The sequence below is a fragment of the Macrotis lagotis genome, chromosome 4 (assembly GCF_037893015.1).
Source record: "Macrotis lagotis isolate mMagLag1 chromosome 4, bilby.v1.9.chrom.fasta, whole genome shotgun sequence".
Taxonomy (NCBI): domain Eukaryota; kingdom Metazoa; phylum Chordata; class Mammalia; order Peramelemorphia; family Peramelidae; genus Macrotis; species Macrotis lagotis.
In genome coordinates, this window is record NC_133661.1 from 47,300,450 (window position 1) to 47,588,807 (window position 288,358).

The window sequence follows — 288,358 nt, forward strand, 5'->3', positions numbered from 1 at the left end:
CAGATGTGGTCAGAAGTGTTGAACCCAAGTGAAAGAACAATTTAGCTGCTTGGTGGCATAGGGAAAAGGCATAATAAGGAATATTGTATAATAAGTCTGGAAAGATGGTGTAGACATAGAATAAATACTAAACCAGTATTTTGCCTAAAGGCAATAGGGAGCCACTGAAATTTTTTACTGGTGAGGAGGAGTGTGACATGCTCATGGAAGAGGGGGAAAGACTTGAGACTAATTAGGAAGCTATTGAAGGAGTCCAGGTAAGAGGGCATGGCCATAGGAGTAGAAAGAAGGAATAAGGTATGAGAATTATGCAGAAGTAGAATAACTCTGTAGTAAGTAATTGGATATGGACAATGAGGAGGGTGTACAGTTGAGGGTAACTTTGAGGTTGTCAGCCTGAATGATGGCTGGAAAGATAGAGCAACAGATACAGGGAAATTGAATTTAAGATGCTGCTAGGATATCCAGTAGAAAATGTTCCATAGGCAGTTGGTAATTCAGTCCAGGAGTTCTGGAAGACTTCTGACTAAAGATGATCATTAGTGCAAGCACAATTGAGGGGTTAAGCAACGTATACAGTGTCACACAGTAAGGAAGTGACAGAGTTGGACATTGAACTTGCCTTTCCTAATCCCAAGTCTGATGGCTTTAATACCTAGGGGATTGAATAGGGAGTCAGAAAACCTGGGTTCAAATTCTTCCTCAGATCCTAGTCCATACTATAGTCAGTCAAAGGTGGCTTTGAGGTTCTGAGGGATTCCGTGAGATCGTCTACACTGTTTCAGTGAACTAGGTCACAGCTCCACTATCCAGTTCAGTTTGTCCTGAGCTTGACCAGATAAAATCTGACTAAGAAAAAGCTGATTCTCAACCTGCTCCCACCCAGATATCCAATCGCATCACTTATGCCTCTTCCATGTACTTGAAGAAATTCCTGCTGTCTCATAAAACACTCAGTGGTCACTTCTATCTTATAGTCTTTGATTGGGCTCTTACTCTTACCTCTATTGAAATAGTTTTCTCAGTCCATTCAGATCCTTTCTATCCTTCCCAGGTCATTTCCCATCTCCTTCTCAATGACTTCCCTTCACTTTCATTCTCCCTTCTTCTGAACTCCATCTTGGAGGTCTTACTGTTTCTATCCCTTCTTTGCTGACTTGTAATATTATTCTCTTTGATTCCAGTGTTTTTCTCTAACCATTGGGAAGCTCCTTAAGAACATGGACTGTTTCTTCTTTAATAATTTCTCCCATGAGCACTGAATTGAGTACATGGGATGTGCCCAGAAAAGACTTGTTAGTTGAATGAAGCATTATGGTATAATGGAAAAGCTCTGAATTTAGAATCAAATGACCTGAATTTGAATTTCAGCCTTATTATTCATTTCCTATGTGACTTTGGGTAAGCCATTTAACCTCTATAGATCTCAGTTTCCTTATATGAAAAGGGAAGGGATTGGATTCAGTGGGTTTTTTGGACCCCTTCCAGATATAAATCTATGACCCAAATGCTTATAATCTTACCTGTAAAATAAGATTGGATTGCACTAGATAGTTTTAAAGGCACCTGCCACCTAAGTCTGTGATGCAAATACCAATAATCAATTATCTTTCTAGGCCTCAGTTTCTTCATGTGTAATATTAAAGGAGTTGAACTATGTAAGATCCTTCCTAGCTCTCAATCTTTCATTCTCAGATTATCTCCTTTGGTCACATCAGCTAAATAAAAATAAGAGTATTGGACCTGGAGTCATAAAGACAAATCTGACTCCAAATCCTTGGATTTGGAATCTTGAAAACCTGAGTTCAAATGCTGTCTCAAATATTTATTAGCTGTAAGATGCTCATGAACCATTTTGTATATCTCTCTTACTTAACCTTAATCACTGGATGAACACTGTCTCACTCAAATCAAGACCTAGGAAAGATTTAGCTTTCTTTTTTTTTTAGGTTTTTTTGGCAAGGCAAATGGGGTTAAGTGGCTTGCCCAAGGCCACACAGCTAGGTAATTATTAAGTGTCTAAGACCAGATTTGAACCCAGGTACTCCTGACTACAAGGCCGGTGCTTTATCCACTATGCCACCTAGCCGCCCCCAAGACTTAGCTTTAAAGGCCAAGCTCTCCTATTGCATCCAGGGCTTTCCCCAGTTGTCCTGATCCATGTCTGGCCATTGGATCCAGATGACTCCAGATGAGAAAGTAAGTCTGATGACTTTGCCCAGCACCTCCTCACTTAAATCCAATTAATTTGCATGTCATGATATCACCTCCTTGATGCTATGCTCTTCCTTGAGAACAAAGGACAAACCTCAATCAACTCTTAGAATATGATATAAATGCTAACTTTTATTAGTGATAATGATAACAATTGGATTCTGCTTTCTGAATGATTTACCTGTTATCTATATATCTATGTTGAGCATACTTTCAGCTCACATAGTCATCAAATTTCAGAGTTGTAACAGATCTCAAAGACCATTCTAGTTCAAATTCTACCTGTGTAAGAATATTTCCTCTATGGTATGTCAAAAATGATGATTTAGTTTTTGCTTAAAGACCTCTACGGATGGGAGAACCAGTTTCCTTCCAAGGTAGCCACCTCTACTTTGGGGGAGTTATGCTATTCTTGACAACAAGCTTAACTTTACATTTTAGCTCCTTTCATTCATTCGCACATGTGCATCAATCCAAGGAGGAGAGTAATGTGATTATTCTACCTTTATGAAGGGTCAACACAAATCCCTGAATACTATAGCCTAACAATCAACATCACAGAGCTCTCAAGAGCTTAAGGTCCTCAGATCCAGTTAATGCCCTCAGAATGGGAAATCTACAATGACAAGAGAGCTGGGGGAGAGTGGGGAATATGTGTCAACTGTCTCTTCTCTCTTTCTCTCAAGTCCTTACTTCTGTTCCTCCTTCACCAGTCACATCCTCTTAGTAGATATCCTCACCACACTGTCTTCCTGAGCAGATAAAGGGCATCCATCATTTCCCTCTCATCTCCTTTATCTTCCCTCCTCTTTTTCTCTAATCCTTTCTTCAGTCATTTTCTATTCATTTATGATTTATCCCCTGGTCTTGGCTTCTATCTGATAAAACTAACCTTTCTACAGGTGACACTGATCTGACTCTTTCCTACTTTTTCTGAAATCTTGATCAGTCCCACTCCCCTCTGTCCTAAGTCTGTTCCTCTATACTGGATCCTTTTCTGTTTCTGGCAAAATATACTTAGGTCTCCCCATCCAATATCCTGCTCCCTTCTAACAGCTACAACCCTCCAAATAGCTTGCCTTGACCCTGTAACTTCCACAAGTTATCTTCTTTTTCTCAACTCCTTTAAAGCAAAACTTCTGAACAAAGACCTATACTTCCTGCCTCCACTTGTCAAATCCACTCATTCCTTGACTCTACTATAAGCTGACTTCTCACCACCTTGTGATCATAAAACTATGTCAGGGGCCATTGAGTCCAATCTCTTCATTTTACAGATGGGAAAATGAAGACTTGTGGAGGTTAAGTAATTTAAGTGACCTTCTCTACCTGGATGCCTCAGAGGTTCCAAGCAAAACATAGCACTACCAATTAACCTGCCCATCTTCTAAGCTTTGTTCTGTTGGTGAAGGTACTAGTACTCTCCCTAGCAACCAGAGTAGAAATCTTGGATTCATCTTCTCCTCTTCCTTTCCCCTCATATTCCCTATCCATTCAGTTGTGAAATCCTATCAGTTCTACCCTATTGCCACCATTCTATCTCTGCCTATTAAATTCATACAGTTATCACTTTATTTCAACATAGTATGGAGAATGGAGTGTTGAACGTAGAGACAGGAAGACTTGGGTTCTAATTTTCCTCAGACACTTTCTAGCTAAGTGACCCTTTGTGAGCTTCCCTTTTTAAGCTTCTATTCCCATTTGAGAAATTTTTTACAGAAATGTTATGAGGAAGAAATGAAATAATCTATTTAAAATACTTTTCAACCTTCAAGCCACAAATTCTGGAAGGCAAGAAATGTCTATTGCCTCTTCTTTCCTTAGCTCTTGGCACAGTGCCAAAAAGGCACTTCATAAATGTTTATTGACTGACCGATTATTTAAGATTTTGTTATTTCTTACCTAGACTAATTTCTTACCTAGACTAATAATCTTCTCTTAGCAAAGAATAGAAAGAGGTTCCACAGAACAATCAAAGAGATTTTCCTGACCAGTAGGTCTGACCATGTAACCCTTTTTAAACATAAATATCAGTGCCTCCCTCTTACTCTGGGATCAGATGTGAAGTTCTTTCTTTAGCATTGAAGGTCTATCACAACCTAGTCCCTAGTTATAAAGGAAACTAAACTAAATCAAAATAAAGATGCATTCATTTCAATTAGCAGACCACCCAAAGAAATCTATCTACAGACTGACCTCTCCTCCCATCTTATTAACAACCTCTGTGGTAGAAGAAAGTCTCACTCAACTGGCAGGGACCCTAGATGGCAACTGGAATCCCTCCCACAACTGGGATTTTGTGCTCCTAAAGTTGCTTGTATAATCCCACGTCCCCCCTAGATGATAAGCTCTTTGAAGACAGGGATCATGACTTAGTTTATTTTCATACCTCTCGTAGAGTCACTGGTATATAGCAAGTATTTAAAAATGCTTCATGAATTAGTGGTATTTTTGGAGAGAATCTGAAGTAGGTGTTGTGTGTATAATTGACAAGTTCAATAGGGACCGGTTTTAATGAATAGATAAAAGTGATTTGAAATTGAACATCAAGTGTTTAGAAGTATAATTTACATACACAAAGGTACTTGAAAACAGTTTACTGTCTCTGGTTGATTATCATCCTTCTTACACCCCTTCCCTTCTGGCTAACCCCCAAGCACCCAGTTTTTTCCTGCTGCATCTCCTTCAAAGCTTCCTTGTTCAAGTTTCCCTGTCTCTGAGTGAGACTCCTGAATTTTTGTTCCCTCTTCTCCAGCTATTAAAATTTCCCCATTACACTTTTTTTCCCCAACCTGAGCTTTCAAATAGGAATGAAAGATACCAATCAGATCATTCAGGGGATTCAGGGATACTTAGGAGTGATTTGAGGATCCTATAGAAGCCAGAAGGGAAAGAATATTCAACTTGGAGTCAAGAGGACCTGTATTCAAACCTTGTTTCAGATTCTTAATAACTGGGTGACCTTGAGCAAATCACTTACCTTCCTTGAACTTCAGTTTTTTCATCTGTAAAATAGAGGATATTACCAACTTCATAGGGTTTTATCATAATCAAATCAGATTATATATGCATATCTAGTATTTTAAAACATTAAAGTAATATATGTTAGCTTTTGTTATTATTGTCATCATTATTATTATCTCCAACATTTGATGGAATCCTCTGAAAAATGTCTCTAGGATCCAGAGTTTAGGACTTGAAGACTGTAAAGCTCAATTAAGGGAGATTCTCTGATTTGATTCATGAAATAGGTAAAACACGTTCTCTCCAAGAGAAAATATGATTAAAAGGTAGCTTGTTCTTATAACTCCATGGTGCCAGGCAATGATTTACTTACTCTAAGATTAGGAAAATTCTACGATTAAATTTTAAAAAAACATTGAGCTTGACAAATACCAATAAGCCTGAGCTTAACCATCTTCAAAGAGGAAGAGGAAAAAGTGGATTACACAGAGTGTCAAACAGTTTTAGTGCAGTTTTAAGCTGTATATGAATATTATATACAGATTGCCTTCAAAAAATAATGTACAAAACTGAACACATTAGGTTCAACGCTGTCTCACCAGATAGCTCTTCAACAAGAACACACTGATTCCTTTTAGGATTGTCTCCAACCCTTCTACCACATAATCTACAGCAGATCCCTGACAAATCCACTGAATTGCTTGAGTCATCATCAGTGTGGCAATAATAATAGTAACATTTATAAAACACTCTAATGCTTCTAAAATCACTTCATAGATATTATTCTTTCATCTACATAACAAACCCAGGAGGAAGGTGCTATTTTTATGCCCATCGTATAGATGAAGAACCTGAGACACATGGAAGTTAAGGGAATTGCCAGGAATGTCTGAGATGTTGAACTTAGGTCTTCCTGATGTCAAGTCCTATGTGCTATTCACCACTCCATCTAGATTCTATAGTGGAAAGAGTGCTAGGTTTAACATATAGACAACTGTGATTGAATTCCAGGGCTGCCTATTACTACCACTATGACCTTGAGTAAGTCACGTCACCACTCTAAATCTTGTTTCCTCATTTGTAAGATAAACAAGTTTGGACTAGATGACCTCAGGTGTTACTTTTTGATCTGTTGTCTCCACAATATGACTGAATTCTCCCTAAATACAAGCTTTAATGTCAAAAGATCTAGTACATTGGGTAGAAGCTCTTTGGGATCTTTATGGGAAGATATAGCTAAACTAGTATAAGAAGTGAGGAAGTAGTCATGTGAATAAAATGATGACTCCATTTGAAGTATACGGGTCATAAACAAGAATTATTGAATCAGGAGACTAGGAGATCACAGGTCCTAAAACCAGAAGAGATCATCTCTTTCATCCTTTCATTCTGTGGATGAGAAAACTGAGAAACAGAGATGGAACCAAAGACATGTAGGTTAGAATCAGTGGCAGGATCAAAGTTTCAACTAATATTCTATTGCAGTAGTACAATATCCAGTGAATTTTTTCAGCATAGCCCACTAGTCAAATAGTCTGATGTCCCTCTTGGTATAGATATCTTGTCTTTAAATATCCTTGGCAATCAGTTAATCAGCATCTACTTGAAAGCTTCACATATGGGGAGTTGGTATATTATGGATAAATCTATTTCAATCAATCAATTGCCAATTTTGTAATAGACACTGGGCCATTTCTCTATGGGGCAACTTGAATTCTTAGCTCTTTCTTTTGACTAATCGAAATTTGCTTCAACTTTCTCTACATTGATCTTAGTTATACTTTCTGTAACCAATGACATAAGATTGCTCCATCTTCCCACATAACAATTCTTCAGCTATTTGTAAACAGTGACCATGACCCACTTCCGGAAGTCTTTTCTTTACTAGACTATACACACTAGTAAGGTTTATGAGGTGTTCTGGGAGAACTTGGTGTCCACCTGATTCATCCAGCTCCTACCTGTGGCTCCAAAAAGCATGTTCAATAGTCATATCTTGGTAAATAGTCTAGATAGAGGTCATGCATGACCAACACGGCCTCAAAGCTGTGGATGAGCTAGAGGGATGCTAATCCTACACATGTGAAGACTTCACCCAGTGGAAGGGCAGATGAGAACCAAGAAGGTGACTGAAGCAGGCACTGTGGAATGTTTCGAACTTGATCAGACATAGAAAATTCCAAGGTCATCCAATATATTATGGGCAGTCATCCTGATTTTTGACTTTCCACTAGACTTTGATGACTCTGAATAAGAAAGTGAAGCTGACAACTGCGTATAACTGACTTCTTAAAATTGGGTTCACACACAAATCAAGGCATCCCCCTGGGATTTCATGAGTTCTCTTTGAAAATGAAGGACAAAGCACATAGCTGTATTTCTCTCTTGATAATCATGGTTTCTTCTTGGAACATGTTCCAATGTAAGCCTGACAATTCACCACCTGGTTCAAAATCTACTCTTCCAGCATATTTAGTATTATTCTTTCCTTTCACATACTCTATATACCAGCTATTTCTTGATCTCTTCTGGCTCTCTCTTATCTGGCCTTATCTTATATTCCACATATTTGAGGAGGCTATTGTTTCCCAATACTTGGACTACATCCTGTTCTAATTCTTGCCTGTTGAAATTCTTTTCTTCCTCTTACCAGGTGCCACATTTCCCCAGAAACTGTTTCTGTTTGCTCTAGCTGAAAAGGATCTTTCCTTTTTCAAATTTCTTAGGCACATTATCTGGTCCAATGGCTTTCAACATTTTCAAGTATAAGGATCTATTTTTAACTTCAAGAAAATGGGCAGATTCCCCACATGGTAGCATCTGTATTATAGCTAGGTCCCAATCAGTGTGAATGAAAACTATGAAGTGGTCTCATGTTTTTGAATTCACACTATTCAAAGCTATGATAATGTAAAAATGATAAATGGAAATGTGCAATATGGATTCAAATAAGTAACTGATTCATAGGTTTTATCATTTGTACTAATTTAGACTGATCAATATTACTGAGAAAATATATGCCTGGATGTGTACCCCTCTTACAGACCTCCAAGGAATCTGTAACCTTTAGGCAGGAAGTAACTGGCCTAGACCTTTCCTTTGAACTAAGGACATTCTACTTTGTGGCATACAGTGCAACCCAACTATTATCAAGAGGAGGAGGAATAGTGTAGGGATTTCCAAAATATTTTGGCATAAAATAAAAAACCTCATAGAAGGACTTAGATAAATTGATGTAACCTGAAGGAGAAACAGGAAAACAACATATGTAATGTCTTCAACAATGGAAACAAAAAGAATAAAAAAACTTTCAAATTTTGTGTAATTATAATTGTCAATTTGGTCCCAGAGAGGAGATGACCAAAATATCTTTTTTTTTAAGAAGAAGTAGAAGACTATGGATGGTTGACACCATACATCCTTTCATATTTAATTGGTTGGTTGGTGTAGAACAACTGCCGCTCCCCCTATGTTTTAGTTTATATTATGAGGGACAGCTAGCTGGAGAGATATAGTTAGAAATGAAGGTGAAATAAAAACAAAAGATAGCTATATGATTTTTTAAAAAGAAATAACAAAAGTAGGTCCATATACTCCCAATGTTTGAAGGTCCCTGTTCTCCCTTCTCACTTTTGTTCTTAGAATTCCTAGCTTCATTCCTGCTAGGATTCAAGGGCCACCATTTACTATAGGAGATCCTACCTACTATTCATGATCTGCCAATAAAATAGTATTTGGAAAACCATAAGCACAGATTGGCATAGTATGCAATTGCTTATTTTCCCCCTTAAAATATTCTGTATTGAATTATTTCTCTCATTCTTTCAATAAATCATCCTTCTCTAATACTGTGAATAGTGGACCTCTGCCTAAGGATTTATGCAAAGTACACTCTTGGAAGAGGACCAGAGAGACCTTTTAAAGGTCTCTTTGGGATGGATCTGAACCAATGGAAACAAATTTTCCCAAAGGAAGCAATACTGGATCTTTATGAGGATAGGGCTCTTAGTATCAATGACCAAGAGCAATCAATAGACATGATAAAAGGAAATAGTCTCCTAGAAACAGAAGATCTTGATGAGGTCATGTTCTAGGATACCACCAGAAGTTGTGATATAGAAGAAAGGGTATAAGATGTGAAATCTGAAAAACTGGGTTTCACTCCTTATTTTGTCCCTTTTCACCCATGTGACCTTAGGCAAATTACTTTACCTTTTGGCTTCCATTTCCTAAACTTTAAAAACGAAGGAACTAGACTATTTAAGGGCTCTTCCAGCTCTGAGTCTTGGATCCTATGGTCTATCAAATCAGACTTAATCTGGACACTAAATCTAAAAGTATAAGCAAGGATGAGGGAAGGAGTTGGCAGCAAAGACAGGAAAACCAGGAAGTCAGCAAACCCATTATAAAGAGGGAATAATAGGTGTCAGCAGTCAGTTTCCTCCATGGGAAATACCTGGCTCAGACATCATGGCATCAGCCAATTAACCATGTCCTCTTCTCAGCCCTGTATGAGTACCTTCCATGAGACTGAGCCTCTGGAACCAATGTTACTCACAGAATGGGATCTCATTCTATTTTGAGTGTTAAATCTCAGTCATATGTCCTTCATCTACTGCTATGCATGTATCCAGGGCCAGAAGGTTTTTGTAGGCTTTAGCAAAATCTGTAGGAAGGGAGAAAGGCAGTTATTGCCAGCTGAGGTCCTGCCAGTCTCTGCCCCTTTACTATTTTCCTAGCCCCTTGGCATCCCTCCCAGTTCCAAATGGCTTTAGGGTGACAGGAGGGGGTACATTGGGGGAGATTCCAAGAAACTCTTCCTTTGTGGTCTGAACAGCAAGCATCCTGTGAGATGACTGTGCTCTCCCACTTCTTGGCTAGAGAATCAAGTTTGGTGTTTATGTAGATGATGTCTACGCTGTCCCTAACAACACAGCTGCCTAAAATTAGGAAGAATAGGGGGTCAGGGCCAGCTTCTCCATCCCTTGATTAAGAGGCCTTCCTGTGTTCCTGTGGCTAAAGAAAGCAAATCACTCCATAGGAGTTTGGGTTCCAGATTCCTGCTCTGATCTCATGTCTGTTTCTTTCCTCTGTTGCCATCCCAGACCCCATAGCAGTCCCTTGGACACAGTTCATTTACCTGATTTAATAAAGCACTGTTTTGCATCCCTGATTACAAGTGCTGAGGCTCATTATAGCTTTGGAAGATGCCAAGTTTCCTCGCCCCAAGAGTTCATCCCAAGCCTCTAAGATGAGTCTGGGCCAAATGGGACAGGACAGTTGCTAATGTCCCTATAAGCACTGACATCTATTACTTTTGGAGGCAGCAGTTATCAGAATGTAGAGATCTTTGGGGTTCTCTAAGACCATTTCAATGGTTCCACAAGGTCAAAACAATTTTCACAATAATATTAAGATATTTCAATTTCTAATAGGGTAAATAACAATAGGTATAGCCCACCTAAACCCAAACTCTTGGTCAGGGGAATCCTCTATGTTTTTAAGAGTATAAAGGATCCTGAGACCAAAAAAATCTGAGAAGTACTGCTTTGAGGAAAATACTGTGGTATGTTAGAAGGAACATTGTACTCAGAGACAAATGTTTGGGTTTGAGTTCAACTCTGTCTATTTGCAGAACCAAGTTTGTCTCAATATTCTTGACCATAAAAGCTACATTTAGGTTCATAGTTGTGCTAGGATCAATCTTTTTATTCCTGATTAAGAATCCCCACTTCCAATGAAGCTCATCATGCCAGAAGGTACCTGAATTCAAAGAAAAAGATATTTAATTAAATCATATTCCCAAAGAATTGAATTAGATTGGAAGAGTTCTCAGCACCTATATTTGGATGAAAAGCTTTGAGTAGATTGGCAGCAGGATGTCACAGTAGGTTGAGCACTTGATCTAGACTCAGGAAGACCTTAGCTCAAATCCAGTCTCCAGTTTTTCTGTAATCTTGGATAAGTCACTTAACTCTGTTTGCCTCAGTTACCTTAACTGCTAAATGAAGATAATAAGTGCATCTAACGCTAATATTTGTAAAGGTTGGCATATAATAGGCACCACTGAAATGTTTATTTCCTCCCCTCCCCTTTTCATTCTCCTGACTTGTCTAAGTTACTTCCAATTCAGAATGTTAATGTGTAGGTCTTACCCTTTGTTTCCACCATATCTAATGCCTAATTCATACCAACAAAAGTCTGTGACCAGATCTGCAACATTGCCTAAATTCGAGGCACTAGTTGACACCTTGGATGGATCTTATTTCAGTTAGCCTCACATTTCCATGTCTCCTCTATAAGTGAAAGTACATCAAATTGACTGAATGATTCTCCCAGTGTGGAAGACAAAAATCCCAAAAGGCTTTGGATTTTGATGGAAGAAACGCCTACACATTCATTAGTGTGTGGATTAGGGTGGCCTTGCCTTTCTTCCTCAATTTTATAAAATTAGGCTAGAGGGCCCTAATGTTTCTTCCAGTTTCAACATTCTGTGAGTCTCTTGTGAAAAATTTTCATGTTAAGATCCTATTAATCTTGGGGAAGCAGTGTGGTTGGGCATAAGAAGAAGTCCCCTCTTAGCAATGGTTATGGAGAGCCATTTTCCATGGCTAGAAAAATAATCCCTTTCAATGAGTGTTCCAAGCATTTAGCTTTCAGTTTCCTTTTCTGTAAAATGAGAGGGTAGGAGTTAGTGGCTTGAGAGGTCCCTTTAAGTTTCTTGAATCCTATGATTCTAATATTTTTCCATTGTTCTCAAGACATTTGTTATATGTACTTGCAATGTATACTCAACTATTACAGTATCTGTGAAATGGATAGATATATGATCTGGGATCTAGCCTACCCCTCTACGAGGGTAAATAATTTCTACTTTTGTGGGGAATAGTGACTGGACACTTTCTCCTCTTAACTATCTCTAAACAGGGAGTATTGGGTTAAAACAAATCTTTTTGTATGTCATGCATCCTTTTTTGTAATCTGGTAAAGTCTTTAATCACCTTTTTTAGAATAATGTTTTTAAATAATTGAAGGAAATGTTAAACTTCAGTTAGGGTTTAGTGAAAATTAAAATGTTGTTTTTGTTCCCTATCATGGATCCCTTGAAGTCTTTAAACAAATCCTTTGGAGGCACATGAACCCCAGGCCAAGAACTCTTGGGTTAGAATTATGTCTATCCGCCACATATCAAATATTGGTAGTCCAAGAATAAAGTATTTTGGGAAAACTTAAGATCTGTGTCACTTTTTCTAATCTCTCTCCAGGGGAAGATCATACTTGATACAACTGCCAGTTTAGCTTTTTCTTACCAAATACTGGTTAACAAACCATAATCATGAAGTAAGTAGTGCACGCTTCATCAGAGTAAACAGTAAGCAGTTATTGGGGACACTGTTGCTACTGTTTCATCATTTCAGCTGTGTCCAATTCTTTGTGACTCCATTTGAGATTTTCTTGGTAAAGATACTAGAGTGATTTGCCACTTCCTTCTCTAGCTCCTATCTCTAGCTCATGAGGAAACTGAGGCAAACAAGGTTAAGTTACTTGCCTAGGGTCATACTGTTACTAAGTATCTGAGGATGAATTTGAACTCAGGAAGTAGAGTCTTCCTGACTCCAGGATCAGTGCTCCATCCTTTGTACCACCGAGTTGTCTACTTGCCTTTTCTATTATACAGACAAATTAGAACAAACAACACATATGAGTTTAAGAGTTCTTTCACTGAAAGTGAGATAACATCTCGAGAAAGACTAGGAATGACCTTAGTGAAGCCAAGTTTTCAGTCTCTAGGATTATGCAGCATTTCACAACTCTATACTACTATTAAATAAATAAATGTATAAGGGGCTTGGTCCTGCACAGAAGTCATCAGAGTCCAAATTTCCTTGATATTAATATCTCTCTATTTAAATACTTTGTTCAGTGGAATCACCCAGAGGAGAGAATGAAAAATTAACCCAATCTCTTTTATACTCAAGTGTCTGAGAACAAACAGGAGCTAAGAACCTTTACTGCCCTAGGGTTGTAAGTCCAGGGTTGAAGGATGTATTGGGGTCCTACTCCACATATGTCTGGGCTCCCAGTAGATATTCAGAAGCTTGAATTTGCCCCTCATGACCCCCCCTGTCTTAAAGTCCTCCAATAATTTTTTGAAGAAATTCCTTCCCTATTTTACCAGTTTGCAATGTTGTGGCTCAACATTTTCTCAGCCACCAAGAATCATGTTGGCTGAGAGTCATCTTAGTACTATGACTCCGCCAATGAAGAAAACTGCCCCAGGCTTGGGCAATGGAGTTACATAGTGAATGTGAATCCTTCATTAAGGCTTTTCGGCAATCTTTGATTTCCTGTATGCCTACTACCAACACTGAAGTCTTTAACTTAAGAGATAAGTCTTAGCAAATTGATTGAGTCTCAGAAATATGAGATGACGTGTCCAACATCTGAGGCCATATTTGAACCTATTTCTTCTTGAATCGAAGTTGAACACTTAGTTAACATTTGCCTCTGAATATGGACAATCATTCCATTTTTAGGTCAATGATTCATGTAAAAGAATAACAACCATTATTTATACTTTACAAAATGCTTTTATACAATAATCCTGTTAAGGAGGTCATGCAAACTCTTTTCAATCTGGCTCTAATCTATCTTTCTAGGCTTATTAGATATTATTCTCTATCATATGCTCAATATACCAACTAAACTGGCATTTTCGCTGATACAGTATATAAGAACCCATCTCTCATCTCTGTGTGATGATATCAAATGAGTTCAAATGAGATGATATTTATAAAAGTGTTTAGCACGGTGCCTGAGTCATAGTAGGTTCCTAATAAATGCTTATCACTTTGTTTCCTTCTTCCTTCCTTGTGTGTTTTCACTATGGTACCTGAATTTACTTTTTTTCTCACTTCTGCCTTTGTGAATGCCTTATTTCCTTTTAAGATCAACTCATTCTCCACCTTTTATGTCATCCCTCAGCTACTAATTCTCCCCTCTAAAAAAAGCCTTCTGGGCTAAGTGGTATAGTGAGGAAAAGTGTGAAGTGTGGATTCAGGAAGACCTGAGTTCAAATTTGTGATCATGAATAAGTCACTTAACACCATTTGACTTAGTTTCCTCATCTGTAAAATGAACTGGAGAAGGAAATGACAAACTACTTTAGTATCTTTTGCCTAGAAAACTTCCAACAGGATTATGAAGAGTCAGATATGGCTGAAAACCACTCAGCAACAACAACAAGTCTATTTTTATTTACTCTGTGTTTTGTATGTATTTAGGTATGTACATGTTGTCTCCTCTGGTGTACAAGAGGTACTTAATAATGCTCCTAACCAACTGCAGAATATAAACTCCTTGAGGGTAGGGATTAATGTGTTTCTGTCTTTATATCTCTAGCACTTAGATCAGCTCCTGGTGAAAAGTAGGTGCCTAATAAATGCTGGTTGATGAACCCTTGTTTTCTTAATGAGGAAACTGGATTATGAAGTCAAGAGATATGTGCAAGGTATCAGAGCTATAAAATCTGAGTCTCTAAACTCCCAACTCAGTGCCATTTCTCTAGTCTGTCATTAATAGAGCACTCAACATTGCTTCCTACTCCTTCCTCCAGAATAGATTGTGGATTATTCAATTTTGTTTACTGGGGGTGGTGATTTTTTAATGATCAAAAGGTAAATTTTTGTTGACATTGCCCTGGGTGAGGAGGTACATTTATCAAAGGGAGACCAATGTTCTTTCTACTGATCTTTAAAAAAGAAATCTGTAAAATACCTCTCCACTTCTCCTTCTAAATTCCTTATCAATGTATTATCTGGAGGTTCCCTTTGGGGGAGTATTTGATAAACATTAGCTGCAGCTATTTGGTGGTTGATTGAATAGTGAAATGGCAAATTCCTCCTAGCCACAAACTGTTGTAATAAAAATGAGAAATGCAGGAGGGGTCGATAGGCTGGGAAGAGATACTGCTAGAATAGATGGCTTAGGATAATATCAGCTGCTTGCATTTATGCAATCCTTTTAGTTGTGATATTGTATTATCTCATTAGAACATTTTAGCAACTCAGTGAGGAAATAATCTTAGCCCCATATTAAAGATGAGGAAACAGAGACTTCAAAAGGTTAAGCGTTTGGGGACCCAGGTCTTTGTAACTCTATGATCAATCTATGTTTTATATAGAGAGTGCTTCAATGATAGTCCCATGCCTCCATTTTTTGAGGTTATAGCATTTATAGCATATGTTTTATCTTCTTATATGATCCCTTACCTCTCCTATCTGATCTCTCTCTCTCTCTCTCTCTCTCTCTCTCTCTCTCTCTCTCTCTCTCTCTCTCTCTCTCTCTCTCTCTCTCTCCCTGTATCTGTCTTCTTCCTCTTCCCTCCTCTCCTTTGCTCCCTTTTTCACTCCAACCTCTGTTTCATCTTCTTTTCCCTCCCTCCCTTCCTTCATCAAGGCCAATCTCTCTAGCTAATAGCTTGGTCTCATCTTTTCCCATTTCCTCCAGCAGATGAGTTTTTCAATGATTCCCCTCTTATCTTCAATCTCTCCATATTTATCTATTGGTTCCTTCCCTGCTGCCTACAAACATTCCCAATTTTCATTTATCCCCTAAAATAACTATCACTACACCCTACAGTCCCATAAAATTATCCTTTTAAATTATTGCTCCCTTACTCAGCCAAACTCCTAGCAAAAATTATCTATACTCATTTCTTCCCCTACACTCATTTCCTTTTTTCACTCACCCCTTAATCCTTTTTTTCATCTGATTTTATCAGTTACCTGAAACTAAACTCTCTAATTTTCTCTCTACCAATGATCTCTTAATTACAAATCTGATGACCTTTTTCCATTTAAAATGTTTGTTTATTTGTTTGAGGGTTTTTTTTGGCAAAGATATTAGAGTGGTTTGCCATTTCCTTCTCCATCTCATTTTACAGGTGAGGAAACTGAGGCAAATGGGATTAAGTGACTTACCTAGGGTCACCCAGCTAAGTGTCTGAAACCAGATTTGAACTTATGAAGACAAGACTTCCTGACTCCAGACCCAGTGCTCTATCCACTGTGCCATCTAACTGACCTTTTGTACACTTAATAAATACTAATCAGATTTACCTTCTTATATGATCCCTTACCACCTCTCCTCACTGACTTCTCTCTCTCTTTCTCTCTCTCTCTCTCTCTCTCTCTCTCTCTCTCTCTCTCTCTCTCTCTCTCTCTCATTTTCTCTCTATCAATGATCTCTTAATTACAAATCTGGTAACCTTTCTCAATTAAAAACATAGTATATGCTGTGTTTTACGAATCTTTAAGTTCTACATAAGTGCTAGTCATTATTATCATTATTATTATTATTATTATTGCTGGTAATAATGCTAACTCATTTTTTCATGACTTCTCTGAGATATTTGACATGATTATCTCCTCCTAAATACTTCTCTGCTTTTTGGCTTAGTATTATTCCATGTTAATTCTGTCCTTGCCAACCCTGATTTAATCATTCCTTCTCATTTTCCTTTGCTGGTTCATCATCTTTATTATGCCCTCTAAACTTTGTCTTGGGGGCGGCTGGGTGGCACAGTGGATGGAGCACTGGCCTTGGAATCAGGAGGACCTGAGTTTAAATCCGGCTTCAGACACTTAATAATTACCTAGTTTGTGGCCTTGGGCAAACCACTTAACCCCATTGCCTTGCAAAAAACCCCCAAAAACTTTATCTTGAGCCCTTTTCTTTCTGCATACTCTGTTGATCTTTACAGTTCCCTTGGATTTAATTAATTGTCTCTATTCTGCTGCCTCCCATATTTATACTGTCTGTGCTAAACTCTTTTCTGAGCTCCAATTTTGCATCACCAACTGGAGATCTGATAGGCACCTGAAATTCAACATTTCCAAAACAAAATTCAATATCTTTCATACGCTAAGCCCTAGCATACTTATTCATCTCCCATATCTAGTCAGTTGCTCAATATCATTTATTCTTCCATGGCATCTCTTGCATCTTTTGCATAAATGCATTCAGAAGACCAATATCCTCATTTGGGCCCACACCTAGAATATTGTAATAATCTCCTAATTGATTTTCCTATCTCAAGTTTCATCCCTCCTCCAATCTTTTCACAATCTTCGAAGTTGTCTTCTTTGATAAAAGAAAGCCAGTCCAATTTGATCCAAACCAATGTGATTAGAATTTATTAAGTGTATAAAAGGGCAGTTAGATGGCACAGTGGATAGAGTATTGGATCTGGAGTCAGTACGTCTTGTCTTCATAAGTTCAAATCTGGTTTCAGACACTTAGCTGGGTGACCCTGGGCAAGTCACTTAACCCCATTTTCCTCAGTTTCCTCACCTGTAAAATGAGATGGAGAAGGAAATGGCAAGCCGCTCCAATATCTTTGCCAAAAAACCCTCAAACAAATAAACAAACCAAGGAAACACCCAGACGGGGTCACTAAGAGTCAGACACAACTGAAAAACAATTGGACAACAACATCACATTCTAGGGAGAATATAGATAAATCCAGGTAAATGTGATTAGTATGAGAGAATAGTAGACTGTATCATTTAAGGATCACTTGAATGGAATTGAGAAGTTTAGTCTGGAGAAAACAGATTTAGTTGGTATCTGATGACTGTCTTCAGTCATCTGGAGTTTTGTCACATGGAAGAAGGATTAGACTTGATTTTGCTTGGCACCAAAAGATAGAACTAAGAGTAGTAGGTAGAGATGTAGGGATGAAAATTTCAACTTTAATGTAAGGAAAAAGTTTTCTGTACATTAGAGCTATTCAAAAGTGTTCTACTGGGGTGAAGCCAATATGGGAAAATGAAGTCAGTATCTTTGCCAAGCTATTCAAACACTACCCTTCTGCAACAATTTAAAAAATGTGCCTCATTGTATTCTGAGAAGTAATGTTAAGAATCAATCAGAGTAAGCCATTTTCCCCCAGCCCAGGGAAGCTTAGGAAAAAAGAAGGCAAGTTCTACAGACCCTGGAATGGGGCTGATAGGGAGCATGGAACCACAACAGTGACATTGGCTGTGGGTTGATTATGAGCATTGCCATACTCAGGGCGTATAAGGGCACTGAGCACCTCATCAGAAAGAGATCCAAGGGAATCCCAGTATTAGCACTAGAAGCAGAATTGTCATCCCTGACACTCGATACCAAATTCTAGGTCATCATTTTAAGGTGGTAAGGAGTATTCATGATAAAAAAGAGTAGGGGCCCCACTTGGGTCAGGACCAGAGCAAAGACTAGAAGGGCATCGACCAGATCTCTCCCTGGATCATGCCAATGTGAAAGCACTGAAAACTTGTATGGGTCCATTGAATTGGCAAAGCAACAAAAGGAATATACACATATATCTACATGTAGAGGTTGCATGTGTAAATATGTATATTTATATACATGCATGCATATATAAACATAAAAATATAAATTTACAATAGTATTATAAAACAATATGATTTTTATATTGACTGATATGTTATTTATAATGATTAATAATAATAATTTAATTTCTAGAGATTCTTTTCACAGGCCTGTTCTAGATCTGGGTAAACAGTAAAAGTAAAGGACCGGAAGTCATCTGTCAATCATGTCAGGCCCTGTCTTGAATTGTTTTTGCCTGTGTTAAGTGAAATGTTTTAGTCTAACTTGTAATCCCCCCAAACTATACAATCAACCCAGCCATTCCCACAGGACTCCTACTTGGATGGCCACAAGTGCTGTGATTGTTGAATTGCCTGAATGCTGGACTTGTCCTGAGAAAGAGCATTCAAGCCCCAAATCTGATTATTCTATGAGCCACTTTCTAACTTACAAGCATGTATAAAATATCTGGCTCCACAATGGCAAGGTGGAGCTCCAAAGAATGAAGAAATCCAATGATTTTCAAATCAGTTCCTTGCAAAGAAAGTAATTAATAAACCACCATCTGCCTTACTGGCACTCTGTCTCTGGCCTGCTTTGTCATGCCCAGTTTAAAGATGGCTCAGTAAAAATTTAACTATAATTATATATTTATATATGTATATAGAGATAAAGACATATATATATATATAATGCACACAAACACACATAAATGCACACACTCATACACATAAACGCACATATGCTCACACATGCACAAACACACACACACACACACATATATATATGTGTATATATATATATATATATATATATATGTATATAGACAAAACAGACACTTTGGTAGACATTCTCCCCTCCTAGAGTTCAACTCTAAAATCAGATACAAAATCAAGAAATAGGTTAGAAAAAATCAGCAAACCCTCCCTCCCCCCATGGTCATAAAAAGCTAACATGGTGATAGGAAGCTTAAGACACAAACTTAGGTGAAGATAATGACTTGAAAACATCTACAAACAAAGACTCAAGCATGAGCCCATCACGGATATTTAGAAAAGTTAAAGAAAGAGATAAGAAGAGCAAACAAAAAAATAAAAATAAAGAACAGTAGAAGAAAATGTTGAAAAGAAATGAGGATTTTATAAGAAAATTATGAAAAGAGAATTAATAGCTCGGTAAAAGAGAAACAAAAAACTGCTAAAGGAATTAATGCCTTAAAATCAGAATTGGTCAAATGATAAAAGAAGCACAAATCTTCATTGAAGAAAATTACTCTGTAAAAGTCAATTTTTTTTTCAAGTGGAAGTTAATGGCTCCATAAGACATCAGAAAACAATAAAATAAAGTCAAGATACTGGGAAAAAGAAAAAAAATGTGATATCTTAGTGAACACAAATGACTTTGAAAATAGATCCAGAAAAGAATTTTATCTTAATAGTATTTTATATATTTTTCAATTTCATGGAGATAGTTTTCAACATTCATCTTTATAAAGTTTTCTCCCTCCTTCTTTCCCTCCCCCTCCCCAAGACAACAAGCAATCTTATATATGTTCCACATGTACCATTATGTTAAACATATTTCCATCTTAATTGTATTGTAAAAGAAGAATCAGAGTAAAAGGGAAAAAAGTCACGAAAAACAAAAAAGTATGAAACAAATTTTAAAAATTGAAAATAGTATGCCTTGGTTTGTATGCATACTCCATATTTCTTTCTCTCCAGGAGAAGAAATATTTTTGTTCCAGGAGAGAAAATCTAAGAATTATTGGACTATTTGAAAGATGATTAAAAAAGAGCCCAAATGTCATATTTTAAGAAATAATAAAGGAAAATTGAATAGATATCTTAGAACTAGAAGGGAAAGTAAAAACTGAAAGAATCCATTTTTCACTCCTGAAAAGAAATTCTCAAATGACATCTCTTAGATATATTATAACCCAAATCCAGAACTCTCATGTCAAAGAGAAAAGATTGCAAGCAACCAGAGAGAAATAATTCAAATAACATGGAGCCAAATTCTGGATCATACAAGATTTAGTAAACACCATAAAGAAGCAAAGGACTTGAAATATCATATTCTCAAAGTCAAAGGAACTAGCCTCACAACCAAAAATATACTTGTCTAGCAAAAATGAGTATAATCTTCTGTGTGTGTGTGTGTGTGTGTGTGTATGTAAAATAGACATTTAATGAAATTGGAGACTTCCAAGCATTCCTTATGAAAAGACCAGAGTTGAATAAAAATTTTGATATTCTAAAACAAAACTCAAGAGAAACATAAAACGTTAAACACGAATGAGAAATTTTATGGCAAAAACAACTGCTTTCCCAGATTAAAAACCTGTTTGTATTCTTACATGGGGAGATGATACATGTAACACCTAATCACTTTATCCTTATTCGAACAGTTAGGACTCTACTTAGACAGATGGTATGAGTATGTCTATCATGTAATAGTCTTAAAAGAAGAATGGAAGGGAGAAGGAGGGATGGACTAGGAGAAGGGGAAAGGAAGGGGAAAGGTGAAAATTATCTCACATCAAAAAGGAGCACAGGAAGAGTGTTTTATTGGGGGGGATGAATCTTGTCATCTGAATTGGAGCAAGGAGGGAAGACAATATATATATGTGTATATATATATGTGTGTGTATATATGTATATATGTATATACATATATATCTACATTTATAAATAGAAATTCATTTTACTCAGTAGGAAAGTAGGAGAGGAAGGGGCTAAGAGGACTGGGGAATGATAAGAAGGAGGGTAGATTACATGAAGCAGTTGTCAGAAGCAAAACTGACTTTTTTTGTGAGGGAGAAAAAGGAATGGAAAAATAGAAGAGAGTAGTAAGATGGAGCAAAATGTGGTTAGCAATCATAACCGTGAAGGTGGGAACAATTCATTACCAAACAGAAGAGGATAGCACAATAGATTAGAAACCAGAATTCAACAATACATTGTTTTCAAGAGACAAGCTTGAAAGAGAAAAACACACACATTTAATGGGTTGGAGTAGAATCTGTTATGCTTCTGCTGAAGTAAAAAAAAATGGCAGAAGTAGGAACCGTGACAAAGAAAACTATATTTTGCTTAAGGGTATCATAGTTAGTGAATTAATATAAATGCTGAACATATATCAAATGGCATAAAATCTAATCTGTGAAGCAAAAGGTAAATGACATATAGGAGGAGATAGATAGTAAAGTTATATTAATATGGGACCTTGAATTACCTCTCTCAGACAAATTTAACCACGAAATAAACAAGTAAGAAATTAAAGAGATAAGAATTTTGTAAAAATAAGATATGATAGACATCTTGAAAATATTGAACGGGAATAGAAAGAATTATGCCTATTCCTCAGCAGTGCATAGAACTTCACAAAATCTGACAATATATTAGGGCTTAAAAACCTCACAAAGACATGCAGAAAAGGAGAAATATTAAATGTATCCTTTCCAAACCTAATGCAATAAAATTATATTTTTGGGAAATTTCATACCGTAACAGGATCAATAATGGTCCTTTGAGGAACAGATTAAAATTAATTATATGTAAAGATGATCAGCTATGAATGACAGTTATTCTCAGCAACACAATGATCCAAGGCAACTCTGAAGGACTTTTCACAAAAATTGCTATCCCTCTCCAGAGAAAGAACTGATGATGGTGACTGAATATAGATTGAAGCATACTTTATTGCTTTATTTTTCTTGAGGTTTTATTTTTGTTCTATATCTTCTTTCACAACATGGCGTTATAGAAATGTTTTGCATGATTACACATGTTTGGCTGATATCAAATTGTTTGCCTTATTTGTTGGGAATGGGATAGGGAGGGAGGGAGGAAGAGAATTTGGACCTCAAAGTTTTTAAAATGAATATTAAAAATTGTATTTACTTGTATCTGGGGGAATAAAATAATAAACTTTAAAAACTCATTGGATACTAAATAATCTAATGTTAAAGAATAAATGGGTCAAAGAACAAATCATAGAAACAATCAATAATTTAATTAAAGATAATGACAATGATGAGACCACATGCCAAAATTTGTAGGATGCAGTCAAAGTTGTACTAAGGAGAAAATGTGTTTCAGGAGTGATTTGTCTCAAGAGGTGGCAATGTCTGCCTCCCTGGAGATTTTCATGAAGATGTTGGATGGAAGATCATAGCTTTAAAGCTGAAAGTGTCCTTAGTTCATCCATTCACTCCCATTTAGTGCAAACTCTACTGTTCAGATAGCAAAACTGAGTCACATAAGTTAAATAACTGAAATAAGACCATAAGCAACAGACCTGGGATGTTAAAATGGACAAAACTTTTCAAGTTCAGGTTGTGGAGTAGATGATCTCTGGGGTCTATTCCAATCCTGAAGTTCTGTGATTCTGAGAACTCAAGGCCAATGCCAAGACCATTGCTCCCTCCTTTATCTCATGCTGCTCTCTCCTCTTTTAATTGCCATTCCTCTGCTCTCCTCTGGTCTTCCTCCTACCTCTCCGACTGTTCCAGGATACATTCTGCAGAGAAAATAATGCATGCCTAAATTGTTCTCCTTATATAAACCCATAATTTTAAGATCATATAGATTTAGAGTACAAGTCAAAACAGGAAACACATTCTCCAAGGGAATAAGGATATTTGTGAGCTAAAATAGCTGCAGCTACCAAATTATCTGAAATTTCTATTCTCTCTCCCTAGCAAACTTAAATAATGCACACGCAGAGAGGTGGTGAAACAAACATATAGAGTGTGAAAAGGGTAAAATAGTTTAGACAAGGCTCTTTTATTATAATTTTATGGATCCAGAGAGGGAGACCACAGTCCCCGGCAACCACCTGCAAGCCTTACTGAGGCATTTCCTAGCTGGGCAATCCTTGCATGTCACTTAATCTTTCTCAACTTTAGTTTTTCCATCTGTAAAAAAGACAATAATAGCAACTATATTACAGGGTTATTGTGAGGATAAAATAAAATAACATGTTAAGCTTGTTTCAAAGCTTAAAGCATCAAGCATCAGATAAATGCTTTATAAGGTCAAATCTTAAAGATCTTATTCTAATAATGATCTTCATGGTATCCCAGAGGTAGGAAGGAAAAAGGGAAGAAGTACTCATTGAGTGTCTATTATGTGCTAAGTGATGATTTTACAGGTGAGGAAATTAAGGCACATAGAGATTAAGAGATTTGTCTAGAGTCATACAGATAGTATGGATCTGAAGCTGGATTTAAACTCATATGTTCCTGACTCCAGAAACTCAATGACCATCTAATTTAACCCACAGTGAATCATGAATCTGCTTCCCATAATTTTTAGTATGTGATCACCCAAATTTTGCTTGAAGACCTTTGGTGACAAGTAAACCAATACCACTTGAAATAGTCCATTCTATTTTGGGGAGTGGGGACAATTTTTAGGATACTTTCCAAACATTAAGTCTAAATGGCCCCTTTTGTGACTGTGCCCATTGCTCCTAGTTCTTTCTTGTAGAGTCAAACTGAACTTTTTCAATCTATCTTCCACGTAACAGCCCTTCAAAAGCTCTATTTTTTCCAAAAAATTATTTTTAATTTATGGCACAAACACACATTCCTTTTAACATAGCATAATAAAAAAGATGATTGTACATGAAACTGCAAATCTACTATGCACAACTTGCTATTCCATTCAAATATACAACAAAATGATCATGCAAATTTCTTTTTTTCTTCCTTCACCTGCCATTCTAGAATTGACTACCAGTAGAAACAAATAGGCACACACACACATACACGTGAAATTATTCTATACATATTTCTATTTATCAGTTCTTTCTCTGGATGCAGATGGTGTCTTTCTTCACATGTCCTTTATAGTTAGCTTGAGTATTTATAATAGACAAAATAAGTTATTCTCTCAGAGGTGTTCTTAAAGCAATATTGTTCTTACTGTATACAATATTCTTTTGGTCCTGCTCATTTTGTTCTTCATTATTTTGTGCAAATCCTTCCATGTCTTTCTCATTTCTTTTTTTTTTTCTGGTGTTTTTTTTTTTTTGCAAGGCAATGGGGTTAAATGACTTGCCCAAGGTCACACAGCTAGATCATTATTAAGTGTCTACGGCCGGATTTGAACTCAGATACTCCTGACTCCAGGGCCAGTGCTCTATGCACTGTGCCACCTAGCCACTCCCCATGTCTTTCTAAAATCATTGAGCTCATCATTCATTTTAGCACAGTAGTATTCCATCACAATCATATACCACAACTAGTTTAGCCATTACCAAATTGATAGACATCCCTGCACTTTCAGTTCTTTGCCACCACAAAGAAAGCTGCTAAACACATTTTAGAACATATAGGTTATTTTCCTTTTTCCCTAATCATCTTTGGAAATAGATAAGTATTGGTGTTGCTGGATCAAAGGGTTTAATAACTCTTTGGGCCTAATTCCAGATTGCTTTCTAAAATGGTTGAATCATATTATAATTCCGCAAACAATGAATTGAGTCCCAATTTTTTCACATTCTCTTCATCAAATACTTTAATGAGTTAACCTGTTCCTCTTTTAAGTCCTTTCTTCTCTAAGCTAAACATCTCCACTGCTTTCAACCCATCCATAGGAAGCCTTTCAGTATCCTAGTTGCCATCTTCACAGCCTATAGTCTGAAGATTTCATGATTGCTCTCCAGTTTATCCTTGTCCTTTCTAAAATATGCTGCCTAGAACTCCTCCATCTGTGGTCTGACTAGCAAGAGAATGGTAGAATGAATTCCCTAGCCCAGTGCACCATTACCCTTTCATTATGGTCTAAGATTTCACTGGCTTCCTCAACTACCCCTATCACATTAATGACTCATAGTAAGCTTTCTTTCTATTAAAATCCCCAAATCTTTTTCAAGTGAATTATTGCCTAGCCATGCCTTCTTGGCCTTGCACCTATAAGGTTGATTTTTTTTAAAACTTATACAAGATGATATTTATCATTATCACATGCCATCTTTTTTGTTTTGTTTTGTTTTGTTTTTTAGGTTTTTGCAAGGCAAACGGAGTTAAGTGACTTGCCCAAGGCCACACAGCTAGGTAATTATTAAGTGTCTGAGACCGGATTTGAACCCAGGTACTCCCGACTCCAAGGCCGGTGCTTTATCCACTACGCCACCTAGCCGCCCCTATCACATGCCATCTTAACTAGATTTAGCCCAATGTTATAGTCGGACAAGATATTTTTGAATCCTGACTCTATCATTCAAATAGTTAGCTATTCTGCCCATATTTGGAGCATTTGCAATTTTGTCAAGCATGCCTTCTTTATTCAAGTCATTTATGAAAAAGACATGTAAGGGGAAAGGAACAAGCTTGTGCCATTCTCTGAGGTAAGGGAATTATAGATAGTATCTCATTTAATCAATACACCATAGAAACAAGCTCAGATCCCCGTGGGATTCCACTGAAGATATTTAATTTAATCTTTTTTAAAAGAATTTATTTAAAGCAATGAGGTTAAGTGATTTGCCTAAGGTCACAAGCTAGGCAATTATTAAGTATCTGAGTCCTTATTTGAACTCAGATCCTCCTGGCTCCAGGGTCAGTGCTCTATCCACTGTGTCACCTAGCTGCTCCCTAATTTCATCTTGAGGAACTGACAATGACTCTTTGGATCCAATCATTTAAATAGGCAGCTGGGCTAGACTGTGGATAGAGTTGGGGACTTAGACTCAGGAAGACCTGAGTAAGAATTCTGTCTCAGACATCAGCTTTGTGATCCTAGGAAAGTTACTTAATACTCCTGTGACTCTTTATCTGATAAATGGGGCTAATAAGAGCTGTTGAGGACCCAATGAATTTATATATACATACATATATATGTAAAATGCAAAGAACTATGTAAATGATGGCTAATATTAACCAAGTTTGAATTCATCTAATTTTATTATTCTCCAGTTCACATCATTCCATCCTTCCAAGCTATTCCATAAGAATAAGGTAAGTAAATTGTTTGCAGCAATTCCTTTCCATATGTTAGAAGGTAAGTTGTACCTGGTACATAAGTATTCAATAAATGATTATTGATTGGTAAACTTAATACCTCTGACAAAAATAAATAAGGAAATAACTATTTATTAAGAGCTCATTTGATCCTTACAACAACAGTACTATTATTTTCCCCATTTTTACAATTGAGGAGATTGAGGCAAACAGAGTCAAGTGACTTGTCCAGAGTTAAGAAGTACATGAAGTACATGAAGCTTGATTTCAATTCAGCCATCCTGATTCTAGGCTCAGTTCTTTCTCTACTATGCCAACAACTACGTCAGATGATATTAGTATGGCATGATCTGTTTCTGGGGAAGCATGCCAGTCTTCTGTAATTGTTGATAATCAATAATCCTCAATTTCGTGATATGTTTTAGAATTTTGCCAGAAATAATAATAGTAAAGCTGACAGGCCCACAATTGAAAAATTTCATCTTCTTCGATCAAACAAAGCAAATCAAAAGATAGTTAAGAGGGGTGGCTAGGTAGTACAGTGGATAGAGCACTGACCCTGGAGTCAGGAGTACCTGAGTTCAAATCCAGTCTCAGACACTTAATAATTACCTAGCTATGTGGCCTTGGGCAAGCCACTTAACCCCGTTTGCCTTGCAACACCCTAAAAAAAAGATAATTAAGGCAATTTATCCATATCTAATCCTGAGGTAAATCTCCTGTTATCCATTTTTTAAATTTTAAAATGTATTTATTGTGTTTATATTGCAGTCATGTCAGTGTCTCCATTGTCATATTTGGAATTTCCCTTTCACAAAAGAAATATGCAAAAACATCTGATATGTGTCTACATCAGATGAAGTAGAAAATCTCTTCTTGTATGAGAGTAGACCTTGGTCATACCAAAAAAATGAAATAAAATTGATGTCATTCACTAAAAGATCCTTCTTTTCTTTTTTTCCTCCTGAGGTCACCATCACCACCACCACCACAACCACCACCACCATCATAATCACCATCATAGTAGCTACTATTCATAAAATACTTGTAAGGAAGATTTGTAAGGGAGTTAACATATATTATCTTTAATACTCAGAACAACCTTGTGAGATAGGTGTTATGATTATCTCCATTTTACGAATGAGGAAACTAAGGCTGAGATAGGTTAAATCACTTGCCTGAGATCACTAAGCTAAGAAAGTATCTGAGGTGGGATTTGGACTCCGGTCTTCCCGATTTTAAGTTTAGTGCTTTGTCTAATGAGTCACCAAGCTGGCTTTCAGATATCATTCATTCTTCTGATCCTATCCTGCACCCTTTCCTCTTTTACTCTAATGATGAGGTGGTCTTTGTACTTCCCAAGGTCAACTTCTCTACATGTACCATTGGTCCTATCCTCTTTTCATGTCCTTCTCAAGGTTGCTTCCACTATTCTCTCCAATCTTTCATTTCCCCCTTTAACCTTTTATTAATCTTTCCCTTTCCATACTGCTTACAAGTATAAATGAGTTTCCCCTATCTTCAAAATTCTCTCACTAGACACAACTATGTTGTTGTTTTTTAGTCATTTCAGTTGAAACCAACTTTTCATGAGCTCATTTGGAGTTTTCTTGGCAAAGATATTGGAATAGTCTGCCATTTTCTCCTCCAGCTTAGTTTATCCATGATGATAAGGGCTAAATGACTCACCAAGGGTCATACAACTAACTAGTAAATGTCTGAGGCCAAATTAGAATTTAGAAAGTTGAGGAGTCTTCCTGACTCCAGGTGCCATATAACTGCCATGCCCACTAGTTATTCTAATTTCTCCTCCCCCCTTTACAGGTAAACTTCTTGAAAAATGCCTCTGTACTTGGAGCATCCACTTCTTCACTTTTCAGTCTCTTCTAATCCCTCTCCAATCTGGTTCCTAAGCTCATCTCTTAACTGAAATTGCTCTCTCCAAACTTGCCAATCACCTCTTAATTGCTAAATCCAATGACATTTTCTCAATCCATATTCTTTTCTGCAGCATTTGATGATGTTGTTTACTATCTTTTCCTCCTGGATGCTCTCTCCTCTCAAGTGAACTCTTTCTATTTTCCTCCCATCTTCAGACTGCTCCTTCTGTTTCTTTTGCTGGATCTTCATATTTGCTCTGCCTATTAACCATAGATGTCCCCCCAAAACTATTTTAGTGTTTCTTCCTTGTTTCTGTGAATTCTCAATTGGTGTTTCCAGGATCACATTGATACATTTATCTTCTCTATTCAGATGCTTCCCCCATTTTTATTCAGTCTTAGTTTTTTCTCCTAAATTCTAGCCTTATGGATCAACTCTCTAATGGACATATCTAATTAAATATATTTGCTAAAATGGTTTTCCTAAAGGATAGATCTAACCATATCACTCCCTAACTCAAGAACTCCAATGGGTTCCTGTTAATTTTTAGGACAAAGTATAAATTCCTGTTTGCCATTTAAAATACTTCATAATTTAATCTCAACCTATTTTCAGCATTATTATGTATATATTTTTCCAAATTCTACAATCCAAACAAAATGGTCTCTTTGCTTTTCCTTGCAAGACACCCTATTTCCCATTGCTTTGCTTTTTAACTGACTATCCCTCATGAAAAGAACATGCTTTCCTTATTTCCACCTTTTAGAAAACTTTCCCTTCAAATCTAAGTACCATCTTTGACATGAAGCTTTATTTACTCCAAAATTATTTTTATTTATTGGTAGACCATTTAAGATCTGAGCAACCCATTCCCAATTGCCAGTCTCAACTGTGCGGTCCCAAAGCAAGGTTAAGTTTTTTCCCCTTAGAGCTGATTTTCTAAAATTGACATTCTTTCAAGCCCCCATTGGTGTATTTCCTCATCAAGATGGTTAGTTGTCAATCATTTTAGTTTGCTAGCTTAAAGTAGTTTATTGCTAAAAGGGATATTATGTCACTAAAAGGTGATACAGTAAAAATATTTCATATAAAGCACCACTTTTCCCCAACAAAAATGTCCTTGACTCATTCTTCTGCAAGTACAAAGAGAGTCCAGGGGAAAGTTGTCTCAAGTTAGAGTATTTCACAGAGTTTATGATCAAGGAATAACTCATAGTTCCTGGCTCTTGGAAGTAATTTTCTTCCATTTGCAGAGTTCTCAAGAAATTTCCCTTGGACATGGTATAGTTTCTCTGCTAGAATCCTTAAATCTTTGACCAATCTGTCCATAGCTTTCTATGCAGACAATTCCATCAATTGTTCCAGAGATTCAGCTAGGATATTCTTGGAAAGATGTGAAGTTCATCTTTTGTACCCTTCAAAGCTCACAAAGTCCTCTTACAGTCAAAGAAAGGTGAAGAGGGAGACTTAGCCCAAGATCTCTAATTCCCCCCAAAGCAATGTTTCCCTCTCAGAGGGTTTAGCTGGAACACCATGCATGCTCCAATTTTTGGAATGAGTCCAATCCTAAACTAGCTTGATAATTTATAGATGATTCTTGGAGTGTAATCAAGTTTTCTTAGTCTATTCAGATACAAATCTTAGGCAACATCACACCAGTTTCCAAGACTTTTCACACTTAGTCAAAGGCCTATGATTGAGATTGATTGATTGAGCATCTCATCACTCATTTTAAGTGGGATGGGAGAGCTTGACTGATTTATTCAATCACCTCAGCATTACATATGGTTCTATATTGTGTCAACACATATGTACAAGTTGTTTAACCCAACAGGATATAGACTTCTTGAGGGCAGGGGCCATTTCATTTTTGTCTTTGTCTTTCTAGTATCCATCACAGTATCTGACATGTATTAGGCATTTGAGGGATTACATTTGATATATGGATTGCCCTCTATCATCTGTTATCATCATTTCAAGCATCCCAACAAAACTGGCCTTTCTTTTGAAAAACTCTTCCCAAACATAACTGAAAAACCTTTTCTGCAGTTCATTCTGAGATGTGGTACTTCTCATATAATTACTTCACTGTACCTCTCTTTTGTAGTTACCCTCTGTTACTTGTCCTGACCTCTATTTATACATTAAAAAACCCTAAGTTAATCAGTGTTCTCCTTATGTATTCATATCAATCCTTTTAAGATAATGTTATTTTTTTCACAGAAATAATTTATCTTCATGTTGTTAGCATTTCATTTTTAAGAGTATTAAAATTGATTTCCCCTACAGATTTATCCTATTCATCCTTTCTTGAACTCTAAAAATTCCATGTTCCCCAAAATCTAGAGTGCATATCAAACTGTCCTGAGATTTCCTCTCTTTCTCTATGAAAAGAGTGAGCACCCTTTTGATGTGCCACCATGAATTCCATGGGAGCTCGTTGTTCTCTACTCCTTGCAGACTATAACAACAGTGTCTAAAGGTCATTTTCTATCTATCCTTCCTCCCTCTTTTCTTTCCTTCCTCCATTTCTCCCAGCAAAGAATTATTTGCTTTTAGACATGAAATATGAAAAGCTAAGACTCAGTGTGATGGAGTTTGCTTTGTTACAATTATCTTCTTCCTCTTTTTTCACTACAACTCAAACCACAAAATTCTCCCTATGTAAAAAGATGCAAAAGGACAGCTATTTGGTGGAATTTCAGAAGTGTACTGAGGGCTTCAGGCTTAGGAAATGCAGAGAATTTGTCATCCAAACTCAAATCAACGAATGGTGGCCAGCATGGTAAGGGTTGGCTTATTTCCCTAGAAACAGGGGTTCTTTTTCCTGAGAACCAGAAGAGTGGAAAATTGGACGAGAATAACTCTTTGCTTTTAAGACTAGCTCTACTATTTAATTTACTATTAATAATAGCTCTTGAAGAGATCTTCTGTTGAATGTTAATGCGAAATCAAATGACCTCCTTGGTATTTTTACAGTACCCATTCTCCCTCATTTTATTTCCTCCTCTCTTTTCTTTCTTTTCAACCCTCTCTTCCCTTATTTTCTTCTCTCCCTCTCTTCTTTCTCTCCTTCCTTGATCTCTTTTTTCCTTCTTTTTTCCTTCTTTCCCTTTTTGTTTCCTTTTTCTCTCTTTTCTTTCACTCCTCCTTTTATCCCCTCCTTCCTTTTCTCTGCACCATTGCTTGTCTATCTGCTTATCTACATTTCACATAGAAATTTGATCATCAATAGTTCTTGAAAGGAGCACTTGATCTGTTTCTCCACTTGACTTGTCCAATTTACAAAATGTGCCATTGCATTTTAATGTGGTTCATTTTTTTTGTAATTAGGAATTCTTATATTTGAAGCAAGCAAAGTTGTTGGGGAAGTGGCACAAGGAACAATACACCCTGGATATAGTTTACTGAAAGAGAGCATGAGTTTTGCCCCATAAATTTGGGTCCACATTCTTATGGCAGAACCAATGGTTTCCAATCTTCACATCAATAAGAGGAGAAAGAAGAAATGCTGTTTGGGTGGAGAAAACAGTTCTGATAGAGGGACACTACAGTGATGAGACCTAGAGGTAGCTCTCTGGGCTTAGGCAATGGAAAGTACCAAATATAACAGGTATAATGATCTTGGGGGATCTTGAGGACTATTATGGGAAAGAAAATATGATTCTTTGGAATTCAATTACTTAGGGAAAAATCAGTCTAAATAGTAGACACAGTGGGATTAAAAAGAAAAGAAAAAATTCTTTATACTTTTCAGTTGGTTGTATGATTGTAAAAGTATATGCAAAGGTACAAAACCACTATAAGGTCAGCCTATTCCCTTTTCACATTTTCATCAAGGATGCCCTCAAAATGTTCACAGACCATTTATAGAGATGAAAAAGCACATATGAACTATAAGTTAATAGTTTTTTTACATCTAATTGGAATTTTTGTTGCATAAATGTATTATGTTCTTTTCTATTCTTTTGAAATCTTTCCCTTTTTGATATGGCTTGAAAATTAATACCCTGAGTGACTTTAAAATTATCGTGACTTCAGCACAGATTCCTTCTCTGTGTATTTGGTAACGTCCAGCTGCCCTTCCCAACTTCATCTTTTTAAGTGCCATTATCACCATCTTACATAGAACATTGGGTACTAAGGTGGTAGAATTCAAATGGAGATAATTCCACTCTTGTCTCTGAAGAAAATAGATTGCAACAGACTTCTGAGGATCAAATGAGATAATGTGTGTAAAATGTTTTGCTAGCTATAAAGTGCTATCCAAATGTCAGTTTTCATTCTTGCTATTATTATTTTAACAATTAGGGATGTCCAACAGCAGTGCTGTCTACTTTGAAACACAGTGAGTTAGTTCCCTTTCCTTCTTTGGAAGGGTTTGGGCAGAGAATGGATGGCCACATATCAGGACTGTTGTAAAAGACAGTGCCATACTGATTGGGATTTTGGACTAGATGACTACCGTAGTCCAATTTTGAGATTCAAAGGTTTGTATGTACCATTAAGGAATAGCATTCCATCAAAACCCCCAAGTTTTCTGAAGTTTTTCATTATACACATATGTAATTGGATTCTTTTTGACCAGATTTGCCTCTTCAGTGGAGGTTCTTTCTCCTTGTTTGAGTATTGGTGCTGCAAAACAGTGTCTTTCTCTTGACTACAACTGAACCATCCCTTTTTGGTGGTATTAGGGGTGGTAAAATCATTATTTTACAACTATGTGTGCTCAGGCAATGATCTAGGCATAAACCCCTGAATATTTGGCCTGAAGTCTGGATTCTATATGGCACAGGAAGGTGGGTGCTTCCCCATTATGGGGATGGGTAAAGACATCCCAATGTTAGGTAAAAAGACATTTTTCCATATGTTCTCAATTTTATACTGAATAATCCTGAACTGAACTCTCCTGATAGGAGAATGAAGAGGTTATTGAGTTGTTGTTGGCTTTGAAGGTCAGTGTCTTGCCTCTGATGGATGGTTTTGTCATGGAAGATGATTCCTTTAATAATCTGGAAAATCAGTTTTAGAATTTAAACGGTTCTGATTCATACCCACTGTCTGGGTGATTTTCTAGAGTTGTGTTTGGTCTTCTCTGTCATCTTCTTTTTGCCTCTTTCCTCATTTCATCTGCCTTCTCATCTTTCCCAAGGAATTTAATTCTCCCTCCCTCTCTCCTTTTCCCCTCTTTACTTTTTCCTCTCCATCCTTGACAAAGCTAGGGTGGTGGTAAGAAAGAGGAGGACATAATAAATCTTAGAAGTACTGACCAACAGCTCTGCAGGCCTCTTAGCTTCTTAGTTACACCATCTCCTGACACAGGTGGGACACTTTTATGAAAGGGGGGAGCTCTCCCCTGTAAGGAGAGGGTACAGGAGAGGTAGAAGAGAAAGGCAAGGGAACAAGACCACCAGAGTGAATTTCTTTTCCTTACCTTCCCTATCCTGAATGCCCAATGACCACATTTCATGTTATACCCTTATATAACAACCATGTTAAACAAGGTTGCCACAATGTCTCTATCGTGACCCTACCTAGGGCTCTTTGGCATTTAACTAAACTTCTAGGGGTTTGCCGTGGCTGTTGGGAGGCAATATAGTACAGTACAAAGAACCCTGACTTTGGAGTCGGGAACCTGCATTCAATACTTGCTTCTGAGGCTTAATATTTGAGCATATTTGCACAAATCGCTGATGTGTTTTCACTTTTCTCAGATATGAAATGAGGGGGTTAGACTAGGTACCCCTGAGGTAACTTCTAAGTCTATGATCCTGTGATTCTCTTTCCCCTAGTGAGGAAGACAGGTAGATCCCTGGGTCATGGAGTGATCAGGGCAGCCTTCAAAATACTGTTATCCTTTCCACATTATGACTTTTCTTCTTGTGGTTTCAAGATATTGCATAAAAAATTAAATGGGAATTTTTAAATTGGAGGGAGTTTGGTGGAAGTGCAGATGACATACGAGGAACAGCAGACAATACAGGAAGAGTTTAGAAATTCAGAAATGCATCATATATATGTATTTATTACATATGGGATTATATAATATCAACATATTTTATCTTTTAATGTTATAAACACCCCATAAAAGAAAAAGAAAAAAATTCAGATCTTCTCTGGTATGTGATGTGATAGGGATGTACTTGAACTCTTTGACTAAAGAGGTGGGTTTGTCATTAAACCAGGATCTGGATGTCTTTTCTTGCTCCTCAGTTGAGTCCTCCTTCTCCCACTCATTCACCAATTTGTGCTTGCTTACATCACCACAAGACTTCACCTGAAGGCTAAATCTATTGCTAAAGGAACTTAATGTATCTCAGTGCTAAATATCAGTGACTTTGGATTATCTGCCGTTTGAAATTATTGTCTTCATTAGAGTATCCTAGATAATGAGGCTTGCTTGATTTTACCCTCCCTTCACTGGGGATCCAATTAGGAAAGAGCTTGTGGTGTGTTTCATATAATTAAATTCAATATGCATTTGAGGAAATCCTATGGGAGTTTTCATGACTATTGTAATAGAATTTGGTGCTTTTCCTGAAAGTGAGTGGACAAATACAAAGCCTGTGTGTTCATTCCAATGTGATTCAATGATATAAAAGATAGGGGAAGAAGGCAAGATCCCTTCCCTCAGGGAGATTGAACATGCAGAAATGACACTCCTCCTTCTTCCCCTTCCTTCTCTCTCTTTCCTCTTCTCTTAATTCTCTCTGCATCCCCTTCCTGCCCCCTCTTTTTCCTTTTGCTTTTTTCCCTCCCTTTCTCCCTCCCCTCTTCTTTTCTCCTCTTTACTTTTTCTTTCTATCCTTGAAAAAACCTTCCTTCCTTCCTTCTTCTTCTAATTTCATTCCCCTTTGTTCACCTTCTCCCATTTTCCTCTTTTTTCTTCCCCCTCAGCCCTCTCTTCTTTCCAAGTCTTCCCTGTTTACCATTGTCAGGGGTCTCTCCATTCCAGCCAGCCACTCCTGATAAATGGAAGTGCTCAAAAACTCATTCAGAGGGAGTAATATCATACAGAGAGCCCTCAGGTGAGGGTGAGGAGACCCTGCTTTTGATCTCTGTTACTAACTTGATGCATGGCCTTGGACATGTCACTTCTCTCTAGGAATCATTTTCTTCATCTGTAAAATCAGGAAGTTGAACAAGATGACTTGAAAGATCTTTTGAAGGACTGATAGGTTCTATGATTTCCCTCTCCCAAAGAGCTCTTTCTTATTTACACTCTGGCCCCCTCTTGTCTAGTTAATTTTTCTCTCCTGTCCCCCTGCAGCTTGTCAAATCAAATCAGCAGGGGAAGGATTCTCTTAAAAAATGATTACCTTTTGGGGGGTTCAGAAGGGGGACAATTACAATGGTAGGGGACCATTTAAATACCTCCAGGGCTGTCTGGATTTGACCTGTGAAAGGTCCTTAATGTTCCTCGGATATGACCTCAGATTTTTAGTAAAGACTGTGCATCATTGGTATGAGCTTAGCCTAATGGACTGCACAGAATATCAACTGGAATCAGGAAATCTGTGGAAATAGCCCATTTGGTAGAAAGAAGATTGACTTCAGAGTTGGAGAACCTGAGTTAAGAATCTGGCTCAGTCAGTCAGTAAGCATTTATTAAGTACCTACTGTGTACCAGTGCTAAGTGTTGGGGACATCAGTTCAGACAAAAGAATCCCTGCCCTCAAGGAGTCTATAATCTAAGGAGTGGAATCCATGCAACTATGTACACAGACACTATTTCCAGGATAATTAGGAAGCAATTAAAAGACAGAAGGCACTGGAATTAAGGTTTGAGAAAGGCTTCCTGTAGATGGTGGGATTTTAGTTGGGACTTGGAGGAAATCAGGGAAATTAAGAGACAAAGAGGCGGATGGAAAGCATTCCAGGCCTGGGAAACAGCCAGAGTAAATACCTGGAGGTGAGATAGAATGTCTTACTCATGAAGTAACAAGGAAGCCAGTGGGAAATAAGGTAGAAGAATCCTGAAAAGGTGAGAGGGGGGGCTAGGTTATAAAAGATTTTTAAAAGCAAACAGAGCACTTAGCATTTATCCTGGAGGTGAAAGGTCAAATACAAAATCTCATCTTTAACACTTACTAACAGAGTGACTATGAACAACTCACATAATCTCATCTGTAAAATGAGAAGGGATGACTTGAGATCCTTGTCAGTTCTGTGATAGATACTATGATATAGCAAGTCATTGGTCTGTGACTTGAACCCGGGTTTATTTCTTCATCTGTCAATTAAGGAAATTCAGTAATAGAGAGAGTTTCTTTCTGCTTTAAATCTGATGATCTCAATGCCCCTGGCTTTAGCTTAATCTATGCATCTATCCTCTGACCTTCTCACTTAACCTGTGTTCCACAGAACCATGGACAGATCCCAGGGTTCCCTGAACTTGAATGGAATAAGAAAGATAAGAAAATAATAATAATAATAATAATAATAATAATAACAATGATATATATTTTACTAACCTGTCATAATCCCTTTGCAACGTATCTTGTGCATTTCAAGTAACATTATAAGAATGGGCTCCTAGGCTGATTGCCAGAGGAGCTCTCTGATGTATGGTCACTTGTATGGATTTTTGAATCTCCATCCCTCCAAGGTCAGATAGCGTTGGATCTCAGAGGTCCCCTTTAGCTTCATTTTCTAGGTCTGCTTGATCCTTGTTCTTAGTCTATGGTTACCTAGGCCTAGAGTCATCCATGCAACGCTTGTTTCACGGGGTCTTGTAGTGTTCTATCATAGTTCTAAATACAAATCCTGTATTTTCCTTCCAAGCAGGTTATTTCTTTCAGGGCAGTATCTCCTCTATTTTTTTCCTTCTGTCTTTCTTAAAACACCATAGGACACAAGCCGGACACACAGAAGGAGCTAAAAAGTATAGGGTTCCTGGTAAAGGGAAATGAATAACGAATGCCTCCCTGCCCTCAGGAATGAAGCCAAAGGGTGAAAGAAGAAGCATGAAGTGTAGACTATCCTTACCGAAAGAGGCTGCCCATCCACATCAGAAGTATGGAGCAGAAGGTGCACCAGATGACAGTCAGATGACCTGAGTTCATATGTTGATCCTGGTCTCTATTATCCCTGTGGTCTTGGATAAGTCATCACATGTCTCTGGGCTTTTATTTCTTCATCTGTAAATTGAGGAAGTTTAGTGATGAAGAAGGCCTCTTCCTACTCTAAATCCTATGATCTTGATTTTCTTGGAGTTAGCTTAATCTATCCATCTATAAAATGGGCTGAAGAGGAAGGAGCCAGATCCAGAGGGCTGTAAGCTGCATTGTAATCCTTCAAGGTCTGGTGGTCCTGCTCAGCTCTTAGGTTCTCCTAATTGTGCCTTGAGCCAATGTACAGAAACACACACTCATGCCTGTTCCTTCACACTTTGTCTTCTATGGTGGGCTCTGGCGCTACTATTTATTCCAAGAGGAATTTGAATGGATGCTCTCAGCCTGGTTTTTTTTTTCAATTAACACAATATATTATTATTAGCCTCCCAACAAGCAGGTCTGTCTTTGCCAGGGCCTATAAATACAGGAGGCCGATGATTCAGCAAATCTGTTGCTATTTTTCTCTCAGGTCCATACATATCTGTCTGTGTACACGATGGCCCAATCTTCCAGCTTCCCCAGTGGCTGTCTCCATGGAAACGCAGTCCTCCCCAAACTGTACTACTATTGCTAACAAAAACCCAACACCCTTCTCCCTTTTCTCCTCCTACCCCCAACCTATTCTGCTAAGAGAAAAGAATTGGAAGGGGGACCTCAGAGGTCATCCAGTCAAGCTCCTACCTGAGCCAGAAGGCAGCTGGGTGGGGGAGGGTACAAGGGATAGAATATTAGACTTGGAAACATTTTAAACCCAGGCTCAGACAATATAAAGTTCAGAATGTCTGGCAAGTCACCTAATCTCTGCCTGCTTCAGATTTCTCATCTGTAAAATGGAGATCATGAAGGTGTCCACCTCCTAGAATTGTGTAAGGGGAAAAAAATGTGTTATTTGTACAGTGCTTTCCAAACTTTAAATCATAGCTACTGATGTTACTGCTGATGCCTCTCTTGTCTATCCTAAAAAGTGTTGTCCAGATGCTGATTGCAGATTGCCATTGATAGAATTTCCATTTTCCAGACAACATATTCAGCTTTGGATAGCTCCAATCCTAGGTCCTTGAACCCAAATCTGTAAAAACCAATCATTGTTCTTAGTTCTATCTTTGGGGCCTCTCTTCTCTCCTTGCCCCCTACTTCCAAGATATGAATATCCCAAGATATGGATTCATAAATTCATAGAATGTTAGCACTCAACAGGATCATAGGTTTAATTTAGCCCAACCCCTCTACTATATTATTGATTCTTAAGTGAAATCAACCTAGTGTTCTCAGCCATGTCCTGAGGTCCATAAATATGAAGAAGCAAGACCATTCCATTTTCTAGATCTAGAAGTAGAAATTCTTAGAATTGGAAAGAAGGACCCCAGAAGGCTCCAGGTTGATCTCCATCTGAAACATAGATAACCTCTGCATTCCCAACAATAACCAAACACTCCCAATAAATTTCATCTTGACTATTGTTAAGAGGCCTCCAGGGACTCCGAGTTAACTATCCACTAAAATACTTTTGGACAGCTCTGATACTGAAGAGTTTTTCCCCTTTATTTTATATCCAGCTCAAACATGTCTCCCTTGAATGTTTGCTCAAACAGAACAAATCAAATTGTTCCCAAGTTAATCTTTCAAATATTTAAAGACAGTTATAATGGTCTCCTCAAGTTTCCTCCAACTCCACAACTACTTTAAATTCAATAAACATATTACTATGTTATCAGACACCAAGCATCCTCAAGGAGCTTACAATGTAATGGAGAAAGCTATGACTCTCATATGACAAATTTAAAAGAATTTAGAACTGAAATTAAGGAAAATCTTAGAATAAAAATAGCCAGCTATTTTAGTTTTATTGATATTATTATTTAGATAATGCTTTACAATTTTCAAAAAATCTAAATAAGTTACCTTATTTGATACTTTTAAATATGCAAGGTGGTTGTTCTTTCATTCTTGAAGAGGACCATGACAATAGGGGTGATACCATGACATTCAAGAGAATTGGATCTAAGTGAGGGAAGAAGTCATCAGCCTCAATTTCCCCTCTGGAGCCATCTGGTTCCAATGGCAATCATCTCTGCTTTATAGATATGAGGGATTTCTTAAGGGTCATGCAACGATTAAGTATCCTGTGTTAGGATTTGATAGGTTTTCTGACTTCAAGTCCAACATGCTCCTACTTAACCAAATTTAGCCTAACCTCTTATTTAGTCTAAGCTCTTGGTATGAAGTGTCTACTGGGGATTTGAACTCCAGGTCCTTGGTTTTAAGTCCAAAGGGTCTTTTGGAGTCATAACACTCAAGTTCAAATCCTGTTTCCTTTACTAAAGGTCCTCTGGAAAGTTATTTGATCTCTCTGATCTCAGTTTACTCATTTTTGAAATGAAGAGGTTGGATAAAATGGTCTCTCAGATTACTCCCAACACCAAAGCATGCCCTGTCTAGCACCTTTCTGATTCTGCCCCCAATACTTCTTGTTCATCACACAGCCACCTAAGTCAAGCTACTTGCTTCAAGCAGAACTGTAGTTGAGCATTCCCAGATGATTCTGAATCTACCTTCTTCTTGAAGAGGCAGGGCTATCACTGCTTGTCCCCACCCCCATGAGTAGCAGCCTCCTCCCATCCCCTGAGCAATTATTGTAAAGTGTTATTACAAAAATAAACTGATAGCAATGGGAAGAATAGTGCTGTACAAAAACAATTTGAGCTCATTAATGGAACATTGCTATTGATACAGCATCTTGCCGTACAAGTGTCACTGCCTATAATCAGGTAGGGAGGAGATTCCAGGGCAGAAAAATGAACAGGGGCATGCTGACAGTATGCACAGAAGCCTACCAAGGGACTCCAGATTATATATTAGGAATTGTGAGACTGGAATCTGGGTGATAAGGTTTAGAAAACAGTTCAAAGGCTCCCTAGAGATCGCCCAATCCAACCCCTTGTTTTTATAAATAGGGAAGCTGAAGACTATATGAAGCTATTGTTTAATTAATGAGTAGAAGAGCCAGAACTTGAACTCAGTTCTCCTGACTCTTTAGTTAGTGCTCTTTTCACTGTGCCAAGTGGAAGGGGAAGCTAGAAAGGTTTTTAAATTTAATCTAAGGCAATGGGGTTAAGTGACTTGCCCAAGGTCACACAGCTAAGTAAGTATTAAGTGTCTGAGGTCAGATTTGAACTCAGGTCCTCCTGACTCCAGGGCCAGTGCTCTATTCACTGCACCACCTAGCTGCTCCCCAAGACTAGAAGTTTTTATCAAGTCCAAGTCAAAGTTCAATTTAGGGGAAAGGATACAGATGAAAAAAAATGATAATGAAAAACAATGTGTGTGTGTGTGTGTGTGTGTGTGTGTGTGTGGTAGATTTCAAGAAAGAAGAGAAATCTGTGCATATCATATGGTTTCTGAAGAGGAGAAGTTGTGACATTGCTTTGGCCAGTGACTGAGCAGGGTTACCATGTGGCTATTTTTTAATGCAAGCCTAGCCTTCATGGGAAGCACATAAAATAACATATTGTTGAGGCCTAACAAGAACTGCTTCACATGACAGTCGCTTAATCTTCCCTAGTATCCAATTCAATTCACTTCAATTCAGTAAGCTTCTTAAGTCCCTACTATCCGCTAGACACTGTGCTAAGCACTGGAATGAACTCCTCATACATTTGTAGTTAGGAACATTTCCCCCATTTTGCAGATAGGGAAAACCAAAGCCCAGAATGATAATGATGGACATAGAATTAGACCATCTGAGTACATGGTACAGTGGAAAAATTGTTGAATTTAAACTGAGTGATCATACATGTCATTTCAGTTTTCTCAGCCTCAATTTTCTTTTTTTATTTTATTTTTTAAGAAAGATTTTATTTATTTTTGAGTTTTACAATTTCCCCCATTCTTGCTTCCCCCCCCCCCCAAAGGCATTCTGTTAGTCTTTATGTTGTTTCCATGGTATACACTGATCTCATTTGAATGTGATGAGAGAGAAATCATATCCTTAAGGAAGAAAAATAAAGTATAAGAGACAGCAAAATTACATAATAAGATAACTTGTTTTTCTAAATTGAAAGTAATAGTCTTTGGTCTTTGTTCAAACTCCACAATTCTCTCTGATGGTATTCTCCATCACAGACACCCTAAAATTGTCCCTGATTATTGCACTGATGCAATGAGCAAGTCCATTGAGGGTAAACATCACCCCCATGTTGCTGTTAGGGTGTACAATGTTTTTCTAGTTCTGCTCATCTCTCTGAGCATCAGTTCATGCAAATCCTTTCAGGCTTCCCTGAATTCCCATTCCCCCTGCCCCCGTTTCTAATAGAACAATAGTGTTCTATGACATACATATACCATAGTTTGTTAAACCATTCCCCAATTAAAGGACATTTACTTGATTTCCAATTCTTTGCCACCACAAACATGGCTGCCATGAATATTTTTGTTCAGGTGATGTTTTCACCCTTTTTCATCATATCTTCAGAGTGTAGATCCGGTAGTGGCATTGCTGGATCAAAGGGAATGCACATTTTTGTTGCCCTTTGGGCATAATTCCAAATTGTTCTCCAGAAAGGTTGGATGAGTTCACAGCTCCACCATCAATGTACTAATGTCCCAGATCTCCCACATCCCTTCCAACAACGATCATTGTCCTTTCTGGTCATATTGGCCAGTTGGCGTGGGTATCTCAGAGATGCTTTAATTTGCATTTCTCTAATAAGTAATGATTTAGATCAGCCTCAATTTTCTCATGTATACAATGAGTAGGTTGACTGGCATGTTGTGGTTAACTCCTGTGGTCCCTGCTCCTGGAAGACTGAGGCGTGGAGATTCCTTGAACTTGGGAATTCTGAGCTGTGGTGGCTTATGCCAAAGGAGTGTCCTTAATAAGTTTGACATTAATATGGTAAGCCTATTGGAGTAGGGGGACAACCAGGTACCCAAAGAAGGACAAATAAATCAAATTGAAAATGGAGAAGGTAAAATATTGATCAGCAGTAATCTTTGTGCTTCTATTCTGGGCAAGATGGGGAAGTCCAGTTTTAAAAAGGAAAAAAACCCCACAATGAGGGATTAGACTAGGTGACCATGAATGTCCCTTCCAACTTTATATGATCTCATTTTTAAAGACCTTGGAGAAAATTTCCTCCACTTAAATTTGATGCTTCAGTAAGATGTAAAGGTGAGGGTTCTTGAATGCTAAGCTGCCCAAGGATATGTTCAAGTGAATTCTACTGAACTAGAAAATCTCCCTTTTTTTCTTTAACTAGGGATACTGGATTTATAACTCAGGAGACTTCTATAAGAATTTCAACCAAGTTTATGATAAAAAAATTTTCCTTCTAATTCTTGAAGACAAGATGGAAATCTATAGATGAAGTGCTAATATAGTTTGGTAAATTTGGAGCCAATTGGCCTACGTAATAGTCAGTCATTAATGATTTGAGATCAGCACAGAAGGAAGTCTACAAGGAATGACTCAGGAATGCTTTACTTTGGATTATTTAACATATTCATGAAAAACCTCAAGAGAACATAGATGGCACAAAGCTAAAAGGGGAAGCTAACATAACATGGAGCCAGGAGTCAAAAAGATCTTAATGTTAAGATGTATCTCATAAGATGAAATTCGTTAGGGTTAAAAGTAAAGTCATACTTGAATTTAAGCAAGAGCTAGATCAGGGGCGGCTAGGTGACGTGGTGGATAAAGCACCGGCCCTGGAGTCAGGAGGACCTGGGTTCAAATCCTGCCTCAGACAATTAATAATTACCTAGCTGTGTGGCCTTGGGCAAGCCACTTAACCTCATTTGCCTTGCAAAAACCTAGAAAAAATTAAGCTAGATCAAACATACAAGATAGGGGAAATATGATTAGACAGTAACTTATCTGAAAAAGATCTGAATTAATTTGATATTAGTCAGCTTTGCAATATGGCAACCAAGGAAGTATCTTATGATCTTGGGCTATATTTTATTTTGTTTAGATATCATTATGCTTGTAATTTAATTTTATTTTTTCAGTTATCGTGTATCATTTCTACCCCTCTCACCTCCCCTTCTCCTGCATTCGAGAAAAAGAATAACAAAATCCTTGTAACAAAAATGCATAGTCAAGCAAAAAGTATCTCCCAATTGACCATGTCCTAAATTATGTACCTTTTCACAGGTGGTGGTCAAATGGATAGAGAGTTGAACCTGGAGGTAGGAAGACCTGAGTTCAGATTTGGTCTCAGTCACTTCCTACCTATGTAATGGTAGAAAAATCAGCCACTAACTTTAGGAATTCCCAAGATTATATCCTTGTTCCTTTTCTCTTCTTCTGTGATATCACTTGGTGATCTCATTAGCTCCCATAGATTCTGTGATCATCCCTTTGCTAATGATCTTTAAGTTTACTGATCCAGTCTAACCCCTTTGCTGATCTCCAGTCTTGCATCTCCAACTGTCTTTCAACCATTTCAAATTGGATGTTCAGTAGATATCTTAAACTCAGCATGTCCAAAACTAAATTCGTTGTATTTCCTCTCCAGCCCACCTCCCTTCTAGACTCCTGTTATTGCTGAGGACTACAATTCGCTCAGTCCCCCAGGCTCATAATTTAAGTGTCATCCCTGATTTCTCACTCTTTCTTATTCTTTTATATCCAATATGTTGCCAAAGAATTTTAAAAAAACACCTATTACAGGCCAAATGTTTTACAAATATCTCATTTGAGGGTTACCTTTTAAGGCAAATGCTACTATTATCTCTACTTTACCATTAAGGAAATTGAGACAATTAGAGATTAAGTGACTTGCCCAAGGTCACATAAATTTGTCTGAGATCACATCTGGTCTTAGTATTTCCTGACTTCAGACCCAGTGCTCTATCCATTGTGTTCTACCTAGCTTCCCAATTCTGAAGTCTGTCCATTTTTACCTTCCCAACATCTCTTCTATATTGCATTTTAGGAAGGACATTGAAAATCGATGTCCAGAACCCAGAGGAAGGCCACTAGAATGGTGTAAGACCTTGATGTCATGCCATAGGGAGAATCAGTTGAAAGAACTGGGATTATTTAGTTGAGACTGTCCTGAAGGAGAGCAGCCAGGATGACAAAGGACCTTAGTTCATACTCTATAAGAATAGAAGACTGGGGAAAGGGGTGGGGGTGCAGTAAGATGATCATCATTTTCATTATCTGAAAAGCTATCATATAAAATAAAGATTAGATGTGTTTTCCTTGGCTCCAGAGGTCAGCACTAGGAGCAACGAGTGGAAATTGCCATTTAAAGGCAAATTTAAACTTAATGTAAGGAAAAACTCCTTAATAATCAAAGCTATTCAAGAGTGAAATGGACTGCTTGAGAAGGTGGTCGGTTTCCCCTCCCTTGAGGTTTTAAAGCACAGGCTGAAGACCACACATCAGGTATAATGTAGAAGGAATTCTTTGTCGAGTCAGGGTTAGACTAAGGACCTCTGAGGTCTTCTGCTTTCTTGTTTTTTAAATTAAATTTTTTATTGATAGATTCTGTTTTCATATAACCTTCATTTCTGAGTATATGTCTCTTCCTTCTCCTACCCAGAGATTCATCCCTTGTAACAAAGAATAAAAAAGAAAGAAAGAAAAAAGTAGTTAAGCAAAACTGACCATCTTATCAACTGAGTCTGACAGTATTCTACACCCATAGTCCATTGTCTCTGTAGGGAAGGAGGAAGGAAGGTGCATCTTCTCATTTCTTTTCCAAAGTCATGTTTACTCATTATAATGATAAGATTTCATTATCTTTGTCCTTATTACTGCCTTCCCCCCCCCCATTTCCATTATTGTAGTCCCTGTGTTTTTCTGGTTCTGCTTACTTCACTCTGCATTAGTTCAAATAAAATTGCTTGCATTTCTCTGAATTCTTCATTGTCATAATTTCACACAGTCCAGTAATATTCCATTCCATTTGCTGGGAGTTTTTCCTTTTCTTCCCCCCGCCACCAGTTACATGCAAAGACTGTTTTTAACATTCATCTTTTTGCAAGTTTTTGAGTTCCACATTTTTTCTACCATCCTCTCTTCCCTCCCCCTTCCCCATGGCAGTGAATAATTTGATATAGGTTATACAATTGTGTTTAACGTATTTCCATATTAGTCATTATTTTTCAAATGAAAGAGGAATTGGAACTAGGGAGGAAAAAAACCCATGAGAAAGAAAGAAACAACATAAAAGAAATTTAAGAAAGTGAATCTAGTATGCTGGCTCTGCTTTTAGATTCCATAGTCTTTTCTCTGAAGTGTTGGCATTTTCCATAATAGATCTCTCAGTAATGTCCTTGATCAGCTGAAAGGAGCTATATCCATCATATCAGATCACTAAACAATGTTGTTAACATGTGCAATGTTTTCCTGGTTCAGCTCATCACTCAGCATCAGTTCATGCAAGTCTTTCCAGACTTTTCCAAAGTCTGGCCATTCATGATTTCTTTCAAAACAATGGTATTTCATCACATTCACGTATCAAAACATGTTCAGTCATCCTTCTAGAGTCTTTTTTCAACCCTGAGCTTCTATGAGTCTACTTTGGCAATTGTATGCCTGTAGACAAGGTCCGATTTGGAGGAATGAAGAGAGATTCCCTACCAGGTAATAAACCATTTTAGCCATTATGCTTCATGATGACAATTTAGTAAAGGCTTGATGGTGATGGATGTGTGTATGTGTGTGTGAGGGGGGTTGTAATCTGTGTCATGGGTACCCAAACTTGGGAAAGCACAGATTTTTTTTGAAGCACCAAAGAAGCATAAATTACCTTCCCTGAGGTTGTTTAGCCTTTACAGTTATGTTCAACGCTTCATGACCCCATTTGGACTTTTCTTGGCAAAGCTACTGAAGTGGTTTGCCATTTCCTTCTCTCTCTCTCTCTCTCTCTCTCTCTCTCTCTCTCTCTCTCTCTCTCTCTTTTCTTTTTTTTAGGTTTTTGCAAGGCAAATGGGGTTAAGTGGCTTGCCCAAGGCCACACAGCTAGGTAATTATTATGTGTCTGAGGCTGGATTTGAACTCAGGTACTCCTGACTCCAGGGCCAGTGCTCTTTCCACTGCACCACCTAGATACCCCTTGTCATTTCCTTCTACAGCTCATTTTACAAATGAGGAAACTGAGATAAACAGTGAATTGCTCAGGGTCCCACAGATAGTAAGGAGATAAGGTCAGATTTGAATTCATGTCTTCTTGACTCTATCCACTGTAGCACCTAGCTGTTTTTCCTCAAGTAAGTCCCCCAGATCATTTCAATCCTTCTTGATTCTTATAGATTCCTCCTATAGATAAGCAATCACAGGAAAAATCATAGGAAACCATAGATCTAAGCTGTAAGGGATCTTAAAGGCCATTTTTTTCCTCCCATTTTTTTCAGGTGAGGAAACTGAAGTCCAGAGAGGTTAAGTGAATTGTTTTGTGTCACACAGGTAGGTAGTAGCAGAGCTGGGATTCAAAACCAGGTCCACTGATTACAAAAGGATCACTCCACATTGCCAAATATATCTCCATCACTTTAAAGCTTACGGAGAACTCCTCTCACAACAACTCTGTGAGTTTGATAGGGTCAATATTGTTAATCCCATTTCACAGATGAAGTAACAGAGATTCAGAGAGGGGAAGTGATTAGTACATAACTACTAAAACTTCAAATTCATTGAATTTTCCATTATACCAAACTACTTCCCTGGATTGGGGAGTCCTTGTCTCCCCAGCCTGCTTGTTTTCATATGTTTATACACACACACATATGTATGTATACACACACACACACACACACACACACACACACATATATATATTTTTTCTGTCACTGTTTTAGGGGAAAAAAGAAGCAAGACTCGGGACAATCATTGCCATGTTAGAAATACACTTTCAGTATTGTACTCCTCGCCTGGGCCAGAAGTGCCTTGCACAATGTAAGCTCTTTGAGGACAGAGACTGTGTTTTTTTTTTTTTTGCTTGACCCAGAGCAGTTATGAATGGAATTAATGAATTGTAACTTTCCTTGTCTTGATGGACAAATAATTACCATAGCAACCACCTGCTCAGCAAGGGTTGGTTCCCTTGATTTCTCTGTTCCTCATGTATGTTGCAAAGGCAGCATGGTCAAAGTAAAGACCCAAAGGTAGGAGATGTGAGTTTGAATCCTATTTCCTATCATCACCACCTCAAGGGGCAGACACTTAAGGTCTTAGAACCTCAGTTTCCTTTTATGCAAAATGAGCAAAATACTAATCACACTGGCTTGCCTCATGGGATTGTTGTGGGAAAAGTCTTTGTAAATTTAAATCACCATGTGAATATGAATTATCATTACTGTTATTATTCATTATCTCTCTTAGTCATCGCTGCCTTGTCTATAAAATGAGGGGGTAGACTAAATAATCTTAAAGGTCCCTTTCAGTTCTCAAACCTATGCCTCATCCTTTTAATTCTCCCCTTCATTCCATTTTCCAGTTTGTGGAAACTGAGATGAGAAAAGTGTCAGTGAGGGGAAAGCAAGCCTTGAATGAGGTCAAGGTCAAGGTCAAGGCAAGATATCAGCTGAGCTGAACATAGCATCATAGAGAACTGGAAAGGACCCCTTTATTTTACAGACGAGTCCCAGAAATATTGTGACATGCCCAAGGTCAAACAGGGAATAAATAGCAGAAGAGAATTTAAACCTTGTTTCTCTCACTTAAAATCAGTTCTCTTTCCTCCATAGTACATGGGATCCAGGAGTACTCATCTCCTTCTTGGAGCAATTTTCATAATTAGCCTTAGTATTAGTCTTATCTTTATAGCTGTTCTTAGTATACAACTTTTAGGTTCACAAATTTAAGATATGCCACTTTAGCTGACCCTCATAACAACCTTGTGAAGCAGGTGCTGTTATTATGCCCATTTTACATATGAGGAAATTGAGGCACAGGAAAGTTTATAAATGTCTGAGACAAGAATCAGACTCAGATATTCCTGATCCCTTGTCACATAATCTATCCACTATACTACCTAGCTGGCTCCCAAATCATACTGGCCTCTTTTAGACCAGGGAGGCTTTAGAGGGGGGCATGGCGGGGGGGTGGACACTTGTCAGAATAGTATTTGATTTTGATTTTTCTTACCAGGGTAAAAACTGCCCGTGGAAAGGAGTTTCAGATTGGGTTATACATCTCTGAATTTTTTGAGGGACTGAGATCCTTTTGGTCTTGTGTTAGGCTTTCTCCTTTTCCATCTTTCTCTTTTCCTGATTTCTGTATGAACCTTATTTCAGTCTCTCCATCATGTTTCTTGCTCTCAGCTGGTCTCTGTCCCTGTTTTTTTGGGTCTCTCCTGTCTCTCTATCCCTAGTCTCTGGATTTAGAGCTGCTTCTCATACTCTGCTGTCTCATGGTATCTGTGTATCTGTGTTTCTGCCTCTCCCCCAGTGTGGGGCTCTCTGCATCAGAGCTAGATTCTGCCTGGGGGAATCAATGACTCCCCCTTGCTTTCTGCTCCTCTTACACCTGAATTGGAAGTGAATGTGTTTGGAGGGAGGAATGATCGTCATGGATCACCTCCATGGGCACACTTGGCTGCTGCTCCCCAGGGACTCTAGCCATTTTCCATAAATGATTTTGGAAATGAATATTTTAAATCCCCTTTGTAGGTTTTTGCTGCTGATGCCATTAGAGTCACTTTCCTTCCAAGGTGGAAGAGTTGACTTTGAAGAGACATTTCACAGAACTGCTCCTGGTTCCCTGATCCTCTTGGTTTCACTCTTATTTCTTCTTCAGTGTTTTTGGCCCTTAATTTCTTGGCTGTGTTTTGGGGGTGTCCTAACAACCAGAGCAATAACTAAGGCAGGGCCCCAGGAGCTTTGTCCTCAGATGCAATCATGGGGAAGAGCACACTTCTTTTTGTTGATCCTCTACTTTGCCTTCTTGAGGCCTGTTCCCCCTCCCAGCCTTAAATCACCACTCTTAGAATCTCATTGCTGCCTTGATGAAGCTATCCGTATGTCTATTTTTCTCTCATTTTCCTTTTCCCCAGGGATCGTAATATTACCATAATTAATTTATTCAGATTTTCTAGAGGTGGGTCATCCATTTTTGGCTTACCAGTACCAGGGGCAAACAGTCAGCTATCTAATTGCCCAACTCCCCAGGTTGACAGCCAGGGGCTTCTTATCTCTCAAAAATGTCTTCCTTCTTGGATTTAGCCATATTTAACTATAGTGGGGGAAATTAGAGCATGTCATTTCATACTGGGTGAGGTCAGCTTTCCAGTGCTCCATGTTAGAAATAGGGAGTGGAATGAAGCAGATCTTTTCAGAAAAGCCTTAGGCACCCCTGGCCTATGGGGACTGAAGGACAAAGGAGAGGCTGACACCATGGATGGAGGAATTCATCCTTGCTAAGTCCAAAGAGGACTTAGGGCAGGCCTGGCACTTGCCCCCAAGTTCCTCTTTGGGGAACACTTCCCCACCTCCTTCCTTTTCATATTCTCCAGATTTGACAGCTGCTTTATGGGATTGGGGGAAGGGGTCTGGGAGGAGGTCTGGGGCACCAGGTCTTGGATGAGTGTGCCAGAGCTTTCCTGAGGTCTGAGCATAGAGCTCCTCCTTCTCTCCATTGTCCCCAGATCCCTCCATCCCCTCTTCCCATTGAGTCTAGAGTTCAGTTATGGCAGGGCCTATAATTATTCTCTCCCTTCCCCCATTCTCTCCCTCACTGCCTCCCACATCTCTGGGTTGAGGAGGGGGAGGAGGGGGCTGGAGGATCTCATATAATTGCTACCATCTGGCCTGGGAGTGTGCAAGGGGGAACCGATGACACTGTTTTCTTATCCCTTGTCGTGGCCAAGTAGACCTCTCCAGTGTGAGGCTCACTCACTCACTGTATTAGCTTTTGGGACAATGGGCTGGAGAAGAGAAGCCGGTGGTCTAAAGGGACCTTCCTCAACCTGCCGTCTTTCCCTTCCCTCTCCCTCCCATCAAAGGCCATCTGGGCTGTGCAGAGACCCGGGTCTGGCTTTTGCCTTGCAGTGGAGGGGAGGCAGCAGGCTTGTTCAGTGGGGTTGTCTGCTGCTCCCCCTGCTCCCCACGAAGCATCTGAGCCTGGGAGGCGTGGTCCTTGCCCCTAGTCTCAGCCTCCTCAGCCTCTCCTCTGACAGAATGCCTCCCTTCCCCCTACCCATGACTCACCCAGGCTTTCATAATTATCAGTAATTAGAGCAACCATAAGCAACTCAATTCAGCGCTGCTCCCTGTCCCTTCCACGGTTTGTTCCTATCTTCAGTCACTGGTGTCTTTGTGAACTCCTTCTCAAAGGCTCCGTGATCTTCCTCAGTGGATTAGACCCCTCCCTGAGCTAAGGAGGTCTTCGGGGGAAAAGGAAGAGCCTTGATGGACTCCCTAGTCTCCACTGGTAACTAGCCCTGCGACCTTGGGCTTTTTTCTGGGCCTGAATTCTCCCATTTTTTTTTGCAAAAAAAAAATTTATTTAGAAGAAATGTCAGATGTCTATCTACAGCATCAAATATTTAGAATGGGAAAGGAGAAATCTTCAAGATTTTCTAATTTAACTCCCTCATCTCATTTTACAGATAAGGAAACTGAGAACAAGAGATGAAGTCATTTACCTTTGATTGTGAAGGTACAGGTAGCAAAGCCATGTCTTCTGATTTCAAACTCAATTCTCTTTCCACTGAATCATGCAGCTCTAAACCTTAATTTCCAAAGAAGGATTTGAGGACCATCAAGGTTAAGCAATATGCAATGTCCCGGGTCACCAAGTGGCCAAGCTAGGATTGGAATTTGGCTCTTCTGACTTCAGAGTCAGCACCTTCCTTGAGAGGGTCTCTCAGTTCTGCCTGGCTGTGTTCTGTGGCTTCATGGAGGACCTGGGAACTCAGAGCTGGAGACCCTTAGTCCTCCCTGAGTGAGGTTCTAGACTTGGCCAACATCACCAGAGCCTCTGACTTCTCTTCCAACCTCCTCTTCTCCTTTTCCTCCCCATCCTTCCTGAACATCTACCTCCTTCTCATCCCTCTTAAGGATGCTTTCAGGAAGGAAATTACAAGTAAAATCTACAAGGATCTGATAAAATCATTTCACATCACTATAGTTGCAATATGTGCTTTTCCTTTCTGTTAGTTGTTGTTCATCATTTCTCAGTTGTGTCTGGCTCTTCTTGATCCCATTGGGGTTTTCTTGGAAAAGATACTGGAACGCTTTTGCCATTTCCTTTTCCAGTCTATTTTACAGATGAGGAAACTGAGGTAAACAAGGTGAAGTGACTTGAACAGGCTCACACAGCTAGTAAGTATCTGAGGCTAGTTTTGAATTTGGGTTTTTCTGACTCCAAAACTGGAACTTTAGCTACTATGAACTTACTGGTCCTTTCTTTTTTTGTCAAAAAATGTTCTATTGCGACAAAGAAGGTAAATTACATATGCCTCCAACCCAACAACCAATCGATAAGCATTTATTGAGCACCTACCATATGCCTGACACTTAACAAGTGCTTATCGATTGACTGTTGGGTTGTCAACACATGTAACTTCCATGTATGTCCATCTGTATACACATGTGTCTATGTAGCTAAACTTATATATCTATGCAACTAGGTGATACAGTTAAGAGAGCTCTGGTTCTAGAATCATGAAGCCCTGAGTTCAAATTCATCCTCAAACATTTGCTAGTTGTGGTACCACGGTCAATTCACTTAACCCTATGTGTCTCAGTTTCCTCATCTGTAAAGCAGGGTTGTTGTGAGGATCACAAGCAATGATAATTTTCAAGAACTGATTAGAGTACTGGCTTATAGTAAGTATGATGTAAATGTTACCTCTAATAGGCACACATGCATACTGACATAGAGAGAGAGACTATACATATAACACATGTATACATGTCTATTCAAACATTGACCCCATATTCATATAGACCCCATACATGTGATATAGGTATACATACATAGACTATATGTGTGTAGACATGCATACATATAACATATCATGTTCACAAAGTAATAGGAGATACTGGGGGGGGGGAGAGTGACCTGTCCATATCTATAGGTGAGCAAGACTATTTTGTCAGTTGTTGACGTTATTGTTTGTTTGTTCTGGAAGAGGACCATGGCATCAGGAAGGTGATACCATGACTTGCAAGGAATTGGATTGAAGTAGGGGGCTGTGCAAGGTTACCAGCCTCACTCGCTCCTCTGGACCCATCTGGGACCAATGGCAAGACCTAATCAGGATGGCTGGAGATAGCCTGGGAGATAGCCTGGGATGCAATGGGAGACTTTGGCTTTTTAAGCTAAGCTTTAACAGGTTTCAATTTGACTGAAGCAACATCCATTTAGTAATTAAGGCTAGGTAAGAAAAGAGGCAAACAATGATCCTGGTTAAAAAAAATTAGTTTGAGAGGGGAAGACCCTCAGGGTTTCTGGCCAAAACCCAAAAAATTTGCTATTTTTCACTATAAATAGCTCATGATGATAATAATGATGATAATGTTTTCTTTCATTCTCAAATAAAACCAAGATATCAGAGAGGTGGTTCCATGACAAACAAATGAATTGGATTTGAGTGAGGGGGTGCTGTGCCAAGTCCCCAGCCTCACTTTCTCCTCCAGAGCCAATGGGATCCAGTGGCCTGATATGACTCAGGGTGACTGTAGATGAACCTGGATTCAAGGCAATCAGGGTTAACTAACTTGCCCAAGGTTACGCGGTATGTGTCAAGTATCTGAGGGCAGATCTGAACACAGGTCTTCTTGTCTCCACAGGTGGTGCTCGATCCACTGCATCTATCTGCCCATTACTGTCAGCTATGTGGAGAATGAAGTAGAAGAGAGACTTGAGGCAATGAGACCAATGATGAGAAAATTACCATATTTCATTCAGGTGGAAGGTGATGGGAGTCAGAGCTAGAGTGACAGCAATGCGCATAAAAAGAAGGGTCAGATGAAAGAAGCAGTATGGGGTAGGTTATAGCAACTGGCAGGGCAGAGGATGTGAAGGAGAGGGACAAGTTTGAGGAGTCTGAGATTTCAAGCCTTGAAAACCTTTTAAAAAATAAAAGAGATGGGGCAGCTAGGTGGTGCAGTGGATAAAACACTGGTCTTGGAGTCAGGAGGACCTGGGTTCAAATCTGGTCTCAGACACTTTAATAATTACCTAGCTGTGTGGCCTTGGGAAAACCATTTAACTCCATTTGCCTTGCAAAAACCTAAAAAAAAAAAGAAAAGAGAAATTGGGAGAAAGGGCAAGTTTAAAGAGGGTGGGCACAAGTTTGGCCATGCTGAATTTGAGGTGCCGGTGGATCATCAGTATGGTTCAGTAGAAAGAAATGGAATCAGTGAACCTGCATCAATTCAGCTTCCACAATTTTCCATTTTCTTATCTCTAAAATGAAGACTTTGTCCAGATAATCTCTAAGGCCTCATCCAGCTCAAAATTTAGGATCCAGTCAGTAGTTGGTAGTGTATGTCTTGAGGTCAGGAGAAATATTTAGGTTGGATATAATCAACGTGAGAGTCATCTGAGGAGAAGTGAAAATTAAATTGATAATTAAATACATGAGAGCTGATGAGATCATTAAAGAAAAGATTATATATAGAAAGAAAGATAATTTAGGATTGAACTTTGAAAGACAATCACGTTTAGAGAAGGGAGAATAGGAGATAATAAATCATCATGGTCCACAACCAACAAGCATAGAAAGTCCTCAGTTCTTTCTATATAGGTCCTTCATTGGAGGAAGAACTGCAGACCAACCATCCCTCAATCTTCAGACTTTTACCATTCCTCAGTTGCCTCCTGATTCCACTCCTGCAGATCCCTTTTCTCCCATTTTTGCATTCTTGGAACCTCTGTTTTGAGGAAGGGCCTTATACCATCCATCCCTCATTTCCTCTTTAGCCAAGTTCAGCCATCATCCTCCTTGTGCTGGTATTTCCTCCTCAGCCTCTTCTTTTCTGAGTTCCCCTTATATGTTATGTGTCCCCATAAGAATATAAGCTTCTTGAGGGTAGGGATTGTATTTCTTTATACTTGTATTTGCATCTTCAGAGATTAGCACTTAATTAATGGGTACTGACTGACCTGACCTTAATAAATACTTAATTGATCAATATTGTATAAAAAAAAAGACAAAAACAGTCCCTGGTCCCAAGATTACAAGGTAATCTTTTGGGGAAAGTTGCTAACCCCTGGGGAGATCAGGAAGGACTTCATGAAGATAGTGCTTCAGGAGAGTGTTAAAAGAAATCAGGAATTCAAGAAGGCAGCAATGAGGAGGGAGAGGATTCCAGGCAAAGTTCAAACCTGTCAAGATCTTTTAAAATTCTAACTCTATTATCCAATAAATTAGCTATCCCAGCTAACTTTGGATCATTTCATATTTCATAAATTTAAGACTATCTTTTCTCATTATTCAGACAATTAATCAAAATGGTAGCTGACACAGATCCAATCACTCACTGAGCTCTGGGAAATTCTATAGGAGCCCTATCCCAAGTTGAAATCAATGAACTACTCTTTGTGTAACTACTTAACTAGTTGCAAGTGGATATAGCTATACTGTTGTCCAGCTCAGATTTCTTCATCTTTCCCCCAAGAATAGCATGAGAGACTTTATCAAATGCTCCACTAAGAAAAAAACAAAACAAAAGAAAAAATGTTTCTATGGTATTTTGTCATAAAAAAGAAGAAAAGGGAAGGAAGTTTCCCTAGTCTGACCTAATTTTGAGAGAGCCCTGCTGGATTTTTACATGATAACTTCTTTCTTTTTCAGGATATTCTGTAACTACTCTTTTCAAAGCATCTCTTCTAATTTTGCCAGGAATCAAAGTTAACTTCATTGCTCTATAGTCTTTCAGACTTTAGTCTCTTCCTTTTGCTTAAGAACTGGAGATTTGTTCTTTTCCCATTTCAGGACACTCCAGTTCACTTTCAGATACTACTATTAGGACTTAGCAATCACACTTGCCAGGTTTTTGAGTACCTTGGGATGTTGGTCATCTGGACCTGGTGATTTGCACTTATTGATGACAGTGGGGCTCTCCTTCTGTCCTCTCTTGAGGATTAACTTCCTATTAGACATTTATGTTCTGTTTTTCTTCCAGTCCAAAGGTCATTTTACTTGGCAGAGCAAAGAAACAAAAGATATGGGCAACTTCACTTTCTCTTTGTCATCTGTTATCATTCCATCTATCTGAGTCACAGTCCTAACCCTTTTTTTGGTCTCCCTTTACCCTCTATAGCTAATCTCCCACCCTTTGGTTCTCTCCAGGTTTTTTCACAAGATTCAGATTATTCTAGGTTCTAACACTACTGACACTCATCTTATAGCACTACACCACTCTTGTATTTTCACTGTCTTGTTCTATACATTTTTCACTCAAATACAAGTTGGATGATAAGTTCTTTGGGCAGCTACATTATTTTTTAGACCTTCTCTTTTTTCCTTCTCATTGGTTTTCTTCCTTTCTCTTTCTCTTTTCCTTCTCTCTCTTTTCTTCTTTCTTTGTTTCTTTCTTTCTTTTTTGCATTCAGTAATTTATTCTTTGGTGCATTATATAAGTCTTGCACTGGCTACCTTTGTAGAATCTTAATCTTTGGCCCCCACCTATTCCTTCTCTGAGCCCTGTGAACTATGAAAGCTAAGAGCTAGTTTCAGGGGTGGCTAGGTGGTGCAGTGGATAAAGCACTGGCCCTGGAGTCAGGAGTACCTGAGTTCAAATTCGACCTCAGACACTTAATAATTACCTAGCTGTGTGGCCTTGGGCAAGCCACTTAACTCCATTTTCCTTGCAAAAACAAAAAAAAAGCTAAGACCTAGTTTCAAATTCCTTACACTTTTCTTCCCCATCTCCATGACAAATTCTAAGATGGAGAAGTTACTTCCCGTTGAGGTTTCCATACTTTTTTGGAAGCAAGATCCTCAGTCTTTTGCTTTTCTGGCTCCTACATCTTCCTTTTAAAATAGATATACCATCTTTGGGAGCCCCAGAAGTAATGATGACACATGAAGATAAATACAGGAAGAATAGCCAGCCATGACTAAAGACATTTGAAGAAATCCATGCTGGTGAAAACAAAATTTTAAAGCTATTCAGGGACTGATTCTGAAGATATCTTGAAGAGCAAAGGATTCCAAAAGAATGGAAGAGATCAGGGCTTTTAAAAAAAATGTAAGCTGAAGATATTAACAGTTACTGATTCATATGCCTATTTTTTTCATCCCTATAAAAATCTTTATGAGAATGGAATACACATGCATGGGGTGTTCTCAATGAAAGATGAGAAGGGAAAAGGCAGGCTTTTATGGGTGCTTTACAGCAGACCACATCTTTACAGTCACAAACTGAGGGGGGAGGGTAGCAAAAATAAGATCCTGTTGTATTTATATTTTATTGACTTTTAAGGAATCTTTTGATGGGTTGAATCAGGTATAGTGTTGAAGCCTCTCCTTAAACAAGGTTTCTCCCTCACAGTACTTCAAAATCACAGAGCTCTCTGACCGATGTATCTACAGGGATCACTTTGTCCAACATCTACTAAATATGGACATCAGACAGGGAGCCAAGCAGGGAGAAAGATGGTCACCATCTATCCATGCCATGGAAGAGGCTATAACACCAAAGTAAAAGAATGACTCTCTACTGGTCGTAAGAGGGGTTCTCCAAATGTTCTTGCTGACAGATGAATTCATTCACAGGAACACAAAGAAGAGAAGTTTAACTATTCACACTGGTAAACAAGTTAGATGACAAATGGGTATTGCTCAGATTGTGACATGCTTCTGGATGAACAATCCTGCCAATTCGGTGCAATTAAATGAACATTTCTTAAGTGCTTAACATATACTTAGTCCCTGTGCTAAGTACTAAGGGTAAAAATGCAAAGAACTGGAAATTGGCCTTATCCTTTAAAAGATTTACATTCCCATTCAATATGTGTAATCTTGGTTAGAGTCAGATGATAGCCAATGAGATACAACTTATATAGGAACTCAAGCTGAAGCACTTTAAAAAAATAAGTTTTATTGGTGTACTGTTATTTCAGCACAGTTTTCCCCAATATCTTTCCTTCTCTACTCCTAGAGTGCCTCTCCATATAATAAATTGTATTTTTTAAAGTAAAGAAAAAGAGGAAAAATCATCATAATTGATCAATACACTGACAATGGTCTAAAATCTTATTTCACTCTACAACATTTATGGGCCACTCATCTCTGCAAAGAGATGAGGATAGAGTGTGTTCTCTTATTTCTTCTTTTGGGTCATATTTGCTTCATAATTTTACTACATTCACTTTTGATTGTTTGTGGTTGTTCTTTATTCTTATATTGTTGAAGTCATCATGTATGTAGATATGTATGTAATCTGAATATGTATAGAAATACATATATGTATATGCACATGTGCATGTATATGTGCATATAAACATATATATTATGTATACCTATATATTTATATTGCTCTGTATACTTCATTCTGCATCAGTTTATAGACATCTTTCCATGTTTTTCTGTACTCATTACAGTCATCCTTTCTTTTAATATCATAACATTCCATGACATTCTTATACCACAATTTGGTTAGCTTTTCTCCAATTAATGGACATCTACTTTATTTCCAATTTTTTGATGCCACCAAAAATACTGCTAAAACTATTTTTGTGTATATATGGGGGCTTTCTTCTTACCAAAGGCTTTCCTGACTTCCTAGTATTAGTATCTTTAGATCAAAGGATCTGAATACTTTAGTGACTTTATCTGCATAATTTGTTATTGCTTTCCAATATGTCTGATTCACAGTTCGATGGATAATGAATTAGTATATCCATCTTTCTCCCAATCTTCCAAGGTTCATCAGTGCTATCTTTTATCATCCTTGCCAATTTAGTGTGAAGTAAAACCTCAAGGTTTTTTTTTCACTTGCATTTCTCTTATCATTAATAATTTGGAGCATTCTTTCATGAGATTGTTAATAGTTTGCAATTCTTCTTTGGGGAAATATTTTATACTTATCTATTGTGGAGGCTTCTTTCTTTGGCTGGAACTCCTTGCTTCCTTCTTTAAATCATGGGTTCTCTACCTATCAAGAATCAGCTCAATAGATTTATTTTTGTTTTTTGGTACTCTGTTCATATTAACTCAAGTTAGCTTCCCAAATGACAAAGCAAGAAATACAAACTTGGGGCAGCCCTGGAGTCAGGAGTACCTGAGTTCAAGTCTGGCCTCAGACACTTAATAATTACCTAGCTGTGTGGCCTTGGGCAAGCCATTTAATTCCATTTGCCTAACAAAAACCTAAAAAAAAAAAAGAAATACAAATTCTTAAATAGGGCAATGTTCTAACTTATCCAAAATCAGAATAGAACCAGAGGACACATAGTTCCTCCCCAAAACTGACAAGCAGAAGAGAGTTTGATTGGATCAATTGTGATCTTTGGCATCTTGATTATTACAAACTTCCACTGGTTGACTTTCATTCCTAAGAATATCTCATTAATTTGACCTGACAGGAAACTTTATCCCAAAGTTGATGACAGACCTCCTCCCCTGTCTCTTTACAGCCTCAGGATCACCCAGTGCTTCTTGAATCACACAAAGCAGGGGATGATCAAGGAACATTTCAATTACTGGACTTGGACATCTTCTGGAGTGTCTATATCTGTGATGAGGTGTTTATATTCTAAGCTGCCATTATTGCCAAGAAACAGAAGAATGAGAATGATTTCTCTCCCTTCCCTCTCTTCCCAAGTCAAGGAAGAGAAAAGTCTACCAAATAAGAAAGGTCCAAAAGTAGGCCATTGTTTCTCAGCGAGAAGAGGCGGCTTCCACTGTTCAATCGCCGCTCATATTTAGCACTCTAATCACAGGGGACTAATCAGGAGTTTCTTGTGTCATTCCTGAAAAGCACATATTTTTCCAAAAGAAATCAGAGTTTGTGTCCAGTTCCATAGGAGGAACCCCAAGCTAGAGAGCTGCTGTAAGCACAAAACTGGATTTTGTCCCCAGTAATATGGGGTTTAGGCTTCTTTGAAGTCTACTAAGGGGACACATGGTGGGCAGGGGAAGAACTTTTTAACTGAGTCAGTATTAGACCTTAAAGGGATGGAAAACCTTCCTGTCTAAAGACTCCTCACTGAGCTCTGGCAGTTAGAGCAGGGCAGTAAAGAGAAAGATCTTTTCTGGCTGTCCCCAACCCCTCACCCCTCATGAGAAGGTCTCATTATGTTTCTCATCACCCCTCACACAAAAGTGCATATGTAATGGAAATATTCATTCCTGCTAGCACAGCCAGGGACAGCCTTTTGATGGGGAGGGATTAATTATGATCTCAGGGAACAGGAGAACAGCTAATGAGGAGGAGATGAAAGGGAGCAGCTGGTTGGGACAAACAGCTTCTTACTTATGGCCTCCAGCTTGCCCCTTAGAGAATCACTTCTACCCTCTCTCAGGATGAATGGCAGATGTATGACAGACACATAGAGCATTTATTAGGCACTTACTATATGTGAGACTGATACAAAAACAAGCAATGTAGATGAGCCCTGCTCTCAAGAAGCTTACATACTCATGGGGAAGACAGCATATCGACGAAAGCTGAAAAGGTATGGGAAGGAGAGTGTGACCACACAGCGACAAGGCTGCAGGCAAGGATGTAGGGATGTCTGGAGAGGGAGATGAGCAGAGCTCACACAAGTTCATAGATTTAAGGCTGGAAGGGACCTCAGAGAATATGTGACCCAATTTCTGCATTTTTTTCACATGGGAAAACTAAGGCAAGCCCTTCCCCATCTTCTCTATTCATAAAAACCCAAAGCATCCTTTAAGACTTGACTCTTACTCTACTACCCTCATGAATTCTTCCTTGAATTCTCCAGATCTTGCTGATTCTTCTACAATATCCTTCATCAGGAACCAAAACTACTAAACTAGCCCATCTCTGGCCTGTCATCATGTATTCTTCTCTTTTGTTCTCAAATCTCTCTACACAAAAGAAGGCTTGTGTAGCAGCAAGAACTGAGTTCAAGTCCTGCCTCTGATTCTCAAACTATGTGGCCTCAGACAAGCCACTTAACCAACTACTATTTGTAAAATTAGTTTAATAATATTTGCACTTCTTACCATAATTAGTCACTTGGTTACAGGTGAGTCTTGTCCCTTTGGAAAATCTGTGAGCCTCCTGAAGACACTCCATTATGCCTAACCCAGGATTTGTGCCAGGCCAGTTCTACTAGAGACACATACATTTATCATTCTAAATATCAAGCCTCATTGTAGAGGGGACTTTGAGGTTATAATGGCATACATAATGATGTTGTTTTTGCAAGGCAATGGGGTTAAGTGACTTACCCAAGGTCACAGCTAGATAATTACTAAGTGTCCAAGGTCAAATTTGAACTTAGGTCCTCCTGACTCCAGGGCCAGTGCTCTATCCATTGTGCCACCTAGCTGCCCCAAGCTCAGTTAATTTGGAAGAGATTCATCACCAGAAGATGGAGCATAAGATGACTGATTTACTTTTGACCACAGGAAAACAGAGATGAATACATAGAATACATAGACTAGGACGGCTAGGTGGTATAGTAGATAAAGCACTAGCCCTAGAGTCAGGAGTACCTGGGTTCAAATCCGGTCTCAGGCACTTAATAATTATCTAGCTGTGTGGCCTTGGGCAAGCCACTTAACCCCATTGCCTTACCAAAAAAAACCTAAAAAAAAGAATACATAGACTATATCACAAGATAATGTTTTCTTTTATATATATATATATATATATATATATATATATATATATATATATAGAGAGAGAGAGAGAGAGAGAGAGAGAGAGAGAGAGAGAGAGAGAGAGGCTAGAATTGTATATAGAAATAGAGGTGACTCAGCTTCTAGACTCTGCTCTGCCATTTGCTTCCTGTGTAGATGTCCTTGGACAAGTCAATTAGCATCCTTGGGTTGTAGTTTATGCAATCATAGGCACTTTTATGGTACCATAGATCTGGAGGTTTTATAGATGAGGAAACTGAGACCCAGTAAATTTAAATTCATTGCCCAAGATGTGCCCAAGGTTGCATAGTTAGTAAGTATCCAAGGCAAGTTTCTCTAGATCCAAGTTCAATATTATCCACAACACCATGTAACCTTTCTATAAAATTAGGAAAGATGTCCTCAAGAATCTCTTCCAGTTCTAAATCTATGATCCTATGATTAGATTAGGAGTCCTCAACCTTTTCAAATATGAGAACCCCTTTTTAAAAATATAAATAATTTTCTCTGACATCTCCCCAACCACACAGTAACAATTGTACTGCTATTAATATCCATTGGTTGAGAAACCATTTCATGGCAAAAAAATCTACTAGGATTACAGTAATATTTTTAAATGAATTTTTATTTTATTAATCATAGCAGCAGCACCATAGGTTTGAAAAACAGTAATGTAGATGTGTGAGACACATTTATTGAGTCTCCAGAAGGTGTGTTTTGCTTATTTGTTATGCTGAGTCACACTGAATATTTTTTCCCCATATTTTGCTGGAGCTAAATAAAGAGCAAAATGACAGTGTTGTTACACACTAAGATTTTTACCAGCAGCCTCTCCCCCCTAAGAAGGCCCTGTCCTGATTAGGGAGCCCCTATCTGGGGCCTCTTGCCATACCTATTTAACTTCTGTTCCAGGCATTCTCTGAATTTCTTACCTTCAGCATCAGCATCTTGCCCCTGGGTAAGTTCCATCTTTCCAGCTTCCCTTTTGATATTTTCTTCAACCATTAGAATGTAAAATCCTTGAGGGCAGCTACTATCACATATTTGAATCCTCAACACTTATCACAGTGATGGACGAATAGTAAGCATTTAACAACTGCTGTCTCTCTCTTTCTCTCTCATCGATCTTTCTTTTTATCTATATATCTGCCTATATCATTCATCCATATATCTATAGTAATCTACTTATCTATCTATTATGTATCTTTCTACACACATATGTCTGTCTATCATCCATTCATCCATATATCTATCTACCTATTATTTATGTATCTTTCTGCTTATCTATATCTGTCTATCCATCTATCTGATCTACCTATTATATATTTTTCTGCTCATCTATTTATATATGTCTACCTATCATCCATTCATCTGTCTCTCTATCATTCTAGTTATCTGTCTATCTATATCTCTATATCTCTATCATCTACCCATCTATAACTTGTACATTTTTCTGTTTATCTATATTATCATTTATTCATCTATTTATATCTATTTATCATCTACCTGTCTGTCTATCTGTCTATCCATCCTTCTATCATCACTATATACATACACACACACACACACACACACACACACACACATATATATATATTCTTGAAGGACATACTTTCATTTTTTTCTTTCGTTTTTGTTCCTCCAAAACATATTTAAATTTTAACTATTTATTTTTGTTTTCATCCATTTTACATGCATATTTCCAAGTTACAAAATTTCCCTCCACCCTCCCTTCCCACCCCCTTCCCCTCATTTGTAAACAGTAAGGTTAGCATTTTACATACATATTTTGTTAAACATATTTAGAAATTAGTAATTTTTGGCATGAGGAATTAGGATTAAGGGAAAGAGATACATAAGAGATAATTTTTATAAAGTGCTCATAAGATTTGGAAGGGGTGTTTTTTTCCCCTGTGTTTTGTTTTGTTTTTTTCCTCTTGTTGGGGATAAAATAGTCTATAATCTGTCAAATACAGGACACACTTTCATTTTCAACAGGTACTCATTTAGTAAAGGGACATGGAAAAGGATGCTAAATAGTCACAGACAGGAGACAAATGAAAGGCTTCCCTTGGCAGAAGGATGTACTGCAGACATAGCATTGAATGGGGAGGCAGTACTGCATTGTAGAAAGGGCTCTGGATATTCTGGAGGCAGAAGACTTGGGTTCATATTCTGTCTCTGCTATTTATGACTTGTGCGCTCTGGGGCAAATCATTAGCAGACCTCAATTTTCCTCAACTGAATTCTATGATCTCTGAAGTTCTTTCTAATATGAGGATTCTTTGGAGTAGACATTCTTTCATTGCCAGGCTTGCTGGGTGTACTGTTGGCTTTAGTGGAGAAGACTATGGTTTGGGATCATGGCTTAGAAGTGGAGGGAGAGGGGTCAATCTGTCCCCTGAGGCACTGGCCTTTATTTTGAGGGAGGTGAGGAGAGGACTCCAGGGGTGGGCAGCCCCAGGGTGATGTGACTCATAAATGATCATAAAACAAGGTGTGGAAATAGTAGTTGCCAAGAGGAAGAATACTTATTCCATTTCCATGTTGGGGTAATAATCCCCTTCAACCCAGGTCTATTCACAGCTCAGACTAATTGCAGAGCACTTTGACAATACCCAGGTCTACGGTACATTTAAAATAAAATTCAATTGACAATGATTTGATTTCTATTCAACTTTTCCACCAATGAAGCTGGCCTTTTCAAGCCCAGTCCTCCCTCTGAAAGCATTGAGCCTGGACATGGATTTTCAGGAATCCATTGTCTGTAACCAAATGGAGGTGGGGATGGGGTGTTTCACCTTCCTGAGTGAACAAACTGTGTTAAATCTTTGACAGCATTTATGTCTTTGTGCCAATGGAGCAGCTAATTACAAAGGAGTCTTCTTCATCATTAAAAGAGGCTTATTCAGGAACCTCTGGTTGGAAAAGCTGTTAAGACTTAGAGTGGTTGGATGCGCCATTCTTGAAAATACCCAGAGACAGTGCTTTTCAAAGATTATTTCATGGGGGCTCCTTTCATTGATTCAGAGATCTGGATGGAAAGATAGAGGGAGTGAACACGCCTCCCTGGACTTATAAATATTGTCGTTTGAATGGGTGCCCTTTCCTCGAATCTATCTAAAACTCCAATGTCTTTATCCTTGGACAGCTTAGCAAGGAATTCAACTAGGAGGGATGTTTTTCATATTTAGCAAAAAAACCCCACATAGAGCCTTGATTTCTTAGACTTTTTTGGTATTGTGTAATTTAATCCAATGGAGGCTGGAGAGCTTTGGAACTTTAGAGAAGTTTGCAGCACCAATTCAACTATTTCCTAACTGTGTGACTTTGGACAAGTTTACTTCCCTCTCAGTTTCCATATTTGTTAAATAGTAGGATTAGTCAAGATGATCCTGAAAGTCCCTCCTTTGGAGTCTATAACTCTGAAAATCTAGAACCCTCTAGTCCTCAGATTGAGTAGATCAAGTATTTGCCATCATTCAGTGCTCAATTAAAAAAAATTATTTCTGAGATTCTTGGGTATGATCTGACAATGTCTTTTCCTTACCTAGATCCAATTACTAGGGACCAACTAAGGACAGACCTTTTCACTAATGAGCAGGGAAGGAAAGAAGAAAACTAAGGAAAGAAGTTCACTTTTTGATTATGCCATTAAGTGGCACTCTAGTGCATAGCACACTAGAACTGGAATCGGGAAAATTCATCTTTATGGGTTCAAATCCACCCTTAGACACTTACTTACTGGGTGATCCTAGGCACCCTATTTGCCTCAGTTTCTTCATCTATAAAATGAATTGGAGAAAGAAATGGCAAACCATTCCAGTATCTTTGCCAAGAAAATCTCAAATGGGATCACAAAGAGTTCAAGATGATTGAAAAATGACTCAGTCAAAGCAATAAAAGGTTTAGGTTTCACCGAACTTTAATTAAACACCTACTCTATGTCATACACTGGGCAGCTGGGAATAAAAAGACTCTTCCTCTCCCTTTCTGAGATCTTTCAAGGAACACTGAAGTAATTTGAATAAACCAGTCCAGAGTCCCAGAGGAAAAAAAAAGAATGATAGAGGGGAAAAAATAAGAGGGACTCTAATCCCTAAAACTCAACGGAGAGCTAATTTGCAGAGGAGCTTCACCATTTGGGTTCTCAGGGTAGCCCAGTAAATTGAGTGTTAGACCTGGAGCACAGAAGACTTGAGTTTAATTTCAGTCTCAAAAATAATTATTAGCTTTGTGACCCTGGCCAAGTCATTTAATCCCTGTCTGCCTTAGTTTCTTCATCTGTAAAGTGAGCTGGAGAATGAAATGGCAAACCACTCCAGTAAATGGGGGTGGGAAAAGTTGGAAATAACTAAAAAATGCCTGAACAATAAAACTGGACTGAAAAGGAGAGAGGTGTGAGGCAGGAACTAACTAATAGGCTATTTCAGTAGTCTAGGAGGAAGGTGAGGGAGACTTCCACCGGTGTGGAAGTTGTGTGATTAGAGAAAAGGGATGCATATGAGAGATGCAGATGCATGTGTAGAGATGTAAAAATGACAAGATTTGGCAACAGATTGATCTTGGGCAGGGAGGGGTGAGTAGGAATAAGGAGGTGAGGCTGACAATGAGATTATGAGACCCTGTGACTGGGAAGATGATGATATCCAAGACAGTAATAGGAAAGGTCAGGAGAGGGGCAGATTTGTGGAGAAAGATAATGAGTTCTGTTTTGGACATGTTGAGTTTGAAATGCCTAAGGGACATTCAATTTGAGATGTCCAATAGGCAATTGAAGACATGAGACTGAGGTCAGGAAGAGGTCAGGGTTGAATAAATAGATTTTAGAGTCATCTGCATAAAGATGATAATTGAATCCATGGGAGCTGATGAAATCACCAAATGAGATCATATAGAGGGAGAAGAGAAAAGGGCTCAGGACATACCAACAGGGATATCCATGGATAGCAGGTGTAAGTGGATAAAAGCTCCAGTAAAGGTGATAGAGAGGGAAGGGTCAGGTAGATGGGAGGAGAAATAGGAGAGAACAGTGTCATGAAAACCTGGATAGGAGAGTGTTCCAGAGGAAAGGGTGATCAAAAGTGTTAAAGGCTTCAGAGAGATCAAAAAAAAGATGAGGATTGAGAAAAGGCTATTAGATTTGGCAATTAAGAGATCATTAGTAACTTTGGAAAGAGCAGATTGGGGAGAATGATGAAATCAGAAGTCAGACTGCATGGATTTTAGAAGAATGGTTCTCAAAAGGGAGAGCCAGCGAGTAGGAAAAAGAACCAAGGAATCCAGATATGGAGAAGGAAGTTACAGATAACAACAGGAGGCTAACTAGAAAAACTACCAGCTTAAATAATGGAAGCCCAATGTTTAGTTTAAAGTTTACAGAATCACCAAGAGAGAGCACTTAAGGGTTAGGTAGACTTGCCAAGGCTTATACAAGTAGTACCAGAGGTAGACCTTAGTCTCAGGAACTGAGTTTGAACCCTCTTCTGACACTTATTTAGAGTGTGACCTTGGGCAAATCATTCAAGTTTACTGTGCCTCTATTTTCTCTTCTAGAAAATAAAGTGGTTGGGCTAGAATACCTCCAAAGTGTCTGTTCCCTCTTCCTATGTTGAAGATTTTAAAAAGCCTCTAGGATTCTTTCTTTGATGATAATCAGCATTGGCAGCAATTTCCAAGTCTAGCCTATTCTAGAAAAGGTGACTTCCATTCTTGGGCATAGGTCAAAGACCAAATCCCACTATCCCATATCCGAGACCAGCTATGAATCACTTTCCTGTTTTTGTTCTTGTAGCCGCAGTGATGTGGAGGATGCTTGGCATGTGAAGCCGGGGCCAGGCTCCTTCCCGGCCATCCAATAGTCATTTATTTAGCTTACTCCAAAGTACCATTTGCTGAGCAGCCCAAGTGCCTAACAATATGAACTCTTAGAGAAAATCAGAGCACTGGAGATATTTAGGTACAGGGAGGCTATGGGGAACAGCAAGTAGAAACTCCTGTTTTTCCATCAATCAGAGCAGGAGTGGGACTGAGGGGCTCTTCTCAGGTCAGAGAGATGGACAGCACCAGGAAAAAACTGAAGAAGATGTAAGGTCAAATAAGGAAGAGGCAGCACAAGAGTAGAAGAAATAGGAATCTTGGCCTTAGGGTCGCATGCTCAGAGAGCATCTATATTTATACATATGGGGAAACTGAGGCTCAATGAGGAGAAAGGACTCGCTAAGGGTCACAGAGCTAGTAAGTAGCAGAGATTAGATCTGAATCAGAGTCTTTCATTCCAAATCTTGTGTTTCTACCAATACCAGGGGGTATACTGGAGTCAGCACATTTAATTTTCAGTATGAGCATTTATATCTTGGAAATGAGCAAATGCAAGATATAAAATAATGCTTGATATAATAACAACTATTATTTTAATTAAGTATAATATCAATTTTAATTATAATTGAGTATAATTTATTATAATGTAAAATTACAATTAATTATAATTTTCTTGTAATATAATGAAACAAACATTTATATAGTGCCTGACAATTTTATCTTACTTTAAACTCACAACAACCTGAAAGATAAGGGATACGATGATCCCATTTTATGGTTGAAGAAACTGAGACAGAGGGTGAGGACTTGCTTAGTTGTTTCAGTCATATCCAATTCTCTGTGACCCCATTTGGGATTTTCTTGGCAGAGATACTGGAGTGGTTTGCCATTTCCTTCTCCAATTTATTTTATAGATAAGGAAACTGAGGCAAACAGGATGAAGTGACTTGTCCAGGGTCACACAACTAGCAAGTGTTTGAGGCCATATTTGAACTCAGGTCTTTCTGACTCCAAACCATCTAACTCTAACCACCTCTGACTTTTTATGTTAATGAATCAATCAACAAATCTTTATAAAGTGCAGCTATGTTCCAAGCCCTGAGCTAGTTCTATGGGTACAGGGACAGAACTGAGATTGTCCCTCTCCTCAAGGAATTTGCATTCTCTCAGGAGAGAAAAAAAATACATGTGTAAGAACAGACAAAATATATAGAAAATAAATACAGACTATTTGAGGGGAATAGAGTGGGAGATGAAGGGACTATTCCAAGAATCAGGAAAGGTTTCATGTCAAAGGTATCCCTTGAACTGAGCTTTGTAGGAAGTTAAGGATTCTAAGAGGTGGAGACTGGGAAGAGAAGGCATGGGGACAACCTGTGTAAAGTCCCAGAGGTGGAAGATGGTGTATTGTATATGAAATTTCAGTCAATTTGGCTAAAATATAGAATGTGAAAGCAAGTTATTTATTATGGACTAGAAAGGTAGGTGGTGCTACAAAGTGGAGATTGTCTTTGTTCCTGAAGGTTATAAGGAACAATAGGAGTTTGTGACCTGTATTTTAGGAAGATTACTTAGGTGGCTGTGTGCTCAACAGATTTGAGAGGGAAAAGACCTGAGGGAGAGAATAATCAGGGCAAGAGGGAATGAGGGCCTCAGTTGGAACGATGATGACCCAATCTCACTGCCCCAGATTTTCCTACAAGAAACTAGGTAATACCCAGCATCAAAGGAAATGAAGAAAGGTGAGGTATTTCAAATATCCAGGAGAGAGCCTCTTCTTCTAAGAAGCCCTTCTTGACTACTTAGCAGTCTGGAATCTCTTTCTTCTCAGTCAATTAAGACCTAGTCAAATTAAGATCATATGTTGTCCTACATGGGTCACCTAATTGACAGGTGTGTGACTTACCTCTTCCTATACCAGTCATCTAAATGACCTGTGTGAAACTAATTTCTTCCCATATTGGCTAGCTAAATGATCTGTGTGACTTAACCTCTTCCCATATCTAAATGATGTATATTATTTACCTCTTTCTATACCAGGTATCTAAATGACCTGTATGAAACTAACCTCTTCCCATATTGGTCACCAAAATAATCTGTGTGTGACTTACCTCTTCCTATATTGGTCACCTAAATGACCTGTGTGTGACTTACCTCTTCCTATATTGGTCACCTAAATGACCTGTGTGTGACTTACCTCTTTCTATATCAGTCATCTAAATGACCCGTGTAAAACTAAATTCTTCCCATATTGGCCAGCTAAATGATCTGTGTGTGACTTACCATTTGCCCTATCAGTCACCTAAATAACTTCTGTATCTCTTCCCATATTGGTCACCTTCATGACCTTAGGGTATATTACCTCTTGCTATATTGGTTACTGAAATGACCTGTGTGTAACTTACTTCTTTCCATATCAGTCACCTAAATGACCTATTTGTGATTTACTTCTTCACCCTGACTGGGAACTCTCTGCTTTGTTTGGTGTAGCCAAGCAGAGATCTGGGTTTCCAGAAAAATGGTGAGGGGTTGATTATTTGGTTAAGGGCTGGTCCAGAGCCTTTGGAAAGACTAGCTTCCTAGTGGTCTTTCAATGGGTCTCTCCTGGCCACCAGCCTGCTGTGACCAAAGAATTATGAAGCTCACAAAACTCATCTCAATTCTGAGTTCTCATTTATGTCAGCCATTTATATAGAATACAGTTTATCCTTCCCAAGTGCCACATTCCAGATATGTAAATCAAACTGTTTCCTTAGCGTTTATTAGCAAGATTTATGCTTTCATAGTAGCTCCGCAGAAAACAACAGCTTGTGGCTGAACTATCTCTCTGCTGACATGGGTAACTGAACCCTAAATAAAGTCTTTACAATCACTCTCCCTCTCCCACCACCCTCATTCCTTGGTCCGGAGAGTTCCTAGCTCCTAATCAGAGGTCACCTCCTGCCTGTGCCAGGGGTTGGAGCTCTGCCTGGGATTCTGATCTTTGTCCCATAATCCTGGCCTTTCCACCCAGGTATCAGGGCCCTTCATGATATCCTCATTGTACTACTTGACTCTTTTGCTCATTCTATAGACCGTTGTGACAGAGGACAAAGGACTGAATTTGGAACCAGGGAGAACCTGGTTAAAACCCTGCCTTAGAGATTCACTCTTGCCTAAGCAATAAACCTCTAGGACCTCATCTTCCTCATCTGTAAAATGGGAATGATTTCTAATTATGAGGATAAAATGAAATTATATATATAAATATATATATATATACATATATGTATCAGTATGTGAACCGTAGAGCACTACATAAATGCTACCTATTTTTATTACTGTTACTGTTATTTTTACTGCCTCTCGAGTCTCAGATGTCCATTTAGTGAGGTGGAAAGTGCTTGAAATGAGAAAACTCCAGATTACCATCTCTCAGGTACTGTTTGTAGAACTGCTTACTTCCTGTGGCATTTTGGGCAACCACTTAACCATCTGTTGGACTCAGTTTCCTCATTTGTAAAATGAGAGAGATTGGGTCACATGTGAGGTCCCTTTCAACTCAAGTGGTTTAATAATAAGAACAGGAAAGGTTAAAGACTATACTTAGAAGCAAAAAATCTGAAAGAGATGATTTGACTAAGGTCTCCCTAAGCCTCAGTTTCTTCAGATGCAAAAAAGGGGATAGATAATACAAGGAAAATAATTTGTAAATTTAAAAAAATCCAAATTAAATGTCAGCTCTTGTTCTAATTCTTCTCCCAAGTCCTGTGTCTTCATACAGACCCAGGAAGGTTTGGGGCATGAATTTCTAGTATAGCCCTAAACAAGCAAGACAATAAAACAAGCCAGTTTTATTGAGGTGGTTTTCTTCAAATATAAAGAGCAGTCAGGGAGAGTGGTAGAAAACAGGTCCCTTGTGAGTACTGGACCCCTGGAGGAATTGGGTATACCATGATGGAGCTCCAGAATAATAAGACACTGACACCAATAAAGTCTGATGGGTTTTTATAGGGTTCTTATCTTGGTCTAGCAGGACCAGACATTGGGGGAAGGGAACAAGAATCTTGGAGTCTGCTGTGATTCATGCTAGTCCAGGGAGATTAACTCTCTCTCCTTTTTTCTAGATTTCCCCAATAACTCCAGTGATTTGAGTTCCACTCCTTCCCTGACTGTATTGAATTCCATGCCTACTTCTCCCCATTCTCCCAAGCCTGATGTTATCGTCCCCCAAGATGTTTCTTCACCAGGCTGATTATTCAGAAGACATCAGAGTTGAAAAAAATGAAGACAAATCTGGGTGAGTTTCTCTCCCTAGAAGAAATCTGGCGGTATTTTTCAGCAGTTACTAGTCATGAAGGGATAAGGGAAGCCAGAAGCTACTGGATGACAAAATGGGCATCCAAAAACACTTCAACAGGCTAGAACAATGAGCATTAATGAAGAAGTCATTTAATAGTGATAAATGTAGCATCTGGAGTCTAGGTTTAAAAAGTCAAGCTAGGTAGCACAGTGGATAGAGCACTGGCCCTGGAGTCAGGAGGTCTTGAGTTCAAATCTGACCTCAGACATTTAATAATTGCCTAGCTGTGTGACCACTTAACCCCATTGCCTTAAAGAAATGAATTTTTTTTTAAATAAAAAGTCAATGATCTAAGCATAGTAGGGGAGAACTGCCTTATCAATAGGACTAGAGATAATAAACCTTGTTCTGGTGGACCATATGCTGTCAAAATCAACAGTATTTTGTGTAGCTAATTTTTTTTTGCATGAGACTCTATTATTTGCTGAAGAGAATCCTGATGCCATGTTGTGCATTCTGAAAATGCAGAGATGGAACGAGACTTTTGGGAGAACATAAACGTTTTTCTTCCTTCTTTGAGAGAGACATTATGATTTCAGACTCTCTTCAAGATGTATACTATGGAAGAGAAAGAGAAAAAACTTTCTTGGAGGCACCAACATGCCTCTGGTTTCCAGCTTGCTTCCTAGAGAGCATTTTGGGAATTTGGAGAATTCTCCTTGGTGGAGATCTCAATTTTATTTCATCTAAAGAACTCACTCATATAAGTATATATTCTAGCATATTTAAATCTGTATAAATTCTCTGATTGGTATTTGCTATTTTCTTGGATGATAGTGGTGATTGTGATGATGATGGTGATGATGATGATGATGATGATGGTAGTGATGATAATGATGGTGGTGGTGATGGTGATGGTAATGGTGGTGATGATGGTGATGGTAATGGTGATGATGATGATGGTGATGATAATGATGGTGGTGGTGATGATGATGGTAATGATGGTGGTGGTGATGATGATGGTGATGAGAATTATGATGATGATGGTGATGATGATGATGATGATGATGATGATGGTGGTGGTGATGATGATGGTGATGGTGGTGATCTGATGATGATGATGATAGCTCACATTTATATAGGCTTACAAAGTGCTTTACAAATTTTAACTCATTTCCTTCTCACAATATTCCTGAGAAGTACATTTTATTATTTTCCCCATTTTATAGATGAGGAAACTAAAGCTGAGATACTACATGATTATTCAGGGTCATAAAACTAACAAGTATCTGAAGCTGGATTTGAGCTGAGATTTGCATTTCTTCAGATTGAATTCTCTCAACAGTCATTAAGCATTTAAGTATCCATTACGTCCAGGCACTATGCTGAGCATTGGGGATACAAAGAAAGGCAAAACACAGTCTCTGCCTGCAAGGAGCTTATAGTCTGACAGGAGAGGCAACATGCCAACAAATATGTCTATGTCTATATCTATCTCTATCTTTATCTCTCTCTCTCTCTCTCTCTAATCTATATCTATATCCATATCGATATTGATATTGATATCAATATCATATCCATATCAATATATGCATGCATGCATGTATATTGTGCATATATATGTGATAAATAGAAATTAATCATCATAAGATAGGTAATAAAATTAAGAGGGATTGACAAAGGCTTTCTTTAAAAGGTAAGATTTTAGCTGGAACTTGAAGGAAAGCTTAGGGAAGGGAAAGGCAGAGATGAGAAGAGAGAATATTCCAGCTATGAGGGAAAAAAACCAATGAAAATGTCCAGAGTTGAGATGGAGTGTTATATGAGAAACAGCAAAGAGACCAGTCTGCTGGATAGAATAGTGTATTGAAGGGAAAGGGCATAAAGTGAAAGAAGACTAGAAAGGTGGAAAGAAAGGACAAGGCTTTGTAGATTTTGTATTTGATCTTGGAGGTTGTAAGGAGCCATTGGAGTTTGCTGAACAGGGGATGACATGGTCCGATCTGCTCATTAGGAAAATTGTTTGGATGACTCCTAGGTCTGAGGCCTGAGAGACTAGGATGGAGCATGGTGGTACCCTTGATAGGAAGAAGGATATTTGGATAAAGGGAAGGTTTTAGAGGAAAAAAAGTTGAGCTCATCCTTCCCACTAAACTAGAGGTTGGTGACTAAGGAAGAGAAAAGACTAAAATAGTTAGAATAGAGTTAGAATGTTGTAAATAAGGCCCAGATCTCTACATAGTGGAGCTGTTTTCCTTACAACTAATACCTTGTATCTATAGACAGATCTGCTTAACTTAAGAATCAAGGATGTAAGTATGGCTGTCTCCATGTCCATCTTTTTGACCATAAGATAGAACTACAAAAGCCTTCATTGCCTTAAGACCCAACAGTAATATCATACAGAGCTATATTTGCAATGTTTGCATTGAGAAGTAGTGTCATAACCATATATAGGCTATATAGTAAAAAGTGCACCCTCCATTAGGGGGAGAAAAGGGGGAGAAGAGGGAGGAAGGGGAGAGAGAGAGAGAGAGAGAGAGAGAGAGAGAGAGAGAGAGAGAGAGAGAGAGACAGAGAGACAGAGAGACAGAGACAGAGACAGACAGACAGAGACAGAGAATGAGAGAGGAGTTGGGGACAACGGCCCATAAATGAATCCATGTTTCACTAGGCTGGGAAGTCAGGGGTACAGAAAGAGCAAAGGAATGGGTAGAAAGAATTTACCCTAGCTTCCCATTTGCTGGCTTTTTATTTTAACTAATTGCTATTTCTGACTAAGTTGCTCAGCTCTGATGTTGCCATCCTTCTGAAGGATTGCAAGGCTGCAATTGAAATTTGGGACCCTGGTGGGGTAGCTAGGTGGAGCAGTAGATAGAGCACCGGCCCTGGAGTCAGGAGTACCTGAGTTCAAATCCGACCTCAGACACTTAATAATTACCTAGCTGTGTGACCTTGGGCAGTCACTTAACCTGTTTTGCCTTGCAAAAAAAAAACCTAAAAAAAAAAGAAATTTGGGACCCTGAGCCAAAATTCTAGTGGCCTCACCTTAGGTACAGAACAAGAGATCAAAAGGAGAGGAACACCAAGTTCAATTTGATTTATGGGAAAAAATGTTCTAATAACTAAAACTATCCCAAAGTAGAATAAACAGTCCCTTGAGATGCTGAATTCCCTTTCACCAGGTTCATGAACCTAGAGCTGGAAGGGATTTCAAAGGTCATTTACAATAACCTTCTTAGTTTCCAAATGAGGAAATTGAGACTTAGAAAAGGTAAGTGATTTATCTAAGCCTACATAAGTAGTAAGCATCAGAAGTGGGATATGAAGGCAAGTATTCTGATGTTATGGTCAGAGTGCTTTCTATTGAGCCATACTGTCTCATCAGAGACACTGGAACAACAAATGGTATGACCCGATCTGTTGATGCTACACAAAGGGTTACTGGGTGATTTAGGGGAGAGGAGGTTGAATCAGTTGGTCTCTAAGGTCCCTTGAACTCAAAGGTTCCTGAATTCTATGACCTAGAATTGAAGGGAGACTAAAAAGGGAAGTGGGATAATCTATATCTTCTTTCAAATAAAAGAATAAAGGAAATGAGGTGGGTCTTTTACAGGGAACCCTTCCAGGCCTTGCAATCCAATGAGATGATTTTATGGGGAGAGGGGGGCAATTGAGGCTATAAATTCTTTTTTTTTTTAGGTTTTTACAAGGGAATGGGGTTAAGTGGCTTCCAAGGCCACACAGCTAGGTAATATTAAGTGCCTGAGGTCACATTTGAACTCAGGTCCTCCAGACTCCAGGGCTGGTGCTCTATCCACTGTGCCACCTAGCTGTCCCTGAGGTTATGAATTCTAATAGAAACTTTGAAGAAATATAAGGGGTACCAGTCAGATTTAAGTGAATATATATGGGACAAAAAGAGGTGCAAGAATTCATCAGTGGCCACAGTCAAATGGCAAGAATTTTCCCGTCTCCACTGCCTAATATTCCACACGAGCTTGTCATGGTACCTGAAATTCTCCCATTAATGCTTCTTCCCTTTGGTTCAGCTTTGCTCTGTCTATAATGTAGCAGTCTTTGCTGAGAGGCCGGCATAATCAGTCCTTCATCCATCTTGGGAATGAATTTCTGGGGAGCAGGAAGGCCCCCAAATTCCTTAGTCTGAGTAAGGAGGGGGAGGAGGGGGAGGGCAAAGGAAGAGGTAGGCATTAGAGACCCTGTCTTGCTAAACTGGTCAGTTAAATGTCTACTGTGATCTAATCAATGAATATTCATTAAATGCCAATGATGTGATGTGTTCAATACAAAGGATGAAAAAAATCTCTGCCTCCACTATAATGGGGAGAAAACAGGTACAGATGAAAAAATCTATGACATAAATATAAAGTTAGAAAATACCTAGCAGTTCAATAAAAGCTCATTTGAGGGGGAGATGCTCATGGTAGGAAAGAGGTTCTCAGAAAAGACTTCATACATAATGTGCTTGTATCCCTTTTAATAAGGCAATTTGATCTTACTAGTCGTATGACGCTGGGCAAGTCACTTCCCACCTCAGTTTCCTAATCTGTAAATCATAACGGCGCCTATCTCCCCCAGGGTTGTCCTAAGGCTCGAATGGGATAATAATGATAATGATAATAATAATAATTGTAAAGTGCGTGAAACATATATATAGTGAGCTATTATTATTTTTATTATTATTTTCAATGAACAAGAATTCACCTTCCCCAAAGGAAATGAAGAACAACACGCTATTGCAAATATTCATAATCAGCAATACACACATAAGTCATATGCGTACACATGTATATTATTATATGAGACACATATGTGTTCACAATATACACATGCATGGATATATAGACATATACATATCTATTTGAATATATGCGCATCTATACACAGAAAGCTTGGGTTGACCCTCTAAATTCACCCCTCTGCAGGAGGCAGGTGATGTGTTTCATCATGAGTCCTTTGGAATCCTGGTTGGTCCTTGCGCTGGTCAGAATTCCAAAGTCATTGAAAATTATTTTTATGATACTGTTATTGTATTAATTGTCCTCCTGGAGTTCAGTTCTTGAAATAATTGTGATTAAAGGAAGAGAGGCTCCATGGGGCAAAAATAAGGGGGGAAATGTATTCCTGGCATCTGCTACTGCAAGGTCAAAAGCAGGGAGATGGGAAATGGAGTGTTCAACTGTAAGAAATAGAAAGAAGGTGATTTTGGCTTCATGATGGCAGGGTTTGGGGGAAGTGAGTATCCTGTGAAGGATCTCAAAGCTCTCTTTATTTGGCTAGGTTGAGGTTGCTTAGAGAAAGGGAACTGGATAGGACAACAGACTTTCCCTCCTCCCCTCTTGCTGGAAACTCCAAGGCTGCTGGGTGGGCACAAGTCAGATTTGGGGAACTACAGGGGACAGGTCTAGTTTCCTTAAAACTCTAAGCTCAATTCTCCTTCTTTTTCTCAGGCAGCTTCCTGTTTCTAGCCCCACTTTCCACCCCTCTTGGGGCTGCCCACGAGTTATTTAACATTTCACACCAGTTCTAGAGAAAGCAAAACATCCTGGCTGCTCCTGCCAACCTTTCTCTCTGCTTCTTAAAGAACTGGAGGCTGTCGGAACCAACAATTGGCCTATCCCTGACAGAGAAGAGGAGAGATGCTGGCGGTGGACTGGGGGGTTGTGCAGAATTCTGGTGGTACTACGTGATAGGATTTAGAGCTGAAAGAAAGCTCAGAGACCACCTGACCCACACTCCCTTTTGACAGAGGAGGAAATTGGGGTTCAGAGAGTACAAAAAGGGAGCACTGATAATAATCAAAGTTGGGGGCTTCCTGGAAGGGAGGAAGGCCTTGAACAGATCGACAGGAGGAGAGAAGAATCAGAAGCACCCACCCCTATGATAAGATCACCAGCCAGACGGTGACCAGTTGGCAGAAATGATGGGTCCAGACATCGGAGGGTACCCCAAAACCTCTCCTAGAATTCTCAGGATTGCTATTCTAGGAAAACAATATTGCCTCCTCCCAAGTTCTATTCCGCTTCTAAGGGTTCTCTGTGTCTCACTCAAGTCTCCTCAAAATCTATCACTTCCCCACAGAACAAAGAAGTGCTTAAACCCTCTAAATCTGCACAGGAAGAAGGTCAGGGACTTGGCTTGGGCAAGAGTGACTCATCACCTAACTTGAGTCTGCAAGGGGAAAGGGCCAAAGGCAATGGTGAGAGGGCAGATATCTGGGTCAGGGACATAGACCCTGTCCACTGCCAGAAAGGAAAAGAAACCCAGGTTAGTGTGGGGAACATTACACCAAAGCAATCCTTGGAGAGAGAAGGAGAGACTGAGAGACATAGAGAGAAAGAGAAGGAAGGAGGGAAGAATGGAAGAAGGGAGAGAGAGGGAGAGAGAAACACAGAGACAGAGACAGAGATGGATAGACAGAGACAGACAGAATCAGTCAAAGAAACAGATAAAGAGACAGAGAAGACAAGCCTAAGTGTACAGAGAGAGCTGAAGTCTGGGATTTTGCCAGTGATCTTGAGTAAGGGAGGAGGGAGGCATATATCAGTCAGCTATTATATCTGAAAATCATAGATAGGAAGCTGATGAGAAGGTATGTTTCCTTTTCCCAAAGACATTTCATTTCTGGGATATTCTAAGCTCCAAGGAGTGCCATACACTTGAGGTTATGTGTCCTCATAAGTGAAAAAAGAACTCATCCAAATGTCTAACAGCATCAATTTCGTTTGCCTTCCAAAGGGAGTTCAAATTCCAGCATGGTATTTTGATTCTTGGGAGGTCTACTGAGCCAAGTCAGGGCTCAGTTCCTTCCATAGCTCTGATCAGTTAGTCAATGCACATGTATTAATCACCTACTTTACACTGGTCATTGGGCTAAGCACTAAAGATGCTGTTGTTGAGATGCTTCAGTCTTATCCATGATCCCATTTGGGTATTTACTTGGCAGAGATAGTAAAGTGGTTTGTCATTTCCTTCTCTGGCTAATTTTATAGATGAGGAAACTGAGACAGACAAGGTTAAGTGACTTGCACAGGGTCGCACAGTTGGTAAGTGTCTAAGGTTGGATTTGAACTCATGAAAATGAGTCTTCCTGATTCCCAGGCCTGTGTTCCTTCTACTACACATTCAGCTGCTTTACTGAGTCTCAAGGAGTTCACATTTAATGGTGGAGCAACCTGCCAGTGATGACATATGGATGATACATACCCATATCCGTAACCATACATATCCATATAATAAATGAGAAATAATCAACAAAATGAGATGACAAAAAGGGATTGGGAAAAGCTTCCTGGAGAAGGCAAGATATTCAGTTGATATTTGAAGGAAGACAGAGAACCCAGGAAGTAAGTGTGTGTGTGGGAGAGAGAGAGAGAGAGAGAGAGAGAGAGAGAGAGAGAGAGAGAGAGAGAGAGAGAGAGAGAGACAGAGAGAGAGACAGAGAGAGACAGAGAGACAGAGACAGAGACAGAGACAGAGAGAAGAAGAAGAAGAAGAAGAAGAAGAAGAAGAAGAAGAAGAAGAAGAAGAAGAAGAAGAAGAAGAAGAAGAAGAAGAAGAGGAAGAAGAAGAGACAGAGCTAGAGAGAGAATGTTTCAGGTATGGAAAGTAAAAAAACAAACATTTATTTAGTGCTTACTGCAGACCAGGTGTTGTATTAAACACTTCACAAATATTTTCTCATTTGATTCTCATGACAATCCTGGGAGTTTAGGCCTATTATTATTTCCATTTTAAAGATGAGGACATTAAGGTAAACAGAAGTAAAGTGATTTGTCTAGAGTTACACATACAATAAGTTTATGAGGTTGGATTTGAACTCAGACCTTCCCGATTCTAGGTCTAGCTCACTATCCATTGAGCCAATCCTTGGTATACAAGCAGCAAAAATACCTGGAATCCCCGATGGTTCAGACTAAGACTAGAAGACTTTAGTCCCTGTTACAAAGTGAGGATAACCACAGAGTTAAGTGAATACTATTGATTGTTTGTCGTGAGTCCTTGATGTATTTTCTGAATTTTCAATTCGGTGAAATAAAGGCTACCAATCGCCTTATATAATTAGTACCTTGAATGCCTACATGGGTTCAGAGTTCAGGGATAGATGGCTGAAACCTTTTACCCATCTATGAAATTTTCCAAGGTAAAGTCAGGGTCGGGGCAGAATGAACCAAATAGTGATTTCCATCCCCTACCTTAGACTCCTTTTCTATGAACTCAAACTAGGGATGGGGGGCATGGATTATGACGGTTTTTAATCTAAGGATTCTTCCAGGATAAATGCCTTATATTTTGTTTTATACTTCCAGTCATTACTATGTTTGTAAGGGACAGATGAAAATTCATTTCTCTATTGTAGTCAGGATGATCTGTGTTCAAATTCTACCTCAGATATTTACTAGCTCTGCAATCCGGGTTAAAGTGACTTTAACCTCTCTGTGCCTCAGTTTCCCTATCTGTAAATGGAAAAGGTTGAACTCAATAACCTAAAATCTTTTCCAGGATCATAGTGTCCGCTATCTTATGACCATTATAAATTCAGACAGAGTAATGCCCTGATTTTAGAAAGAAGACCAAAGACTTCATACTTTGAACCATTAAACTATCTGGTTTACACTGATTCCCATCCACTGTAGAATAACTCCATTCACACACCATAAATATTCCATATTCTGAGAACCATGGATTCCATTCCCAGTTTTTCTCTCTACCTCCACCTCATACAGAGTCCCAGAAAACCACAAATGATGACACCTAGGGGAACTAGACTTGAAACATGCCCTACAGGCAAATGGGAAACATCATTGTTATATTCTTCCTGTCTTGCCCATAGCATCTAGCACAGGCTTGGACATATGTGAGTTCTCACAGGAAATATGGTTCATCAATGGGTAGATTGAGCAAGAAAGATCTGACTTCCAATTCCATCTTAGACACTTACAAACTGTGTCATTTTTCATTTGTCTTTGAAATGGGAATTGTGAGGAAAATACTTTATTATTTATTAATGGTTTGAATCCAGCTTTATGAATCTAACCCAAAGTTTACAACAGAGGTTTCATTGGCCTCAAAACTGCTCAAGGGAAACCACTGTGAAGAATGGTTGGGTCTACCCCAAGCTGGTGTTTTGTGTTCTCCAGCTCATAGCTATGTGACCTTGGGCAAGTTACTTAACCCTGCTTACCTCTCATTTGGTGCCATCTCCCAGCTGTCCTGATTCATATTTGGCCACTGGATCTTAGATGGCTATGGAGGAGAGAGTGAGGTTGGTGACTTAGCATAGCACCCTCTCACTCAAATCCAATTCATGTGCTTGTCATCGTATCACCTTCTTGATGTCATGGCCTTAGAGCACGAAGGACACATTATTATTATTGTGTTCTCCAATAGCTTGTGTCTTAGCTTTGCCCTAATTTCATCAAATGTTTATACTTAGCTGCTAATATAGAGTCTCCAGTATATGAATAAATAAAATGAAGTTACAGAATTTTAGGCACAGGACCTTAAGAAGATGACAGCTCAAGCAATTGGTTCTCTTGCTTGAATGCCATATGCAATATGAAAAGGAGGGAGGGAGACACAGCTTTTCTTTCTCCTTTGACAAACCAACTTAATCATTCTTTCGCAGACTCTGGTTTTTGTGCTTCCTTCAAGAGGTGTTATGAAGTTTGAATAAATTAACATATGTAAAAAATTTTTTCAAGCCTTGAACTACTATAAAACGCTAGTGATGATGATGATGATAATGGGAGTAGGAAGGCAGGCTTGGTGGGGACAAGCAGTGAATTCTAGAGCAAATACAAAGGGAACATATAGGCAAGGATGTCAGATGACAAAGGATCAGTCTTTCCTGATTTCCCAGTTGTACCTCAGGGACCTCAGAGGTATGTGTGCGTGTGTGTGTGTCTGTCTGTCTGTCTGTCTAGAGTAGAAGAGAGTACTATGTAAATAGTACACCAGTCAGCTGTTATCTTTTGGACTCTCGGGTCTGGGATCCAGATGTTATTTAGCTCCAGAGCTAAATGATTAAAAGAGATCATTGAGAAAGGAGTCCTCAGCATGATTTCTAAAGCCAGGAGGCCAGAAGGCAGAATGTGGATCACTAAGTGGATATTATTATGAAGAGAAAGAGTTCAGCTTTTTAACAATTAGTGACATCTAACAATCGGATGTAGGTAAATGAGTTTCTTGTCTCTCAAGGTCTTTCTTTCCACTTGTAGGATGCCTAGGAGAGGAAGTTTGTTTTGGTGTCTTCCCCCTTCTTCCCACATCTTTCCCTTTATTGTCCCCCATCCCTCAAGAACCTATTCTATATGCTGTTCCCCAGGATCCTTCTCTCTCAAATAAAAAACCCTGCTGCTGATATCATGTGACCATGGACAAGTCACTTTATCTATAAAATAGGGGGAGGGAGTTAGACTTGGTGATATCTAAATTCCCTTCCAGCTTCAAGTTTTTGGTCCTATGATCTCCTTCATTAGATTAAAATATGAGTCCCCCCCCCGCAGTGGCATTTCATTCTTATACTCTTAAATTAGCCAATAAGTAGCCTTTGTGACTGGGTCGCAGAATGTGGTGAAGGGAGTAAATGTGGATCATAATATAAGAAACTGAGAGCTTGAAGGATCAGACGGGGAGGTGATTTGTCCAGAATCACTCACAAAGCGATTTACAGCAGGACTAGAATTCCAACTGAGATCTTCTGACTCCTCTTTTTCTACTTCCCGTCTTTTTAGATGGCACCAATTTTAATTCCAGGTGAAGGGTATTAGAAGGTTAATCCACTAGCAATAGGACACCTCAGGAGGGTTTTGAATGGAGAGTTGACTTGGCTAGATCAGTTTGGCAAGTGAGTCAAGAATGAGGTGGGGGAACAAAGAGTGGGCTTGGGATGACAAATAAAAGGGTTACTACAACAATTCGGGTAGGGTATAATAAGATTTGGAGCTGGTATGAAGGTATTGGCAGTAGAGAAGTAAAGCCATGGAAGAGAGTGAGATTGCCAAAGCAGAGAAGCCTAGAGAGAATATGGAAGAGAGAACCTGAGGAAGTAGCAACCTTAACGTTTCTGGAAGAGAGAAAGAGTCAGGGAAGAAGTTACAGAAGTAGGAAGAAACATAGGAGGACTGAAGACTCTGAAGGTGAAGTAGGCATTAATATCCAAGGGAAGGATGGGGTCAACAGGATCAAATACTACAGGGATCAAGAGGTTAACTGAAAAAGGAGGCTATTGTACTTGGGGATTAGCAGTGTTAAGCAATAATTTCTCAAAACTATACCCTGGTAAAAGATTGATTTCTTTAGAGGACATTTAGGCTTCATTTAAGTCATCTTGCCAAACCTAGTAGGTTAGAAATTAAGACTCCAAGGTATCCCTGCTTATATTAATTACAAACTTAGAATGTCAACAGCTATGATACTGAGACTGTCCTTTCAGGAGGAGACAATAAGAGATCTGATAATATTGCATAAAGATGATACTCCTTGAAGAGCAGTTTGGGGCACAGATATTGTGCAACTACTCATGCTTAGGTCATCGAGAAGATTAATGATTTTCCGTATACTTTGTTTTTGTTTAAAAGTTCAACTAATTCTAAGTCCAAAGGTTATCATCTTGGATAGATGATCTCTATCTATAGGTTAGATGGTAAATCCCAAAGAATAAAACTTCATAGCTAATCTATATTTTTCCAGTGATTTTTATTTTAACTATATTTTTAAGTTTTACAGTTGACAGTAGGTCATTAGTGATTTCTGAAAAGATGATTTTGGTTAAATGTCAATAAAGGAAACCTGGTCTTAAGAAGCTGAGAAGAGAATTATGAGGAAGTGAAGATTTCGAGTGCAAACCACTTCTCTTAAAAAAAAATTTTGATTGATATTTTTTGTTTTACCTTTCTTAGATTTTCTCCTGAATCCTTCTCTCTTCCTCTTATACAGAACTATCCCTTATATATTTTTTTCTTTTTAAAAGAAAAACATCAGCCAAACAATTCAATACATTGAAAAATGAGACATTATTAGCAATGTTCCTCACCTATAGATCCCATCTCTGTAAGGAGTTGGAGGATAGGCAAAAAACTTTTTCAAACAAGTTTGGTTATAAAGGGGAAGAAAGTGATGGCACAAGAAAAATTTATTATGGATTTACAGATGGAAGAAATTTGAGGTCATCTAGTCTATGATGGAACTGAGACCTAGAAAAGGAAAAGAGCAGAATTGAAACTTGAACCTTTTTTTATTTGTCTGTTTTGTGAGGCCATTGGGGTTAAGTGACTTGCCCAGGGTCACATAGTAATAGGTGTCTAGTGTCTTCCTGACTCCAGGGCTGGTGCATTTTCTACTGCACCACCTACTGACCTTTTCTAAGTGACTTGATGAAGATCAAAAACAGCTGATCAAATCTGAACTCAAGAAAATGAGCCTTCCTGATCCAAAGCCCAGTGCTCTAACCAATGTACCACCTAGCTGCCCTATGTTATTGGAAGAAAATAGGAGTAGGGATAAGTCCTTTCTTTGAAAAAGTGAGCAGGAGGAGGGGAGGGGATGATGATGCCAAGAAGTTTGAAGTTGACAATTTGAAGGGGGCACAAGGGAAGGTCTAAATGTTCTCACTAAGTCAGAAAACTGAACTTTGGTATGAGCGGTTTTCGAATATTGTGAGAAGCTAGCATAGAAGATATTTTAGGATGAGGTAGGCTGAGATGGAATTGGAGGGGAGGACTTTCCTGTGCTCCCCATCACAGTCACAAAATGGGTGTTGTAGGAACTTATAGAGAGGAACCCTGGATTTAAAATCAGAAGACCTAGATTCGAATTTTAATTTTTTGCTCCTCACTCCCTGTGTGACCTTGGGCTAGTCATTGTTTATTCCCCAGCAAAGTGAAAGGGGCTAATTAGAAGATCCCTAAGGCTGCTTCCAGATCAAAGTCCTTCTCATTTGGGGTGTGGGGGGATTCTCCCTAGGCCTCCCCTCCCCCTCCCACCTCCTAGCAGAGATCCATCCTTCAAGTAGAGTTTGCCTTTCCCAGAGCCCCAGTAAACAGCCCCATCCTACCTCCCAGATGTACCCTTGCTTTTATAAGCAGGGCCTTAAGCACCACTTCTTACATCAATGACTTTAAATGAAAAAAGAAAGCTCCTTTGAATACAAATGCTGCATTTATTTCCTTAATGCTCCTCTCAGCTCTCTGCTACCTTCAAACCCATCAGAACCACTTTCAGATATTGAGGGAGCTCCCCTCATTTTGATGCTAATGCAGCATTTCATGCAGATAGCAGTCTTTTGAATCCTGTGAAAGAAATACATTAAAGGTGAAATCTAGAACTTTGAAATTCCCGCTGGAGGAGTGGATCCTAGCTGGGGGTGGACAGCACAGGTTTCAGCCCTCTGTGGGAGGGCTGTTGGATCTGGGCTGTTGGATCTGGGCTGACCTCCTTCCTTCACTAGGAGGGAATGCCTTCTGAGGTCTCCCTCCTCTCATGGGGAATGTCCAATCAAGGTGAGGGGGAGATGAGCCATGGGGGATGGCAAAGATGCTGTCCTTGTCTTTGGGGAAGCAGCTGCCAGGCTGATCCTAGAAAGAGGATTGGATTTGGTAGTAATTCCTGTAGCCATCCTTTTCCTGAGCTATAAAATAGGGATATTCTTCTAAAGTTCCTATTGGGTTTCATTATGGTGTTGTTCTCCCTGATTGTACACATCCCTGGCAGGTCTTAGCAAGTCAGGAAGGCTTGGCATTCTGCCTGGTGATGACTGGCATCTGTTGTCCCAGGGGCAGCCTTGGGGATGCTTGGTACCAGAAGGCTGGCCATCCTGTGGTTAATTTTTCCAGCTGCAGCAATGTACTAAGGCCTGCATCATAATAATATGAATGATAATAATAACATTTATATAGAGCTTTAAGGTTTGCTAAGCACTTTCCAAATATCTAATTTGATCTTCATAGCTGTGGAAGATAAGTAATATTGTTATGTTGTTGGTTGTTTCATTCATTCCCATCTCCTAGGGAACCCCCTTTGGGGTTTTCTTAGCAAAGATTCTGTAATGGTTTATCATTTCCTTCACCTTCACAGATGAGGAAACTGAGGCAAACAGCTGTATGGCCAGAGTCATACAGCTAGTAAGTATATGAGGCCAGAATTGATCTCAGGAAGGAGTCTTCCTAACTCTGGGTCCTGCAACCTCTCCACCGCCACCATTTTATAGATGAGGAAACTGAAGCAAGGAGATGTTAAGAGACATGCCCAGGTTCACACAGCTAATCGTTGTCCGAGATCAGATTTGAACGTGCATCTTTCAGACTCCTCGTCTCTGCTATTCTTTGAAAAATAGAGGAACCATCCTAATGGACTTGTTCTTTGAACAAAAGGGAGATGATGATTATTAATAGAGTGCTCCACCATTTTATTTGCTTCATAGATTCATCAGTGTGGGTACTTCTTCCAGACCTTTCCATGTCTCATTCTTCACATTCTGGACGAAGGTAGATCCTTCAGAGAGTCCAATCAGTGTATAGGTAGAAGGGTATCTTCTTGGAGCTTCTTGATATTTATGTGGGGTACCAATGCAATATGGGATTTGTCCATTCATTAGCAATGTGTCTGAGTCATTCCCTTTCCTAAGCACATATCTCTTGGATGCAGCACCATCAATATAGTAAGTATCCTGTCTCTCTTTTTGTATTCTTTCTCCTCTCTAGGTTTTCATAACACTACTTCCTCATGGCTCTCCTCCTACCTTTTTGGCTGTTCTTTCTATGTCTTCTTTGCTCACTCATCATCCATATCATATCCTCCAACAATTCATATTCCTCAAGGTTCCTTTCCAGACTTTCTTTATCTTTTGCACACTCCAGGGTTTTTAACCTGGGGACCATGAATTTTTTAAGAGAAATATTTTTATAATTATATTTTAATGAAATTGGTTTCCTTTGTAAACTAAGTATTTTTAGTAAGCATTTAAAACCATTACTCTAATGGGATTCATAGCTTTCACTAAGCTGCCAGAATAAAAATATTTAAGAGCTCCCTGCTCTACTTCTCTGTCTCTCTTTACCTTAGCTCTTTTTCATTCTCTCTCTGTCTCTGGCTCTGTCTCTCTTTCATTGCTCTCTGTCTCTGTCTCTGTCTCTCTATCTCTGTCTCTCTGTAATCCCATCAGCTCCCAAAGGTTTAACTATCATTTCTGTGCAGATGACTCATGGATCTACTTATCTAGCCTCAGTGGTCCTTTGAGATGTAGTCCTGCATCACTAGTTGCCTACTGGACATTTTAAACTCAATTGAATTCAATAGCCCTTCCCACCACACCTTTCCTATTTCTGATGAAAGCATCTTCCAGACTTCCAGGTGTATAACCTTAACTTTAGCCTTGACTCCTGTCTTTTCTTTACCCCAGATCATTGGATTGCCAAATCTTGTATTTCTACATTTACACTATCTCTTGCATTTGATCCCTCCTGTCTACTCACTAGTTGAGTTTCTCATCACTTTTTATGATCATCCCAATTACCTCCTAACAGACCTGCTCATTTCAAGTCTCATCACTCCAGTCTACCCTACATTCTGCTACCAAAGTAGAGAAAAAAATCCGATCACCTCATTGCCCTATGCTGACAACTCCAGTGACTTCCTATTGCCCCAGGAGAAAAATAAACCTCCCTGTTATACTGTTTAAGTCTTTTATAACCTGGTCTGACCTAGCTTTCCAACTTTTTGGACATTACTCCTCCTACCCCGAACATTTCATCTAACAATCCAGCCGAACTGGCCTCATAAAATCCTTTTCTTCCCTTAAGGAAAGCAATAGAGGAAGAAATAATCTTTTATATAGCCCCTACTGTGTGCCAAGCTCTTTACTAAGCATTGCACAAATATCTCATCTGATCCTCAAAATAACCCTGAAAAGCAGGTTCTAAGGGGCAGCTAGGTGACATAGTAGATAGATAGAGCCCTGGAGTCAGGAGGACCTGAGTTCAAATTTGACCTCAGACACGGAATAATTACCTAGCTATGCCAACTTGGGTAAGTCATTCAACCCCATTGCTTTGCAAAAACCAAAAAAAAGTAGGTTCCAGTATGATCCTCCTTTTACAGTTGTGGAAACTGAGGCAGGAAGCAGTTAAGTGACTTAGCTATCTGACTCCAGATATACAGTGTACCACATAAGTGCATTCTTTACAATGAATGAAGCCTTTCTTGATTCCTTCATCTTCTAATGCCTTCCCACCCAAGCTAATTTGCATTTAACTACTTTGCATTTATTTTTATTATATGCATTTATACATATAGATGTATGAGTATGTGTGTGTATTAATGTGTACATATCTACCTCTATCTCTCATCTATCTATCTATCTATCTATCTATCTATCTATCTATCTATCTATCTGTCTGTCTGTCTGTCTATGGACTCTATGCTGTGTCCTCTCTTAGGATGAAAACTCCTTGAGAATTTTCATTTAAATTTTTTTTGTATCCCTAGCACCCAGGACGCTGCCTGGCCCAGAGCAGATGCTTAAAACATTCTAGGTAATTGATTGATAGGGTGAGGTGACTGGGGTTGTGCCCTAAGGTGACTTAATTTAGAGGGTGCTGGCAGTTCTGCTGCTCATTCTGTAGGAAGAAAAAATTGGACTCAGTACGTAATTAGCAAGACTAATTAGTTAAAATTGTAGGCTGCCAGATAGGGACTTCCTTCTCTAGATACCAGACTCCAGGGGAGCTCTTCCCCTGTGTTACTTGCTGCATCCTGGGCTCTCTGCTTATGAATGTCCTGGGGTCTCTATCTCCCTTTATATTAACTGAATCAATCTCAAAAAGAGCTGATTTCAGAGGGTGCTCCTCATGGTGCTTGCCCCAGTCCTGTTTCATGAAGTTCCTATTTTTCTTTGATAATATCTCTTATGCTGTTTTTTTGTGGGTAATTAATTGTTGGTAATAAGGCTAGAGTTCAGAAGCAGCAACCCATCTGACTTTGTGTGAATGCCTCCTGAATATCAAGACAGGAATACAATGGAGAGACATGTACTCTGTCATGGAAGATATTCAGTGGATGGGTCCAAATGTTAAGCATAGCCATGGTAAGCATCTTCCAGATGCTTCTGTCAGGGTACGGAGTTAAAAAGGGGGCAATGTGTGTGAAGCACTCTGTCAGTCAGTATAGCGTGGTACCTCTGAGGGTTAATTTGGTCACTTTTATACATTCCCTTATCAATTTCATAGATCCTAAGGCATGAACATTTGGAGGTATTTGAAGAGCTATGAGTGGGTGGGGGCTGCCCACTGCTACCGGTGTAAGAACATATAGAATTCTCTTTTTTTTAAAGATATAATATTTTTTATCTACAGCTATAAGAAATTTTTAAAAATGAAAGAGACTACAGAGAGAGAGAGAGAGAGAGAGAGAGAGAGAGAGAGAGAGAGAGAGAGAGAGAGAGAGATCTGTTTAGGATATATCAATACAAAGCCAGTGTTGAAAGTAACAAAGGAGAATCCAGTTCTTCCTTCTATTTCACAATATGAATCATGAGCATCAAAACTCCTTTGGGTTTCTCTGATAGAACCAGATTGCCTAAAGGGATGCTGGGTCACCTGACAAATAGAGATGTCAGCTATCATCTTTGTCATTATTATTCCTGCGAAGACAAGGATCTCAAGCTTACACTTTTCACCCCAGTAAATTGCTCCTACCCCACAACTTTAGCGCCCTTTTTCAGATGGCTGTTGAGTCTCGGTTTACTTAGGGGCAGGGTGGCCTGGGGATTGCTGCTCTAACTTCATGAATCCTGCCTCTGACACTAACCAGCTCTGTGGGCCTGACCAAATCCTTTTACCAATTTCCGCACTGTTGTCCTCATCTGTAAAATGGGGATATTATTAGTGCCTATTTCATGGAGCATGAATGACATCATGCATGCAAAGCATTATATAAATGTCAGCTGTTGTCATCATTCCCCTCATCCCTGACTTTCCCACCTGGCGTCTTGGCAGAACATATCTAAAAATGAACTCATCATCCCCTCCCGCCTTCAGCCAACTCCTGCTGATTTCCCTGTATCTGGTTGATGGCACCACCATTCTCTAATACTTTCAGGCTTAAAATCTCTTACGTCATCTTGGATTCCTCCCTCTCCAATTAGTCACCAAATCAAAAGGGTTATTCCTGTGAGATGACTATCAAATCCATAGCCTAGCCCACTGTCTTCATCCTGGTCTAAACTTCTTCCATCTAACATATTAGAGCAGCTTTTTAATGGGGTTTCTACCTCCAGTATTTATTTATCCCTCTCATCCATCTTGCATTGGCTTCCCAAGAAATATTCCTAACCATTGCTGACAAGTTTCTATTCAAAAAACTTGTAGCAGTTTTTTTATTGCCTTCAGGGCTCCTCACTCTGATATTCAAGGTTCTTTTTAACTTGGTCCCACTTTACCAGAGCTGTAGAGTCAGGAAAGATGTGAGTTCCAGTCCAACCATTTACTAAGGCTAAATGACCTTAGGTAAGTCAATTAATCTGTTTGCCTCAATTTCTTCAACTGCAAAATAGGTATAATTGTAGCTACCTTCCATGGTTGTTGTGAGGACCAAATGGGATCATATTTGTAAAGAGGAAAGCATTGTACCTGTAACATAATAGGGTGCTGTAATAAAAATGTTAGCTGCTATTGTTTTTACCTACTTAGCATTATCTCTCATTATTCCTAAGACCACACACTTTGCTTTAATAGGAGTTTTTTTTATTGTCTATCTCACCTTCTCCTCATGCTTGGTTTATTTCCTATTCTAAGTCTGTGTTTCCTATATCTGAAATATGTTCTTCCCCTTCTTTTCCTCTAAGCAAATACAATCTGATACCCAGGGTCAACCCCCCACAAAATCTCCCAAAATTGAGTTTTCCTTTCTATTTTCTCCTGTAATACCTATTGTCTACACTGAATGGTTTTACCAAAACTTTAGGGTCAGAAGGGACTTCTGAGGGTTTCTTCTCTAACCCTTAATTTATTAACAATCCATTTGACAATCGTCCTGAGCAGTGGTCAAGCAGTTTCTGTTAGAAAAGCTCCAATGATAGGGAAATTATGATCTTTCATTCTGCTTTGTGTTTGATTTTGATTGTACATGTTATTTCATTGGTACAGGGATTTTATGGTGAGATATTTCCTATACTAAACTAGTGTTTTCATATTAGATAAAAATCTGGGGAACTTAGGGATAAGTAACCTACCTAGGGTCACACAGACCGTATATGACAGAGGCAAGATTTGAATCCATGGGGGTGGGGGAGGGAAGTAAGATTGGGGGGAAAATTGTAAAACTCAAATAATATCTTTAATAAAAATTAATTAAAAAAAAAGATTTTGAACGCAGTCTTTGTGAGCCTGAGGCCAGTTCTCTATCCACTGCTCCATGCTGCCTCTCTCTATTCCTCATTTGGATAGATCTAATTGATAGGAAATATGTCTTTATAGTCAGTCCAAATTCACCTTTTGAAAATTCTTATTTTGTGCTTTGTCCTATGGGGTTATATAGAATAATTCTGACCCCTCTTCAATAGTTTCAAATACTTGTAAGTCTTTTATTCTACAGGATGAACAATTCAAATTCCATTAATTAACCTTATAAGGATGGAATGAACAAGCTTTGCAAGTGAAGAACTATATGAATACTTCTTCTTTCCTCCTCCTCCTTTCTTCTTCTTTTCCTTCTTCTTCTTCTTCTTCTTCTTCTCCTCCTCCTCCTCCTCCTCCTTCTCCTTCTTTTTCTTCTTCTTCCTCCTCCTCCTCCTCCTCTTCCTTCTCCTCTCCTCCTTTACCCTCTGCTCCCCATCCCTCTCTCCTCCTTCCTCCATTTCTTCAACATCCTCACTGTCCTCTTACATATGTATTTTAACCTGTCAATATTCATTGGATGCTTCAGATTAATCCTTTTCTGCCTTATTGTATATTATATATAACACACTGCTGAATTCATAGTAGATACTAAGTGAAGGCTTCTTGAATGGATGAAGGTGAGGAGAATATCTTGCCATAGCTCAGATTTCCCATTATTTTTCTGATGTTCTGCGGCAAGCATGGAACACAATGATCTTGTACAAATCAAAATTGTGAGTGACCCAAAGGACAATTGAAAGCTGTATGGTGGGTGTAAACAGGCTGCAGAATTCTGCCAAAGATGATTTGTGCTCAAGAAATGGCATGAAAGACATTATCAGGGACATTGATGGCCAGAAAAAAAGGATGATTGACAACAGATGGGCAATCACAGTGCTGTACTGGTGCCCTCGAGATATAAAAAGATTAAGCAGAAAGCTTCCAGCTCATTTGTAGGTTGTTTGTGGGGGATTTATGAAAATAAAAATGTCATATCACATTCCCACATTCAAGTATCTAGAATCTATAAAGGTCTACTCTCTATTTAAACATTATTCATGGGACCTGATTTTCTTCTTTGAATGTCCCTGGCTACCCAGAATTCATTACATGACCTTACAGAATGCAAAAGGATATTAAATTACAATGGAATGCATGGTATTGTTTAATAACCCCAAAAAGGACTACAGTATAGACTTTCACTACCTGTAGCCCAGACTACAACCTCACCAATTTCTAAAGAATATTGGTCATGAGTCCTCTTGGTTCTAATTCCTATACTGGCTTATCACCTACAATAGGAAAACCAGATTTGTAATTCAACAACCTAGAGGAGATTAAAGGGATGTTAGAAACTTGCTTAGCAATGAAACCTAAGAGGTTCCATTCCATCTCACTATGGAATTTGTGATGTGCTGAAATCTTGCAATTATGGATTATCTATTTGCAAATCATAGCGAGAAGATAACTATAACTGTGATTTCTTCACATACGATAGGGAAATCCTATTGGTAATAACTCTACTATGACTTGGCAAGAATAAGACACACCTATGAGGCCACTCATTGATGGTCCATCTCTTTTCTTCTCCCTCTTCTGACACCAAACTCATATCTTTCCATGTCTCACATCTGGTACAAGTCCAGTCTACCACTTGTCCTACCTATAAGAAAAGAGACTGAGGAAGAACTCTAAACCAATGGAACTTTATTGAAGGGTTCATTGACCCTGTAGTGAAGAGATTCTCACTGGTCCCTCAGCTCTTCCTCATAATCTAAAATTCTTTCTCCTTCCAGGGTCCTACTTTTATAGGAATTTTTATCTGGACATTTAAGAATGGCTATGTCAAATACCAAATAATTCTATAGACCCTGATATCTTGACATTCAAGAACAGTTGTTTCAAATACAGAATAATTTCATTGGGTGACATATGATCCAAGGACTAGAATAAGTTAGAATAAATAAAACAATATGTCATCAGGGTCATGGGGTGGATAAGCCAAGAAAGGTCTTTTCTGATTAGGGGTCATAAGATGGATGGGCTCCTTCTTAGGTTAGGCAGGAGGAGAAGGTACAGGCTATTCATACTGACTAGGTAGTCATCAGATTGATGGGTTATTCCTGAAGCTGGGCAAGAGAAGATGATCTGTAGGTTTAAAAATAAATTGGGACTTTCTATGTACTTGAATCACCTCCATCATACTGGGCTTGGTCACCAAGTCAAGGAAAAGCAAGGGTAGAGGACTGACCTCTAGCTATCTTCCTATGATTTTGCATGTGATCTTACAATCTGTACTTCATAGCTCTGAGGTTTAATTTACAGAGCTTATAATCATTACCCCTATGGAATCATATAAAATTGATTAATAGGTTGGGGTGTTTTTTGAAAGGCAGTGAGGTTAAGTGACTTGGCCAAGGTCACACACAGCTAGGTAACTATTAAGTATCTGGAGTTTGATTTGAACTCAGGTCCTCCTGAGTCCAGGCTTGGTATTCTATCCACTGCGCTACCTAGCTGCCCCCAAATTGATTAATAGTGATTGGAATAGAGTAGAGGTCCAAATTAATCATTTCTCTCAAACCAGATGTATGAATAGCATTGCCTACTGTGTTTTTGACAGGTAAAAGGGAAACATTTCCCAAGGAAATCATATCTATTCTGTATATGAATGAGGATCAGAATGAGAAAATATGACTACATTATACTCATATCAATATAGGAAATGTCTGCTCCCATAAAAGGATTCGTGGGAGAATCTCCATGCCTATTGACCACTTCTCTTCCAATAAGCAATTTTATGTTGAAACATATTGACAGAAGGGGCTAGCATTGGATATGGCAAAATATATATTTGGGGGTCATAAAGATTTAAATTGTTTTCATGGGGGACTTCTCAGAACAAGATGGCAGGTAGCATAATTAGTACAGATCTAGCCTTCCAGAAAGAATTGTGGGGCATAGGTAAAAATGGGAGTCAATTAATGCAGCTCTATAGCTGGAGGGACCAATAAGTTAGGGTTAGATACATAGGAATATCAACCCAGACCAGAGGATCATTAAGGGAAATTATAAGTGAAATTAAATGGATTGATACTGTAATATAGGGCCAGATTTGGGGTGTCCAACCTAGTTAGGCAAGGAGAGGTGATGAGAAGAAGTCCAAATGGCCAGCAGTCAGAATCATGGAGACTGAGAGGTAATGGGACATAATGACAAACACTGAACTTAAGTTAGTTCAGGGTCTAAATCTTCACTGACACAAGTAGCTAGGTAGGGATTTAGCTAGGTAACAGCGTCAGTCACAACCTCTGTGACCCTTAAGATTCTTATATGAAAAACAATTCTAATAATATTTACCCTACCCAACTTTGGACCCAGCTATGGAGAAACGAGATATCTAGAGTCTTATTAGGTACTCATAGCCCAAGACATAAGGATAGGAAGCTAGTTGAAGAGATTCTGGGGCACAATGGCACAGCTCTGACCCATTCTGAAAGATTAGGGCTGTGAAGAAGGGGTAAATTTCTTTCTTTTTTCTTTCTTCATTTTTTAATTTTTGCAAAGCAAATGGGGTTAAGTGGCTTGCCTAAGGCCACACAGCTAGGTAATGATTAAGTGTTTGAGGCTGGATTTGAACTCAGGTACTCCTGACTCCAGGGCCGATGCTCTATCCACTGTGCTACCTAGCTGCCCCCAAGAAGGGGTAGATTTCAAAGATCTGTACTTTATGAGCTGGAGACTGGCTATGACTGAGAGACACTGGCATGCCTGAGAATATACCACAAAAATGCCTTTACATTTTCTACTTCATCAAACTGAATTAAAAGATGATGGAAAGCTAGGTTTGGTGTCAGAAAACCCTGGGTTCACATTTCATATTTAACACTGAGTAAATCACTTAACTTTTATGTGATAACTCCCTTGGATTTGGCATCTTGAAAGGGCAGTGGAAAGAGGATTGGAGCTCAGATACTTATTAATTATATGACTATGACTGAGGAAGTCACTTATGTCCACCTCAGTTTCCTCATTTGTAAAATGTGGATAATAACAGCATTTACTTTGTAGGGTTGTTGACAGAATAAAGTAAGATGTTTGCAGACTGAATAGACCGCCAGTCCTGGAGTCAGGAGGACCTGAGTTCAAATGTGGCCTCTGAAGACAAGTTAAGCCTGGCTGCCTCACATCCAGGCTATCTCCAGTTATCCTGATTTATATGTGGCTACTGAACTCAGAAGACTCTGGAGGAGAGAGTGAGGCTGGTGACTTAGCACAGTACCCATTCATTTAAATATAATTCTCTTGCTTGTCATGGCATCACCTCCCTGGTGTCATGAAGTTTTTCTAGAACAAAGAACAAATCACTATATTTTAGCCAGTCAGTTGGTAAACATTTGATATATTAAGATAATTATAATTAGTCAAAGAAAAGGGGGCAGATCAAGTCCTGGAGTCGTAACCTCTTTGGTCACCTGTGCCCCAATTCCTTTATAGGTGCTTCCATGTAAAATCACAAAATGATGTCTTATCACTTGCCCCTAACCTACTCTCCCATTATTGATCCTTTTTTTTTAGGTTTTTGCAAGGCAAATGGGGTTAAGTGGCTTGCCCAAGGCCACACAGCTAGGTCATTATTAAATGTCTGAGACCGGATTTGAACCCAGGTACTCCTGACTCCAGGGCCGGTGATTTATCCACTGTGCCACCTAGCGTCCCCCCCCCCATTACTGATCCTTTTTGCTAGCACCTGAAAGGATTATCTGAAATGTCAAACTCTTACTTCCTATGACTAGAGTAGAGGGTGAGACTGCCTTTTGGAAGGGTTCTCAAATGGGGCAAGTAACAATGAATACACAGCTGACCCCGGATATGGAAGAACTCAGGTCAACTCCTCTCTGCAAGCCATACTCTCTATAAGCCCTGGACAAGTCACTGTATTTCTATATGGCCCCAGTACTATTTATGAAGTCAAGTCAGTGGGGAGATTGGGTTGGGTGGGGACTTGTTCTGCCTTTCTTTATGCTAAGGAAGAGTGATTGACACATAGTAGGCACTTACTAACTCTGAATTCAGTAATTCTATGAATTCTTGAAAAATTATTATTAAAATTTGATAAAAAATTATATATCTAATTATATGTGATATAGAAGTAAAATGATATATATTAAATTATGATATATACTATATGATAATATATCAAATTATGATATATAATAAATAATGATATAAAGATATTTACAAATAATTTTACAAACCTTAAAATGGCATATAAATGTTAGGTATCATCATGATCTTTAGTATTAATAATAACAAATGTCTAATTTTCCTCCTTAGAATTGGTCCTAGAGGAGGGGTATGGGGACTTTTCTACAGGCTGAAACCACAGACTCATCTACTAAGGTTAGCAGGGGCTAGTAGAGTTTTACTATAGGTCACCTCTAAAATAGTAATATGTGTTTGATTTTAGCCACTGAGTCACTAAGAAGCGGAGGTTCAGAGGCTGGGAAAGAGAAGAATGAACTGACTTAAAGTGGATAGGAGGGAAAAAAGGACCCAGGTTATCTGTTTAATTTTTTTTTTTATTTAAGACAATGGCGTTTGAGTGACTTGCCCAAAGTCACACAGGCAATTATTAAGTGTCTGAGGTCAAATTTGAACTTAGGTCCTCCTGACTCCAGGGCCAATGCTCTATCCACTGCGCCACCTCGCTGCCCCTCCACGTTATCTCTTTCCAGGTCATCTCCCTCTGTTCATCTTCACCATTTGATACAGTCTTCCATAGACACCTTTTACTTTGAATTTTTCTCCTAACCTTTGGCTGCTAGGTAATTGCTAGCATATTGGGATTGAAGTCAGGAAGAAGTAAGTTTGAATCCTGATTCAGACACTAGTGACTTAATCTCTATCACCCTGTTTCCTCATCTGTAAAATGGAGGTAATAATAGTACCTACCCAAGAAAAAGTAATTAAGATAATGAGCATAAAGCATTTTACAAATCTTAAAGTATAATATAAATATTAGTTAATAATAATAATAATGATAAAAATATTCCTGTTCAGATTCTGCTTATCCTTAAGATCCCTCTGCATTCATTCATTCATTCCTCCAAAATTTTACATTAATTTTTCTCAACTCCAAAGTTCTCCTCCCATGCTTCATCATGACCTGGAAGTGAACCAGAGTTCTCTAAGGCTATGCCAACATCACCCAGGCTCTGTCAAGTCCTACCAAGCTGGAGAGACTTTGGATTTTGTCCAGGTCATCCAAGGGCCTACTCAGCTAAACACAGAAAGTCTTATCACTGGAAGGCTAGCTGAAAAGTGATGAATTCTGCTGGGTCCCAGAAATGAACAAAGCATCTCCTAAACTGAAGAAGGTGTGATTTTTGTCAGCTCAGATCAACTCAATTCAAACCAAATGAAATCAAATCAACAGATATGAGTAATTGCCCTGTGAGAGACACAAATATGTGGACCCTGCATTCCTAGTAGCTTAGAGTATAGTATGATCTGGCATGAACAAAATTAGCCAAACTAGTTGTACAATGTGGGAAGCAAACCATAATACAAGATAGAGTGTAAATGGCAAGTGACTGGTGTCATCTAAATATGCTAGGAATCACAAGGAGGAAAAGGACTCTCCTGGCTAGGGGTGGTTGGGGAAGGCTTTCAGAATAAAATCAGGCCTTAAGGTAGACTTTGAAGTATAAATAAGATTCATTGAATAGATTGAAGAAGCTAGAGAGATCAATGTGGGCAAAAGCATGGAGGAGGTTAAAAATCAGGTATGTTCAAGGAATGGTAAAGAGACCAGTTTGGTTGGAATGGAGGGATAAAACAGGAACCATGTTTTCCGCTGCCCCCAGAATAGGACTGGATACCTGGAGGTCGATCGGCATAGATGAGTTATTCGGTTGCTATCTGGATAACTAGGCCAGTGTAAGAGTAGATTCTGCTTCTTGCTAATCATGTGACCCTGGATCAATCATTTCCCTTTCTTAGGCCTAAGTTCCCCACTTGCACAGCGAGGCGGTTGGACTGGAAGATCTCTAAAATTCTTTCTAGCTCTAAGTCTCTGAAGGTAGGCAGCTGCTTAGGACATAAGTGCAGGGACACTCAAAGGAGATAATTTTCATATGACTTCTTATAAATGTACATATTTTTCATGCTTGGAAATGCCACTCTCCACAGTCTGTAGGCATTTACTTTGTGATAAGTCAAGTGTTTCAGTGAAGTATCCGAGCCTAGGATAGACAGTGGACACTATAGTGCTCATGGGCAAAGAACAATGAAGAAAAACAGACGTGTTAGAGAATTCTCTTTGTCTTTCTTGGAAGGAGGTTTGCCTAATTAGTAAAGTTAGCCCAGGATGAACCATTTATCTTGTCCTAGTCCAAGTCCAGGCACCAGCTTGCCTGGACTCTGCCTTCCGCAGTCTTTAGCACCCAGGAGTCTGTTCACCGGCGCAGACACTGTCTGCGTTTGACTACCTCAAAGTAGGGGAGAGCCAAGTGTCCTGTGCTAACAGGATTGTGGGGAATTCTGATCTGGAAGCACTTTGGGGGAACGAAGGAGATCACCCTTAAAGAAGTGAAGAGAACACCTACCAGGCCTGAATTACCAACTCTTCTAGATCTAGTTCAATTCTCTCATTTTACAAATGAGGAAACTGAGGCTCAGTTTCCAAAGGACACACAGTACTAGAATTTGAACTCAAGTCCTCTGACTCAAAATCCTATGCTCCTTGCCCATGTCATCCCACTTTCCTCTTCCTCTCCTATCCTCTTCTAGCCTAGCCTAGCCCCTCCCCCAGTTTCAGCTCTAGCCCTTACCCAAATGGAACCCATTCTAAGGTTAGAGGGGTGGTTTGTGGCCCAAAGCTGCAGGTGCTCCTTCTAGGCAGGCAGAAAGGAACCCTGTGGATTTTGCTTACTCAAGAGTGTTTTTCTGAGCTGGGAGGCTTTTTGGAATTTGCCTGGCATGCTGAGCCAGCTGCCTGTTTGTGAGAGATTTGGGCAGAAGATGCCCACTGATTGGCTCTCGGGTATGTTTAGCTTGCGGATGCAGGTCTAATGCCACAACTTGGATGCCAGTGTTGTTACTTCTAGGGGCCTAGGCATTCCTTAAAATGGGTCTGTGTTCTGCTACTACTTGATATGGAATAATCTCTTTAACGAGATTAATGGAATGGGTGTTTGAATCCTGCTTCTGATATTTACAATAATCACAAAAATCATACATGACAAATATATGATCTTAGACATTTTATAAATATTTCACTTTTCTTCCTCATAGCAATCAATCAGCACTTATGAAATACTTTCTATGTGCCTGACTTTTCTAATCACTGGGGTTGCAAAAACAAAAAAAGTCCTTGCCCTCGAGGAGCTTGCATTCTATGAGGGAAAGCAACGTGTTCATATATAACTAAATGCAAAATATATGCAAAGCAAATGTTGGGCAATTTCAGAGAGGGGCAAGATGCTTAAGAGCTGGTTGGACTAGGAAAGGTCTAGTAAGGTAATAATATTATAGGTATTATTCTTATTGTGCCCATTTTACAAATGAGGACATTTAGCCTTAAAAAAAAAAAGATTAAATGACATGCTTTTAGTCATATATGCGAAGAATTCTAGCCCAGATTCCATCTGATTCTGGACCTAGCATTCATTGTAAAGTACAGCATGGACAAATGCAGTTATTATGATAGTAGAGTATTATATATTTTAAAAGTTCTATTGATACCTTTTGTTATCACATGGTCTTCCTGTGACTTCCCTACCCTTCCTTTGAACAAAGAAGAAAAACATATTCAAGTAAAACCATCTACTACACAGATCACATCTAACAACACATGAAACGTTTTGTGGGGTAATAATTAAGAGGCAAGAGAGAAGGGTCCACATGATCCATGTGGACCCAGAAATAATAGCACCAATAATAAATCCCATTTCAGAGACATTTGCAAAATTCTGACACATGCACTGATTACAAGCATTTCATGTAGTAATTTAACTGATGTGAATCAGTTCCATAATGAAGAGACTAAAGAAACCTTGAAAGCACCTTATTCAGCAAATGCTTGACTTAGTTGCCAAGCAGCAAGATATAGCTGACTTAAACACTGGTTTTGAATATAAACTTATTTGGAAAATCTTACAGAAAAAGGATGAGTGAATATGATGAAAGACATCATCTCATAAAATGGTGAAAAATAGTAGGGGGAAAAATGTTTATGGAAAGTTGGTGACAAACCAAGGTAAGTAGAGTTCAGCCAGAGTGGATTAAGGGTAAAAATGGAAGGAAGACAAGAAAGAGAGAAAAGATGGAAAAGATCTGCAAAGGTTTTCCATGATACATTCTTTACCATAAAAGAAAGTGAATCCATCATATATGAACTGTAACTTATCAGTCCCAGATATATGTAAAGAAAAAAGTGGAAATGAATCTGAAGTAGCCAAAGATAGGACAAAGCAACTGGGTTAGATTTTATTGCAACAAAAAAGGTATATGTGCGTGTTATGTGTGTGATCAATAGATTAGTAACTGCTGAATGATAAGTCTACTTTCCCATCTATATAAAATGTTTATGAGAAAAACTACCCATTATGGACATCCTTGATGAGGGTACTAGGAAGAAACATCAATATTTGCAAGTTATATTTCCCAGTAGACTACATTTTTCTTTATCTATTAGCAGAAAAATAAAGAGACCATTAGAGCTTAGAGAGAATATGAGATCAAATTGACAATATTCTTTATTGACCAAAGAAAGCATTTCATTGTTTTAATGAAAGCATTAAAGGCTTTCATCCAATAAGACATATCCATATAAGCATAAATGTGTATCTATTTGCATATAGATGTATATTTAATAACCACATAAAGAATACTATTATCTGTTCTCTTTGCTTGAAATCTCAAGATTCAATAAGGGATCAATATATATATACCCAGGATTTTACTGACTATTCTGTGACCAGGATTGTGGGTATTTTAGGTCAGCTTTGGGGTCAGTCTGTGTCTAGGGTTAGAATTTAGTCCGTGGCTTTGTTTGGTTTGAGACTGGGATTAAGTGTCGATATGAACCTGCTCTCGGAGGACCTGTGTTCAGATGCTGACTCTGCTGCAGAAGCCTTGCCTTTGGACAAGTTACTAGGACTACAGCACCAGTTGGCCACTCATTTCCCTTTCAGCTCTAAATCCTAGTTTTCGGCTCAATCTAGAACCAAGTAATAGAGTTTCTCTCTATGGAAAAGCAACTAACCCAAAACCAACTGAGTACAGCTTGAGCCCTGGGATTCTAAATCTGCTGAAATATATTAGATAGATCTTCGCAGAGGTGAGTTCTGTTCCATGGATAAGGGAAATTCTTTTCCACTACTCAGAACTGTGAGTTGAACAACCAGGATTCATTAAGCCATCTTGTTTCTAGTTCTGATGAATAGACTTTACTCATTCCAAAGCCACTATCTCTTATAATTCCTGAGTCCTATCAAAGAATCCCAGGGAAAGGAAGATCCTTCATGAATATCTAGACCCAGTTCCTCTAGTTTTCTCTACAATACACTTGACTAACTTTTGTTCAAGTGAGGGGAAAGACCAGCCACATGGGTGGCACGTTCGAGGTTTGGATCATCTCATAGGATGTGTCCTTTAGAGCTAGAAGGAGCTTGAGAGCTCTTTTCATCTAATCTCCTCATTTTATAAATGAGGAAACTGAGGCCCTTCAGAGGTTAAATGATTTACTTATGGTTACACAGCCAGGAGATAGATGATAGTCCAACTTTTCACATTTCAAGCTTGATATTCTTTCCATGATTTAGTGAATAGAACCCTGCACAAGAAGTGAGCTTAAAATCAGACTCAGTAAATAATTAATAATAATAATAATAATAAATAACAATACTTATAGGTGCTTCCTGTGTGCTCACTAAGTATTTTACAATTATTATCTCACTTGAGACTTATTGCAACCCTGGAAGATAGATGCTATTATCCTTGCTTTATAAATGAGGAAACTGAAGCAAATAGAGGTTAGGTGACTTGCCTTGGATAATACAGCTAGTATCCGAGGCCACATTTGAACTCCATTCATCCTGATCCCAGGCCTGGCACTCTATGAAATGAATTTGAGGCTTTTTTATCTGTTGCTTGAGATCTCAGACTTGCATAACACACCATTGCACATAGGTATTTACTCAGTAATAAGTCATATGTGCTATGTTGAAGGTTCAAAGCCTCTAGGGGACTCACTCTAAAAACTTCCCAAAACTTCTCTGAGGAACATAGATCCCTTGGGTCAAATTTTCTCCTCAATGGAAAACTCCCTGGAGTTCATTAATAGTCACCCATTCTCACTTCCCACGCTTCTTCCAATGGCTTAGGGATTTCCTTTTAAAAAATTATTCATTTGAGACCTTGGAATTTTTTGTTTATTTTTCTCTAGTACCCTACTCTGAAGAGGCCCCTCTGCAACCTCACATATTATTGGATCATTAAATTGCAATGCTATTTTAATATAATGATGTAGACCTCAGAGGACTCAGTCTATATCTGCAGGTGGTTTATGAATATACAGCATAGTCATTGAGTCCTATTGGGTTCAGCATAAAAATAATAATGATAATAAAATAATATTTTATATATATAAATATAAAGAGAGTAGCATTTATTCCAGCAGTTTAAGATTGACAGAACTTTAATCATTTCATTTGATCCTTATAACGCTGAGTGGTACATGTTATTATCTCCTTTTCTGCAGTTGAGGAAACTGAGGCAGAAATTATATTATTGATTCAGAGTCAGAGAATTCGTAAATATCTGAGGTCAGATTTGAACTTAAAACATAATTCATGACTCCACATCCAGCTCTGGTACCATCTAGTTTAACCCAATGCTCATACTTTCACAATTTTCTTTCTATATCCCTCCTATTCCATTGTTGCTTGTGTCTCTAGTTCAAGAAAAGATAGAATTCGGATTGGAGGAGCAGAATTAGATAAACATTACAGGGTCAGTATAGGCAAAGGACAGAGATGGAATAAATATTTTAACCAAGAGAAAGAGGGTAAAAATGCTGAGAATGTAAAACCTATGGTGTCCCACGTAGGGAAGGACGGGGGTGACTGGTTGTTTCTTTGGAGACTCTAAAGAGAAGAGAGTGATTGCCATTGGTAGAAGAGAGGGTGATTAATTGAAAAGTCGAACTTTTTCTTTGGGTGACCCCTTTGTTCCCCAGACAGCAAAATCTCCCGCTTGGCCTCCAAGCTTCCTGCCTGGGTGTGGGGGAGGCATCCTTTGACAGATGAGTTGGCTGGTAGAGTTGGTTTTTGCAATTAAACCTGATTATTCCCAGGGCTGGTGGTGTGGATTGGTAGGGGCTGGTGTATGTGTGTGGGGGGAGGGCTTATTGGGGATTTTATTGGAAAGTCATCTCTGTCTTAATTGAATTGCACACATTAAACAAACAACTACTAGAACAAATGGTGGGGAGAAGGAGGAGTTGGATTCACTGAAGAAGAGCTAATATTAATAAATGGGCCAATAGGAGGATTCAGAAACTTTCCTTATGGAGATTCATGCTGGTGTCATGATGATCACTGCAGGAGGCCCCCCTCAATTAAGGTACTCTCCCTCCCCTCTGGAATCAGGACATTCATTAGAGGCTGGCAGCGTGTTCAGACTGGGTTATGGCAGGGTTAGCTCTCCTGTCCACACAGCCAGTGGGAAGCAGAGAATTGAAGCCATTATCTGGAGAACCAAGGTCAGGTCCCTGCTATTCAATGGTGGGAGGTCTTGGGGGTCAGGATCAGACAAGTTCCATCAATTCATTAGCTAGGCTTTCCCAACCACTCTGTGTGTCTCTGTACTCTCCCCTTTGAGGGAGAGAAGATAGTCACAGAATCCCATTATTTAACCCTGGGAGAGACATTAGAGGCAATACTCTCCCTGGGCCTCAGGTTCCTTATCTATGACCTCTGAGGTCCATTGCAACTCCATAATATGGTCCTAGGATCCTGTGATCTAGTCCAATCTTTTCCAATCCAATCCAACCAACTAGACAGTGCAATGGTTAGACCACTGGGCCTGGAGCCAAGGAGACCTCAGTTCAAATTTGACACCAGACACTGACTGGTTGTTTGTCCCTAGACAAGTCACAGTTTTCTCAATTGTAAAATCCCTATGACCTGGATGAACGATTGGTGGAACAGCCAGCATGAAATAGGCAAGTTCGAACTCAGATCTTCTGCATTCCAAGGCCTGTCCTTTATAATACCATACTATTTCACCATCTCTAAAACGAGGACAATAATTCCTGCCCATCTACCTCACAGAGTTGTTGTGAAGGTAAAATGAGGCAATAGGTAGGAAAACACAACAAATAAAATTATTTAAATTTTTACTGAATCTTCTGTTCTTTCCCTTTCCCTTCACCCTTTAACACTCCATTTCCTCAGTTCTCCTGGACAGCCCCTTAAGGTTCAGAATGATTTTCCTTTTCCCAAAGGAAATGGGTCTTCTGCCAGTCTGGGCCCTGGTGTCCCAATTTTTCCTCTGGTTGGCATCCCCCTAGCTCTCCTCTTCTCCATGCTGTTGTGATCAAAACCTTCTATCCCAGGGAGAAGGAAGTAAATTCAGCCTTTGGAACAGAATCTGGGGTTTTTAACTTGTTTATTTGTTTTTCTCTCCTCTGGGCAATGTTTCATGGAGGAGCAGTGACAGGGCTGGGAATCAGGAGATTAGGCTGGAGTTCACCCCTGCCCCTTCCTAGGACGAGTCAGTACCCCTCTCCGTGATTCGGTTTTCCCATCTGTAAAATAGAAAATAATAAAAATTGCATTACCTTATTGCATAGGACTGTTGTCAATATCTCATCTGAGTTATTTTGTCTGAATGGCTTTGTGAGGTTAAAATAATATGTGATTCTGAACTATCATATGATTTAAAAGAATTTATGAGACTTATGGTGAGGAATTCCTAATATTAATGCAGATTCAGGACTGATCTGCAATTTACCTTTTTAGAGAGTTTTCTGGGGCTTTTGAGGAGTTAGGTGACTTGACCAAAGTCACACAGACAAGTGGAGATGAGACTTGAACTCATGTCTTCCTGGCTCTGAGGCTAGCTCTCTGTTCTTTAGGACATGCTGCCTTCACTTTATTATTATTATTGCCAAGCCCAGGATCAGGTGATGGTCTGGCTGCTGGTAAGCACAGAACACTGTGAGAGGGAGAAGGACATCAAGAATTCAGAGATATCCTTTCTTGACTTTGTAACTCCCACAGCTAGCCTTGGTCTGTTGTGAGGTGAAATTTCATCCATTGGTGGGGCACCTTTTCTGAAAATCCATCTGGCTGCCTGCTGAGATACTCCACTGAAAAGGCCACTGCCTCGCAGGCTAACAAACCCTGAAAAATAAATGATAAGTCACATTTATCTAGCATTTTATGAATGCCCAACTCCTTGAACTGGTTTCTAGCAGATTAGATTCCCAGAGGGCAAGGACTACTGATTCCCCTCCATGTTCTAAGGGTAATGTTCATGGTTTAGGGTCACTTGTACTGTAACTTCTGAGCCCCTACCCATGTGTTACCCACTATCAATCATAGTCATTTGGATTCCATTAGTTGTTAGGAAAAAACATTCACCAAGAAAGTATAGCTATAACAGTTGCCATAAAAACAATCCTCTCTCCATTACTGGGATGCACTCTTGCTTTGCACAAACAAGGTCTCTAAGGAGAGTGAACTCAAAGGTAAAATACCACTGTAGGAAGCACATGAGAAGAGAACATGTGGAACAATCATTCCTACCAATTCTTCTTCCCTCTTTGGGGAATACTTGTGACATCCCCCTTGGATGTAGCTCCCTGGTGGGCTCTTAAGGATCAGTAGATCTTTCAGATTTGTAGATCTCTTTGTCACAAGGGGTCAGGATCCTTACAGACACTATTGTCCTTAGGTGACTGTCATTCCACATCTTTCCATAAAAATGGCATACCCTTTGTTGAAAATCAATACTGCTCCAGTGACTATGGCTACTGCCTCCATTCGTCAATAGAACTTTTCATCACAGGCTCCTTGAGAGCAGGGAATGTCTTTCCCCTTTTTCTGTATCTTTAGCATTTATCACAGTGACTGGCCAGAGTAAGTGTTTAATAACCATTGACTGATGAGATATTTGGCTCCTCCGAACTCACATGGTTATGTATATATGACTCTCTTAGTATACTCCTTCATCTGAAATTGGGAAGGAATAAACAAAAGTAAAACAGAGATGTGCTCACAGGCACATCTTGACATCCACTCTTAGCCCAATCAGTGGTTGGGCAATTTTTGCCTTGCTTATAGACAGGAAGAACAAAAGAGAGACTGAGAAATTGGAGGTGTATTGTCCTTTCTGTATGCAGACTCAGTTCTGCCTCAACTCCTCCTGAGTAATCAATTCTTCCCAGCTCCTCAGTCATGCATGGTTGGAAACAAGCTTCTTATGTTCTACATGTTAGACTGGAACCAGGCAGGAAATAAATTCTGCATATATTCAGTAACCGACCTCTAAAGACAAATCTGAGCACATTCTCCGTATCGGGTCCTTAATGACCAATTTCTCTATTACATTTGCAAGTTAAACCATAAGATTCTTTATTCTGATGTTACCATTCCCATTTTAGGGATGAGGAAACCAGAGCCCAGTGAGATTAAATGACTTTTCCAAAGTAACATGAGACCCTCTGACTCCAGAACCAGTGTTCCTTACAGCTAATGAGGCAAGGTTCAAGCACAGGTCTCCTAAATTGGAGAGCTATCTCTATATCGGAATATTTTCTAAAGCTTTGACTGACTGTTTACTGTAGAGCTAAGAGGAAAAAATCAAGTCTCTGCTTCCTTTTTCTTTTTGAGATCCAAGGCACATAAAATGACAGATATAGGAGAGGATTCTCCTATGGCTTCAGCCATCAGATATAGACTTAGAACTTGAGGTGACCTTAACAGTCATCTAATCCAATCCCCTGCCTTTCCCAGATGAGTAAACAGAGGTTCGGGATGGTCAAGGGACTTGACCAAGGGTCTCAAGTACTAAGCCTCAGCATCTGAATCCAGGACTTCTTTCTCAAAGTCTCCTCACTTTCATCAGGCTGCTTCATAACTTAAAGATGTTAAGGGATGGTAGATGAGGTAATATTGAAATGGTGACTGACTGATTAGGAGGAAGAGATCATTTGGAAAGAAATGTAGTGACTACAAAGGGCCAACATAGCTTCACCAAGAACAGATCATGCCACGCAAATCTCATTTTCTTTTTAGGGTTGCTACATGGGGGAAAGCTGCAGAGTGAGTTGACTGGCATAGATTTTAGTAAAGCATTGGAGAGTGCTCACATTCTTATGGACAGGACAGAGAAATGGAGACTAGGTGATCGAACATTTTAGATAGTTCTAGATCATCTAGAAGGATGCGACCCCCCCAAGAAGTCATTAATGGAGCAAGGAAAGAGCCATGACTCTGCAGTCAGAGGGTCTGGATTAAAACTCTACTTTTGACATTTAATACCTGTGAGATCTTGAGCAAGTTGAAGGCACACAACACATCATATTCTAGGTCTGTGATATTTCAGTCCTGTGGCAATGGGGGAGGAGGTCCCTAGCACCATGCTATCATTGGCATACACACATGAAGGTATACTTCCCATCTTTAGCAAAGTTGCAGATGACTGAAAGATTTCCACAGGACCTGACCCTAGTTCACTCAGATGAAATTTTGAAACAGTAATATTAATATCTAGCATTGATCTATTGTTTCAAAATTTTCAATGCACTACATGGTATTTCTTGTTTTATTTTCACACCAACCCTGGGAGATAGGGGCTACAGATGAGGAAACTCACAGATGAGGAAACTGAGGCAAATAGACAATAAGTGACATGTTCAAATTCACTAGTAAATGTTGGACTCCAGATTTGAACTCAGGTCTTCTTGACTCTAGGACTAGTATCCATAGTACCATCAGACTACTTCTATTAATCCCCTCTGAGATTACTTTCCATCTATACTGAATAGCTCTTATTTACGTGCAGTTTGTCTGCAGATTGTCTCCCCCCATTAGACTGAAGGCAGGGATAATTTTCTGCCTTTTTTGTACCCCCATTGCTTAGCATGGGGAAAGCACTTTTAACTGCAAAGTAAAAAATAAGATTTATTAATTTAATTATATAAATTAATTTAATTTATAAATTAAAGCTATACCTCTGCTGAGAAGGGGAAGGTATTAGTGTTCAGTATTTATGATCTCTCTGTTCCTGCATTCATAATACTTTTATCCAAGGCATTCTCACATTCTGTTAGGTATCATAATCTCCATTTGACAGATGAGGAAACTGAGGTTAAGGAGGGTGGCTGGATATACCAGCTTCTGGTCACAAAGTGAAAGATCAAGGCCTATGGCCATACAAGTGTTAGCTTATTCTGAGTGCCCTCATTCCTAATGACTCACATACAAGGTTTGCAGTTCATCCCGAGTTCAACATCTTTGGGCCTACTGATGAGTATTTACACACAAAAAGAAGCTCAAATGTAAAAGACCACAGTGATGTGGGATTGTGATGGTTATTGGCAATTAATTCATCAAGGTGTCTTATTTAAGGGGAAAGAGTGAGCAAGGCCTAGGAGGAGCCAGATGTGAAGAAAGCACAGATCTAGTCCATGCCCATATCTTCAACTCTTGCCTCAATCGATAGGCTATAAACAGAATGTGTCTTACTTGAGGTTACTGGTTTCTTGAAAAATGGTAACTAAGAGAAAGGTGATGTTGTGCCTGGTGACTAGAAATTTCTCAGGGATGTGCTATAGTCAATAGGAAGACTAGTGTATGACTAGTAATTTAAAGATGAAAGATATCCACAGCCATGAGGAAACTAGGTGGCTCAGTGGGAAGAACATGGGACCTGGAGTCAGGAAGACTGTCATTCATATTTCATCTAGATGAGATTAATTCTGTGACTTATTTGCTAAGTGACCCTGGGCAAGTCATTTATCCACTGACTCCCTCAGTTTCCATATCTGTACAATGGGGTTAATAATGGTATCCTATCTCCCAAAATTATTGTGAGGCTCAAAAACCAGAATATTTGTAAAATGCTTTGCAAGCATAAAAGTGCTACATAGATTATTAAGTGCTCACATTTTGGATGACATACAGCACTAAGCAACGGCTTGTAAAGAAAGGTAAAAATAATACCTTCCCTTAAGGAATTTACATTCTGATGGAGGAGATGACATGTAAATAGCATTTATGTATAATACATATGCACGTGGAGCAATATACGCAGGCTATATCTATGTGGCATGCATGTATGTACAATAAAAATATACAACACATAGACATATGTGTGCATGTATATTATGCACATGTTGTCTCCTCCATATATATTTACATATGATATTAAAGGCAACTTAAAAGGGAAAGGCACTAGCAACTGAGAGGAATGAAAAAAAGCTGTTTGCAGAGGGGGAGATTTGAGATCTAAGTCTTAAAGGAAGCTAGAAGAAATTAAAAGGGAAGTGTATAGTGGGGGGGGGGGGGCAGTAGAGCTTTCCAAACCCAGGAAGGGAAGGGGAGGAGAGAATCAACTGTTCCAAAGACATGAATATTCCTCTTTCATGATATGCATGAATGTACAATGTGTTATACAGGTGGGATGTACTGTAGTCAGTGAATGGAAATAATAAAGGATCCCCAGGAATAAATGGAGGAATCTAAAATTAAGATAGCCAGGTTGGTGCTGTGGAAAGATTCCTGGATTTGAAGGCTAAGGATCTGGGTCCATATACTGGCTTGTCTATTTGCCACTGGTATAACCTTAGGCATGTCACAAACTTCTTGTGGCCTCAGTTTTACTCATTTGTAAAATGAGGGAGTTGAACCAGATAGTTTTCCAATATTCCTTCTCATTCTAAATCTATATTACTATGATGATGATTGATGATGATGATGATAATCCTATATAGTTTATAATTCATTCATCATCCTCTTTTGTGTTTTCCTGACATCTGGTTTTTCCTTCTAGATCATCTCCTCTACCTTACCCATTCTTTCCCCTTAATAAGACACTTTGATGAGTGAATTGTTAATAACCTTCACAATCCCACATCACTGTGGTTGCTTATATTTGGTTGTGTTATATCGTGTGATTAAGGCAAGGTGGGTATTATCTTTGTCCTAAGCTTAGGAATGGAAGGTCAGAAAAGTTTAATGACCAAAACCCAAGGTCACATAATAAAATTCTGGCAGAATTTGGATTAATCCATGGAATGCAAGCTTCCTTCCTTCCTTCCTTCCTTCCTTCCTTCCTTCCTTCCTTCCTTCCTTCCTTCCTTCCTTCCTTCTTTCTTCTTTTTCTTCTTCCTTCTGCTTCTTCTTCTCTGTCTCTTTCTTCCTTCTCTTCCTTTTTCTTTTCTTTTCTTTTTTCTTTTCTTTCTTCTGCTCCTCCTTTCTTCTTTTCTTTCTTTCTCCTCTTCCTTTTTCTTTCTCTCCTCCTCCCCCTACCCTCCTCTTCTTCCCTCCTCCTTTTTCTTTCTTCTTCCCCAGAATGCAAGTTTCTTGAAGGCAGTAGCATTTTCCATTTGCTTTTTACCCTTATACTTAGAACAGTTCCTCACATGTAACAGGTACTTAATAAATAAAACTAAGGTTAATAAATAAATTAACAAATAATGAATAACAAATAAACTAAAGTTGATATGAGAAGACTCAATTATGTGAGCAGTATTACATAACAATGTCTCTCAAGGATACCAAGGCATTTTGCTTTTGTTTTTAAACCTGCCCTCCATTCTCTAACACTCTTTCGTAAACCAAATAAAGTATGTAAGTCTCTGGAAACTTGTGACTAATTCCCATAGAAATAATTTTCTTGCAGTGTCTGACATTTGTTGCAGTACAACAAATTAAGTAAATAGAATCATGGGGTCATAGGTCTAAAGTTTGAAGGGACCTTAGAGGTCATCTAATCCAACTCCCTTTTAAAAAGTAAGAAACCAAGGCACAGAGAAATAAAGTGATTTGCCAAGGTTACTGGTAGTAAGTAGTAAATTTAAGGATGAAATTAAAGTCTGGGGATTCCAAGTTTGGCCCTTCCAGGTCAATCCCTTTTCACTGTACAAACCTATCTTTTCTATTTTGAAAAAACAACACAAAGCATGTTCTCATAGTGAGAAGAACCACTCTTTGGGTAAGACATAAATCCTGGGCCACAATGTGATAGCATTGCTGAGGAGGTCACTGAATGAAGGGCTAGGAAGAGAAGGATAGGAGAAATTTGCCCTAATCTGTATCCTATTTTGACTAATTATTCTTACCACTTAAGTGCTAAGCTCTATTTTTTTTTTTTGTTATCTACACTGCCTAAGGACAGTCATGTTCACTAAATGGGTTGTATATATCAATGACCACTATTTTCATTGTTCTATTATCCTGATTCCCTTCTTAACATACTCACTCCTCCTTATAGTTTGGTTTTGCCCATCATGAGCAAAGGAAGGATTCTGAAATAGGAGCATGAGCTTGCTCAGTTTATCTTTGAAATCCATCCATAAGTGTGTTGAGGCTGTTTAATAAACGGCACTAGAACCTTCTTCCCCCTTTGCCACAATGGCATAATTAACAAGAATAAATGGTCATCATAAAGTGTATTGTGAGGCAATGATTTTTTATGATAAACGTGGCCTTCATAGCTTTCAACATGGTGGACAGACCCATGCAAGAGCTGAAGGAGCACTTGTCATTTGCCCTCCCTTTTATCTGTCCTTAAGTTTGGCAGTCCATTCAGGCAGAAGAGTTACTTTTGATCGTTTTCTTTTAGAAGACCAGCTTTGTACTGATATAGAACACATCCAGAATAATTCAGATTTATTATGATGCATAATAATAAAAACAGGTAAATCTTTTTCAATTGGTGCTAGAGAATTTTTATTGCAAATTCTTCTCTCCTGTTTTATCATTTTAAGATAATAATAACTCACATTTCTATAATGATATATGGTTTGCAAAACCTTGTGCCCAAAATAACCTTGCCAAGTGCTGGGTAAAACAAATTTTATTATTCCCAATGTATAGAGTTAACAACTGAGTTTTTTAGAAAAGATAACTAGCTTGAGGTCATGCTCCAAAAAAGGAATGGAGACAGAATTCTAACTCAGATCTCCATTGGTTTTTCTTTTGGCCTAGGAAACCATAGATTTAGAGTTAAAAGGGGCCTTAGAGGTATATCATAGTAATATATTATAGATTTAAAGATAAAAAAGGGACCTTAGAAATGACCTAGTTCCATTCTCCAACATTTTACAGATAAGAAAACTGAGACTCAGGGTCATTAAATGATTGGACAATGAAACTGGTATTTGAACTCAGGTCCTCTGGTTTCAGATACAGTGTTCTTTCCATCGAATGACCTATAGTTGTCCTGTGTTATCATTTAAATATAATTTACATGAAGTAACGCATTATAATGGAAAGATTAAATTATATTTCATCTCTAGAAAGTCCTTGTTAGAAGATTTTGGAGAGGCTCCGGGAAGACCCTATGGCCTTCTCCCATTGGCACATCTGTACAATGAGTTTACCAGATTAATTAATTTTCACCTTGGAAGGCAGAGAGAACCTTCCCCTGAGGGGATAGGGGATGATGGGAAGAGAAGTAGGATTAAGAGGGGATGCTGGTGAGCAGGCAAGCTCTGAGGATATGAAGAGAAAGGTGGATGGGGAGGAGGTGGGGAAGGGAGAGAGAGAGAGAGAGAGAGAGAGAGAGAGAGAGAGAGAGAGAGAGAGAGAGAGAGAGAGAGAGAGAGTTTAGTAGGACCTCCACTGCCTTCCAACTTCCTGAATTTGGCAGAAAGAGCTCTGAGTATATATGAATTAAACAGTTGTGTATGACTCAGAAGCTTTAGCTGGAGAATCTTTAATTTATACAGGCAGTTAGGTGGTATAGTGGGTAAAGTGTTGCTCTTGGAGTTAGTGAGACCTGAGTTCAAATACAGCCTCTGATTTTTAATAGCTGTATGATCCTGGAGAAATTGCCTCAGTTTCTCAATTTGTAATATGAGTATAATAATAGTTTTGAGAGGATTAAATGAGGTAATATTTATCAAGTTGCTTTGCAAGCCTTAAAGTGTTACATAAATTCTAGATATTATTATTAAAATACAAGCCACTTTTTGACTTTGTATTTCTTTTTTTTTAAATTTAAAATTTAAAAAAATTTTTTTTTTAGTTTTTGCAAGGCAATGGGGTTAAGTGGCTTGCCCAAAGTCACACAGCTAGGTAATTATTAAGTGTCTGAGGCTGGATTTGAGCTCAGGTACTCCTGACTCCAAGGCCAGTGCTCTATCCACTGTACCACCTAGCCACCCCTGACTTTGTATTTCTAATCAAAGAATTCAATTCTGGATCTTGGGAAACCCTTTGCCCTAGATATGTGAGTAGGGCAGCTTTATGTAGAGGTAGACTACTTACTACTTAACAGTAGTCACCTCTGTAGTTTGACTTGAGAACCAGCAGGATATGTCTTTGCATCTCCAAATATTTTCCTCTTAGACTTAGTAAATCCCTCTTGCTTCAGTTTCCTCATCTGTCAAATGGGACTAACCATATTTGCCCCTTCAACTCTCTAAGCTGTGCGGAGAATCCCATGAGGTGCTAGAGGGGTTTCAGAAGCATAAGGCTCCCTGTGCTTACAAAGAATTATTATGCAGAATTCTTGCCTAGATTGAGAGGAATGGACCCCATTGGTGAGTCGCTCCCTCCCTTCCTAGTCTACTGAGCTGAAAATGACCACTTTAGAGACACTCTCCATCTCATTTGCTACCCAGGGGACTTTTCTTAGAGCCAATAGTTAAGCCTGTGTAATTTCCTATTTCATTCAAGGTCACGCATGGGCTTCGGGCTTCAGCCTGAAGAACATTTCACATCTTATCATCTCCCTAATTTCCCACTGATGATGCAGCCGGCTTCACAAGTCCCACACTTCATCTTTATTTTGTCTTCATTTGCATCCTGGGCATGCTACTGTGTGCATAGCACTGAGTCTGGCTACACAAATTACCCTTCATTTCTGAAGACGGAGCTTCCGACTCCTCCATCGAACCTCTGATATAGACGAGAGATCAGACGGTGGACCAAGTGCATTTGAAATTAGGGGTCAGTCTGGAGCCAGGATTAAGGGTCTGAGTTTGGGGATCAGTCTGGGTCTGAGGTTAGGGTGCTAGTCTCTGGTTAGCTCTGTCCATCAGCCTACATCTAGGAACAGGCATCAGTCTGTGTCCAAGGTGAGGGGTTAGCCTTTGGCCAGTGGTAGGGAAATGCCATTTTACTGGGGGGCAAAGCTTAGTGACCCATGGCAGGGAATGAGTCTGTGACCTATTATTCTTCACCTCTAATCTTGATTTTAGAGATAACACCAGATTAAATCCTGATACCCTCTACCCTCCACTCTTGTCAGTGATTCAGACCTGCCACCTCCACATGCCCCGCACCATAGGGGCCTTCTAGAGGCTGGAGATATTGTCTTAAAATATTCAGATGGAGATGAAAATGGGCTGAATGTGGACAGTTTAATCACCTTGGATGGCAGGAGACATTACTTTAGAGGGCTATAAATTATCATTTCAGTTAAAGGAGCTCATCACCAGAGTCACCAAATAGCTTACCCTGGGCAGGAAGCACACTGTACCCTGGCCTATATTTCCCTGGAAGGCAATAAATCCCCAGCATTGTCCACTGGCCCCTCAGAGGTCCAATCACAGAAATCCTCCCTTGCCACGGAGTGAGGTCACCCATGCCTACTGGTAATACTGCTTACTTCCTGAGGCCAGATGCCAAGGCTGCATCGGGCCACTGGGAAAGGAAGAGAGGAGGAGGCATCTGAGACACTGTTTCGGGTCCTTATCCTCCTCCTTTCTCTGTCTGGTTCTTTATGCTATTGACTCATCTCTTCATAGAACATGGCTTTCAGCACGTTGTTCCCTGGCCAAGATAGGTAATGTCTCCTGGCTGTAGCATGACCAACAGAGATTCCTTAGTTTGCCCTTCAAGGCTTATCTTTGGGAGCATAGATTTTAAGATTGAAGTATTCTTAGAGGTCATTAATTCCACCCCCTGCTCCCCAGTTCTATAGATGAAGAAACTGAAGCTACATGAGGTTAAATGACTTGTCCAGGGACACATAGCTAATGTCTGAGGCAGGATTTGTACTCAGATCATCCTGGCGCCAACTCTAGCAACCTAGAAGTCTTGCAATTTGATGTGAGACCTCTTGGATCTTCACAAAGGATAAACAGGAGCAAATGAGAGAAGGAGAAGGGGTACTTGGGACTATATTTTGAGTTGGGAAAGAGTTGGGTGAGAGGCTGTGATATATTTTTCCTATTCAAGGAACCGGAAAATAATCTGGGTTCAAATCTCTCTTGATGTTTGCTATTATGCGACCTTGGACAAATCACTTGATCTCCATAGACCTCAGTTTCCCTTGCTGTAAAGGGAAGGGATTGAATTAGGCAGCCCTTGAGATGCCTTCCTGCCCCAGATTGTCCCTATGATTTTACTTATAGAAGGAACCTCTGCATGAGAAAACCCCCTTTATCAGCACAGGTTTGGAGCTGATAGAGAACTGATTCCTAGACCCTGAGAGGGACCTAAGGTCATATTATCCATAAATGGCAAGAGGTGGAATTTGAACTCAGATCTTCCTGACTTCAAAGATGCCTCTCTATTCATTACACCAAAAGTCTACAAATATGATTCTGTTATCTGTCCTGAGTGGGGCAGGGCAGTCTGGTCTGGGAGCACAGCAATGAATGTGCTAAGCTTCATTGAACTCCCCCAGTCATTTCACCAGCTTCTTTGACATCAGGACAAGAGACCATGCTCCATTGGGCTTAACCCTTTCATCTCTGGAACCTCTACCCAAGACCCTGCTCTGATTTATGACTGTCATCTAGGGCCCACTATAAAAGGTCAGACCATGTTTCACCTTACTTCCTCCCCATCTCTTTACTAATGACCTTGCTGCCACCTTAACCCTAACCTTAATCATTCACTTTATATTCCCTGGCTTCCTTCTAGAACCATAATCAGATCAATTCTGTCATGATTATTAGTAAGGGTATATTATTTTACTCCTCTGTTGTTCCAATTACCCATTGTTTTTAACTTTTAGACCAAAATACCTGATCTCCATTTCCCGTTAGGTATTGGTTTCCTCTATTATACTACTCTCTTTGGGGGCAAGGGCTGTCTTCCTTTGTGTATTTGTAATCCTAATGTTGAAGACAATGCTTGAGACATAGTCAGTACTTAATCCTTATTCATTCATTCCTATGTTCATTCATTGCCAAAGGGTCAACATGCTAAGTACACTGATGCAAAAGGGAGCAAAGAAACCCCATCAGCCCCAGTTCAATGGATCATCTTGGGAATTGGGGCCATTGTACTGTTTGTGACGCGACTCTCTTGCTAGGGCTAGGATGCAGGATCTCTATGCAAAGAAGAGTGGAGTGGGGAATGATGGTGTGTGCTAATGTGCATGATTAAATCATTCGCAGTAATCCATTAGGAATAGTGGCCCTGTCTAACAAGCGGAGACAATCATTGTGCCACAAATAGAAAAGAAGCAGAGGAGGAAATTTGATGTGACATGTCCCTAGAACAGAGGGGGACACCATACTTCACTAGTCCTGCCTCCAGCCTATATGACTGCCTCAGTTTCACCTGGGTGCCTTTGTTTACGTTATTTGTCTTCTGATAATGCCAACCCCTATCTCTCTTCCCCATCTGCTCCTCTCCTAAGGTCCAGCTCAAATCAAAGAGCAAAGTAAGAAGAGTCCTCAGAAATTGTCTGGTCCAATTTCCTCATTTTGCAGATCCAGGCATATTAAGTGATTTTTCTCAAGGTCACATAGTAATCATCAAAGGAGGGTTTTGGACCCAAGACTTTTGACCCCAGAGCCAGTGCTTAGATTTTTTAATGTACCCTGCATGCAGGAAGATTTCCTTTATTGTCCTATTACTTCTTAATCTATCCCTAATCTGGACTCTTCCAGTATCTATTACTCCTTAATCTATCCCTAATCTGGACTCTTCCAGTATCTATTACTTCCATTGATCTATTACATAATTATTCTCTTGTTTCCTATGAGCTAGGTTTATCTCATTAACAGTAAGCTACCTGAGGGCAGAGAATCTTCTCCATTGTCCTTCAAGAGCCTAGCACAGACCCTGGCCAGACTCACAATAAGTATTCATAGAATCACAGATTTAGAGCTGGAAAGAATCCTGGAAGTCATCTAGTCTAAAACCTTTATTTTGTGGATGAAAAAACTAGACTCAGAGAGGACTTGCCCAAATTCCTTATGCCCAAATTTCTAGCAGCTAGTATTCAAACTTTGGTTTTGCAACTTCAAATTCAGGGCGCTTCTCATTGTACCGCACTGCCCAGAAATCATTTAAGGATAGTTTGACTGTTCAGTCAAATTATCCTTGAAAGCTTTTCCAATCCTAGTTTAAATCATATCTTTTGATGATCAATATTGAGATTTGTAGAGAAATAATGATCAGTCATCCATGGCAAGCCTCATCTTATGCCCCCTTGGTCATAAATGTTGTCCTGGGACTGAGAAAGAAGGAATAGAAGAGAATGGTGGAGGAAGGAAGAGGGATGATAGAAAGGAAGATAGAGGGAGTTGTACGATGTTTCCAAATGTGGAGGGAGGAAGAATATGGATAAAGATGGAGGAGGAAAAGAATGGTTATAGATTAGAGGATTAAGGAAAATGAAGGAGGAGAGAGAACAATGAAGGATGAAAGAGAACAGATGAGCAAAAGAACTGTGTTTGCATAACCCTGATGTTCAAGAGGGGGCTGTCTGACTCCAGATACAGGAGAGTTGGGCCATCATTGGAACCTGACCTGGTGATGGCAGGGAAGGTGGTAGGAATGGAGTGAGATGGGGTGAACCTTTCCTTCAGGTTCTCTGGGGAAGGACTGAGTAGGGGAGAAATGTATGTTCCATTTAAAAAGCTTTCCTTGCAGCATTCAAAACTTGGGCTTGGACTTTTAGAGCAGTGGATTGTTGAATCTTGAAAAAACTGAATGTTGATCAACAATGGGTAAAATGTATTTTAAATGTACCAAGAAGATGATGTTAAAAGAAACCTGGAGTGAAAAAAGAGTTTGTGAAACAAGTGATTCTATTTTAATTTTTTAGTTGTATGACTTGGGATTTTTCATCCATTGAACTTATTTAAAGAAGGATCTTTGTGTACTACTATGGGAAATGAAAGCTTAGTCACTGTTTTACATGCACACACATAGACACACATTTTGGAGTAGCATGTTAGTAGAGGAGTTATATTTTGATTCCGCTTCAAGTTTTGTGTGTGTGTGTGTGTGTGTGTGTGTGTGTGTGTGTGTGGTGTGAAAAACAGAGAGAGAGAGAGAGAGAGAGAGAGAGAGAGAGAGAGAGAGAGAGAGAGAGAAGAGAGAGAGAGGAGGGAGTAACCCTGAACTTTGGAAACATGCCAAAAAAGAAATCATGAATGCTGGTGGGTCCTTCCAAGTTGGAATGGCTTCCATGCTGGCTAGGGGACAGGTGGCAGGCATGTCTGTAGTCTTAGGATTAGACTGACCATGTTTGGAGAGACCCATAACCAGACAACAAAGTGATAGATTTCTTTGGCTGCAGCCATTCATATACCAAATGAATACATGACATGGTCTGGCAGAATGACAGTGAAGCATTATGGACATAGTGTTGAACATGGGACCCAAAGTGCTAGGTGCAGAATCTGGGAGATATTTAATAATTGCATGCACATCACTGAACCTCAGTTTCCTCATCTGTAAAATGGGACGGCAGGGTAAGCACTGACCTCATGGAGTTTTTGTGAGATGATTTTAAAGCACTGTAAAAATGCCTCTAATCATCAATTGAGAAAGGACCCAGACAGAAAATAAAATTATAGATTATTAAAGTAAATGTTGAACATACAGTATAAATTATTCTGGGCTCCCTCATCATTGCATGGGCAGTGCATATCCATGATAGACCAGCTCTATTTCTTGTCCATTTAATTGTATAATATCACTCCTGACTCTCCCAGACTTTTTCTGCAATGCCCCAGAAAGCTATTAATCCTGAAAACTCACTCTACCCTTCGATATTGTTCATTAGAAATAGCCTCTGACCCAGGGGTCTCTCAGAACTTCCATTTGAAGGAGGTCAGGTCAACTATGCCTTCATTTTCAATCATGCACCTTCATCTCTTCTCCCCCATATCACCCTGTGATGAAACATCAGTTCTCTCTTATGAGGACAGGATTTGATTTTCTTTCCTCTTTTGCTATATTATAATATTATCACTCAACATAATGCTAGCACATAGTAAGGGCTTAATAAATGCATGTGGTCTTGACATTTATGTAGCTCCACTCTACCCAACACGCATACATATTTAAAATTTCAATTCTGACAGCCCAGTACAATCATTACTCTTGTCTGCTGAATGCAGTTCTCATTCCAATCATGTCCCAAGGCTGTGAGACTAGCTCAGAATGGTTGAAAGTGGCCTTGATTGCTGAGTCTAAGCAATAGACATTTTTCATGCAGTTGGGTTTTCCTATGTAGATAGTTGGGTGGAACTCTTTGGAGTGATGATGAATTTTGTTTCGGAGGCTCTGTGGGGTTTTGGTCCTTGAAGCAATCAGTCCATTCACAAACTGGAGCACCTGGAGGACTCACCTCCTCTCCCACTTGGATTCTGCATTCATTATCCCTCAAATATATTAAACATGGTGTCCCTCAAATCTTAATTCAGTTTGAAACTTTAATAGCTCAAAATGCATCAAGTCCTTTGGAATACCTTGTGCATAATGCAGGGCAGGGGCTGCTTCTGTATTTTCATTTTTCTCCAGTGCCTACCACAGTGTCTGGCAAACAGGTGCTGAATAAATATTTGTAGTTTTCCCAAAGGCATTTCCTTTTTATATTTCTTCTTTACAAATAAGTCTTTTTCCATTCTTTTGAATGTAGAGAAACTTGGTGGTGCAGTGAACAGTGTTGATCCTGGAGTCAGGAAGATCTGAATTCAAATCCTGCTTCAGACACTAGTTGTGTGATCCCAAGCAAATCACATTCTGCCTGACTTAGTTTCCTCAATTGTAAAATTGAATGAATCGCACCTACTTCCCAAAGTTGTTATAAAGGATAAATGAAATAACACATTTAAAGTACCCTGTAAGCCTCACAAATATTAGCTCTTATTAGGCTATATTTTTAATATATCCCTGGAGGTTTTTTCTTTTCCAAAGTGAACACCCTAACAATGAAGATAGGGCAGAGCAAAAGCTCAAAGGTTGTGAAGGATATTAGAGAGATTTAATTCACCTCTTTCCCTTTATATATGGGGAAACTGAGGTACAGAAAAGCAAAATGACTTATGCAAGGTCATGCAACTAGCAAAATACAAATCTAAGTCTCTTGGCTTCCAGTTAAGAATTTTCTCTACCATCCCACCCAAAGGTGTTAGCATTGGGTGGGCAATAGATCCCAGGAGGGCTGTTCTCAGTGTGAGAAAAGAGAGGGGGGAGGCCAAGCCTAGGCCCACGTGGGCAGTAAAGAAGGCAGCCAGATCATCCCAAATGCTTGGGAATTGGTGTTTCATTACCAGACACTCATTTTGCTACCTAATTACCAGCCTTGCTGACATTCCTTAAATGATGTCTCTTTCATAATTAAAGCAGTGGGGATGATTCCAAACTTGAGGCTTCACACGCTCTCCCCAAACAGGAAAAAAGGGCCAGGGGAAGTGTTTAATTAGAACTAGGAGACTGGCAGGAACAGTTCTAGGCAGCCAACTGATTCTGGCAAGGACGATTTAGAGTTGCCCAATTTGAAAATAAATAAATAAAAATAAATTCTTCGGGTGGTAATAGCATCTTAGAAGCATCTCGGTTTCATGTCTCTCCCCCTCCTTTCTTGCTTTTCTCTGCTAATGCCTCAGACTTTGAAAATGCAGTCCTGTTTAGAAACAACTCAGCTGCTCTCTCTATCAGATGTTCTGAGTTTCTCTGCCCTTGTGTACTATTTGGAAGGACATTTATCTGCATACGGGAAAATGGTGGACCATCCCAGCTAAGTGGCTCTCGATCTACATTTTAAACAAATTCTTTGTGATGAAATGCTTCTCTCCTTATTGTCAGTGGAAAGTGTATTTTATTAATTTTGTTTATGGAAAGCATTTAAGGAGTCCCTGACCTCTGACAAAAGCACACTCAACAAAATAGGGAAAGGCTCCGAAGAGGTTGTCGAGGAAGCAGTCATTTGCTGACCTTGCGACATGGACTCATCACCCGGTCCTTCTGTGCCCAAGACCTCAGACAACTCTCAATCCAACCAGGAACACACTCACATAGAACCAGACTTCCCGAGCTGCATTGTTCTCCTCCAAAGAGATTCATTTGGTTTCCTTGCTCTCTCCCCTTCCATCACACACCCAGGTTTGTTGCTGCACTATGATGTTTGTCCTTCACTTTTTTTAGGTTTTTTTTTTTTTGCAAGGCAAATGGGGTTAAGTGGCTTGCCCAAGGCCACACAGCTAGGCAATTATTAAATGTCTGAGACCGGATTTGAACCCAGGTACTCCTGACTCCAGGGCTGGTGCTTTATCCATTGCGCCACCTAGCCACCTGTCCTTTACTTTTGAAGAAGATCATGACATCAGGGAGGTGATGCCGTCACATGCATGTAAATAGGATCTGAGTGAGGGGATGCTGTGCTAAGTCACCAACCTCTGATATGCCAGCTTAAACACCAGCCTGGAGATTCAAGATCTCTCTATCTCTACCTCTATTTTTAAGTTTAAAAAAATTCTTTGCAATCCTAAGAAACCATCAACAAAAACAAACATTCCCACTACACAAACAAGTTTAAAACACAATGACACCTGAAACAGCCAACTCTGTTGCTTATAGTTTGTGGGAAAAACAACAGTGTGCTAATTTTAAAAGCATAATAACAAAAAATATCCTGTTTACTTCCATGTCCCCTTATGAACTCTTTTCTTCCTTGTATTTTTCCAATCTCCTTACTTTTTTTATTATGTTGTCTCCAGGCAGCCTTGGAGTGGGAGAAAAGCTGGTGCCCTCCTTGGGGTTATAGGTGATAGGTGGTGTCCTCCTTGGGACTATTGGTGATGGCTGCTGCCTACTTCTAGCTTCACAACCTTGCTTCCCAGAATTTGGAAAGGGGGGCTTGTTAGAACTGTGAGGTAGATTTTGGATTAGTATTTCCCTGAAAGGTGAAAGCCAGCTTCTGAATCACTTAGATAACTAGGAAGTAGGTGGACAAGGCAACCAGGAGGGAATGGTATGACTTGTTAATTATTTCTAGGGAATGCTGGTCTTCCTAATTCTGCAAATGAATGTGAGAACTAATGTCTTCAACCTAAGTAAGAGCCAAGTGAGAGGTATGAGGGAGAGGAAGGAGTTGAGTAGAGAAAGGAACATCACACATTCCTAGGCATGGTGAGGTCTGGATATTTCAGAGGAGAGATCATGGAATTATGACTCATGGAAGGAGGACATCAGACAAAATAATGAAGCTGATAGAGACACAATTGAGACTGGGACCAATAGGGAGGGGAACAGCCAGCTCTCAGAGGTTGAATCAACCTTAAGATGAGTTTCTGCAAGTTCATTGGTTCTGCATTTTGTTTTATTTTTCTAATTTCACTTATTTCAAATCAATATGGATTTATTAAGTATTTAGTGGGTTCAGAACTTTTTAGTTGGTGTTGGGGGAGTTCATGAAGTACAAAGTCCCTTGCAATCTTGTAGGAAAATGTTATTTTGCCAATACTTCAAAGATCTGTGATTCCACTGCTCTGTGTACCAACTTTAAGAGACAAATTGTAACCCATTTTATGAATAAGGGCCGTCTTGGACAGGTATTAGGCAGGAATATTTCAGACCCTGGTACTAATCAGGTGATAAATCTCTTTTACTTTTGGTTGTCTCTAGGCAGCAGACACTTTACAGCCCATCTCTAGGCTTATTCTGAAGGATAAGACAAATAACTATATTACAAATAAAAGAATTCATAATAAATAAGTCAGTAAAGTAATTAATAAAAAGTAATAAGTGTTTGCTCTCTGTTAAGGGGACAGAAATGCACAGCCGAGGTATCCCTGTCCTCAAGGTACTTACATTCTAGAAGAAATACATAAAAAAGGAGTGGATGAGGAAGGGTAGAAAAATCACAGGGATGATGAGTGGAGCTAAAGATGAGGAGATGAACATTCTTTTTCCAGTAGCAGTAGTAACTGTGATTTGATTATGATTTCAGAATTGAAAGTAGGACAGGGAACCACTAAAGATATGTGTGTGTGTGTGTGTGTATCACTGGCAAGATGCCAGATTGTAAAATGAAGTATGATTAGGGTTGGTCAGATATAGTGGGCAACCCAATGAAAGTGATACCTGAGGTCCAAAGAGGAAAAAGTGCTTACTAAAGAGGAAGGAGGTAATGTTTTAATTTTATTTTAAATGATAGATAGGAATTCACTGAGAAGAAGTAATCGAAAGAATGTTTTTACATGCATAGTATAGGGGAGAGTGTGAACAAAGATACAGGGACTGCAGATATGGATAAAGCTCAGCATATCTGGAAGAATGGGGCTTCTCTATAGAGTGGCCTAGGACTTCTGACAGCAAAAGGAAAGAATGGGCATTTTGGTCACCATTTTACCACTTCTGAGTCTCTGAGGTGGAACCCTATTACTGTTGAGAAAACTGAACCCTGAAGCACTATTATATGTCTTATATATCAATAAATTCGACTTTCAGATGATTATTTTGCATTAGAGAAGGTAGGTGGGAAGGCATCCTGAGGTGCTATTCCAGTGTTGCTTCTTCTTCCCTTGCATGTTTCTACTGCATCTTCCTTCTCTCCTTCCCTTCTTGCTTCCTTCCCTCCTTCCTTCCCTCCTTCCTTCCCTCCTTCCTTCTTCCCTCCCTTCCTCCCTCCCTCCTTCCTTCCTTCCTTCCTTCCTTCCTTCCCTCCTTCCTTCCCACCTTCCTTCCTTCCCTCCTTCCTTCCTCCCTCCCTCCCTCCCTCCTTCCCTCCCTCCCTCCCTCCCTCCCTCCCTCCCTCCCTCCCTCCCTCCTTCCTTCCTTCCTTCCTTCCTTCCTTCCTTCCTTCCTTCCTTCCTTCCTTCCTTCCTTCCTTCCTTCCTTCCTTCCTTCCTTCCTCCATTCCCCTCCATTCCCAAGTTAGAAAAGTAGAATGCAAAGAAAAAAGGAGTCATCAGGATCCCCAATTCAGCCTGTGAATGGGGCCAATTTTCTAGTATCTTTATATGAGCGCAGAAGGGTTCTGGATTGTTGCCCACCTTGCTTTCCTTTCTGCTTCCCGTTGTTTGCAGACAGAAACACAGCCTAGAGAGGCAAGGGGAGACAATGAATTCTCAGCTGATGAAGCTAGGGCCAAAGGAGAATGGCCATATTCAACAATTCTACATTTATCTGGTGGTCAGTTTGTGAAGGTGGGGATGGGAATGCAATGCAACTTTCCCAGGTCCGGGCGGGATTATAACAAGGACCTCCAGATCGAGGGATACTCCACAGTTAGCTTCAGACCCTGGGAGCCCCACTTCCATGGGTCCCTTGGGCCCCAAGTTTGCCTTGGAGCTCCACCTAGTGGTATGACATCTTGACATTAATTTGCCCTGTGGTGTGGAACAGATGTTCAACCTCAGGTGTGGTGGACATTTATCAGGTAACAGAAAATACAGTAACAGAAGAGGGAATTGTGGCCTAGTGGGTGGTGTGGAATCACAGGAAAGAAGTGTCTCCAATTTCATTGAGAAACCACTTTGCTAATGGGGAGGAGAGGAAGAGGGAAGAAGGTGGGGGACAACTATAATGGGTCTTGGTCACTGGGATCAGAAATCAGTCATCAAGATAAGACAGGAAAAAGAAATTAAAGAGATCAACACTAGAATTAAAGAGGTCAAAACATCCCTCTTTATAGATGACATGATTGTTTACCCAGAAAATTCATCATACTCAACAAAAATTTATTGATACAATAAATGAGTTCAGCAAAGCAGCAGGATTCACGATAACTACCCCAAACACTTTCGTTTCCATATGCTTCCAATGGAGACCACAAAAGGGTTTTAAAGGGGAGAAACTATATTTATAACTACAAAAATAATTATTTAGAAATTAATGCATCTAGACACACATGCCCTTTATGCCAATAACCATAAAGCTGTTCTGACAGAAATAAAGGAGGTCTAAGTAATTGGAGAGACATTCATGTTCATGGGTGCTAAAAAATATTTTCCTTTGGGCCTTGTTGATCATTGCAGATCATCATGAAATCTACTCCTCCCCAGAAAGATTTCCCAGGCTTCTTGCCTTTGATCTTATGATCTACTCTTTTCATTAACATCAATTTTTCAGCTCTCTGACATTGAGGACCCCTAACTCAGCTAGCATTCTGAGCTTCCTTGGGTTCCTGCTGAGCTCTCTACCATACTTAGTTCTCAATTTCCTTTTTTCTAAGTCTTCTCTTACCTCTCTAAACAAATCTGGTACTCTTAACATTCACCCCTTTCTTTCTTTTACTATATTTGAGACATCTTCGTTTTGAGCAAGGATATTAATTTACAAGAGAAAACAAGATCATCAGTCACAAAGATAATCCATTTCATTGCAGAAGAATTGGCTCAACATTATAAAAATAGCAATACTCCCCAAAATTAATTTACAGATTTAATGGAATACCAGTAAGCATACCATGTAAAAATAGAACTAGATGAAGCTATAACAACATTTATATGAAAAAAGAAATGGTCAAGGGGCCCTTTGGAACAAAGCAGGTAAAGAGGGACTTGTCCTTTTAAACTTTAAATAATTACAAAGCTATTGCCATTACCACTATGGAACAAAAACAAAGAGAACAATAGAATAAGAAGATCAGAAATAAAGCTAAATTTATTGGTAAAAATTATTTTTGATCACTCACTAAGATACTTTGATGAATCTGTCTTCTTCTTGGTGTGGGTACCTCTTCCAGTGGTAGAAATCACAGTCTCCTCTGTGATGTTAAAGGTATTAGAAGAACATTTAGCTGCTGTCTTTGTCTGGATTGAGGCCATCTACACTGATACACATATGTACATTGGTTCATCCCATAGGGTTCCTGACCAATGTTTTTCATAAATCTTCCAAAGAGGATCTACTCACTATACCTGGAATCCTATGTTTTAAAAAAAATATCTTGCTTAGCTGTATCAGATATAAAACTAAGTTATAAAGTGGCAATCATCAAAACTATTTGATTGGCTAAGAAATAGAGTGGTAGAGCAATGCAAAAGGTTAAGTACACAAGACACAATAATAAACGAGCATAGTAATCTACTATCTGATAAACCTGAAGACTCCATGCTTCTGGAATAAGAACTCACTAGCTGACAAAAACTGCTGGGAAAACTTGAAAATAGTATAGCAAAAAGTAGGCATAGATCAACATCTTATAAGATAAAGTTAAAATAGTTACATGATTTAGACATAAAGAGTGATACCTTTATGAACATTTTGAGAGAACATTATGAAATGAAAAATGAATAATTTTTATTACATTTAAATTAAGAAGATTGTGCACAAACAAAACCAATGCAACCAAGCTTAGAAGGAAAGGAGAAAACTGAGAAACAATGATAAAGGCTTCATTTCAAAAATATATAGACAATACAAGTTATTCCCCAATTGATAAATAGTTAAAGGATGTGAAGAGGAGGTTTTCAGATGAAGAAATTAGAGCTATCTATTGTCATAAATCACTATTGATTAGAAAAATACAAATTAAAACAACTCTCAGGTATCACCTCATACCTCTCGGATTAGCTAATATGACAGAAGAGGGAAGTGATCAATGTTGGAGGGGTTGAGGTGAAACTGGGAGACTAAAGCACTGTTGGCAGAGTTGTGAACTGATCCAAACATTCTGGAGAGCAATTTGGAATTATGCCCAAGGAACTCTTGATCTAGCAATATCACTATTAGGCTTGTATTCCAAAGCAATTATAAAAAGGAAAAAGAACCCACGGGTACAAAAAATATTTATAGCAGCTCTTTTTGTGGTGGCAAAGAATTGGAAAGGGATGCCTATCAACTGGGGAATGGCTAAGCAAGTTGTGATAAATGAATGCAATGGAATACTATTGTTCTATAAGAAATGATGAACAGGCAAATTTCAGAAAAACCTGGAACTGATGCTGAGTGAAGTGAGCAGAACTAGAAGAACATTGTACACAGAAACAGCAACATTGTTGATGATCAACTATAAAAGACTTAACTTCTCAACAGTACAGTGACCAATGACAGTTCCAAAAGACTCGTGATGGAAAATGCCATCTCTATCTAGAGGAAGAACTATGGAATCTGAATGCAAATCAAAGCATACTCTTTTTACTTTTTAAAATTTGTTTTCTTTCCTGTGGCTTTTCCCTTTTGTTCTGATTTTTCCTTCACAAGACTAATATAGAAATATGTGTAGCATGATTGTGCATGTATCACCTGTTTCAGATTGCTTGCTTTCTTGGAGAGGGGGAGGGAGAAAAATTTAGAACTAAAAATCTTACAAAAATAGATGTTGAAAATTAATGTATATTTGGGAAAAATGCTATTTAGAAAAAATATATCTTGAAGGTACAGAAGTAGCACAGTAGCTATCTCCTCTTCTCACTATGCTACTGGCCCATCTCTTTCCTCTTCCATGGAAGCCCTTAATAATTTCCTTTAGGTCTCTTTCTGGGTTCAAATCACCCTTAATAATATCCTACAAGTCTCTTTATTTACACCCTCCATGTGTCTACTGATTGTCCTTTGGGTGATATGTAATTTGGATTCTTCTGAGATCAGGTGTTTCATGATTTGCAACATAAGAGAGAATATTGATATAATGGTTTTGTTGAGTTTTTTCAATCATTCCTAATTCTTTGTGATCCCACTTTTATTACTGTTTTTTTTTCCTATTTTGCCAAAGATACTGGAGTGATTTGACATTTCCTTCTCTAACTCATTTTACAGATGAGGAAACTGAAACAAACAGGGTGAAGTGACTATCCAGCTAGTATCTGATGTTGGGTTTGAACTCATGAAGATGTTTTCCTGATTCCAAGCCCCATATTCTTTCTAGTGTACTACTTAGCTGCTCTATATTGATATAATAGCTGTTATTTATATAGAAGTTTAAGGATTGCAAAACACTTTACAAATATTATCTCTTTTGAACTTCCTAACAACCCTGGGAATGTTACTGCTATTATTATCCCCAGTATAGATGAGGAAACTGAGGCAAACACATTAAGTGACTTCTCCAATTCACATACAGCACCTTTTACCAATAGCAGCAAATACCTTTGGCAAAGAAATATATTCAATTTGACATTGATTCATTAATGATTACTTGGGAGGGGCAGCTAGGTGGTATTTTAGATAGAGCATTGACCTGCAGCTAGAAAAACTTGAGTTCAAATCTGACCTCAGATACTTACTTAACTGTAAATGATGCCTGGCAAGTCACTTACCCTCTACCTCAATTTCTTCATTTATAAAATGGAGATAATAATAGTTATTTTCATAGCTATTTGAGCATAAAGTAAGATAATATTTATGAAGCATTTAGACTATGACTGGAAGATAGTAAATGTTGCAAAAATACTGTTATTGTTATCATTATTACTTTTTTGGTTGAATCATTTAACTAGTTCTGAATTCGTGGATGTGCATTCTCATCCATAACAATACTCTCTTGACTTTTTCAGAAATTAAGTTTTAGAGCTAGAAGACCAGAGACTTACTTGAAGTCTCTTTCCTTAAGGACTATTAAATATTGTCAAAAGATTTTGCAAATTCTTTTGAATGAACTTTTAATGATATCCTTCATTTTTACATCACCAACATTTTCTACTGTATCCCTACTGTATCTCCCATAAAAGGCAATGTATGTGTTTGTAGATGCCTTTTTATGGATAGCCTTCAAGGCTACATTTTGTTCTACTGAATCAATAAATTGTATATTCTAGATATCTCACAGTCAGTTATATGGATATAAAGAAATAGTATACTATATAAAACAATATGCCAAAGTCTGCCTATTCCCTTCTTATCTTTTCCTTAATGATACCCTACTTCATTTGTGGAAAATAAAAATTGATCAAAAATTATTTAATACTTGGGAGAACATTGGATAGCAATCTAATAGAAACATATTTGAATATTCATAACATTTGGGAAATTTTGGATATAATTGGATATAATGCTAGGCCTGGGGTCAGGAAGATTCACCTTTCTTGGTTCAAATCTGTCTATGTGACCCTGGGCAAGTCACTTAATCCTATTTGGCTCAGCTTCTTCAACTATAAGAATAAGCTGGAGAAGGAAATGGCAAAGCATTCCAGTTTCTCTGCCAAGAAAACCCCAAATGGATCATGAAAAGTAAAACATGACTGAAAATAACTGAGCAATCATAAACAAAAGCATATCATTTAATAAAATTAACAGAGCTTCTAATAATTTCTTGATCTGACTTAGTAAATAATTTCATCCTTCAAAGAACAGTGGGATCAACAAGAGAAAATTCTACACTAAATCTGATTCTTAATAACAGAGAGAAATTAGTTGTTGAGGTGGTAATGAAGGGAGTGTAAATGGGGTGGGCAGTGACCACCCTAGATTTTGTGATAGAGAAATAAAAGAAATTCAAACACAGTTTAACTTACACTTTAGATTTTGGGGGGAAGAGAAGTCAAAGAATTCAGAGAAAGGAAAGGTAAGATTTTTGCAGACTAAAATCCTGTGAGGGATTTCAGCCAAGTAGGAATGGGAAACTCAAAAATGAAATTCCGAAGGCAAAAAAGGAAACAACTCTGATGAGGGGGAAAATGGGAGCTGTCTAAAGAGACTGATGTGGATGAATAGGGAACTTACCAATTCCACTTAGATTTAAACAAGATATATATAGAAGATAGGAGCGAGGGCGGGTAACAGAAGATGAATATGAGGATGGCACAATCCTATAAAAAGAGTTACAGGAATGTTAAAGTTCAGAATAAGGTGAGGGAAGCTAAGAACAATGAAAGACCTTTATGATAAAGCTATTTTGGGAGAAAGAAAGAAAGAAAGAAAGAAAGAAAGAAAGAAAGAAAGAAAGAAAGAAAGAAAGAAAGAAAGAAAGAAAGAAAGATATAAAAGGAAGGATAGGACCACTACTTGGGGTGGAAGGGTGATGATAACTGACAACAGATAGGTGACAATATTATTTTTGACTCTGGAAAATGATTTTTGACTTAAAAATGACAAAACAAAATTGACTGAGAGGGAGCTGATCTCTTGGATAAGGAAGAAGAAAAATAAGAGAATATCTATCTAACTGCCATTGATGAATTCCAGTCAGCTGATCCAGAAGAGAAGCATCCTTGAGTATTGAAAGAACCTTGTGAGGTGATTATTAAATCACCACCAGTGCTATTTGAAAGGTCATACATAACAGGAGAGTTTTCACTAGACTGGAGAAGGGCAAATGTCCTGACTATTTTTCAAAGGATAGCAACAGGGATTGAAAACTCATGAACTGGTAAATTTTATTTTCAATTCCTGACAAAATTCTAAAATGGGTCATTACTGAGATAGTTATTAATGTGGCAATCATAAAAAGCCATGATAGGTTGACCTTATTTCCTTTTTTGATGAGGTTACTTCACTGGTAGTTTAGGAGAATGCTGAGGAAATGTGGTCAGTATCATAACTCATAGATGGTATTAAAAATTCCATGGATTGGGAACTGGTTGAATGAATGAAATCAAAGAGTTGTTCTTAATGGCTCAATGTCAATGAGGTCAGTAGAATGTCTCAGGGATCTATGCTTGTCCCTTTGGTGTTAAACATTTTATTAATGGCTTTGATAAAGACAAAGATGACATGGTCATTAAATTTGCAGATGACACAAAGCTGGGAAGTATAACTAACACATCAGAAATCAGCTAGAACCTTGGACTCAAACTAATAAGATGAAATTCAATAGGGAAAAATATAAAGTCTTTGTTATCATTGAATTGTTTCCATTGTGTCTGATTCTTCATGACTTCTTTTTGGACATTATTTCTAGATACTGAAGTAATTTGTCATTTCCTTCTCTAATTCATTGTATGGATGAGAAAACTGAGACAAACAGGGTTAATTTATTTACCTAGGGTGACACAGTAAGTGTCTGAGATCAGATTTGAACTCAGGAAGTTAGATCTTCATGATTCCAGGGCCCAGCATTCTATCTACTGCATCACTTAGCTGTCCCCATAGATTCAAAAAAATTAACTTTCCAAATATAGGATAGGGAAAGGCATTGTAACATAGTTTATCTGAAAAACATATAGGGGCTATAGAAGGTCAGCATTATAGTCATAATATCTGTAATAATAAAAGTTTTAAGATAAGCAAAGCATTATACACATAGTATCTCTTTTAGATTCTCATGACCACTTTGAGAGGTAGGTGCTTTAGTTGTTCCAATTTTACAGATGAAGAAATTGAGCAGAGAGAGATTTACTCAGGATCACACAGCTATTGTCTGAGTTCTAACTCGAACTCGAGTCTTCCTGACTCCAAGTTCAGCAAACTATCCTGTGTGCCACCTAGCTGGTATGATGTGGTAATTAAAAAAATGAAACAAAAAATAAACTATCATCTTGGGCTGTATGGGTATATTTGTATGTATTAGTTATAAGGAGGTGATAGTTTCTCTGTATGCTGTCCTGGTTTGGCCAGACTTGGAGTATTATATTCAGTTCTGGATATCATAATTTAAGAAAGATACTGATAAGCTAGAGTGCACAAAGGAAGTCAACCAGAATGGTGAAATGTTCATTCAATACTACGTGAAGACCGTAGAAAAGAAATTGGGATGTTTTTCCCAGGGTGCAAATGACAGCCATCTTCAAGTATTTGAAGGGTCGTGATGTAGAAGGATCAGATTCTTCTGGTTGGCAGAAGCAAGAACAATGGGTGGTCTTTAAAGAGGCAAATATAAGCTAGATACTAGGGGGAATGCTACAAATTCTTCCTAATTAGAGCTACTCCAGGGTGGAAAGGACAATCTCCAGAGACAGCTTTCCCCTCATTGAAGGATTTCAAACATGACCATTTGTTGGGAAAGGTATAGCTGATTAATTGAGATTGCCTTTGAGTATTGATTAGAGAAGATGGCTTAGGTCACTTCTATTACTTAAATTCTGTTATTTTATAATAGATTCCATTTTTATTATAGACTGAAACACATAAAAAGTCCATAAAATGAGAAGAATAAGGAATAACATTTTTATCTCATTTTTGGAGTAGAGATAATTTTTTATCTTTTGAATAAATAGAAGAAATTGCATAACTATATAAAAATTAAAAAAATCAGTACAACAAAAATATAGTCAAGATAAAGAGAAGAGAGTAGCTTTCTGGGAAATAATATTAACTGTAAATGTAACTGATAAAAGCATGATATTTATAATATACAAAGAACAATAAAAATATACAAAAGAAACAGCCATTCCCTAATGAATTTAAGTGGTAGAGGATAAGGACAATTTACAAAAGGAGATACATCAATTGCAAATAATCGCTTGAGAAAGGACTTAAGCTCTCTGATGCAGCATGGTTAGCTAGATATGTTTCCCACCGGGAGGAGCAGAGAAAATAGAGAAAGAAATAGCTAAAAGGACTGAAATCCCTGGCACCAAAGGAATTTTCGTAACCCCTGTGCTAATTATTTTCTGAATACTCCTGATTGATGTACTAAAAAGGGTTTTATCCTAGACTCACACATTTGTAAAATACTACAGCCATCCCTTTACCTCCTGAATATAAAGTAGTGATGACTTATTTACCTGGGGCTATTTAGTCTTACCTATAATGAATCTTCCAGGTATATATTAAGATTTTATATGTTATTATATCATATCTCGAGAGAAAGAATAAAGAACAAGAAAAATTTGTTTGATGAACCTCTGATTACAATGCAAAGTGAGACATTAACAGGGAGACAAATGCTTTTTCAAAGTGGCAGACCACTGTCATGGAAGATATTATGTGTATAATCTAAATGACAGAGGGATCCTTTTTCAGGGGTGAGGTCCTTTTGGATTTTCCTTCTTGGGAGATGGCAGTTTAAGAATTACATCAGTATATGTATGCCATGGAACATTATTGTTCTATTAGAAACCAGGAGGGATGGGAATTCAGGGAAGCCTGGAGGGATTTGCATGAACTGATGCTGAGCGAGATGAACAGAACCAGAAAAACACTGTACACCTAAACAGCAACATGGGGGCAATGATCAACCTTGATGGACTTGCTCATTGGACTATCTGTGATGGAGAATACATACCATCTGTATCCAGAGAAAGAATTATGGAGTTTGAAGAAAGACCAAAGACTATTACCTTCAATTTAAAAAAAAAAACACCTGATATCTTATTATGTAATTTTGCTATCTGTTATCATTTTTTCCCTTAAGGATATGATTTCTCTCTCATCACATTCAACTTAGATCAATGCATGCCATGGAAACAATGTAAGGACTAACAGACTGCCTTCAGTGGGGGGAAGGAAGTGAGAATGGGGGAAAATTGTAAAACTCAAAATAAATGAAACCTTTCTAAAGAAATTAAAAAAGGGGGGGGAAAGAATTACATCAAAAATATTCAAAAGAATTTGATTCTTACCTTTCACACAGAAGAAATCAAATAAATGAAAAATGTTTCTGGGATAGATCAAGCTATGTAGTTAGGTGGAATATTCATCTAGCTGACTCAGTGTGTGAATGCTACATGTGTGCATGCACACAATATATACATGTATGTTTTTATACTTAAGCTCCTACATAGGTACATATACATAAATGTATATATATGCATATTTTATAAATCCAGTAGAGATAGAGAAAAAATTGACTTCAGAATTGAACAGGCAGAAGAAACTGGATTACATTTAGAAAACTGTATAATATTTTTAATGACCACAAAATTTTTACCAAAATAAAATTGCATCTCTGTGATACCAAAAATAAACATATATAGTGTCAATATGGCATAATTATAGAGTGTTGGTTATAGAAAGACCAAGAATCAAATCTTGTTTGGCACTCCATAGTTATGTGATCATGGACAATGTCCCTCAGATAACTCTCTAAGATTGTCTAATCAATTTGAGATGGGTTGCAATCTGTTTATGGAATGAATTTCCCCATACTGGGAGTTCATTACCTTCATGAAATTCCAGATAATTCATGTGTTTAAATAGTTATCATATGCTGATAGAGTATTGTCAGATGAATACACAAAATGGAATAAATAGAGAGAGCCAACATATTTATTAACTACTTATTATGTACCAGGAACTGTGATAAACACTATGAATTGAAAATAAAAATAAGGAAGCTATCCTTCTCCTTTGCCCTCAAGAAGCTTAAATTTTAATAAAAAGGCAATACACATAGGGAGTTGGAAGGGTAAGGGGGTTACCTTCTTGGTAATATGACTTGAGATACTTGGAAAGTACCTAGAACCAAGCAAGATAAGGCCAAAAATAGCATATTGAAACCCAGGGTGGTCCCAGTGAATGAATGAAGATGACGTATCGTCGATAGTCACAGTCATCTAATTGTCAGGATCTGTACCATCAGCAGTCAGCAGATAGAATCATTAGAATTGCTCCTACCCAGCTGTGGCAGGAAAACAGAGAGTCTACTCTACTCTGAAATGATAGAGGGTATAAATAAAGGAGCAGGTGGGAGTAGAGACAAGATAGATGCTTCTAGCCAGTAGGAAGTCAAAATTACAGAAGTGTCACTCTATGGAGACCAACTATAAACAAAGGCATAAATGGCTCTACTAAATAAAATGAGGGCAGGCGATAAAAAAGAAGACAACGCCTTTTATTAAATGGTGAGACGATTCAACTCAACCTAACATTTATTGAGTTACTATGCTAGATAGAGTGTTACGGAAAGACCAAAGCAAAGAAAAACAGAAACTGGAGTCTCAGCCCTTGAAGAGCTTACATTCTACTAGATAAGGGGATACAACATGGAAAAAAATAAATAAATGAGATTTATTTGAATAAGGGGAAAACACTAACAATGGGGGGAATCAGAGATTTTTACAGAAAAGAGGATGCATAAGCTAAGTCTGGAAAGAAGATAGGAATTGGAGAAGCAGCATCTTCTCATACATGGATGATTGTTTGGGGAAATAAGTATATAGAGATGGGAAATGGCATATCAAGCCTAAGGAAGAAGCATTTTATTTGGTTGGAATGTAGATTTGAAGGCAGGGTAAATGAGAGTGATTAAATCTGGAAAGAAAGATTGGCACCAGAGTTTGTGCATCTAGGGTAATATGAGGGTTTCAAGTTATAGGTAGGTGAGATGGGCATTGGTAGAGAGAGCTCCCGTGATGAAAATCAAGTTATAGGTAGGTGAGATGGGTATTGGTAGAGAGAGCTCCCCTGATGAAAATCACAGATTATTAAGGTATTAGTATTCATGTTAAGTGGGGGGCTGTCTGTACCAAAGGGATGTTACTCTGTAGTGGGCTGCAGGTGAAGGTATAATGGAGAAAAGGAATTTACCTTGATTCTTACATAATGAAAAATCAGTCATGGGAAAGAGTCATGCATCATTAGCAAGATCAGAACCAAGAGAATAGAGTCCTAGAGCTAAAGTGAAGAGGAAAGAGCTGGGTTTAAATCCTGTCTCTAACACCACTATGAGAAAATCATTTAACATCTCAGGGAATCAATTTCCTTATATGTAAAATGAGAAGGCTGTATTCGATGATCTATAAGGTCCTTTCCAAGGGCAGTTAGATAGTACAATGAATAGATAGCCATACCTGGGAATCAGGAAGATTTCCTTTTCTCAGTTCAAATATGGCCTTAGGCATATTAACTGGTGTGATTCTAGATAAATCACTTAACCTTGTTTGCCTCAGTCTCCACATTTATGAAATGAACTGGAGAAGGAAATGACAAATTGCTGCTGTATCTTTGCCAAGCAAACACCAAATGGAGTCACAAAGAGTTGGACCCAATTGGACCCAACAGTAACAAGAAGAAACAAAAGATCTTTTCCAAGTAAACATCAGTGTGATCACATAATCCCAAGAAGTCCTTGAAGTCCTACTCTCAGACAGCAAATGGAGAAGAAAGGAGTAGAGAAGAGAAGAAGTGAGAAGTACTTTTGGGTTCCTGGGTATCTTGTTGAGGTGGATGAGTTACTCAACCTGAGATGGGATTGCCCTCCCTTCCTGTCTTACAGCGAGCCCTGTCACCCAGCTGTGACACACTATTGCTCTTTTCCAGGATCATGGTTCTGATGTGATCATAGATCATCCCAGAAAATGCCAAACTTGGAACCTGGAGCAGTTAAAAGGATTTACTAGGCAGTGGCAGAAAGAGCTTTAAAAGACTGCAGATTTACTGTTCTGTCCTAAGATTAGCGAGACATTTAGAGAAGATGACACAAAAAGGGTCCTCCACTGGGAAGGGCACAGGATTGCAGTTGAGGGTGAAAGGGTGGCAAATGAAACAGATTAGACTAAATTAATCTGGACAATAGGAGCCTGAGTCTAGAGAGACTACAATAGGAGAGTGGGTCTAGAAGGTCTGTTGTTCTTGTCCTCAGAGACCTAAATGAAGAAATGCACTTCCGAGGGTGGCCAAAGGACCTGGAGTCAAGAAAAGCTTAGGGTTGAATTCCTAGCTTACTATGAGTTCCACCCTTACTAGTTGTGCAACTCTGGTCAAATCCCTCAAACTTCTCTGAATCTGTCTCCTTATCTGTAAAATGTACAGAAATAATAGTACCTACCTTACAGATTGTGAGGATCATAGACCTAGATTTTGGAGGGACCTTAGAGGTTATCTAGTCCAACCCCCTCATTTATAAATGAAGAAACTGAGGCTCAGATAGTCTGTTATTTTTAGGCAGGATTTGAACTGAGACCCTCTGAATCTGGAGTCTACCCTATCATGCTTCTACCAAAATGAGATAAAGCACTCCAAATGCTCTATGAATATAGCTATTTAAATCAAGAAACTAAAGTCCAAAGTCAGTAAGAAATTCTATACTAATAAGAGCCACAAATTTGGAATGAGTGTCAAAGGGATGCCATAAAGTCTCTATCCTTGAAAAACTGGAAGAAGGATACCTTCTGATTAGAAGATGTCAAGAGTTGAATCTGAATCCCTTTTGGGTTCTAAGATACTGAGAGTCCATCAATAATTAAGTACTTACTGTGTGCATATCACAGGGTTCCCCAAGTGCTGGGAGAAATACAAAGTTTAGAGAAGACTTGGTCCTTGATCAACTTAGAGTTGAGAAGGATCTCAGAGGTCATCTATTCTAACCCATATGATGGGAAGAGTGCTGTTTCCAACAAGTCCGTGATGTTCCCTGGTTGCTTTGGCTGCCTTACTCAGTGAGGGCAGAAACCAGTCTGAAAGTGGCAGGATCAAGCAGCTGGTCACAATGATCCTTTGAGGTGAACTTGGATTGGAGTAACAGATTTGTTCCTTTCTTCACCGAAGTCATGAATCCCATTTGTAACACTGCCCCCCCCAAATCATTTTCCAACCTCCACTTGAAGACAATGTTAAAGACTCTCTCAAAACTGTAACGGGGCAGAGTGGCCAGGACTTTGACCCTTGCGTAATTATCCTGGGTTTTGTTTGACCCATGTGTAATTACCCTGGACACTTTTATCCACAACCTGTTGTCTCTGCTGCCCTTAATCCCGAAAAGAAGGAAGGAAGGAAGGGAGGAAGGAAGGAAGGAAGGAAGGAAGGAAGGAAGGAAGGAAGGGAGGGAGGGAGGGACACAAAAAAGAAAGGAAATAAACTTTTATTAAATGCCTACCATGTGCTATGCAGTTTGCAATTATCATCTTATTTGAGCCTCACAACAATTCTGAAACAGATTATTATCCCATTATACAAGTGGAAAAAGTACAAGGAAAAGAGAAGATTAGTAACCTGACCAGGGTCTCACAGTAAGTAAGAATCTGGATTTGAACTCACGTATACCTGATTCTATATCCAGTGCTCTATCCTCTGAGGTACCTAACTGCCTAAAGGTTAGCAAGATGGTGTTTAACAAAGATTTTTGAATGAATGGATCAATGAAAAGATACAAGTTATAAATATATAGGTTATAAATTTTATATTTGTATTTTAAAATAATTTGTTTTTATAGATGTATATAGATATATGTCTATGTATAAATGTGTATCCCTATTATGTGTGTATGTGATTTCCTTCATTAACATAATGTGAAAAATCATGTCATCATGTATATGATGACATGGTCCTCTTCTAAAACAAAGAACAACTACTTCTATACACATACAGAGAGAGAGAGAGAGAGAGAGAGAGAGAATAGGCTGTAAGCTCCAGTAAGTCAGGTATTATATAGTCTCTAAACTTTGTATTTTCTTTCAGAGCCAGCACAGAACTGTGCAAAGTAGGTATTTGGGGTTTGTTGAATGAGTGGAATCTAATTCCTTTTCCATATGGCAGTTCTTCCAATGTTTGAATTTAATGGTTTCATCTTACATTTCTTCTTTATGTCACCAGTTTCTTTATCTTTATATAGATGGTTACTGGTCCCTCTTCAACCCCACTCCCAACACTATGGCTGCCTTCATCTGTATGCTCTTAGCATTGACAATTCTCTACTAAAATGTGGTGCCAGAACTGGATGAAACTGTAGATGTTTGGCAGACTGCAATAATCCTATTGTCTGTTTTGCTCTGGACATTATATTTCTATTAAAATAATCTAATATTATATTAAGTATTTTAGCTTCTAGTTCTTATTGAACTTGGAATTCACTGGAACCCCTAAACTCTTCTGTGAATTGTTATCTAACTATGTTTTCCCCTTCATGTTCCTATGTAACTGATTTTTTGAGTCCAAAGGGCTCAGAACACTTTACATTTGTTCCCTTTAAATTTCATTTTGTCACTTTAGTTCATTCTTTCAACCTGCTAAGATTTTTTTTGGAGGGGGGATTTCAGTTATCATTTAATAGATTAAAACTATTCCTTCCAGCTTTGTTTTGTCTCCAAATCTGAGAATTTTAAAACTTCAATGATTTTCTCTGCATTGTTGAGACCATACTGAGTTTCTACCATAGCAATTTCCATTTGGGTTAGATTTCGAAAGAGTTTTTTTCCTTTGAGCAGTTGCATCCCCTTGAGAAGAGGAACCTGAGGAACTATGAAACTGAGAAAATTACTAAAGGACACAATGCAATGATATATTGATGTTAGCCTTTTACTTTCAAACTTGCTCACTAGCCTTCCCCCAAATTCCCATGTACTTTTGGAAGAAGAGACACACTCACCTTACCCTTTCCACATCTCCTGACCCACATAACTTGTGTCACTGATTTTGGTTCCAGAAAAATATGTAATTAATCCAGACTCAGACATTTTAAAACTACCTAGCTGTGTGACCTTGGGCAAGTCAGTTAACCCAGTTGCCTTGCCAAAAAAAAGAATAATTTGTAATTCACTTTTTACGATGGATCAGCTAAGGATGTCTCTTTTAGGCTCCAGAAAAACATCCCCACCAACTAAGTTGATCTGTTTTCTATCAGTCACCAACTATTAAGCCCTCTTTTTTTCATATAATAAAAACCATCACCACTGAATTACATCTATGTAGCCTTGCCTGGTTATAAAGCACAATGAACAGTTGCTGATGATCTACAATGCAAAGGAGACACCTGGGTTAGGTGTATGTAGACTATAGCATTTTTCCATTGAGGAACTTTATGTAGGTAAAGTACATTTTAACTTTAACATGTAAATTTCAAAATTTTTCTGCCTGTCAATGATCTTTGTAACTTTTCTTCTGTTCTTTTCCATGTATCTTAAAAAAATGCATGATTTGTGAAGATCCCTGTTTTGGGGGCCCATCTCTAACCCTGTTTTCCCTTCCATTCCCCCCATTAAAACAATTGAAAAAATAAACAAAACAAGATGCTTTTTAACATATACAAAGAGTAAAGGAAAATAGATTCTTATGTTGGCACTGTCCCAAATTATATGCCACATTTCTATCAGTTGTAATCTGTTTCATTATCAATGCTCTGGAATTCCATCTGGTTAGGGCTATTGCTAAGTATTCTCAAGTCTTTCAAAGTGATCATGTATTTCTTTAACAATATTCTTGTTGTGGTTCTCCAATTCCTTAATTTGTTACTTGTTGCTGTTTGTTCATTCCTACCTTCTCTTTATTGCCATTTGTAGGATTCTCAGTTTTAATTATTCAGAAACTATAATTCTTGACTCTGTGATTTGAAACTAAATATCAATCCTGGTAGAATACTGAGAGTTTGCCTGCTCTCCCCCTTCTGCATATCAGGTCCAATTTGTCCTTCTACCTTATCTGCCCAAGATATCTATACTTCTCTCCTGGTTCTTCAACCTGTCTGAGTCTTCCTTCTCAGTCTCCTTTAGTGGATCTTTGTCCAGGTCATGTCCATTTGCCATAGATGTCCACTACAGCTCTGGTTTGGATCTTCTCTTCTCTCTCTCTCTGTACTATTTTGTTTAAAGACCTCATCAACTTCCATGGGTTCAACTGTCATTTCTATGCAGATGATACTTAGCTGTATTTAGCTAGTCCTAACCTTTGTCCCCTAAACTCCAGTCTCACATCTTTAACTGCCTAATGGACATCTTGTCTTCTAGAAATCTTAAACTTAATATGTCACATTTGAACTCATTATCTTTCCTCTTCCCAACTTCCTTATTATTGCTGTAGGACTACCATATTCCCAGTCACCCAGACTCACAGTGTAGGTGTCATCTTCAATATCTCCATCTCTCTCACTCCCCATAGTCAATCAATGGTTAAGTCTTTTCAATTCTCCCTTCTCGCCCTCATTCCCTGATTCCTGGACAAGTGCAGTGGTCTTCTGACTGGTATCCATACCAGTCTTCCCCTCTAGTCCATTCCCCCATCCAGCTTTTAAAATGATCTTCCTAAAACTCAGATTTGGCCATTTATCTCTCCATTCAACAAACCCCAGTTGTTCATTATGACTTCCAGAATGACATATAAAATCCTTGTTTGGCATTCAAAATCTTTCATTACCTGACCCTTTCCTACATTTCTATTCTTATTACCTGACTCTCCCCTTCCTGGCCTCTAACCATGTCACCTGCCCAGTCTTCCTTGCTATTTCTCAAATACAAAATTATCCTAATTCTGAACATATCCCATGGTTGTCCCCTTGTATGAAGTGTTTTCCTCCTCTCATTGCCACCTCCTGATTTCTCTGGCTTCCTTCAAGTTTTAGCTATAAGTTTTACTGTCTGCAAGCCAGCTTGATTTAGGAAAACCTAGCTCCCCTCCATGTCACAATGAAGCAACCTATAGGACTTTAGGGACAGCTAGGGAACATATTGGAGAGAGTGCCACTCCTAGAGAGAGGAAGATGTACCAGTCTCAGGTACATAATCCTGGGCAAGTCACTTAACCAAATTTGCCTCAGTTTCTTCATCTGTAAATTGAGCTGGAGAAGGAAATGTCCAAACACTCTGGTATCTCTGCCAAAAAAAAACACAAAATGGGCTTACAAAGAGTCAGACATGAGCAAAACAACTGAACAATAAACAACAAAGGATGCCATCTGGTAACATATGGTCAGAAAAGGAGGTGAGGTAACCATGTAAAGGGAAACAGATGAGCAATTTCAGTATTATACTGATATCCACACAAAGGAGAGACCTATAGGAAGGTGTTTTGCATTCTGGGAAGATCATGAGACTAGCTTTGCTAGGTTCTGGGGGATGGAATGGGTGAAAGGTAGATTTAATTTCAGCAAATTTTCACTTGATGAAAGGAAAATCTCCCTCACCCATCAAGAAGGCAGTGTGCTTCAAGTGGTAGGCAATGGAGAGGGGATTCTTGGTCAGTTATGGGTTGGATTTAATGTGCTCTAGGGTCTCTTCCAGGTTAGAGTTTCTCCTCCTAACAGCTCTGAAAGGGGGGGAATATGAGTATGCTTACTTCCATTTTTACAGATGAGGAAACTGAGACCCAGAGCAGCAAAGAACCTATCCAAGGGCACATAGCTTAGTAAAACTTGAAACTGGGACTTTTACTCAGGTTTCTTGAGTACGAGTCAGCAATCTTTTCATAAAGGCTTGAATCCTCCAACCCCCACCATGACAGGGGGGCAAGAAGATGTAAACAAGTCACAATTACCAATTAATTTTTAATTGCAACTGAAACTCTATCACTGGCTTGAGACAGGGAGGGAAAGGGCTGGGGGATGGGGCAGTGAGGTGTAGTGAGATGACCTATTTAGAAATGGCAGGGCCCCAGACAGTCCAGGCGGTGGCAGGCAGAGAACTAGTGGTCAGAGCAGGGCCTTCATCCTTGGCCTATTTACTCCTACCAATTACGCTGCCTGGAATCAATTACCAAGCAATTATTCAGCCAAGTCCTAGGTTTGCTGATCTGGTAGCTGCTGAGGTGCTCCCTCCCCTGTCTTCCCCACGTGCCCCCTTGGCGGCTCCCTAGATAACTTAGGGCTCCATCCTCTCTATGAGAATGGCTAATGAAGTGTCATTTATCATTGTCTCATTCCGGGCACAAGGGGTCCTGACAACACACTGCATCAGACTCTAGTTTGCCACTTGAAATCCCACAGCCCCTGCTAATAAGGATCAGCTGAACTGGGAGCTTACTAATAGACCCTGGGAATGTTGGGGGTCAGGAGAATCCTCAGGGGCCACTGGTGAGACAGAGTACCTCAACAAAGGATTACTTGTTTGATCTTGGAAGAGTAGGATCCAGTCCTTAATTCTGTCTCCTGTACTTAGATATGGAAGGACTTCACAGGTGACATAAAAAGGGAGTTCTGAGAATAGATTTGGCCTCACTCAAAGGCAGAGTAAATGACTGCCTTCCTTGAAAAGGACAATTAACCTCTCTTCTTCAATGCCTAAAATTCAAGCATTCCTGTACTTTCTTAGTGTTTCCTGGAAGACTGTGTATTTTAGCTGCGTAAAGGCATTATTAAGAAGTCCCACGGCATGGTGGGCAGGGAGGTGGCATAGTATGCCAGACCTGCTTTTAGGAGGGTTCATCTTCCCAAGTTCAAATTCAACTTCAGATACTTATTAGCTATGCTAACCTTAGTTATGTCACTGAACCCTTTTTGTCTCAGTTTCCTCATTTGTAAAATGAGCTGGAGAAGAAAATGGCAAACCACACTAGTATCTTTGCCAAGAAGACCCCCAAGAAGGGTCATGAAAAGTCAGATATAACTGAAAAATGACTCATCAATAACATGACCTCTGGACTTATTTGCTGAGAGGACTTGGGTTCAAGTTTCACTTTTGATCAGTACTGGCTTGTGATATGACTCTCTCTCTAAGACTATGTTACAGATCAAGGTTTGTTGAGCAGTGGGATCCCCCACTAATGGTGAAATCACAAGTCTAGAGGGAAGAAACCCCCTAAAAACCACATTGTTATGTGGGATTAGCCAACATCACACACACACACACACACACACACACACACACACACACACACACACAGCACTTCCAGGAATGTTCTTCCCCCTTTTTGTTGTGCGTCCAAATCCTCCCCATCTTTCAAATCCCAGCTGAAGTCCTAACCTTTCCAGGAAGCTTTCTCTGACTCCCTTAGTCCCCACTGAGATTCAATTCAAGAAACATTTATATAGTTCTTCCTATGGTCCAAGGCCCTCTTCTATAGGAGAGACAATGCACAATCAAATGAATTAAAGAGCTCTCCTTGTCTCCAGTATGCCCAAGGTTCAAGTATCACCTCTGATTGTGACTCTGGACAAGTCACCTGTCCTGGAAATACATCCAGGTGACTCCTAAGTCCCAGAGGAGGTACTGACTCCCTTGGCAAGCAGAGTCTCCTCCCTTTATACTGAAATCATAGGTTGGAATCCAAGGAACTCTGCTATGTTGGAGGCTGTGTCAGCAAAAATAAAAAGCAACACAGTTCCTCTTCCAAAGAAACCTGGATTTTTTCAGGGATGCAGGAAGTGAGGAGGGCATATTCACAGATAAATATAATAAAGGTAGCTAGTGAGGACAAAGCAGAGATTGGACAAATTGGTCTAGGAAAATCTGAGGAAGGAAAGAGCATTAAAGTGGAGAGGTGATGGCTAGTGGAGATCAGGGATGGCATCAAGGAGGACGTGACACCTGAGCTACCTCTCTCCCTAACTTGTCTCCTCCAGCCCCGTGATTAGCACAGTCCTAGACTCTTTGGAAGAGCTCACTGAAAACCAATCGGATGATTGAATAAAGGAGCAGGAATTAGCTTATCTGAGAACACCATTAGTACACGGTGATCTGCTAGTGTCCTGAAGGGATGGGATGCAATACACTTGGATGGCAGGAAGTCCACAGAGTAGAGCATTGTCTAAGAAAGACAGGTTGGGTGGGGGCCATTGGTCATCATGGGGCCCCCTGAGGACACTAGGAGCTTGATGCAGGGGACTGAATCTGCCATACAAGTTTATGAGAATTTAGTAAACCATTACTATGTTCCAGGAACTGTAATAAGCTCTGGGAGTTAAAAGGAAAAGTAAAACAGCCTCCCCTCAGGAGGCTTATAGTTTAATGGGGAGATACAATGTGCAAAAAAGCTTTTTACATACGAGAATGTCTATATCTTCCATTCATTCATATCTCTATCTGCCTTTCTATCATCCATCTGTCTGACTGTCCTGTTCTGTGTCAGTCCTGTTTGTTCTATCATTCTTTTTTTCTATCGTTCTTTTGTTCTATCATCTAACCATCCGTTCATTTATCCATCCATCCATCCATCTATCTAGGTATCCATCATTCATCCATCCATCTATCCATCCATCTGTTTGTCTGTCCTGTCTTATCTATCTTCCGATCTGTCATGTCCTATCCATCCATCTTCATCTATCCATCCATCTATCTGTCCATCCATCTACCTATCCATCCATCTGCATCTATCCATCTATCTGTCCATCCATCTATCTATGCATCTGTCTGTCCTGTCTGTCTGTCCTGACTATGCATGTATGTATGTATCAGCTTATCTGTCTTATCCTATCTGTCTGTCTACCTGTGTGTCTGTCTGTTCTATCTTATCTGTGTCTGTCTGTCCTGTCCTATCCTTCCTATCTATCTATTTATCCTAATCTATGCATTTTCTTCCCCTTTTTGTGGCATCCAATGTCTCCTGCTTCCCTGACTCCCCCCCTTCAGGGGGCCTCCCTCCCACTCCTGTAGTCAGACTCCCATAACTGTAGACTACAGGTTTAGGAGCCCTGATGTCTAATAATAACTAATAATAACAATTAACATTTATGTAGAAATTAAAATATACCAGGCACTATGGTATGTTAAGTTCCTCTTAGACTAACTGCTTAGGAAGTGTTCGGTTCCTGCCAGCTAGCTTACCCAGGCGAACATTGAAGGGGCAGAAGACAAGGATGGAAAGTTCTCTAAGTTCTCCAAGATCTCCATTTATTAAACCAAATGCAAGTGCTTAAATATCCTCCCCAGTCCCTGGTCTACTCCCATTCCCTTGGCCCTCTACAATCAACCAGTAAAATAAGGCCCTGGTGCTCAAGAACACCAGGTGATGAAAGTTTACAGTACTCCCACATACAACAGTCCCTTACAATGCTAAGCACTTTACAATTATTATTTCATTTGATCTTCCCCATAATGCTTGGAGGTAAATATTATTATCCTCATTTTACAGATGAGGAAATTGAGGCAAAATATGTTAAGTGACTTGTGCAGGGTCATATAGTTGGTAACTGCAAGAAGCACGATTTGAACTAAGGTCTTCCCAATTCTGCATCTGATATTCTATCCACTTTAATATCTATGGGGATGGAGCTAGGTAGTACAGTGGATGGAATACTAACCTTGGAGTCAGGAAGATAAGAGTTCAAATCTAGCCTCAGATACTTAACCCTGGGTAACTGTGTGACCCTTGTGTAAGTCACTTAACCCTGATTGCCTTGTATCTATGGCATTTCCAATTGTTTGGCCAGTGGATCCAGACAGCTTCAGAAGAGAAAGCAAGGCTGGTGACTCAGCAACCCCATCATTCAAATCCAATTCATATGCTTGTCATGGCATCACCACCCTGATGTTACGGTCTTCTTCAAGAACAAAGAATAAACATCAATCATCATCAAAACAAGGTGGGATCATTCTGAGGCTTCTTACTCTGCTTCTCCCCATCTCATTATCCCAACTGAAACACTAACAATAACAAAAGGCCACAATAATAGTAGACATTCATATATCATTTTAAAATTCATGGATGTGGAACAGAGTGGGCCTCATTTTATAGACAAGGAAGCTAAAATGCAGGGAAGTTCAGTGATTTGCTTAAAGAGTAGTGAATGTCAGAAGCAGAATTTGAACTCAAGGCATCTGACTACAGATTCCAATCTCTTTTGGATGGTTGTTGTCCTTTGTCCTTGTAGAGGATCAAAATGACATCACTATACTGGATTCCAGGTTCAGTGTGTCTGACTGTGATTGATCAGACCAACATGAAAGCTTTGTCATAGGTAGAGAAATGGTCAAATGGTCCTTAGGAACATGTGCAGTGGCCAAGGTTTATGGAACATTCTACCTATATCATATCTCTTTTTTTAAATTTTAGGTTTTGGGTTTTTTTGCAAGGCAAATGGGGTTAAGTGGCTTGCCCAAGACCACACAGCTAGGCAATTATTAAGTGTCTGAGACCAGATTTGAACCCAGGTACTTCTGACTCCAGGGCCGGTGCTTTATCCACTGCGCCACCTAGCCACCCCTATATCATAACTTTTGAAGGTTTATAAGAACCCTATGAATTAGGTACTATAGATATTATCACCCTCCATTTTACAGATAAGGAAACTGAGGCTGAGAGAGTTTAAGTGACTTTCTCATGGTCACACAGAGGTCCAAAGACCTATTTTGAGCTAGTTTGAACCTAGCTCTTCCTTGCTGCCAAGTCAGCCACCATATAATGCTACCTCACCAATGAATTGCAGCTAAGAAATCTGGGCAAAGAATGGAGTATTTCAAGTCTGAAGACCTGAGCTTCGATTTGCTCTTCTATCTAATAGCACCATGTCCTTGGGCAAGTCACTCAACCTTTTTCCAGCCTCAGTGACCTCATTGTTAAAATGACCAGAAAATCTCCACGGTCCTGCCTAACCCCAAATCCTATATAAATGTTATGCAGAAAACCCCAAACAGCCTATGCTCCCTCCTGTTGAGGTCAACTCGCCCGGTTCCCGCAGCTGCCTCTGCTCCTTTCAATAAGGCGAGGGAGGGGAGCACACCCAGGCTTATTTTGTCATGAGCTGTCAAATCTCCTGTAAAAGGCAATCATTCCCATGGAGAGCTGCCTTACAGAAGTCATGAGTAATTGCAGAGTTTGCCAGTGTCACACTAGGGAGGACTGGGGTAGTGGGGGAGGGAGGGCTTGCAGGGTAGAACAGGAATATCCCAGTCTCCGCTTGTTTTCCCCGATTGTTACAGCAGGTGCAACAATTAAATCACAAGCCAGGGGCTGCTAGAGCCGAGTGGAGAGGAGGGAGAGGCGATGGCAGCTGACTGACAATCAGGCCAGGTTGGGGCTGCTGCCTGATTCCCACAGGCATCCGCGGCCAGGGCAGGTGTGGAGGAGGATAAGCTGAAGCCCCAAAGATTCTAGACAGCCTCCCACCATGGGGGAGTCAATCTATCTGCTCTGGGTGGAGCTTGTTCTTGGGTCATAAGATTTAGTGGAAGAAGGCAACTTAGAGTCAGGTATTCCACTCTTCTCTTTTACATATAGAGAAACTGAGGCCCAGAGAGGAAAGTAAATGACTTAGGCAAGATCATACAATGTATATAGAGCATATTGGAATGTTTATTCTCTGACTACAAAACCAGATATTTTACAATTATCTATGTCAGTCTGTCCTGTCCTGCCTGCCTGTCTGTCTGTCCTTCTGTACTGTCCTATCCTTCCTATCTATCAATCTATCTATCATCTATCTACCCATCTACCCTAATCTATGCATTTTCTTCCCCTTTTTTGTGGTGTTCAATGTCTCCTGTTTTCCTGTCTCTCCCTCTTCAGAGAGCTCCCTCCCACTCCTGTAGTCAGACTTCCATGTGGACTACAGGTTCAGGAGCCTGTAGGAGAGGACCATCAAATATTTATGGATATTTTTTGTTCTTTAACTCTACCTTTTAGACTCCTATTCATGACTCATGTTAAGATCCACTTCCTACTTGAAGCCTTCCTTGATTCCCCAAGCTGACAGTGACCTTCCTTCCTCCCTTTCTCTTTGTCTCTTCTCTCTCTCTCTCTCTCTCTCTCTCTCTCTCTCTCTCTCTCTCTCTCTCTCTCTCTCCCCCTTTTCTCTCCCTCTTCTCCCCTCCCCCTCTTCTCCTCTCTCTCCCCTCCTCTCCTCTCCTCTTCACTTTTCACTCTTTCTATTGTCCCCTCTGTCAGTCTATCATTCTGTCTCTCTCTCTCTGTCAGTATGTCTGTCTGTCTGTCTCTGTCTCTGTCTCTGTCTCTGTCAGTCGGTTGGCCTGTCTGTATCTCTCTGTCTCTCTCACTCTGTCGGTTGGTCTGTCTGGTTGGTTGTCTGTCTCTGACTCTGTCTCTTTCCCCAAGAGATTGAGAGGGAAAGATCTCTGAATTATAATTTTAGAGTTAGAAGAGTTCTTAGAGATCATATGGTTCAATTCCACCACTTTACAAATAAGGAAACTGAGACATAGAAACATTAGGTGACTTCCCCTAGTCCCAGAATGTCAGAGCTCTTCAGCTCCGAGCTGAAGAGAGAGCCTGATACCCCTATGGTATCACATTCTAGTTAGACAAAATTGGGAGAACTGCACTCCATCCAGGTGCCTCCTTTGGGTGCTGTAAGCTTGGAGAGACATGAACAAGCTGCAGTGTGTGTAGAAGAGGACAACAATTCAAGGATCAATACGCTGGGCTCTCCGTGAATGTTTGCAGATGTGTTCTGATTTTGAATTCAGACACTAAATCATGTCAATGAAGGAGATATTTTGGAATGGGCTATTTCTTTTCAATATCCTTTTCATCGTGCCTACATTGCCCAAGCATGAGGTCGTCCCTGCCTTTGACACCATCTTTTTACCAGCCATAGTCAGACACAGCCAAAGACTTTATAACCAACCTGTGTCAGGAAGCCCTGTGCAGATTGAGAAAAGCAGAACTTTGGGAGCTTGTAAAGCATTAACGAGTCATTAGTCAGAAGCTCAGATGTTTCTAGAATACTCATCAGTTATCTCTCTGCAGAATATTAAGTCATAGACTCCTTGTTTCTTAGAATTAACCCACAGAACACCATTCTGCCTTTCCCTCCACGACTCTATAGCTCTGATGGGAAATGTTCAGGGCTTTGAGTCACTACTCTACCAATTATAAGCTGTGTGATCTTGGGTGAGTTGCTCAATTCTCAAAATGATAGTCTCCTCATTTTACAAATGGAGATAATGATACTTTCACTGTGTATTTGCTCTGCATAGGAGTGTTATGATGGAAATAATTTGTAAGTGCTAAAAGGTTACATAAATGTGAATTATTATGATTCATTGATGATAGGTCCACATGAGCAGATAATGCCCATATTAATCTATGAAGCTGGGGAATGAATTTGAACTCTCAAAATGATTTTTTTAGTCTTTTTTTTGTTTTTGTAGGGAAATGGACGTGTGACTTGTTCAAGGTCACACATGTATTAAGTTCCAAGTGTCTGAGTCTGGAATTGACCTCAAGGTCCTCCTGACTCCAGGACTGGTGTTCTATCCACTACACCACCTAGTTGTCCCTAAATGATTCTTTTTTTTTCTTTTAGTTTTTGCAAGGCAAATGGGGTTAAATGACTTGCCCAAGGCCACACAGCTAGGTAATTATTTAATGTTTGAGGCTGGATTTGAACTCAGGTACCCCTGACTCCAGGGCCGGTGCTCTATCCACTGTGCAACCTAGTCGCCCCTCCCCCAATGATTCTTCATAAAACCTGTTTGAATATGGTTTGAAAAATCTAACCCATGGGTCTCACCTGTTCTGGAAATTTTTTATCTCTGCTTTTTTTTGTCCCATACAGTTTGAAGCAGAGAACTTCTAAAGTCAAGCTCAGATCTGAAGAGTCAGCTATTCACAATATTTAACAGATGAAGGCAAAAACCCATCAGTGAGTAGAATATTTAATCAAGACTGAAACAAATAGTCAAGTAACAGGAAAAATTACAATAGGCTATATATTTGAACAAATACTGTCTCATTTACCCTTTTTGTTAGAGCAGTTTGGGAGAGAAACTGGTAGGATTGCTCATTGGTTGCTCTTTATTAACTCCAAAGCAAACAAAAAAATGTTCACGTTGCTCCTTTTCAAAAGTTTCCCTTGCTTCTCACAGTCACAGATTCAGCTATAATGTCTATAGTCTTCAGCTTCTTCCTCCATGCTTCATGCAAATCAATTATGCTTCAGATAAACACCTCAAGAGAATTGGAATTTTTGTTGTACTCAATGTTCAGTCATATTGAGAAATGGGAGCAGCTCTATCCACTATGGATAGAGCACCAACCTGGAGTCAGGAGGACCTGAGTTCATATCCAGCCTCAGACATGTGATACTTTATAGCTGTGTGACCTTGGGCAAGTCACTTAGCCCTACTATCTCACAAAAAGAAAAAAGAAAAAAAAATGAAATAGAAATGAAGCACTTTCCCCCAGATTAGTCATGCCACTTGTATAATTCAAAGCAAAGATGATGCCTATATAAAGTGGATGTCACTCAGCAGATGGTGAGAAAATTGTATTTGCTATCCTTTATAGTGCAGAAGGCAATACATCTCTTTTGGCATGAAGGCCACAGATCATAGGATGTTTAGGGGACTATAGATTAATATTTTATAATGAACAATAGAAATCTAGGGTTGAGGTTATTAAGATCACAAACTTAGTCAATCAATAGTATAACATAGCAACAAAAACATTAATGCAATCTTGGACATTAGTATTCTAAATGGATAAGGTGATCGTCTCTCTAGTCACATAACCTCTGGATAATTTGTTTCAGTTCTGGCCACCATTTCTATGAAGGACATAGGCCAACTGGAGAGCATCCAGCATTGACTAACCAAGATAGTGAGGGGACGGGAAGTGATGCCATACAAAGATCATTGGAAAGACTTGGGTATATTTAGCTTGGCAAGGGAGGACTTGGGCAGGGACATCAGTGACTGCCACCAGAGGATTGCTTCTTTAGGCAGTTGAAGAGGAGGATCAAGTAGAAATATGGATTGGAGGAAGTAGCTTTCTTCCCACTCTAAATCCATATTTGCCCAAGACACTTTGTTCCAGACAAGAGTCCCTATATCAATCTAGAGACTCTGAATAAATGGGAGGGTGCATTTCTGATTGAATGTGGGTGAAGGATAGGGAGGACAAAGAATAAGGAGGGAGATTTTAGAGACAAGCTTTCTGTGCTATGTAATTTCACGAGCCTAACTCTGGCTCTTAAAGAAAACTGGGGGGGGGGGGGGGCGGCTAGGTGGCGCAGTGGATAAGCACTGGCCTTGGAGTCAGGAGTACCTGGCTTCAAATCGGGTCTCAGACACTTAATAATGACCTAGCTGTGTGGCCTTGGGCAAGCCACTTAACCCCATTTGCCTTGCAAAATACCTAAAAAAAAAGAACTGGGTAGCTACTACTAACATTTCTCCCAAGTTCATTTGGAGTGGTCTCTAGCCCAAAGGTGTCTTGCCTTTCTATGGACTGTCTATACTAAGTCATAGAATGTGAGCTCTACAAAAGACTCAAAAGATCATCTAATTCACCACATCTACTACTTTCATTTGATAAAGGAGGAAATGATTTGCCCACGGTCCCACAATTTGCATATTTGATCCAGGAATTAAATGCAGGTTTCCCAACAATTTGGTAATAATAATAATAATAATGATACAAATTAACACACAAAAAACTGCATTCTATTTATGTACTGAGAACTAGAGGGCCATTTAGCACACACTCCTCATTGAAAAGATGAGGAAACTGAGGTCCAGAAACACCCTCAAGGTTACAAAAAGCATAAGTAGCACAATTGGATTTTGAACCTAAGTTTTTATTTAACACTAGATACAACCTTCCTTCTACTGTTTCTGAAATGATTGTGATGGTGATTTTGTTCTAGACCCTCTTCTCTTCCCATTCTTTATATATTTTCTATCTTGGCAACTTCATCAGCTGCCATGGCTTCAACTATCATCTTTATACCAATGATTGCCAGATCTATATATCAAGCTCCTGTCATTCCCCTGAGCATCAATCCTCTATCACCAATTGTATCATAAACTCCACATATATAATGCTGGTCTTATCTTTTCCCCAAACTCCACTCTCTTCCAAACTTCCCTATATCTTTCAAAGTCATTACCTGTCTGCCACCCTCCTAACTTTGAAATTACAGATTATCCTCAGATTCTTACTTTCTCTCAATCCACATATCCAATTAATTGCCAACTTTTGCTGTTGCTATGTTTACATCTCTTGAATCTTGAGAAGCTCTACACTAGAGAATTACTATACAGGGAATGAATTCAGGATCCTAGTGAATCTTGGCAGAGAAGCAATTTTCTGTGTTGGTGCTGTCCTTGGTACTGGTTGTGTTATCAATAGAAGGGGTCTGTGACTTCATCTGGCAGAAGTTGACCCATGAGGAGCAGGGTTAGTGGCCTCGGTGGTTGTCTTCTGATGGAATTAAGACTGCCACCACTGTGCTATTCCTCTCATCCCTCTCTCATCCATTTTTACTGTGGCATTGAATAACTGTGCCTTTTATTACTCTCTATCCCCACAGGTCCTTACAACAGGGTGGGAGAGCACAGACAAAGCGAGAGGAGGTACTTTTGCATATATATCTCATAACAGCTCTCTGAACTTGGCAGGGCAGGTATTTTTATTTTATAGAACTAAGTGAGGGTCCAAAAGGTTAAAGCACTTTCCTCTGGTCATACTGTGACTTAACAGCGGAGTCCCAAATTCAGACTTTCTCTTTCTTTTTTACTACTCTGTCTCATTTACTTCATTTATTGCTGCCTATTATTTTGTCATTGGGTTGACTCTAAAGTGATGGATTTGTCAGCTTCTGAAACTCCTGAGAACCATGGACAGAGCCACAGAAGAGTTAGATCATGAATTGGTAGAGGGTAAGTGCTTCCTTTGATGAAATCACAGATCCTTTTTGTAGTCTCTAGTTCTGTTAAGGAAACCACCATTCTCCCAGTCTCCTAAGTTTCCATTCTCATTGTTGTCACTCCACCCTCACCATGCCTAGCCAATCAATTGACAGTAATCTTCCTCCCTTCATGGTATCTTGGGCATATGCATCTTTCTATGAACACAGCCATCACCCTAGTTCTTACAAGTGTCTATTTATTATCCCCCTTGCTTCTTGTATCTTCCCACTCTAAATCCATCCTCTAAACAGCTGCTCTAGTGATTTTCCTAAAGTGGACATTTGCCCACATTATTCCCCTGCTCAATAAACTCCAAAGGTTTCCCATTACCTCTAGGATAAAACATGAACTCCTTTATTTACATCCTCAGATGTGATTTAGCAAAACACCCATATTTTGTAGATGTGGAAACTGAGTCCTAGAGACATTAGGCAACTATCAAAAGCCATATAGTTAGTGGGCCTATAATTTGAACCCAAGATCTTTGACTAAAAATTCAACATTATTTCCATTGCACCATACAAAACCTCCTCAGAAATGACTTTCTCTGCTTCCCCATCCAATATCATACCCAATTATGTCCTTTACAATCTGTCCTCCACTTACATCTCTGATTTTATTATACATCACTCCCCTTCCAGCATTCTATGCTCCAGAAAAACTGGTCTTTCTTCTGTTCCTCACAAAAATATCCCATCACTGTGCCTTTACATTCACTGTTACCCATGGAGTGTTACCCTGGAGTGCCTTTTCTCTTTTTTGTCAACTCTTAAAATCCCCACTTTCTTTCAAGGATCAGTTCAAGTGACACCTTTATCATGAATCCTTCCCTGATCACCCAAATGACTAGTCCCTTCCCTTTCAAATTATCCTGCAGTTATTTATATATGCCTATATTTATATACATATTTGCCCAAGACACTTCCTTTAGTAGAATATGAGCAAAAGTTGTGTGGTCACTTCTGTCTTTAAATTTTTATTGCTTAGTAAGCACCCAGCACATAGTAGGTAATAAATGTTTATGGATCAATCTATTGATTGTTGTTGAAGTAACAATCTCTTGGTCCAAGGACAATGGGCAGAGTGAAAAGTATTATTTCCCCCATCTGTAACATGGGGAAAGTAGAATCTTCAAAGGAGAAACTATTTGCCCTAATTTAGATAGCAAATTGTTTATGGAATGGACTCAAACTCACCCAAACTCCCCTTGATTTTGCTTTAGGTCCCCATCTCCCCATTGATGAAAAATGAGGGAAATGGTTCAATGAACTGAATGAAGTTTGGCTAAGTTTTGTCCTTTAGTCATGGGTCCCCTCAAATCTAGAGGACCCTCAGAGAGATTGTGGTTCCCAGACTTGTGGTTCCCAGACACCCTCCCAAACAGATCTTCAAAAGCCTTTTGATCTTGGGAAGAACTGGCTGGTTACTGAGGGGAATGGACTCAGTAACTATGGTTTAATGAGTGCTGGGTCCTGGGGCTGCAGTCAGCCAGGCGTGGCCAAGCAAGGGGTGTACCAGCTGTGACAATTAAAGTAAGAAGCTGGAATTCAAAGGGAAGATGAGGGAGAAAGGAAATGTCTGTCTTGGGCCCCAGCGGGAATCCAGTTTTCACCATCCCCTAATGAAGCTGAGACTTCAGAGAAGGTTTTGTTGGGAAAAGGAAGTGGGCTGAGAATCAGTTATTCAGGTCTTTATTGAGGGGCCTCCAATGGCACAAGGTCTATGCCAGGTTATGAAGGGAGACAGGAGAAGAAGAGGCAGCTACACCCTTGGGAACACCACAGTTGGGGAGTGAAGGCTCACACATGAACAGTTAGAGAACAGAGCAGGGAAGTGTAAGAGAACATGTTTTAGAAATGTGTTCAGGTCAGGGGAGAGAGAGAGAGAGATCATTGTGAATTGAAATGAATGGGGAAGTTATCATAGAAGAGATGGGCCAGATGATATTCAAGATTTGCACAGAGGTATACAAGAAAGGACAGGAAGAGGCGAGAGAGATCCAATCTGAGGGAAGAACATGAAAAAAAAAAGAAGAAAGATTGCATATGATTTGGGAGTGGAGAGAGGAATGAGGAAAGTACTTCACTGGAGAGGAGTTGGCCACCTGTGAGGAGCAGAAAGAATGTTGCACCTGAAGTCAGAGTATTTAACTTCAAATACAACTTCTATTAGCTGTGTGACTTTTGGCATTAATTTAACATCTCTGTGCCTCGGTTTCCTCATTGGTCAGAGGAGGAGGTAATACAAAATGATGCCTGAGATTCCTTCCAGTTCCTCAAATGTGATACTAAACTCATTATCCTAGGTCACCTTGGGAATCACACACCATGATGAGGAATCTTAGAAGTTCTGGTTTAGATACATTTTACTGGACAAACTCTGACCTTATATATTTTTTATGGAGAGATAGAGCTTAGACCCTACTTGTGTAGTGAGGAGATGATGCCTGTCTGTTCTTCTCAAAGAGGACCAAGACATCAGGGAAGTGGTGCCATGACAAGCACATGAATTGGATTTGAGTGAGGGGATAGTTATGCTAAGTCACCAGTCTCACTTTCTCCTCCAGAGCCATTTGGGTCCAGTGGCCAGATATGTATCAGTATGACTGAAGACAGCCTTGGATGGGAGGCAGTTAGGTTAAGTGACTTGCCCAAGGTCACATAGTAAGTATCTGAGACTGGATTTGAACTCAGGTCCTCCTGACTCCAGGGCCAGTGCTGTAGCTAAGTGCCACCTAGCTGCCTTCTAATGAGGCGCCATGTATAACAAGGAGTCTGTTATTTTTCTGACTCAAAGGGAGGCAGCCTAGATAGTATTAGCCACTTCTCCCCTACATTTTTCCTAGAAAAACTTTCATTCTTGCCAGGAGAAGCAGGAAGTTGGAGCTAGAGGCCAACACTACTTTCTGCAGAGTGACTCCACTAGATGAAGATATGTCTATATGCTCTCTTAAATATTGTTAACCCAGGAGATTCCATTGGGTTCCAGTTAACTTTTGATCACTTTGTCATTTCTGGAGAATAAAGGACCCAATAGTTTATACTTAAGATTTGATATCTTTCTCATCTAATACTAATGAATAAATATGGTGACTAGCAAAGAAGTTCATTTATTCAAATCATGTTAAAACAGAAATCAGAGAAGATATACAAAGGAAAACATAAATACATAGACATATTTACATATATGTATAGAAAATCTATACAACTGGACTTATATACAAGCATAAAATGCATATATAACAGAATACACAGTCATACAATGCACACATCCCTGAAGACAGACATGTAATACACTTACCATGCACACCTGTGTGCATATTCACATCGCAATCATCTACCTATAAATACTTTACAAATACATGTAGGAATATACATATATCTATGTAAAAATACATACATACATACACATACACACATACCTGTACACAAAAATACAGAGGGAAGGAATTCTCCCATTGGGAGTAAGGAAACTCAGAGTACTGGCTCTCCTCCAATGGGAAAAATGCCTGGAAGTCTTTAGAGTAGCAAGTTAGGAATAGGGACATAATGGAGACTGCTGGCTGAAGTAGGATTGGCCTCTTCCACCTTTTGTCTCCAAGTCAGAAGCTGGAAGCTGACTTGGAAGCTATGTTTAAAGAGATTCATGAAGGGGAACTCCTGCTTGAAACATTCCCAAAGGGAGAATGGGCTGAGAACTAATGTTCTCCCTTCTAATCAACTCTGCTCTGCCCCCTTATGCAGGGTTGAGCCTTTATCTCCACCCATACGGAGAGGGAGAGATACTAGGTGGTAAGGTGAGAAAGGGGAGTCAAAAAGACCTGAATTTACATCCAACCTCAGATGCTTACTAGCTGGGTGAGTCACTTAACCTCTATATACCTCAGTTTCTTTATCTGTCAAATAGGGATAATAATAGTCCCTACCTCCCAGGATTGAATAAAGATCAAATGGAATAATGATTGTAAAATGTTTAGGACAATGCTCCTATTATTATTTTGCTTCATGGCTCCCTCCCTACTGGCATATCCAATTTAGGTATTTGGAAAGTAAGTCACAGTCCCATTTCCAGATAGAGTCTCTTTTCATTCCATTATTCCAATCAGACTATTCCTGAAATGAACTACAAATTCTCAGTCTCCCTTGCATTCACAGTCATTCTTCAGCCACTGTCTCTGATCTCCATCCAAGTACCAAATTCACTGCCACCATTTCGAAGCTCTATGTCCACTCGTTCATTCCTTTCCCATTTTACTCCAATGCATAAATTCCATTCAGATACTACAACTGTTGACTCTCCTTCCATTCAACTGTACTCAAAGCTGATAGACCAACAGTCAATGTCCAGCAGGCTGAGGTTACTTTTGGATGACACTGAATCCCATCCGAGGAACTGCAAACTCTGGCTTCTCTTTGGAAGATGTTCCCTGCCATGATGGGGAATAGAGAGAAAAATTGTTTTTCCCTTAAGACTAATATTATCTCAAGGATCTGACAACACTAAACTCTAGAATTCTCTGCTGACTCTGCCTTTCTCTATCCCTAGGCCAAGGATTCCAATAGGACTGTGTGGGGAATGACAAACCCTGTTTAACCAAGATGGAGTTATGAATAGAGAATTAGGATGGAGGCAATTCTTTGCCTAAGCTGGGATAGAAACATCTGTAAAGAAAACATCTGCTTTCATTTAACTTCAAAACTCTCCCTTCTTTTGATCTAGACATAACCCAGTTAATAACTTGTTGATCTTCAAAGAGATCTTGCAGTCTCGTTTTTACAGACAGAAAAACTAAGACCCAGAAGACATGTTTATTTGTCTTGTAGATTATCTGTGTGTTACCCCCCCCACTTCCAATAGTCACTGTTGGCAATACAATTGTACTGGTAAAAATCATCCTGAAACAAATGCCTAAGGCTACTTTTGGATAATATTGAATCCCACCCTCAAGAATTGCAAACCCTGGCTTCTCTTCTAACGTTGTTCCCTCTCATGATGGGAGGAGAGGAAATCAATCCTCCAGCCTAGTAAAGGAGCCAATTCTATTTTATAAGCAGTGATTTCATTAACTTTTCCTCACCCTGACTCCAGATAGGTAAAGTCAAATCCAACATTGGGTTGCCATCCCAATAGAGACATGCAAAAATAAAAGCCAAGGGAAGAGAAGAGATGATGTGATGCTACAGAGCTAATTCATGGTAGAATTGGAATTGAAACTTGTCTTCTTATTCCAATTTCATCTCTCTACTCACCGGATGAGGGTTTCTCTCACTAGTACATGAAGGGTCACATCTACTCTATGCTCTAGGCAGGCCACCATCCTTACTGACCCTTTATGTGACTAACTCTGGAAATCTTGAATATTAGAGTGGAATGATACCAAAGAGATCATTTGGTGCCACCTCATTTTATAGATGATTAGCCCAAGGTCATACAATATTAGAAAACCAGACTTTCACATCCTTAGCCTAGGACAACTTTCATGAGACTGTGTCTTTCCATCCTATTTTTGACTTTGGTTCGCATGGTAAACTTAGACCTTCTCTAGCTAGGAACTGTAATGGAAAGAGCACTGATCCTGGAGTCTGAAAAATTTGAATTCAGATCCAGTTTCAGACATTTACTAATGGGACACTGGGCAAGGTACATAATTTCATGGTAGCAAACAATCTGGCAAAAATTGTACATTTAATGTATTTCTATATTAGACATGTAGCCCAAGCCTTTTTAACTGAATTGGTAATTTTGCCTCCTCCTCCTCCCTGTTTATGTTTCTATAGACCTTCACTATCTGTCTTGCTTTTATCCCCCTTTGGATCCTTCTCCATATTTTGATTTGGTTATGTTTCTTTTTCTAATAAGTTATGGGACCTCTAATTTAGATTTGAAAGGGAACTTAGAGACCATGTTGATCAATGCCCTCATTTGCCAGAGAAACTAAGGGTTGTTCAGTGACTCACTGAAGGTTCCAGAACTAACAAGTGTTTGGGGCAGGATTTGAACCCATAGCTTCCTGAGTCCATATCTATTACATCATACTACCTCCCAAGAAAAGAGGGCAGTTGCAGTCTACCAAGCTGGCATGCATCCACTGAGGAGGCTTTTTCATCAGAGTGTTCCTGGCCAGAGGGATGGCACAGCTGATGGATTTTGCTTTCCGCTGGCACATCTGGACATTCTTGATGAGTTCTTTTGGGGACTCTGTCTTACTGCTTCTCCCCAGAGCTTAAAGGCAAGTGTATCTCAGGAATGCGATTGGATTGGGTGTAATTGTTTCCTCTATGTCAGCTCTGTTCTCCCAGGCCCTTCTTACAGACCCACCACCGTTCCATCAGCCAGTCAAGTTAAATGGAAGTTACATTGAATCCTTTGTCAAGCCTCATAAGAAATGATAAAGTCAGCCTGGAAGGTTTTCATCTCTTTTTGAGTAGATTATGTAGCTCAGCCTTATATATGAAAATCTGACAATTTTTCTAGCTATAAATGTTCAGGTAAGCCTTGCCTGGATACAGAAAATCATTAAGGAACCATTCAAAACTGACTGAAGCATCACAATATTTAATTAATTTATTTTAAATCTCAGTTTTATTGATACATTTTGATTTTTACATAACCTTCATTTCTGAATATATCTTCCTTGCAGTCTCTTCCTTTTTCTCCACCCCTTGTCAGGGGACCATTCCTCATAACAAAGAATAAAAAAGAGAAAAAAGGCAGTTAATAAAATCAACCACCCCATCAACCACATTTGACAGTAGAGCCAATATTCTACCATACCCATAGTTTCCACCTTTGCAAAAAAAAGGGGGACAAGCAGGGCATCCTACATTTTAAAAGAGACTCATAGTTATGCAAATCTCAGAATTATTTGACTGAGAATATAGAAAATATCTCAGCTCCAAAATAAAATGGGTTTAGTGCAAAGTAAACTGGATTTGGAACCCATTATAATTCTGCATCTATCATGCTATGGCTTTGTTACTTCAGGCAAGTCTTTTAACCTCCTTGATTCTTATTTTCCTCATCTGTGAAATGGGGATAATAGTACCTGCGACACCAACATTACATAGTTCTTGGGAGGATTGGTGGGCTTTGTAAACAATTAAAAAAGAGTTATGAGGTATTACAGTGGATAGGACACTGAAGTCACAAAGATCTGAGTTCAAATCCAACTGCATACCCTTGCTAGCTGCATAAACCTAGGCAAATCACTTAACCTCTGTTTGTCTCAGTTTCCTTATCTTTATTTTATTTTTTTTTTTAGGTTTTTGCAAGGCAAAGGAGGTTAAGTGACTTGCCCAAGGCCACACAGCTAGGTCATTATTAAGTGTCTGAGATTGGATTTGAACCCAGGTACTCCTGGCCAGTGCTTTATCCACTATGCCACCTAGCAGCCCCAGTTTCCTTATCTTTAAATAGGGTTAACAATAGCATCTACTTCCCAGGGTTATAACAAGGATAAAATGAGATAAATTTATAAAGCATTTTTCAAACCTTAAAGGGCTATTTAAATGTCATCATCATTGTCACTGTCTTTGTCATTAGTATATGAAAGAAATAGATTGGGATGCTTTTTGCAAAAGGCAAACTCAGCTTTCATTCTGGTTGTCAGGGAGAAACAGATCATAAGCATGGAGCAGAAGAAGGATGACCATTTGGTGGTAGTGGTGGGCGGCTAGGACAGATTATTGTTTCCCATGGTTGGGGGAGGGATGATCAGCTTTTGTCTTTTTTAAACTGTCAGCAAAAATGTCAGCTCTGTCACTGCTAATTTCACCTAGTCACCAGAAGTAAGCTCTGCTGCTGAGAAGGAAATCATAGAAATTTTCAAATGGAAACCTTGGATAACATCATGTAAACAGGGAGATTCCAACAGAATATAAACTTCTTGAAGGCAGGAACTGTTTTATTTTTCTCTTACATCCCCAAGACCTAACACAGGTGCTCAGTAAATTAAAAAAAAAATAAACCAAACTTCTCTTCTTCATTGATTGACATCTCTTGCCTGCCTCTAGCAGTTATCTGCAGAGTAGGACTGGGGAGAGGAGCATAAACAATAAACAGGGTTATATATGCAGGAAGCATGGTCATATAGTTCTTTATTATCCTCCTCCCCAACATAACATAATCAGACAGCTGGGGAGGCTGTTAATGGGAGGAATAAACTGTATGAGGCAAGGCAGAGGAGTTTTCTGCCCATTGCCTATTTTAGTTGCTTTTTCATTCATCATCAAATCGTTTTCTCTCCCCTCTCCTGTTCCCCCAATGCAGGGCAATTATTGCCCAAGGAATAAAAGCCAGAAGAAGATAGAGACCTTTGTTGATAATGCGTGGATCATGCTGTGTGTGTCTCTCCTCCTCAGTGAAATGGTAGAGAATTGCTATAGGCACATTGCAGAAAAGAGTATTATTCACTACTATGAATTTGGGGTATTCCCAATAATCTTAGTTGTTTGGGCCTCCATTCTTACTGATATACTTTGGTGAGTTCTGTATGTCTCCCTTGTTACCATGTGTGGTTGGAGTCAGTACCCTCTCCTCTGCTTGGCCAAGTTGGGTTAGCTTTTAAAAGGTATTAAGATATTCTTGGGGGCAGCTAAGTGGCACAGTGACTAGAGCACTGGCCTTGGAGGAAGGACTCAGGAGTACCTGGGTTCAAATCCAGTCTCAGACACTTAATAATTTCCTAGCTGTGTGGTCTTGGGAAAGTCACTTAACCCCATTACCTTGCAAAAACCAACAATTAAAGTAAAAATAAAAGATATTTTTGAAACCTTGTTTGACTCAGAAGACTGTTGACATCACTTTTTCACTGTCTGAGTAAAAGCAGCCATGAGGAGCTCTTGGGTACCCCAATGTTTGATGAGTGGATCATGAAAACATCTTCACTCAGCTGAATCAATTGGAGCTGTGCTCAATGCTTAACATTGTTGAACAGTGTTCTGCTGTGACGAAATTTCTTTTGTTAAGTGTTGAATGACTTACAAGTGCTTTACTTTGTTCCAATATCAAACAGGAGACTGAATCAGACCAAGCCCAGAACCCGTGTCAGTAGACATGAGATTAAGGAACAGTATCCTGTCTAGATGATGGATTTGTTAGATCAACATTTTGTTGATTTCTCTCTCTCTCTCTCTGTCTCTCTCTCTCTCTCTCTCTCTCTCTCTCTCTCACACACACACACACACACACACACACACTATATGTATAAATAAAATGTATATTTTATTCAAATATAGAATATGTGTGTGTGAGAGAGCACACACTCAGACCATTGAACTAACAAATCCATCATATAGGCAGGATACTGTTGACACATTTATATATGTATATACACATATATAGAGAGAGACAGAGTGACAGTGAGAGGGAGAGAGAGAGAAAAAAAATTCATATAGCTACATTTTCATCTATATATCTATGAGCAAAAAAGAGACTTTAGAGATTGGCCAAAACTTCCATGGATTCAAGGCCAAACAGGAGAGAAAATAGTGGAATTAACTTCAGAATGTGCTAATGGGTCTGAAAGTGTGTTTTAAAGGCTCTGGGTTCATTGGCAAGAACTTTCCTTAGAAAAATGAGCATTCCTATGCATAGATTAGTAACCTATTTGTGTCTGCTTTTAGGGTTGTGATTGGAGCAAGAAAAATTGTTGCCTTTTTCTTGTTACTTAGATAGTAGGAACCATTTTATAGCATTCCTTTGGGTTTGTATCTATCTGGGATTACAATCAGCTAATAATGACAATACTAATGATAATAACTAGCATTCATGAGATACTTTATTTGCCAAGAACTGTACATTTTGGATTTTGGAGGAGAGGACAGGACGAAATGAGGAGTTGGGAATAAGACAAGCAGAAGGTGTCTTTGTGACTTGGAAGATATGGTAATATAGAAGTTTGGAAAACAGGAAGCATTTAGAGAGGGTGGAAGATAATCAGTTCTTTTTTGGATATGTTGACTTTGAAGTGTCTATGATAGATCTCATCTGAGACATCCTAAAGGTTATTGGTATTATGGGACTGGAGCTCAAGAGAGAGACTAGGGCTAAACACACACACACACACACACACACACACACACACATACACACACTGTGTATATAAATATATATATATATATATAAAAATCTGTCTATCTGTACATATGTTTACATATTTTCATTTATAATAATCATATTTATAGAGATGAAAATTGAAGCTATGGGAACTGTTGAGCTCACCAAAGGGTATAGTATAGAGGACCCAGGACAGACTTTTGGGGGGTTATCCATAGTTAGTTTGTCATGACCTAGATTGATACAGCAAGCAAAAGTAAGAATGATCAGACATTGTGGAAGAAAACTGGAACAAAACAGAATTTAGTAAAATTAGAGAGGAAAGAGTATCCAGGAGGAGAAAAGGACCAACTGCATTAGATGCTATAAAGAAGTGAAGAAAGGTAAGGATGGAGAAAAGGACAATGGTACCTTTGATGACAGCCATTTCCACTGAATTGGGGAGTTTGGAAGCCAGACTGGCAAGGTTTAGAAGTCTTAGTGAAGAGGAATTTGAAGCAGTCAATGTAGACAGCTTTCTCAAGGCATTCAGTGAAGAAAGGACAGTTGAAGAGATAGTTGTATTTTCCCAATGTAGAATGAATTTTAGTATATGGTGAACTTTCCTTCATTGGAGAGCTTCATGGAGACCCTAGATGATTACTTGTTAGGCTAGTTACGTAAAGAAGTTTTGTTTCAGGTATGGATTGAACTATGGGTTCCCACTCTGCAATTCTATTATGCCACATTAGAGAAGCACAATAGTGTGATCAGATTTGAGCTGAGGTGATTCCTGAATTGAAATTTCATGTGTGACCTTAGCCTTTATTTTTCCTATCTATAAAATTAATTTTTAAGTCAGTAAGGTACAATGGATAGAGCAGTGGTTTCAGTGTCAGGAAAACCCAGGTTCAAGTCTCACCTCTGACATAAGCTAGCAGTGTGACTCTGGGGGGAGTCGTCATAGCCCCCGGCAACTCTGCCTCTAAGTGACCTGCATTAGTAAAGGACATTTCCTTTTCCCGGAGTATCCTATATCAATAAATCACAGGTACAGTTCAATTCCCTATAAAATTAGGACAATAATTCTTCTATCCCTTTCCCCTGACCTAGGAAAAAGATTTGTAAATCTATCTAAATATGAGAAACTATTCTGATGATTGAAAGAAGAATTTAAAAAAAAATCAATGAACCCATTAGAGTATACTTGTGAAGGATTTAGGCTCTGAGGGAGCAGGCAAAGGTCAGGACTCATTTCTACTGGCAGAGTTTGATTATTCTCCTCAGAGATAGCTGCAGAAAATAACATTAAATGGACATGAATCACCCTCACTGCATCTCCAAACTCAGGGAGGGCCATTTGCTAGCCTCTTTGTCTTACCCACTTTTATCTTCTCCTAGAAGCTCAGTCCAACTGTTCAACTGTTTGCTCTGCCCTCAGAAGTATCACAGTTTCTGCATTGTCAAAGTCAGTTCAGCCCTGAAGATGGGGTCATCATAAAGGATGGCAGGGGAATCCTCTGAAGAGTGGAGGAATGAGAAATGGAGAAGGACAAGAGAGGGTTGGTGGTGGAAGCATGTTGGAGATTGGAGTAGGGTTGGAGACGAGGGTTGTCCTTTTGGAAGCCGCCAACTTTTTCATCCAAGTTCTTTAGTCATGGCTGACTCTTCTTGACCCCATTTGGGGTTTTCTTGGAAGATACTGGAGGGGTTTGCAATTTCCTCACCAGCTCATTTTACAGATGAAGAACTGAGGCAATGTGGATTAAGTGACTTGCCTTGTGTCATACAACTAGTTAGTGTCTGAAACTGGACCTGTGGCCCCACTTGTCAGTTATACCTTGCTATTTCATTGTATTCTTTTCCAATCCATGTTCTACTCCTTTGAATGATAGTCCATACATGCATAGTAGGAAGGTTCTAGAAGCCGATCTAGTCCACCTTCCTTCCATTTTACAAATGAGGAAACTGAGGTGGGAGGTATAAATGATTTGTCCAAACTTTTAGAGCTAAAATTCCAAATCTAGAGCTCTTTTCTCAAAGCACTCCTCCTCCCACGCTACCTCTTTTAAACTCAGTTAAAATTGATTACCACTTTTGGTTGCTCTGGACCGATTTGAGCTTATCTCTAGGTTTTTATCCTATTCCATCCCATTTCATTCCGCAAGAATTTATTGAGAGCTGCCTATGCTTGTAAGCTGCCTATGAGGAAGGAGGGAGGAATGGTTAAAGATATAGTCCTTAGTTTTGAAGAGCTCCCAATTTAGTTGGGGAGACAAAACTCAGACAGAAGGAACAAAAAGAGAACAGGGCAGGGTAAGATATTGTCCCTTCCACAAGAGCGGTTGCTGTTAACATACTAAAAGAAGTCTGGGGCAATGAGCTCTGAGTGTGGAGAGTAGCAGCTGCAGACAATCATTCCAAGGACTGTACAAGCCTCTCCCAATCTGGGGCTGCCTGTGGGTAGCAGATAAAATGAGCAGAGAAAAAAAAAATTCTGGATTGGTTTTTATAAGGCTGCTATTGCTGTTTCAGGATTGATTCTCTGGTGAAATTTCATTGTTCCAGGTGAAACATCATTGATGTGAAGCAATGCAGTTTGGGGGTGTGGGTGGATTCCATTACCCTTGAGTAGCATTTGCTGGTGTTTCTCTGTATTCCCTAGTACGAGGTATGCCCTTGACTAAATTTATTGAATTGGTCTAATCTGCAAACTACCTGGGCTTTCAGTCATAGTTTTGATTAGGAATTATTGACTATAGCTTCGATACTTCCTCCTCTGTTCTCTTGGGAGAGGCCAGAGACTTAAAGACATGTAGGAAGGAGGGAGTTTCCCCCCTCCTACTTGAGCTGATGCAGTCCCAGAATTCCTCAAATGTAAGCACAAAGTGTTGATGAACTGTTTAGCTAATTATAAAGCTATCTCCAACACCTGTGGTTCTTAATTTTTTTTTGTCAAAATCCCTTTTGGCAGCATGGTGAAATGCATGGACCCCCCCTTCTCTTATCATGTTCTTAAATGCATAAAATAAAATACATAGGACTACCTAGGAAACTACATTGAAATATAGATATAAATTTTTGCCCATCCAAATTCACAGAGTCCATGAAATCTATCCATAAATCTTTTAAGGGGTCTGTGAAACCTAGGTTAAGAAACTTTTCTCAAATTTCAGTATTTTGAATATGGGAGAGATTTGCAAGGTAGGAGTTACCCATGGAGTAGTCCACTGAAGGGGGGCAGGAAAGATTTTCCTACACATTAGATGTATAGCTTTAAAAGGAAGCTACTAGAACAGGAAGAGATGCTATCACCATTGAGTATCAGAGGCACACACTCCAGGAAGGCTATAATTATGAAGATACATGCTGTGACCCCACTGGGAAGTGGTAAGTCTGGGGCATGCAGCCAGAGCTGAACCTCACCTCTTATGTGTGAGTGTGTGCCTTCAACACTTTGCCATCAGAGGTGAGGCTCAGCTCTGCCTCACCTGTTGTCCCCTCACTACAAATCCCTGGAGTGGTTTAGAAAAGAGACACCTCTTTTTCCCATCGATGCTATGTATTTTTGTGGTAGATTGCATCCAGGATTTATGGGGGTAATGTTTTGTAGTTATTGCTTTTACTGCGCCATTTTGGTAAATGTCATTGCTAAGAGCGTATCCTCTCTTCTGTCTATTTAATGATAATGTTAAATGATAATAATGATAATGATCATCTCACTGGTGGGTACTTGTATTAGGAGCATGGCCATATAGAGGTTACCCTAGAATTCAAGGTAGCAGCTGCTTTCTGGGACTTAACCTGAAAGCTTGAGTGCATAATTGGGGCAGTACCCTAGAGACAGAGCTATTATAGGACATTTACTGTCTATTAACAGATATTTCCTTACAGAATGTTGCCATGACCTGACCTTGGACTAAACAGCAGGGAGTTTCCTTTTGAATGAATTGTCAGTTGTGAGAGGGCAAAATCTCCTAGTAAAGGATGGATTGGGGCAGTCAGAGTTTGACACACCCTACTGATGATAATAATGATGTCTGGCCTTCATTCTTGAAGAAGACCTTGGCATAAGGAAGGTGAAGCCATGACAAGCACATGAATTGGACTTGAGTTGGGGGGGGGCGCTGTGCCAAGTCACCAATCTCACTTTCTCCTCCAGAGCCAACTGGGTTCAGTGGCCAGATATGAATTAGGATCTGGATGCCAGGCAATCAAGGTTAAGTGATTTTCCCAAGGTCACACAGATAGTAAGTACCAGAGGCTGGATTCAAACTCCTGTCCTCCTAGGTCCAAGGTCAGTGCTCTAAACACTGCATATGAATAACTTCTGAAGGAAGAAGGAATTATAGATATAATAGCATCAACTGGTCAGCAGGGCTCTGCTGCTTCCAGCTGTTTGTAATGGAAGTGTTTGAAAAGCTTTATTGGATAGCAGAGTATAGAAGGACCAAGACAAGAACATGACTCTCTCTCCCCTTGAATGAGATTAGGTGTTGGCCTTTCCTTCACCTCATATATGACTTAGGAATGGATCACTGGAGTTTCCTTCTGTAGAAATAACCTGGGAATCCTGTAAAATAACAGGGAATTCTGTCTATAAGTGCCCTCTGAGGGTACAGATTTTGGGAAAACCTATGCTTGTTTATATTTATCTATTGCATTGTGGGAACTAGACACAAGATTTCCTTAGGTCAGAAATATCACTTTGGAGAACTGTTTAGGAAGATAATTGAAATTCCTGAAATGTGTTATGCTTTCTTTCAGAAAGTGTATTACAGTGATGAAGAAGTCACAGCTGTGAATGAAAAGGGAGACATCATCTCCATTATAGAATGGGACATTAGAGTTGTTGGATACACCTTTAGTTTGTATAATATAACCAAATGACAATAATCCTGCTTTTGCTTATCTGCATCAGGTGGGTAAGTGTATTAAAGGATTATATTATATATCATAATATAGTTATATATTTGTTATTTAATACATTTATTAAATACTCATTAATTAGTTGATCTCTGAAGCTAATATTTATTAAATATAATTAAATATATAGTTATATATTATAAAGTCTATTGAAGAATTTTTCAGTAAACAAAGTCTGTCAAGTATCATGTTCTTTCTTAAATAACCATGGAATTGCTCTGCTTCAAATGTATTAGTCTTTTTTTATTTTTTTTAGGTTTTATTTTTTGCAAGGCAATGGGGTTAATTGGCTTGCCCAAGGCCACACAATTATGAAGTGTCTGAGGCCAGATTTGAATCCAGGTACTCCTGACTCCAAGGCCGGTGCTTATCCACTGTGCCACCTAGCCGCCCCCAAATGTACTAGTTTGTAATGCATTCATTCATTCTTTCTTATAAGTATATTTATTAAATACCTTCCATTTACCCTGCTACCTTCTAAGGTAAATGATTTTTTAAAAAGTAAAACAAGATCCCTTCCCTTATGAGATATCAATAGAATAGAAAATAATACATATGTACAAAGTGCAAAACCAAGTGCAATGAGAGATTTAAGGGAAAATGTCAATATAGACTATTGACTTAGGTTAAGAAATCAAGGAAAGCATTGTGAAAGAAATGACATTTTAATTGGCTTTCAAGAAAAAGGCATTTAACAAGTGAGTAGTAGGGGCAGGTCATTTTAAATGAAAACTTCAGTTTCAACAAATACATGGAACTAGGTAAGTATAGAGCATCCAATCTCATTCATTCAACCAGCAACCTTCACCAAGTTACACTTAAATGCCTCCAAGTGTAATGAAGGTGACTCTAGCTTCTTGAAGACTGCCATGAAGCAAAAATCTAGTAGGCTCCATTTTTCTAGAAAGACATTAAGAATGGTCCCTGAATCAGACTGTGTCTCCTTGCCATAGACTAGTCTATCTGTATAGTCTAGTTATCACTATTAGGTTTGGATACTTAGTGATGAATTCATTGACAGTGGCAATGCACAAACCAAAGTAAAAATACAAAATGGTGCTCAGGTCTGTTCAAGCTGTATTAGTAGTGGCAGAGTGAGAATAGGGGGAATAAAAGGATGCCACACTCTTTTTAAACTGTCTAAAAATATTTAGTTAGTTATTGGTGCTTTCAGGGTAAGAGCCATGCCCAGTAAGCATTGAATGGGCATCCTCCTGGAGAAATGAAACCACATCAATCTTGGCATTCCCATTATAAATGAAATCAGAAGACAGAAGGAACTTGCATCTAAATGGATAAATTGCTCCCAGGTTTTCCTTAGAGAGATGAATGAAGGAATTGGTAGATTTATCTTCATCATTGCTTCCTAGGGGAAAAAAAGAAGCATCATTTCATGGGATGTTTGTCCCAGTGTTGTCCCAAGAGTATGTGATGGAGGGAGATGGCATTTGATTATGAACACTATGATAAACAATAGAGAAAAGAGAGAAAATCAAGTCTGCAGAAAGCTTCATGGGAGATGCAACTAAACAAAATCATCCTGAGAGCATTAAAAGATGAAATTGTAAGGAGAAGAATGGGTGAAGAATGAAGAAAATCTGAGGGACTGGGAGAGGTTTCTCTAATACTGTTACTCATGAGCCCTATTAGTGTACTTCCCCCATTATCACTTTATATCAATTACTCAGGAAGGTTTAATTAGCTTTTAGAAATAAATAATATATTTTAACTATAGGCCCATTAAAGTAGCATAGTAAGAACAGCTAGTGTAAAGCATGCTCTCAAACTGGGGGCACAGACTTCTAGTCTTTATGGAATCTGGGGGAAATAAGCTCAGGTTGAAAGATTGCAATATGCAAAGTGGCAATTCACAGCTTCTGTTGGATGAAATACTTCATCTTCCCTTCATAGGGTCTTCATAAAATTAGTGGTTTTCTTCTAAGCGATTAAAGCTGTATCTTGTATCTAATTGGTACTTGACCCCCACTGTAGAGGCTGCCCTCTGCCACTGAGTTTTCTGGGGAGACTTCTAGTAACTCTTTCAATCTTACAGTTACAAGATTATTCTCTGTGTGGGGAGAACGCAGAGGGCCTCTCCTTTCCTTTCCAAGATATTCCTTCTCAAGGGTTTGACTATTTATACCACTAGACTGAACTCTTACAAGAATGCTTATTTTTGAACAAGCTTGCTGGGTTTTTTATCCAAGTCCCAATGGATAAGAATCATAATTTAATCAAACCTACTGGTATTGTATTAACTTATTTCATCCAATGGCTTTCACTCCTTTCAAATGACTGAGGATTTTTCTATTCCCAGTTTAACATTTGATTGTTGAATAATTAGCTCAGGAAAAGTGTTCTCACCTGATAAAGGTATCAGGGTGCAGAGCATTTTGTTGGATACTCTAAGCAGAGTGGGGGTGATTAAGTCAATCAATGCCAAACCTACATTAGAAATTGATGAAAGAAAGTGTTATGTGACTTTTGAGGGTGAATATTGTTTCAGACCTGGAGATGTCATGAAAAGTTTCCTAGAGGAGGCAGTATTGAAATGATGTCTAAAGTATGAGTAGGAATCAACCTTGGTGGAAAGGGGAGAGAAAGGGAATTCTTAACATAGGGAATAGATAATTTGAAAGTACATAGAGGCATTCAGATGAATGGGAGAATAGTAATTTGAAGGACTGATTACATAGACCATTAATTTCCAGAAAAGGTAGGGAAAGTGGGAGTGATGTGAGATTAAGGAGAACCTTGAGTACCAAAGGAGTTTAACTTTTTCTCCAGTGGTATATATGGGTCTTTTTCAATTAGTTCAGCAACTGCTTGGTTGTCCATGCTGTTGATGTTCAGTAGTGTACAACTTTTTGTGATCCTATTTGGGGTTTTATTGACAAAGATATTGGAGTGGTTTGCCATTTCCTTCTCCAACTCATTTTATAGATGAGGAAACTGAGGCAAACAAGATTGAGTGACTTGTCCAAGCTCACACAGCTCAGAAGTGTCTGAGACCAGATTTAAACCCAGGAAGATGATTCTCCCTGACTCCAGGACTGGCACTTTACTCACTATACCACCTAAAACACCACTTAGCTGCTCCTTTGTTGTCCATACTAGATGCAATATTCTGCTTCCCATACCAGAGACAATATTTTGCAAAAAGTTTGGAGGGGGGGAGAGACTTCCTTTCTTGATAGCTAATGACTTCTGAAAAACTATTTCAGGAAAGCCTCAGCTGTGTTTCACTTCAGCCTCCTCACCAACTCATTTGCTTTAAACATCCATCTTTCTAGCTCTGGAACCATGAACTAGGACAAATTAAATTTGCCATTGTTTTTGAATGCCACTTCCCTCATCATGCCTCACCAGCCCTTCCATGGCTAACTCTCCCCTATGTATGTTCTTTTCCTCATTAAAATGTAAAATACCTTGATGATACTGAAGCATCTTTAATTTTATATATGTATTCCCAGCTCTTATCTTGGTTCTTGTCACATGGAAGCATTTATTAAATGTTTTTTTCATTCATTAATTCATTGGATCATGAGATCTTATATCTCACAGGACAATTAGTCCAATTTTATAGATGAAGACACTGAGGCCCAGAGAAATTAAATGAAGGTCACAAATATGTGAGAGATGAATGAATGAATGCAAGTTTATTGCAAAGATTAACAGGATTGGGAATTAATCACATTGGTCACGATATCATTCCAGGTCTTGTTTTTCCTGAATTTGGCTATATAATGGGCTGTGCTAAATGGAAGGTGCACAGAATTACTCTGGAGAACTGAGTTATCTATTGGTGCTCCTTTAACAGAGGCATTTAGACTTGAGAGAGCTAGAAATTTCTAGCTTCTATGGTATGTATGAGTGTTGAGTGATTTCCTAAAAGGTTATCCCTTCTTGATTTGCATGAACTGATGCTGAGCAAGATGAGCAGAACCAGAAAATCATTGTACACCCTAACAGCAACATGGGGGTGATGATCAACCTTGATGGACTTGCTCATTCCATCAGTACAACAGCTAGGGACAATTTTGGACTATCTGCAATGGAGAATACCATCTGTATCCAGAGAAAGAACTGTGGACTTTGAACAAAGACCAAAGACTATTACCTTCAATTTAGGGGAAAAAACCATTATCTAATTATGTAATTTTGCTGTCTCTTATACTTTATTTTTCTTCCTTAAGGATATGATTTCTCTCTCATAACATTCAACTGAGATCAATGTATTCCATGGAAACAATCTAAAAGACTAACAGAATGTCTTCTGGGGGGGGGGGGTTGGGGAGGGGAGGAAGCAAGAATGGGGAAAATTTGTAAAACTCAAAATAAATAAAATTTTTCTTTAAAAAAAGGGGTTATCATGCAGGGGAGGCTAGGTGGCGCAGGGGAGGCTAGGTGGCGCAGTGGACAAAGCACTGGCCTTGGAGTCAGGAGTACCTGGGTTCAAATCCAGTCTCAGACACTTAATAATGACCTAGCTGTGTGGCCTTGGGCAAGCCACTTAACCCCATTTGCCTTGCAAAAACCTAAAAAAAAGGGGTTATCCATTCTTCATGGTAATCCTGGGTAGTAACTAAGAACTGGAAACTGGCATTATGGAGCACATGTCTATCATTCTGGTGGCTTTAGAATCAACATGGACCACTGTCCACCAGAGGAAGCCATAGATGACTTTTGAGCAGAGTAGTGGCATGAGCAGACCAATGGTGAAGGATTGTTCTGGCAGAAGGATGGAAGTCAGGAAAGAGTGAAAGCAAAAAGAACTGTCCAGAAACATTTGCCTAGCAAAGGGGAAGAAGCGATTATACTAGTAATGGTGATGGATAGGAAAGATGACTAGTACGGATAGTGCTTTAAAGTTTTCAAAATGCTTAATGTACATGTTTTATGTGGCAGAGGGTAGGTGCTTCAGGAATTATTATCCCCAGGGGTTAAATGACCCTCAGAGGTTAAATGATTTAGGAAACACAACTAATAAATGTCCAAAGTGGAAATAAAAAATTGGGGTTTTTTGACTCTCATAGCAGAATTCTAAGTAGTAAATAGCACTGATTTGGATGTTATAATGGAGGAATATTGTAGAAATTTAAATCAAGGGGACTTAATTTGGACTTGGATATGGGAAGTGAGGGAAAGAGAAGTAGAAAGATAACAGGTTGCAAATGTGATAAAAAGGGATGAGTGGTGGTGCCATTGGCAAGAATAAAAGTTGAGAGATTTAAAGTGGAAGAAAATAAACTTTATTTTGGATCTATTGTATGTGACTGGGAAATTCAGGTAACTAGCGTTGAAAGTCTAGTACTCAGACCATAGGATGACTGAATTTTAGAGGTGATAAGGATCTCAGTGGTTATCTAACTAATCTAGAGCCCCCCAATAAGTCCTATTATAATGTACATGACATTTGCTCATTAAGATCTTGATGAATACCTTCCAAAGCACAGCACCCCATTGCCTCTCAAGGCCATTCATTCCCCTTTTGGGCAACTACAGTTGTTAAGGAATTTTATGGGGCAGCAAACCTAAATCTTTTTTTGAAACAACCATCCTTTACTCACAGTTTTACAAACAAAAGAATTTAATTTAATTTCCCTGTGTTAGCTTTTCAAATACTCGAAGATAGCTATCACATGCCCCCTGAGTCTTATCTTCTTCAAATTTCTTCAACCAGTTCTCATATAGAATGACTTATGGACTAACACTATCTTGGTTATTCCATTCCTGGTCACTGTTCAATTTTTTAATATGGTATCCAGAACTGAACACAATATTATATACAGATATGGTCTTATCACAGAAAACTATAGTGGGGTGATTGCTTCCTTATTCACAGAAACTATCTCTTTCTAAATGCAAATAAAGATTACATTAGCTTTTTTAGTCTACCATAATCTATTTACTCAATTGGATCTTATAGTCCAGCTAAGATGCACAGATCTTTTTCGAACAAATTGCAACAGAAGTATGCTTTCTTCATCTTGTATTTATGGAGTTAGTTTTTTAATCCAAGTCTAAGCTTTTATATTGATTTATATCAAATTTCATTTCATTAACTTTATTACTTAAGATCTAGATATACAGAATGATTTAATCATTAGAAGTGGTAGTTGAAGCCATGGGCATGAATTAGTTGAGCACAGGAGAATGTAGAGATTAAAGAAAAGGGATAAAGTTTGAAACCTCAGAGTCATCCTTATCCCCTGACTTTCCTTCATCTCTCCAACCATATCCAATTAGTTGCCATCTTGTTGATAATATTTTCCAGGATCTCTCCCATTCGTCTCATTCTTCCTCTCACAAGGTCACCACACTAGTTCATTCCCTCAAATACCTTCCAACTGGACTATTTAATAGCTTCCCAATTGGTCTCGCTTCTTCAAGTCTTTCCCCTCTTCCAATCTGTCCCTCAGAGCTGCTTCATTTATATTCTTAACAGATAGATCTTGCCATGTTATCATCATCACCCCACTTTCAGTACACTCAGTGGTTCTCTTTACCTAGGGAATCAAGCATCAAATGGGCATGCTCAGTTTTCATCCTTTATTATGGAAGAAGACCAAGTGAAATCCAATTGAAGAGAAGTGATTGTGGGTAACTAAACAAACCTAAACCATGTTACTGCTTCAGGGACTTTTGCTGTTTTAGAGAAGTGGCAAACTTGCAACTGATTAGTAGATGTTTAATTGCTTTATTGTGTACTATGGTCTAGTTACTACTATTTATTTGGATTTAATTTTAAAAGCACTATTTGCTTATTGATTCTACACTAAATGTGGAAAGTGTTGCATATACCCTTCACCCACGTGTATTTGATTCTATAGAAAGTTAAATGCTAAGTGCCTAGCCCTCACTGAAATATAATAAACTCAAAACAGAAAGTAGGCAGTAGGTGGGGGCTCAGAGCTAATTTTGACTAAGTAAAGCCACAAATATGGATACCCCCCCCCGACAAGTTGGCACTGCCATAAAAAGAGGCAGATCTGAGGTTTAAAAAGCTTCAATTCTGGAAAAACACAGAACTAGGTGTTAACTTAGCACTTCTATGCTCATTGGGCATATAGAAAGAACTGCAAGGATGAATGTGGGACACCCAAGTAAATAGCTCTCAATGTTACCTGCTAGGTAAAGTGCTTTACATACATAATATCTGATCCTCATAACAACATTATGAGGAAGGGTGCCACAGATACCATTAACTCCATTATACACATAAGTAAACTGAGGCTCAGAGATACTAAATGCATGGATAAGTTCATGCATCTAGTATTTAGCTAATTATATCAAACACTACAGAAGAATCAAGGATTAGGATTGAGAAAAAGGTTTTTGGATTGGGGTTTACAAGCTGGCTAAGGGGTGACATTTTAGAGAGCAGATTCACTGGGGGATTTAGGGTAGCATAAGGATTTCAAGCAGCTGGAGGCAGATTTTTTCCCCAAAGTTATTCATTTTACTTAAGCTTGTCTATATATATATATATATATATATATATATATATATATATATATATATATATTTTTTTTTTTTTTTAGTTTTTTTTAATGTTTTTTTATTCTCATTTCGTACAAATGTTTTTTTTAACATTAATAAAATATACTTGTTTACAAGTAAACAAAATACCCCTCCCTCCATGAATATAGATAGACTTGCTTGGGCGAAAAAGTAAAGGGGAGAGAAAAAAATTAAAATAAAAAAATTTTAGTAATAATTGTAGGTATGGCCAGGTGGCACAATGGACGAAGCATCAGTCCTGGAGCCATGAGCACCCGAGTCCATATCCAGCCTCGTAAACCCAATAATCACCCAGCCATGTGACATGCAAGCCACCCGATCCCCACTACCTTGCAAAAACCAAAAAGAAGAAAGAAAAAAAAGACCCAAAATAAAATAAAATAGTAATAATAGTAGGGGTGGCTGGGTGGCAGACAGAGCACTGGCCCTTGAGCCAGGAGCACCTGGGTCCGAATCCGGCCCCAGACACTCAATGATGACCCTGCTATGTGGCCCCAGGCAGGCCACCCAGGCCCACTTGCCCTGCACCCTCCCCCAAATAATAATAACAAAAAATGTGCTTCAGTCTTTGTTCCAACACCATCAACTCTGTCGTGAGTGGATCACATTCTTTATGATAAGTCCATCACAAAAGTTACTTCCATATTTTTCCAACGTTGCCATTGCTGATCGCAACTCCCTCCTTTCTTATTTCTCCACTACCCTGTACTATATTTTCTCTCTCCTTTCACTCTGACTCTGCTGTAGGGTCGCTGAGTGGCACAGCAGACAGATCCCTGGTCCTGGGGCCAAGAGGCCCTGAGCCCCCATACCACCCCTTAGGCCCAGAATCCACCTGGCCCTATGGTCCTGGGCAGGCCATCCAATCCCAGCCCCTTGCAAGAAGTAAAAAAGAAAACATGTTATATCTGAACACTGTCCCCCCATGGTCCATCCTCTCCTCCTTTATTCACATCCCCACCCCTTCCCCCTGCTCCCCCCTCCTTCTTACTCCAGATGTCTATACCCCATTGAGGATATTTGCTGTTTCCTCTCCTAGCCATCTCTGATGAGAGCAAAGGTTCCCTCATTCCCCCTTGCCTCCCCCCTTCCATATCATTGCAAAGGTCATTGTAATAAAAAAAAATCTTATTATGTGAAATATCTTGGACTATTCCCCCTCTCCTTTTTCTTTCTCCCTTTCCATTTCCCTTTTTTTCCTATTGACTCCATTTTTACAATATATTTTATCTTCGAATTCAGCTTTCTCCTGTGCTTCAACTATAAAAGCTCCCTCTACCTGCTCTATTAACTGAGATGGTTCATATGAATATTATCAGTATCATTTTTCTATCCATGCAGTTCATCCTCATTAAGTCCCTCATATTTCCCCCCTCTCCTCCAATCTCCATGCTTCACCTGAGTCCTGTATCTGAAGATCAAACCTTCTGTTCAGCTCTGGCCACTCCAAAAGGAACCTTTGAAATTCCCCTGGTTCATTGAAAGTCCATATTTTTCCCTGGAAGAGGACATTCAGCCTTGCTGGGTAGTTCATTCTTGGCTGCATTCTAACCTCTTTTGCCTTCCAGTATATTGTATTCCAAGCCCTACGAGCTTCCAATGTAGCTGCTGCTGAGTCCTGTGTGATCCTGACTGCAGCTCCATGATATTTGAACTGTGTCCTTCTGGCTGCTTGTAATATTTTCTCTTTGATTTGGGAGTTCTGGAACTTGGCTATAATATTCCTGGGGGTTGGCTTTTTGGGATCTCTTTCTCGGGGGGATCGGTAGATTCTCTCCATTTCCATTTTGCCCTCTGCTTCTAGAATATCAGGGCAATTTTCCTGTAGTAATTCTTTGAAAATGATGTCAAGGCTCTTTTCCTGATCATGACTTTCAGGTATTCCAATAATTTTCAAATTATCTTTCCTAAGTCTGTTTTCCATATCAGTTGTTTTTTCAATGAGATATTTCACATTTTCTTCTAATTTTTCATTTTTTTGGTTTTGAAGTATTGATCCCTGATTTCTGGTAAATTCATCAATCTCCCTGAATTCTATTCTTTGTCTGAAGGATTTGTTCTCCTCAGAGAGTTTTCTTATCTCTTTTTCCATCTGACCAATTTTGCTTTTTAAAGCATTCTTCTCCTCAATCACTTTTTGAACTGTTTTATCCATTTGACCTAAGCTGTTTTTAGCATGCTATTTTCTTCAGCATTTTTTTGTTTTTCCTTGACTAAGCTGCTGACTTCATTTTCATGTTTTTCCTGCATCTCTCTCCTTTCTTTTCCCAGTTTTTCTTCTAATTCCCTCATTTGATTTTCAAAGTCTTTTTTGAGCTTTATCATAGCCTGAGCCCAATTTCTGTTTTTCTTGGAGTCTTTAGATGCAGGAGCTTGTGCTTCCTCATCTTCAGACTGAGTATTTTGATCCTTCTTGGGCTCATTTGCAAAATATTTCTCAATGGTCTTCCTCTTGTTTCTTTGCTTGTTCATTTTCCCATCCTAAGCCTGTTTTGGGGGGTGCTTCCTGAGGTTTTGGGACACTCCCACAAGGGTCTCAGTGTGTGAGGCTCTGTCCTCCCTCCTGGTCTGTGAATGACCATAAGCACCCCCCTCTGCCACGGGGCCGAGGTGGTGGTGGGGGGAGCTGCTGTTCTATGGGGGGGGGGGCCTAGACTGGAATCAGGATCTGAATGTGGTCAGAGCCCCAGAGTCCTGTTCCAGAGGCAGAGAACAGAGCTCTGCAGTCTCTCTCTCTCTTCACTCCCCTGCCTCAGCTCAATGGGCTCATGCCCTTGGGGCATCTGCTTATGGGCTCAGCCTGCTTCTGTTTCCTGGATTTGGGCTGCAGAAAGACCAAGCTGCTTGCTGTGTGCCCTGAGGGCTGGGCTCCACCTGCTTGCTCTGGCAGAGGTCCCCCACTGTTCCCCCACTTTGTGCCAGTGCTCCCCGGGGTGCAGCTCAGGAGACTCCCCCGCTGCTGTGAGCCTCGGCTCCCAGCGCCCTGGGGCTGCCTCCGGGAGGCTGAAGTTCTTTGGCTCTGGTAGGCCACCCCTCTGGCGGGCCACCGCTCCGACCCTGGGGAGCAGAGCCTTTCTGCTCTGTTCCAGGTTACCTTGAGTAGGAGAACTGCCTCACTGGATCCCTTTGTGCGTTCTGTCTCTCGAAAGTTTAGTTAGAGTCCTTAGTTTATGAGTTTTTATCAGAGAGCTCCTTAGACTCAATCCCTTCATGTTGCCATCTTGGCTCCGCCCCTACATTCCAGCTTGTCTATATATTGAGTAGCTAGATGGTATAGTGGATAGTGAACCTGGCCTGGAGTCAGGAAGATCTGAGTTCAAATTTAACCTCAAGCACTAGCTTTATGGCTCTGGGTGGTTTACTTAACCCTGTTTACCTCAGTTTCCTTTTCTGTAAAATGAGTGGAGAAGGAAATGTCAAACACTCCAGTAGGTTTGCCAAGAAACTCTCAAAAGGGGTGATGGAAAATCAGATACAACAGAAAATGACTAAAAGAAAGGTTGTCAATATTTTAGAGACTAGATATCTTTTCTGAGTTAGACCTAGGGATTCTAAACTAAAGTCTCCATCCACCTTGCCTAGCATCTTTAAACACCTTCTTTGAGAGCAAAAAGAAAAATGGTTTCATTTTTATCCTTTTATACTAGGTTCCTATCACTTTCCTTTGCACTTAAATGCTTATTAAATTGGTGTCCCATTTTGTTCCCACAATACCAAAAGGTTATAGGATTTAGAGATGGAAAGAATTTTAAATGTAGTTTACCCCACCCTTCATTGTACAGAAGATGAATTTGAGGACCCTAGAGTAAACTGATTTTCTTAGAGCTTAGATAGCAAATAACAAAACTAGAACTACACTCTAGGTACCCTTACTTCTGAACCAGTGTCGTCCTAGATGGATCCTTGTGAAGAATGGGTGAAAATATTGCCTGTTTCCTAGTCCACTTCTCAGATGTTCAAATTCAATAAAGTTTTTAGCTTTGGTGTCTGTGTGTGTGTGTGTGTGTGTGTGTGTGTGTGTGTGAGAGAGAGAGAGAGAGAGAGAGAGAGAGAGAGAGAGAGAGAGAGAGAGACTGTATCTTGAAATGTGGTCCATCTGGAGGAACTGGGTTACCACTAAATACAGGTGCAAGAGTCAACCAATTTCACACAGGGAACATTATCAATAAATATCATAAGGGGGTAAAAAGATGAGCCCAAGTCTGGTCACTCCTTGGCAGAGAGCTGGTGGCCATTGATGAGCAAACAGTGGCTGCTCTTGCTGCTCCCACTGCTACCTTGTATCTGGAACTGCTCCATACTTCTGGGATTATTTTTTCTTCTTTTTGTCTTTCATTTGTTGTATCCCAGGACTGGTTGAGTGACTTCACTTTGAGAAATCAGCTGTTGAATATAGTCTCGTTTAGAGTTGAAGTCAATTTTTTCATCTTTCTTTTTCACTCAAATTGAACTCAGGCTTAGATGATGGAGTGAAGACAAGAAATACCGGCAGCTCTCCCCCAGACCACTCTAAATATTTCTAAGTAATGACTGTAACCAAATTCTAGAGTGGTGGAACCCACAGAAAGGCTGAGTGAAACACTGTTCAGCCCAAGACAACTTGGAAGATCTTCAGGAAATGTCTGCTACATCAGAGTTAGAAGGGGCTACAGCACAGCTTCAAGTCATGCCAGCCACTGGAGCAAACCAGCTCCAGCCATTCAGGAATAGCTTATGGGGTGCCTGGGTTCCTGTGAGGCAGGACTCTGTTGCATTGTCCATGTTCAGATCCAGGTCACAGTCTAGACCCCAGTCTCAGGAAAAGGAGTTTTATTGCCATAGCAGAGTGGGGAAACCTCCTCACCTTTCAGGGCAGAGGGGAGTGTTTGTAATCATCTACAGAGCAGAGCACAGGCCAGGAGAACAGTCAAAGCCTCTCATTAAGTCCTTGAGAGGAATTGAGGTCCCTGGGGGATTTCCCTGAAAATAGCTGCAAAAACCCTCAAAATCTTGGGAAAGTTCATTCTCTACTCTGGAAATTGAGCCCCACATTAACAAAGAATTAAAATTAAGTCATAGACTGGGTAAATGAGCAAACATAAGGAAAAAACCCTACCATGAACAATTACTTTGGATCTATAGAGGATCAAAATACATGCTCAGAAGATAACAAAGGGGCAGCTAGGTGGTGCAGTGGATAGAGCACCAGCCCTAGAGATAGGAGTACTTGAATTCAAATCCAACCTCAGACACTTAATAATTGCCTAGCTGTGTGACTTTGGGCAAGCCACTTAACCCCATTGCCTTGCAAAAAAACATAAAAAAGAGAAGATAACAAAGGCAAAACTTCTGTATCCAAAGCCTCCAAGAAAAATATAAATTGGTCTTGGACCATGGAAAAACTCAAAAGTCAAGTAAGGGAGGTAGAGGAAAAATTGGGAAGAGAAATGTGGTAAAAATCATGAAAACCAAGTCAGCAGTTTGGTGAAGGAATTACAAAAAAAAAAATGCTGAAGAAAATAATATTTTAAAAACCAGTTTAGGTCAAATGGAAAAAGCAATCTGAAAGACCAATGAGGAAAAGAATGCTTTAAAAGCAGAATTGGCCAAATGGAAAAGGAGATACAAAAGCTCTCTGAAGAAAATAATTCTTTCAAATGTAGAATGGAGCTAAGGGAAACTGATGACCTTGTGAGAAATCAAGAAACAATAAAACAAATGAAAAGAATGGAAAAACTAAAAGAAAATGTGAAATTTCTCCTTGAAAAACCAGCTGACCTGGAAAAACAGATCCAGAAGAGAAAATTTAAAAATTATTGGACTATTTGAAAGTCATATCCAGGAAAAGACTCTAGACTTTATTTTTCAAGAAATAATCTAGGAAAATTTCCCTGATATCCTAGAAACAGAGGGTAAATAGAACTTGAAAGAATCCACCAATCATCTCCTGAAAGATATCCCAAACTAAAAACTCCCAGAAATATTATAACCAAATTCCAGAATTTCCAAGCCTAGAAGAAAATATTACAAACAGCCAGAAAAAAAAAACAATCCAAATATCATGGAGCTACATCAGGATTACACAGGATTTGGCAGCATCTACATTAAAGGCTCATGGGGCTTGGAATATGATATTTCAGAAGACAAAAGAACTTGGATTATAACCAAAAATCAACTCCCCAGCAAAACTGAACTTCCTCTTTCAGGAGAAAAGATGGACATTCTTGAAATAGAGAACTTTCAAACTTTCCTGTTGAAATGACCAGAGCTGAACAGAAAGTTTGAGCTTCAAGTACAGTACTCAGGTAAAGCATAGAGAAGGTGAAGAGGAAGGGTAAATAATGAGAGATTTAATGGTGCAAATTGTTTGTATTACTGCATGGGAAGATGTTGCTGATAACTGATATGAACTTTCTTGTGTATTAGGGCAGTTCAAAGGAGCATATATATACACAAGGCACAGGAGGGAACTAAATATGAAGGTGTAAAATATTATAAAGATGGAGTTAATGGGAGAGAAAGGAATATACTGGGAGAAAAGGAAAGGAGAGGCAGAATGGGCTAAGTTATCTCACATAAAAGAGTCAAGAAAAAGATTTTGCAGTGGAGTCGAAGGGGAAAAGTTGAGGGGGGATGAATGAGCCTTCACACTCATTGGAAGTGGCTCAGAGGAAATAACATATACACTCAATTGGGTATAGAAATCTATCTTACCCTAAAGGAAAATAGGAGAGGAAAGTGATGGAAGAAAGGGAACAGTGGGAGAGGAGGGGAACTGTAGGTGATAAAAGAGAGGGAAAATTGTGGGAGAGGGTAATCAGATACAATCTTTTTTTGAGGAGGGACAGGGAAAAAGGAGAAAGAGAATAGAATAAATGGGGGTAGAGAGGAATAGGCTGGAGGGAAATATAGCAGGCAATAGTAACTATGGGAAAAATTATTGTAGCAACTTCTCTGATGGACTTATGATAAAGAAAACTATTCATCCCAAAGACAGGGTTAATAGTATCTGAATATAGACTGAGGCATACATTTTATCCCTCTCAATTTATTTTTCTTGAGTTTTCTTTCTTTGTGGGAGAGGATTATGCTTACTTTTACAACATGACTATTATAGTAATATGAAAAATAAATAAAAGTAAAATGCTTTACAAAGTAAAATAAAAGTAAACTTAGGGTTGATAAAAGTACAAGGGAGAGCAGACTAGATTTTTCCAGAGGATAAGAATATAATTTTAGTCTAAATCCAAGACTTCCTAATCATTTTTCCTTTTGCTTATAGGACTCAACTTCTGACTTATTTGACTTCTTATGTCCATGATCCTTAAGGACAAATCTAGAATCACTTCTATTCCCAGTTAATTGTTGAATTCTACACTGAGATTGATTTAGGTCTTCTATGTAAATGTTCTATGTGTGGTAGACCTTAAGCTTGAAAAGAGTCATAGGAATTCATACACACACATAAAGGTTTATCCCCCACACCCATATACACATATATGCACATATGTATATATATATGAATATATATGTATATATATATATGAATATATATGTAAAATCTCTGGAAAGGATTATAGGATCATGTACATCTGGAAGGGACCTTAGAGGTCATCTTGTCCAACTCCAGTCAAGTCCCTTTCAGTTGAATCCAACTTAGTCTAATTCAATCTCATTCAAACCATTCTAGCCTCATCCCTTCCTCTCCTCTCCTTATCATCCTACCCTATCCCAATTAAATTTATCTTTATTACAAGTTTTATCATGTGCATAATTTACTTGTGCTAAGAGTTGGGAGATCCTAGGGGAGTTCTCAATAACTCAAACAAATGGTAGTTCACACTCAAGGTACTATTGGAATTTCGATAAAGATGCTTTATCTGCGAGACTGGATTGGACTATTTGGGAAAGTTTTTTGAAAGAAGATTTAAACTGGGTTTTAAGGAATGGGTAGTATCCTTTCTTTCTCTCACTTCCAAATAGAAATGACTCTCTTCAAGGCTCCTGCTTCTCTCAAGGCCTGTGTGTTGCTACTAGTGCCTCTGTGAAGTATGTGAAAAGTTCATCATCCTAGTGTGCTGGTCAGGGAGAGGCTGGTCCATTGAGAAGCCAGCTGTAAATTTTCCAGATGTCTTTCCAATTCTTATGACTGGAGTCTAGTGAAAACTATAAAGATGGTGAGGTCATTATCACAAGAACATAGACTACAGAGTCATAAGTCAGAAGGAACCTTAATGGTTCAAACCTCTCATTTTAGGGATGATGGAGAAGTGAGTTGCCAAAAGGTATGAGAGCAAGAAGGCAGGATTTGAATTCAGAGCCCCTGACTCCAGATCTTTCTATCTGGTACAACACTCCTCAACAGATAAGTCTTTGCTGAGAGCTTCAACCTAATTGTCCAGTCCCTACATCTGCCTTTGCAGTGTGAAACAGGAAAAGAAAGAACAATTCCTGTCCTTGGGGACCCACACAAACATTTAAGAACTGGGTAAGTTGCTATTGAACAAACCTTGAATGTTGGGTCTTGCATTCTAAATGAGGCAGGTGATGAGAGAAAGATGAACTCTATTGTGAAAGCCCTGACCCCCTCCCCCTACCTTCCTTGTTTGTGAATTTTTTTGTTGGCATTTCATCTTGTAAAACCTTAGTGATTCCCTGTTCCACACATACACACAGCAAACAGATTCTCTTGTATTAAGCACACACATGCACACATATACCTGTGCTTAGGCACATTCAAACACCCACGTCCTATTTAGTGAACATGCACGTACTGTGAGCATACATATTTACACACAATAAGCACATATTTTCAGACCTCAGATATATAATGCAACACTCACACATGATCACACATATGCACACATGTCCAACTCACAATCACACATATTGTGACCACAATGCACACAGGTCTTTTTGCATAATACATGTATGCAATACATTCACATTGTGATCACACACAAACACATGTGTCCTTATACACACAATGTATAGCACACTCACACATGATCACACACACAAATGCATAGATGTGCACTTGCTGCCTCCATTTCATCTTAATTTCTTTTTGCAAATGCTTTTCTCAGGCTTTGAGCTGTTAAACAAAGCCAAGTGTTTTGGGGAAAATATCGTGTATAGGAAAGGCTCATTCCCACATTAAACTTGCATTGTGTTTTTGATTGTCTCCCATAAAGAAAGAAATGCATCTTCTAGTTTGTTTTTATGGTTGTTTTGCTGGAAAATCAATTCCCTCATCCTACATTTTTCAGTGAAACTGCCCCCCACAGTCGTTAAGCACAGGCAAACATGGTCGCTGGCCGGCAGGGAACTGGAGGTCCCTTCCTAATTTAGTAACCTTTGGAGCTCAAATGCCTCTCAAAGGCTAGGCTAGGGCTCCCAGGTCCTCTGCAAAAGTTTCTTTCATCTTTCCCCCTTCCCTCTTTGCTGTACTTCTTTAATCTGCAGGGGCTACCCAGCTTAATAAGGCAATGATGGCCCAGGAGCCTAATGAAATGTTCCTTTATTAAAAAGAAGTTGGATTGGAGGTTGGGAAAAAAATTTCTGAAAGGTACAAGAGAGGCAGCTACAATAAATGTTGATTGGTCCAGAGTGGGTCTTTGGCAGGAACCATGGACTCACAGGATGTCAGAACTAGAAGGGCCTTTGGAAATCATAGAACCCAACCCTCTCATTTCCAGAGCTAGAAACTGTGTCCTAGAGAGGAGGAAATGACTCCTTGAGGATGCACAGCTAGTTAGTGGAGAACTCAGGGCCTCTGGTTCCTAAGCAGGAGTTAAATATCCTCCTGAACTTCACCTGTAAATTGTTCCTTGTCTATCCACTACCAGCTTTATTTAGTATATAAGCTTCAAAAGCAGTACACAAAATGAAGAATAGTTAGGTATTCTATTTTAGAGAAGTATTGTGGTATAGTGCTTGGAATGCTAAGCTCAGCTTTAGGAAGACCTGAATTCAATCCTTACTCTAAGACTTCCAAGCTCTGTGAATATGGGTGAGTCAGTTAAGCACTATAAGATATAGTTGCCCTGCCTATAAAATGGAGATGAGGCCTAAAAAAGGTCATTGCAAGGATCAAATATGATATTGTATAGAAAGTTCTTTGCAAGGGTCCAAATGCTATTTGGATGTCAGTCATTTCTTCTCCATGTCCACATCCCCTTCTGCCTCCATGTCCATGTCCACCTCTGCCTCCACATGGGCCTCAACCATAACTGGTAAGATGTTGGAGATGATAGGCAAGTCTAAGTCTACTCACCAAGTAAGTGATTGCTCTCCTAACCTAACAGCCTGGAATTCTACCTTTAGAGAGTCATTCATTGATCAAAGACCACTATCCATCGTCATTCCATATCTGTATGGAAAGGTCTTGATAAACTGATTCATCTTAAAGAATTCTCTAAATTTAGCTTATTAAAATAGGATCATGGATTTCAAACTGCAGGGGAACTTGGAAGTCATCTGGTTCATTTTGTAAATGAGGAAGCTAAAGCCTAGAAAGGTGAACTCAATCCCATACTGGATCTAAATTTTAATGATTAATAAAGGTCTTTTGCCTCCATATTAGGAGCAAGTTGTAATTTAGAGAAGGAAACTATTAGGGAAGCACCCCCCCCCAAATCTTTTATGACCCTAAAGTAGTTTCTGTCTACCAGAATGTGTCAACTCAAAAAATACAGTTGAGTAAAGGGGCAAGGCTGGATGGGACTAGCTGGGAAGGGTAGATCAGGTTGGGAACCTTTGGGCAGTAGGCATGTTTCAGTTAGTCAATCAGTCAATAAATATTTAGTTATTATGTGGAGCACTGGGAATTCAAAAAGAGGATTGACAGTCCTGGTCCTCAAGAGTCCAGTAGAGAAGACAACAAGCAAATACATATGCATAAACAAGCTACCTATAGAATCAAGAGGAAATGCTTAACAAAGGGAAGGCAATAGAATTAAGAAGGGCTGGGGATAGCTTCATGTAGAAAGGAATTTAACTTGGACTTAAGGAAGCCAAGGAAGTTGGTAGTCAGAGATGAGGAAGGAGAGTGTTTGAGGTTCACAGGACAGAGAAAGAAAATACCCAGAGTCCAGAGATGGTGTCTTATCTGTGGAGCAGCTAGGAGACCAGTGTCACTCCTGTGACACCTGTGGATTCAGTGAAAAGATCTGAATGGGAACATGGTGGAATAAAAGGAATTCTCCAGATCTGTTCTTTTGCCACCTGCAATTGGGACTTCGTGGGAAGATATGTTTCTCTGTCTTCTGTATCTGAAGTAGGGTGGCAGTCATCTCTGTTGGAGTTTGTCAGCTATGGCTCCCTGGGCTCCTGCTGCTCTCTGGGCAAGAACAGCTGTTAGGTTCTCCTTCCATCCAATGAAGTTTCAGTGACTTTATCATTTTGATGTCCTTCCTTTCCCTCTCATCTCCTTGTCATCCCCCTTCCCTTAGCTTTTTAAAAGGCATCAAAAGAAAAATACAATCTCTCTAAACTATTCAGTCCCTCTAGGCATTTTCTGTTCTTTCCCCAGTCAAGTCTGTCTCCCATGCAACACGCCTTCTACAGCTGCTGATATTGGCCCCAAGGTAATGGAGCTCTGTATTACTAGATGCTATAAACCCCCCCATGCAAACCCACCAGACCTCCCTGTCCTCAAATCAGAATGATAGCTCTCCATATGGGCATCTGGATGTAGCAAGCAGAGGCTTCTGGGAGTTAGCTTTGTGTAGATTTATGGTCTAGGTGGGGAGAGAGGCTAATGAATGAGGAGCTAGGAACTGATGTACCATTTGAGAACAGTAACCCGGTCTACTCTTGTCTTTGAGGTTTCCCTTAAAGTAGCTGAACAGAGCTACCTTAGTAAAGGATACATCTTAAGGGGGAGAGGGGAGGGAGAGGATTCAAAAAGAGGCACTGATTGGGAATGTTTGGTGGGAATGTTTGCTCTCATATTGCTGTTTAGGATTCTTGTTTTCTCTGTCCTATGTATTCCTCTTTGGCCCCTCTCCCCATATCATTTGTTCTCAAGAACCTCCCTCTCCCCTAGCTTGTCCAACACAGCATTGCCCATATACTCTGCTGTTTCTTTTGCCTATTCCTTACATTCTGACAGATAAATACTGCTTTGGGGTCATAGGGGGCTGAAAGGAACCCAGTGTGTTACAAGGAAGCCCATGACTCCTCTCTGCTTTTCTTTTCTGTTAGAAGCTGTATGATCCCTACTTTATCAAATGGAGAGAAACCCAACCATTACCTTGTGGCCAGACCTTCAAGATGTTCCTTGGATAAGGATATTTTTAGTTTAATCCATCTTGCCAGTCAAATCCCCTCAGGCAGAATGGATTAAATTTTCTCTGGTTTCACACACTGTATAATAGACTGCATCTCCAAGCAGATAAATAGAAATGAATCATATCTTGAATTGGGGAGCCCAGTTCTCCTATTCACTGCCATCATATATCCCAAATCTGGGGTTGTACAACCCCCAGGTTTCATATTTAGTTCAAGGTAATAAATTTTTGATATAATCACCAAACAGTAGACTACATAATATTTCCACTAAGTAGATTGAGAAATGATTGAATGTTTGAACCAATGGTCCAATGGAGGAAGGAGGTGGCTAGTACAGTACTTCAGGGCTATATTTAGCCTTGGGTTTTTTTTTAGCAGTTTTCTAATAACTTACATGAAAGAAATGAATGATTTCCATGTAAGTTTGCAGATAATATATACCACATTGGGAAGGATAGCTAATACTAATGAACAGAATCAGGATGCAGAGAACCTTCTCAAAATTGTCAGGCTAGAATTTTGGTTGGAAATAAAAATGAAATTTAATAATGACAAATGAAAAATCTTATAATTAGGTTAAAAATCAGCTTTTCAAGTACAAAGAAAGCATGGTTAAGCAACAATTTGAAAAAAGAATGGAGAGTTTTTTTTAATATAGTTCATGTTTGATATGAACCACTCATAAGACATGGCAATCGAGTGGTTTAATGTGAGCCTGTGTAAAGAGAGGCTATGTTAGGAGAAGCACGATGGCCAGGATGATCATCCAGCTGGTCAAATCCCATCTGAATTTGTGTAACAATTTAGGAAGGATATGGATAAACTGGACTGTATCTGAAACTAAGAAGCTTGGTTAGTTGTAGGAGCAGGATCTTAAGATCATCCTATATAATCATCCATTGAATAAACTGGAGATGCTTAGCCAAGATAAGAGAAAACTTCATAGGACTGAAATGACAGCTATCTTTGAGAGAAAACCAATGTTCATTAAAACATCAGATGGAGGATTTCAATGTGAGAACTAAGAAAGAAAAGGATTTGAGGAAGCAGAAGTAGCCCCTGATCTTGTTGACAGGAGGTTGCCAAGGGGTTCTTGAGGAAGATGAGAGATTAGATCATACTGCTTGACCCCTAAGGACAGAACTAGAATCATCTGGTAGAAATTGGAAGCAGACAGACTTAGGCTTCTGACTAAGAGGGACAAAACCTTCTTCTTAATTAGAGCTACTCAAAACTTGAATGGACTACCTTGGGAGATAATAATGGGTTCTTTCTCACCTGAGAACTTCAGTGTGGAGCTTGAATGACCACATGTTGGGCATGTTGAAGAATGGATTCTTTTTTGTTGTTGTTTAGTTTAGGTTTTTTTTTTATTTTCCCCAAATAACATGTAAAAATAATTTTGACATGTTTCTAAAACTTTGAGTTCCAAATTCTTTCCCTTCCTCCCTCCCTCCCCCTTCATTGAGAAGGTAAGTGATTCAATATAGATTATACATGCGTAGATTTGCAAAACATAATTCCATATTAGTCATGTTATGAAAGAAAACAGACAAAAAACTCATGAAAAATAAAGTTCAATCTGTATTCAAACACTATCAGTTCTTTCTCTAGGGATGAATACATTTTTCATCATAAATCCTTCAGAGTTGTCTTGGATCATTGTATTACTGCAAATAACTTAGTCACTCTCAGCTGATCATCTTACAATATTATTGTTGCTTTGTACACAGTACATGTCACTTTGCATCAGCTTCTATAAGTCTTTCCAGGATTTTCCAAGAACATTCTGCTCATCATTTCTTGTCCCATGATAATATTTCATCTCACTCATATACCACAATTTGTTCATTCCCCACTTGATAGATATTCCCTCATTTTCCAATTCTTTGCCACAAGAAAAAAGCTGCTACAAATGTGCTTATAGACCCTTTCTTCTTTTTGGTTTTTTTTTATCTTTTTTGGGATACCTATCTAGTAGTAATATCTCTAGGCCAAAGGGTATGCATAATTTTATAGCCCTTTGGATAAAGTTCCAAATTACTCTACAAAATGGTAGAATCAATTCGCAACACCAACAACTGTAAATTAAGGTTCCATTTTCCCCACATCCCTTCCAACATTTGTCTTTTTCCTTTTCTGTCCTATTAGTAAGTCTAATAGCTATGAGACACTCTAGAATTGTTTTAATTTTCATTTCTCCAATCAAAAATGGTTTTAAGCATTTTTTCATATGACTATAGATAACCTTGATTACTTCATCTGAACTGGTCATATCTTTTGAATATTTATCTATTGGGGAATGGCTCGTATTTTTAAAAATTTGACTAAGTTCTCTGTATGTCTAAGAAATGAGGCCTTTAACAGAGAACCTTACTTCAAAAACTTTTTCACAGTTGCTATTGTTAGTTATATGCCCTTCCATCCTATTTTCCCCTCTGTTTATTCTCTTCTCTCTCTTTCCTTTCACCCTGTCCCTCCTCAAAAGTGTTTTGCTTCTATCTACTGACACCCCCCAATATACTCTCCCTTCTATCATCCTTCCCCCCTTCTCTTATCCCTTTTCTGTCTTACTTTCCCATAGGGTAAGATAGATTTCTATACTCAATTGGATGTGCATATTTCTATCATTTTGAGACAATTTCAATGAGAATAAGTTTGACTCATTTCATCTCACCTCAACCATCTTTCTTTCCACTGTCAAAGCTTTCACTAGCCTCTTTTGTGTGAAATAATTTGTTCTATTCTACCTTTCACTTTCCCTTTCCCCCATTGCATCCCTCTCTTATCCCTTAATTTTATTTTTTTAGGTATCATTCCTTCATATTAAACTCACATCTGTGCCCTCTGTTCATACACATACACACACACACACACACACACACACACACACACACATTCTTAATTGCCCTAATAAAGAGAAAGTTCTTATGAGTTAAAAGGATCATCTCATATAGGAATTTAAAAATTTTATCCCTATAATTCTCCTTTCCTATTTAGCTTTTTATGTTTTTCTTGAGTCTTGTATTTGAAAGTCAAATTTTTTTATCCAGTTCTGGTCTTTTTAGTCAAGAATGCTAGAAATTTCACTGAATGTCCATTTCCCCCAAAGGATTAAACTTAGTTTTGCTAGGTAGGAAATTCTTGGTTGTAATTCTAGCTTCTTTGCCTCTCAGAATATCATATTACAAGCTCTCTGATCTTTTAATGTAGAAGCTGCTAAATCTTGTGCTTTTTTTCTGACTGCTTGCAAAATTTTCTCCTTGACTTGGGAATTCTGGAGTTTGGCTATAATATTCTGGGGAATTTTCATTTAGGGATGTCTTTCAGGAGATGATTGGTGGATTATTTCAATTTCTATTTTACCCTCTGGTACTACAATATCAGGACAATTTTCCTTGAAAGTTGCTTGAAAGATGATGCCTAGGCTGTTTTCTTGATCATGGTTTTCACGTAGTTCAATAATTCTAAATTATCTTTCTTGAATCTATTAGCTATTTTTCCAATGAAATATTTCATATTGTCTTTTTTTGCAGTTTTGGTTTGGTTTTGTTTCTTGATTCCTCATAAAGTTATTAGCTTCCATTTGCTCAGTTCTAATATTTAAGGATTTATTTTCTTTGGTGAACTTTTATACCTCATTTTCCATTTGACCTATTCCACTTTTAGGTTTGGGTTTTTTTTGGCAAGGCAATGGGGTTAAGCAGCTTGCCCAAGACCACACAGCTAGGTAATTATTAAGTGTATGAGGTCACATTTGAACTCAGGTCCTCCTGACTCTAGGGCCAGTGTTCTATCCACTGTGCCACCTAGCCGCCCCAAGTCCTATTCTATTTTTAAAGAAGTTTATTTTTTCCCTTCAACGAATTTCTGTGCCCCCTTTTCCATTTGGTCAATTCTGCATTCTTCTCCTCTTTGGCTTTTTGGTACCTCTTTTTTACCAGTTGGTCTATTCTATTTTTTAAGGTGTTATATATACTACTCAGTATTTTTGTGTCTCCTTTATCAAGTTGCTGAGTTTTATTTTCAGGAAGTTATTTCCATTCTAAGAATCTGTGTTTTTAAGACTGATCCCACCAACATCTACAGCATGATGACTTAAACAAAGTAGCATACACTTTTTCTAACCTGTGTTACTCTGTTTATAATTCCCAAAGTACACTTCTTAGGAGCAGTTAGATAGAAGAATGAGCCCAAAGTCAGGAATAAATTGCTTGCTTTGTGACCTTGGACAAATCATTTAACCTCTACTTGCCTCAATATTCTTATTTGTAAAATGGGGATAATAAATTGGGATTATTGTGAGGATCAAATGGGATAATATTTGTAAATTACTCAACACAGGGTCCAGCATATAATAGGCTTGACATAAATTTAACTGTAATGATTATTATTTTCTTCTGATTTCTGAAGGAGAAGGTAGGGGGGTGGAGAAGCTACAGGAGGGGAAGAGAGATGATGGAGAAGGACTTGTGAAGATCATTTGGAGGACTTTTGAAAAGAGAAGGATCACTGAATGAGAGCAGAGAAAGAGAAGGGAAGAGTTTGAAAGAGGAGGACTGAAGGAGAAGGAGCCAAAGAGATAGATGAGAGGCTCAGATAGAAGGAGAAGGAATAAAGGATGGGAAGAAGACATTTAGCAAAGACAAGTTGTATAAGACAAGTTAATTGGTTAAAGAGGAAAGGGAAGGGAAGTTAGGGGTGCTTCTCAAGTTCTCTTTTGTGTTGTTTTTAATAAAACCAATAATTTCATTGGTGCAGAGATTCCCAGGAAGAAAACTCCTTCTACCAAGATAGGTTAATACCTTCTCTGAAACTTAGGTTTAGTTACCTGGGGGCTTTGAAAATTTGCCTAGGATCAGGAAGTCGGTAGTTGTCAGAAACAGGATTTGAACTGTGTCCATCTGAACTTCAAGGCTGACTTTCCACCCACCATAACACTCAACTTTTCTTCAAGAGTTTAAGAGATGATCAATCAATTGAGGAAGGGGACAGCAATGGAGTTGAAATGACCCAACTATAGTAAAGGTTCTAGTGAGAAAAACAAGGACTGAAGTTCTTATTCCTTGTAAATATAAAGGAAAGGTAAAATTTTCTAGGGTAGCTAGGTAGCACAGTGGATAGAATACTATATTAATATTATATATAAATGTTCCTGACTTCAGGAGTCAGGAAGACCTGAGTTCAAATTTGGACTCAGATACTTTCTAGTATGACCCTGAACAAGTTATTTCACCCTGTTTGCCTCAGTTCCTTATCTATAAACTAAGCTGGAAAAGGATATGACAAACCACCCAATATCTTTGCCAAGAAAATGACAAATAGAGTCACAAAGAGTCAGACAAGACTGAACAACTACAAAAATTTTACAGTAATCTTCATGAGTGTGGGATGCTTGTATTTCTATTACAACCAACTGACTGTTATTTGTGCTCAAAGTGCAGGCTGTCTTCCGTCCTGGAAGAGAAGGCATTGGTACTCAAAGAATAACTTCTCTCCATGCTAGATTATCAGGGACAAGCAAGAATTACCCCAAACCCTGAAGAATTTAAAGAGGAAAACCAAGAAGAGAATGAGATTGAAAAACAGTAGAATTTCTATCTCTATCAGGAGGCTAAAGGATAGAAAAATGTTACACTGAGGAAAGAGGATAGAGGGTCATTTGGCGATAAGGAATTGAGTTTAAATTCTTCCTATAAAGGAAGAAGCTTTGATATATATATATTTGTATATGGATACTTTGAGAATGGAAGAGCTGTTTAGCCTCTAAGGAATAATTCAATAGAGTGATATGCTATGTAAAGGACAGCTAGGTGGTACAGTGGACAGAGAACTGGCCTTGGAGTCAGGATAGGCATTTGATCCAGCCTCAGACACTTGACTCTTACTAGCTGTGTGACCTTGGGTAAGTCACTTAATCTTGATTGCCTCACATCCAGGGCCACCTCCAATCATCCTGATTCATATCTGGCCACTGGACCCAGATGACTCTGGAAGAATCTTAGTGGTGACTTAGCACTCAAATCCAATCCATGTGCTTGTCATGGCATCATCTCCCTGATGTCATGGTCTTCTTCAAAAATGTAGGACAAACATTATCATTATGCTATGTAAGGTGAGAAATTCTCCCAAATGGGTCAGAGAAAGAAGACGACACTATCAATCAGCCAAGCATTTGTTAAAGGATCTACTGAGTCCTAAGACCTTGTCTGAGTCTCTGGAATACAAATTCAAAGAATGGAATTTTCTGCTCTGAAGGACTTTATGGCCTAGCCGATAGAATCATCCAGCACTCAGAAAAATATGTACAAAATGACCATAAAGGCAACATATGCAAAGGCAGAGTATTTAGGAAAAGGAATTTAGGTGGGGGAATCAGAAAAATCTTTGTGTAGAAGGGCATACTTGATCTGCAACTTGGAGGAAGAGAGGGAGTCTGTGAGGTCGAGGCGAAGGAGGAGGGTATTGCAACTATGGGTGTTTTGTTGTTGTTTGGTTGTGTTTCAATAATGCCTGACTCTTTATGATCTTGTTTGGGATTTTCTGGGCAAACATACTGCTGTGACTTGTCCTTTCTCTCTCCAGCTCATTTTATAGATGAGGTAACCAGAGTCAAATGCCTTTTCCAGGATCATTTTATAGTAAGTATCTGAGGCTGGATTTGAACTCAGGTCTTCTTGACTTCAGGTTCAGAGCTCTCTCCACTGAGCAATCTCGTTGTCCCCTTTGGGTGGTAGCTCATAAAAAAGGCATGGAGAAGGGAAACGAAGTGTTATGTGAAGAACAGAAAGGAAGACAGTTTAGATGTTACACCGAATATGAAACAGAAAGTAGGTTTTAATGAGCTTGGAAAGAAATATTGGTGTCTAGTTGTGAAAAGTTTTAAAAGGTAAACAGGAATTTATATTTATATAAATTCATTTATCGAGGAAGTAACATAATTAGATCTATAATTAAGGAAAATCCCATTGGCAGCTATATTGAGATGCACTAGAGGGAGGAGGAGACGAGTCAATTATAATACTATTGCATTAAATAGGCTAGTCAAAATGTGATGTGGTCCTGAACTAAGTGGTGGCTAGAGGTGGTAGAATGAGGCATATAGGATAATATCAAGGTTATGAATCTAGGAGATTGGACAAATGGTGGTACCTCTGGCAAAAATGAGGAAATTCAGAAAAAAAGGATAATTTTTGAGTGGGGAGGGTAATAATGAGTTCTATTTTCAAAATGTTCAATTTGAGGCATCTCTAGGACATCTAGTTTGAAATGTCTAAAAGGCGATTGGTGAAGTGAGATTGAAACTCAAGGCAAATCCTAGGAGTACAAAGGAACATACAAATATACAAATATATGGAGTTAAATTAATTGTTACAAAGAGAGGGTCATTAAACCTATGAAAGCTGATGATGCCACCCAAAAAGGAAGTGAAAAGAAAGGGGAGAAGATGATGCAGGACAAAGTCTTGAGAAACACATTGTTAATGGGTATGATGTGGTCAATGGATGAGCAAAGTGAACTAAGAAGGAGCAGTCAGAGGAATAGTAGAACTAGGAACACTGGGGGCAGCTAGGTGGTGCAGTGGATAGAACATCGGCCCTGGAGTCAGGAGTACCTGAGTTCAAATCTGGCCTCAGACACTTAACAATTACCAAGCTGTGTGGCTTTGGGCAAGCCACTTAACCCCAATGCCTTGCAAAAAAGAACTAGGAACACTTATGGTTGATGACTAAGAACCCTGATGATTGTTAATAGGGTTTCTGTTTGTTGACCAGATAACAACATCAGTGTGGTGTGTTATTCTTTGGGAGCATGCACCCATAACATTCCAGAGAACTTCCTAAGATATTTTACAATAGATTAATACTTCTCACTTCTGGTGCTTCATATGGGCAGAAAAGATATGGCTAGAAGGACCTTAGAAACCATTGCCAAACTTTGTAAAGTCTTGGATAAACTCAAATCCCCAGGTCATAGGTTGTATTTTCATTATTCCTCCTATTAAAAGTTAAGAATTCAGAAGAGAAAAACCAAATTTGCAAAGTGAACAGTATCTGGACTTCTAGGCTATGATTTCAAATATAAGAATGACAGATGCTTGACAAGAATGAAGTGCTATTAAGAATGGATTTCTCTGGAGTTTTATAAATCTTAAAGAAAGGTTAAAATTGAAAAGAGAACATGGAGAAAACTGTTTATTCATATCCACCAAGCTGGAATACACCAACCTAAAATATGTATTCACTCAGGTAAATAATAAAAAATCTAGAAGTAAAGTTTAAACATACAAATATTCATGAGACAAAAACAAACAAGAAGGGGCAGTAATCAAACTAATAACTCTAGATGTTCTCATAAAAATTTACAAACTATGGGTAAGAAATGAATTATTGATCCTAAGCAAGAAAGAAAATTTGAACTCATAGCTATCATTGTGACTTCATAGGATGACTCTCATGAATGACACAGGATTGTAGAAAATTGTACCTTATTCCAAAGAAACAAGCTAGGTAAAGTTGGGAATGAGGTAACATTGCATGAAAAAGATAAGCTTATGGAATTATATTCAAAAATCATAGTGGAGAAAGTATGATGAAGAACATGGAGGTAGAAGCAGACATGCTATCCGAGGTCACTACAGCCCACTTGGACTAGAGTAGTAGGAAAAGGAATAGATGAAGAATTAGGGAAAGATTACAAATCTCTCACAGGAGCTTTTTGACAGGTTTGGAACTTTTAGATGAAGGAAAGGCTGTGGTTTTCCTAGATTTTAATCAAGCATTTGACAAAGTATCTCATCCTATTTTTGTGGAAATCTCGTGGAAAACAATAAAAAAGGCATTATTAGTAAGCACGCCAACAATGCCTTTATTTATTGTTTTCACGAAAATAGGATGAGATACTTTGATGACAAAAGAGCTGGCAGGGAGAGAAGATGTACCAGACCAAGTCAGGATTCAAAAAGATTTTGACAGACTAGAAGGTGGTATCTAATAGAAACAAATCTAAAGTGTCACACTGTGTTGTTCAATTACGTCTGACTCTTTGTCATGCTGTAGACCTTACTGTCCATGGGATTTTCTTGGAAAAGATACTGGGGTGGTTTGCCATTTTCTCTTCCAGCTCATTTCCCAGATGAGAAAATGGAAGCAAACAGGGTTAAGTGGCTAGACCGAATCTGAGTTTGAATTTGATCTCAGGTCTTCCTGACTCCAGACCCAGTACTCTATCCACTGAGTCACCAACTACCTCCTTTAAAGTCTTATACTTGGTTTCAAAAAAAAAATCAGCTTTACAAATACAAAATACTCCAAGTATGACATTTTATCTGAGTTCAATATTCCACATTGTGTCTGATCAGCACATGGTGTAGCAGAGCCATCATTTGCTTATAATTAGAACTACTCCTCTTTTTTATATTGCTTAAGTTCGTGTTGGTTTTCTTGGCAACTGTATCTCTTTCTAAACTCATATTGAGCTTAATGGGACACTGAAAGCAAGTTTTTTTTTTCCCCCACAGAATGATTTCTTTAAAAAATGCACAGTTGGGGGGTGGCTAGGTGGCATAGTGGATAAAGCACTGGCCCTGGAGTCAGGAGTACCTGGGTTCAAATCCGGTCTCAGACACTTAATAATTACCTAGCTGTGTGGCCTTGGGCAAGCCACTTAACCCCATTTGCCTTGCAAAAACTTAAAAAAAATGCACAGTTGACCAAAATCCAAAACAAAAACAAAAACAAAAAACTAAGGAAGGATAATGAACAAACCTGATGACAGAGCCAGCTTTTGTAAAGATGTTGGTCAAATAGGACATTGAGTCAACTCAAATAAGAGATAAAGGAATAAAGAAACCTTATGGTTGAGTTAAAAAAATCAACTTTATAAGGACAAAATAAGAGAAAAATGGCAGTTTATGTGAAAAAAATCTGGGAATTTTAGGGAACTAATTTCAGGAATAAGAGTGTGTTGGCCCCATTTATTAAGCACTAGTCAGATCACATCTGAAGTATACTATTAGGCTCATGGGGACACATGTTGAAAAGGAATTGATAAACTACAACAATGGAGGAGGAACTCAAGTAGTGAAAAGGCTGACAAGAAAGAATCTTGAATGTAGTATAAGAGAATTGGGTCCCAATCCCGATTCTGCCTCTTAGTATTTTGCTTTGGCAGATAAATGCCACTTGTTACTGTATGCGAATCACCAAACCTCTCTGGGGCTCATATTCCTCATTTGAAAAACAAACCACTCCAAATGATGTCTAAAGTTTGTTAGGAATCTAAATCTTTGATTCTCCAATCTTATAATCTCCCTGAGCCTTACTTTTCCCTCTATAAAATGAGGAGGTTGGATTAGATGGTATTCAAAGTCCTATTTGGTTCTAAATCCTAGAAATATCTAACATTTCTCCCATCTTTTCCACACTCTAAATCTAGCCAGAACAAATTTCTCAGTATTTCGTTTACATGAAAATCTTCTTCTTGGCAGTTCTTATCACCTGGAGCAACCCTTCCCTGTGTTTCTGTTTGTCTCTTTGACTCTCCACCCACCTCCCCCCTCAGATCTTATTTTTGGACCTCTCTTCTGTCCCTTTTTTCTGTGTTTTTTAATTGCATGGAAACAAGGAGAATGAAAGCAACAATAATAGCTTGTTATTGGTCTTATGATTCGATGCTTTAATTTGTTCAGAGAACTATATTTTTATACTCTGGCTTTCACTAATTTATGCTACATGCAGAGGCCTCCCTAATTGGGAATTGCTTTTTTTTTTGGTTAATTTCTGTATTTGTTTTCTATACATTTCCCTTTCTTGAAATGAATACGGAAACCCTTGGTGATCCATCAGTATTTTAAGTAGTTGCTGTATCTGCAACCCATCCCAAAGAGGTTTCCTGTAAAAACAAAGAAGCATTAGCAAAGAATACTATAATGGGAAAATGCTTAGAGGTCATCTCATCCAACCTTCCATCCCTTATTTTACAGATTGGTTACCTGAAAAGATAAAGGAATTCATTCAAAGTTGCATAGCAACTTATAGGCAGAGATGGTCCTAGAACCCATATCATAGATCTGGTAGCTTCTTGTGTTCTTTTTTTCACAATACCACATTACCTGTACAGGAAGAAGTTGGGGATAGATTGCTTAAGAGGTTCAAAGTAAGTTTTCTGTAAGAAGTAGAAGATGAAGTCAGCAAAACCTGAGTTCAAATCTACCCTTAACCATTTCCTAGCTGTGTGCCAAGTTTGCCCCAGTTTCCCCAACTTTAAAATGGAGATAATAATAGCACTGCTCTCCCAAGGTTGTTATGAAGATAAAATGAGATAATAATTGTACCATATTGCCTGGATCACAGTAAAGGCTAGATAAATGTTTGATATTATTATTTTTGTTATTGTTATTACTAGGATTGACCTTGAAAAAGCATTTAAGATGGCATAATCATGTCTTTCCAATGTCTAGATTGTGTACTGCCATAGAAAGCCCTGGAGTCTGACATTTAACTCTCTTTGATGATTTAAGGCATCAGGAAGACCAGGTCACAGACCAAATAAGCAGGAAAAAAAGATATCAATCCAGACCTGGAAGGAGGAGCCTCAATGGTCATCTATTCCAAAGTCCTCATTTTACAGATGAGGAAACTGAGGCTCAGAAAGGTTAACAATATACAACACAGATCCAATAAACTGCTACTGTTTTTTTTTCCTTTACAGCATCACTCATGCATATTTCCTACTTTCCACTTTTTACTATCAAACCTTTGTCATCTTTTCCCTGAATTATTATAACCTTTCTAATTGGTTTCCTTGCCTCATTTCTCTTCCCATTTTAATCAATTTTCCACTCAGCTACCAAAATGATTTTACTAAAGGGCATGTCTGGTCCTGTCACCTTCCTGAGCAATAACTCCTAAAAGTTCTCTGTTTACTTCACATCAAAAATATTATATATATATATACATATTATAAATATACATACATATATGTGTGTGTGTATATAAATATGTGTATATATGTGTATGTCTGTATGTGAATACTCACTCCCCACAATCTGCTCCTCTTCCTACTTTTCCAATTTTCTTATTCTTTACTCCCTTTTACACATTCTAAAGTTCAGCTTTGTCAGTCCCATTTTGTTCCTCACACATCATACTTCCTCTACCTTCTCCAGGCCTTTCATTGATTGTCTTTCAAGTCTGGAATGTTCTTTCTCCTCACTTTCCCTTCTTAGAATTCCTGTCATCCTTTATGTTTCAGCTCAAATGCTACCTTTTGCTTTTTCAATTTTCCCAAGGCGTGAGAAACTTCTACTCCAAGGTTATCCTCGATCTGCTCTGCCATTTCTTCTACATGTCTCTTTATATACCTCTTTAAGTCATCCCTCCAAGACTATATTTTTTTGGTATCACTTGGATTTAGAACTAAGCACATAGGGGCGGTTAGATGGCTCAGTGGATAGAGCACCAGCCCTGGAGTCAGGAGCACCTGAGTTCAAATCTGACCTTAGACACTTAATAATTGCCTAGCTATGTGGCCTTGAGCAAGTCACTTAACCCCATTGCCTTGCAAAAACCTTAAAAAAATAAACAAAGAACTAAGCACATAGAACGTGTTTAATAATGCTTATGGATTGATGGAGAGTAAGCATCAGAGGTAAAATTTGAACACAGGGTCTCTGATTCTAAAGCAAATTCTCTTTCCACTCTATCATAGAAGACCCTATTAATCAAAGTTGAGGCTATATCCAAGTAAAGAGTAGAAAGGAAGGGCAGAGAGGTCAAATAAATCAGAACCATATTATCAAGGATCTTAGAAATGACAGAATATCATTGAGAAATTTTGGAGCAAATCATCAAGGCCTCATTTCTTCCTGAGGTGGGTCATCTATGTTGGAAGGGAACTAGAAGGAAATCAGGAAATACAGCTTGGAAATGAAACTTTTCAACCCCTATGAACTGAAGAAACCCATTCCTTTTCCCCAGGGTCTTATTGCTGAGGACCCCAAGGAGACCTAAGACTCATTAAAATCCCATTTACAAAAGATGGTCTGTCTCTTAATTGAGAAACCAGACTATTTAAACAAATAAACTCCAAAGTTTATCTGAACAAGAGCCCTGGGGAGGAGTAGCACATTAACTCTGGGGGAAAGCCCTTTAGCTAAGAATTCCCCAATCAATAGCAAACATTTATTAGGCATTTACTGTATACAAGACACTGTGCTAAGTTCTTAGGATACAAAGACAAAAATCTAATAGTTCCTGCTCTCAAGGATTTTATATTCTATCAGGAGATTCATATAGATGAACATATAGACATATATATGTTTATGTCTATATGTATACACAGATATGAAGCATATATATTCATATAGATGAATATATAAGTAAATATTTACTTTTAAATATGTACACTTATATAAGTATATATGCATTTTATGTATAGGGGTATATATATATATATACATATATATATGTATATATATATATACATATAGAGACAAAATAGATACCAGGTAGCTTGACATAGACAGGAGGTAATTGCTTCTCCAATTCACGCTTAGACTAGGAGGCCAGGTTCCCAGATGGCAGCTGATTTTTATTATTTATGATTCTGGGGGTAACCCAGGGGGCTGAACTTTTAGCTTTGAAAATTCTGAGCCACTACCTATGTGTTTCCCATTAGCATTAGTCAGATTTCAATTAATCTTTTTTTAAAAGGTTACTTATAATCTCCCACCAAATTCTGGTACCCTCTCTCCCAAACCACTACATTTAATCATCTGATTTGTACTTATTCTCTTTATATTTATTCTGCAGGTATACGTGTTTGTATTTATATTTGCTTTCTGTATTAGAATGTAAATTCCTTGGGAAGAGAACTTCTTTCCTTTACTGAATGTGTTTCCTCAACACCTTAGGGCAGCTGGCTAATCATAGTAGGCATATAATAAATACTTTTCTATTAGTTGGTTGATAACTCTAGTGGAGTCAAATAATAGTTAATACAAGAAATCCTTTAAAAGTCTGGAACTCTCTTATAAGAACTCAATGGGAATGTGGCCTCTCATTGTAGACCACTGAGGTCTAGGGATCAATGTACCTCCTGGTTCCTGGAAGTCCTTTCTTGAATCCAAAGACAGAATTTTGAATTGGTTAAAGGAGGAAGCATGATCATTGAAGCTGTCTTCAAATATCTCAAAGGAAGTGGCATTGGACATGTTGATTTTGCCACCAAAGAAAAGAACCAAAGGAAGTGGACAGAAGTTGCAAACAAGTCCATTTTGGTTGGATGTCAGAATGTTATAGGAAATCATGTTGATGATTGCCCAAAAGTAGAATGGATCATCTGGAGAAGTTATGCATTTCTCCTCCCCCTTGGAAGGCTTCAGGCAGAAACTAGGAGGCTATTTGTCAAGTATGCTACAGTCAGGGTGGGTAGGGTCAGGGAGTTATGAAATCCTTCCAAATTTCAAATTCTCCAATTCTGTGATAGATGATCTCCAAGGTCCCTTTCAGCTGTAAGCAGACTGAATTCAACCAATATCCAGTGCCAGTATTTCAGCAATCATCAGTCATCCACATTTGGAAGACCCTTCCCACTGTAAACCAATCAGCCCACCAAGCAAATGTTCCCTTGAATCCCATCCCCCACAAGTAGACAATAACCTCCATATTTCACAGATTGTCATAGCCAACCAAATGATTTCTGCCAACAGGAAGGAAGGGATCATTTTCCACAAAGGGAAAGAGAGTGAAGAGGAAAGAAAAGGGGACAGAGAGAGAAGACAAGAGAAAGGGAGACTTCATAATCCTGCTGATGGAATATTGAAAATGGCCAAGCAACTGCCGACTGCCATTGATTAATCCTTTCAAGGATTCTTTTGTGCATGCGTGTATAAGATGTGTGTGTGTGTGTGTGTGTGTGTGTGTGTGTGTGTGTATGCGGGTGTGTATTTGTGCATTTGTCTAGAAGCACACAGCTGCAGAGCCTGGAGGATATGTGATTATAATCAGTGAAAGCTTTTGGGGTATTAGCCAGTCCTGCTGACTCAGGTACTGGCCTGCTGCCAACTCCTCCCCTCCAACACCCACCCTCATTAAAAAAAAAAAAAGAAAAGATAAAAAAGTAGTCCCAGGACTTCATTTGTAGTTTCTCCTAGAAAATCCTGATTTCTGGAATGAAAATATGAAAGGAGTTCCTGACCAGAGGCCAATGTGTGACCCAGAGTAGAGAATTCTTGAAGGATTTCAGGTCTGAAATTTAGAATTCCTCAATTTTGCTTTGTGTTCTCAAATCCAAAGTCCCTTCATTCCAGAGTTTTATTTTGACTGGCTTGAAGAATGGTTTGCAATAAGCAATAGGGGTATCCTCAGAAGTTGACCTTGGAGCAAAGAGGGCAAGAAGTGATGGTGGATTCAATATTTTACCACTAGGGTAATTGAAGAAAAGTCAACTAGTCACTTCCCTGACCTCAGGTTCCTTATTTATTTAATGGAGGGAAAGGATTAGATAGTCACCTGATAGCCTTTTCTGTCTCCAATATTTTATGATGTGGTGACACGCACTATTCAAATGGGAGTGGGACTCTGGGCATGTCTACATGGCTCTCTGTTCCTCTCAGTGTCTTGAAACAGCTGAATATCACTAAATCCTCAGCCCCATCCATTTCTGAGTGGTACCCACCTTCTCAATTGATATAGGGGTTATGTTGGCATCATCCAATCAAACATCACAGCATGAACCCTCGTCCCATTAGCTACTCCCTTTCATCCTCTTCCTGCTGCATTTTATTTAAGGTCACTTACAAGTCATACAAAGAATTTAGACAGAATGAGGATTATTATAAATGCATTTATACCTCAGCCCTTTAGATTCCTGCCTCAAGTCTCAAGTAGTAACAGGTCCAAAGATTGGCAGTTCATTTCCCTTTTTTCTTTTTGCCTGGAAGGGGCAGAGCTTTTGCTGCTCACAAATCCACCAAGAAAGATAAGTTTTCCATTGGTGGTATAAGGTAGGAATTCAGAGGACCCAGCTGGTCTCCTCTGAAGGCAGCATTAGGCAAGGGATTATGGATCTACTCTAAGATCTCTATCTCTTTTCTCTTGCTTAAGGTGAATGTATTTGATTTTACTCCTGTCCTTTTGATACCATGCAATTTGAACTTATTTTCTTTACTAAGTGAAGGGAATAATAAATAAGTGTTCATAGAGTGTTTAGAAGTTTGCAGAGCCCATGACAAGTAACTCATTTTATCCTTCCAACAACCCGGGACCATTAAGTACTCTCATTATTTGTTTTAAAAACTGAGGCAAGACAGAGGTTAGGTGAGAGTCACAGAGCTAGTGAGTATCTGAGGTGGGCTTTGAACTCAAGTTATCCTGACTTTAGTCACAGCACTTTATCCACATAACTATAAAGTGTGCTTCATCAGTCTTCCAGCAAAAAGAGCAGTCATTGCATTTAATTATATATTCCTTATACTCACTGTTCTTCTGACTCTGCTTTCTTTGCTCTGTATCATTTCAAACAAGTCTTCCCAAGTTGCTCCAAATTCTTTCCAGTAGTCATTCCTTCACAACAACATTTCATTATAATCACATACCATGCTTTACTTAGCCAATTCCTAGTTGAGGGGCAGCCACTTTGTTTCCAGGTTCTTCCTACTATACAAGTGCTAATCACTTCAGGATAACCTTGGCACAGGGTTATAGGACAGCCCCAAATCAGGTGAGATCATCTGCAGCATTGTTCCTGGGTAGACTTTCTTTGGTCTTGGGAAATAATATTAAAACATGAACATGGAAAAACACCTTGAGTATGAAAGCATATAGAAGATATCATTTGTCGATATGAACCTGAAGGAAAAGCATTCACAGTAGAAAAGGAGAGAGCATTTGAAACTATGATTTAGCCCTGAATGGGATTTTTTTAAATGTTATCTATTGATGCTGTGTCCCAGAACCCTTAACTGTTGGGGATTCAAGGATGCCTCCATTGTCCATTTCTATAAAGGTAAAGGTAAAAGGAATAGATTGTCCTGTGACGATCACAGGAGTGCTTCTTTTAATCATTGCTGGTAAGATTCTTTCCAGAGTCCTCAATAGGTTGATCCTTCCACCAGAAAGATAGCCCCTTCCCTGAGAGCCAGTGTGGCTTCAGAAAGGGTCAAGGAACAGTCGATAGGGTGTTTGCTGCATGACAATTCCAGGAAAAATGCCAGGCTCAGAACAAAGGTCTGTATACAACATTTGTAGATCTGACCAAGACTTTGATACCATCAGTTGTGAGGGTTTTTGAAAAATTATGTCAAAATCTGGTTGCATGGAGAACTTCATCAGTGTTGTACATCAATCTCATGACAACATGCATGCCCAGGTTCTGAATAGTGGATGATGCTCTCAAGACTTCCTAGTCTCCAATGGAGGGAAACACGACTGTGTCCTTGCTCCCATGCTTTTTAGCCGGACATTTTCAGCCATGTTATCAAATACCTGTACTAAGGATGAACATGGCCTCAAAGTCAGCTACCACACTGATGGCAAATTCTTCAACTTGAAGACTACAAGCCATGACCAAAGTGGAGGAGTGTTGGTGCAGATCTTCTGTTTGCGAAAGATGGCTCATCAATGCAGCCTCTGAGGCTGAGATGTAACAAAGGGTGGATTGATTCTCTGCTGCTTGTGCTATTTGGTCTAACACCAAAAAAACTCAGGTGCTCCATCAGACAGCACCACGCCATCCATATGTGGAACCATCAATTACAGCAAATGGAGAATCTTGAATACTGTGAATAAGTTCACTTACTTTGGCAGGGTCCTTTTCAAGGAGGTCCACATTGGCAATTAGGTTGACACTTGCATTGCCAAAACTAGCTCAGTATTTGGGAAGCTCTGAAAGAAAATGTGGGGGAAAAAACAGCATTAGACTGAATACCAAACCGAAAGTCTACAGAGCCATTGTACTGACCTCATGGCTATATGCCTGTGAAACCTGGACAGTTGACCAATGGCATGTCAAGAAACTGAATTGCTTACATTCAAACTATCTTAGGAAGATTCTGAAGATCACCTGGCAGGAGAAGACACCAGACACTGAGGTCTTTCCTCAAACTAAACTGCCTAAATTGCCTGGCATTCTAATATTGCTACAGAGAGTGCAACTGTGAGGGGTTGGACACATTATTGAAATGCCAGATGTATGCTTGCCAAAAAAAATAAGCCTTTCATGGAGAACTCACCCAGGGCAAGCACTCACAAGGGGGTCAGAAGAGCAATACCAAGACACCCTGAAGGATTGAGAAACTTTAGAATTGATTGTACAGCATGGGAGACACTGGCATAGGACTGCCCAGCATGGCATGCCCTCATCAGTGAGGGGGCTGCACTCTATGAGGAAGGCAGCTCAAAGGAAGCAGCTCAAAGGAAGCATGATATCCATAAGTTCAGAATACCTACCCCAGGTGTTCACATGGACTATTTGTGCCCAACCTGAGGTAGAGCATTCCAGGCTTGTATTGGTCTGATCAACCACAGTAGGACATCAAGTAATTTCTCTCAAACAGAGTGATGGCATTTTGATCTTCTTTGATAACAAAGAACAAGAACCAACTAATCAATCGTTGGTCAAGGCTTCTTTTGTCTTTATCTCTCTTCTATTGCAACCAATAATCTTAATGCATATACTTTACTTCTTGTTCCTTTGTGCAGCTGGAACATCTATAAAATAAAATTTTAAAAAATCTTTATTAATCAGGTAGGGGGGATGGGAGGCTGGGAAAAGATAGGAAACTCTGGTTAAGTCTGCCCTTTGTCAAGAGGCAAGAGCACATGTGTCTCTCTCTATATGGAGCCAAAGAACACATATCCATTAACTGGGGAAGTATTCTATTTCACCCACCAGTCACACTAATATATAAGGTTAAACAAAATAAATCCAATTTAAGAGAAAGATGGGATCAATCTCCAAAGAAATACTTGCTCTATCTGTTATAGCTCATCACATCTTCCTGGGCTAATAAGACTTGCTTCACACCATTTTGGGCCTGACCCTACTATGAAGTTAACTATCATGCCACCTTTGGAGAATATCTTGCATGTGTCCATACTCTAGTCTTATCTTCACCCAGATTATTTAATGGAGCCTTAAGCAGTAAATAATTGCCCAATGATGTTACAAATATACTTTTCCTCTATAACAACAAGCACATGTATGTTTAAAGTATTATAGGATTGCTTCCAACAATTAAAAATTATTATGGTCATGTGCATAATGATTTTCGTGTTTATTATACCAAATTGACTACTTCTGACTAAGTGCAACAGGCTCTTCAAGTTTTTCAATTTGTTATCAAATTGTTTCCAAATCACTACAAGGGTTTTCCATTCAAATGCAAACTGATTCCGAACAAATGGTCAGATGCATGTGGATGTCATCTTGCACATGTAGAACCACTGTGTTCTGAACATTTCCCAGAAAAACTGCCTTGATCCCCTTTGTTCTTCCGAAATTATACCTTCAGTTATTTGATCATGCAATCAAGAGGTTATGAGAATTTATATTCCTACAGAGCAACATATATATAACAAGCCATTTTGAAAGTCACACAAAGATCTATAGATGTTCTGCAGAAACAAACCTTTTGCATGGGATTTAAGTATGGAAGCTGTTTTCTAACTTTAACTCTACTTTCATTTATCTTGCTATTCTTCCATCTGGAAGATTTTCAAGTGACCTGCATACAGTAGAGTTTTTGTGAAATTGTCACGTGTGCCAGTGGAAAAAGAAAAGCTTGAAGAGATTCTTTCCGTACAAAGGTTAGTTTATATATATAAACATTGTTAAAAATGAAGTAGGGCAGCTAGGTGGTGTGGTGGATAAAGCACCAGCCCTGGAGTCAGGAGAACCTGGGTTCAAATACGGTCTCAGACACTTAATAATTAATAATTACCTAGCCATGTGGCCTTGGGCAAGCCACTTAACCCTGTTTGCCTTGCAAAAAAAAATGAAGTAATATATTGCATTTGTATTTTAAGTACATTAATAATGTAATATAGCACTTGCCATTTAAATATTTTATATTGTAACTAGTTTATTTCTATTGATTAGATGGTTAAAATTTTTAAAAATTAATATCTTGAAGGAAGAAAATTTGTAAAATTCTCCTATCATCTTCTACAACAAAATTTGTGTGAAAGAGTATTTTTACTTTATTCTGGTTTCAAATCACAATAAGGAAATAAAGTTGATGCAGAACCACATTAAAAACTGTTTGGAATTGAGTCAAATATTGTAAACCTTTGTTCTATTTTAAAAACCATCCAACATCAGAGTTAAGTTTATATATGATTACTATATTATGTTAGCAACTTTTATGTTATAACTTGTTCCATTAAAATGTAATTTATTTTCAATAAAATTTATAAAATAATGAAATGTATTTTTGTAGATAATAATGGACATATGAGGTGTTGCTGGATTGCTTCTTTAAATTCTTACAAAATGTCCCACATAAAATATTTGTTTTTATTTTATAATTAGAGTTTGGGATTTTATATTTAAAATTTGTATAATTATGACTGTAATAAAAGTTTGGAAATTAAAATTCCATGATATAAATTTTGATTTGGAACATTTTATGCAGGAGTTATAACTGTACTTATGTAAGCACTTAATGAATAAATCTAAAAAAAATATTATGAGTAATATATTAAATTACCCTGGGGATTCCCAACACATTTTGTTGTTAAGAGAGTTTTGCTGAGCAAAAAATGTTAGGTACGATTTCTCTAAGACTTTAAGTTGCAGAGTAGATCCCAACTTGCATTGGTAGAAGGTATTCATTTGGGTGTTTCCTACATTAAAGAAACTGCAGGTCAAGTCTCTATCTCTATCCATGTGAGCAAAATCTTGTGGAAGGCACTGAAAATACAAAGAAAGAATTTAAAACAGTCTCTGCCCACAAGGAGCTTACATTCTGCTAGGATATTCAGCATATAAACGTAAGTATGTACAGTACAATGATGATTTAAAAAGAAGGGAGAAACAACTCTACATCTCTCTCTCTCTCTCTCTCTCTCTCTCTCTCTCAATAATCAATTAACCACCTGTGCCCTATTTACTGCAAATTCAAATCTCCAACTGGTTTTCTCCTGATACCCAGGATATTTCTGATTGCTTTTCTCTCTTCCTCCATCTCTTAGTCAAAGTATTTTTAGGCAATGCAAACTCATTTCATTATCTGCTGAAGCAAAATACCTTCTCTTCAGCCAAGATACCCCAATGGGAATGGGTTGGGGATAGGGGGCTTAAGGTTAAAGAACAATTATATAATGAATTTCAAAGCAGAAGAGATCTGAGGGGTTTATTTGAATTCTATTCTTTTTTGGAAGGATATGTGCCAACTCTTCACTGCTTTCCCATGGAAGAGTATTTGTGCTGAGCTATAACTAGCAATCGGGGGGGAAAGGGCAAGCAGCCTCCTGTAGACTGAATCTCATTCATCTTGCTGAATTTGATTCATTCTTGGGGGGGTTGATGAGAGATGACCCTGAGGTCTTGAAGGCTATATTGATAAAAAGTAAAATCTGGTTGGTCTGGCTAAACAAATTGGAAATTCTTCTTGTATGGACAAGTGATAGATTTTTGTCCATTGACTGAGAACCAGACTATGTAACAACAGTCGCAACAATAATTTTAAGGAACATTTCTTCAATACTAGTAATATTATCCATGTTATCTCATTTGACCTGCACAATAACCCTGTGTGATAAATACACACAAATATAATAATAGTCATTATTATTATTATTCACAGTTTTCAGAAGAGGAAACAAAGGCTGAAATATGTTTTGCCAGGAATCACATGGTTAATAAATAGATAAGGCAAAATCATGTCTTCCTGATTCCAATGTGAGAGCCCTACCCACCTGTGACAAGTATTATCACCAAAGGGATGGTCACTGATTAATGATGTTATTAGTCCATGCCTACTCATGTGATAAAGGGAGGGATATGAATCTGGAGTGTGTGGAAAATATATCCACACTAATGAAATAATGGGTGCTTGAAGTATCAGAAGTCCCAACTGAATTCTGGAGTCCCTCCTTCCTTCTCTCGACTATCCCTATTTTCTCCCGCCTACCTACCTACATTATGCGTTCCCCCCACTCCATTTTGCTATGCCTTCAAGTTCCAGGTGATTTAAACTAAGATTTCAGATTCTGATAATGGGTTTAGGTGTATGAGCCTTCCCTGAGGCATTTCTATTTTCATGAAAGATTAAAAAACACTTTCAAGATTCAAAAGAATGAACAATGGGATTTCAAGCACTGTGAAAGGCAGGTGGGAGAGATATTTGGAGAAAGGAAGTTCTGTCTTGTGTCCCTCACCAAGATAGCTCCCTATGTTGAATAGTTCTGTGCCTGAACACACACACACACATGTGTGTGTGTGTGTGTGTGTGTGTGTATATATAGATATAGATATATACATATAGATATATATATGTATGTATGTATGTATGTATGTATTTGGGTTCCTTGTCCACAAAATGGTGGATCTGATGTCTAATCCCCAGCAAGATAGAGAGCAGGGAACAAATGCTTCCAGAACCAAGAGAATCAGCTTACATTTTAATGGGGGAGGCAATATATAAATAAGTTACCAAGTGTCCCAAACGTCTTAGTGAAGTTTTAAGCTTTAATAGTTTAAAAATACATGAGAATTGATTAAGATCATTTGAAAGAGGAAGGCATTAGCTACTGGGGGAAGAAAGCAAGGGACCCTAAGAGGCAGAAGTGAATGGATAGAGTTTTTTTTTTTCCAAGATGAAGGACAATGAATACAAAGACTTGGAGAGGAAACATGGAGGGGATTAAGGTGTAAGAAAGACAGAAAATTTGATCAGGCCAAATTTTGTTCTTTAGTTGTCTCAATTGTTTCCGATTCCTCACAAATTGAGTTTTCTTGGCAAAGATACCAGACTGTTTGCTATTTCCTTCTCCAGTTCATTTTATAGATAAGAAAATTGAGGCAAATTGGGGTAACTTGCCCAGGGTCACATAGCTAGTAAATATGTGAGGCCAGATTTGAACTCAGGTTTTCCTGACCTCAGGTCTGGTGCTTAATCCACTGTGCCACCTAGGAGCCAAATGGGGCCAAATAGAAGACTTTATATTGGGGGACAGATTATCCTGCCAGCTATATAATCTTAAGGAGGCTGATCTGTTCTACCCTGATATGCTAATTGTAGGGAAATAGAATCTTTGAGAGCATATTGAGATACTGAATAAAGAGGGACCCCATGCCAACTCAGCAAAATATATATGTATATATATATAAAGAGAGAGAGAGAGAGAGAGAGAGAGAGATTTATTAGGGTTTGTTAGGCTTTGTTAGAATTTATTAGGTTGTTAAAGGGAACTTACTCACAAGACTCAGTCCTTGGTGACAGGAGAACAAAATGATGACAGATAATAAATAAAAACAGAACAAAGAAGGCATATTGCCTGGAATGGCCCAGGGTCATGTGGAAACATTCCCTTGAGATAGTTGGACCTTCTTCTGTTGTTTATACCTACTCAAGGTAGTTTAGATTCTTCTGTGGAGTCATATAGGTCATTCTTTCATGCTCTGACTACCACTGAATACTGTTTTTCATTGAGAGGTGATGAGAAGGAGAGTAACATGGTCAGTCACTTTTGAAAATTACATTGGCAGCTGAGTGAATGATGGATTGAACTTGAGAGAACTTAAACTAGGGGTTTGGTTTTATGAGTGGAGCAAAGGGAACATGTAAGAGAGATGTTGTATAAGTAGAAGCAGCAAGATTTGGTTATGAATCCCTCACCATCTGTGAGATGAATTAGAGTAAAGAATCAAGGATGACATTGATATTATGGACTGAGCTGACTGGCAGAAGGGTGGTGCCAGTAATAGGTGAGTTCAGAAGGTGGAGATTTTGAAAGGAAAGGAAGATTTTTGTCTTGTTTCAATGTATTTGATACGTTTGTAAGATATCCAGTTTGAAATGTCTAAGAAGCTAGTAGAGATGTGTAACTGGAATTCAGGAGGAACATTTGAACTGTCTAGATAGGTCTGGTAATCATCTGCATAGAGGTGATAATTGAACCCATGGAAGCTGATAAAAATCACCAAGTGAGATGGTACAGAACAGAGACAGTTTAAAGCACTGGGGGAAATCAACTGTTGGAGGGAATGACATTGATAGACGCTGGTGAAAAAATAGCAATAGAGACCGAGAAGAAGCAGCTGGATAGATAGGGTGAGAACCGGGAAAGAGAAATTTTACCAAAAAGAAAACTTATGGAGAATAGACTAACCAGGAAGGGGTGATGGATCAATATGACAAATGTTACAGAAAAAAATCCAAGAGAATTGGGATTGTGAAAAAGTCACTTAGATTTGACAAGTGTACAACAATATTGGAAGTCATACTAGAGAAGGTGTGAAATTGAGAGTAAGGGGAGTGAGAAGAGAACAAAAGGAGGCACCAATTGTAGGTGATTTTCTTAGCCACCAAGTGAAGGAGAAATACTAGACCATAACTAGCAGGTATAGTCAGATCAAGTTACACTTTTTTAGGCATAAGGAAGACATGGTCATGTTTGTTGGTATTAGGGAAGATCTCAGGAGATGGGGAAAGATTAAAGATAAGGGAGAAAAAGAAGTTGACAGTGGGAGCAATTTCCTGGAGAAACCTGAAAAAGATGGGTTCAAGGGCACACATAGAAGAATTTGCCTTGGAGCTAAGAGAATTATGAAGGAGAAAGATAGTTCTCCATGGGATCATGCGATAATAGATTAAGAGTTAGAAGAGACCTCTCAAGCCATCTGGTTCATACTTTACAGGTCGGGAAAGTGAAGCCTGAATAGGTAAAACAACTTTCTAGAAATTATCCAAGTAATAATAGGAAGTGGTGGGATTTGAAGATAGGTCCCCTGACTCCAAATCCAGGTTTCTTTCCATGGAACTTGCTATCTCTAATCATCATTATCTCTAATCACTCTAATCATCTCTAAACATTCATGGATCCTATACGGTAATTCATCATCAGAAGATCAGTTACCAGATATTAAATTATTGGGCCATGAAGACTGTCTAAAGAGGCATGGGGAGATTGTGGTCCATATGGGTTAAGGACCCTTGCAAAGGAAGTCATATGAGCATAGATTTTTGATCTCAGAGGAAATTTAGAGACCTTGGTGGTCAATACATTCCTGCCTCTCTTCCACCAATAATACAGATAAGGAAATCCAATCTGGATAACGTTAAGTGACTTATATTAGAGTCACAAAGCTAATAAGTGTGACTGAATTTAAACTCAGATCTTATTCTACAAATCATATATCCAATGCCTTCCTCAAGAGCATTGAAGTCTAGGAAAGCACAAGAATCTGTTGAGGTGGGCTTCAAGAATTGGTTGGAGTCAAGAGGAGATGCCAAGGTGGAAGGCTTTCGCCTTCAACTTCCTGGGGTGGGCAGGGGGGGACTCCCTGCTGGAGCCAAATGAAGACATTTCCCTGTCTGGAGCAATTAGCTTAGGGTGCTTAAGGCTGGCCAGGGGAGGGAAAGGGATGGCTGGTGGGTGAGGGGAGGAAGATGTGTATGGGAGACTTGACAAAAGCCACTGTCAGCTTCCGTGGAGATGTAATTGGGTCTGACAGGCCTGCGGCTAATCGGCAGCATGTTCTCTCAGTATGCTTGTCACGCTGCCCGCCTGCCGGGCCGGGGAATAAAAACTGAAAACAGTTCTTGGGAGAAGGAGAGACAGAGAAGGAGTTAGGTGTGAGAGTGCCAGAGAGTTGTTACAGAGGACGTATGCGGAGATGAAAGACTATATGGGGCAAAAGCTTCCTTCCACTCAAACTGTAGACTAAGCACATTAGGACAGGGGGTGACCTTAGGTGCCTCCCTTATAAGATATAGAATTTCACTTAGATGCTATTTGAGGTCCGTAGTGGGCAGGACTTGGAATCAGGTGACTTCAAATTCTACTTACTGATTTTGAGACCCTGAACAAGCCATCAAAGTTCTCCCAGCCTTAGTTTCCCCTTCCATAAAATGGAGATAATATCATCTATCTCCCAGGGTTGATATGGGGGGCGGGGGGGGCAGTGAAGCGGCACAGTGATAGAGCACCGACCTTGGACTCAGGAAGACCTGAGTTCAAATTTGACCCGAGACATTTAATACTTTACTTAGTGGTGTGACCATAGGCAAGTTAGTTAATCCCACTGTGTTGCAAAAACAAAACCAAACTCAAATGCTTTGAACATATGTAAAGACTAACTTAAACAATTATTATTCTTGTTATTCTTGCTTTACAGCTGTGATCTTATAATGCTCAGAGATGTGACCAAGGTCATGTCACTCATCAGGTCTAGAATTAAGGCTTACAGTCTGTAGTTGGAGCTGTCAAATCTTTGGGTTGCAGGAGGATCCAGCCTATGGGTGGAAAAGTGATGACTTGGGTATGGTCCTTCATCAATTTTCTCACCTCCTCTAGCTGAATCTTAATAAGCTCCTCCCATTTCTAATCTTCTTTCAAGTATCCCTAAGCCAGGCCTCTTCCACCTCACCTCAAAACCAATCCATCTTATCTCCAATACCCTCTCAGCATACTGTCCTGTTAGAAAGGCACTAACAGATTAATTTCTGCCAAGATATTAAGGGATGAGCAGTGGATGATAATGTTATGACTTCCCACTCCTAAGATGATTTGTATCTTAACCAAGGGATATGATTTTAACCCAAAGGAATGGGATTGAGGGATTTTTCAGACACTCTCGCTGGGGTTTGGGGGATCTATATTAGGAATGGAGGTTCCTTTCCACTATTCCACTGAGGCAGCTACCTGCTAGTCACATTACTAGCTATATAAAACCTTTCCTTCCCATGAGGGAAAAGTGTCTTCCTGGTCCCTTTCTTTAGCTTCCTGAGTCCACCTCTGGTCCCTGCAAACCTTCAAACCTATCATCATTACCATATTCCCTGAGACAAATGATTTTGTTTCTTTAGGCCTCAGTTACCTCATCTGTCAAATGATGGAACAAGGATGTAAGACAGGTGTTAGGCAGGGAAATGCCAGAGAAAGTTCTGGGGCAGGGGCTGGACTTGCAAAACTAGGCAGAAATGTGAAGAAGGAGCAAGAGTCAAGCTGACATTTTTCTTCTGAAGACATTAGCCCTGCCCCTGTCTCAGACTTTTAAAAATCTGTCACATATCCAGGTGACATCCCTGACAGGCTGTAAGAGCATCTATTTACAAAGTGGCCAGTTTCCAATCTGTTAAAAAAAAAAAGAGCTGGGTCTTTTTGATGGGATGAAATCTTGTCATTTTCCTTACTGGACATAAGAAACAAGAGCTTCCTGGGAAAGGAGAATTTGTAGAAAACCCTCCCTAACATGTTTTTGTTCATCATAACAAAATCACTACTAAGGTTATGGAGTATAAAACTGGAAGGGAATTTCAAGATTATCATCTAGCACCATTTTATAGAACCATGTCATTTTGCAAAGGAGGAAATGAAGCCCAGAAAGGGGAAGCAACAGGCTCAAGGCCACACAGGTGGCAGCACCGGAATCTCTGGTAATGGAGTGGAGGGCAAAGAATACTGGGTTTAGGGCAAGAGAATCTGGCTGCTACCTCGTGGCTGTGTGAGCTTGGACATGTCCATTAACTACTTTGTGCTTCAGTTTCTTCATTGGTAAAATGACGCGTTTGGGTGAGGTAACCTCTAAGTCTCTTCCAAACTCTTTCTAGGATTTGCAACTTCAATATCCCATTAATCTGCCAGAATACTCTGCTCTAGGGGTGAGGCTGGGCTTCTAGCTGGCCACCTTCTCTGGCCCAAGTATCCCTTGCATGTTCAACAATGGGGACCTGAGTTGTTTTCCTGAAGGCAATTATTAAGTGGAGATGATTTTTTTTTAATTTGTGTCCCTGTTACTTAATACAGTGACTAACATATTATAATCATTTGGTTAGTACATGATAATTGATTGAAACTATTTCATTCATTCATTCATTCACTCACTCAAAAACCATTTCCTGAGTGCCTATTATGTGGATACAAAACTAAAAAAAAATTAAGAATTCCCTAGTTCAATGAGTGGAAAGAGTCCTGGCTCTGAAATCAGGAGAGTGGGTTCCAGTCCCAGTCCGATGATAACAACCTGTGTATATTAGGCAAATTATTTTGTCTCTCTGGGCCTCAGTTTCCTTGTCTGTAAAATGAGGGGCCTGGGCTAGATGGTTTATGAAGTCACCTTCATCCCTATATGTATGATCCCATCATCCTGTTTACAAAGTGCTTACATTTCCTCCCTTAATTTTACAGATTTGGAAACTGAGGACTAGAAAGGGAAAATTGTGGATTCTCCACTCCTGGCCCTATGAAAGAAGTCCTTTCTCTGGACTTTGTGCCTTACCTCCTGGATAACTGTGGGGCATAGGAATAATAAAATCTCAGCGTTTGGAGGGACTTTATGAGTCATTAGTCCTACATCTGACTCAATGCAAAAATCTTCTCTATAGCATCTCTGACTTCTAGTCTCTATTTTTAACACTTGCAAAGACACAGAACTGGCTGCTTAGAAAGACAGCCCATTCCGTGTTCAGACAGTTCCAATAATTAGAAAGTCCTACTTACATTGAGCCAAAATCTATCTCTTACTGTATATCTACTCCCTGGATCCAGACAGAAGAAGCATAACCCCTCTTCCATATGACTGTAGATGTTTGAAATTAATCATTGTATCCCCAATGATATCTCCACCTCTCTAAGGAGAAATACCTGTTTCCTTCAACTATTCCTCCTAAGATGTGGTTTATATTTCCTTTACCATGCTGGTCACTCTGCTTTGAATGGGCTTCCTCCTGTTCTTCCTCAAATGTAGTGCACAGAGCAAAAGGCAATTCTCCAATTATGATTTGACCTCAAGATCATATTTGCTGGTCTCTAGATGAAATTTCACAGGGACACATTGCTGCCTTTACCTGGAATCCCACTGGTCCCAGGTACACTACATTGATCTGTGACTACAGGCCAATTCAAAATATCCTGCAGAGACTGAACATCTTATTAATATTGATCCAACTCCAAATTGTGCCAGTGTTTCCGGCCATCTTACACTATTGACTCATATTGAGTTTATGGCAAAATAATCTAACTCCTCCCCTCTCTTCTGGTCCTTTTCACATGAATTACTGCCCAGTCAGGTCTCACTTATGTCATTTATTTTTCAGATCCTAAATGACAGGCCTTAATGTTTTTCCCTATGACTTTTCATCTTGTTAGTTCTGATCCACTGTTCCACCCTATAGAGATCTTTCTGAATCCCCATTCTATCATCCATCATCTTGGCTATTCCTACAAGGATCATGTCATCTGAAAATTTGATAAGCAGAACATTTATATCTTCCATCAAATTACTGACAAAAATATTAAGCATTAAAGCCTAAGGAGAAACCTCTGTGAAGACTACTCAGGGATTAATTGGTGTCCATCCATTCTATATTTTAGGTAAAGTTGTTAAACTAATCATGAATTGCCTCATCTCATAAATTTTCATATTGTCCATGAGATGGAATGGAAGATTTTGTCAAATACTTTACTGAAAGAAATATACATTATATTTAGAATTCATCAAATATTTACAAGATATATTGTAAACGGTGATGGTTCACCCTGGACCTGGTGTCAGGAAGTCGTAAGTTCAAATGTGACTTCAGTCACTTCCTTGCTATGAGAGCATGGTCAAGTAATTTAATCAATATCTACCTCATTTTCCTCACTCTAAAATGGAAATAATGATAGTATCTACCTTCGCATCTAGGACTGAGGTGGAAATTAAATGAGATATTTGTAAAGTGCCTGACACACAGATTCTTAATTAATCCTTCCTTTCTTTTTCTAATTCAGCTGGCTTACTTATCCTAGCAAAAAAAAGAAAGAAGAAAGAAGAAAAGAAAGAAAAGAAGGAAAGAGAAAGAGAGACAGACAGACAGACAGACATTTTTGGCATGACTTTGCTACTGATGAACACATACTAGCTTCTATTGATCACTGCTTTCCTTTTTTAAGAGACTATAAACCATCTGTTTACTAATCCATGCTAAGGATGGCCAGTGATTAACATTAAGCTTATTGGTTCCGGTTTTGGGAATTCATATCTTTAGAAAATGAAGAGAATATTGAGCAAATCTGTCTTCTAGTACCTTTTCCCTTCTCTATAATTTTTCAAGATCAATCCTGGGATACTATTCGACTGAGATTGGACATGACCTTATTTAAATAGGGTTAGCCCCCTCCTTTACTATCTTGGGCTTCAGTTACCTTCTGATATAAATTCTACCCTTTCTACTCAGAAAAAAACTATTCTCTTTAGAGGAGAAAAATACATGAAATAAAAATTTAGAATTCTGCCTTCTCTCTCATCTGCTTAACTTTACTCATAGAGCTGATAAAATGTTTTTGAACAATTACTGAGCTCAGTGATAGCACTCTTCAATCTAAGTGAGAGAGGAAGTGTTTGGAGAGTTTTTTCTAGATGAGCTCTGTCTTTGACCCCTGCCAGTTTTTGATTTTCACCTTCCAAATTCTTGCTCCAGTGACCCTTGATCTATGGAATTGGCCCTGGCCTGGTCTGAGATTTTATTTTGTTCTGTTCTTTGAATCCACTTTATAGTAAAAAAAAAAGAATTAGATGATACCAAATATTGGGACATGATCTTTAAAGAAATGACCATTCTTTAGTAGAAGAGAGCATATCTTTGGGGAAGTCTTCCAAATACAGTACTGTATGAATTTAAATATAATTTTATAGGGATCAAAGTGAAAATTTAATCAGAATTGAGAAACATCCTAAAGTGATAAGAAAGTTCAGCATCCTATAAAAGTCTTGGTAATTTGTGTGGTACTTGGTAATTAATGTGGTATGATAGAAAGTATAAAAATCTAGGAATCTTCAAGCTGAGTTCTAATATCAACCTTGTCACTAATTGTGTGACACTTAAGCATTAATACACTGTCCTGGATTTTCATCTGTCAGACAAGGGGATTAGACTGATTAACCTCTACAGTCTCTTTTATTTCTGAAATTCTATGTCTTGTTAAGATATTAGAACCAAATTTGTTTGAAAAATTTATTACTCCTGATAATCTATTCATTAATTCCCTACATATGATGGCAAAATTTTCTCATATGATTACAAAGTTATGCCCAGGAGCCATTCATTTGACTGGACCTTGCAAAAGATGAGCAATGAAAGGGATGTTTATTGATCTAAAAATCATAAAACCATAGCTCTAGATCTGGGAGGGATCTCAGATGCCATCTAGTTCAGGCTTCTAATTTTACAGGAGAGGAAACTGGAGCCCAAGAGGTTAAATGACTTGCCTAAGGTCACATTTGCAATGTCAGATGCAGGGGCTGAACCAGGTTTCTAATTCTTTTTTAACCATACAGTGGATTCAAAGAACAGAGCAAAATAAAATCCCAGACTAGACTAGGGCCCAATTCCATGGATCAAAGGTCAAGAACTCAGAAAGTGAAAAATCAAAAACTGGCATGTATCAAAGACATAGTTCATCTAGAAAGAGCCTGTACCCTTTCCAATGTTCTACAGTGAATTTATAGTCCACAGATGAAATCATAGCCTCTGGAAAAATTTTAGGAACTGAAATACTTAAATGAAGGACGACCTGTTCCTGTAGTAGGGGTCAGAGAGGATCTCTCTAAGACTATGTTAGAAAGGTCTTTCCTTTTTCTACTGCCTTCAGTTCTCTGGTTACATGGCTGAATCTCCAATGAGGATCAGAGAAAGAGAAGTGATGGGCACGGGATGTGCTGGGAAGCCGTGAAGAATGAGCCGGATGCCAGGGTGCTGGTGACATGTCTGAGAAAGCAGAGCCCTGAGCCAAATCTGGACTGCAAACAAACCCTGTGGCTGCTGACGGGGCTGAGTTATTTCTGTCTATGATGGTGTGAGTGACAAGATGTTGGGAAAGTCACAGGTACGAGGACTTCCTGAGATCACAACTGTTCCTTCCAAATACAGCATCATGGATGTGGCAGTCATTAGTGTTGCTAGGTCTAATTGACATTAATGTCCTTCCATTAAACTGAACCATAATTTCACTTTTTCATAATGATCTAAGAGTCATCAATTCCTAGATGTGGTCACCACTAGGACCTGCCAGAGGGGGGCATTTTGATTCAAGGAATATTCACTAAATTATATGTCCTTTGCCTCTAGCCAGATGCAAGGAGGAAAAATTTTGGTCCCTTCCCTAAGGGAGCTCCCAGAGTGACTGCAGAAAAAAGGACTCACCCACTCAAAGTAGTAGAAGTCCAAATGGCATGGTTGAGACAGTCAGCAGTGCTGCATGAGGTCAGAGTAGGCTCCCATCTGTCTCACAACCAAACTGGCCTATTGATTCTTCCTCATCCATAACATTCCAATTCCCTCCTCCCTGTCTTTGCACAGGCTGTCCCTCCTGCCTTGAATGCACTCCTTCCATCTCTTCATCTCAAAACTCAAATGGAATATCAGCTCCTACCCAGGGTTCTCCATTTGTATATATTTCAAATTGAAATAGAATGATCAAATCTGGGATTTACTGGCTATGTGACCCTGGGCAAGTCATTTAATTTTTCAATGGCCTTGGACAACTCTCTCAGTTTCAGAGAAGGTGCTGATCTATATTAGTAGAATGAATTTACTCATAGTCCCTTGTCCTCCTGAAAGCACACATCAACCACTTTGGGAGGGGGTATATTAGAAAGGAAGGAAGAAAAAAGAAAGAAAAAGAGAGAAGAGAGAAGGAAGAAGAGTGAGAGAAAGGAAGGGAAAGAAGAAAAGAAGGTAAGGAGAAAATGCAAGAAAGAGAAAGAAAGAGAAAGGAAGAGAAGAAGGAAGAAAAGAAGGGAAGGAAGAAATGGAGGGAAGGAAGGGGAGGGATAAAAAAAAGGAAGGAAGGGGGTGGCTAGGTGGCACAGTGAATAGAGCACCGGCCTTGTAGTCAGGAGTACCTGAGTTCAAATCCAACCTCAGACACTTAATAATTACCTAGCCATGTGGCCTTGGGAAAGCTACTTAACCCCTTTGCCTTGAAAAATCTAAAAAAAAAGGGAAGGAAGGAAGGAAGGAAGGAAGGAAGGGAAGAAGAAAAAGAAAGAAAAAATATAAAGACAATTTACTAGGTTCTGACTATGTGTTAGGCACCATGATGAACTTGGGAGATACAAATGTAAGCAAATTAAGATAGACCTTGTCCTCAATGAGCTTACACTCTAAAAGGAGAAGATGACATAAAAAAGAGGGGTTAGAAGGAAGAAGGTGGAGGTCTTTCCTGATTCCAAGCAAGGTAAGGCATAAGTTCACCTATCAGAACTCTGCAGCACAGAAGCACAGTCCAAGGTTCCAGAGGGAGAAGGATGAGGAGGGTGGGCAAAATTCAAATATTTATGTCTACCTGTTATCAACAGTACCTAAATTCTTTGAGGGTAGGGACTGTTTTGACTTTAACTTTGTATGCAGAGTGCCTGGCACATGGGATATACTTAAATCCTGGTTTAATGAATGGAGTGAATGAGGGAGGCAATGTGGTATTAATGCAGGGGAAAGATGAAGAGAACTGTGAATGTAGAAATTGGGTGGAGATGTAAATTGATTGCCACCTACTCTTGAGATGTAAGTTGACGTACAAGTAAGAAAATTATGATTGTAACAAACAATTTGTAATCTCCCCAAACTGGGTGAAGATCCCCATTAACATTGATTCATTATTTAATGTAAAATTTGTATCCTGATCTCCTTAGACTTTACCCTCTACCTAATTCCTGGTCCAGTAAGAGAAAGGGAGTTCACCTTTTGCCCCCTGGATGAGAGGCAAGACATAAAAAACCTGATTTGGACTCCAACTCAGGATCCCTAGTCAGTCTTCTCTGACCTGTGACCCAGCCAATGCTGCTTGGCTGTTCTTTTAACTCTCTCTTTTTCTACCTAGCCCTTCCTATGCCTTATGACCTTTTTAATAAATTTTTTTGTTTTATTTCCACCCTTGCTTTCGCAAATCTGAATAATGATTGCTCATAGGCAGAACCGAACTCAAGTAGCCAGTGGCTACAGTATGATATTGGCTCTGAAGTCAGAGAGTCTGGGTTCAAATCCTATCTTTGCTACTTATTACCCATGCAACTTTGGGCAAGCTATTTAATCCATCAAGAGCTCAGTTTACTGGAATTGGATATGATGACCTCTGAGGACCTTTCCAACCCTAGATCTGTGATCCCATAATATATTATATTTTCCCTATTTTCCCATCTACCCTCCCTGGGACTTGTAGTCCTGATATGACATTACTTCACCTCAGGTGGCAATAGCTAAAAGTTCTTTGCTGAAAAACCCTTCCCAAAGAAATGGACCTCCTCCCATTCCCTATCAAAGAAAAAGGAAATAGATCTAGCCTAATCTTGTCCCCTATCTAGGAGAAAGATCTGGCCTAGACAACCTGACCCCCTTCTCTTTCCTCTTGCCCCTAACCTTGTACCCTCTGCCTCCTTACAGCTCCCTTTTATATTCTGCCTCAGGCTCTACAAAGCAAGGAGATTTTAGTTTGGCTCTTTTTTCTCATTGATATTTCTTCTCTTTTCCTTCCTAGGAAAATGCCAGTTCCCTTTCCATTGTTTGGACTTTTATAATGGTTCTAACTCTGGAATGACTCTGGCTTTGATGCTGACTCATGGTTGCAGGGCCAACTAAACAATGACTGCTATAATTTGTAGAAGATGAGTAGAAATCTGGCAGTGAGGTGACGGTTAACATGTTACTTCCCAAACAATTATTGTTCCAAAGCTCCTGAGTGATGAAGAACTAATCGGTGATGGGATCTTTCCTGTACCAAATAAGAGACCATCCTTGAGCTGCTCCCTCCTCTTCCCTTTCCAACAAATTGTCTGGGACATGGATTTGGAAACATATAGCATCTCTCATACACACCCTCCATCTCTAGCCTTACTGTCATCTTGGTCAGTTATATAGACTATTTTTCAAAATCTCATTTGATAGCTAAGCTTTGTGTATGAGTTCTTTCTCTTCTCCCCTTCCCTAAATAGGGAAGTCAATTTAATCTCAGAAACTCTCATTTGGAGAGACCTTTGCCATCAATTGCAGGGATTCAAACAGGTAAGATGATTACACCAATCTTTTACACATTATGGAAAAATCCTACAAACCTGGAGAAATGTTGCTAATTCACTTTCAGTGTAACCATGGAGACATTTGTCTTAGTCACCCCTTCCTGGACCTAGGCAGATGTTACAGTAGGTGAATGAGGTCAAATCACAGGTAGAAATGTTTTCCCAGCCAAACATTCCTCATAGTGCAGGAACATCAAGAGGCCCAGCAAGGATTTATGGTATGTTTAGTCGGCAACCTCTTGTCCTTTTGTCAAGATTTTTATGAATCCCATAGACAAAGATATAACAAGGTTCATTTATTAGGAATAATGTCCATTATGATATAATCTACCTCAGGCTTTGTCCCCAGACTAACCAGATTAAATGAGGAGAATCCTAGTATCCAAAGCTTGATCACCAAAGGAAGATGGTCACAGCAACTCACAGAGTCATCTACTAAGGTGTTGAGGCCTTGGGATTTACAATGTGCCTGAGATGGAGACAGAACACCAAGATACTTTGACTTATTGATGCAGGGGAAGCCTCTAAGATTCTTATCTTCAAGGGAAATGAGCTGTGATATATGAGTTGGAGAAGCTTTGGTAATGGAGCAGAATCATGGTCACCCAAATGCTGACTCTGGTGAGGGGCACCATAGTAGATGGAAAGAAGAAACTGGAATTGGGTTTCGAATATCTAAGGGAAGAGGAGCCAAGAGTTTGTCCTAATGCAAGGGAGTGGGACCACATGCAATTCTGTGAAAGGGGGATATTTTGCTCATAAATTAGCATGAGTTCATTTTGTATTGGTCTCAAATTGTGAGTATCTTTTAAAGCTACATGACCTTGGTTTATACATTAGGATTTATGATTAGAGATTGAAGATTATTGGATAGAGTCTCTCTTTCTTTGTAGCCCGGCTATTACATATATATGATAGTTTTATTTTTCCTTCTCCTAAACTCCTAGTATACCTCTTGAAAAACATTTTTTTTATTTTTTAAAGAATGTTTTTACTTTTTCCCTCAATTACAATTACATGTAAAAACAATTTTGGAATGCATTTTTATAGTTTTTGAGTTCCTAATTCTTTTCTTTCTTCCTCCCTCCTTGAGAAGCTAAAAAATTTGATGTACACTTGCATTTATACAACACATTTTCATATTATCCATGTTGTTAAAGAGAACACAGACCAAAAAAGAAAGATAAGAAGAAAAATAAAAACCTGAGAAATATGAAGTAAAAAAAATGCTTCAATCTACATTCAGACTTTATCATTTCTTTCTCTAGAAGTGGCTAACTTTGAAATTACTCTGTATCATTGTATTACTGAGACGAAGTCATTCATAGCTGATCATGGTTCAATGTTGTATATGGTTCTTTTGATGGGAATGATTTCTTTGGGAAGATAAAGAGACAGACAGACAGACAGACAGATGATACCTGAATGAGGAAATAGAGAAATAAGGACAGAGACAGAGAGAAACAGATGATGATACTTGAATGAGGAAAGAGAGAGACAAAGAGACACAGAAACAGCAAAAGGCAGAGAGACAGAAAGAGAAAGAAAAATTGCTTTATTTACTTCCTTTGGGTCAGATATTACCTAGCACTAAGTATACAAATCTAGGCTAATACGACAGTTCCTGTCCTTGAGGACTTACATTGTAACTGAGGAATAAAATAATAAAGGGAAACTGAATAGAGGCAGAGACCTTCTAGGGGCCATGATGAGGAGAATACAGGGAAGAGTTCATGGAAACCTGGTCTCTGGAAAGCTCAAGGTAAAGACATGGCCCAGGAGATAGGTATATCTGTAGGGGGTCAAGATACTCAGGGCATTAAAGCAGGAATGGCTTTAGCAGATGTGGAGGGCAGTGGAGAAATGGCAGTGGTAGAAGAGTGCAAAGTGGAATAATTGCCTTTGCCCTTCCTCCCTCACAAGGTGGTAGTGAGGAAAGCCTTTTGCAAAGTTTTATAGACCATAGCAATATGAACTGTCATTACTGTTGGCTAAGCAGACAGAGCCTGCTAAAAAGTCATGGGAGCTGTGGTTAGGAGCAGGAGTAAGGATCATGGAGAGCTTTGAAAACAAGATGTATGAATGGTTACACAGTGGAATTTTCAGATAGAATATTTTGGGTTGTCTTCTAAGTAATTACCTATGTACAACAACCCTATCTTAAAGACATCACTGACCTTTGTAAAGTTCATCTCAAGGGTCACCAGTCACTAATTCTCACTGTGACTCAAACAGCTCATTCCATCATTGACAAATTATAGAATCTAGAATGTAGCATCCTTTGCCCCCAGAGGATTAGGGTACAAGAGAACACAATCTCAAATTCGGATTATTTTATATGGTGCTCTAGATAGAATTCTGAGCCTGGAGGAAGCAGAGTCCGGTCCGTCTCCTGCATTCTATACTAACTAGCTGTGTGACCGGAGCAAGTCTTTAAACTTTTCTCATCTGAAAAAATAAGGTGAATGAGCTAGATGACCTCCAAGGTCCACTCCAATTCTAAATTTTTAATCCATCTTAATGTGGAAAATCTGCTTTTTTGTTCTGGGCTTTCCATTCTATAAGGAAATAGAGGAGCCATTCTTATTTAAATTAAACCCTAGCACAAACCAACTTGTATTTATATTTCTATGTACGTCTTTAATAGTTAGACTGTAAGCTGTTTGAGAACAGGATTGTTAGAATTTTGTCTTTGTGTCCTCTTTCCAGAGCAAACTGTCTAATACATGGTAGGTGGTTAATAGTTGTTGATTCATCCAATTTGGGGGCAAGATTATGTCAAAACAAGTACTGAGTCACACCTGGTGGTCTTGTCCTCTAAGAATCTATTCCTTTCAAACCCTTACAATTCAGAAGAACTGAATTATTTTCTTGGTCTAGCCAGTGAGTTGGACCAAGAGAAAATCTAAACTGGAGACAGAAAGCCCTCTAGAAAATGGTGAGGAGGGAAGGCAAACTTTCTGGTGGGTGAAAGTCCAGACAAGACCAGTGGGGATTGGAAGCAGATAATGATAATTCAATGGCATGGAGGACAAAATTGGGAAATATGGCCTAAGTTCAGGCAAGAACCCAGATGTTTCTCCAACCCTAGGCATAGCATTGATCAGGTTAGTTAGTGCTAGGTCCTTTTGAGTTTTGACAGTTTCTCACCCAGTCTCTTGATGGAGTGTCGAAATTTCAACAGTAGACAGTTCAAAGGCATCCTGTGTTTTGGTGCAGGTAGATAGGAGCGAAGCTGGTGGTGAGATCTTTCTTCCTCAAATTTCCACATTGCTTTGGTTTACAGAAAACAAATAGAAAGGGCTGGTGTATTTATTTTCTGAGGGATCAAAGCTTTTTGGAAAGATCATGAGAAGAGACATTCAGTTCAACTCAACCAGAATTTATTAAGCACCTACTATGTATATATCTACCATATGTTTGACACTATCCTAAGTGCTGGAGATACAAAACTAAAAATGGAATAATTTATCCTCAAGGAACTTTCATTCTTCTAGGGAAGCCATGGTCTAGATGAGTCCCATTTCATATGATGGGAGAATGCTAGAGGGTTTGCCCTATACATCCAACAACTGAATGGTACAGTAGAAAAAGCACTGGCCTTAGAGTCAGGAGGACCTGAGTTCAAATCCGACCTCAGATCTGACACTTACTGTGTGAACTTGGACAAGTCACTTAACCCTGATTGCTTTGTATCCAGGGCCATCTCCAGTTGTACTGATTCTTGTCTAGCCACTGGACCCACATGGCTCTGGAGGAGAAAGTGAGGCTGGTGACTTAGTTCAGCACCCATCTCATTCAAATCCAATTCACTTGCTTGTCATGGCATCAGCTTCCTGATGTCATGATCTTCTTCAAGCATGGACAAACAACAAGACATCCAATTGAGGAACTGAATTGGAGGAGGTCCTAAGCATAGCATCTGAGTGGAAATGTTCAGCCCTATTCTGGGGTGAGGTAAATGCTTCTGTTTTCCCAGTTTCATGCATTGTTAGTTGTCAGGCCCTGGCACCTGTCCCGGGCATCACTGCTCTATAAACAGTGCCAGCAGCCAGTGTTGCTCAAAACTATTTTGGGGTTTGTACTTGGAAAAAATCTCCCTAGCTGATGTGGCTTTAATTACTCTCTGGGGCCTGACTTCACTCTCTCTTCCAGTCTCTTTGCTCTTTGACCAACAGCTCTAGGGACCAGAATGAAATTCTGATATTATAGAAGGTGAGATCTGGAAGAGATATTGAGGAAATTTAGTCTTATTTTACAAAGAAGGAAATTGGTGCAGAGAGATTAAGTAATTCGGTTGTGGTTGTAGAGTTAGTAAGGGGAAAGGCAGGATTTCCATTTGGGGGCTCTTTCTACCATACTAAACATCTCTGAGGGTCTGCCATCTTCATGTCCAGTAGGCATCCAGCTTCCTCTCTGACCTTGCATAGATCCTCAAACTTCTCTCTTCTTCAGAGCTGGACTGGTTTTCCAGAACCCTCTCTTCTCTCTTTGGATACTTGATTCAAAGTAAGTATTTAGGCAAGTACATTTCTTGTAGCTCCATTGATTGCTGTGACTAGTGATGCTTTAGGGAAATGAGCAGCAATGAGAATAAAGGTTTGGAGGCTAGCAGGTCTAAGCTAGTCTTGACCAAGCATCCTTCTTTAATAAGCAGTTAATAAATGTCCATCTGAAGAATTCCTTTGAAGCAATTGGAAAAGCATTGCTTTCTGAGGCATTTCATTCTACTTTGGGGTCCCTCTGAATAGGAATAGGAAATATATATTTTTATGACTTCCACTCACCACTCTTATTCTGTCTCCTGCAGTCATTCAACAAATTGCAGGAAGGTAGCATGATATGATAGAGAAGGTCTTGGAGTCAGGTCAGATCCAATCTCAGACTCCTATTAGTGAGTAAGTCACTTAAATTCTCTTTGCCTCAGTTCTCCTCTGCCAAATGAGGTGATTGAACTGAGTGGTCTCTAAGGTCTTTTAAAGCTCTAAGTCTATGGGGTGGCTAGGTGGCGTAGTGGATAAAGCACCGGCCTTGGAGTCAGGAGTACCTGGGTTCAAATCTGCTCTCAGACACTTAATAATTACCTAGCTGTGTGGTCTTGGGCAAGCCACTTAACCCCATTTGCCTTGAAAAAAACAAAAAAAAAGAAGCTCTAAGTCTAAAAGTCCTTTCCTCCATTGAAAAGACTTTCAGATCCTTGAAGACAATTGTCTTGTCTTTCATCTCTCTCACCACTCCTCTCCTCCAAGGTAACATCCCCAGTTCCTGCCCCAGATCTTTGGGTAGTCAAGCCAGTAAGTGTTGATTAAGTCTCTCCCATGTCAGAGCACTAGGTTGAGTACTGAAGAGACTAAGAAAGTCAAACATAGTCCCTGCCCTTGAGAAACTCATACTCTAATAAGAAAGACAAGATGTATATTACACAAGACATGCACGGGATAAATGAAAGATAAAATTAGACCTGAGACAGTGGGAGAGATGTCTTACAGAAAAGGAGATTTGAGCTGAGTCTTGAAGGAAGCAAGGGAAGTTGAGTCAAAGAGGAGGAGAAAGTATATTTAAAGCATGGGGCAGCCATTGAAAATAAGGAGTATCTAACCCTCTTACTTTGTCACACTGCTGGTTCAATGAAAATCAATCTGATCTGGAGACAGAGAACATGGGTTCCAGCTTCACTCTGTCACTTACTACTCATGGAACTTTGGATAATTCACTTAACCTCTCTGGGCTTAGGTTTCCTTGGATTTAAAATAGATGGATTATAAAATGACTAAAATCTCTTCTAGTTCCGAATCTATAATCTATTCTAGTAAATATGTTAAAGCATCTTATTTTGGATGTTAGTGCTGTAATCTTAGTTCCTAAGATGGATCTTTTGAGCTCAGGAGTTCTGAGCTTTAGTGGACTATGCTGATTGGGCCTCTAAACCAAGATTGGCATCAATATGGTGAGACCCTGTGAGTGAGACCCTGCAAGGATACCTAAGAAAAGGTGACTCAGACAAACTCAGAAATATAGCAGATTAAAGCCTCCATGCCAAACAGGAGTAGAATTGGAAATGTGAATTCAAGCATTTCCAGTCTGAGTGAGATAGGGAGATGCCAGTCTTTTAAAAAAAAAAGTATCATGGTGAAATGGAATTAACATCAGACCAGTAATCAGGACACTTTTTATTTGTATTCTGACTCTATCACTTTTTAGTTTATTGATTTTTGAATGGGTTGCTGAGTCTCAGTTTCCTCTACTGTAAGATGAGAGTAATTTGTGCTACTAAGGGGACATGCTAACTCCAACTGGCTCTCATAAAAGTCAATAGTTAAATTTCCAGTGTAAGCATTTATACCTTGAAAATTGGTGAATGCTACAAATATAGGCTTGATTTATTATTTTGTTGATTGCCTACACTTCAGAAAGTGATGAAGAGAATTTTAATAATGTAGATAAAACTTTAAAGTGTGTTATGTTTACAATTTCCCCTCCCGAGAGCTGGTTGTTAATCATTTACTATCACACCCCTGACTATCCACCTCATATGATGGCTGTGAAGAAAATGCTTTTCGAAGCTATAGAGTGTTCTAGAAGTGTTAGTTGTTTGTCATCATTCAGTACCTACTGTTTTTCTCTTCACACTTGGCCAAGACAGTTGCATCTGAATTTCTTTTCTCCTCTCTGGAATGACATTTATTTCTCTTTCCCTTGAAAAACAGGGACAACAAAATTGCTCCCTAAATCCTCCATGCTTTGGCTTGGATAATTGTTTATTGAATTTTGCATAAATAAGAGACCAGTCCTGGAACTTCAAAGAAATGGAAAAGCTGAGGAAGGGAGGGAGAAGTGCTGGTTAGTTTGTGTACTTCATTTTGTAAGCCACTAGGAAAGGACACTGCGCTTGTATTTCTCTGGGAATGCCTGCGTTTACTTCCCTTCCTCCATTCTTCAAGCTCAGGAAAAGTCCAGGTTTCCTACACTGATGTAACCCTGACCTTTGATCCTTTGATCCTGGCATGAGGAACCAATCACCCCCATAATTCTCATTCATCTCTTGGAATTAGAGTTTCATCAAAAGAAATGGACAAATTTATTAATTGCTCTTCTTCATTGCAAAAGGAGCACAAATTTGATCTTTTAAAAATATTTTTTCAAGTTTTATTGATATCTTTTTTCTGTTTTTATATAATATTCATTTCTGAATATATTTTCCTCCAACCCACAGAGCTTTTCCTGGCATTGAAGAATTTTAAAAATTCCAATAAACAAGAAAGTCAAACTCACAACATATCTGCAAAAAAGAACATGTTGATTATGCTTGATAAAGATGCAGCACTCCACATCCATTGACTCCCTTCTCTCTGGTGAAATCGGGGAAGTATTTTTTCTTTTTCTCTTGTGATATTTTAAAAATTTATTTTAGCATTATGCTTTATTTTTCAGGATTCTCTTTTTATGAATAGCTCCCTCTTCTCCACTACCCAGTGAGACTATTACAAGGAGGAAGAAAAGCAAAGTAAAAAGCTGATCAACACATCAACTGTATATATTATAATCTGAATCCATAATCTGTCAAGGTAAGGAAACACATTTTCTCAACATCCTCACAACCAAACTTGTTAATTATAAGTCACAACCTGTTATTATTTTTTGTTTTCAAATTACTTGGTCTAAAGCATCGTAAATAATATTTTCCTGTTTCTGCTTACTTTACTCATTATCAGCTTTAAGTCTTCCCTGAATTCCCTACTCTGCTTTCCTCAATTCCTTATTTTATTTTATTTCATTTCATTTCATTTTATTCTTATTTCATTTTTTCTCAATTGCATGGTAAACATTTTTTTAATATTTGTTTTTTGGAACATAGAGCCAAGATGATGGAGAAAAGACAGGGGCTTGTCTGAGCTCTTCCAAATCCTCCAAACAACTTTAAATAATACCTCAAAACAAATTGTTGAGTGACAGAACCTACAAAAGGATGGGGTTAAACAATTTTCCAGCCCAAGACAAATGAGAAAATCTGCAGGAAAATTCTATCATACTAGGAATGAGAGTGGAGAATTTAGCCAAACAGAAGTAGACCCAGCAATTCTACTCCTCCTCCTCCTCCTCCTCCTCCTCCTCCTACTACTACTACCAGGTACTACAAAGAGCTAAAAAACAAAAACAAAAAGGAACAATATATTCAAAAATATTTATAGCAGTTCTTTGTTGTGGTGGTAAAGAAGTGGAAGTCATGGAAACACTTATCAATTGGGGAATGGCTAAACAAGAGGTGGTATATTATTGTGACAGAATACTATTTTGCTATAAGAAATGATGAGCAGGATACTCTCAGAAAAACCTGGAAAGATTTAAAAGAATTGAGGCAAAGTTAAGTGAGTGAAACCAGAAGAACATTATACACAGTTACAGCAGTGCTGTAAAATGATCCACTGTAAAAAATAACTATTCTCAGCAATATAATGATTAAGGGCAGGAAAAATACAAATCCACAATTTTCAGAGAAGGTCTTTCTTCTAAAGCAGGTGAGTCCAACCTACATGTGGCCCTCCGAGCCCATTCATGAGACATTATTACATTTTATTATCATACTTATTGCTAATTTGGGTTATATTCTAGTCATAAAATAAATATTAAATTCTATATGTGGCCCTTGACAAATTTTTGTTGGATGATGTAGTCCAGAAGAGCTAAAAGTTTGGACACCCGTGTCCTAAGGGATGCCTATGTCCTCTGCTAGCCCAGGAGGACCAACAGATAGCTTCATAAATGTGGCATCTGTTTCTGTGTGGAACAGGTCCAGAGTAGGTTTCCATCTTTCCCTCCACCCCCACTTCACACACCAGGTTCACCCAGAAAGGCAGAGGGTTGACTGTCACTCAGGCCATCCCAAACGGGACTAGACAGCCCGCTCAAGGGAGGCCGCAGGGTGGCTCAGCCTGTCTCTCCAATTATTAACATTACGCATCATTTCCCTGACCCTATCTGACCCATTCTCTCTAGGTTCACTCTGACAGGGAGATCTCCTGACACTGCACAAGGGAAAATGAAGTTGTCCCTCAGTATGGTAATTGTAAAATTCTTCATCAATGAAGCATTTTCTCATCTTTTCCTTCCTAATCTCATATTCATTCATTCAAAAATACTCAATAAACACCTTTTGTGTGTGAGGTCTTATGTTAGGTTCTGGCTATTCAAAGATTTAGGATCACAGGTGAATATGACCCCTCATCTCTCCCTTTTTATATATGGGGACTTGAGGCCAGAATAGTGCAGTGATTTACCTGAGAATTCACAGGTAGTGAGCAGCTGTGAAGATTCACACTCAGTTCTGATGCTAAATCCAGTGCCCTGTCCATCTATGATTACCTCTGCATAAATGATGTGACCATGTTTTAAAGGAACTGATGAGTAGGGAGTGGGTTTGGGGGCAATGGAATGGGCAGAAGGAAGCAAGTCAGTGTGCTGGCTTTGGCCCTGCAGGACCTGAGTTCAAATTCCACCTTAGATACCGCCTAGCTTGTGATCCTGGTAAGCTGCTTTAATAGTCCAGGCCTCATTTTTGTTGTTTGAAAAATGAAAGGGTTGGACTCAATGAGCTTAATATCCCTTCCAGCTCTAAATATGTGATCCTGTAGTTCAGAATTAGAAAAGATCTCAGGGATCATCTAGTTTAATCCTTCTCACTTGCATTTCACAAATGAAGAAACTGAGGCCCAGAATTAAGAGATTTATTCAAGGTCACACAAAGTTCAATCAGTACCCTCTGATTTAGAAATCGATTCAATTTATTAAGTGTATTTTAGTATAAGGGCACTGTTTTAAGAACAAAAAAAGTAAAACAGTCCCTGTCCTCAAGGAGCTTACATTCTTTTTTAAATTTATTTTTTCTTTATTATTATTTTCCAATTAGATGCAAAGGTAGTTTTGAACGTTCATGCTTTTGCAAGTTTGTGAGATCCACATTTTTCTACATGAAGGTGGAATTCCTGACTTCATTCTGCATTCTTCCTCCCTCTCCTCCCCCCTCCCACCAGCAGTGAACAATCCACTACAAATTGTCCATGTACAATTGTGTTTAACATATTTCCATATTAGTCATGTTTGTGAAAGTGGATTTAGAACTACAGGGAGGAAAAAAGGAAAAACATAAAAGAAGTTTTTAAAAAGTGAACTTAGAGGGATGGCTAGGTGGCGTAGTCGATAAAGCACTGGCCCTGGAGTCAGGAGTACCTGGGTTCAAATCCGCTCTTAGACAAATAATTACCTAGCTGTGTGGCCTTGGGCAAGCCACTTAACCCTGTTTGTCTGGCAAAAACCTAAAAAAAGTGAACTTAGAATGCTTTCCTTTGTATCGGCCTCCACATTTTTTCTCTGAATGTGGATGGTATTTTCCATCACAAGTCTCTTAGGATTGTCCTTGATCACTGAACTGCTGAGAGGAGCTTTAGCCATCATAGTTGATATCTCACAATGTTGATGTTAATGTGTGCCAACAGTCTCTTGGTTCTGAGGAGTTTCCATTCTAATGGCACATGAATGGCAGATGAAAATCAGGGAGGGGGCAGTGGGTAGGAGAAAAATGTACCCATGTGAGAAAGTCCAAAGAACTGTATGTTTTTTACCAAGGTTTTGGTCCACCAAAAATGGGAAACACTCCTGCTCAGACTTCTAGGGGCTAGCCTAGCAGATGGGGGTCATGGGAATTCCTCTCATGATCCCCATTTTATAAACATGAAAGAATTTGGATTCAGGTCTTCTGACTCCAATACCAGTGCTCTTAGGAGCCATGTCATAGAGCACCTTGAATGCCAGGATTGAGAATTTATACTTTATCCACGGGCAACAGGGAGCTATTGAGTGGATAGAGGGAAGTTGTTTTAAGAGCAGAACATCAATAAGATTATTTGGGGAGCTATAAGAAGCAACCACAATAGGTATACGGATTTGTAATTGTGAGATAATTCAAGGAGTGCAAAAGCACCAACAACAGGGAGGAGAAGACTGTGAACTGGGTTTTATAAAAAAAAAGAGAGAGAGAACATTGTGAGATATGGAGATAGGAGGAAGAGTGGGGAAGGGGACTATTCCGTGTGTGCAGATGACAGATGGAACAGGGTGGCTGGGGAAAGGTAAGGAGGCCAGCTTGGTTGGAAGCCAGCGTGTGTGCAGGAAGGGAGTCATAGGAAACCAGTTTAAATGGGTAGAGTAGAGCCAGATTGTGGCAGCCCTTAAATGCCAGACTGAGGAGCTGGTAATAATAATAACTCACCTCTATAGCACTCTGAGGTTTCCAAGAAGGGGGAATCTGACAGAGACACGGATAATGATCATTTGCAATAATATATGACAAGTAGATTCAAGAGCCCTGAAACAATGCTCATTCTGTGTGAGGCTGGCACTGCCTTCCTGGTGGGCTTATTCTGAGGCTTAGATGAGCCAGGGGATGTGAAAGTCTTTTGTAAGAATAAATCCCAATACAAATGTAAAGTATTATTGCTGAGGTGGTTATTGTTCTTGCCGAAGCTCTCTTTGCACATCCAATACTGTCCTTGGCAAAGTTATGGGAGGAAATAGAAGGAGAGGGTCCTTTGCTCATGACGGGAAAGGATGAGAGGAGAAAACTTATGTCTTGTTTAGGGAAACCTCCACTCTGGTGGAAGAAAGAAGATGAGGAAATGAATCTTCGGTGGAAGAAATTTCCCAGTCTGGTGACAGAGAAAGAATGAGGGAGAAATCTGGGTCCAACCTTCAGGAGATTCCTGTGGGAGATATAGGAGAAGAGAAAACTACTCTTTCATTTCAAGGGACTTCCACTGTAGCTGAAAATATAGTACAAGAAAGAGGAAAAGAAAAGTTTTGTCATTGGAGAGTCCCCACCTAAGATCTGATTAATTTAATTGCTATCATTTGTTTTTACATCATCTAAATTTTCCTCTATGTCAAGCTCTGATCAATTATAATGATTATACTTTGCCCAAGAAAATAGAGAGTGAGAACATGGGAATGAGATGCTACATCCACTTTCAGCCTAGGCTACTGGCTTAGTCCATTTTGCTTAATTGTTTTTCTTTGTTAAAATGGAAAGTTCAATGTCAGGATACAGGGGGACACAGAATAGATTCCTAAATGACTAGTGTGAAAACAAAAGGCAGCACTTCTCAATTCCTGTACTCATTAGTTTCCCAAGGGCAGGCAGAAAAGAGGGAGGCATTTCTGAAAGAGAGAAAGGAGGGTCATTTTGGCTATTAGAGAGAGAACTCTTGCCACACTTGGTCTACTTTGCAGTGCTGTTCAAGCTGGGTCTGGGTGCAACTGAGAGCCTTTGCTGAGAGGGCAAGAAGGAGGTACTGATGCCCTCATATTCTCTCCATTTCAGAGCAGGAGAGGAAGGGAAAGAAATGCAAACTACTCTTTGTCTCACCCATCAAATATCAATTCAGAGGGGAAATTGAGACGATTGGCTGAATCAGGTTTCTTGTTTTGACCTGTGCATTTCAATTATCCTGACTGTCCTCTCAGATAATGAGGTATCTGGGGTTGTTCTCTCTCTCTTTTTCTTCATCTCCTTAATCTTTATTGGTTATCCTATAATGGAATGAATCAATCTTGATTGAACAACATTAAAATATGCTCTGATCCACCAAGGAAAACTTTAGGTCTGTAGTCAATGCAATTTATATTCTTTCCTTTAGCTTTATTTGTCCATGAACGGAGAGCCTCTCCTTCCTACATGACTATAAATCCTTATCAAATAAGACACATGTAATTATCCACCTGAGCTAACAAAAGTGTAATTCTTGCAAGTGGGCCTTCTCAACCAAGCTGTGCCTTCATGATAGAGGAGGTAACAAGTGATGACTTAGTGCAGATTTTTTCATCATCACACATTCAGAAAAAAAGTAGTCTGTCTGTGGGTCCCAGTCCTAAAATAATATCTTTGGTCTTAGGAGCCTTTTTCAGAAGAATCTAAAAGCACTAACCCTCTATTACCCACATAAAGAAGGGTTGAGACCCTAATTGAGACAACCAGGGAAATGGAAGGTGTATACAGGGCAATGGGCATTTAGGATTTAGTCTTTGGAGATACCAGGATAAGAGAAGTTGGATTAGATAACTTCAGACTTAGCAGGATGGCACCATTGACTTTTGGATGCAATAAACTTCAGGTCACAGGAGGGGGACCAATTGAATCCATGGTCATGCTGCTCCCAGATCTGGCACCCCAATTACTCCAGACTCTCATCCTCCTTTGGGATAGGGATAACTGGATTCCATCTTGTACACATCAAAGCAGTTCAAGAGGGTGGATAAAAAACAGGTTTTTCACAGAGATCTTGCTCAGATGATTTCTCTGATGGCACAGGGAGAAAAGCACCAGGGATTAACTGGACAGAGGTATCCACTGTACTACGGGTGTGTGTGTGTGTATGTGTGTGTGTGTCTATGTGTACATCCAGAACAGAAACAGACAACTGCAGGAAAAGTTCAGCATAGAAAACCAGAGCAACTTTCTGGGCTACTATAATCCAAAAACATAAAAATCATTCAATCATGGTTTAAAAGATGCACAAAAGAGCTGGTACAAACCCAGTCCTATATTCTGCATTTTATAAATAATATATATGCCACCCACCAATGAACACTTAACTCACTCTGGTGGCCATGATTCCCCAAGGTTTGGAAGTTCACCATAAGAAATTTTTTCAGATTAGTTTGCAAGTCTTTTTCTGTGATAGCAGCATTTATTTTATGGATCAATTCCCTCTACAAGGAGGCTGAAGGTGGGGTAGGGTTAATAGGGATGCATTTCTTCACAGGTTTTGTGAAGAAGGGCAAGGGAGTGGCTTTGATTCCTAACAGTAAAAGAGAAAGAAAAGGAAAGGAATAAGCATTTATCTAGTGTCTACTATGTATCAGAGTAGTTAGGTGATGCAGTGGAGTCAGGAGGACCTGAGTTCAAATGTGGCCTCAAACATTTGATATTTATGACTTGTGGGCCCTGGGATAAATCACTTAACCCTGATTGCCTTGCATCCAGGGCCATCTCTAATCATTCTGACTCTTATTTGACCACTGGTGGCTCTGGAGAAGAAAATGAGGTTGGCGACTTAAAATAGACCTCCCCCCCCAACTCAAATCCAAACCTCCCTGATCATGTGGTCTTCTTCAAAACAAAGAATAAACATCATCATCACTATGTGCTAGACACTGTTAAGCTCCATTTTTAAAATCAAATAATATCTCATTTGAGCTTTTCAAAAGGGCCCTCCATTTGGAGCAGATGCTTTCCAATCTGAATGGAATCTCGTCTTTATGGCTCAGGACACTTTCCTGATTCTATCCCATTTGGACCTGCTGACCACCTTATGAGGCAGGTATTCCAAATGTCATGAGGTCCATTTCATAGGGGCAGAAGGCGACAATGGCAAGTGTGGACCTGGAGTCCCTGATACTTCTTCTTTCTCTCTGAACCCATTTCCTTAAGTTGTAAAAGAAGAGGAGAATGGCTTAGATAACTTCAGAGATTCTAACGACCTCTGCATTCTATGCATTTGCCATCAGTTGAGAAAACTAAGGCTGAGAGAGATGACTTGGCTTGTCCAAAGTCCAAAGTCATACAGCATGTTATGAACAAGTTAAGACCTCAAACCTTCCCCTTTTGACTTGACGTCTCCCATCTTCTACCCACATGCCTTTGCCAAGGCTCTTCTCCTCTGACGGGTAGACTACTGGCCTCCTTCCAATTCATCCCAAAGCCTTCCTCCGACCTGCAGCATATCCTTGTAGCCAGTCCCAGACCCTAAATTATTCTGTTTACTTATGTATTATGTTCATAGGTTTACACTCATCTAGTTTACTTGTGCAACCCTGCACATATAAGTTCATCTCTGGCCTTCAGTCAATAAACATTTATTAATGTGCCAGGCCTTTTGTTATGGGTAAGGGGGAAAAAAGGAAAGGTAAAAGACTTCCTTTTGTGCTCAAGGAGCTCATCTTCTGGGGCTGTTCTCATGCAATCAACTATACACAGAATAGACTATAGACAGGCTAAAACAGAAATAATAAATAGAGGGAAGACACTGGAATAAAAGGAGAGCAGTTTCCTTTTCTGTAAAATGGGAATAATATTAGCCCCTACTATAGGGGTGTGGTGAAAAACAAATGAGATCATTTATATGATGCTTTGTAACTTGTCTAATCCTAAACATGGACAACCTCTATTGGACTCTTCACTATCACGGGGAAGGAGGTAGGAAGAGAGGATGATAGAAAAATGTGGAACTCATAAACATGCAAATGAATGAATCTTTTGCATGTAATTGGGAGAAATAAAGAAGGAAAGAAGGGAGAATGTGTTATATGATCACTATTATTTTTATTACTACTTACAATACTTCCCATGATAGAATGTAAACTCCGTGAGGGAAAATTCCTTCTAATGTTTGAATCCTTAGCAGCAAGCACAGTGTTAGGCTTGTATCATACACTTACTAAGTGCTTAATGATGATTACGTTTATCTGGGACCTTTCTATTAGGGCATGATGTTTCTTCTACCTACCCCTACCCCAGTATCACACTTCACCTCCCAATAACTGAGTGGTGGTCAGGGGACATTTTTTGCCATTGCTAATGTGAAAAATGAGTCCCAGAGAGGGCCTGTGACTTTGGCAAAGTCACTGGCAGAATCAGGATTGGAATTCATCTCACTTTTATTTATTTATTCCTTTAATAACTTGGCATCTTGTTCTTTCTCCATTCCAAGCCCCTTATTTTTTTCTTCTTCTTCTCTCCCATTCCAGATTGCCTCCAGGCCATCCAAAGCTGTGGAAATCTACTGCTTTTTAAAATACATGGAGTGAAGAGAGGCCTTCCAGCCTCTGTTGAATAGCAATGATCTTTTTCTTAGTCTTAGCGGTTGCTGAATCCTGGCCTTTTTTCAATTGCATTGCTTCCCTCTAATTCTTCTATTATCTTGTCTTAATGAACATGGGCTGACAAACTAGGCTGAGCCTTGCAGGGCAGGCTGACACCTCCTGCCTCCCTCTCTGGAGGCCCTGACTCACCCCCTTTTATCTTCAAATTCCATCTTACACTGTTTCCTGATGTTCCCCAACTTCCATTTTCCATCTCTTGGCTTGTGAAAAATAATTGAATCAAAACAATCATTGTCTCTGGAAAGGATCTGGCCATCAATGGCCCTATGCCCTCACTCACCAACCCTGTGATTTTCCAGTTCAAGACATCCTTCCCTGCACACTCATCTCTTATATATGTTATTTGACCCCTTCTGAAGTAAGCTTCTTGAGAGCAGGGTTTTTTTCTCACTTTTGTCGTTCTATCCCCAATCTTATCAGAATGCCTAGTTCTTAATTAATGCTTATTCATTCATTTATTCATTCCCCCAACTGATAGACCCAGAAATTGGGGTTCAATTGAATTGAATGCTTTCTAAATGGTACTAATAAGTATAAGAAATAGAACTTAAATATGGGTTTCTCCTGACTCCAAGCCCAGAGTTCTTTCTGTCACATCAGGCTGCACCCCTGGATGGTAGCTCAGAGGGGATGGTTACCCACTCTCAGGTCCTAATCATGGAGATAAGACTCATATCTATGTGTGAAAAACTTTACCATTTATCATCATGAAAATTACTCTGTCCTGAGAGTCAAAAGATTTTCCCCTCTGCCACCAATTCTTTATGACCTTGACAAGTCCTTTCTCCCTTTTGGCTTTCAATTTAAAGTTATTTCTTGATAAGCCCTCCAAACTCCAAAAGTCTCTGATCCTAATATTGGGACTATAATGTAGAGATTTATTTGATCTCTACAAGCTGAGGAATTTGGATTTGATCCTGAGAGCAACGGGAAGTCATGGGAAATTTTTGAGCAAGGGTATGAGAAGGGACTAGCCTTCTAAACTGGTTCTGTTCTTGAGATAATGTTCCCTTTTAAATATAGACAGAAAGTTAAGATGTGGCTTTGGCTTATAGGAAGCGAAGTGATAGACTGATGCTGGAGTCAGACTTTCTGGCTTTAAATTATACCTCTGATGGTTACCATCCTGTGAACTTGTCCAAGTCAGGGAAGATGATACTTAAAACAGATAATAGTGAGACTGCTCAAGAAACCATTTCACTTTCCCCTCAGCTGGGCTCTGTTCAAACACCTCCCTCAAGATCCATATCTTCTGCTAATGGTAGCATTCCCTTCTCTGAGAAGGAAAAGGGCACTAAAAAGTCAGCTCTGACTGAGGAAACCAGAAATTCCCCAACACTCCCTTTCCTCTCCATCTCTCATGACCACCAATTCACCAGTGTTTAGAGAAAGAACCACAAACAGGAGAGGGTCGCTCTGGAGCCTGAAGTGTTTACTTCAAATCTTGTCATGATATGGTCTTCATAGCTACTGGGGGGCAGGGACTCTTCAGAGACAATCTAGAAAGAGGTTAGTATAGTCTTCCATATTAGGCAGAAAGAACTAAAGGATGATGAGTGGATCAGTTTTCCTGGCTCATTGACTAATATCTTTTTGACTTGTGTCAATCCCCTCCTGCTGCAGTTCCAGAACAAGAGACCAGTGAGGTGATGGCTTTGTTATCCTGGAATGCAATCCCTCCAACTGATGTTTCTTCTATCTCCCCCATCCCAGTATTACTGGGGTCACTGGAAGTACCAAAGGGAGTTCTTCTATGCTTCAAGGGATGGCTACATATGGTCAGTTCTCAGTGGGAGTAGCTTTCTGACAGCCTCATAGACATAGATCTGGAAGGGTCTTCAGAAGTTAGCATCCAACCTCCTCATTTTACAGAAGAGGAAACAGGCTGAAAGAGATAAAGAGATTTGTCCAAAGTCACACAGGTCAGAAGAACCAAAAGTTTTCATGAATTCAGGTTGGACTAATCCAATACCCTCATCTCAAATAAATTAATCCTGAGAGAGATTAGTGACTTGCCCAAGGTGACACAAATAGTAAATGACAGAGCATGGATTTGAGCCCAGGTTTTTGGGACTTCATCTCCATCACACTTCTTCTGTAAGAGCTACCTCCCAAATTTTAAAGAATTTCCTTTGGTTCATAGAGGTTGTGATTTGCCCATAGTCATATAGCTAATTTTTCCAGAGATAGAAATTGAATTCAAGTCTTTGAGACTCCAAGTCCAGAATTCTATCCACTATGACAACATTCTAAGCATTATATCTGTGTTGAGTAGAATTAAATGAAAGGGTTGAACTTGATGGTCTAACTTTCCTTCCAGTCCCAATCTGCTGATATTCCTTCCCTTTTCCTTCTTTTTTGACACCGTTTCCTTCCTATCAGCCCCCATGTACCCATCTGCCAGAACTCTTTAAGTTTCCCAGACCTTCCTTGTCAAGGAGAAGGATTGCTAATCTTATTTCCTATAAACTTAAAGAACCAGATTTGCTTCCCTCCTTCTCTGCCTCACTGTGGGGTTTTCAATGTAATAAGGTATCTTGAAGATGGCAGTGGTGATCCATAAAATGTAAAGTTCTAATGGGAGAATTCCAGTCAAAATGGCAAGCAGGTAGGAGAGATACTTGGGTTGTTCATAGTGGTGGAGGGCCTTTAAATAACTTTGAAATTCCCAGTTCTTGGCTATGTGTTCCCACTGAGCGAGATGCCCTGGGCTGGCTTGGGGGAGGCTATAGTCAGCCAGGGAGAATGATCTGTAAAAATTCTTGGTGAGGCCAGCAGATGGGGGCCCTGAGGGACAACCATTCAAGGAGACCAGCCACCCTTGCTGCTGATGAGCAGGAGACAAATCCTTCCTAATTAGGCTGCTTGGGAAGAGTTTGAATGACTCCTGAGAGGTTTATAAATCATTGATGTAGCAGTAATGGGGGGGGGGGGATGTAAACAGCTGGTCTGCCCTGTAAACCACCAATATGGTTCTTCCAGCTGAAACATTTGCAGGCCTAGGGCTTGGGTCTCTGCTCCCTTCTTCTCTAACTCTCTCAGGCTTTTCTCTCAATTTTTTCATGGCCTGCCTCTCTTGCTTGTTCTCTGTGCTTATACCGCCCCCCCCATCTAACTCTCTCCCTCTTTAGTAGACTCTGTCCTTTGTCTATCTCTGTATCTTTTTATCCACCTGCCCTTCCCTGGGTCTGGTCACCTGATTTCATGTCTTTATTGGCCCTCCTCTGTCTCTTATAATCTGCATTCCTGGTCTTCCTGTCTATGTCTTCTTTCTTCACTTCTTTCTCAATTCTGGATTTCCCACACTCAGTTCATCAATGTGTCCTATTGATTTTTCTTTAGAAATGTTTTTTTTTCCTCTCTATTCCCAATGTAACTAGTTTTTGTCCAGGCTCTTGTCACCTCAAGCCAAAATTGCTACCACAGGGCCCTGAGCCTTCAACTTAATAGAATCAGAGTTAGGACCTTAGAGATGCTCTAGCCAAGTCCTCCCTGAGGCAAGATAACTGCACTATTCCTAATGAGGAGTCATCTAGCTTTTGCTTGAAGACCTAGGCAGGTAGCTGGAATTGTTGGGAGTTTTTCTTTTATATGGATTCTAAATCTCCATATTTTCAGCTCTCATTCTCTACCTCTTCTCTCTGAGGTCCAACAGAAATGGTCTAATCTCTTTCCTACATAGCAATTCTTACAGAAGTATATAAATGCTTGTTGAGTGACCAATGGACTAAATGAATGTTACCTTGAACGTGAAATTCTTCCTCTGCCTGGCCTTGTGTCTTTTTCAGGCATCCTCCCCTCTTAGCAGTTCTGAAGCCTAGCTGTCTCTCAGGTTATGCCCCTTCCTCTCACCTACAGTTAAGCCTATCACCGTGGCTATCATTTACTAGCTATGACTTGAGGAAAGAAAACCAAGTCACTAAGTCTAACCTTTTCACTTTAAAGATGATGGAACAGAAACCCTGAGGAACTCATCAAAGGGCAGTCATTTGCAGAACTAAGGCACCAACCCAGATTTTTCAATGCCTAAATCCAATTCTCTTTCTCCTGTTGCATTCTGCTTCCTCTGACTACACAGTATGGTACATTTATATAGGACTTGACGCCAAGGATTTTAGTGGTGAAAGGGGTTGGAGCCATGATGGGATCCATCTGGATGAAGTCTTGCAACTATAGGAGGATTTTCATTTTTTAATTTCTCTGCTCCATGGTGATGAACATAGTATCTGGCACACAGTGGATGGTTAATAAATGCTTACTGACCAATTGATAGGAGCATAGACACTAGAAGAACCATCTCTGTGAGCCAAACACCTATTAGTACCTCCTGAGGATCGTCTAAGAACTTTTTGGAACTCCATGTTACTTCTAGGCTTAAATTCAGGCCCCTCTTTTGGGCATTTTGTGTCCTCCATCATCTGGCTCCAGTCTACTGTTCTAGAATGATTTCACACTCCTCCCCTTCTTGCCTTTCATGTTCTAGTTGACTTGGTTTACTTGCCTGTATTCCAATTTGTTTCTTCCATTCTTCTGTTCTGCTCAAACTGTCCCTCATGCCTAGAATGATCTTCCTCTTTACCTCCATCTCTTAGAATTCCTGGGACCTAACTTGGACTTGATACTATCCCTTTTAACCTCTTTCTTGGTTTCCATTTTCTACCTCAACTGGATGCTTAGGCAGGAAGACTCATCTTACTGAATTCAAATTTGACCTCAAACATTTATGAGCTGGATGACTCTGGGCAAGACATTTTAACCCTGTATGTCTCAATTCCTAAGCTATAAAAACGAACTGGAGAAGAAAATGGCAAACTACTCTAACATCTTTACAAGAAACTCCAAAGGGGTCAGGAAGAGTTGGACACGACTGAGATGATAGAATAACAACACAGAAGCCCTTATTCTTTTTTCTTTTTTGGGATTTATTTACCCCTCCCAATTTGTCTAAATTTCCCAAATTGATCTAAGACTTCATAGCCTGAAATCTTCAGAGAAAGGAGTCTTAGAGGGAACTGTGGATTTCCTCAAACAATTTCCTCATTCCTCTCTCTTTACTAAGTATGGGAATTCTATATACTGAGGATGCTGACTCTGAGGGACCCAGAATATTCCATTTCAGCCCCAATATCAGCCCCAATTCTAGAACTCGAAACTTAAATATCTCAGTAATCTTTGTCTCTTGCATCCCTGCTCCTCAGATAATAGCTAATAAATAATAAATATTATATAGTATTTTGTAATTTATAAAGAATATTCCCCACAATTATGTGAGGTAGGCAATAACGGCATTATTGTTTTCCTTTCCCAGGTGAGAAAACTGAGATTCAGAAAGCTTGCAACCAGCTTATTGTCATATAATAAGGAAATTTCAGAATCATGATTGAAACCAACATCTACTAAGGCCAGATCCAAGGTTCTTTCATTACAATCTTCTCTGACTTCTCCATCCTATCCTATCATTTCCTCAACCTCCTTTCCCTTCTTAAGCTCCCTATCTTCTCCTCTTGTCTCCTTTTGTCTTCCTTTCCCTTTCCCTACAAACATGTAGGAGATTCCTTAAAGACAAAAATGAGAACTATGGAAACCATACAGTGAATATTAACTAATTAATCAATTTTAATAATGACTAATATGGTAGTGGCAGCATACTATATCCCCTTCATGAAAGTTATCCAATCTACATATAGAGACATATTAACAATGCCTATAAAACAAAGTAAAACACAAAATGGTCATATGTGGACTCTTCCTTCTTCTGTGAAAATGAGATTACTGGAAAAAGAAATAGGTTGTCTCAGGAAACAAGCAGTTTTTAGCCTGTCTACAAATACTAAATTAGCTGTTTTCCAACCAGTGACCAACCACAAGCTTTCATACCAGAGAAATGGAGTCTTACTTACCATGCTTGTAATTTTCACTACAAATGAAATTAAAAGACAAAAGGAAGTCACAACTAATGGAAGAATGGTTCACAGGTTCTCCTTGGAGAGGTAAATAAAGGAGTTGGTTTTACTGAACGTCCAAAGGCAACAAGAAACATCATTTCATGGGACATTTGTTCAGCTCGAATTGCCATGCTCATGATAAGTACTTGCAAAAAGACAACCATGAAAATAATTGCAGCTTATGCACCAACATCTGTTGTAAAGGACAAGGAGATAGAAAAATTATGAGAGGAACTCAATAATACCCTCCAAATTAAATCAACATAATCTAATACTTGGTGACCTGAACACAAAGATGGCCACAGGGGGAAAAGCAAAATAATATACCAGAAAACATGGTTTGGGAGTAAGAAAAAAAGCTAAGTCGAAGTCATGTAAAATACAAGGGAGCCTCGTACCTCTTTATGATGAATTGATTTTCAGTCATGTCTGACTCTTTGTTAGATATTCCCATTTGGGGTTTTGTTGGCAGAGATAATAGAGTAGTTTGCCATTTTCTCCTACAGCTCATTCTACAGATGAATAAACAAATGCAAATAAGTTTAAGTGACTTGCTCAGGGTCACACAGTTAATAAGTGTCTGAGGTCAGATTTGAACTGATTAAGATGAGTCTTCCTCATTCCTAGTTCAGAGCTCTATTCAGTACACCACTTTTTATGATGAATTCTCTTTTTTAAAAAAGACTGAACACATACTACATATAGTGAGGGCCAAAGAACATTTCCAAAAAGTGAAGATGATTACCTTATAACAGATAAAAAATGATTTGTTTCTGATGTAGCAGTAATTTCTAAATTAGTAATCTGAGTTCTGGCTCACTGGAGCAAAAGTCAAAACTAATATAAAGCTAGAATGATATAAATGAGAAGATAAAGCTTGTACTGGGGCAACTCTAAAACAATCTAGTTATATAAATTGTTGATATTTTTTTAAAATGGGGAAAAGATTAGACATTGACACAGACTCACCAATTCCTAAAGTAGTTGGCAGGATGTAAATCAATCACTATAATGAGGAGATGCAAAGAGCCTAGAAACCACTTTAGTAAACAGATATTTGATCTCCTTCTTAAGTGGAAAGACACAGCAGCTAAGGGCAAGATGGGTTTAGAATATAAACTCATTCACAAAATCCAACAGGGGAGGATGGAGGCAGATTATGAGCAGTATTGCCTCATAAAACAGTGAGAAACAGTAGAGAGAAAAATAAGCTTAAGAAAACTTGGCAAGAGATCAACTATGCAAAGTCATTTAAGGATGAAACCACAAAGAATAGAAAAACTGATGAGAAAGGGAGAATATCTGTAAAGATTGGAATAACTGTTTTTCACCACTGTTCGCAGGATGGTGGTGCCACCACAACTGGACTTTAAGTTGCATGAGGACATAGAAATGGCACTAAAGGGGAAAAAAGTGAGAATAGCCAGACTAGATCAATTATAGCCAGAGGAATCCATGCTGGAGCAGGTACAATGTCGAAGTTTTGGGGGATTGATTCTTAAAGAGTATAAAAAAGGGAGAAACCAATATGGTGGAAAATAAATGTCAAATATGATTACTTGCACTTTCTCTCTTCTCAATCCTTTCTCAGCTTTTTGCAATCTGGTTTCTAAGCTTGTTACTTGACTCTTCAAAACACATCAACAATCTATTGTTTAATTTGGTAATTTTTTTTCAGTTCTTATACTTCTTCACTCTTTACAGCATTTGATATTGGTGAACACTTTCTTTTGGATGTTTTCTTTTCTCTTATTTTTCATGATAATTATTCTTTCTTGGCTCTCCTATATGTTAGGTGATTCTTCCTCAGTTTTTCTTGATGAATCCCATATCAAATCCCCTAATTGTGAGGGTGTCCCAAGACTATTTGCTGTTCCCTCTTTGTTTAAGAAGTATGTTATTTTTGTTCATTCCTTGTCTCACTCTGTAGACAACACCACCTTTCTTGGGAAAGATCCTATAATAATTTGTATTTCCTTCTCCAGTGGATTAAGGTAAGCAAAGGTTAAATGTCTTACCCAGAGTCAAAGCTAGTATATATGTAAGGTAGGATTTGAACTCCCATCTTCCTGTCCATTGAGTTATCTAACTGCCTCCTTTAATACTAATAGCTAGCATTTATATAGTACTTTAAGGTAGTTACTTTTATTCTCATTTTATAGATGAAGAAACTGAGGCAGATATAATCTTTGCCCAAAATTATATGGCTGGTAAATATCTGATTCTGGATGTAAACTTAAGTCTTCCTGACTCCAGTTCTGTGATTTTTCTTTCTGTCAGTATGTCTGTCTCTCTTTATGTCAATTGGTAACATCAACTCCCATGAATTTAATTGTCATCTCTTAAAATTAACCCCGGATCTTTCTATACACATCATCTTAGTGATTCTCCTATATTCTACTTCTTTGACTACCTTGTGGATATTTTGCTGTTTCACAGTCAGTTTCAATGCAATACAAACAAAACAGAGCAAATTTTCTCTTTATCCAAATATACCCTTCTTCTGATATTCCCTATTTCCGTCAAGGTACCATCTTTCCAATCACCTATGTTTACAATTTTGTGATCCTCAATTCCTTGTTCTTCATTCATCCTCCATTCATAACATGATTCTATGCCCATTTCCATCCTTTCTGAGGCCATAATCTTCTCTTTCCTAAACTAATGCAACAGCTTTCTAATGGACCTTTTTGCTTCTAGTTTCTCCCTATGCCAATCCATCCTCAATACAACTGTCCAAGTGATTTTCCTAAAGCGCAGCTATAACTATGTCAGCCTCTCACACCATAAACTTTCGTGGCTTCCTATTATCTCCAGGAGTAAATATAATCTCTTTTTTGGGCATTGAAAGCTCTTTACACCTTAGCACCGATTTACCTTTCCAGTCAGACAATTGGCCTTCTCACTGTTCTTCCTACATTTTTGTGCTTTTGTACTGACTATCCCAGGAGTGATAAATTTGGTAAATTGTGCAGTGCCTTTCATGACCCCAAATTTCTTCCTTAAACAAAGGCCCATTTTTTTTAAACATCACTATTTTTCCAGTGATGCTATGTTTCTGTGAGTTAGAAACTAACAAAGAATTAAAGCTGAGGTTCACTCAAGGGATAATGCAAAGGCATGAGTAGGCACTAGCAAATCACCAAGGAAATGGAACATCAAAGATATCATTAGAGAGATGAATAAAAAAGAAGTGAAGGTGAATTAGTCATGTGTTCCAAATGAAGAGAACATAGGGGAAAATCCATTTACTGATATTATGCATACAATACAAAGCAAACCAGAGGAAGACCCCCCAAAATTTAGGGGAACACCTTTGGAGGATTTATGGGATGCCATGGCCAAGAATCGCATCCCATATGATGAGAAGGTCTGGAGTGGTTGCAATCCTTAGGAATCACATCATAGACTACAGAGCCATCAAAGCATCAAAGTTATGACTATATAATCTCATGGAGGTAGTGCTGTCGGGGGGGGGGTAGTAGAAAAAGGGCTATCTTCACTTTATAGAAAAGGAAACTTGAGTCAGGGGAATTAGGTGTCTGACTTAACTCATAGCTAGCAAACAGAACCAAGACTCAAATCCTAGTTGATTGACCCTTAATCTCAGTATGTATTTCAAGTCAAATCAAGTCAATGAGCATTAATTATTAAGAATGTGATAGAAAGGGGCGGCTAGGTGGTGTAGTGGATAAAGCACCGGCCCTGGAGTCAGGAGTCCCTGGATTCAAATCCGGTCTCAGACACTTAATAATTGCCTAGCTGTGTGGCCTTGGGCAAGCTATTTAACCCCATTTGCCTTGCAAAAAAAAAAGAATGTGATAGAAAGGCAAAATCAGTGCCTGCCCTCAAAGAGTTTACAATTTAATTTATAATTTAACTTAATTTAATTAAATTACATTGCAACTGCCTCAGTTGACTATATGGATGAGATCATCTGTATGGATGAGAGCATAGATTCATTTAGACATTTCAGTAATTGAGCAATGATTTCTATACTCTGATCTAGTTTGGCTCATGAAAGCATCCTTACCCTGAGGAACTGGAATAGCTTTTTTGGTCAAAAGACTCTGTAGTCTGTGGGGTCATGTGTGATGCATAAACTCCTTTCCTCCTTTTTCTACTTCTCAAGACAGTATGATCTAAGGCAGAGCTGTCAAATGTGTAGCCTTGGCACATGCAACACTTTCTGGTTCAGTTGCAAACAGATTAAAATATAATTGGGAAACATTTAAGTTAAAATCAATAAAAATAGAATAGATAGATAACATCACCCTTCAAAACTAAATCAATATGTGACCTCCAGGGTTCCTTATATACAGTTTGGTGACCACTCCCCTCCCCAAGCTTACCCCAATTCTGTTGGAGTTCAACGCTATTAATCTAATGGAAGCACTATTGGTCCTGGAATCCAGAGACCTGGACCCGACTCCTATCTCAGAAACATTTTAGCTATATTATCATGGACAAGTCATACTCTCAGAACCCCAGTTTCCTTATTTGTAAAATAACATCTGTATTTCTTATCTTGTAAGGGTGTTGTAAGAAAAACATTGTTTTAAAAAATGATTTATTCTTTTCCATAATTTAAAATGGACCTGGGCTTTGGGATTTCACAAGCCCTAGAAATCCAGCCTAGCTATGCCTATAGGATGTGGACAGGCTGAATACTCCTGATAAAGAAATGCTGAGATATTCATGTTGGAAAATTGTCTTACTCTCCTGTGGCCTTTTTATAATGTCACTGTTGTCTCCATAGGTTAGCAGGGGCATGAGCTGTCTCAAAACACTCTCACAAGACTGGGTTTGAATATGCCTCAGCTCAGCAGCATCCCCCAGGAATCAACCTGGACCCCTGTGTGGGAAATACAAAGCAGATCTCATACCCCCACTAGGCAGACATCTGTCCCAATTGGAGATGTCCCCATTTGGGAAGGGATTGGTTGGCTATAGCTCTGCAAGAAGGCATGGGCAGGGACTACTTGACCTTTGTAGCTCTTTTCCTGCCTTCTCTCTTTGGAATGAAACCCCCTCATGAGTCTAGTGTCTATGACTCTCTCTATTCATAAAGAACTATACCTGGGAAGTCATCACTTAACCTACTGACCACAGATACATATCTTATAATGGGGCTGTGTCACACATTTGGATTGGAATGAAGCTTCCATCTCCTCACCATCAACTTCAAAATCACCCTCATTCATTAGTCAGTCAGCCAATAAGCATTTGTCCCATGTTTAGTATGAAAAGAAAGGGCAAAAAGGGGGAAAACCCAGCAAAACATTGTCACCATTATTATCATTCATTCAACAAATATTTATTAAGCACCATCTGTATATACAACTTTTTGCTAGTTACATAAAAGAAGACATAGTCCCTGCCTTCTTGGACTTTATCTTAATGAATATAATTTCATTATCACCATTCCCACAGTAATAAGTCTGTCTAATAAGTTTATAGTAAGCAATTACTGTATATAGGCATTGCCCTAAGCATGAGAAATACAAATAGAAACCAAGCTAAAGAAAAACCCAGTCCTCAAGGAACTTAGATTTTAATGGGGAAATACAACACTTAAAAAGAATCTGAAAGGAAGGGGAAGGGTACCTAATGTAGGGATGTGATAGAGAAATCTGGATTGCATCATGGTGACAAATGAAAATATGGCTGACTCAGCTGCCCTCCTTAAATGGAGGTTCTGGGTGGGGCCACTCAAATAAAAACCTGACATTTATATGATGCTTAAATATTTGCAAAATACCATAGACATTTATCTCAGTTGTACTTCACAATAATAATGTGAAGGAGACACCTTAAGAATTAATGTACCTATTTTGCAGATTTGGAAACTAAGACTAAGATAAGCGATATAATTTACTCATGCTAACACAGCTTATCATTCTCAGGGTAGAGATTAGAGCCCAGGTCTGTCTGTCTGTGCCTTTGTTTCTCCCCTCCAACTCTCTCTATTTCTGTATCTCCACTTCTTCCCTGTCTTTCTCTCTATCTCTCCCCTCCAATTCTCTGTTTCTATATCCACTCACTCATTCTCTCATTCTCTCTCTCTCTCTCTCTCTCTCTCTCTCTCTCTCTCTCTCTCTCTCTCCATCTAGCTGTCTCTTTCTGTCTCTGCCCCTGTCTTTCTCTGTCTCTCTCACTCTCCTCCCTCTCTTCCCCATCTCTTCTGACTCCAAATCCATGACTTTTTCTCCTTCACCACACTAACTTCAATATCCCTCCTCCTACCAAAGCCCCATTAGTCCTGGCTCTGAATCTGACTTTCTGGGTGACCCTTGAACAAAGCATTTCCCTCCATTGGGACTCAGTTTCCTCATTGGTAAAATGAAAGTGTCAAACTGAATGAAATCCAGGGTTATGTTTAGCTCTTTATTTCTATGATTTTTATAATCACCCTTGCCATTAAGTGGCATTTATGTGTAAAATATGTAAATTTTATTAAAAGGATTATATATTATGAACAAAAGTGAATTATGCAAATTAGTCTTAGCTGCAAGAGAGAATACAAGTCACTGTTGAAGTAGGATGATACCTTGTCTCTACAGGCAGATGGTCCAATACCAACAGTATATTTCCAATGCTATTTTTCAGGTCATTTCCAGTTCTCAGTCCCAGGATCTTTGGGACTTTTTCTTTCAAATATTTTCTAGGCCTGTCTAGTCCGGTTATGGAAAGACAGATGGCACAGGGAGAAATAAACAACATTATTGTGTGCTGGCCAAGTGCAAGAGATTATTATTGCTCTCCATCTCCTCCAGGGTCTTATAACAAGGAGCAAGTTACAAGCCAGGAGAAAATGTCACTATTCGGGGGGGGCGGAGAGCAAATGATGACCATCACTTACACATTTGGTAGCTAGATTACCTTTGCTGACTCTATAGGGGACAAAGGGGAGAAGTATAAATCAGTTCCTAGACTTCTCATTTCAGTGAAGAAGAAACCAAGTTCCAGAAAGGGAAAGTCACTTTTCCAAAGGGATACCATAAGCTAATGAAAGAGCTTGGATTAGAACTCATGTCCAGCCCTCCTCACATATCCACTTCCATTAGTGGTCTTGTTTAATTCTGAGTAAGTGATAGAAATAAATCCAAAAGAAGATCTCAGGAGAGAAGGGAAGAGAATTGCTTCCAGTTTGTATCTTTTTTCCCACTGATTGACTAACCATCTTTAGAAGTTAGGCCCCATCTCCTTGGCAATTAGAGATCTCTGAGGCCTTGGACTTAATTAAAGATGAGCTCAGGTCTAGGTAGCATATGGGCTGTCAATTCTGCTTCCAGAAGTAGAAATGAGGAAAGCATAAAAATGATGCCATGGTGAGGGGAAGCAGCCCTAGGGAGAGCCATTCTCCCGGTGCCAGCTAATATCAAAGTGTACAAAAAACCTCAGAGCCCTAAGTGTCTGACCACTAGGCCCTGGCCAGTCATAACAAAGCATGGCCCACATTCCATTTTATACAGGCCAGGCTGTCATGGAACAGGAGGCAAGACTGCACTGAGTTCAGTCAAAGACTTTTTGAGTACCTCAGAACATAAGAAAGACAGCAAGATTTGGAATCAATGATGATGATGATGATGATGATTAAAATGTACTTACAATGTGCTAGGTACTCAAAGTGCTATGTAGTTTGCAAAAATTATCTAATTTGACCCTTACAACAGCCCAGAGAGGTAGGTGTTATGGTTAGCCCTATTTTCAACAGATAAAACTAAGGCAAACAGGATTAAGTGACTTGCCCAAGGTCAAACATCAAGTAAGCATCTGAAGTTATATTTGAACTCAGGTCTTTGACTCCAAACCCAGTGTTCTATCTGCTTTACCACCCAGCTGCCTCTAAACTAGTCCAACCCCTTCATTCTACTGCTTTTAGTTCAATATTCTTCATTTGACACTGAAACCACTCATCTCTTCCCACTGACCCCTCCTTTTTTGTATTTGATGGAACACAAAAATCAATGCCCTTCCCAATAAGGAGGAGACTAGGCCCTTGGCATACTGACAGCAGAGCCAGAAAGAGGGCTCAGCTATTGGGACACATAATCCCTCTCATTTGTAAAACACTGTTCTCTTCAATGCTCACTCACATTTATTATCTCATTGGATCTTTGTGACAGCCCTATGAGGAAGGTGGGGCAAGAATTAGTCTCTTCAACTGACAGATTAAAAACTAAGGCACAAAATCATGGAGGGAGCTATTCAAGATCAATGACCTTCAACTTCATGCTTTATCAATCAATTGTTGGTTGTCCTTCATTTCTTTGCTTTTCTTTTTTGGTTTTTGCAAGGCAATGAGGTTAAGTGACTTAACCAAGGTAATACAAGCTAAGTAAGTACAAAGTGTCTGAGGCTGGATTTGAACTCAAGTCCTCCTGACTTCAGGGGTGTTGCTCTATTCATCGTGCCACCTAGATGTCCCTGTTCTTCTTTCAAAGAAGACCAAAGGAATGGGAGGTGTGGTGTGGTGTGTGTGTGGGGGGGTGATGTCTTAACTTGGGCATGAATTAGATTTAAATGAGGCAAAGTTGCACAAAGCCATCCCCCTCACTGTCTCTTCCTGAGTCACCAAAGTCCCCTGGCAAGATAAAAGTCAGAAAGATCTGGTGGTGACTCAGGAAGCAATGAATGACCTTGGTGTCTTCAATGTCTGACCAAGCTCTAAGTGCTCCACAATGCCTACTTTGGCCACCTTCATGGCTATTAGAACAAATTATTGTCCTCCTCCCATTCCACCAGGGGACATGCCTGGGGATAAACAACTACTAAACTCACCAATAGATTTCCATTCTGTTGGTTACCCTCAAACTAGTTTAGTCATATGCCTAGATGCTTTTATCAGGGTGTGGTCCCTGCACATGATTCAGCTTCCTGGAGAGTTGAGTGAATCAGGTGAACACCAAAGGTGGATGGACAGCCCACATCAGAGATGCTAATGCTCCCTGAACACCCCATATACCCCATTGACCAAACAATTGTCATTTATTGTGTTCTCCATATGCCAGGCTCTATGCTGAACACTGGGTATAAAAAGACAAAAAAAATGACATTCCCTGATCTTATGGGTCATACATTCTACAAGGGAAGGGAACACAAGGTGGTGACATAGACAATGTCAAAACATACATATAAGAAGAGGGGATAGTTGAATAGATCTGTAATTTTATTATTCCAGGGACCTCGTGGAAGAGAAAATTCCTTCTACCAAAGAAGGTCAACACATCCTATGTAACTTATTATTTTAGAAAGTTGCCTAGAACAGAGGCATCAAGCTGGGGGAAACAAATTAAAATGTCTGGGAAATGTTTAACAAAATTTATAAAAATACAATACAATACAGATAAAGTGAATTTATGTTTTTCTAAGTCAATCTCAGCTTGCAGCCATCCATTTCTATTTGAGCTTGATCCTACTGAGCTAGAGCAGTGAGAAAGGGGCTTAGTGATTCATTCATAGTCACACCAGAATGTAGCCAAAGAAAGACTTGAACCCTCAAGGTTGATTCTAATAAATTACATGAAGGTAGAATTCCTGACTTTATTCCTTACCCCACCTTTCTGGATCCTGAAACTTATCCCAAGTAATCTTGAGGAATATTATGTTCCCTTGTTACAATGCTTTCACTCTACCCTGACATAAGTCTCAGTCTTAGTTATCCTCTATCTCAGCACCCACCCTTACATTTTGCTTCCTTGATGAGGTAGGGATTAGAGATCCTTGGTAAGAGGGGGGTATTCAACCTTACCCCTCTCACTTGCCAGGAAAAAAAAAGTATATTTTTCCAAATTTTCTTTGCCTAGTGGCAAGATTACTCAATGAAGTTCCATGAGACTTCTAGTATGGGTTCAGCTTCATGGGTACAATTTCCTCAGTGCTGTCCGTGGTGCTGACGCCTACTTCCCAAAGGAACCTCCCACCCACCCAAAGTCTTTTTCCTTTCCTCTTTTTCTGCTCAGCTATGAGTCACAAATGTCATATTCAGAGTTTGAGGGATTTTAAAATCCCATTCATTCTTTTCTCTCACCATAAGCACTCTCACATAGGGACACTGCAAAGACCTGTACTTGTAGAAGTCTTATTGACATGGGATAGTGTGAGTATCTATTTCTCTGTTGCCATATAGAGATGGAGCTCCGGAAACCAAGACCCAGGTTTGGCTTCTGGAGGACAGACCAGAATGTTCAGGAATGGCTGTTCTCCCTGTTCTTCCTGTTCTTCTCATTTTCTTGTTCTCTCTCCTTTACTCTGGGCTCTTCATTGCATGGGGGTAGGGAGAAAGCATGGATGGGGACTCAGCATATAGGGAGCTACACTTTGCTGCTGATACCTCAGAGTAAAATTGGCAAAATTAATTGGAAATTAAAGTCGCCAAATGAGCACTGAATTAAGAAATCATTAAGACTAAACGAGCACTGGAAGGAATGGTGGGTTAATTACAAAGCCTCCCTGGCTCTTTCCAAATATTGTTTGTGTGTCTCCTGTGCCAGTGTTATCCTCTATTCTCCTCTGGTGCCCCAGAAGGGAAAGAAGCCCATTCTGGGACTCCTATGGTCATCTCCAATGTTAGTGCTCCTGTTCCCAATACCCTCTTTCCAGTGGGCCAGACTAATGCTTCAGAGTCATAGTCATTGCTGCAGAGGGCATGCCTCTCTCCTTATGGCTCTCCTGGATGGACTCCACCATCAAACAAGATTTTCTCTTGTTAGTGATTCACCTTCCCTAGGGAAATTCCTGCATTCCTCAGGACATCTTACCCTGTGAGCCATCACTTCTCTCTGCTGTACCTGCCACCCCCTGAGTCAGAAGGTCATTGCCAGCATACCAGAGGGGAATATTTGCCAAGCCATTAGCCTTGCATAATAGGCAGAGCCTTGCCACCTCATTAGGTCTGACCAGGGAGCCAGATGAAATAGGATAAAAACAAATAAGTCCCCCAAACAGCCCACAAGAATGGTCACTATGGAAGATTACCTGGAAGTCAGTAGGATTATAGGCTTCAAACTGGAGGAGAAATTAGAGACCATGTCATCCAAACTCTCATCCTACAGGTGAAGAAACAAGGAGACTTGCAAATAGTAAATTGTTGAGTTGAAATTTGAACCCAAGCCCTCTAACTCCAAAATCCCATCTCTTTTCAGTATACCATGAGTAGCAGACCATACTAGTACCAAAGGCTGATGGCAAAAAAGGGCACCGAGTGTAATACGCTCATCCCCACCCTGTAACTTTATTAGACCATTCCCCATATTTGGAGCGCTCTTCATCCTCATCTACATCTATCCATCCCTTACCCACCCTTCAAGGCTGAATTTGAGTCCTCCTTCCTCAGCACCATTAGTTTTCTCAGGTCAGCTGATAGATTTCTTCAGAAGTGTGATTCTGACTGTGTGTAATGTAAAATGATTCTTGTGAGGATCAAATTCCACAGAAGGTTTATCTACAGTTTCCAGCGAGAGGCCTTACCCTTCCTCCGTCTGCAGCATATATGTCCTTGCACCGTCTTGCAGGATTTATACGTGCACCTGAACAAGGGGCACCTGCCAGATGGGGATAGTTTTGTTGAGAACAGCAGTCTGGCCTGAGGAGAATTCCCTGTGGTTCTCCAGACAGGCTGATTGTATTAAATTCAGTCAGACCTACAACTGGTGATGGGAATCGACTCAGTAGCTAATAAACTGTATTAGAATCTTCACTGACGGTTTAAGAAATACTGAGGTACCATAACTGGATCTTTCTGCAATCTTTGGAAACTCACTTTGCAAATTTCTATTCTTGAAAATCTTTTTGTGAAAATTTCTTTCGAATTGTTTCTGTCTTATGTAAGATGACAAAAAAGGAGTGGCTCTATAGATAAGAGTATAGAGCCAAATAGTTGAGAAGTAATAGTTCAATGAAGTAATTATTTCCCAAAAGCAATATGGGAATACAGCATGAGAGGTGGAGACAGTTTGAATCATTGAAATCAGAGCAATAGAGGAAATGAAAAAGTTCAAGGCTCATGTAGCGATGTGCTCTGGTCTTCTTCACTGCCCAGTGACAGCTAGAATATAATTTCTGATGTTTGGTGGCTCATCAGCAAACACAAGCCACACAATCTTTTGATGACAGAGAGAGACAGACAGACACAAAGACAGAGTGACAAGGAGAGGTACATAGAGACACAGGGAACCCATCTGCTAGAAGAATGATTGAACAAATAGTGGTATCTTAAGATAACAGAAAATTATTGCATTGGGGTAGTTCTGTGGTTCAGTGGTTAAAGCACTGGCCCTAGAGTCAGGAGAACTTGAGCTCAAATCCGACCTCAGGCACTTAATAATTACCTAATTATATGACCTTGGACATGTCACTTAACTCCATTACCTTGCAAAAACCAAAAAAGATTGCATTATAAGAAAAGTGAATATGAGAATTCAGGGAAAAAAATAGGCAGATCTATGGAGTGATATAGAATGAAAAAAGCACGGCCAAGAGAAGAATATACATATGACTAGGGAGTACTCAGAATCATGGGGATCACCCCAACTCATAAGCTTTCCTATCATAAATTCTAAGCATTACATGGCTCAAAATCCTCTCCAGAGCATAACTCATGAGTTATTGGATTTACTTTTACTAAACAAACCCATAGATGTGCTTAATTCAAGGCAAAAACATTTAATGAAATAACAAGAAATTCTCTTCATAAATGTTAAATTTACTTTCTCATAAACACACATATTGGGGCAGTTAGTTGGCACAATGGATACAGCACCAGCCCTGGAGTCAGGAGTACCTGAATTCAAATCTGGCCTCAGACACTTAATAATTACCTAGTTGTCTGACCTTGGGCAAGTCACTCAATCCGATTGCCTTGAAAAAATAAATAAATAAATAAAAACACATACGCTGAGTGGGAAAATTGGAAAAAACTAGGTCTCACAAATAAAGGCTTATGACATTTGCCAGTGCAACCAAGTGTAGGGATATACATCCAAGAAAAATTGTATAACCAGGCAAACACCCAGAGAGGCAATGAAAACACTAATTTTCCAAAACTGCTTATGTCTTCTGGTAATATTACTATTTATTACTTGGATCTCTAGCCCACCAGACCAGGTGGCCTTCAGCTATGAAGGTTTCTTCAGGGTCCCCTAAATCTGTGTCTACTATCTACTATGATGCTGTGGTTGGTAAGGAAGACAGGAAAAAAGGAAAGAAGAAATGGAAAGAAGGATGCATGGAAGGAAAGAGGGAAGGAAGGAAGGAAGGAAGGAAGGAAGGAAGGAAGGAAGGAAGGAAGGAGGAGGGGAGGGAGGGAGAGAGGGAAGAAGGCGGGAGGGAAGGAAGGGAAGGGAGGAAAGAAAGAAGGAAGGGAGGGAGGAAGAAAGAGAAGGAAGAAAAGGAAGGAAGAGAGGGAGGAAAGAAAGAAGGAAGAAAAAAATTAAGCACATAATTTTTGCCAGATACTTCATTAAGTATTTTTCAAATTTCGGCTCATTTGGTTCTCATTGGTTATCCTCTAACAGCTCTAGGAGACAGATGCCATTTTCCCATTTTTACAGTTGAGAAAATTATGGCAGAGATTGAGACTTGCCCAGGGTGATGTTCTACTAAGTTTTCTGATGTGCTACTAAGTTTTTGCACTCAGCTTGTCTTGATTTCATGCTCTATACTCTCTATGAACTGCCCTACCTAACTGCCTCCTCTGAAGGAGAACGTCACAAGTTTATTAGCCAGCTTTTTAAGAGACTGTCATCATTCATTCACTGGGTGGAGGTGGGGGTAAGAAGATGTACCGCAGTGTAGAAGCTTCTCTCCTGTAGAGAAAGCCCTCTGCTCTTTTAGCCAGCAACTATGAAAATCCTTCTCTTCAGCCAGGCTGCTCACACTAAGTAACACATATCCTGCCTATGGGCACATCTCCTCTTTGTGCTCTTCTTCCTTAGGTCAACTCTCAAATGATTTATGGCTAGAAACCTAGCTTAGATCTTCATTCTTGTTATGCTCCACTCCTCCCCAGGTATCTACCTCTTCAAATAAAGAACTGAATGAAATGAAGGTAAAGAAATGGCTTTTAACCTCCGCTTGGCCCTCAGACTCTGCCCATCATCTTTCTATGTTCTATGTAAATAACAAGGAAGGATTGGGCTGACTATAAAAGATTGAAAAGACTAGAAGAACCCTCCAGCAACAAATCATAACCTGGTATCTTTCTGTTCTCTCTACAACAATAATGTAAAAAATGCTCATACTAAAAAAAAAAACCAGGCTCTGATTAATTGTAATGAATAATCTCAGTTGCAGAGAATTGATGAGGACACATACTTTCTTCTTAGGAGAGATGTTAGGACTAGAAATCTGACTTCAGACATACATTTGGTCAGATATGGTTATTCTAATTCAACTTTGCTTGAATGTTTTTCTTTGTTGCAAGAAAGAATTCAATATCTAGGTTGGGTCAGATGCTAAAGAGAAATGTCTGGGGTATAAAAACAAAAAAAAGAATTAACATAACTTAAAAAAGGCACAAACTACTTTCCTGAATGACCAAGGGCCTGTTACCAAGAAAAGTGCTGAGTTCAATGTATTCCACAGAGACTTTTTGAAATTACAGAGAATGGCAAAATGGGGATAAGAAAAGAAAGCTAGGAATTCAGTGAAACTACAAAATACAAGACCTCATAAAGGTACATGAATCAGTCAAATTCATCCCTCCCTTTAGGTCAGTAGACTTGAGTTCTACTGCCATACCTATCTCTGTTTCTTGATTTTACCATTATATTATTATTGAAATGATATTATCTCAAATCTCCTTTCCAGTAAAATGTCTCTAATAATTATTTTTAGGCAAATACTTAAATGAAAAATCCAGTTTGGATCCTGCCCTGTTTTATAATAAAGCTTCAATGAGTTCATTTATAAAATGAGCCTAAAGGTTATTAGCCTAGAAATGGTAAAAGGCTAGATAAAGAACTTGGCAATGGGTTTAACAACGAACCCTATTTTATAAATAAGACAAGCATAGAGAGGGTGATACAGGAAGTCAATAAATGGAAAAGAGAAAAAATGGCACAGAGGATAAAGGGGATTGGATAGAAACATCAATAGAGACAGAAATTTCTTTTGTTAATGTGGAGGCTTTTTGGTTGAGTTTGCATTTGATGTAGCAACACTAAAAGTGAAGCTTTGGGAAAAAAGAAAAGAAGAATGATCAAAAGGAATGGATGTTAAATGGAAGATATAGTGGTGGGTTCTAGGTCTGCTTTTAGTTTATATAGTCAGTTAGAATGGGGTAAAAGAAGGGTATAATAGGACCAGCTGCCAGCCTTGGGGAGGCCTCACTTTGGGGGAGATTACCACTCACCACGAAGAGTTCCAGAGAGGAAGATTTGGTATTATTCTTTGGGAGTCTTATATCAGAATGGGGGAGAGGGTGGGTAATCCTAACTTTTGGACTCCCCAAGTCTATGAGAGAGATACTTCTTGTCTTTAAAAAGTCCTTAGTCTGAGGGAGACGATCGAAATTATGACTCTGGAGGGCTTCTGGTCTGATGTAGGTAGGGGTGATGTAACCCCTAATCTCTGGGAATAGAAATAGGCCCTACCCTCAGTGAGTCTCCTGTCTGCTGGTAGAAACCTTCATGGTCTTGGGGGGTGGGGTCCTTGGGTCTTTGAGGAAGATAGGTTTCCTGCCTTTGGTGAAACTCCAGCATGGCCCCACATGCTTGGAGGATCCCTGATCTGGTGTGAGAGGCCTAGCTCTTGCTTACTGGGAGCCTTAGATCTAGGTGGGAAGATACAGTTCTCCAGGGAAATACCCAATGATGAGGAGGTCCAGAGAAAAACATACAAATTTCTGCTCTTATGGGTAGTTTATCCCTGTGATAGCAGAGATGCTGCAAAGAAGCAACTCTGTGTGTGTGTGTGTGTGTGTGTGTGTGTGTGTGTGTGAGAGAGAGAGAGAGACAGAGAGACAGAGAGACAGAGAGACAGAGAGAGACAGAGAGATAGAGACAGAGACAGAGACAGAGAGGCAGAGAAAGGTTGAAATTTTGGTAAACAGTGATTGGTTAGGTGAAACAGACTAAGAAAAGCAGTAAGACATAGGAAGGCAACAATAGGTAACATGCCAAGTGGGTCAACTTTGAGCTCCCACCTTTCCTTAATTCCAGTGGCAGCGATCCAGGATGGAGAATCTAAGCTCTTGGGAATTCCAGGTCCCCCAGACCACTAACCTGACACCATACCCATCATCAAAGGAAACAAACCTGGAAGAAATATAACCTGGCAACTGTTTCTTCAGGCGCTGTAGCTCCTTTTCCTCAGCAACCCCATCTCCTGGGGGGGGGAGGAAGCAAGCTCTTGACCCAAAGTCTTTGACACAGTAAAATTGTTCATCATCAGAAATAGATATTGTTTTGTCAATGGAAATGATAATAAAGAGGATGCATCATTATCTGCTCTGCCACTTCACCCTATGTATCACTAGGCCTTTCCATCTGCACTGCATCTGAAACCTTCCATATGGAAGGGATGGTCTCCCCTCATTGGATTGTGAACATCTTTAAAGCAAGGGCTACCTTAATTTTATATTTCTATTCCCATCATTTATCACAGCACATAAGTTTCATTTACTCATTCATCACCAGATAAGAAAAGAGAAGACTTCTGTGGGACTTTGTTCTAGAATAGTTCAGAGGTTCAGACATTCCTAGAAGACAAATAATGAATGTGGACCAATATTTCTTGAGTTTGGGCTTCTGGAATCCTCCAGTCCTATCCTATGACATCCCTTATCCTAAAATACCTTTTCCTATCTCTCCCATCCCAAGATGGTCTGGGAAAGAAAGCATTCCTGGGGTAAGCTAGGAAATAAAAACCCTATAAGGATAACCATACCTTCTACCATAAACCTAATGTAAGACAGATTTCTCACTCCTTTCTGAGGGAAGGCAAAGATGAACCCTGTCCACTGTCTCTGTCTCTCTTCCCAATGAATGAGGGATCAATTTTTTTCTTCATTGTTTCATTTCCAGTACACCAAGACAAAAACTCCTAATTTCCAACCTTAGTAAGAGATATAAGAGAGATACAGAGAGACAGTGAGATGCAGAGACAGAGAGAGAGAGAGAGAGAGAGAGAGAGAGAGAGAGAGAGAGAGAGAGAGAATGAAACAGAGAGACAAAGGGAGGGAGACAGAGACAGAGAGGAGAGAGGAATCTAAGAGACAGGATGGAGAAAGCCAGGAGCTAAGAAATGCTGTTCCACCTGTGGGTTCCCGCCTTCCCTCCCTCCCCTTCCCCGCCCCCACCTATTGCCAGTGGTTTCCATGGCAACCCCTGGGCAAGATCAAAGGGACTGCTAAGCACATCCCGGACCGAGGTGTCTGGGGCTGCTAGCTGCTGTTTTTCCCAGCTCATCCCTCCCTTCCCAGCTGTGAGATGAGGAGCTCCTGGCTGGCTGGGGGAGGGATTGTGGATTTTGTTTCTTTTCGGTTCCGGTGCCTTTTGAAGAGAAACAAAGACTCCCCAGTGGAGAGCAGGCACATCACCAAAGAAAGTCACTTTTAAGCCGAGGAATTCAGGCCCTCCTCCATCCCTTAGCCAAGTTCCCACACAGTTACCCTTCCGTAGAGCATTCCTGGACAGCCCCAGTTTGTTCCTGCCCCCCCCCTTTCCAGGGAGGCAGCCTGTAGTATGTAAGAGGCAGAAAATCCAATTTCAAATCACAATCCAAATGCAAGTCATTGCCTTTGTGACCTTAGACAGATCATTTCCTTTTTCTGGGCCTTAGTTTCTTTGTCTATGAAATGTATGGTGGAAAAGAGGGTGAGAGAGGACCAGATGATATCTTCAGAACGTCCTTTCCAACTGGGATGTTCTATGACTCCTGAGCTGTTTGCAAATCAAAATTCTGGCCCATTTGACCACCCATTCCAGAAATTTCATCTCACCTGTGCCCAAGTCTAACTAATACCTCAAATGACTTGTTGACATAGTCAGAGAAATTAAGAGTGAAATTGTGAATTAGAGGACTTTGGGGAATGAAGTCACTGGCAGGAATGGAAAATATCCTGTAGGGATAATCATAAGCAAAACAATCATATACTGTACTAAGTAATATCAATAGTAATGATAATAATGGTGATAATGAGAGGATCATGTAATGGAAGTGTATAATAGAGCCGCCTCTGTTATAATGATGCTCAGGATCAGATTCATCTGAGCAGAAGAATGATAATTAACCACAAATAAAACCTTAAGACCTCCAATTGAACAAGGATTTTGAACTATTAACTCTTTGGGTGCAGGAGTATTTATGTTGAAAACTGCATGTTTTCTGCCAGTTTCATTTGTTATTTAGTTGTTTTAGGTTCATTTATAGGATAGTTAGAAAGAAACTAACCCAAACTAAAACTATAATTGAATCCTTCTGAAATTCATTTTTTGGCCCAAATTTGGCACACGTACTCAGCACTAGGATGAAAGGAAAAACATCTTATTCAGCATTAAAAGAGTTGATAATTGTTTACCATTTGTATTGTCCTGTTCTTGCTGCTTTCCCAGATGTAATTTTTTTTTAAATTTCAAAATTCCCCTGTGAGGATGAATTGGTTGGTATTTATATGAAGTGGGAAACTGAAGCTAAGAAGGCTGCTATCACAAATGTCAGGTATTGTTTAAAACCCTCCACCATATAGCTTCCTCTTCCCTTTCTAGTGTTATTCTAGATTACTCCCCTTCCAACATCCCCCATTCTAATCAAAACTGGCCTGGATCTCTGTTATCTTTTCATGATGTTCCATGTGTTGTCTCCGAGCTTTTTTGTGCATGTAGACCCCCATTTCTGGAATCTATTTCATACTCATACTCATCTCTTCCTTGTAGAATCCCAAGCTTCCTTCAAACATATCTTGCTACCACTTCCTACAAAGTGCGACAGTTGATGCCTCCAGTTATTAGTTCTCTCTTTTTCTTGAAGTGACTTTGTATACTTTAGGGAGGACACTTATGAGCTGTAATCTAATAAATGTGTATTTTCCTTCCAAAATACCCTTTTTAATAAATCAATCTGATCACACATGTGCATTTTCAATGTTTAAATCATGTTTTTTTAAAAAAATCAAATCACGGTAGGGAGAATTAGAAGGACTTTCTATGCCACTTTATTCTTAGTGAAGAATGTATGGAGACTATGCCCAAATTTTGAATTCATCAAACCTGTGTTTTTAATAGAAAAAGGAAGTAGAGATCTGAGGTAATAGAAGGATGGCCTGGAGAGAAGCATGAAAATTGTAGTGAGTTTTCCTGAATTTCAAGTACAGACCAAAATACGATCTTTGCAACCTACTATAGTGACCAACTTGACTTACTTAGAGATCTGGGTTTGAAGAAAGAGGACCTAGGATCAAATTCTGGATCTCATTCATGATTTTGGGCAAGACATTTAATTTCTCTGGACTTTAGTTTCCTCACCTGTAAAATCAAAGGATTAGATTAGTTAATCACCATGATCCCTTCTGGCTTTTAATCTATGATTGTGGATATTATGTATCCTCCTAATAGGATGTAAACTCCTTGAGGGCAGGGATAATTCCATTTTTGTCTTCATAGCCTCAATGTCTAACACAGTGTCTGGACAATTCATATATATTTGTTGAATTGAACTTGATTTTGTGTCCACTGGAGCCAAGCTTGGCAGCATCAGCCTTGATCACATGATCAACAGGCCATTATCCAACAAGACTCTGGATTCCTGGGAGTAATACCCAGCAGAGAATGAATGAAGGAATGAAGGAATGAAGGAATGAAAGGAAGGAAGGGAGGAAGGGAGGAAGGGAGGAAGGAAGGAAGGAAGGAAGGAAGGAAGGAAGGAAGGAAGAAAGAAAGAAAGAAAGAAAGAAAGAAAGAAAGAAAGAAAGAAAGAAAGAAAGAAAGAAAGAAAGAAAGAAAGAAAGAAATTTGTTAAGTGCTTACTCTCTGCAAAACACTGCTAAGTGTTGGAGGGTGTAAATGGAAAATTCAGCAACCTCTGCTCTCAATGGGCTTTCATTCTTTTGGGAGAGACAACACATGTTTCAGCTAGAGTTGAGATGGGAAGGTCCCCTGATCTTTAAGATTCAAAGCAAAGTAGATGAAAATCAATCTTCTGTAGCATCGCTTCCATTGGTTAAAAAAAAAACCCTATCTCTTGGGGTGGCTAGGTGGATGGTGGATAGATCACTGGTTCTGGAATTAGGAGAACCTGAGTTCAAATCTGACCTCAGACACTTAATATTTACTTAGCTGTGTGACCTTGGGCAAGTCACTGGACCCCATTGTCTTGCAAAAAAAATTTTAAAAGCCTATCAATTTCTTTTTTTTTAGGTTTTTTTTTCACAAGGGCAAATGGGGTTAAGTGGCTTGCCCAAGGCCACACAAGCCACACAATTTCTGATGTGAAGTTTTTTAATGGTCTAAGACTTTGGTGGCAAAACTTTTCTCTTCTGAGTCTTCAGTAGATATGGCAGTAGCAGTGCTGGGAACAGAAGCCAGGTTGCATCTCTACTAGAATTACTTCCCAGGTTGATAACTGAGGGCTGAGTTGGAAGCCAGATTGTTGGTTGAGTGTTCTGTAGTCATCTACCTATTGGTGACAGCTGACTAACAGCTACTAGGGATGTTTGATGGGGAAGGTGGGTCCCTCCCCCAGTAAGAACTGTAGGGACCTGGACTGAAAGCAAGTCTGATATTTGAGGGGGACACTATTATTTTCAAGACTTTTTGGTTCAAGGTCTTGGGCTATCTTGATCAAACACTGAGTGGAAATGATAGTCAAGGTGGTGGATGGTTCAGATTTCCTGGCACATGCTTCCTTCCCAATCTCCCTCAGGGTACCTTGATACCACATATATGCCATTATTTAAGTGACATCCATACACCTGAGAGAGTACCCTCTTTCCAAATGAGAGGTCACGTGGAATATTTCTGAAACATGGTATGTATTAAAGGGAAGCAAGACCTTCAAAACAGTGTGATGTTATCACTGAAAGACATGGTGAGCCCTGCTGCATCAGAGACATGAGTTGCCTTTCTGAGAATGTGTCTAAGCCACATATGTTCCCTAAGTTATAGTATAGTAGTTAGGGCACTGGACCTGAATTCAGGAAAACTCAGGTTCAAATCTTGCATCAGATACTAGGTTTTTTTGGTTTGAGGCAAGTTACTTAATCTCTCTTTGCCTCAGTTTCCTCATTTGTAAAATGGGCTCCATGGCCTCTAAGATCCCATCCAGTTCTAAATCTAAGGCTCTAGAGAGAAAAAGAAGCTAATATGGCAAGAAGTTGTTACAGAGGTTCTCTTCCCCCTTGCCTACATATTCACCCATCTCTAAAACTACCTCTTCTAAAGAAATGCACCTTTAGGGAGTTTGACAAAGAACCTCCCTGAGCCAGCAACACCCTTAACTGTTCCATGATCCTGAGTAGACAGGAAAATGAGGAAAAATTATGGCCCTTTCCCATTCAGAGTACTTCAAGAGAGGCCACATGGTACAGCATATCAAGGGTTAGCTTTGAAATCATGAAGAGCCAGCTTCAAGACCTGCCTTTGACACCTTTAAGTGCCATGGCCATAGGAAAGTGGGCAGACAAGTCACTCAGCCTTCTGGACAACCAGTCAACTCTCTAAGAGTTTAATTTACAGGTGAGTTGTTGCTCTGTAAATGAAGAGAGATTTTCCTCACTGAAAGTTCCCTTTTCTAACAAGAATAACAGCAATAGCTAGTATGTGTATAGGGCTTAAAGATTTGCCAAGCGAATTCAATTTATTAATTGCTGGAGATATACATGGAAATGGGTGCTGAATAAAGTAAAATGTTTTACAAATATCTCATTTGATACTCATAAGTACTCTGTGAGACAGAGTACTGTTCTCATTTTATAGATTAGAGAAGTTAAGTGACTTGCCCAAGGTCACACAGCTCATAAATAGCATAGAAGGATTTGAACTCTGCCCTTCCTGATCCTAAGTCGAATATCTTATTTACCATACCATCTGATGGAATGCCAGGCCTACAACAATAACAGAAGGATGTGTGGAGGGATGAGGGCTGGTCAAAGTATCTATATATCAGAGAACAATTCGAGGAAACACTTATCTCAGGATGGACAGTCTGTCAAGCTTGGATCTCTGGATGGTCATTCCACTGTGGGACTTCTCATTAAGGTATATTACTTATCACTTCTTCTCATTACCCTCCCCCCGTGGACCCTTCCTCTAACTGACTGCTTCCTCCCCAAATCTCCATTTTCACAAAAAAAGTTCAAGCTTCAGTCTGGACTCTCTGGAGTCTACCAATCTTGAATACTTCTCTCCCTGATCCTTCTTTTGTTTCCTTTGATGTATTGTCTTTTCCCTTTAGAATGTAAGCTCCATGAGGGCAAGGATAGTACCTGAAACAAAGCGCTTAATAAAAGTTTTGTTGACTTAACTTAAATATTAGTAAGTATAGGGAGAAAAAAACTTACATTGGAAGGACCTCACATTTATGTAGGGAATCCTTTGTCCATTGGCATTCTCACTGAATCTTGTAGCTGTTTAAACTCATGTACCTGACTACTAATCCATCCCTTAGGGACCTGATATATGTAGCCCTGAATGAATGTCAACTTGATCATTGCCTCTATATTGGTAACATGAGTCTGTCTCAGGAGAGTTAAGAGTTAAGTCAGAAATGCAGGCTGTGGGCATACATCACTTTTTTCTCCCATGTGCTCACCTTGAATCCCCTGAACCATGGAGCCTCTTACCCAAACTTCCAGTGAGCTGTATCTGTATAAATAATGGCTGTCTGAGCAGAGATAGAGGTTCCTGGACTCAGAAATTTACAGATAAGATTTCATAGGCACCAAACAAGAATGTGAGCATCAAATCTCGTCTCTCTATGATGAATAAAAAAATTTCAAAAGTCAGTCATGGGTGAGAGAGACCCTCCCCCTCTTCCCCATTCCCTCTTTTACTCCTTTACCCTTTAAATCAATTACTATGTTCGAAGCATAGGTATGGGAATGGAAGCAAAAGATAATATCTTGTCACTCCACCAATCACTTGCCTGGAATTCTGGGAAGGTAAGAAAAACTAATGAGATGTCATCAGCCCATGTCAGAAGCTGGGAAGTCATTTTGTGTTGCTGTTACAACACAATCATGAAATTATTCTATATGCTACAACTATGTGGCTTAGCTGATTGTTTCAAGACTCGATCTATAGATCTGGAACAAGATGTTATTCCTCAAAATGCAGAGAAGAAAACCCACAGAGCCCATAGCTTTCACCTTTGGTTCTATTTTGAGGACCTAAGCTGACAAAAAGCCATCCATAAATATTGCATATAATTTTTTAAGCTTTGCTTGGGGATCATTTACATTTCTTTCGCTTATCTACCAATTTACCACCCCACCCCCAAAACATTTAGAGAGCATTTATAAAGTGTGGGGAGAGCAGACAGGAGAGAGAGAGCTTGATTACCTCTCCCATCCACTCAAAGTCCCGATGAACACTCAGACTAAAGTAGATTTCTTTTTTCTTTGCTTAATGCAAATAACAAATTCAATTCCATTCAATCCAAGAAATATTTATTAAATGTCTTTTAAGTATAAGCATTGTATTAGTCACTGGGGATATAAAGGCAAAGGTTAGAATCTGCTTCAGGAAATTCTTTGACTAGTTACCACTGTAATGGCATTTATCCAAGAACATGGTACAATATGTATGGGAGACACTTTGTTGGAGATGAGATTTTTAGGGTATCTTTTGTTCTAAAGAGTCAGATAATGTTTTGTAATCAACAAATACTAAGCTGAGCAAGATCTTATATTCTCTGCATTTTTCAATCAATTATGTGATAGTGAAAATATGAAAAGCTTCAGTGTTTCCTTTTCATATAGCCATCAAGGATGGCCTTAATACATTCATAGTTCATTATTACAAATATAAGATGACTTGTCTATGCATGCCCACATCTCCTAACATTGAAGCACTCTGCTTCCCTGAGTTTTTATATCTTGCAGAACAATTTCTCTCTTTCTTGTGAGCTCTTTCCTTCTCCTCCCAGAGGGTGAAGATCAGTACAGTTTAACTATGATGGGGGCATTAAGAATAGAACTAGGACTGTCTTGTTCAAGTTTCTTTGTCTTTCTAAGTTCCAGTTGTCCACAGAGACACCCCCCCCAAAAAAAAAACCCCGAAGATTTGAAGTATGGCAATCTTGGAGCCAGAATTGCATGAGAAATGTTGCGGCCAACCAGTCTGACAAGGAAACCATGAGACGTGAGGAGCCTGGAAATCAAGGCCAAGGGGACTTTGGACATAGAAAGGGGACTATGTGTTCTATAGGAGCTAAACTGGGCTAGGAACTGAATTCCCTTCCTCCTCTCCTTCCCAGAGATTTGAATCAACGTATGAAATTAAATGGGAATATTTTGGGAGTTTTGAGGAAGTGACAAGCAGCATGCAGATGACACAGAAAAAGTTTAAAAACTCAAAAATACATAAAACATATGTACACTATTATATAATATCTACATATTTAATCTTTTAATAGCTTAATAATTCAGATTTCTTCTTTGGTATGAAGGGAGGGTCAAAAATTTACTCAAATTTTCCAAATTCCAGGGGCAACACAATCCTAATCCCTGAGACATAGAATAGATAATTCTAAGTTTATATTTGTTACTTTACCTTTTGGAGTATATAGTATTTTGTAAAAGCTACTAGGAAAGCTGTTGGTAATTAAATGGAACTGGCATGCACGAGATCATCCCAGAAACGTCACTGGTGGGGGCTGGGCTCAATGGCAGAGAGCCTAGACTATTCCCAAACTCTTCAATGGTACTGGAGAATCTAGTCATCAAGCTGTGAGCACCAGGGTAGTCAATGGAACGTAAAGATTTTCTAAAATGAAGAAGGTGTCTATATGTCAGTGGCTGATATTCTTCCAAGTGACTCTATGGGATGAGGGGAGAGCAGTAATTTATTGTTTTCTTTTCTTTGTATATCTTGTCCTCCTTGACTTAACTTGTAAAATGATGCTTTTCCAGATTGTTAGTCTAGCGTGTATCGCTTCAATGTGTACTTGGAGCTGCTTTTCTCAACTGACTTTCATTAATGCTATTTTTTGTTTCTTTGAATAGCACATTAAAGGCTAAAGCACTAGAACCCAATCTGGTGGTGTCTCTCTCCGTGATGAAGAAAAGAGATCATGATAGACATGCTGATAAATTCGTTCTATTTGTCATTGATTTGTTGTTTCCCAATCTAGTTTCATTTACAAATGCTGTGGGAATGATGTGACTCGTGGGTCACCTGCCAAGTTTTCCTTAGACTTGTTTTTATTTCCAAGGCTTTTTTCGGGGGGGGGGGGGGATATGATTATAAGGCAGCATTGCTCATAACCTTTAACCATCCTCTTCCAATGTATTTGGATTTTCTGTAATTGTTTCTTTTGTTGCCATAGCAAGGAGAGCCAATAGTTGATAGTTTCGTTTTTGTCTCCTTATTTGTAATGATTCCTTTACAATGACTGAACTCGTTATTATCTTTACTTTGTTCCTTTTCCCATTTTTGTCATCAACAGCTCACTTGAACAAGTCTGGTTGAAGCTTTTTTTTTTTATTTCAGTGTTTTCTTCTCATCCTTATGCTTTTGGGGTGGCTAGGTGGTGCAGTGGATAAAGCACCAGCCCTGGAGTCAGGAGTACCTGGGTTCAAATCTGGCCTCAGACACTTAATAATTACCTAGCTGTGTGGCTTTGGACAAGCCACTTAACCCCATTTGCCTTGTTAAAAAAAAAAAAAGTTCATCTTTATGCTGTCTTCTCAATTGCCCATTTATCTGACTCTGGTTGGCTCGAATACCCATATTAATACCCACAATCAGGAACTAGTTTTTTACTATCTCCATCATCACTATTATAATGTTCGTAATGATTATATTCACAACCAAAATTTAAGTAACACTTAACTATGTTCTCAGAAGTCCTTTACAGTTATCTCATTTGACTTTTCACAAAAACCCTGGAAGATAGATGCTATTATCCCCATTTTACAGATGAGAACACTGAGGTAGACAAGTGACTCGCCCAAAGTCATACAGTAAATCTTACCAGAGGTAAGATTTAAATCCCCATCCCCTGACTGCTATGATATCTCCATTTATCTTTTTTTCCCCATTAATTCCCACATCCAAATAATTTACCTATCAAATGGCCAGCCTAACAGTGATGGGTCTGTCTGCACTCAGCAAGCAGTTCAGACTAAAGTTTCTACAATACGACTGAACCTGTCAAAGCTTATTCTCCAAGGGCACAATCTTTGAGGATTCAAGATCACCTCCAAGCCATTCTAGATCTCTGGGCAGAGCTCCATTCAAGCTTTTGTAAACTTTATCATTCCTGTTTTGCATGGTCTTTTGCTTGATTACATTTCCTCCCTTTAATTATCTAGTAAGTTGCATTTTTTAATTCTATTCTGTCTCATTGAAATTAAGTGGAGAACAAATGTTTTCATTTCTTGCCTAGGCCAGGAAAACTGGGGTGGAGGAGGGAATCAGAGTGCCCAGAAAACTAATGAAGGACATAGGGCAGTGAATAGAATGGGGGTAACAACCTAGCAGATGCAAGATTTGGACTTGTTATAAAATAAGGAAAGTCAACAGAAGAAGGACTCGGGCTGTAGCTCTGTTGGTTGTGCCTCTGCCTATCTAGGGCATGTCTGTACAGGCAGATCCAACTGGATCCCTTCCATCTCCATCCCCCTCCCTACTCCCACCCTCCTCCCTAGGTACCTCTGTGCTGACACTGACTCCAAAGATGGATAAATATGCATAATTACCCAGTCAGGAGACCAGGCATAGGGGAAGGATTGAAAATAGCAGTGTAGGGTGATTAAACTGGGGGCCTCTCGAGCTGGAGGGGGTTGTCTGAGATGAGCTTGTTGTTCTCACCCCACTGTAGGAGGAGCCCTAATTGTTGGGAGGTGGGGAGGAAAAGGCAGAAAAAAGAATATACTACTTTTCATTATCAAACAGCCCCTGCTCTTATTGGGGAGACATGACTCTGCCCTAAAGGATGTGCTTGTTTAATGGGGAGCTAGGGTCCTGCTCTCCTATGTGGTAGTAGGAAAGGAGAAAAGAGGAACACCATGATAATTTGGGTAATGAGTGTCAGGTGGAAGGATTGTTATGAGAAGGCTTAATAAGGAAGCCTTCTGAGAAGACTTCATGGGAACTGGGAGCAGGTGGATAAGAGGGAGATATTCATAGTGGATCACAGCTGGAAAGCAGGGAATAGCTCCCATGAAGACTGAGGGTGGGAGTACTCAAATCCCATTTTACATCTGGAGTGAGAACCTGAATCCAAGAAGCAAAGTATCTCAAAGTGTGTATTTGCATGGGGGGAAGGGGGAAGAGAGAGGTGCTAATCCTTCAATGAAACTAAGAATCTGTACACATTGCTCCAGCCAGGAAAGGCAAGACTAATGAAGCAGAGAACCACCCCCTCCAAATTATCTCATATTCCATATCCTATGGTTAATCAATTGCCAAGTTATCAAGTCAGTCTCCAGATCATCCCTCATTCTTCCCACTCCTCATCTTTTCAGTTCCCCTTTGTGTGTTTGATGCAGGGGAAAGCTGAAGAGAATTGTGAATGTAACTTGGGTGGAGATGTAAATGAACTAAGACCTTACTCTTGAGATCTAAATTGACTAGAAGTAGAGAATTATGATTGTAACAGAAACAATTGTAATCTTAAGAGTTGCTTGGGTGGAGACCCTCTCCATTCTTAATGTGCCATTGATTCATTGTTTAATGTAAAATTTGTATTCTGATCTCCTTAGACTTTACCCTCTACCTAATTCCTGGTCCAGTAAGAGAAAAGGAGTTCCCCCTTTGCCCTTTTGGATGAGAGGCAAGACATAAAAACCTGGACTGGACTAGAGCTCAGGGCCACAGTCTTCTCTGACCATGGCCCAGCCAATGCTGCTTAGCTGTTTCTCTCTCTCTCTCTCTCTCTCTCTCTCTCTCTCTCTCTCTCTCTCTCATCCTTCCTATGTCTTGTAACCTTTTTAATAATTTTTTTGTTTTATTTTTACCCATGCTTTCTGAATAATGATTCCTCATAGGCAGAACTGAACTCAAGAAGCCAGTAGCTACATGTTGTCTTCCTCCAATAGTATGTAGGCTCCTTGAGTGAGGGTGGAGGTTGTCTCTCTTTTTTGTTGTCTTTGTATTCCCAGTGCTTAGGACCATATCTAGAATATTATTATGCAGTCATATCCAACTCTTCATGACCCCATTTGGAGTTTTCTTGGGAAAGAAACCTTCTCCAACTCATTTTGCAGAAAAGGAAACTGAAGCAAACAGAGTTCAATGACATTGCCCAGGGTCACACAGTTAGAAACTGCATTTGAACTCAGGTCTTCCTGACTCTAGACCTGGAGTTCTATCCAATGCTACCCACCTGGACTATTGTAAGAGCTTACTAAATGCTTTTGACTTAAACTGCAGGATAAATAAAGCCTTCTTGCTTCTAGCCTTCCATGGAGTTTCCGATTGGAAAGGCAGGACAGAAGCCGTCTTAACTGCTTTACTTATGGAAGGGAATCCCTTCCTCAAAAATATTTGACAAGTGGTCAAAGACTGTTTGAAGACTATTTGCAACAGTAAATTCACTATGTCCTGAGGCAACCTATTCTACCTTTAGAGACATCGAATTGCTATGGGGCTTTTTGTTATGTAAAACTAAAATCTGACTCTGAAACTCACAGACATTGCTCCAAATTTAGTTTCTTGGAGTCAAGCAAGATGTCTAATAACTTTTCCACAGGATGGTCTTTAAATACTTAAAGTCAACTATTATGTTCCCCTGAAGTCTTCTGTCTATACCTCTCCAGTTTCTTCAGCCACTCTTCCTAGGGCATGAATTCAAGGCCCTTGACCATTCTGGTTACCTGACTCTGGAAGCTATTTATTGATGTCTTTTCTAAACTCCAGTGTCCAGAAGTTTTTCATGTTTTGAATGACCGGAGCAAAGATAATTTAGTGAAAACATTGCTCTCCTCACTCAAGATTCCCTCCCACATTACTCTTAGGGCTACTTTCTCCCACTCTACTTCCTAGGAAGAAGTAGTCAAGGTGGACTGAGATGCCAGGAGTCCGGGCCTCATCTCCCTCCAAGGAGGAGGAGAACAAGAAGAAGGAAGAAGAAAAAAGAAGGCAAAGAGAGGAGAGGAAAGGAGAGGAGGGGATGGAAGGGGAGGAGAGGAGTGGGGAAGGATCCTCTATGGGGAAAAAAGATAAGTAAAATAAACTTAAAGATTTTTGTGGGTCTGACTTTGGCACCTGGTTCCTCACTACATTTTCTTGGGAGAACATTCTGGGTGCCATTTTTACTATCTTCACTTTAATACAACTCCAAGATTCCTCCACTTCAAGCTTCCCTTTTTGACATCTCCCATCCACTTCCAAAATCACCACATTCAGACACCATCATTGTTTTTCCTTTACCAAGATTCACTCCACCAATAGTAAAAAGTTTTTTTTTTATTTTGGGCACCAATAAATGGAACTCATAAGTTATCAAGGGAAGCAGAGTTAAGGTTTTTGGCAGCTTCTTCCACCAATCTGCTGCTAGTAACCTGCTCCCTACCAAAAATTCTAACCATCCAACCAACCAATCCTAACTTGATTTTCCCTATGGATCCATTCAATGGATTATCCAGGTTTTTGACACTTGGTTTTGGCTTCCTTATTCCCCTTCAGTTGTTGGGGGCAGGCAGTAAGATTTTTCTGCTCAGCTCTTCTCCAATCAACATGCATTTCTTGAAAACCTGCTACGCATCCAGTTTTGTGAGAAAGATATCAAAAGAGAAAACATCTTCCTTGTCCTCTAAGAATTCACAATCTGGATGGAGAGACAGGATTCAGTCCATGATGAGACTGAAGGCTCAAGGACAATATGACAATAGACAGTGAGGAGCAAGAGTAGGAAACTTACTTCTTTCACAACATCAACAATGATGTTTTTTCCATTTTCAAAGAAGATCACAACATGAAAAATAAATACTTGCTTCCTTATAATAAGGCTAAAAATACTGGTCAATAATTTCCTGGCTCTGTCTGACCTTTATGTGTTTCCCTCCTCTGATAGCAGTTGTCAAAATGGAGGAAGAAATTGGGGCCATTTCAGGGTAAGGGGGAGCCTGAGGGAATAGCATCTTGCACTGTGCATGGAAATCCCTTGGGATATTTCCAAATCTTCCTGCATCCTCAGGATTGTTGAAATTACAGAATCAAATAGCAGCTGATTGCACAACTACCATCAAGGTATTTAAAGGAAACAGAGAAGGGGAAGGGAGAGCACAGTTGGTATAATTTTAACACACACAGATATGTGTATGTGTATGTGTGTGTATTTGTAGCAAATGGCCTGAGATCCCCCAAGACTATGGGTTTACCAGCCTGGACCAGGTTCAATCCCAAAAGAGTCATTCCTCATTTGGCTCACTATACTTGTTTATTTTACTGATCAATCATGCTCTTACCATGTATATTTCTCCAGGTCCCAATGTTCATATTCCAGTAGGGAGAGATTTTCCTGATTCTAGGTCCTGGCTTAGAAGCTCATCAAATTAATCAAGGATTCCTTTGATCCCACTTTCTCTCCTCTTCCTGACCATCCCTCACAAATATATACATTCCCACATGCCAATTGGTTTTCAATTGTGATTTCATCAGTTCAGAGGAGTCCCAGTGTGGAAATGCCTGTAACCAATGGAAATTAGCAACTTGCCTGCAAATTATAGTGTAGAGACGTGACTGAGGTAATGAGCATGTTACCCATGGCAATCCTACAAGTTATCAGAGCCAAGATTGAACTCCAGGCCATCTTGATGCTGAGATATTTCTTCCATACAGCTGCCCAAGCTCATTCTCCACTCATACTTCAAATTATCAAAGTTCTTTCTATACTTTATTCCAACTCATTCCATCAATAATTTCTATACTAAATTCCATTTAAACATCCCAAGACTATACAAAGAAACTGAAGTCTCAGAAAAAAAGAGTCAGGATTTGAACCCAGGTCTTTTCAAGGCTGAGTCCATAACTCTAGATACTATGCCACACTGACTCTATCCAGATAAGTGTAGATCTTAGAAGATCCAGGGATGAGCTCAGTTTATTTCTACTGATGAGAATGTATTTTTTTATTTTTGTTTTTTGAGGATCATTTAACAGGCTGATTGGGAACTTAAGGGAAGGTGTAGTAGAGAGAGGAAGGGTGTTTCTTTGTTGAAAAGATGAGAAAGGCTTCACTGCAGTAGCCACTGAATTCTGGGAGCTACCTGTCTTTGCTTCCTTCTTCAAAACTCAGCCTCCTTAAGCCTTCTGAAAGAGGCATCTGCTTTGTCTGATGGTAATTCCTTTCCTTGGGACTATTGCAATCATGATCCATTTCTTACAGGAGGTCACACTGAAATTCCTGCCCTAGGTCTGATGGTATAGGTGTCTGCCCAAAGTCCCTTATTACTAGAAGGGTCAGAGAGTTAAATGCTTTACTAAGAAATCTACAGGTAAGTATTGGAGTCAAAATTCCAAACTGACTTCTTTTCACTACACCATGCCTCTGAGGGTGGAGAGTAGGGACTTTTTGTCTCCTAGACCCCTTTGGTAATCTGATGAAAGAAATGTAGTGATTACCTCTCAGAGTCATGTTTCTTGCCTTGCTTTCATAATTCAAAGAAAAACTAACATTCAATAAATGATTAGTGAAAAGAGAAATGTAAGTTTTTTTCTTATTCAAGTCCACTGATCCCTTAGAGATTTATGAATTCCAGATTAAGAAGTCTCAGTATAGAGGCTAAAAGAATTTATCTTGCACTATTTCCTCACAGGATTGTCATTAAAAATTAAAAAACCTTAAAGTGTTAAGTTTTAATAGCTTAAAAAAAAACACAAGGACTTTGGGGATAACCTATATACATTTGATCTTTTATTACTTGAAAGACAGTGAAATGCCATGAAAAGGACTTTTAACCTGGAATTGATTCTAGTATTTTCTAGCTGTATAACTGTGAATGAGTCATCTGACTCTTTTGAATTTTTAGGTTTTAGTTTTTATTTTATATTTATTTTATTTTTAAGGGTTTTTTTGAAAGTTTATTTTAAAAAACCTTAAGGGAGAGCAGCTAGGTGGCACAGTAGATAGAACACCAGCCCCTGGAGTTAGGAGGATCTGAGTTCAAATCCAACCTCAGACTCTTAATAATTGCCTAGCTATGGGACCTTGCTTTAAATAAATAAAATTTTAAAAAATCTTAAAGAAATAGAGAAATAGGAATATTTTTATTATCTATATAAATATATATTAAAATTACCTTAAAGTGTTATGTTTTAATAGCTTAATAGCACACTAAGACTTTTGGGATAACCTGTAAACATTGAAGCTATTATTACTTGAAAGACAGTGTAGTATCATGATAAGGACAATGAACCTGGAATCAGGCAACAGTGGTTATGAAGACTGGTTCCAGTACTTTTTAGCTGTGTAACCATGAATGAGTCATTTGATTCTTTTGTATTTTAAGGTTTATTTTTTATTTTATATTTATTTTATTTTTAAGATTTTTTGGAGGTTTATTTTTAAAACCTTAAAGGGACAGAAAAATATAAATTATTTTTATTATATTTAGAAGTATACATGTATTTATGAGACAGCTAGATAGGATTAAATGGTGGAGTATGCCTGGGGGGGTGTGAAAGGTCACTGAGAAAAGGGTTCAGGATTGAATCTGGATTTTTGAAGTCTGACTAGGAATTGTTTTGTGTCCAGAGTAAGAATTAGGGGTTAACTTTTCACCAAAGAATTGTCCTAAATCTCCTAGTTTCAGAGAATAATCTTGACCTCATCTATACAAGATAGCAAGTTTAGTGACCATAGATGAAAAATTTTAAATTTAAAAATTTTAAAAATTTGAAAGGGTACTGTTTGATTGCCTGTCCCCTCCTGATCTCATTTTTAATTGAAAATTTTGAAACCTAAAGAAAAGATTTTGGTCTTAAATGAATGCATTTATCTAAGGTTTTATTTTATCTTCACACTATTGTCATGAATGTTATTTTACAGCTATGGAAATTGAGTCAAATAGAGGTGACATGACTTAGAGAAGGTGAAGCAGTAAGGTGAGATGAGAGTCTGGTTCTTCTGATTCGCCTCCTAGGGAGCTTTCCCAAGAATCACATCATTTCTTGCAGCCCTCTGAGGCCAGATGTGAGGTCACCCTGAAATACTCATCCAGGCAAGCAAAAGAGATGATGGAGAATGGAAATAAGGAAATTTCTGATCAGAGCTTCTGGGACACTGCCAAGGCTATTTAGTCTGGGGGGGGCGGGGGGGGGGGGGATAAGAGGGAACTTGGATTTATTCTGCCCGCTCTGCAGAGAGAGCCAGGGCAGGTGCCAGCAATTTGCAGGTCCTGAGTGATGGGGCTGGGAATTCTGGGGGTGGGGAAACCCAGCAGGAAAGGGTGGCCCCCAGGTCCTCATAGACAGGCTTGGCTGCCAGAAGGAAATGGGATGGAATTGTAAGTGACAAAATTGAAAATGTAATTAAGATGGATGGATCTAACCAGTGGCAATAACAAAAATGGCACTTTTAAATTTTAAACTGAGATCATAACACCAACTCAAACTCTGGCAAGGCTGCCTGTAAAGAGGGGCCGAGGGCTGAGTCTTACAATGTACTGGATCCATTGTCTGAGATGACAAGGAAACTGGGTCTGGACTGCAGATATAAGACAAACTTTCTGACCATGAAGCTCCATTCTAAAACCAACCCCCTCCCTAACACAAACTAATTTCTAAATCCTTGTCCTTTCTCAACAGGCTTTAGGGAGAGCTTGGGTTAAGTACCTCGGACAGGGAAACCAGAGTGGTCCTCTTAGGATAAAATAATTCTTAATAAAATCAATGAAACTTGAGTGGTCCTTTAAGTATCCAAAGAATCTCAGGATGAGCAAAAGGCATAGATAGAAACAAACAAAAAAATGAAATGGGTAAGTCAAACTGAAAAACTGAAGACTTGTTAGAACATGCCCTAATACAAATACAGAAAAAAAATCAGGAAAATCAGGGAAACTGATAAAAAATTAAAGTATAAAAGTATAGCAGTTAAATTGTGTGTGTGTGTGTGTGTGTGTGTGTGTGTGAGTGTGTGTCAATACCATGGACCCCTTTGTAGTCTGCTAAAACCTATGGACCCATTTCTCAGAATAATGTTTTTAAATGCTTAAAAATTGTAATGTTACAAAGGAGATGAACTATAATGAAATATAGTCACCAAATATATTTTTTACAAACAAATTCACGGACTTCTTGACCTGGAGCATTAAAAATGACAATGTGCTAGACTTTAGTGACTAGAGAATGGTATTGTCACTTGCACTGGAACAGCTTCTACTTGTGTTGTTCTTTTCTTTTCAGTCCCACAGGAGCAGAGATATGAAACTGGAATGAATCATCGAGCCTGTCTAGTCTAATGCATTCATTTTATAGAGGAAGCTGTTGTGACTTGCAAAGGTGAGATTTGAACTTTCCTCTGACTCTAGAAACAGTATACTACCCCCTTAATGTGTGCATATACATTATACATGAGGGTTATCCAAATGATAGTTCTCTACTAAGAATGCTTCTTGGGGTCTCAAAACCTACAGCTATGGAATGTTCCTACCAGGTCTGGGGATAGTAGTGATCTCCAAATTCCCAGGTCTCAGGTCTTTTTTGTTAAGACTGAAAACTACATCAAAACCATTTTAAATTTAGATTTTCTTGGATGATACTCTTCTAACCTCCCATAGCATCTAGGGGGAAAGATGCAGGTTTCAAGGGCACAATCCTACTTTTAAATGATTATAGTATAATTAGTGCTGGTGAAAAATAGATTGTATCTAGAGAGAGAGAAAGGGTAGGTCTCCCCGATTACTTGGTAGGACTTAAAACTAGAACAGATTCTGATCAGAACACTTTTTAGGTGATCTGAAAATGTGGAGGTTCTAGGTGGCCACCTGACTTGGAAGAGTCCTATAGGTGGTGCTTCTCACTTGCCAGTCAATCAATAAGCATTTGTTATGTGGTAGGGACTGTGCCAAGAGCTCAGGATACAAAGCAATGTAAAAAGCAAATAATGCTTGCCCTTAATAAACATATATTCGAATGGGAGAGACAACATGTAAATGGCCAGTTACAGAAAAGACCTAACCAGAGATGATCTCAGAGTGATGGGGCTGGGAATTAGTTGACCAGTTTCTACTTCTCTTGGTCAGTGACTAGGACTATTGAGTGAGGCAGGAGAATGGGAAAAATCAAGGAATAAAAACTACAACTTCCAAAGTGATGATAGCTATGAGCATGGGGTTCTAAGGTTTGTTTGATGGATGTGGACTCCTCCTTCACTCCAGATGAGTGATGGACTAGAGAAATCAATTTGAACTTTGAGGCTAGTAATCAATGAAACCTGTTCCCAATTGTAGGGGGATGTGAGTAGTTAAGACATTTCTATAAGGAATCGATCAGATATTCTTGGCAGCAAGGAATCTAGTGGGAGGGGAAGGAAGTGAGTCATCTTGGACAGCCTTCAGGGTCATGAGAAGGGACCCCTGGGTTGGTGGCAGTCATATATAATCAATTGTCTCCTATCATAGCCATCCAGGATGTTGTAAAGGGTTGAGGTCCCCATTATTGGAGCACACTATCACAGTGCTTAGAATTTGGGTAGACACAGTCACCATTATCACACATAGCAGATATTCAATAATCTCATGTTTTGTTTCCTTTTATTCAAAGCTGGTATGCTTTTTAGTCTTCCCCACCAACTTCTGAGATCAGTGTTGCTGTGAATCTTCCCCAATATCAAGAGTTCACCAAGACAAATGAGTCACTACCAACTTCCCCTTTTCACAGGCTTACGATATATACTACATGCTTATTGCTCATATAATTGCACATTTATATATATATATATATATATATATATATATATATATATATATATATATATATATAGCAACATATCTATATCTATCTATCTATTTGTATATATGGGCCAAGGTCAGAGCCTCACTGAATGAGAAAACCATGTATTTTTTATTTCCTTTTTCCCTGCTACTGTGGTTCTCATCTTACCTCTGGCCTGGGAAAGAAGGCAGAGAAGGGCATCTGGTCCCTGTGGCTCCTTATGCTGTTCAGAGAAAGTCCTTTTTCCTATCCTAGTATCACAGAACAAGTCCTCAACTTGTTTAGTCATCAGATCATGGAGTTAGAACGGGAAGCGACTTCAGAACTCATCTAGTTCAACCTGGTCATTTTGACAGATGGGGAAACTGACAGAGATCATCTAATACAAATGTTCTTATTTTGCTCATGGAAATGAAGTAACTTGTCCAAAGCCACATAGAAGTGGCAAAAATTGGCAGCTAGGTGGGGCAGTAAATAGAGCACTAATCCTGGAATCAGGCAGGTCACTTAATCCCAATTGACTCAAAAAAAAATACAAAAATACAAAAAAAAAAGTATCACAGAGGAGATTTGAATTCCATAGACATTTCTACTTCTGACCAACATGTTCCTTTAATAGAAGAGAGGCCTGAGGACCAGGGGATGAAGGCTCAAGGTCACATGAAGCTATTTTTCTCTCAGTCTCTCCCCTTTGTCACAATCAGAATAGAAAGGGATTTCAAGTACTATTTTCCCCCTCTCCTTTCTGTCCTCTCTCCTGTCATCCTTGTGCCAGCCATCATAAAATGCCCCAGAGCTTTAGACTGAGATTACATGTAGTCTCGATGGCCCCGATGAAATACAGTTGAACGATGAACTTTGTTTTTAAGTTGCTGAGTTTTCTACCTGATAGGCCACTGACATCTAAAAGAATCCCAAAGTCTTAGAAACAGCCTCTTCCCATCCAATCATATATCTTTCAGTTTGAGAGGTCCTTAGAGCCTTTGTTCTCTTTCCTTGAAGTCATCTAATCTTCTTATTCTTGCAGACATTATTATTTTGGTTTCCTTTCTCCCAGAAAGGAGGAGGTGGAAGTGAGGGGATGGAGCACAGTGATCAGGGGAATGCTGCCCCCACTTCAAACCTAGGAAAGTATTGACCTGAGTATACAACTCACTGGCATCCTGCTCAAATTCCTGCCTATTGACCCTAGGTTGAGACTATTCCAGGGAACCCCTTTTACCTGTTCATCTCTCCATTATTTTGTTCCTTTATTACTCCAAGGGATAGAGTCCTATCTCAGTTAATCTCTCTCTCTCTCTCTCTCTCTCTCTCTCTCTCTCTCTCTCTCTCTCTCTCTCTCCAATGTCAACCCTAATCTCTGAGCACATCTGTCCCCATCCTCTTTCCATAGGAGCTGTAAACATGATGGACGGAATGTATCAGGGGAAAATAGAGGGATAAATCACCAAGGCAAATTGGGTTTTGGTATTCATTTAAAGTTTCTACCATGGACTGGAAAATTACTCCTTTAAAGCCATGGAAAATAAAACCAAATTGGAATAAATGATCCCAGTCAACCCTTGATGTTGTCACTATTAATGGCAACTTGCCAGTTGGGCTATCTTGGAAGCCATACCATGAAACAACATATAGCTAAAGAATGTTCACCTTTTCCATGTTGTGGAAATGCCAACATGTTCATGTATGAGCTTTGTATGCTTGTGATCATGTACCCATCTTCATCACCTCTAGTGTGGGAGCCTTCTGCTATTATGCCTCTTTGTCAGGAGAGCAGTAATGGAGACAGGCTGGTTGCACAATCATTGAGCCATCCTTCATGGGAGGACGTGTCCCTGTTACAGATACTGAGCATAAAACAGCCCTGCCATCATTACTGGAGATTGGACAATCTCAGGAGGAGCTTTCCATCATTTTGGGTGCCCCTGACCTCCGCTCAGAAATCATACATTTGATACCAGCCAGTGGAAACCCAGGAAAGGAAGATTGAAAATTATTCAGGGAGAAAGACTATCCTTCATGCCTCCATTTTGGGGTTTGAACATCTAAAATATCTTGATTTCTCTCCTCCACTTAATGATCTAATGTTCCACATGGTCTGCCTACCAGTCAATCCCATCATCTCTCTGTGGGTATTACATTAGCTCCATGACATGTGTCAAAGTATAAAAGACTAGGGTAACCAGAGGAAAACAGTTTGATGAGGAGGCAGAGTCCTTCATTGTTCCTTCCGTCTCTCTGGGACATGAACACCTTGCTTGCAACTCCCAGTGAGGTCTAGAAGACTTAGCTTTATCATCTGAGATTAGAAACTGGTAGAGATATCGGGACAAATCCCCAGTTCCATAGCCTTAGAGAAAAGAGATGTGTCTCTTTGACACAAATTAATAAACTCAGGGGAATTAATCTAAGCAGTAGAGACAGACTAGAATAGGAGAGCAGAGGAATTCCTTCTACAAGTAGGTCAGACTTAGGTTGGCAGAAGCTACAAGAGCTTACTGCCACAGAAGGTCTGGTGGTATAACTCTGTTAGAGGAACCTCAAGAAGAATGAGATTCCAGGCAGCTACAATGGATAGAGCACTGGCCCAGGAGTCAGGAGAACCTGAGTTCAAATCTGTCCTCAGACACTTAATAATTACCTAGCTGTGTGACCTTGGGCCAGTTATTTAACCCCATTGTCTTGCAAACCCCACCCCCCAAGAAAAAATAAAAGAAGAATGAGACTGAATTCAAAATTTGTCAGAACAATATTCATTCATTCAACAAATATTAAGGACTACTTTATGCAGAGTATTTTACTGGGTGCTAGGGGAGATACTAAATAGAGATAAGGTCCCTGACCTCATATAGCTTGTAGTCTACAAGAGTTTTAAGATACCAATATGATAATAGCCAACATTACATGATAAGTGCATGAGATTTATAAGATAGCAGTGAAGTTAGAGATGCGAATGTTTGTAGCTAATAGGAGAGATGATAGGCTTCAAGGACAGGAAGGCATTTGATTTATCCCTTAGATGATAGATGTTGTTGATGTTCAGTTATATCTGACTCTTTGTGATGCCATTTGGGATTTTCTTGGCAGAGATATTGAAGTTGTGCCATTTCCTTCTCCAGTTCATTTTAAAGATGAGGATACTGTGGTAAACAGAGTGTAAGTGACTTACTCAGGGCCATGCAGCTATCAAGTGTCTAAGACCAGTCTTAGTGTTCTATCACATCACAGCATAGCTGTCCTTAATCATAGGTAGAAATTTAATAATGTAAAGGGAGGAACAACCAAGGAAATCATCAGGCTTAGGAACTTGGGAGTCCCAATATTTGGAAAAAACTTAGCAAGTTAGACTGATATACAAGACCTATACAAAATTAGTAAAAGTAAAAAGGACAAAGTTTCACAGTATAGTGTAAATGTTGGGCTTTGTTCTTCATTTTTGAAGACCAAGAGCATCATGGGTTGATGTCTTTTGACTTGCATGTGAATTAGATTTAAGGGAGGCAGAATTGCACAAAGTTGTCAGACTCATTCTCTCTTCCAGAATCATCAAAATCCAGGGGCAGAATAAAAGCGAGAGCAGCTGTGATGGGACCTGAGATACAGAGGATGACCTTGGCATCTTTGATGTCTGACCGAGCTCTAAGTACTTCACATTCCCTGTTTTAGCCACCTTTATGGCCAATGGAAAGAATTGTTCTCATTCACCAATTCCATCAAGGAAAGTCTTCACATACTTGGGCAAACATCTCCCTCATTTGCCTATGAATTTGAGGCCTATTGGTTACCCGATTTAACCAATCTGTTGAAATGGTTTACTGGGGTCTGCTATAGTTTGTTGGAACCACAGAGCTGGGTGAAACAGATGGACAGCAAAATTAGATGAGCAGCCCAGAAAGGGGTGTATACCCTCACACCAGAAGTATTATTCCTCCATGAACACGTGATTACACCCCTATTGCACATGTATAGGAAGGACAAATGAAGAGTTGAAGATGAAACCAAGGATTCAGTCAAGGGGTGATTGGGAGGATCTTCCCTTCCACACTCTTTTTTTTTTGAAAGTTCATCTTTTTCTCTGAAAGAGGCTGTTCAGTTTTGCTGAGTAGTTGATTCTTGGTTGCAATTCAATCTCCTTTGCTTTCCAGAATATCATATTCCAAGTCCTACGAGTCCTTACTGTAGATGCTGCTAAATTCTGTGTAATACTAAGTGTAGCACCATGGTAATTGAATTTTTTTCTTACTGCTTGTAACATTTTCTTCTTGACTTGGAAATTCTGGAATTTGGCTATAATATTCCTGAGAGGTTTTTATTTTGGGATCTCCTTCAGGAGGTGATCAGTGGATTCCATCAATTTTTATTTTTCCCCTCTGCTTCTAGGATATCAGCACAATTTTGCTGGATTATTTTTTGAAAAATGAAATCTAGGCTCTTTTCCTGGTTATGACTTTCATGTGGCCCAATAATTTTTAAAATATCTTTTCTAGATCTGTTTTTCCAGGTCAATTGTTTTTACAATGAGATATTTCACATTTTCTTCTTCTAGTTTTTCATTCTTTTGGTATTGTTTTATTGTTTCTTGATTTCTCGCAAAGTCATCAACTTCCCTTAGCTCCATTCTACATTTTAAGGAATTATTTTCTTCAGAGAGCTTTTGTTTATCTCCTATTCCATCTGACCAATTCTTCTTTTTAAGGCATTCTTCTCCTCATTGACCTTTTGGACTTCTTTTTCCATTTAACCTAAACTGGTTTTTAACATGTTATTTTCTTCAATTTTTTTGCATCTCCTTCACCAAGCTGCTGACTTGGTTTTCATGATTTTCTGGCATCTCTCTCATTTCTCTTCCCAATTTTTCCTCTCCCCCCCTTTACTTGCTTTTCAAAGTCTTTTCTGAACTCTTCCAAAATCTGGGAGCAATTGCTATTTTTCTTGGAGGATTTGGATGGAAAAGCTTCGACTTTGTCTTCTGAGTGTGTGTTTTGAACCTCCATAAGACCAAAGCAATTTTCTATGCTCAGATTCTTTTTCTTCTATTGTTTGCTCATTTCCACACACGATCTCTAGTCTCTCCTAACCCCCTTACCATGTGTGGGCTGTGTGCTCTGGAAGCAGCCACTAGGTAACTTCATAGGTTCACATAGCTACCCTGTTGCTAGCGCTGGGTTGGGCTCCACTCACTCTGGTGTGGCAGAGTTCTCCTGCTGCTCCTCCAAGCTGTTCCTGGAGATCCCTGGACCAAGAGGTCTAGGAAACCACTCCTGTTGCCATGCCAACAACCCAAGTGACCCACCTGCCATTCCTGGAAGGTTGGAGTTCATTTGGGCACAGCATGACTGCAGCTCCAGGCTGTTCCTAACCCCAGTCCAGTGAAATAGACCTTTTCTATGGATCTTCCAAATTGTCTCAGGCTAAAATATTGTCTCACTCAGTTTTTCTGTGGTTTCTGCCACTAGAATTTGATGAAAATCATAATTTTATGGCATTTGGAGTATTCTAGGGAAGAACTTCTGGGAATTCCTGCCTCCATGCTACCATCTTGGCTCCACCCACCTTCCAGACTCTTAAACCTAATTCTAATCCTTTTCACTTCTTAACTAACATGGGAAAGGGATTGAGAAGCTGGAGCCCAGCTTAGCTCTGTAAGGTACTGGATCAGTGGGTTCTGGTGATTATGGAGCACTTTTGGAATGGCGCCTTACATAGCAAAACCCAGATTCAACTGGGGGACGGGGAGACAAGAAGATTATTTTTATAAATGTACCTTGATCATTATTGATTATCCAAGGGTGTCCCAATTTTGTCTTTAGGGGATTGTTCCCCAGCATGGACCTCTAACACCTTCCTTGCTTGAGATATAGGTCAAATTTTGTTATGTAAGACCAGGATAATGTTAAATGAACTAAACAGAGGGAAAAGCCTTCCTTAATTTAAGAGTCACTCAAAATGAGGCAGGGATCAATATCTTAGAGATCTAAAGTTAAATGGGGACTTTAAAACTTCATAACAGAGAATTCTCCATCTTTTTTGTATACATCCTGGATCCTTTAGGCTGTCAGAATGGTGAAGTCAATGGGCTCATTCTCAGAAAAATATCTTTACATTCATAAAATAAAAATATATAGGATTACAAAGGAAATCAATTGGAATATAGTTAACAAAATGTTAAGGAAAAAATAATTCCATAGACCCCAAGTAAAGAACCCCTGATTTTAGTCCAACCAAATCTGAATAAAACCTCAATTTCCCAGAAGGTATTAGCTTCTTTCATAATATTTTTCAATATATTTTTCTCTTGTACCATAAAGCCCTGATGGACTGGTTCCTGCTCACAGACTCCTCATTCATAATCCTAGTCACAAATTAAACTCTAAACCAAATCACAGACTGAGCCCTGACTCCAGTTGTGGAAAGATTTCTGATATTTACCTAATAATGACTCCTGGTCACAGAATGACCTCCCCATCCTCTAATTTAAGGGAAGGAGTACTGAAAAGAATACTAAATATACATTCAAGGAACTGAATTCAAATTTCACCCTCTGATGCTTTCTACCTATATGATCTTTTTACAAGATATGGAATATCCAAAGTTTTCTCATCTGTAAAATGGGGTGGGTAGGGGCAGGTAGGTGTTGCAAGGAATAGCGCACTGACCATGGAGTCAGGAGGATTTAGCTCAAATTCGGCTTCAGACACTTAATAATTGCTTAGCTTGTGACCTTGGGCAAGTCATTCTTTAACTCCTTTGCCTTAAATAAATAAAAATTGAAAAAAATCTTGGGAACCTCCAAAGGTGTGTCCATTGATGCTCAATTACTTTGGAGAGATGAGAGAAGAAGAGATACAGCAAAGGACCAGGATTACCTTCCTTTGAAAGAATACATTTTTGGGCTTTTAGTAGTGACACTGCCAGAAAGACCACCATATCTCAGGAACCTGCTTGTCACTATTAAGAGGGGTGGGGGGGGGCATAGCTAGGTGGCACAGTGGATAGACCACCGGCCCTGGAGTCAGAAGTACTTGAGTTCAAATCCCACCTCAGATACTTAATAATAACCTAGCTGTGTGGTCTTGAGCAAGACACTTAACCCCATTGCCTTGCAAAAACCTAAAAAAAAGAGGGATGGGGACAGTTAAGTGGCACAGTGAATAAAGCACCAGGCGTCAGGAGGACCTGAGCTCAAATCTGACCTCAGATGCTTGATACCAACTGTGTGACCCTGAGCAAGTCACTTACCCTCACTACCTTGCAAAA